The following is a 288,358-nucleotide window of genomic DNA, read 5'->3' on the forward strand; positions in this document are numbered from 1 at the left end:
CTTGTTGCCTCTCATATATGCTCCAACCAGGGAACCTAACCCTCAACCCAGGTATATGCCCTGACAGGAATAAAATCTGTGACCTTTCAGTGTGGGGGTGATGCTCCAACCAACTGAGCCACACCAGCCAGGGCTCCCTTCTTCTTAAATACTAATATGGAAGCTGATTCCTTAGCCACTTTTCATTTAGTACCTTGGATTCCTCACAATAAATCAAGAAAGCATTTAAAACCATATATCTCCTGCTGCAATGTTGATCGAGCAAAAAGTGTTTATTGAATGCTTGTGTTAATCAATAAATGTATATCAAGTACCTATCACATGTGAGGAATTGTGTTAGACTTTGGTGAGAATAAGAATTAGTATCAGCTATAGTTCGCTTTAAGTTTTTTGTGGACAATAGCCAGCTTAGAATGTATTTGAAGTCAGGGGTAAGGACAGGAATTTTCATGTTCTGTTCACATATAATGTACCAGACATCATGGTAGGCAATTAAAATGTGTTATTTCATTTAATCCTCACAGTAACTTTCCTTTTGAGATAGAAGTCTTTAAAACCTTCATTTCTCATATGTAAACACAGAGGCATAGAGAAGTCAGATAACGTGTTCAAGAATTCACCAGCAATCAGTCAGAAAGTTGGAAATCCAACCCAAGCTGGGTCTTGAACAAATAATAGGAAAGGCTGGACAAGTAGGGTGGGGCATGATGGGAGTGAAATTTCTTCCCTTTTCTGTGGTTCCACTTTCATGTGTTCAAAGAACAACATTTTTTAGAAATGTTAACGAAAAAACCATTGAAACCTGTAAAGAATTTTAGTGAGTTTATTTGAGCCAAAATGTCGACATATGCCGGGAAGCAGAACCTCAATGAATTGAGATAATGCTCCGGAGAATGCAGGGTTACATCTATATTTATACCTTGAAATCAAAGAAAAGGGACGTAGGTGAGTTACATGAAATCCATTGGTGACAGATTAGGGAGGTGGGACAAAGCAAAGCGGGGAAACCTCTGGGATTGGGTGAAAAGTGAAATGATGGACATGTGCTTCTCTTACAGAGATAGATACAGGATACTTTAACGTAATTAACAGTTGACAATTAACTTGATAACAATAACAATGAAGGAATGTCCCGGTGCCATTTGTTGTGCCCTGAGGGGTCCGGGGTAAAAAGGAAGTTACAAGTTACCCAGACATCTCACAGACATCTCACAGATATGTTATCTTAGAGGCAAAAAGGCAAATGGGCTCAGTAAAGATCTAAGTTGACCTTTGTCAGGGAAGATATCGGCCTAGGACATGACTGCCCACTATAACCTGTTTGTAGTTAAATATTTAATTTTCAAACCATCCTTTGTGGTTATTTCAGGTCTCTGAGTTTGCAAGACTGCCACATAGGCCTCCCCTGAGCTTGTCAGGTTAGCATGTGGCTCCTTCCGTTCACAGAAACTTACATTAGGCACTCTCTTTCTACTTATTTCTGTTCCTCTCTTCTATCCCTCGCTATCTCTTTGTCTCTCTTTCTTCATTAGCCTACTTCATAATGAACTCTTCACTTAAATCTTAATAGTTTCATATATGGTGGTTTTACATAATTTCACTTATCCTCACAGAATATTTGATTATCACAAAAGAGATGAGTTCTCTTACTTTATTTACACAATTAGAAAAATTGTTATTTTTGTTGTAGTTGAGTAGGAGTTCTTTATGTATTCTGGATATATATGAATGCAGTTTCCTCTTTGAATTGTTTCTTTTTTATAAATATATTGGGGTGACATTGGTTAATAAAATCATATAGGTTTAAGGTGTACAATTTATAATACATCATCTGTATATTGTATTATGTGTTCTTTCTTTAGATAAGTTTCCAGTATTAAAATCTTTGGCTTGATGAATATAACATTTTTAAGATCTTGACTTTAATTTCCAAATTGCTTCTTTGAAGAGTTGTGTCTATGAACTTTAGCCACATGGAAATGTAGCAGTGTACTAGTAATCTCAAAATTTCATTAGCAAATTAGTTTTAAGTTTTTTAAAAATAATAAATATACAAATGTTCCTTATTGTTTACCCTACATTTCTTTGATTACTAATGAAGTTGAATGCTGTGCCATATGTTTTTGGTATAACTACATTCCCTCATTTATTAATAGTCTGATCATATATTTTCCTATTTAACTATTAGAATTTGAATATTTCTCTTATGACTTTTCAAATATTCTGCATTATTGTCTCTATACATATTTTAGTTATGCTTTAATTTTTAGTATATGAAAGTTATATCTGTATGCATAATAGTTCATTAAATCATTCTCTGACTTTTGAAATGTGATACTAGAGTCTACTTTCTACTATATTTCCTGTGATTATATATTTTCTGTTATTTTTTAAAAGCAAGGTGAACCTGTACACATTTTTTCAAGATACCTCACAATTGACATGCAGAGCTGTAGAATTTACACAATTTACTGTTCTCCTGAGTGGTGACCAAAATGTCAGTCTGTGCTATTATGTGGCCAGCTGAACATATTGGTGAAAGAAAACGCATCTTTTGGAAACATAACACCAATAAATCAAATGGCCTTCAGGGGCAATGAAAGTGTCTTGGTGTCAGCAGCAACAATCAAAGTCATATTGGAAGCACCATGGCCAAGAAAATAAAGAATTCTGGTTGGGGAGGGGGGAAAGGTTGAGAAATGCTGTCCCATGAGTTTTATGGGAACAATAAAATTAAGGTCTCTGACCACAAGGGGTCTTTACAAGGACCCAGGATAAATGGTGATATTAAATCTTGACACCTTGGCCAAATTCCAAGTTGGGTAATTGCATTCAGTCAATTTTAAATTCCCTCTGCAGTTTCTAATGCAATGCCCTTCTGTGATTCCTAACGCCTACCAGCCGCATGCTGCTGCTCTGCATTGATAACTAACTGGTGCCCTCTACCCTGGAGAAGGCCTTGTAGCCCCCAGGTTGAAAGTCATTATGAATGTCATTCCTATCTTCCACATCTAAAGAATTCTACTTCTCAACACTTAGGCTGTTATAGAAAAGTCTGCAGGTCTTTAAGAATGGTGTATTTGGTATGGGTATTCTCCAACAACCCTACCGATCAATTTCAGTAGTTGGAGACAGTAGAAAACAATTTTTAGACTTCAAATCAGACTATCTGAAATCCAGTCCGTCTCCTCTAACTCTTATTGCCTGTGTGATCTTAAGCAGCTCACTCCCTTACTCATCAACTTTCAAGGACTTCCCAGTGTTTCAGGAAATTATGCCTTAACAGAGCTAGGTCTATCAAGACTAGTCTCTAGCTAGCCTTCCCCACTTTATCTCTACCTACTTCCAGCAATAGATATTATAGTCTATTTCTAGTGTTCTTGCTATGCAAGTTCATGCTGCTATGCCTCTCTCCCTGCTGTTTCTAATGCCTAAGTGCCTCCTACTGCCCTCTCTTGACAAATCTTATCCATCTTTCAAGCCTGATCTGGAAAACCATTTCCATAAAACCTCCCTTAATGTCCCAGCTGGAAGTCATTTTGTATTCCATAGCATGACTGTGAGTGTATATGGCTGTCATAGCTTTCATACTAGAAATTAATTCTTTTAAGGTTACTGTGCATTTTCTATGGAACACAATATCAGATTTTACATTTACTAATTGTTTAAATATTTGAATTGTTTTAGTCTTTATTTTCATAACAAAGCAGATCTTAAACAAGCATATGCTACTTATAGTTCATTTGAGTTAATTAGCATATACAAACACAGTCACATAGTCTCTTAATTGTTCTTCCTTCCTGTGGACTTTATGTGATATTCAACCTCTAAAAATATGCAAATTTTACCAAATGTATTTTAAATTTAATTATCTCTTGTGATAGAAATTGTGGAGTCATTCTCTCAGATAAATACACTTTAAATAGACAGTTTTTTTTGTAGTCAGGTTAAGTGACCATTTGTGAACTTTTACAAATATATGTTTAAACCAATACATGATCTTAGAAATGTAGCCCTGGAAAATAACTGAAGAATTAGCAAGTCTAGTTGTTCTCTATGTCAAATTTCAATTTTTAGAATCACTTCTGCAGTGAGGTGATTAATTTCACATAAATCCCACAACCCACAGGTTAGTATTAGGACTGGGCATCTCTAACTATTAAATACAAAATAAGCCATACAAGAAACAATAAAACAAAATAAAAAGCTATATGTGATTTAGATGCCTAGTGAGGGCTATGGCCACTGTTCATTACTGCAAGTTGATGACCATTTTAAAAGTAAGAATCAGAAAATGTAACTGTGCAGAAACTTAATTTCTTTAATATGCCCCTGTCTCCTTTCTTTCCTTTTGATTCAAATTGGCCTCATATAGCACTCTCACTCACCTGCCTGCTTTTTTCCTTGCAGATTTACTCCCTTAGTCAGTAAGCCCTCAGGACAATGAGGTTTTGACTGGTACCAAGTAATCACAGAGACAATAGGTCTATTGATCACAGAGACAGAATTTCAATCAAACTAAACATAACATCTAAGCCTCAGTTGTGTTTCAGGTTCAGACCCAGAAAAGTGGCCAAACCAGATGAAGTGATGCCATGGCTGACTTTAGTACCAGATGCAGTGATCAGCTATCCCCTACCCTAGTGCTGGGCCTATCAGTAGAGACCATGCCCCTAACCATGACCCTAACTCCCTTAGTCCCCTATATAACCCATCCCCAGAAAGCCATCAGGAAGACATTAGTCTTTGAGCATTAGTTCACCCGTAACTCTGAGTATGAGCCACTTCCTCAACTAATATACCCTTAACTTTGCTGCAAGCTCCTGTGAGTGTCTTATTGGGTTTTGATGTGTGCAAGCAAATGGACCCCTTCAGTCCGGTAACAAACACAGAGGTGACTGTGTCCAGATCACACAGTGAATGAGCAGCCAAATCCAGAGTGGACCCCAGGCCACCTCTGACATTTCCACTCTTCCGTATCTTTTTCAAGATTTTTCTATATCCAGGCTTACTCTCAGACTATTTAACTTTTACAGGTTACAGTTGTAGAAATACAATAAACCAGAATGATAATGATAGATCATTTTCTAACTGAGATGCAGAAGTCTCATGGCTGCTTTGCTTTTTGCTGCTTGGAATTCAGAGGCAGCCAGATTTGCTCTAGTCCAATAATCCTAAGGCATGCTTAATAGAAGTAAACTCTGACTTGAGGGGATGCACATGCTCCCCAAAGAGAAGCTGTCATTTACTGATTAACTTACTTTCCAGGCAGGAAATAGCTCATGAATTCCCATGAATAGTGCATGTGCGAGTATTTTGCCCTGACAGAAGTGAAGGTATGTACTACCATGTTAAGTCAAACTCGTGCCTGTAGCAACGTGATTTTCTGGATGCCAGTTATGTGGTTGTGTTTACCTTGTTAAAATTCACCATGCTGTATATGAATGATAGTATAATTTTATGTATTCATATTATGCTTCCCTAAAAATGTTTATATTTGAAATAATAAAAAAATATTAACAAAACATCACTGCCCTCATCTGACATTTAGAGCAGGGCATAGAGTGGGGGAAAAAGTTCTAGAGTCAAACTTTGTAACCTGACTCTTTATCTTCTGAGCTCTGTGATGTTAGGTAAGTCAAATTACCTCCCTGCCCTTAGAATTTTTCATACCTCTTCTATAGGGAAAATAAATACCTACCTTATGGAAAGACTGTGATGATAGTAGAAGTAATATTTGTAAAATCATCAGGCGTAGAGAGCACCTGGCCCTCAGCAGGTGTCAGTACCTCATTCATTTGTTCAAACATTTGTTATCTCAAGCACCATTCTGGGATATAAAAGCTGATAAGTTATAGCTCTTGCTCTCTAGTGTGTAATTTCAATAATGTTTCCCCCTCTTTTCTTCCAATATCTGATTAGAGTTTTTAGTCTTTTCTCCCACTACCTCCTGCAAGCTCTCCTCTTGAGTCAGATAATTCCCCTGCCTCCCCTTCCCCACCTCTCAGTTCAAATACCTCCTTCTTGGCTTACATGGACTACCAAGTTCTCTTTCCAAACTTATCACATCAGGTTGCAGTTCTTTTACTTATATATTGAATAACTCTTGGAAGGATGAATGAATGAATGCTCTTTCCTTGTCCTGTATTGTCTCATTCCTTCCATCTGTCACTATCAATCTTAATTCCACTTCTCCTTCCTGTCCCTGTTAGTGACACCCTGGCTGTCTCTTTCCTTGATCCCCTCCAAAGAGAAGCATTTTTTCTTCCTCAATACTCTGAGAGTGTTTTATTTTAACTTTTTTTTATGGACCCTAGTGTAGCATGAGAAAGTATGACCTTTCCAATCTATTAAATTTGGGGTTTGCCTTTGGGTTCAACATTAACTATCTTTGTGACCTTAGCCAAGTAAGCCTCTTGGATTCTGTTTTTATTTTAAGTAGGGAAAACTATGTCTATCTTTTAAGACTATTGTAAGGTTTAGAAATAATGTATGTTTGAAGGGCATGACACATAATAGTTGTTCATTGAAGAGGAGTTACTTCAACTTTGTATTTTCTAATCTATGTAGACATTTTGTCATCTTCAATAATGAAAAAGCCATGTCTACCCTATCTTGGCATATCTCAGAGTGCCCATGTAGAGGAAATGTTCAACACTTGTCTAAATAAATGAATGAATAAAAGATAAAACAAAATTTTAAATGCTGGTGGCAGAGAAAGAATCTTACACAAAGTCTCTGAATCCCAGAAGACAATTTGAAAATCCTTCCCTGGAGAAGAATAATATAACAAATGCCTGCCTGCTAGGGGATCCTTTGACCTTCCTGTTGCCTCATAGAAACAGAAGCTGAATAGCACAGCCCCCTCATAAAGATGTATGAACAAGCAAATATTAGCACGATTTTAACTGACACTGACTTGTTGTTATTCACCAGATGGTGAGCAATTTAGACTGAGTCTGCACTGATTTATTTCAGTGGTTTGGCTTATGGGATAACACAGGTGATGGTATCAATATGAAGGGCATGCCTTCAACTTAGATTAGATTTGGAGGCTGGAAGCTGGTAAATGTGTTGTTCACTATTTGCCAGGCCATGTTAGAACCATAAAGGTAAGTTGCTTCTTTCTGCATGCCAAGTTCTTGTCTCTAAATTTCCTGCTGTAGTGAAGTGTCAACATTGCATAATAACCATCCTCCAAGACTTTATTAAAATCCTGACCTTTGCTTCAAAGCTTCTGTTTGGAAGGAGGAAGGCTAGGAAAGAAAATTAGGTGTTTTCTAATAGTCTTCAGAAGCTTGAAGCCATAGGCCAAGAAACCCCAGCTGTCTTAGGGAAAACGTGTCTTTGCCTGCCACCCTATCACTCATCTAGCTATGCTCCTGCGGTGATGCTAGAGGAGCATCACCTGAAAGACCAGCATTCCAAGGGAAGAGAAGCCAATTTTAAAGGAGAAACAACTGGGAGGATGGGGTGCTGATTCTCTCACGACAGGTGACCTCTGAGAACTGCAGATCTCTCAGCACAGAACCACTCCATCCAGAGCCTTTCTCTAAGAGACTTGACTGAACTTTAACTTGGCTTCTAGTAGCATGAGGCTGCCTATGATGACTCCTCTTCCTCTCCCCCAATCAAATGCTTGCCTCATGAAGCTCAAGGCTGCCAGGAAAATTTGCTATTTGTCAAGGTCTACCATTAGCCAAGGTTTCATGGTAGGTCTCTGACCTCCCCTTTCTTAGAACATTTACTAAAAAGTGTTTACAATTGTGAATATGCATATCTTACAACACAGAAGTGTTTTTCTCAAGGACCCAATAGCCATCCTTGTGAGATACAATTGTCAGGAAGGAATGGGCCTCTGTCTCCCAGTCTCTGTGGAAGGATAGACTCCTAACTTCAATAACAGCCAACCAGCAGACACAACTGACCTAACTATATTTACATTGACCAGCCCTTTGCAAGTTTTCATTTCATGACTCTATAGAATCCCTACCATTCCCCATTCCTCATTCTTCTTTTATTTTATTTTTCTACACTCTACTTTTAAAATGCCCAAATTTCTTCTGCACAAATTGAAATGGAGCTCAGCTCTTTCACTTACTGTCAGTAGTTACTGAATAAAATCTGTTTCCACAGCCTTAACTAATGTCCAGCTGTGTTTATCTTTGACACCTCTATGTGGAAGAAACGCTCATTCATGGGCTCACCTCTACCCCCATGCACACAGAGTTCTGGATGGGATCCAGGAGTTCCCCTTTGTCTCTCTTCTTCCAAGGCTGCTTGTAGCACAGCCTGCTAGGGAGATGAATGAAGAAAACCTCCCACTGCATAGCTAAATTTTCAAGCTATTTACATTTATTTTTAAAAATATATATATTTTATTGATTTTTTACAGAGAGGAAGGGAGAGAGATAGAGAGTTAGAAACATCAATGAGAGAGAAACACCAATCAACTGCCTCCTGCACACTTCCTACTGGGGATGTGCCCCCAACCAAGGTACATGCCCTTGACTGGAATCGAACCTGGGACCTTTCAGTTCACAGGCCGATGCTCTATCCACTGAGCAAAACGGGTTAGGGATTACATTTCAATAGTTAGATCTATGTTTGGGCACATGAGCAAGTACCTGTGACAAGACAGGTGGATTTCCACTTTAACATGACTTTGTTTGATCTGTTTGTTGTCCCAAACCTAGCCAGACAAACTGAGGGGAGAGGGAGAGGTGAGTTGGAAACATGGGGCAAGCCCGGGGGAGATGCCCATAGTCCTCTAGAGAGACTCTATAGCACTTGAGGAGGATAGAAAAATTTGGCTAAGAAGTGTAAAAGGTGGAAATGTAAAAGGATATAGAAGGTGGCTTAATTGCTTTTTCCCTTTTTCACATTTTTGCTTTTGGCTCAGTCCTGCTCTTCACCTTCCTTCCAAAAACTTAAAGTAAAATGTCTCTGTACTGTACTTTTTTTACCCTGCTCGCAGCCAAATTAAAAAAAAAAAAAAGCTATTTATTGTTTTACTTCTCTTCCAATTATTCTGGCCTTGCAAAAATGTAAATCAAAGGATGAGAGCAAGAAATTAGTCACTTGGTATCTTTGGGTCTCAGTTTAACCATGAGAGTTTTGAATTGAATTCATAATTCAACAAATACTATCTATTTGATATGGAATCATTATATTACCCTTATGGAGCTTACATTCTAGGAAAGAGATATTCAATGAACAAATAAATTAAAGAATAACATAATTAAGGTAGGACAATATAAAGAGCAGTATTTGATATGGTTATCAGGTAAGGCTTCAATATCAGGTAAGGCGTCAATGGGAAGGTGACAGTCTCTGTTCCAAGTGTTTTACTTACATTTACTCATTTAATTTTATCTATTATTATTATTATTTTACAGAAGCACAACATAGTTAAGTAATTTAAGCATATCATATTACTATGCTATAGAATTTGAACTTGAACCTGGCAGTCTTGTTCCAAGTTCTTTACCTTTTACCACTAGTCTGTATTTATTATTATTTCTATTTATAAGGATTACTCTGAAGTGTGAGGAAAGACTTAAACTCTGGAGGAAAGAATTTAAGCAGGGATACCAGGGAGGGTAGAGAGGACAGTGACTGGACTATGGGGGATATGGTGGAGGAGAGAAATAGTGGTCAGATTTGAGATGCATTTTGAATGTAGAGGAAACAGAAGACTTGCTGATGGATTGTATATGAGCAAGAGAGGACTTGATGATGAATTCAACTTTTAGGCTTGAGGAACTGGAAAAAAGATGGTGTTTGTTAAAAAGTTGGGAAAACTGGGGGAGGAGGTGGTTGGTGAGGGGTAGAAATAAAGATTTCGTTTTGAAAATGTAAACTTTGAAATACATATGAAACATCTAAGAAGAGATATAAAGGAGGCAATAGTCTGGAGTTTGGAGTGGAGCTTTAAATTTGTAGGTCGTTATCATGTGGATATTTATGAAAGCTATGTGTCTGGATGAGATTCCCGAGGAAGGGAATCTGAACATGACAAGGAATGAGCGATGGAACATCGTAACCCTCAGAGATTATGAAGAGGGAAAGGATTCAACAAAACCGGAGCTGAAGATTAAATGGATGACAAACAAGGAGTCAAAGAAGGAAGTTTGAAGGGGAAATTCATCAACTTTGTCTTATGCTGCTGATAAGTCAAGATAGTGACCAAGAATTGATAATTAAATTTGGCAAAGTAGAAGAAATTCGATGCCTTGACTATGGAGTGTTAGGGACAAAGGCCTGACTGGACTGGTTCAAGAGACTAGCAAAATTCTGAAGCCCTCTTTATAGCTATGGCAAAATGATGAAAAATAACCTGAAAAATGATGTGGAGGATAGTAACAGAGGGTAAAGGAGAATAATAATGCTTTTCCAAATACTTCAAACAACTTCAAAATACTTTATTGGACATCTTCTACATATCCAACACTGTTAGGTGAGTTTTAAAATATTTTTTCTTATTTGTTACTTTAACATTTTGACATTAAGCAAATTTTAAAAAGAAAAAAAGTATGTCTATATTCCCATAATTCTAATACATTAAGTTCAATTACTGTCCATATGTTTCCATAATTTTATATAGTCTTATTAATTATATTATAAGCATTTTCCTTTGTAGATATGCTTTTATAATGTGTTGATTATGACAGCAAATACTTTATTGTGTGAGTACACAGCATTGGTTATTTAATTATTTTTATTCCCAAATGTTTATGTTGTCTCCAAATTATAATTTATAATACTATGATTATTTGTCTCTATGCTTTTCATCCTTATTAAGCTATGAGTAGCCCTTGGGAGTCCAGGACCACACCTATTTCAGTTCTGAATCACCAGCATGTACCTGGGACAGAGTGCCTTTTTAAAAAAAAATTATTATTATTATTATTATTTTAAATATGTTTTATTGATTTTTTACAGAGAGAGGAAGAGAGAGGGATAGAGAGTTAGAAACACTGATGAGAGAGGAACATCAATCAGCTGCCTCCTGCACACCCCCTACAGGGGATGTGCCCGCAACCAACGTACATGCCCTTGACCGGAATCGAACCTGGGACCCTTCAGTCCGCAGGCTGGTGCTCTATCCACTGAGCCAAACCAGTCAGGGCTAAAAAAAAAAAAAAAAAAAATTATTAATTAAATTGATTGGGGTGACATTGGTCAACATGAAAATATAGGTTTCTGGTGTAGGTTCCTATGTTACAAGATCTGTATATTGCACTGTGTGCCCACCACCCAAAGTCAAATATTCTCCTATCACCATATATTAAGACCCCCTTTCCTTCCCACCCCCTTCCCTCTCAGAATGAAGCACATGACACTATATAGTGAAGTGGTGAAAAATAAAAGGACCTATAGCCTCAGTTCTCATTTTGCATTTTCCACTTGTAGACTTGTGGCCTTGGGCAAAATACAAGAAAAAAAATCAATGCCATGAATACATTTAATGAATGAATACTAAATCAAAGAACGGTTTTATTTTTGCTTTACAAAGGTAATTTTTAAAATTCTTTTGGATATTTTGTTTTGGGTTCAGTAACAATGTTGTGACAAGTATTATGTACAGGTATCCAGAGACAAATAATTTATTGGGATTGATTTTCATAAGTGATATAAATAAATGAAATAACACACATATTTCCACAGCTTTGATTATACTGATATTTGCCCTGGGTAGTTAAGCTCCTTGATGCCAGGGTCAGTGCCTGACTTTTGCATTGCTATCCATTATCAGCAGGTACATAGAGACTGCCACCTGCTAGTTCCCAGATGCTTCTTTTTCCCCCTTTCATGTTTTTTTTTTTTCTCTCCTTTTCCGTAATTACTTTCTCTGGATCTATTTTTTGATGCATAAATTAATAAGGTTCAATTAGGTAACTCTAAGAGCAAAAGAAAAATCGAGGAGGTGGTGGTGGGCAAGGCATGTGTGAAGAGACATCTTGGTAGATTGCCTGTGTTAGGGATTTCAGAAATGAGGACATGTGGGCCTTGCCAGTCAGGACTACTATCAGGAAACAACTACACGTTCTTGAATAAAGGAGTTGACTTAATGAAAGCCATTATAAAGCTTCTCAGGATGATCATACAGACTACTATCTAGAGTGGGAGAGGGCACCTGAGGGATCTTGTAGAAACCTGGACAAATGAGAATGAATAAAAGAGAAATAATTCTTTTGAGATTAATTCCTTCCACAATTATTTTGTTCATTCATTCATTCATTCATTCAGTATATGAACAAAATAATTGTTGTGGAAGGAATTTATATATATATATACCGAGTGCCCTCTTTGCGCCAGGCATTGGGTAAAAAATCAGTGGAAAATACAGATTCAGTCCTGATGTCCTGACCAGTTGTTTGTTCCCACGACTGTCACTTGTAGCAGAGTAAGTGCTCAGGACCACCGAGGTTGACTCTGTTACTTCCCATGGAGCTCTGTGCTTGCCCCATGGTAGGCGCTCAAATTCTGTTGCCTATATTGATCCACAGCCTTGGTGCAGCATAACTAAATGCACAGAGCCGGGAAGAAAAGGCCAGGTGGCATCTATCTTACCTGTGAGACCACAATCTCGCAGTGAGCGCGTGTGTGCATCTAAGTGCAGAGTGGGGGGCATATCTTCCCAGAGCGCCTGGCACAGTACCAAGCTGCAGGACCAACCTTCTCCTTTCCTTGCACGCTCAAGCCAGCCCAGGCGGTGGCAGGGCGCCAGAGGGAACGAGGCCGAGCTCAGCCTCGCTTCCGCCCGCAGACCCGCCCCGCGCGGCTCCTCCTCGCCGCCGGCGGGGCCGCCCTCGCTGACGCCCCGCGGCCGCAGCAGCTCCGGGAAGCCCAGAGCGCGGGTGGCTGGCGAACGCAGGCGGCGGGTGGAGCCAGAGCCACTGGCAGCGGCCAATCGTGCCGCGGCGAGGGAGGAGCCCCAAAGGGGGAAAAAAGAAAGTGCGGCGGAAAGTAAGAGGCTCCTTGGGGGACGACTGTCCGGATCAGGGTCCCTAGGGCTTTGGCCAGACGCACGGAAAGAAGCGGCGCTGGGCGACTCTGCATCCATCCTCGGGGCTTTCGCTGCGCCCACTGTGTCTGCCGAGAAAGGTGAGTGTCGCGCTGTCAATGAGGGCTCGCAAGAATCACCGAGCCACATCATCTCCGGGTAGAAGGATTCTTAGAAACCGTCTCGTTCAACCCTCTTTTTTTTTTTCCCCCCAGAGGGCAAACTGAGGCACAGAGCAAGGCAGCAGCTGGGATAGATCTTACAGCTAGTTAGTGCTGTGGTCAGGACTCCAACCCAACTGTCCAGAGCCCCATCTGTGCTTTGTAGGGATTTAAGTCACGCAGTTGTGGGGTTCCGCACCCCACTTCCAGCCCTTTAAGGCATCTTCCCCGGTACACCCCGCCTCGGTTTGTCCTGTTTCTCCGGAGCGCTGCTGCTGTGAGCGGGTAGGATAGAAGACAGCTGTGCGTCCTAGCCTCTCGAACGTCGCTCCCAGCCTGGAGCTGTGACAGCCAGTTTAAAGGCTCCTTGCAGCTTCTCTCCCTCCTCCCCTGACCTGCTTTCTCACAAAGATGCCCCTTCCGAGGGTGTCTGTCAGGCTCCTGGCGGAGTCGGTGAGGAGGTGAGGACGCCTGGGCGCCGGTAACTTCCTATGGTCCTCATTTTTTCTTTCCAGCCCTGGGAGGAAGCTGAGCTTGGGGTCCTGTGGGGGATCGGATGCCCCTCGCTGAAGAACATCATCCTATCCCCCTGGCTTTATGGAGCCATAGCCCCTCTCACTTCTGAGTACTGGGAGGGAGCCAGGAAGCTGAGCTCAAGAGAAACATCGCAAACATAAAAGCAAACTTCTGCCGTGTAAGAGCCAGTCCCCAACCTTGGTTGTGAAATTGTGAACCACAGCGTCACAGCGCCTCTCAAAGCATTTGCCGCTGTGCTCCGCAGATCCTCGGGGTAGTCGCCCTGGAGGAGGACGGTTGCCTCGTTTTGATTCCAGCTCTGCCTCGCATTAGCTGTGTGAACTTGGGCAAGTTATCCAATCTTTCAGATACTGAAGTTTTGTTTGTTTGTTTTTTTTGTTGTCGTTGTTGTTGTTTTCCCCCCAGCCGCAAGAAGGAGATTATAATTGTCACGATGAGCCCTTAGGGTAGTTAGGAGGATGGCATGGGATCATTCAAATAACATGTTTAGCTCAGTGCCTGGCCGGGGCACCTGGTCAGGTTGAGATTGATGGCAGCTGTTGTAAATATTGTTCTATAGTAACACTGGAGACAGTGGGTTTTCAGAAAGGTGATTTCATACTACCTTAGAGTGACTTTTTAAAAAAACCTGGAATGTTGTGTTTTTTTTTTTTTTTTTTCTTCTTTGGAGTTTGAACAGTGAGTGCTCTCCGAATGCTCTCTGCATGTTACTTTGATCATGAATGCTTGACTTGGAATATAAATGTTTTCAGTGATGCCAGTCTCTACTAGTTTTGAGGCCGACCCTCGGGTTGGTGAAGCTCTGATCTGGGGGATTCTTTATTGGCAAAAAGAGTCTTGAATTTGGTGAGAGGTAGAAAGACAAGAGAAGTTGAAAGTTCCATTCATGCGACAGACTCATGTAAGCCTTTTATTCCTGTTAAGTCAAACAAGCAACTTTATATTTTTTGTATAGGAAAACAACAAAATTATCATGTATGTCTTTTGGATTATTTAGTGATGCTGCTAAATTCAGTCCCTTCTGGACACAAACTCACCTTATTTAAATACACCTAAACATGCCTTCACTAGTCTTCTTTTTTAAATTTACTTTTATTATTATATTTTAAAATGAAACAGTGTTCCACCTATATCCTTACCTGCTGGTGACAATTGCTTTTATACTGACTGACTTCATACAGTGATTGACTTCTCTCTCAGCTATGCCATAAGTGCCTGAATTGAGCATCCAGCTTTTATAGTTGGCTGCTTCACAGTCCCTTGCATTTGCATGTGGCATTGATGAGTGCATGGGAGGGGGTGCGATCCATACAGAGGGAAGGCAAGAGCTTGGCAGTGCCCCTTTATAGGTACCTCCTGCACCAAGCATTGGCAGAGGTGGGATCGCTTGCTTCCGGCAGCCTGTTCCGTGTGCACGCATTGTGATGAGCTGGCCAGGATACATCTGAACGCGTGCCTGCGAGACCAGGGACTTGTGGGGGGAAGGAAAATATTCAAAGTAAGGTCAGAACAAGGGGATGGGAAGCAGACTGAAAGCTAATTCCTTTTGGTTCCGGTTCTTTAAAAAGAAAGATACCCAGTTATACCTTTCTTTCTTATCCATATTATTTGTTACCTAAATCATACATATATCTAACATTTTCACAGTGTGCTCCCTATATATTATCTTCCTTGTTACTTGCAATGGCCCTGAGAGAAGGAAGGACATGGCAGGAATATTAATAGTGGAAGGAGCTTAGGTTTTGTGGTCATATCAAACTTCAGTTCTAATTTCTATGCAGGTAGGTAATACTGAGCAATTTATTCCACCATTTAGAGTGTCTGCTTTATCCAGTCCCAAAATGGCAGGAGGAAATAAGCTGACCCCCAAAAGGATTTGTGTAAGGATTAAATTAAGTGGAATGATGTAAAGTACATGTGATGAGTAGGTGCTCATTAAATGATGTCCCTTCTTTGCTGGTCTCAATTTGTTGAGAAGGAAACTGAAATGAGATTCAGAGAAATGAGAGGTTGCCAAGGGTCACATGGTTATTAAGCTTTAGCTCGGAGAATATGGTTTACACATTTTGATTTCTAGTTAAGGGCTTTTCTTGTCACACCCTGTCGCCTCTTCAGTGAGATATTTAGCAATTTACTTCAGTTGTTAGGTGGACCTCATTTGGCTGGAGATTGCATGGTATCCTTTCTGTCTCAAAGAGGATATTTCCTTGCTAAGGGAACAATCCTTAAACATGCTCTGTTGAGTTTAGCAGGGCCAGCTCTCAAGAGAGGAAGTTTCAAAGCCATGATCCCTAAGGCAGCTTCCTACTCTCCTGTGTTTGATGTAATGCACCTTCAATTCCTAGGAGGTACGGTACTATGAAGACATAAAGTTCAGAATTATGTCACGCTTTTCTTCCTGTTTTGAGTTGTTTCACCCCTATGTCTTCATTGTGCGAATTCGAAGGGTGGTAAGAGGATTGAGGAACAGATGTCACGAGTGACGGTAGCACTCTTAGCTTTTTTCACTCCTTTCTCCAATTCTGTGGGTAAAGTTAGAATATAGAGAGCAGCAAGTAGAGGCAGCTTTTGCAGAAAACACCACTGCTTGCTGGTGGCGCTGATCACTGGTCTGGAGTTTCAGTCCTCTCCGTGGAAACGGATGGCTGCAGGCTTATGTAGGAAAATGAACAGATCTGTTTCCCGTCCAGGCAATGGGGCCATTTATCCATTGAGACTCCCTACAGGCCATCGGGTTTCTCTGCTTTGCAGCAAGCAGACAAGCTTGCAAATGCATTTCTGTGAGAAATGCTTTGCTCCTCGTTTTCGGCATTTGGGAGCATGTTTGCTTTTGCTTAAAGGTAGGCAGTTAGCATCATCTTACCTGGCACAGTTAGAAAAGCAGAATGTGGCTGAAGGAAGCCAGCCGAGGACGCAGAAATAAAACAAACAAAAAAAAAACAAAAACAAAAACAAAAAAACAACACAGTTTGTCTTCAACATAACACACAGTTTCATTTGTTGCTCAACTTTCTGAGGCTTTTGCTGGTGACACAGATGTAGGATCTGGTGAGTCACTGTCGCCTTGTCCGTGAAATATTAAAGAGAGCCACCTACTGTGCTCTTTGCCCATTTTGGAAGTTGTTCTGTGGGAGAAATAAAAACCCCAAAGAACAGGAAGGCTACAGAACATTTGGTATCTGATATTTTGGGGGATTAATTCAGGTTAGCTACTGTTGCTAAGTTCTTTTTTTTTTTTCCCTTTCTTCTCTTTTGAAAATGCAAATGCATGGTTTACACTGATGGGGTTGTTAGGAGACCATCTTCTGGCCTGGCTATTCTGACCAGCTCGAGCAGCTATAGCAGGGTGGAGTCCTGGAGTCTGGCAGGTACCCGAGGCAAGTTATTGTATTGAGAGGAACCTCAGCTTCCTAGCTAGGAAACAGGAACACGGATGCCTACTTAGAAGCTTCAGTTCCCATGTCAGCACCTTATTCAAAGGAACCATTTAGTAAACACAACTTCTTTCTTCTGCCACTAACTCCTTTAATGTATTAGTCTGTTAAATTGTGTCAATCAATGTTTAATAGCTACCCTTTACTGAACTCCAGCATGGTTTGTACCAAGTGTTGTATGTATATCATCTCATTCATTCTTTGCAATAATCCTATGTGTTTTCCAAGACAGCTGAGGGCCAGTACCAATGCTGACACTCATCCATGCATTTCAGTTTAGAGCTGGGAAAGACCTAAAATTGTATTTTATAGCCTTTGACCTAGAATTGAGGACTTGGATGAGGACCGACTACCACCTACCACCCCCTCTACTCCCCGCCCCATCCCCACATCCCCATCCTGACATTCTGATCCTCCTATTGCCTTATCTGAGACTGAGAAGTAAGTCTCTTTACCTTTGGGCCTAAAATGTGAGGGAGCTGGGTTAGATGATCTCTAGGGGTCTTCTGGTCCGATAAGCTATTTTTCTTTAAGATTCCTTCCAATTCAAATTCTATCACTGTTTCTCTTTGTAAAAGTCAAGGCTAAAAGGGGAAAGAAGAATAAAAGGAGAATGTCCTTATTGTTTTACCTCAAGAGATCTATTTTCCAGTAAAAAAGAGGAGGGCAAGGCAAATAACATTCACTGGTGCATGCACTTCTGTCATTTCATTTAAACATAAAAATGACTCTCACACAGGTATGTGGCTTGCTTTTTACAGATGAAAGAACTGAAGCTCAGACAGGTTTGCAGATCTCCCCAACGTTATCCAATTAGTAAGAATTAGGACCAGTGTCTGCCTGAGCACAAAGCCTTTTGGTCTACTAGACCAGTGGTCGGCAAACTCATTAGTCAACAGAGCCAAATATCAACAGTACAACGATTGAAATTTCTTTTGAGAGCCAAATTTTTTAAACTTAATCTTCTTCTAGTGCCACTTCTTCAAAATAGACTCGCCCAGGCCGTGGTATTTTGTGGAAGAGCCACACTCAAGGGGCCAAAGAGCCACATGTGGCTTGTGAGCCGCAGTTTGCCGACCATGGTACTAGACGACATTGCTAGACATTTACACCATTCAATCTGAGGACTTCTCCAGCTAGATTCATAAATGTCTCCCCCTGGATCCTCATATCACATCTTTCAGCTGCTCTTCTCCTCTGCTCCTGTTTCATTCCCAAACATGCTGCCCAAATTCTTTCTTGGTTCTTTCCAGTCCATGGGACCTAATAACATCTTCTATCTCTATTATGATTTTATGTGGGCCAGTCATATGTCCCTTTGTGTTCTCCAAGTCCCTGATTATCACCTAAACTGCTGAGGGCACAAGGTATCCTGCCCCATGTCTAGGACAGTGCCTATACAGAACAGGTGCCAGCTGAAATGGGTGATGGATTCCTACTATGCCAGGTTGGCCCAGCCTTGATTTCAAGTTTTCTCATATCATTATCTCAAAGGCTGTCTCTACAGACTAATAATGTAACTTCAACTTCCTTTAATTTTGTGGTCACAAAATCATAAAAATGCTAAGGAGTCACAGACTCTAACAAGGTTGGACTTCGCTGGCTTAGTGATGAAAAAAGACATTTCTATCCTAATTATAAAGGGAGTTTTGCAGCAAACTCGGTGAAGGATGACACTGAAGTGCATGCTTGCAGGTATTGACAGCAAGGCCAGTATCAAATGTCATAAATAAATTACCTGAGAGAAAGTAGGAAGTTTTCAGGGAAGTAGGAAGCTGCAATGAGCTTCGATCTCAAAAGCAGTGGATAATTCACACCAGTCCAGCTATTATTGGATATAACTGGACATAAGGACAATGACCTTTTATGTCTAGTTTATATCCAGGAGATGCCTGTGGTTTCTACCTGTCTGGCAGATAAGTCCTTACGATTACACTGGCTTCCTTCTTTCTCAATCAATGCTAAAGGCAACAGACAAGAAGGTCAGTTATTTCATAAATTTCAATACCTGAACATGTTCTTTTCCTAGATAACCCAGTTTCATAAGCCACTTATGGTTACATGCCTAGGTAACTTAAAATTATGGCTGTGTAACATCCTGAGCTTTGGTATCAGACCACACCTCCCTGATTTGATTTTGGACAAATTACTTGGTCTAGCTCTGCTTTATTTTCACTATCTGTGAAAAGGGGATAATGAAACCATTTTATCATGCTTTTGGTAGGTGTCGATCATATGCCACAACCTTGTTAAGAGCCTGGTGCAGGGGATTTTAACCTTCATTATGATCAACAGCTGCAGTGATATTCAGCTACATGCCCAAATCGATACTGGATTGGAAAGTGGAAGACCTAGATTCAAATAATAACTTTTTAATTTTTATTCATATAAAAGTGTAGGCCCTCAAAATTCTTTTTATTATACACACACACACACATTTGCAATGACTCTGAGGTAATCAAGGCAAATGTTGCCAACAGCATTTTACATCCTGAGTCTGAGAGGTAAATATTTTCTGTGGCCATGCAGCCAGTAAATGTGGAGCTGGGACTTGGACCCTAGCTTTCTAACTTCAAGGTTATGTTTTTTGTTTTTTTTTTTTTTTTAAATATATTTTATTGCTTTTTTACAGAGAGGAAGGGAGAGGGATAGAGAGTTAGAAACATCGATGGGAGAGAAACATCGATCAACTGCCTCCTGCACATCTCCTACTGGGGATGTACCTGCAACCAAGGTACATGCCCTTGACCGGAATCGAACCTGGGACCTTTCAGTCCACAGGCCAACACTCTATCCACTGAGCCAAACTGGCCAGGGCAACGTTATGTTTTCTTGTCCCCTTTAAACCATTCAGTCCATCTGCCCTGGTACTGGCCTGGTTAGTTCCTTTCATTCTCTGAGTCCTTTTTCTTAACTCTAAAATGAGGAATTCGGACAAGGTGCTCTCTAAGGTACAGTGTTCTAGGGATCTGTGCCTGCAGAGTAATGATTTAGGAGATGCCACGAAGAGCTAAGAGGAGAGCTATACTCTTCCGTAGCGGCATCTGCATGGTATGGCATGGGGACGTGAGTCCCAGATAGCCGGCAACCTCCTTGGCCTCAGGGAGAATCACAACTGAGCACTGCACTAGGAGTCAGGTCCACAGACACCTTTTATGTCCTTGAGGATGTGATTCGGCCACATTCCCATGACCTGCCAACTGTGTGCCCCTTAGGCTCCAAGTCTGGGGGTGTGGAAAGAAAATAGATGGCCGGATGAGGCACACTGACATTTACTGTTTGGGAAGTAAAAAGAGAGCCTTTTATATAAAGCAAGCTCTGTATCACCATAATCTTCTACAAAGAAATAAAGGGATAGAATATTTGGCTTTCATTTCGATTTTAGCATTATGAGTGCGTCTTTTCTGTTTTGTTTTGTTTTTGAGCTAATTTAGTGCCCATGGAAGAAGCTTAGCTCTTGTTGAAATAAATATAGGAGTCCTTTTAACTTACAGAAATGATGGATATTTGAGAGTGGTAATACACACTAAATAGCACTTTTCTGGAAAATTAGACTCCAGCTTTTCAGTTTCAGAGAGAGATAATGATGAGGGTTAGGGACTGAATGGATAGAGTGGGTAGCGAAAAGGTGGCTGGCTTTGAAGTCAGAGTTAGGTTTGAATCCTAGATACAGCTTGCTTAGCTGGTCCAGACTTAGTTTCCTCATCTGTGAAATGGTAATAAGCATGCACTCGCTATGTCCTAGATAGATAGACATAGTATATCTATATCTGTCTATATCTATTGATTATCCATCTATCCATTTGAAAGGTTAAAGTAAGATAAAATGTATTAAGTCTGTAGCACTTAATACCTGCTACCTAAAAGGCACACACTTCTTCATTCAGCACTTCTTTTTACCCCAAAGACACCCATTTGATGCAAATCAGATGGAGAGGGGGAATATATCAAGTAGATGCCTTAGCTGGTCTAAATAAATCTGACCCAGTTTGGCAAACACTGTGGGTGGTTAGGGATAGGGAGTCAATGTGATATTAATATTAAAACATCAGGAAAGCTTTACAGAGGGGGAGGAATTAGACCAATGATAACATTCTGGTGCATGGACCAACTGCATCCGAATCATCTGGAGAGTTAGTTAATGAAGCAGGTATCTGGGATCTCTGCACTGAAGTATAGAATCTCCGGATTAGAATTTTCTAAACTGAGAGGTAGTATATATTGTAAGGGTCTAGAGTGTTTTTACATAGGTTCAAATGCTGGCTCTATCTGTGTAATCCTGGGGCAGTTATTTAACTTCTCTGTATAAAATGAGATGACTTACTGGGTTGTTGTGAGAACTAAGTTAGTTAATACATATGAAATGCCCAGGCAGCGATTGACATAAGTAGCCACATGTTATTCCACTCCATGCACAAACCAGTCATTAAAATGCCTGTCAAGGCCTCCTCTGGTACATTGTTTCCTCTCTGTCTCAATCAGCCTGGTAAGGGCCTGGCTAACTCCTACATCTCCTGGAAGCCTTCGCTCAGTGTGTTCAGTGCAGGCTGCTTTGATTGCTTTGTACAAAATGGTCCCGCATCCTGCTTCCCATCTCCACCCCTGCCATTCCTGACCTCCTTCCCCTGCTCTACTTTTTCTTTTGCCATAGCAGTTGCCACCTTATTAGCTTCCACATACTAATTAATCAATTTGTTCAGCCTGTCAATTGTTTATTGCTGACTCCATCCTGCTAGAATGTAAAACCCACTTGGGCAGGGACCTTTGTTTTGCTCACTACTGTATCCCAAGTGCCTAGAATAGAGCCTAATGAATAGCAGTTGCCTAAAATCATGAGTAAATGATGAATAAATAAATTTATAGATGTTAGTATTATATGTTCACAAGGAGTAGAATGAAGTAGATAGAACTGGACAAGAAAACAAATTATATATATATATGAAATAAAAATATGTTTTGTACACACATATACTTATACACATACATATATGTGCATTTGTATTTATAATTTTGAATATATATTTAGAATATTGAACTAAAAATGTGTGTGTGTGTGTTGAAGTGATCCCTTGCTATTAGCATTGCTGTAAGGATAGTTTGGGAGAGAGAACACAAGAAAAATATGAGTAACAGACAACAAGTAAGTAAACAAAAGGATTACAAGTGATTTCAGGATAAGAAATAAGGCACTGAGACTAAAACAGTAATGAGAACAACAGCATTGGAGGGAGGAAGCACATTTTTAAATAGGGGAGTCAGGGGTGGCACCTCTGGGTAGGTGACATTTGAACTAAGGAAAAAGCCTGAGAAGGAACCAGAATAGGTCTGGAGTCAGGGCTGAGGTGGCTGGAGCCAGGTGAGAGGGAGAGAAGGGCTGGAAATAAGGTCCTGAGGTAAGCAGGGGCTAGAGCAGACTGGCCTTGCAGGCCAGGGTAAGGAGTTGGGATTTTATGCAAAAAGCAGCAGGAAGTCTCTGAAAGGACTAAAGCAGGATGGTGAGTAGGTTTGACATATTTGGAGCCTTAAACAGAGAGTGAAGAAAAATAGAAGAATTTATTTATAAGATGAGGTGATAAACTACTCTGATCTCATATGGGCTCCTAAGAATAGTCACGAAGACAATTTGGTTTCATTGATGTGTCATTCATAGTCTTTCTTTCCAAGTAGACTGTCTTGAAAAATACTAAAATAGGTAAAAACAGATTATTTTGCCTTTTAAAAAATGATATCATTCTTATTTCCAAATGTACTAAGTAATGGATAGAAATGTATACACTCACTGTTGCTCATTTCAGTTCAGCTAGAAATTCTACAGTTCTTGTGTAGGAGTTTTATATAATCAGTGCCCCAAAATATTGGACCTAGAGCTATTTCCTTGTAAGATTTGCAGGTACCAGTTTTTGAAATCTGCTGTACTAAAGAGTGAGCATGTAAAATGCAAATGTAATTTTACAGAAGATCAATTTCTCCTTTCTGGCTTTACCAGTCTAATTGGCTCCTAACTCTTCAAGAAGTAGAACTCCTTGCCCAGCCAGTGTTGCTCAGTGGTTGAGCATCCACCCAAACACCAAGAGGTCATAGGTTTGATTGCCCATCAGGGCACATTCCCAGGTTGTGGACTTCATCCCAAGTAGGGGCGTGCAGGAGGTTACTGATCGATGTTCCTCTCTCATCAATGTTTCAATCTCTCCCTTCCTCTCTTTCTCAAATCAATAAAAACATATTTTTTAAAAAGTAGAACTCCTCCATGAAGTCTTTACTGACATTAGCATATAATAGTAGTCTCATATATACCTCTTAATATGAGCTAAAAGTAGCTTGATAATGTTGGCCAGGCAACCTTCAAGTGCTTTACAAATATTAGCATATTGAAACCTCGGAATAACTTTATTAGGCAGAGGGGCTCAACATTTATAATCAACATTTTTCTAAAGAGAAAACTGAGGTCCAAGGTCATAGAGTTAGTTAGTCATTGGTAGAGTCAGTATTTGAACTTTGGCAATTTAAATGAATATTTTATTCATGTCTATTTATCTCATTTTATGATGCCTCATATAGAAGAATAGTTTAATAAATGCATTGAATCAGTGAATGAATGTATGACCTATTTCAAATTATATAATTTCATGAGCATATAGTGATAAAAATGTGGGTTTTAAATTGAGGCAACCTGGGCAGGGTAATGCTATTACTACTATTACCTCTGTGATATGGTAAAATTACTCAACATCTCTAAACCTGTTTCCTTATCTGTATTCTTGGCACAAGGCTAAAACTGATGTTAGGATTAAATATATATATATACCTATAGTGCTTAACACAGTGCCTGCAACGTAATTAGTGTGCAGTCCATTGAGTTGTTTTTTAAAATTATTTTTTGAAATAGAATAACTTCCCCAAATATGCTTACACTTACATACTCAGGCAGTTTTTCAGTTGTGATGTTAATATTGTTCCAGGATCCATTTTGGCACCTTGCCTTCAGCAGGGCACTCCTGTAGGTTGAAGGGCCGGTCCTGTGGAACCCACCTGGGAGCAAAGGTGCTGGAGGACAGCCCCGACTCTCCTCAGACATTCCTGCAGGCAGACTGCCAACGCTGCCCTTCCTTCTTCCAGTCTTTCTCCCAGTCTGCCTGGCTTGCTGGAAAGTCATTTTGCAGTCCAGCGACGGCCAGAGAACATTCTGAGTGACAAGGGAAAATCTCAGCAGACTCACATTTCCCCTGGATAATACTTAATACGGCTAATTTACAGAGCTTGCCGGACGTTTAGGACCGCTTGCTAATCATAATCACTAATAATGATCCAGTCTTCATGTGTGCCAGGGCCTGTGTCGAGTGCTTTATGTTCATGATCTCATTCAATCCTTATTGCAACCTTATGTGAATTTTAAATTTTAGTTGTAAACTAAAAATTGAAGAGTTCCATAGTTGCCTATAAGTGTGTATTGGGGGACTCTGATGAGAAAAATCAACTATTTCTTAGCAGTGTTTTGCCGCATTTTTCTTCCAAAGCAAGTGGTGCGGGGTTGCGACACCTTTGGAGGCTCCAGGGAACTTCCCTGCAGTGATGGGATGTTAGGCAGAGAAATAAGATAGAGGTTGTGTGGAGCAGGCAAGAAGCGTCATTCTAGTGTTTATTTTACCCTAGAAGCTAGTAACAATGAACTGAGTCCAATTTGTTGACTGCATGTGTTTGCTTCTTCATAAGAAACTAATATTGTGTCGATTTGCAATGCCCTTCTTTTATTTATTTATTTTTCCTTTATGGGATATTTAAAAGGTTTAACTTTGATCCTCCCACATCTCCCAAATTTGATGATTTATTTCCTTTGAAGAAAGATGTATGCAGTGCACACACACACACACACACACACACACATTTGTTGAATACATGCATGACAAATATTTTTAAAATCTCTTTTTTTCTGAGAATTGGAGCTGCTGTGAGATTTTTTTAAATGGTAAAATTTCAATATGTAACTTTCTTTTAAAATTTTTGTTTTAAAAATAATTTAAGAAGGAAGTTATTCTAAAATATGTGGTATTAATCTTGGTGATTCAGGACAGCTTATTGGAATAAATTGTAATTCTTTTAGAATTTACTGAGATGAGATCCTTTACACATACAGGGTGTCCCTCAAAAATGAAAACATACTTTAATAACTGGTAGCTCAATTCTGAAAATGAAATGTATTTTAATAATTATTCAAAGTATGGGTATACATATTTTGGGGCACCCTATACTAAATGGTCCCTGACTGGTATACTTTTAAGTTTGTGTAATCTGATTTTCATAAATTTCCTGTCGTTTCTTTCTTTCATTGTCTACTATTTCTTCTTGCTTTCAGCATGTCTTGCTCTAGCAATTTTCTCTCCATTCCCTATTCAATTAGCTGTTTCTGCTTTACTATTGACTAGGGAGCCGGCTAACAAGTTTGGTTAGAACTATCTGTATGACAAGAATAAACAGTGTTGAATTTGGACTAGATTGGCTCTTTTCTAAGCGAAGGGATTGGAAAGGTAAAGTGACTATAGAAATAGTCTGCTATAAGTGAGGCTATACCACACGTACGTATACAGTGGCACTGGGTTTCAGTTATCCATGTTATTCAAAAGGGAGTAGTGGCATGGACAATTCACTTACTCTTTTGGACAATAAGCATTTTCTGAAAACCTTCTGTAGGCAAGAGCTGGCAAGTTTTGGAGATTAACATACAGCCACATAAACACAGCCCCTGCAGAATCAGAATTTATAAATCCTTATGAAAATAAGATATGCACAGGAGTTTATAGTACAACTTGTGTCACATTTGGAAGAGGGTGAGAGTATATGGCCAGTAAAAGATATATGGTAAGCCAAAACCGGTTTGGCTCAGTGGCTAGAGCGTCGGCCTGCGGACTGAAGGGTCCCAGGTTCGATTCCGGTCAAGGGCATGTACCTTGGTTGCGGGCACATCCCCAGTAGGGGGTGTGCAGGAGGCAGCTGATCGATGTTTCTCTCTCATCGATGTTTCTAACTCTCTATCCCTCTCTCTTCCTCTCTGTAAAAAATCAATAAAATATATATTTTTTAAAAAAAGATATATGGTAAAACATTCTGATGTTTCAGAGGAAAGCATACTGTATCACTCAGGAAGGGGCTCATAAGGAAGAGGTATTTGAAATGAGTCTTGAAGTGATGACAGGTTTTAGACATCAATTAGTGGGGAGGAGTGGAGTATGAGTTAGGGTCAGACCAGGGGAGCAAAAATAATATGGATTAATGTTATGGAATATGGAATTTATCATAGGAATTAGATCTTTAAATGTGGGAGAAGCTTTGGGGCAATTAAAGGCCCCAAAAGGGACAGTTGGGAAATCAGATAAAAGTTACTAACCAAGGACCATGAGAGGGAGCTGGTAAAGAAGTCTGCGGGAGACTGTTGCTCGGTCTGTGGTAGGCAGACAGTAAGCAAGAAAAGCTGGGTGTGAAGTAGAAGAGAGTAATCTGGAACCCAAGAGGACAGACCGAAACCCTGAACTGTCTCTCACTGTAGCTAACCCCTGATTTGTGGTACCTGGCCGAAAGCTGGTGCATGTAGCCATGGAGCTTCACACCTGCCTGGCCTTGGACTTGGGGAAGTTGAAGGGAGCTGAAGGACTGCTGCCCCCATCTAGGAGGTGAGCCTCCGGGTCAGCAATAATGTGTGTGAGCAACTAGAAGGACCTTCCTAAAGCATTGGTTACCGCTTCTCTTATCTCATCTATCTCTCATGCAGATTTCCCTGTGGGCAGTCCTAACTAGGAACTGTACCAGAAAGGGAATTCTGGAAAACATAATTCCAGTTTAAGTGGACACAATTAAAAAACACACATGATACTCCAACTATAGGGAACAGGGTGAAAACATAAATTGAAGGAGGGAAGCCTGGGCCTTGCTTGGGTAAAGCCAGTTGAATTGTGAGATGGTATATGGTCATTGGGGTCACTGAAGGTCAGACTTTCAAAAAGTGAGCTGAAGTTGTATTGTTGAGGATCTCAAATGCCCTGTTGAGGAATCCGCACTTAATCCTGTAAGGCAAGAAGAAGCACAGAATATTTTGAAGCAAGAGAGGCATTATCAGATCCATGTTTTAGACAGCTCTGGCATTGGAAGTCACAGCATTGGAACTCAGAAAGGGGATAGGTGGGGCAATTAATGATGATTCTGTTATAATAATACAGGTAATAAAATTTGTATCCCAGAGCTCTCTTCTGCTCCCACCAAAGGAAGTGGCTCAGAGTCATCATAAGAGGTAGAGTCTTTGGTGTGCATTGCAAGCCAAGGTAATTTGATCTATGGCTAATATTTTCAACTATAGTGTCACTAGAGGCCTGGTGCATGAAATTCATGCATGGGTAGGGTCCCTAGGCCTGGAGGGCGATCAGGGTCTACCTGTTGGGTGACCAGCGGGTGATCAGGAGCCCCTGCTGGCACCTGCCTTGGAGGCAACCTGCGGGGCAATCAGGGGGTGGCCACATCCTCCAATTGCCTCGCCACCACTGCTGGTCACTTCCCTCTGTGGGTGACCTGCCATGGAGGTGACCAGCGGGGCAATTGGGTGGCAGCACTGGCCCAATTGCTGGCCAGACCCGCCCCCCACTGCTGCCCACTCGCCGGCTGACCAAGCCCCCCCACTGCCTCCACCAGTTGCCTCCTTCTGTGGAGCGACTGGCAGGACAATCGGGGGACCCCCACTGTCATCCACTTTGGCTGGCCTGGGGCCTGAAGGCTGGGGGCAGCTCCTGTGTTGAGCATATGCCCCTGGTGGTCAGTGCTGGTCATAGCGACCAGTCATTCCACCAGTCATTCTGCCCTTCGGTCTATTTGCATATTAGGCTTTTATTATATACTAGAGGCCCGGTGCACAAAATTCATGCACTGGGGTGTGTGTCCCTCAGCCCACCTACACCCTCTCCAATCTGGGACACCTCGGGGGATGTCTGACTGCCTGTTTAGGCCCGATCCCAAATCAGGCAGTCAGACATCTCTTTCACAATCCAGGACTGCTGGCTCCCAACTGCTCACATGCCTGCCTAATTGCCCCTAACCGCTTCTGACTGCCAGCCTGATCACCCCCTAACCACTCCCCTGCCAGCCTGATTGATGCCTAACTGTTCCCCTACCGGCCTGATTGTCCCCAGCTGCCCTCCCCTGACAGCCCGGTCATGCCCAAATGCCCTCCCCTGCATAGTCCCTCTTTATTAGATAGGGTTTTTTCTTTAACATGTTGGACAGTGTACCTGCCGTGGTCTTGACAAACCAGTAAAAATGTAAACCCAAACTAAAAGTGTCATAAAATAAACTCCTTAAACAGGAATTTCATGAGACCTTGGAACGGTGATATCATGTGGTTGTTTCTTCCTTTTTTCCTTCTCTTTCTTTTTCTTGATGTTTCATCTTTTGTCCTTTCTTTCTTTTCTCCTTTTATTCCTTTTCTGTTCTCTCTTTCTCTTAACTTTAACGTTGGTAGAATCATCAGTACTTGAATCTTTCTTGCTTCTAGAAGACGAAGAAGAGGGAAACACACCGTCATCTGAAGAAAAAGATGATCTATGTTGGGATCGGTGGTGTTTCTGGTTTTGTTCTTTTCCCGGTTTGTTTGTCATTTCTGCTGCCCCAGCATCTTCAGGACTTGTGCGTGGGCACTTCTTATTCATGTCTACAAATCCTCCCTGCCTTGGTGAAAACTGTAGCGGAAAAGACCTTCCTGGATGGGCTCAAGACCTGCCCAAGGTGCTGAGGAACCAGGGTGGGGAGCACCCACCACCACCCTTGCAGAGCCAACCTCCGGACCTTGGGGTACTCTCCAGTAATGTAACTGCAATGTCCCCGTTTGCCTTCAGAAATTAGTTGTAAGTTACTTCCGATGTGAAACTCTACCTCAGACATTTCCTTTGCAGTTTCTAAATATTTTAAACAAAACCCATTTACCTCCCTAACCTTGTCAGAAGTTTCTACCCAATGGGAGAGGTTTGCTGGGCAGCATCACCCAGATATCACCCCTCATCTCCAATCATTCGGCTGGGGGCAAGGGAAGTTCTGAGGCTATAGGTGTGTGTGTGGGGGGATCACTCCATGGGGGTGCAGGTCCTTTGGAGGCTGACACCCCAGGCTGCTGCTGGGATGGGATAGCTCTGGGGGACATGGCTGCCTCCAAGGCCTACACGCCCCGGCTGTGGATGGGAGCTGATTGCTGGGGGGAGCGGGAGGGATAGGCAGTGTGGGCGCCTCCCAGACCCACAGCCCAGGCAGCGACTGGGAGCAGATCGCACTGGGGGTGCGTGCCGCCTCCCAGGCCAATAGCCCGGGCCAGGGCTGGGAGCGGATTGTGCTGGGGAGCACGGCCACCTCTCAGGCCAACAGCCCAGGCCAGGGCTGGGAGCGGATTGTGCTGGGGAGCACGGCCACCTCTCAGGCCAACAGCCCGGGCCATACGCTGCCTGCTCTCAGCAGCAGCCCTCCCTGGGACTGGGGGACTCCGGCAGGCCTGAGAGGACTGGGTGCTGCCATCTTGTGTCTATGGGCGCCACCATTTTTGTTGTGGAGTGATGGTTAATTTGCATATTACTCTTTTATTAGATAGGACTAGAAGCCCAGTGCACGAATGTGTGCACGGGTGGGGTCCCTCTGGATGACTTGCAGGGATCGGGCTGAAACCTACAGTCCAACGCTGCCTGCAGCTCCTGCCTGCTACTCCCAATCATCCTGGCCCTACAGTGCCTGCTGCGGGCTCATGCCCAATCAGTTCCAATTGATTGGGAGAGGCTCACACTGCTGCAGCAGCACTCACCAGCCATGAGCCCTGCATCTGGCACCCTCCCGAGGGGAGTGGCCTGTGGGATCAGGCTGAAACCAGCTTTCTAACATCTGCCGAGGGGTCTCAGATTGTGAGAGGGCCCAGGCCAGGCTGAGAGACCCCTCCGGTACATGATTGGGCAGGGGAGAGACTGCGGAAGGGCTCCAGGGCATGTCCAATGCATCTCGCTCAGTCCCGATTGGCCAGACCCCAGCAGCAAGCTAACCTACCAGTTGGAGCATCTGCCCACTGGTTGTCAGTGCACGTCATAGTGAGCAGTTGAGCAGCTTTAGCATATCATTAGCATATTATGCTTTGATTGGTTGTTCTGCTGTTCGGTCTATTTGAATATTACCCTTTTATTATATAGGACTAGAGGCCCAATGCATGAAAATTCATGCAAGAGTAGGCCTTCCTTCCCCTGGCTGCCAGCACTGGCTTTCCTCTGGCACTTGAGACCCAGGCTTCACTCCTCTGGCCACCAGCAGGCACCCAGGACCCAGGCTGCTTTCCTCTTCTGGATGCCGGCAGGCACCCTGGACCTGGACTGACTTCCCTTCAGCCACCCACAGGCACCCAGATCTTGGCTGGCTTCCCTCGGGCCTCCTACAGGCACCTGGTACCCAGGCTGGCTTCCCTCTGGCCCCAGCTTCATCAGGACGCCTGGAATGACATCTGGAAGACTTTTGGTATAATTAACATATTACCCTTTTATTACTATAGACTAGAGGCCCAGTACATGAAATTCGTGCACGGGGCAGGGGGGTCCCTCAGCCCGGCCTGCAACCTCTCGCAATCTGGGACCCCTTGGGGGATGTTGACTGCCGGGTTAGTCCTGATCCCAGGATTGGGCCTAAACTGGCAGTTGGACATCCCTCTCACAATCTGGGACCACTGGCTCCTAACCGCTCACCTGCCTGCCTGCCTGCCTGATCACCTCTAACCACTCTGCATGCCTGCCTGATCACCCCTAACCACTCTGTATGCCTGCCTGATCACCCCTAACTGCCTCTGCCTGCCTGCCTGATTGCCCCTAACCACTCTGCCTGCCTGCCTGATCAGCCCTAACTGCTCACCTGCCTGCCTGATTGCCCCTAACCAGTCTGCCTGCCTGCCTGATCATCCCTAACCACTCTGCCTGCCTGCCTGATCGTCCCTAACTGCTCACCTGCCTGCCTGCCTGATTGCCCCTAACCACCTCTGCCTCAGCCCCCACTGCCATGGCTTCATTCGGAATGACGTCTGGAAGGTCGTTTAGATGTTCAGTCTAATTAGCAGATTATGCTTTTATTATTATAGAGGATTATGGGACATCTAGATAACTATTCTTTAAAATTCCCTAATGATTCTGCCTTCACATAGGAAGAGCAAGAGAAGGTATATATGTAATTGGAACATCAACTGTAATGAAATTGGCTTATGCAACCATGTCAGTATCATTTTGAGAGGAAGATGTTTTACAAATAAATATGACTTATTTCACTTAGTAAAATAATGGCTTTTGGCATTACTGAATGGTAATAGTAGTCCCTTATGTCTGTCCAATTTGCATACTACTTACATGTCCATTATCTCATTTGATTTGAGAATGACTCTGCAAAGGTGAGTTTGGTTTGAATTTGTGTAAGTGAGAAAACTGAAGCACTTGGCCCTTGATGATTCCAGAGAACTCTCTGCAGTTCCATAGATTCAATGGACACCTTCCTATTGTTTATCCCTCCATTTCACTCTATGCTTCATTGACTGATAATATTCTTGGGACACATAACTGGTTATGTTGTGTCCTATTCTCAGTCTGAGCATAGATTTTTGGGCTTCATTACCTTTAAGATCTCTTTCCACCCAGAAAACAGACTCCTCATAACCCAGGTGTTATATAGTTATCTGATTTCTCACCTCCTTGCAGGATTTTTTACTGCCTTTCATTAAAAGACAGAACACCAAAGACAGGGTAAAGAGGAAAGCCTTCACAATAGCATACCTGAGCAGGTATCTTAACATCCCCAGGAGAGCCACACATCTTTGAACTCGGTCATTCCATAAGTCTTCTCTGTCAGCACTTTCAAGCAAATACTCCTAGATGTTTAAAAAACACATCTCTGGCTCTTCACCTGTCAAAACACAGCAGAACTCATTCACTGGTCTTGACTTATTTAAAACACACACTTACACTAGGTGCTATATCATCTCTGAGTTCAGCAGCCAACAAGTGAATTCAAATACCTTATCCTCCATTCAGAGCACCCCTGCAGTGCTCTATCCCCCGAGAGCAGTGGTTCCCAATGTGGGGCACATGCCCCACAGGAGGGCAATTTGATTTTTAAGGGGGGCAATTTGAGAGTGAGTTATTGACAGTGAATTTTTTTGCATTTCTTATGGTTCTAGGGGCCTCATATACAATATATAAATATATATATTGTGACATATTTATGCATTTCAGTTCTTTATTATATGTTTTGAAACTTTATTTGCTATTTTTTTCATATTACTTCATATTATTATTATGACACATACATGGGCATCTTGTAACAGATGTTTAGTTACTACACTGATCTGTCTGATAGTTCCCAGAAACCAGCTTAGGTGAGCTTGCACACTAATCATTGGAGTTTCTGGTCTCTTATTACTTATTTTTCTCCCTTTTCAGCTACTTTCTCCTGTTTTAAAGGCATTTTTATTTCAATTATTAACAATTTCTTAGTGATTTCTTCACCAGTACTTCAACTGTCCTTTCGTTCTTTTATTTTTCTCTTTCATGGATGCTATGTTCTTTGGAAGTTTGTTTAGACCAAGTTAATGGCCTTCTTCCACATGAATAGGAGTTCACTTTTTAAATAATAGGAATTGTATGTCACAGCGCCGGGGAGTGGGTGAGTATCAGTATTTTAGAGATACTTAGGTGGCGCATGGCAAAAAAAGGTTGAGAACCACTGCCCTAGAGGGATCCTTATGACCTGTCAGACTGGGGTGACAACTTGAGGGGCTGTGTGTTGGGACATCTGGGATGGTTGCAGTTATTGATGTAGAGACATGGCTCAGGAGGAGCAAGAGAACTCAAGCTTTTCCAGCTGCCATTGAGCGGAGTCTCCAGTTCTCTGGGACTGGTAGATTGTTAGGGTTAAAAGGCTAAAGCCGACTTGGCAAAGAAGCCAGAGAGGAGGGATGTTCCTAGGTTAGAGCCAGCCCAACCTGTCTGCCACTGGCCTTACGAGTACAAGTGCAAGCACAGTTTACTGTAGTATGTTGCCTCTCCTGCTGGTTCTCTCACGTGAGAACTAGGCTTGTTTCTCCCTGTCAGACTTACGCGTTTCCTGCTTCCTTGAATTTGTATACAGGGAAAAGCTTGGGAGAATCGAAGGCTAGACTTCTAGTAATAAAACAATAACAAATTTGAGTGCTAACTATATGTCAGAGCCTTTATAAAATTATTTCCTGTAGTCCTCATACCTAATTCCAGGAGGTGCTTGATGGACCCGTCCACCAATAAGGACACCGAGTCTCAGCTTGGTTAAGACGCTTGCACAGCTAAGGAGGATTTAAGCCCTGGCCTGAGTGATTCAAAGGCCAAGCGGAAACCTGGTGGTTTGCTTCTTTCCAATCTGCTAACATGTACATGGGCATCTTGTAACAGATGTTTAGTTACTACACTGATCTGTCTGACAGTTCCCAGAAACCAGCGTGGGTGAGCCAGCGCACCAGTCATTGGAGTTTCTGGTTTCTTATTACTTCCTTTTCTCCTTTTTCAGCTACTTCCTTCTGTTTTAAAGGCATTTTATATTCCCTCAGTATGCTTTTCTGCCTTTAAGGTTTGGATAGGTGAGTAGGGGAAAAAGTGCTTTTCAAAATTTCTAATCTCCCATTTTCAAAACTGAGATCTGTGGAGCCATGGAAATGCCTCCAGATTCCCAAAAGTTTCCTTAGAAGAGAGAGGCACTTTCCTGACCTGGCACCAGAGACCTCAACCAGGACAAATAGGTAGAGATTCCAGGGGATCAGAGTCCAGCTCAACATAACGAGATACTCATTACAGTTCGGGTCATATGAAAACTAAGTTGGTAATTGGTTCAACATCACTAGAGACATTTAAAGAGGGCATAGATATATACTTGGCAAAGATGTTACAGGCAGATTTGAACACTGGAAAAAGAAGTTTGAATCTAAATGACATTTGAGGGTCTTTCCGGTCTTGGGATTCTGTCATGAATTCACTTAGAAAGTTCATATTGGGAATAAAGGTTTCTCCTTGTTATAATTAACACCAATGAGTGATGTCGCCTCCTCCCTCCCCCTGTGCTTCCCCTGTCTGAACAACTACTCGATTTAATAAGGGACTTTAGGACAAGGAAGGATGTGGTTCCTTCCCTCTTGGCAGTGCTCTCTGTCAGAATGGGAGACTTGTGCTGGGCCTGGCACGGATCCGTTGGGCTGTCTTACCAGAGCACGTGGGAGGTACACATCCATGGAGAAAAACCTCCCACTGGCTGCCAGCTCTGAATTTTGTTTTTCTCAATCTTGCCCTGGGCAGACCTCTTGGAGGAATGAAGACACACCTTAGGACAAGTTCAAGTTGGACCAGACAAGCATCACCTGAAAAATGTTCCCTCTGCAGTTGGCAGCATGTGAGAATAGGTCTTTGAGAGCAGTTTCTTCTTGCCATTTCCAAGGAGAGCTGCTTGCAAGCCAGGACATCAGGAATGCAAAGCTCCTTTTTTTTCCCCCTCCCTATTTTCTTTTTCTATCTTAAATTGACTTACTACTAATCTGAAAGCTGTGCTGTTCAAAAATGATAATCCTTTGATTTAATGTCAGAGTTGAGACAATTCCTCAGTTCTTCAAGGAGCCAGTATTACAATGACAGAAAGTGTTCAACAGTTGATTAGAAGCTTTGATTTGAAAGAATAAAAAGAGAGATACCCCAACTGGCAGCCGGGCATGCTGGCCCATGCTGCAACTAAAAATGGACAACTCTTTTCAATTAAATACAGTGATTTTTTCCCCATTTAGGACTTACAAAGACTTTACCAATCTCCAACCTGATTAAATATATATGTGTTTCAATAGAATGTGGTAGCTAAGTATGTTTTGCTGAAATCTACCATGTTTGGATATGTTAAACTGTGAAGTCTTCTCTTTTACAAGGAAGCTTGGGGAACTCACAACCATCTGAGGTCAGATCAACCCACTCTCTCCAGCAAATAAACATGATAAAAACTTCATACCCACAAGAACTCCTTAGGGATCTGGTTTCACACTGCCTGGAGGTAGTTTGGCCAAGATTTCCCATGTACACCATACATCTTCACAAAGCAATGGGAAAAGAACAGCAGCTGCCCCCTGAGCAGCCTGCTCATTGCTCCTGGGCCCAAGTAGCTGTCTGTTGTTGACACAGGGCCATTGCCTGTTTAAACACGACTCTTTCCTGGGATATAAATGCTGTGTTACTTTAAGGGTACAGTTATATTTTCTAGTAGTTTTTCAGAGATGGGAGGTAGCATAGCTCCCTTAGAGAAAGGCTTGAACTGGGAATCAATCAAGTCTCATGTTTTCACAAATGAGCTATTAACCCCATGAAAGTACCCTCTCCTTACTGGGCTCCTATTTCCCAAGTAACATTATTTGACTTCCAAGGCCCTTTCTGATTTTCTAGAGGTCGTCTTGATAAGAAGATAGATAAAGGGGGAGAGAATTGAAAACCAGCCAAGTGGAAGATAGAGTTTGGGAAAATAAGTTTTCTATTTTTTTTTTAATTTATTGTTGAGAGTATTACAGATGCTCCCCATTTCCCCCCCCCCCCACCCACCCATTGCCTCTCCACCAGGTTCCCTCCTCACACCAAGCCTTCACCACTCTATTGTCTCTGTCCCATAGGTAATACATATATGCATATAAGTTCTTTGGTTAATCTCTCCCCATCCCTTCACCCCTTCCCTCTGAGATAGAACTCAGAAATGCCTTGTTACAATAAGCCTTGTGGCAAATATATGAAACTTTGTCTGTGTTGCATACTATAGGATAGTATTTGGATTTCTCTTATATGCTTCATTTCTATTTGCTAAGATCTGACTAGAACCATGAATCATGGCCAGGAGGAAGCATAGAGATCATCAGTTTCAATTCACTCATTTTCTCCATAATGTCCCAAAGGCACTTGTTCAGAGTCCCACATACACTTGAATTCAAATCTCCTGACTCCTTATGCAATTCACTTTGGTATATATAGCCTGTTCAATTTACTTAGCAATGATGAGTCTTTAGCAAAAGAATCAGGCTAGATTCTCAAAGTTGATTGATTCAAGAGATTTGGGTAACCAGTAAAACATGCCTGCATGGAGATTTTACATATATATATATATAAAATAAAAGAGTAACATGCTAATTGACTGCACCTTCATGATGCCTACCAGCCAATCAGGAGTGAGTATGCAAATTAACCCAAGCAGCTGGGGGCGGGGTGGGACGCTTGTGTCGTTCCGCACCACCCCAGCTGCTCTGGGCCTCTGGGCAGCATGGGAAGGTGGAAAGGAGGCTCCGGTCAGAGCGAAGGCACTGCTGGCAGCCAGGGGAAGGAAGGCCCATCCATTCTTGCATGAATCTTCATGCATTGGGCCTCTAGTATACATACACACACACACACACACACACACACACACACACACACACACACACTGTATATATATATATTATATTAGTGGCCTGGTGCATGAAATTCGTTCACTGGGGGACGGTCCCTCAGCCCAGCCTGCACCCTCTCCAATCTGGGACCCCTCAGGGGATGTCCAACTGCCCATTTAGGCCTGATCCTGCAGGATTGGAATCCCTCTCCAATCTAGGACCACTGGCTCCTAACCACTCACTTGCCTGCCTGTCTAATGCCCCAACTTCCCTTCCCTGCTGGCCTGCTTGCCACCTACTGCCCCCACTGCTGGCCTTCTCACCCCCAACTATCCCCCCTTGCTCACCTGATTGCCCCCAACTGTTCCCCCACTGGCCTGCTCACCCCCAACTGTCCCCCCCACTGACCTGATCACCCCCAACTGCCCCTCTGCTGGCCTACTCACCCCCAATTGCCCCCCTGCTGGCCTGATCGCCCTAACTGCCTCTGCCTTGGCCCTGCCGCCATGGCTTTGTCTGGAAGGACGTCCAGAAGGTCTCCCGGTCTAATTAGCATATTACCCTTTCATTAGTATACATTAGAAGCCCAATGCACAAAATTCTGCAAGGGTAGGTGCCCCAGTGGCCCCAGCTGCCTCTCGGCCCGCAGCTCCGCCCCCCCACTCGTCTTTCTGGAAGGTCGTTCTGCTATCCAGTCTAATTAGCATGTTAGCTCTTTATTATATAGGATATCTTACCTAATAATAGAGAAACATGTAAATTGACCATACCTCCACTATGCCCACAGCCAATCGGAGTATGCAAATTAACCCAACAAAGATGGTGGTTAATTTGTATACATACCTGGGTCCCAGGAACCTCATCGGCACCCAGGTCACTCCCAGCTGGCCATCAGAGGGGTGGGGGGGGGCCCTTCACTAGCCTAAAGACAGGGCGGAGGCTTTAGGCTTGGGAAGGGGCCAAGCCTGCAATGGGAGGGGTGGGGGGAAGGGGCCGAGCTGGCGATGGGAGGGGTGGGTGGGGGGGCCTGCCCAAGCCTAAAGCCTCTACCTGAGGCTTTAGGCTTGGGCAGGGGCTGAGCCTGGGATCGGAGGGAAGGGGAAAAAATAAATGGAAACATATCCTCAGGTGTGGATAAAAAGAAAAATAAAGAAAGAAATGTCATATCCTATGAAAGACACATCTTAAAAATGCCTAAAGAAAGTTGTAATTTTTTCATGGTGAAGGGACTGGAGTCCATGTTGATGAAAATATCTTGGCAGCTGCGGTGACTGGCAGTGGCTGCAGCAGTAGGGTGATAGGGCTGGCACCTTCCCCTGATCAGCCTGGTCACCTCCCACAAAGGGAGGCCAGACTGCGGCTTAGGTCCGCTCCCAATGGGGAGCAGGCCGAAGCCATCAGTAGGACATCCCCTGAGGGCTCCCAGTATGTGAGAGGGGGCAGGCTGGGCTGAGGGACCCCCTCCCCAGTGCACCGGGTCCCATATATATATGGTTTAATTTCCCCAGATAAATGTATTGGGCATGAGTTCCCTTTTGAGCACCTCTCTTCCTGGCCAACAATGCCTTTCTTTCTTGTAGGTTTTAGAGGTCTACCTTCTCCAAGTGAAACTGTTCCTTAAAACTCATTCTTGGGTCCCCACCAGAGCCACTCACCTTCACATTTCTCATCACAGTCTTTCCTAAGGTAAAAACCTTAGCTCTCTGAAAATACTCAGTGATAGGTGCATTTTAGGTCATAGAGTATTATGAAAAGTTAAGATTTCATAATCATGGGGTAGCCACCAACACAATAGTTTAAGGTTTACTTACTCTGGTTATAGATATGATTATGTCCAACAACCAACTGACCTTGTATCAATCATGTTATCTTTGTGTTTTTGTTTTGTTAAGAAAGATGGTTGGCCCAAGGCCTTCCTGAGATCTTCGATGATCAAGGATTTTGTGACTGCTTTAATAGCATGTGTTTCTGAAGTGGATTCCATAGCACACAGCTGTTTTATAATGTGTATCCTGAGAAATTATAGTTTTAATTAGTAATTCATGGCAATAATTTTGAACATGAATCATTTTTTACTGTGCATAATGATGTCCCTAGGAGCTATGTAAGTCTCTAACACTAAATGGCCTTAGACCCTGAGATTACTAGGGTTTATTTCTTTGTGTGTTTCTAATAGCTCAACTTTTTCCCTGACATCAACATACATACTTACTTATAAAAGTATTTTTCCTCCCATCCAAATCACGTACTCTTTTCTGCTTTGGCATGAGGGCTTGGATGAGGATCTGAGGCTTTGTCCTATAAGTAGCATTGATTCATTATTTTATTTTATTTTTTTAGTTTGAGGGAGAATTCATTCTGGTTGTATTTAGAGCACTGGTTTGCATAGTTGGCTTCTGGGTATTTGTTTGATAATTGACACTGGTTAGTAATTGAGTTACCAGTTGCTGAGGTATAACTACATGCACTTTATTCTGTTTTGCAACTCCCACCTTTATTAGCCATTAAGCTTCCTAGACATTGGAATCATATTAGGTTATTACTGTGGTTTTCTGAGTAGATGCTAGGAAGTCAATGGCTTTTTTTAATTAATGCTAAAGGAAAATCAGCATAAATCATAAGTATGAAAGGAATAAATTTTAAAAAATGTTTTATTGATTTTAGAGATAGAGGAAGGAAGATGGAGAGAAACATTAATGAGAGAGTGAAACATCGATTGGCTGCCTCCTGCTCACCCCCTCCTCACCCCCTCCCCAGGATCAAGCCTACAACATGTGCATGTGCCCTGACTTGGAATCCAACCAGTGACAATGCTCAACCAACTGAGCCACACTGGCCAGGGCAAAAAAGAGAAAATTAAAAAAAAAAATCAAAATGTCATCAATAGGAAAATGGTTGAATACACTATGATATAACTGGACAATGGAATTGTATTTAGCCATTCAAAGGAATGAAGTCTATTATATGAACTGATCTGGAAAAATGTGAATTATATATCCTATATAATAAAAGCCTAGGTGGCGTCACACCCTTGCACAATGCCCTATCACGACGTCGTCACAAGATGGCTGCCACAAGACGGCCATGCACACAATGGAGGTGGGGCCCAGCAGCCGCTCTGTGCAGTGAGGCCTGGGGGTCCCACAGCTCTGTGCGGCACGGAGGAGGCTGGTCCCGGCATCTCTGCTACCTCGTGCGGAGGAGGCAGGTCCTGGTGGAGGAGGCGGGTTGTGGCAGGGGAGGGCAATTGTGGGCAATCAGGCCAGCAGGGGAGCAGTTAGGCATCAATCAGGCCAGCAGGTGAGTGGTTAGGGGGCAATCAGGCAGGCAGGCAGGCAAGCAGTTAGGAGCCCGCAGTCCCGGATTGTGAGAGGGATGTCTGACTGCCGATTTAGGCCTAAACAAGCAGTCAGACATCCCATGAGGGGTCCCATATTGGAGAGGGTGCAGGCCAGGTTGAGGGACACCCCTCTCCCATGCACAAATTTTGTGCACCGGGCCTCTAGTTGTTATATAAAAGAAGCCACTTGAAAACTCACATATGTTTCAATTTTTGTAAAACATGATAAAAAAAGGTTATATGAAAAGATGGAAAAATCCGAATCCTAGGAGTTATATGTAATTATGTTAGGAGTTGGATTTATGAATACTGAAAAGAGAGAAGGGGACGTAATGTTTTCCTCTCCTATCTAATATAAAAATTTTTAAAGGGGATAATAAGATTCTAGATACTTTCTCCCAATATTTTACTGTGAAAATTTTAAAGCATACAGAAAAGTTGAAAATATGTTATAGTAAGTGCCCTTATAACCACTGCCTAGTTTCTACTACTAGCTTTATATAATACTTGCTCTATTACATATCTGTTCATTTTTGAATCTATGGGTGATATTTACATTTTTATGTTTCTTAGTATTTTCAGACTTATTTAAGGAAAGAACCTGGAGTCTCTTGTAAATGAGACACATAGCCTGTAGCAAAGAGCCATAACACCATACATACAGATTTTACTGATATTGATAGACATATTGATTGAGAATTTATTAGATGTATTTACCTTAGATATCATAGATATTATAGATATCATATTCTCTCTCTCTCTCTCTCTCTCTCTCTCTCTCTCTCTCTCTCTCTCTCTCTCTCTCTGTCTCTCTCTCTCTTAATAACGTTGGTAAAGGCAGCAATGAACTTGTCTATTAGAGTTTGGCAACTATTTGAATTTCCTAAGCATTATGTGAGTCTCCATCCCCTACTACCTTGCACTGACTCTGTACTCTGCTTTTCTAGGTCCCCATAGTGAGCTTTGCAAACCCTATACACTCGTATAGCCTCATTTAGCTTCCTTTCTCAGGATATTACATTATGACTTGTTTCTAGAAATTATCGAGTGTTGAGAATAAATATAAATGATTTGTGATTTCTCTGAGCCACTGCTTGATTTTAGGGTTCTGATTATCAGACACTTTAAGGAAGTTGGGACAGTCCATAATTTGTTTTGGTCCTACATAATCTCATTTGGAGAAAGGGTATTCAGTTGAAGATGCACTGTGATTTGCAGAGAGGCAATTGTATTGAAGAGAAATAATGATTTGGTACTTAGTTATAAATATAAAAATGTGGAATATGAGTAATTTTAGGCCTAACCTAAATTCTAGGATGTTTTATCCTGCATAATTTATTTTACAGCTGGACCTTGCCTTCCATTTTGGTGATTAGATGTCCTTTTCTCCCTCCCCACAAAGGATCAAATACATAAAAGATGCCCATCATTTCTCCGCTGGCTTATCATTCTAGGCCTACTTCCCATAATTCCTTGTCTGCTTCCCTGCACATCACATTCTAGTTTTACCAGATATCTTGGTTTCTGATAAATACCTGCTTTTAGAACATTGTTCAACTTGTTTTATCTGTTTATAATTTCTTCTCTTCTTCTTTCTTCTTTATCCCTCCACTTTCTTCTGTCTGTCTGGTACCCACCCACCTACACACACACACTTCTCTACCTGTTTAACTTGTTTAAAGGCAGGGTCTTCATCTCTAGACCTATCCACTAGAAGCAATCATTCCTTTATTAGCATTTCTATAACACATTATTTACACTTTATCACTTAAAAGGTTGCTCGTCAATCTATGGTATGTGATGCAATAGCACATCAGCCTCTGGGAGTTGACTAAAAATGTAGACTCTTGAGTCCTGACCTAGACCTACTGAATCAGACCCTTCATTTCTCCAAGATCTCAAGATCAACCTTGTTTACATTACTATTTGAGAAGCACTGTCTTAGAACAGATACTCAACTTTGCCTCTCACTTGATTGCTTTTGTGGCAGTGGATTCTGATAGACTGTGCCTTGTGATGGGGGCTGTCTTTATCTTTCATCTGCAGGGCACAGTGGATGGCTCTGCACACAGCTGAGACCCTTCTGTGTGTGTTTTTGAATGAAAGCCTGAGTTTTCAATGAGGAGGGGAACGTGAGGGAAATATAGGAATGCAGGATATGTTCCTGATTCTTGTCAGCAAGAAAGCTTTCAAATTGTCTCACTTCTGTCATTGCTGTGGTTACATTTTATAGACCCTGGTATAAAAGGGCTCACCCTATTATCAAACCTGTTTTCTCCTCTCATTTCTTTGACAAGTGCCACAGTGATATGGGGTGTTTGAGCTTTTTGAGGCTTATGTGAATTTACTGTCCAAGGACATATATTTAAGGCACAGGGAAACATTGTATTGATATTTTATGAATACGGTTATAGTTGTACAACTGGCATTATTGTTTGTTTCCAGAATTGGAAGCCTAATCACAAGGTCAGAGTAAGGTCCAGAATCCGATTTTGATACATCTAATCTCAGGAAAATAATATTGTTTAGTTGATTATATTTGCTTTTAGAAAACTTGGAAAGGGAGAAGGTCCATAATTTCAAAAGGGCTTTTTTGATCTCCCCTTATAGATTCTCTCCCTCATCCTCATCTTTTCTACTTTCCTTGGCATTATGGCTTTTCTTGTCTGTCACTTCTGTCTTCTCTTCTAGTTTCTACATCTTTGTTTTATAGTTTCCTTATTTATTCCACTCCTTATTCCTATTATCAACACTGTATTACAAAATGTGATTTTTGTGATCCTTCACAAACATGCTGAGTGTAATTAATTAGTAAAATTATAATAAATATAATATGAATATAGAAAATAAATTAAAGAATTAAATGAAATAAATATAATAAACATAATAATAAAATAAGTAAGATAAATATAAGTATAAATAATATTATCATAAATAAAATAAAATAAGTAACCAGATGATAATTTAACCTGCATAACAACAAGCCCAGGGGTCTTGTGATTTTCTTCCTATTAGTAAAAATAAACTTGAATATGTAATTCTATTTTCATCCATTTTGCTAAAATTGTGAAATTGGCCCAGCTGGTGTGGCTCAATGGTTGAGCATCAACCCATGACCCAGTTTGATTCCCTGTCTGGGTATATGCCCAGTTTGCAAGCTAGATCCCCAGTAGGGGGCAAGAAGGAGGCAGCCGATCGATATTTCTCTTTCACTGATGTTTCTATCTCTCTGTACCTCTCCCTTCCTCTCTCTCTAAAATCAATAAAAACATATATATTTAAAAAAATTATAAAATTGTTTGAATACTTCTATTTCTATTATTTATTTAGAAGATATTTCCTAGATCTGTGTTCTCAATGTGGCATTTCAGTGGATGCAAAAATCTACACTAATAAAAGAGAAACATGCAAATTGACCATACCTCCACTATGCCCACAAGCCACGTCCACCAGCCAATCAGGAGTGAGTATGCAAATTAATCCAACCAAGATGGCTGCAGCCACGGAGCAAGCAGGAGGCTTGGGTTTCCCCAGCAATGGAGGAAGCCAAGCTTCCTGCCTGCTCTGGCAGGCCCTGGCCTCCACTCAAGGCTACAAAGTTTCAATTATAGAAGATAAATAAATCCCAGATACCAGGGCCTCCACTTGGGTCACCCGGAGGCGTGGCCAGCCTGCAAACCACCGCAGGCCCCTCACACAGGCCACACCACACCCCAAGGGAACCCCACCCTGATCCAGAACACCCTTCAAGGCAAACCAGTTGGCCCCCACCCATGCACCAGACCTCTATCCTATCTAATAAAAGAGTAATATGCAAATTGACTATCACTCAACACACAAGATGGCTGCCCCCATGTGGACACAAGATGGCCAGCAGGGGAGGGCAGTTGGGAGAGACCAGGCCTGCAAGGGAGGGCAGTTGTGGGTGATCAGGCCAGCAGAGGAGGGCAGTTGGGAGGGACCAGGCCTGTAGGGAAGGGCAGTTGGGGGGGACCCAGGCCTGCAGGGGAGAGCAGTTGGGGGGGACCAGTCCTGCAGGGGAGAGCAGTTGGGGGGGGGGCCAGGCCTCCAGGGCAGGGTAGTTAGGGGTGACCAGGCCTGTGGGGGAGAGCAGTTAGGGGCAATCAGGCTGTCAGGGGAGCACTTAGGCATCAATCAGGCTGGTAGGGGAATAGTTAGGGGGTAATCAGGCTGGCAGGCAGAAGCGGTTAGGGGTAATCAGGAAGGCAGGCAGGTGAGCAGTTGGGAGCCAGCAGTCCTGGATTGTGAGAGGGATATCCGACTGCCTGTTTAGGCCCGATCCCTAAACGGGCACTCAGACATCCCTCAAGGGGTCCCAGATTGGAGAGGGTGCAGGCTGTGCTGAGGGACACACACCCCAGTGCACGAATTTCATGCACTGGGCCTCTAGTGAATTATAAAAGTAAAACACAACTAGTTTGGCCTTCAAGACTAAGGTGCTCACATAAAATAGAAGAGAGAAGACAGTAGCTGCAATACAAGGTAAAAGGGGATACATACTAATACACATGCAACACAGTTGTCATAGAGTTTTTGTTCAGAGGAATCCAGGAGGTTCTGCATGTGCAGAAATGGCAGGAAGTTTACTAGAGCATTGAAGGACTAGTTTCTATGAATTCTGGTTGCTGTTGTTCACAGTCATATTCTCATCCTCTCTTTTTGTCTCCATCTCATTCGCTTCCTTCCTCCATCCCAAGGCTTCTTTTTCCCTTTTGTCCTTCCATTGTTGTGGGGTTTTTTTTTGTTTTGTTTTTTTTTTGTCTTTGGTGGACTAATGTTTGTATGATTTTGATTCTGAAACCAAAAGCCTCAAAAAGCACTGAATTCTGTTTGGAAGTCATTTTACAAACCTCTCCTATGAGCTTGTCTGTAAGGAAATTACTTCCTGTCCTGGATATACAATGAACCATTTATTGGTCCTCAAGATCTCAATACTAACTCATTATTTAAAATTTGTTATTATTTTTCTTCCAGAAATTTATTTGACAATTTCTTCTTGTTTTCCTGCTAGTTTGCAATAATAAGAATTAGTCTTCATTCTTGTGTGTGTCTTTGTTTAAGTTATCCCCCCCCCCCTAAAATTTATTATACTAAATGTTATACTTGTTTTAGGGTTAGGAGGTATTGGGAAAATATAATTAAAAACAAAACTTCTCAACCCAAAAATTCTCTCCACAATGATATGAGTGAAAGAAAACAGCTTTATTTTTGAATAAGCATTAAACCAGATGTGATGCAGACAATCCACTGCAACGACAGAAAGAAATGTCACCCTTTTAGAATGCCATGCAGGCTATTGCACATGAGTTTTCAAGATGAACAACAACTTGTCTTCAAGTTAGAGGACTTGGTAGAATCATTTGTAGCACATAGCCCATCCTGACTTTACTTGGTAATAGGGATGACTACCTATGTTATTTAACTGGGTTTATTCAAAGGAAAAAAAAAACTTCTCATAGCTATATTTTTAACTGTATTTTATTGTGATAAGAATCCTATATAATAAAGAGGTAATATGCAAATTGACCATCACTCCAACACATAAGATGGCCACCCCCAAGTGGACACAAGATGGCCACCACAAGATGGCTAGCAGGGGAAGGCAGTTGTGAGCGATCAGGCCAGCAGGGGAGGGCATTTGGGGGGGGGGACCAGACCGGCAGGGGAAGGCAGTTGGAGGGGATCAGGCCTACAGGGAAGGGCAGTTGGGAGGGACCAGGCCAGCAGGGGAGGGCAGTTGGGGGTGACCAGGCTTGTAGGGAAGGGCAGTTAGGGGCAATCGAACCAGCAGGGGAGCAGTTAGGCATTGAGCAGACTTGCAGGGAAGTGGTTAGGGGGTGATCAGGCTGGCAGGCAGGCGAGCGGTTGGGAGCCAGCAGTCCTGGATTGTGAGAGGGATGTCCAACTGAACGGGCAGTCGGACATCCCTCAAGGGGTCCCAGATTAGAGAGGGTACAGGCTGGGCTGAGGGACACACACCCCCGTGCATGAATTTCATGCACTGGGCCTCTAGTACTTAATATAAGATCTACACTCTTAACAAATTTTTAAGTCTACAATGCATTATTTTTGACTGTAGGTATAATGTTGTATGAGCTCATTTAGCTTCCATTGATTCTTAACTTCCATCTCCCCCCTCCCCCAGTCCTAGGGAACCACTATTCTACTCTTTGATTCTATGAATTTAACTATTTTATATTACTCATATAAGTGGAATCATGCAGCATTTCTAATTCTGTTACTGGATTATTCTACTTAGTATAATATCCTCAAAGTTTATGCCTGTTGTTGCATATTGATGAATTTCTTTCATTTCTAAGGCTGTGTAGTATTACAACATTTTCTTTGTCCATTCATTTGTGGATGGGCACTTAGGTTTTTTCCACATCTTGGCTTTGTTAATAGTGCTGCAAAGAATATGGAGTCAAGATATGACTTCAAGATCCTGATTTTAATGTTTTTTGGATAAACACTCAGAAATGGGGTTGCTGGGTCTGACAGGAAGTAATTTTGCAACTTGGAGAAAGATGTACCACTGAATTTAGGTTCTTGCCTTCCCATAGAGACTGGGAGATATCACCCCTAGCTTACATTTCAAAAAGATGATCCCCAGGTCTCTGAGAAAGACTTTTCTGTGGCACAAAGCTGACAAGAGACTTATCTAGTCTTCAAAAGGATTTATCAAAAGAGATGAGAAAGTACCCAATAATTAGTATTTTTCTAAAATAAATGCTCTGACAAAAAGGAGCAGCGGGAAATCATTTCCCTTATTTTCAACAAGAAGAATGAAGCTTCGTATTTTTAATTTGTATTCGTTCTTACAGAGCCTTGAACTTATTTTCATGTTTTTAACTAATGCAGTTCAGAATTTAAGTCTTAGTTTTTTTCTGAGTTTATGACCAACCAGAGACTCAGCCGAGGTTTGTCTTTGGCCTTGTGTAACAAATTACATACCTTCCTGTTGGAATCTGATTTGAAAATTCGTTCACATTTCTAAATTTTTAATTTTTTTTACTGTGGCAAAATATACATAAAACTTACCATTTTAACCATTTAAAATTAAGTGCATTCACATTGCTGTTCAACTGTCAAGGCCATCCATTTCCAAAACTTTTACATCTTCCCAAATTTCAACAGAAACTGTACCCTTTTTTAGACACTAACTCCCTGTTCCCTCAGCCCCTGGCAAAGGCCACCATTAGCATTTTAATCTACCTGTTAAAAACTGCCTGGGTGAGATCAGGGGCTACCATGGTGATTTGCAACAATATGGATGGACCTTGAGAATATCATGCTAAGTGAAATAAGTCAGGTAGAAAAAGTCGAGAACCATATGACTTCATTCATATGTGGGATTTAAAACTGAAAGCAGCAAATGAACAAATAAGAAAACAAACAAACAAACAAAAATCCTCACAGACACAGACAGCAGTATGTGGTTTTCAGAGGCAATCAGGGAGGGGGGATAATAAGGGGTAAAAGGGACCAATATATGGTGATGGAAGATGATTTGACTTTGGGTGGTGGGCACACAATGCAATATACAGATCATGTATCTTAGGATTATACACTTGAAACCTATATAACCTTATTAACCAATGTCACTCCAATAAATTTAATAAAAAGAAAACTGTATAGAGAGGTAAGAAGAGTTCTGTTTGCCCAGGATTCAAAATACAAAGGTGTTTTATTGGGAAACTGACAGGGAAAAACCACATTAAAACTGTTGAATGTGGGAGGGAGTCAAGTGGGGGAAAAGGAGACATATGTAAAACGTTTTAGACAATATAAAAACAAAACAAAACATTGAATGTAGTGCCCCCCTTTATGCACGTGATGGTACACTAATTATAAATAATCTAAGTCTGTGCAGTTCCCAGAAATGTCTAATTTGTGTGACTTCATTTTTTTCCAAAGTAATAAAAACTGCTTTGTTAGGAAAATATTATTGCTTATAATTCTGGGATTTTACTTATGTAGATTGACATTTTCTACTACCATTGCTTTAGTGAATCTTTTATCTTTCTTAATTGATCTTTTGTTGTATTTTGTGATACACAGCAAACTAAATAAGGAGCAGCTCCTTCCCCTGTTTTGCTTCTAGCCAACCAGGGACACTGGGGAGAAAGATGTAAAAGCATCGGGCCTGACGATCTGCTGCAATCAGAGAACCTTATTTAAAACCCAGCTTTGCTATTTGATTGCTATGATAGCTTGAGTAAGATACTTCACCTTTTTGCACCTAATTTCTTCATCTTGTGAAACAGGAAAATCATATTCCTTTCTGAATAAGTGTTGTGAATATCAAATAACATAAGACCTGAAAAGAAGCACTGGGTATACTGTCAAAGTGTGGATTATTTCTGCTGAATAAGGTACCTAGCAGGGAATTGGAAAATATGTGTTGAATGAACATATATTGTTCTCAAAGTTAAATTTCTGAGGGTTCTCTCCTCCCCACACAAAATCCTGGCCTGCCTGATAACCTCCACTGTCTGTTTTCCTCTGGTTCCTGATCGCATCTTGCTCCAGGTTTAAAATAACGAGAGTTGTTCAACTGGTGTTGCTCAGTGGTTCATGAGCATCTACCCATAAACCAGGAGGTCATGATTCAATTTCTGTTCAGGGCACATGCCCGGGTTTCTAGCTTGATCCCCAGTAGGGGGCATGCGGGAGGCAGCTGATTGACGATTCTCTCTCATCATGGATGTTTCTATTTCTCTCTCCCTCTTGCTTTCTATCTGAAATCTATAAAAATATATATTAAAAAAATCTCTAGAGTTCACATTTTGGGGAGAGATAGATAGGGACCAAAGGCATGTTTGTTATGTTCTCTCACTGGCTTTTTCTTTCTAAGTCTAGATGCTTCCTCAGAGCTTCGGAGGGGTTCCTTAGAAATACAGTCGTCTCCTGGAAAATATCCAGTAGGAAGAAGGGACTTTCCTTTTTCCCCAGCAGCAGCATGCACAGGAAATTTTATGCTGGCCAAAAAACAATGAGCAGCAGTAATGTTGAATCAGACACTGTGAATCCAATATTCCAGGGCTAGTCCCAGGAGTCCCCTATGTGGACACTGGGGCAAGAGTCACTGGGGGTCTTCTCTCATTCAGTGTCATCATCAAGCACAGGATAAGTGCAAATGTGTGTATTATAAGGCATAGCCAAGTCTTACACTGACAAAGTAGAAGGCAGGGTATTCTTGTAAACTGACAGATTTCAGTGAGAACACACCTCCCTGAAGATGATCTGGAGAAGAAGATGAGTGTTGAGAGACCGGAGGTGTGGAAAACAATGGAAAGAGTGATGGTATTTTCCTAGACTGGGGAGCAGCCTGTGGGGACATCCTGCCGTGGGAAAATGATCTGCTACTCCATACAGAAGCTGGCAATCATTCAGTGCACAGCGCTGAGCACTCTCTGTGTGCCCAGCTTCAGGCTTAGCCCCTGAGACAAGCATCCATCAGAGGTAGACCCTGTTCTCAAGGGTCTCAAGAAAGAAGACATACATACTTAATTGTAATACAGAGTAAAAAAATGACATTAATGAGACCAAAGGGAAAGTTGTAGAGTGAAGGGATACATTACATCTGGCCAAGAGAAGAAGGGAGGTACCATGAAGGAAATGGCTTTGGAAATAGATCTTGAAGGATGGGCAGTGTTTGTATATGTGAAGAGGAGCATACAGGACATTCCAGGCAGAGGGATGATTAAGAGGGAAGGGAGGCAGGGGGTGATTTATAGCAGCATCTCTATGTGCACCTGTGGCCGGAGTCCAGGTTATAATGAGGAGTGGAGCAGAAAGGGTTGGATAGGGGAGATTTGCCACCAAATCCAGAATGGCGAACGAAGGATATCAGGAGAAAATAATTAAGATGAGCTGTGTGGGAAAATCAATTTGGTCCTTGTCATCAGCCTTTGCAAGTGTCCTCACAGCCCTGAAAACTTTCCTAAGGCTTTTACCACCTTCTTGTTTGTGATGTGGTAAACTTTTTTGGGGAGTGACTGGAGAATAATATTTTCGTCTGTTTTCAAGCATCAGTGGATAGAAAGGGTATATATGTGCAAAAAAACTACTACTGGTTTTTAGGTAAGCCTAATGAACCCATGCATTTCCTCATCTTTTTCTCTTTTCAGAGAAGGGCAGACAATTAAAAATAATAGCACTTCTCATTTTTTTAGCATATATTAAGGTCACAGAGGGAAAGGGGTGATTTAATGGGTCTCGTCATCTGTACTGTTTCCTTCTATAATTGGAGAAGTAATAGCTCCCCTCTGTTTTCCTTTTCGTTCTCCATGGCATCTAATGTTCTGACTTTGCAACAGGCTTCATGCATCGAAAATGCTAGAAGTGAAATCATAAGCAACTCCAATTAGCTATACTGACCGAGCATAACATCACTATTCTTAAATTCAGCAGCATGTCTTATGTCTCATTTTAGGTAACCATTATGATAATTTTCTACATCAGCTTGCCATAGGTATAGCTCAGCAAATTAGAAAATTGATTCAAATTTCCCACTTTTCCCCCCAATTAAGAACTCATGACCCTTAACTCACTAGGAGTTTTTTCTAATATGCCCCATGAGAGAATTTATAGGAGTTTCTCCAGCTTGGTCTGTTGCCTTATACAGATGAAACCCCTTATTTTTCTGAAAGAACTTCAGTCAGCATTTCCAAAGTCTGCCAAGAATTCTAGTGCTTAGGGATATTCTAAACAGAGATTCATAAAGTCAATTAAGTTTGAGAGCACTGTAAATGATTCCTAAGTAATTTAGTTTCACAGTGTACATGAGCATTCTAAAGACCCCCAGAAATCCTGTAGAAAAAGATAACTTTTAACCTCATTTTTACCTAATATTAATCACCCAATGTTTCTCTAAAATGAAGGCACAATACCAAAACATGTATAGACAGTCCTCGGGTTATGTCAGACTCAACATATGTCATTTCATGGTTACGTCGCCATCTCCCATTTACTTATAAAAAAAAAGTTCCGTCATTTTGGTGTATGTACATATGTGCTTTATGTTTTTTATTATTTACTAGAGGTCCAGTGCATGAAATTTGTGCACGGTGTGTGTGTGTGTGTGTGTGTGTGTGTGTGTGTGTGTGTGTGTGTCCATCCCTCAGCCCAGCCTGCACCCTCTCCAATCTGGGACCCCTCGAGGGATGTCCCTCTCACAATCCAGGACTGTTGGCTCCCAACTGCTCTCCTGGCTGCCTGCCTGATTACCCCTAACTGCTTCTGCCTGCCAGCATGATCACCCCTAACCACTCCCCTGCCAGCCTGATCAACGCCTAACTACTCCCCTGCTGGCCTGGTCACCCCCAACTGTCCTCCCTTGCCAGATTGGTCGCCCCTAACTGCCCTCCCCTGCTGGCCTGGTCCCCCCAACTTCCCTCCCCTGCAGGCCTGGTCCCCACAACTTCCCTCCCCTGCAGGCCTGGTCCCCCGCAACTGCCCTCCCCTGCAGGCCTGGTCACCCCCAACTGTCCTCCCTTGCCAGCTTGGTCACCCCTAACTGCCCTCCCCTGCTGGCCATCTTGTGGTGGCCATCTTGTGTGTTGGAGTGATGGTCAATTTGCATATTACCTCTTTATTATATAGGATTTGCCACAAGTAAAGGTCAGGAATTGTTATCTTTCTTTTAAATTACTTTTACTGTTTCACTTCATTACTGCTGTGTATGTGCTCCATGTGAGTCACGTAGGTGCTTATGTAGGTGGGTTCCTACTTACAGTGAAAATTGCTTATGTTGCACCATAGGGATGGGTGTCCGACGTAACCCAAGGTCCTACTGTATATTTTTAAAAGCATTCTATAGACGCCCAAGCTGGACAATATGGATCAATATATGGCCTTCAGAGGGTCTACCTTAATCCAAGAATACAATTCAAAAAATATATCAATAGCCTTTAGACAGATGTATTGAATTCATCATTTGTCTACCAAACAAGATTAATGTGAGGATTTTTTTGTAACATGGTGATCCTTTAAACCCTGTCTGTATCAACAGAGCTGCTACATCTTATATTATTTTCCTAAATCCAAAGAAACACCAGAGGGGACTGAAATAATAAGACAGTAATTTTGACTGCAGAATGCAGATCTCGCTGACCCTGTGGGCTTATTGCAGAGTAAGATTAATTATGCAGATGTGACACCCGAGGCTTTGGAGTTGAAGTCCCCTGTTGTAATTCACTGCAGGATCATTCATGTAGCCAGCATTTTGATATGATTATTATTCCACCACGGTTTTATCCTCCTCTAGACAATTACAGAACCACTTACCAGCATCTCTCATTGATTTCTTATTTAAAATTCCCAGGGCCATGGCAGGCATTCAGGTCCTGTTGTTGGCGACAGCTACAGATCAATGGCATGGAGCAACAGGGGGTTTTCTTTAGGACATGACAGATGCTGAGATTGTTTGCTAAGCAGAAGACAGACATCGGGACTCTAGTAGGAAGCAGTGTTTCTGCGGCCCGATGTCTCTAACACAAACGTTTAAAGTAATGACAGCAAGAGCAGAGAGGATGCATATAGCAGGAAGATCATGAGATTTGGTGTCAGGATGTCTGAGTTTGAACACTGGTTTCACAATTTATTATCTGGGCCACTTCGGGGAAATCACTACTTTTTCTGTAAATAGTGTTTTCTGAAAATAGTGTTTCTGGGCCCCCATATCTCTAACACAAATGTTTAAAGTAATGACAGCAAGAGTAGAGAGGGAGCACAGAGCAGAAAGATCATGAGATTTGGTGTCAAGAAATCTGAGTTTGAACACCGGTTTCACCATTTATTATCTGTGCCACTTTGGGGAAATCAGTCCTCTTTCTTGTAAAATGAGATTGCTATTAAATACCAAACTGCTGGCAGTCTTCTGAGGTTTAATGAATATGTGTGTGTGTGTGTGTGTGTGTGTGTGTGTGTGTGTGTGTGTAGGGGGGTGGGGAACAACAACTTTGTGAATGGCAAAGTGTTTTAAATGTAGTTTTTGTGCTAATGAGAAAGCCTTCTATTCTTCATCTAGCAGAGTCAGCATAATCAAACATGCCTGTTATGGCCCAGTTGCTTGGGTAATGTCCTGTTGACTCCTCTAATGGCTGGTGCTGCTACCTAGGGCAGAATGTGGTCACCATGCGTTGATATGATTAGCAGCTTCAAGGAGTGTATGCCCTTGAAATGATGTGCAGAATAAAATTCCCATTTCTAATTGCTGTTCTTGGTCCATGGTGTTAGGAACTTCATAACTGCAAGATAATACTCATCTAATTGGAATTTTTCAACAAGTTTTTCTTCCTGTTCTATGCTCAGTGGAAACAGTAAGGCTTGCTTTATTTTAATTTTGCCCAAAATGCATTTCTTACTGCATGGATACATTTTGGAGTGTTACCCATCTTCGGAGTGCAGCAGTAAAGCCCATCTTGTTCAAAGAGGTCCCCTCCCCTCCATACTTTCCTAATTCTGTTCTCCATATTAAAATGCTAGTGATTCCTTCCTTAAAGCATGATGCTTGGACTCATTTGTATCCTATATCCTATATAATAAAAGCCTAATATGCTAAGTGCCCATTCGTTCAGTTAGCCATTCAACCAATTAAAGCATAATATGCTAATGATATGCTAAGACTGCTCAACCTCTTGCTATGACGTGCACTGACTACCAGGGGGCAGATGCTCTGACCAGTAGGTTAGCTTGCTGCTGGGGTCAGCTGATCAGGACTGAGCGAGACATGCTGGACACGCCCTAGAGCCCTCCTGCAGTCCCTCCCCGGCCCTGATCATGCACTGTTGGGGTGTCTCGGCCTGGCCTGCACCCTCTTGCAATCCGGGACCCCTTGGGGGATGTCAGAGAGCCGGTTTTAGCCTGATCCCATAGGCCAGGCCGAGGGACCCCACTTGTGCACAAATTCGTGCACTGGGGCCTCTAGTACTTAATAATAGCAAATACAGCTAAACTGCTTTGTACAGTTAAAGAAATAATAGCAAATATTTTTTAAGGCATTTTACATAACGTTAACTCATATAATTCTGTCAACAAACAGATAAGTAGGCACTGTTATTCTCTCTATTTTACAGTTGAGGAAATTAAGGCACAGACAGAATAAGTAACTTGCTAAATATTCCACAGATACTAAGTTGCAGAGGTGGGGATTGCAGCATTGAACTCAAAGAATTCAGCTTTTAACTACACTGTTATAATTAGCAACATGGATGCTGGATATCTCTACTAGGTTGTGAGTTCCTGGATGCCTGGGGCATGTTAAAATCTGTTTCATCCTTTAGCATTTAGCACAGAGGGTCCACATAGTAGGTATTCAGTGACTGTTCATTAGCTTTGCATTGAGGGGAAAAAAAGCTCCTGAAAAGTTTATGGTGCATCCACAAAATGCCTCACTTGTACTGTCAGTATACATATATTTTTAGTATATGTTTCGCCTTCTTGCTTAATTTTCTTGTCAAAGCATTTTCAAAGCTCCCACTGCACACTGCTTGAGCACTTCTCTGGGAGGGTGCTGTTTTTTTTTTTTTTTTCCAAGTGGCTGTATGATAAAGATAAGGCATACTTGTTGAAATTAGGGTCACTTGAGTCTTTAGTACTTTATGGATCAATACATAATAGTCCTATAAAATCCCAGCTTATTCTCATTCTGCTGAAAGGGCGATTGCATGCTTTTGCTTTATTTGCAATAAAGTCACCAAATGTCAAATGCATATGTAAAGATCTGTGACCAGAGCCCCCACCCTGTCCCTCCATCCTGAGTGATTTGGTGGACTGAGGTCACATCCCAGACTACAGGACTAGTGAGTGGGTGCCCATTGCCATCTGTCAGGATGATCCTGGTGTCCAAAAATCAGTGAAAGAAGCCATAGAATTTTCTCAACAGGGACACAGACTCACACAGAACTCCTCAGTGTTAGTTCAGAAGGGGATTTTCTTTAACACTTTAGATGCAGAGAGATGGTATTTTCCTTAAAGATCTCTAGTTTGGGCTTATGTGTTCCCAGGAAGACTTGGAGTATTGTCTTTGCATTTCAGGGACGATTGGGGCTGGGGATGGGAAGATACCTGGTGGGCCTTGCTCTCCGGCAGACCAAAAGCCTGAAGGCAGAGGCTGTCTGAGATCCCAGTGCTTTCCCACAGTTGGCACAGTGTCGGTCTGGTATGTTGTGAGACTTCTGTGAAAGTTCCAATTTAACATTTGCCTTTAACTCTTTTTTAAAAAAATTTGTTGATTTCAGAGACAAAGGGAAAGAGAGAAACATCAATGATGAAAGAATCATTGATTGGCTGCCTCCTGCACAACCCCTACTGATGATTGAGTCTGTAACCCAGGCATGTGCCCTTGACTGGAATTGAACCTGGGACCCTTCAGTCCCCAGGTGACACTCTATCCACTGAGCCAAACAAGCTGGGGCTGACTTTAACTCTTCTTAATCAAACTAGTTGTGGAAACAGAGGCACTGGGATAATTAAGTGCAGAGGCAAAGTCACACAGCCAGTTAGTACAAAAGTCAGTCCTGGGACCCAGACACCACCCCCTCCCAGCCCTGTTTGTGTGTGTAATTGATAAGGAGGAGCCCTTGGGGCTGTTTGAGTAGCTGAAGCTGCTGATGCTTCCAGGTCTCTGAGCAGGCAGGCATGCGATGTGTGATGCTCTGGTCTGATGGATGATCCCTGGCAAGCCAATCTTTTTTTCTTCTGACAGAAGCAGGAAGATGACATGGGGATATGCTCTTGTAAAAGGACAACCAGACAACCAACTATGTTGTGGGACCAAGAATGGCTTAGATTCAGTCCAGTCCAATGTCTAAGGCAGGCTCACTTTTTAGGCAGTGCATCTCAATGAGAAGTCACATCTGTTTACAGCCATCCCTGGAGAAGACTGTATCCTGTGGATGACCATTAGCTTTGCTCAGGAATCTCATGTGCATGTGATTACCTGTATAAAATAAAGCACCTCATATCTGCATCATTCTTCACTGTTTATGAAGCTTTTCCATCAAATCTAATTTTATCTTTAAAGCAGTGCATGAAGTAAACATTTGTTATTCTTTTTCACTGATAAGGATGCCAGGATCCACCGGGGTTAAGTAAATTATTCAAGGGCACACAGTTCAAGAGTGACCAACAGCAAACTAAACAGAGGTGGACTGTGTCCTATGAAGTTGTTGTTTTCTGTTTTTCTTTTTTTTTTCTATTACCCCGCAGTTATGTGTTTATTGTACAAAAGCATTGGGCTGTGTATTGTAGACACAAACTTGGAGTCGGATGGGAAAAGAGAAAAACCTAAATAAAACAGAAATTTCTCAGGGCTCTAAGGGAAAAGCAGATACCTGCCCAGTTTTTAGGAAAGGCATGTTGTACTTCAGCCAGTGGCAAGATAAAGATAACTGGGAAAGGATGCAGAGGGGAAGGGCATCTGTGGGAAGGTTAGCATTTATTTCCTTTCTCTGGTTGCCAGTTTTGTCTCAAGTAGAGTTGAATGATTTTGAAAAGCATCTGCATCTTATAGATTGAGAATTGATCTAAGAATTAGAGCCTGGATTCTCCCTTCTCTCGTTAGATCTTTCACTCTATCAGTATTCCCAATGAAACCTTGAGAGGTTTAATGCATGAAAAAGGGGCTCATGGTCAAATAACATGGTTAATGCAGTGTTAAAACAAGTCAACCACAATATTTACTTGGTAGATTATCAGAGCTTTTAAAAGGCTAATGTGTACTGTGAGCATCCAAGACAGAGATACGTGACATGTTACTTTTCAAATTCAACTTGGCCGCTTGGTCCTTTGGCAGAGTGCACACTATGGGATATGACCATTTCCATCAAACACTTCAGTGTGATTATAGTGTACTTGATCATCGATTTGTTCTTTTCTCTATTTTTTTCTTTTGTATTTATAAGTCCGATTTTGCTCCCAAACTGTGTGATCCAGGATTATAAGAACTGTTGTGATCATTTCTTTAAACTGCAGTTTCTATTAAAGTGTATGAAAGAAAGACTCAATAAATACTTCTTGATTTGAACAAAATTTGATTCTGTATGCAGAAGCTGGAGTGCAGTTTTTATGGAGAAATCTATGAAAGCTCGACCACAGTTTTGTTGCCTGTGGCCTCTCTAACAGTCTGCAGATGGTGTCTTTCTCTGGAGAGCCTCACAGACAGGATCATGATCTTCAGACTATTCCTCTGAATCAGAGAGGTTATTAGTGTCGATGTTGTTATATGAAATTTAAAGGAAGAAAACCTCAGGCTAAGAAGCTACTATGTGCTGGGAAATGTGATGACTTTCCTAACCTGGAGGTGACTAGATCTTGGTTGAGAAGGTGATGTAACTGGTTTGTGTCAGTGGTGGGTTATAATATCACCCAGCTCTCTACTTGAACTTCCCGAGACATTGAAGTTCCCCAGCGAGCAGAGAGGTCTGCTGCGTTGCTGCTTCCTTGCCCTGGGACTAACAGTTCCAGGAGGACAGGGACATTTTTCTTCCCTCCTTTTTCCATAGGCTTCTCAGAGCTTGATAAATATATGTTGTGTGAATTAGAAGAAATGTTACATATATTCATCATAAATATGTAGCCCTCCCCCAGCCTTGAAGTTCCTTGAGATGACTCCCTACCACATTCTGTGTTGGATTTTAAGCTGCTTTCTTTATTTAAAAGGTTGTACATAATGTTGTCCAGTGCCTTTTACTAACCTTTCCCTGTTGCTTTAAACTATCCTTTAACTTCAATCGAGCAAAAGTTTTTCCATACTTTTTATGCAAGCATAACATTTTAACGGTAAGGTATATAAATACTAAGCATACAGATTGATGAACTTTTACAAATGCATCATCATGCAACCATCATCAGACTAAGAAATAGAACATGACCAGACCTTAGAAGCTTCACTCTTATGACTGCCTGCCAATATCGCCAAAAGCAATCCAGCAATTAAATTAAGTTATAAAGTAAGCACTTTATAGCATATTTACCTTTTGATTTTAAAGTCTCCACCACTTTGGATTCTTTCAAATTTAAACAAAACAAAACAAAACAAAATCCCAGGACATTTTATAATGTCATAACACCTTATATTATTGTGTAATTATAGCCCTTTATAATTACAAAGTCTCCTTCCACATGTCACATCATTTGGTCCTTGACAACAGCCCTAGGAGATAGCCAGGGCAGAAGTTTTTACTTCCATTAAAAAAAAAAAAAAAGGAAGTATTTGAGAATAGAGAAGAGAAACCTTCTTGGCCACAATTTCTCCATGTTCAAGTTTTATTATGTGATATAGGTACTAGACTTATCGGGGTGAGCACTTCATAAAGGTATATGAATGTCTAATCACAAGGTTGTACATACTTAACTGATATAATATTGTATATCAACTATAACTGAAAAATAAAAAAGATTTCATTGTAGAGCATATTATAGCAATTGTGGCTTTTCTGTAAGTTAGAGGGGCCTGACTTATACCTGTCTTCTCTGAAATATTTGGGAAACAGAACATTAAATTTGGACCTAGGATACTAAACAAAGTGTAGGACATGGCAAGTTTTTCCCAATGGTCAATAGTCAACTCAAAAAAATTAACTTGTGCTCTTTGTAAATAATATTAATGGTAGCTCACATTTGTCTGCTGCTTCACAGTTTCTCAAGTGTTTCACATGTACTATCTCATTTAATAAGAGTTAATGATACCCAGTCTTTACTGAGAGATACTATGTTCATGGACAGTGCTAATCACTCCACGGGGATTATCAAGTACACTCCTCCCAAAACAACTGATGAGGCAATTATTAGTCTCTATCGCCCCCATGCAAAACTCCTGCCTCAGTATCTCCAAGTACAGAATACTTAATCATCAAATTTTCCACCCACTAGGAAAAGGGTACACTGAAATACTCTTCTTGTCCTCATTGAAAAGGGTACATGAATGCCTCGCTTGTCTATCTTAAATTAGTCATCAATGCAGTGACCAGGAAATACACGTTATCTAAGTGGTTGCTGTGAATATTCTTTTCTCCTTCTCTGAGGCTGTCCAAGATCAAACAGTTAAACTTAGAACTTCAAGTTTAGTTCTCTTTCACTTTCATCTCACTGAAAACCTAGTTCTATTTCTCTTTGTGATATTTCTTCCCTCACTCCACAGGGCATGGTGCTATTCAGAATATTAAAGAACAAAAGGGAATCAATCTGCTCATATCCTATTCCAAACTTTGAAAGACTGCAGGTGGTATGTTATTTTATCTATGTCTTCTCAGAATTTCAAAGACTTTGAAGGTATTTAGAAAGAAAGGGAGAGGCAATAGCTAATGTTTTCTGGTGTGAACTTGGACTCTGCTGGTTGTATCAAGGTTAACAACTTTGGCTTGATATGCTGAAAGTTGGGACAATTCATTGATCTCTCTATGTTCCTGGACTGCTAGACTTTTCTGGAACATTCAGTACTTAATGACAGGACTGTTTTTATTTTTAAAGTAAATGTTGAAAGTAGAAACCATATTTAGGTTAAAACAGATTCATTTAAACTATCTAGAAGGGTTCACAAATCATTTGTGGATATTTTTTTAAAGAAAAATCATGTCACTTAAAAATATATTTTAATCATCATACAATAAAATAGACTTTTTTGAATTACAGCTCTATGAATAATAACTCATGTATCAATTCATTTAAGCACTGCCCCAATCAGGATATGGAACTGGTCTAACCCCCAAATAACTCTTTTGTGCTATCTATCTTTGTACAGTCATACCCTCATATTACCTCAAGTCCCTGATCTGTTCTCTATCACTCTAGTTTTGTCTTTTGGGGAATGTGATTTAAATGGAATTAGACAGACAGTAACCTATCTACAACAGACAGGCTTTTTTCAGGTAGCATCATGCTTTTGTGACTCATCCAAGTTGTGGTTATCAACAGCTCATCACTTTGTATTGCTGAAGAGTAGTCTATTTTTTTTGGATGCACCAGAGTTTGTTTATCCATTTGCCTGTTGAAGGATGTTTGAATTGTTTCCAGGTTTGGTAAATTAGTAATAGAACTGCTGTGAACATTTGTGTATAGGTTTTTGTGTGAACACAAGTTTCCATTTCTCTTGGATAAATCCCGAGGAGTGGGATTGCTAGACCCTGTAAGAAGAATATGTTTAACTTTGTAAGAAACTGCCAAATTGTTTTCCAGAGGGGCTGTACCATTTGGTAGTTCCAGCAGTAGGGAGTTTCAGTTGTTCTGCATTCTCTTTAGCACTGGTATTTTGTATAGTGGTATCTAATTTTGAGGGTTTAATTTGCATTTTCCTTATGGCTAATGACTTGAACATCTTTTCATGTGTCAATTTTCCTTCTGAATAGAGTAAGTCTCCCTGTACCCAAGGGGGATATATTTCAAGAAGCCCAGTGCATGCCTGAAATCATGGATAGTACCAAAACCTAAATATAATTTTTTTTTTCTCTGTAGGATACATACATTTTCACTTAAAGGAAGCAATTTACGGCTTCTTTACTTTATAGCATCACTACTTCTGTGCTTGGGCCTATTACTAAGTAAAATATGGGTTACTTGAAAACAAGCACTGTGATACCATGACAATGTATCTGATCACCAAGATGGGGCTACTAAGTGACCAATAGTCAGGATACACTGGGCAAAGGGAAGATTCACATCACGGGCAGGATAGAGTGGGATAGTGAGAGATTTCCTTAAGTTACTCGGAATGGTGTACTATTTGAAATTATGAATTGTTTATTTCTGGAATTTTTCATTGAATATTTTTGGACTGCAGTTGAGTGTCAGTAACTGAAACCATGGAATGTGAAATCACAGATAAGGGGGATCAGCGGTATCCTATTAGGTAAAGTATCTCTTTAAGTTTTTTTTTTTTATTGATTAAGGTATTACATATGTGTCCTTATCTCCCTCCATTGCCCCCCCCCCCCACTCCCTCATAGCTAAGATTTTTGACATTTTAAAATTGGGTTGTGTTTAGTGTGATTCCTACAATTTCATTCTTCTTTTTCAAAATGGTTTTTAATATTTAAGGTATTTCTCTTTCCATATAAATTTCATAATCGGCTTGACTTTATCTGTAAGCAAAATCTTGTTAGGATATTTTGTTGGAATTCATTAAATCTGTCAATTAATTTTTGGGGGAAATTGACATATTTTCTATGTGGAGACTTTCAGTTCATGAATATTCTATGTCTATTGTATTATTGTTTGTTACTACTGTAACAAATTCACAGAACTTAGTGTCTTAAAACAACTCTTTTTATATTATAATTTCTGTTGGTCAGAAATCAGGTACAGTGTGGCTTATCTGGTCTTTGTTTAGGGTTTTACAAGGCTAAAGTCAAAGTGTCAACAAGTCCCGGCTCCTTTCTGGACTCTCTGGGGAAGAATGCACTTCCAGAGTTGTTGGCAGAATTCTATTTTCTATGGTTGTGGGACTGAAGTTTCCTACTGACTGTCAGCTCTGTAAGGCCACCTGCATACCTTGACATGTTGCTACATCTGTCTTTAAATCTCAAAGGCCTTTTTGAGTTCTTTTCTTGATTTGCTTTTCTCTGCTTTGTCCTTCTGCTGCATCTCTCTGACTTTAACCAGAGAAAGTTATTTACATTTAAGGGCTCATGTGATAGATTGGGCTCACTTGAATAATCCAGTATAACCTTCCTACATTAAGATTCATAATTTTAATTATATTTATAACATCCCTTTGGCTAAGTAAGATAGCGTAATAGATTCCAGGGATCTAAGGCATGGGGCCATTCTGCCAACCACATAATTCCATTTAGTTAGGTCTTCTTTGATTTCTTTTATCAATGTTTTATAAATATCAGCATACAGATCAGGTACAGGTTTGGTTAGATTTTAAGCTAAATATTTCATTTTTGTTTTACTTATTATAACCATCTTTATTAAAAATGGTTTCTGTTTTTCATTGCCAGTATATACTAATATGTTTAACTTTTGTGTGTTGACTACATATTCTGTGACTTTACTTATTCATTTCTATTTTTAATAGGTTCATTAAGATTTTTTATGTTGAAAATTATGTCATCTGTGAATAGTCTTATTGCACTGATTAAGACTTTGGGAATGAAGTACAAAGAATGAACATCTTTGCCTTGCTCCTGATCTTAGTGGAAAAGCATTCAGTCTTTCAACATATGATGCAATGTTAGCTGTAGGTTTTTTGCAGATGCCCTTTATTAGTTTCAGGAAGTTCCCTTCTATTTTTAATTTACTGAGAGGTTTTCTTTCTATTATGAATGATGTGGAATTTTGTCAAATGCTCTTCCTGCCTCAATTGATATGATCATGAAGTTTTTCTTTCTTAGATTTTTCAAATACTGAAACTAGCCTCACATTCTGGAATACACTCTATGTGGTTATGGGATATCTATAGATTTCTTTTCTGTGTGCTGTCTGTGGAAGGTTTTAGAATCAGAGTAATATCTCATAAAGTGAATTGGTTACTGTCTTGTCATCTATTTTCTGGGAGAGATTATGTATAATTGATGTTATTTATATTTTAAGTGTTTGAATGTTTCAGTGAAATCATCTGAAGCTTGGGAATTTATTTATTTTTCTCTCTGTAGGATACATACATTTTCACTTAAAGGAAGCACTTTATGGCTTCTTTACTTTATAGCATCACTACTCCTGTGCTTGGGCCTATTACTAAGTAAAATATGGGTTACTTGAAAACAAGCACTGCCATTCCATGACAGTGTATCTGATCACCAAGATGGGGCTACTAAGTGACCAACAGGCAGTATACGCAGGGCAAAGGGAAGATTCACATCACGGGCAGGATGGAGTGGGACAGAAACATTTTCACAGAAGTTTTGGTTTTTAAGATGTTTGTCCATTTTATCTAAGTTGTGGAATTTATGTTCCTAAGGATTTGAACACTGGCTTATTACCATTTTAGTGCCTATGTAACCAGTAGTGATGGTGATGTATCTTCTTTCATTCTTGATATTAGGGATATGTGCTTTATTTTTGTTCTTGGTTCACCTAGCTAGAAGTTTAGCAATTGTATTGGTTGTTTTTTTCAAAGTACCAACTTCTGGTTTTATTATTTTTTTTCCGTCTTAAAATTTTGGGTCTCTACTCTTTATTATTTTCTTCATTTTGATTGGTTGGTTTATTTTTTTCTTCTCTTTCCAAGTTCTTAAGATGGGAGATTAAATTATAGGCTTGAATTCTTTCTTCTTTTTTAATGGGTCCTGTAGTGCTATGGATTATTCTAAACACACTTTTTCAACTGCATCCTACTTATTTTGATATGCTGTTTCTTTCGCTTTTGTTCAGTTAAAAATATTTTCTAATTTCCCTGTTTTATCCATGGATTATTTAAAGTCATATTTCTTAATTTCAAAGTGTTTGGAGATTACCCTGTTATTTTTCTTTTACTGATTTCTTGTTTAATTATGTAGAGAGAAGGTTGACTTTAATTCTTTTAAATGTGTTAAGGTATGCTTTCTGGTGCATGGTGAGGCTCATATGTATTTGAAAATAATGTGCCATTCCTTAATTTTTAGAGTCCTCAAATAGTTGCTCCACGTATTCTTCCTAAGTTTACAGCTGCAATTCATTGAGAATGACAGGGTGGAGTTTGCTTGCTTCGTTTGACCCAGTATGAGAGCCTTTCATGTCACCTTGCTGAAACTTTTTCATTGATAAATACTAGATTCTGAAATATTCTGCATAAGGATCCTTCTATGGGTAAAAAAACACACAACTAGAAACCAGATAAAAGATTGATGATGAAAATAACTGATTTTTAAGTAAATGCTATCTCCTTTTCTATAAAATGGGATAATTAATAATCTGTCCTATGTCCTTCAAAGACTTACTTGTCATAGCTGTGCAAGACCTGCTCATACTTTATCAGTAAGTTAGAGAAGGGTAAAAGAAGGATCTGGGTGGAATCAGGACTCGAGCAAGCGATATGGCTGCAGGGCTGACCTCACACAGGGATGACCTTCAGGTTTGTGCCTTGGTGCTAGTGGCCACATTTTCAGTAGGCAGGTCATAGCAAAGGGCATCTGTTGATCAGGAATGAAGCACATGATAGCAGCTTCATGGTTACAAGAGGCTTATCCAAGTGCAGGCTCCTGGAAAAGTCCTGAAAAATACCAGGTTGAAGGTTCAAGCCCCAACCAGGTTCATGGGCTTCAAAGAGTAGCCATGATCTGAATATGGAGCTATATGTTGAATCAGGAAACTGAGGGAGAAATCAGTCCTGTGGACTATTGAAATGCTGGTGTGTAGAACTAAGGCTGAGCAAATGGTCAGTTAGAAAAATTACCATCCTTGGGGAAACAAAACTAGTTTTAGTCTGTTACCCACTGTTCAGTGAGAGAATCCAGGGCTAACTCAGAGATGAGAGCCTGGTGCTTACTGAGCCTAGAGAATGCAGAAAATAGAAAGCTTCATATGCAGGAGTTGATGTTAAAGTTGTGAGCGCATGTTAGTGATCATTATTAACATTGTTGTTGATAACATAGATCTAAGTACATATTTGAAACTTCTCATTAGGTGATATAGGCATCCAAGTTGATATACCAGGAAACAATGGCATTGACTATAACAGAAGTACCAATACCTCAGAGAGGAAGTATAAAAATGATCATATAGTAAATAATATGGATAATGCAAGAGAGGCTGAGTGTAATTTTATTATATAAAAGTTTCCAGCCCTAGCCGGTTTGGCTCAGTGGATAGAGCGTCGGCCTGCGGACTGAAGGGTCCCAGGTTTGATTCCGGCCAAGGGCACATGCCTGGGTTGTGGGCTCGACCCTCAATAGGGGGCGTGCAGAGGGCAGCCGATCAATGATTCTCTCTCATCATTGATGTTTCTATCTCTCTCTCCTCTCCCTTCCTCTCTGAAATCAATAAAGAAATATATTTAAAAAAGAAAAAAAAGAAAAAAAAGAAATTCTTTCTTGAAAAAAAAAAAAAGTTTCCATCATCTGAAGCAAGGGTAGAGTCTGTTAAACTCTATCACAGTAATCTAAAGCTAGACTCTAATTCAGACCATGAGAAACTATGTGTCCTTAGGCAGGTTTCTTTTCTTTCTGACAGTTTCTCCATCTCTGCAAATACCCAGTACCTCCTCCCGCCAAGAAACAAGAACCAAAGTATATTTACTCAGTGGGTCAAGGCTGCAGGTTTGATCTCTGATCAGGGCATATATAAGAAGCAACCAATGAATGCATAAATAAGTGAAAGAACAAATCTCTTTCTCTCTCCCTCCCTCAAAATCAATAAGTACTCCCTATGTGTGCTTTTTTTTTTTTTTAAGAAAAGTGTATTACTAGTCACAATAATAAAATCCTGAGGCAGAATGCAAGATAATGTTAAATGAACCTGCCTTCTTAGAGAGGTCGCAGACCAGCCAACCTCCTGTACCTTTAGTCTGTCAAAAACAGCCGACACAGTCACATTTTCTTTTCAGTCTGCTTTATTCTAATTCATCACAGGGCTGGACTGACCCTGGACTTGTCTTTGCACACAAGTTATCTTTTGATTAGCTTTACCTTGGTGACCTGACTCCTTGCTGCCTCTGGCATAATCCAGTTACTCATGAGAATATCAATTAAGGTCCTCAATCACCCTAATTAGAATGTCTTCTAAGTGTTGCTTTAGGAATAGTATTAGGGCTGAAAGTACTGTGCCCTGAATCTGAAATGAAATATCTAGTTGCTCTCCACTGACAAGGATTAATGCAGAATTATTAATTAATTTAATTAATGACTTGGATGAGGACCTAGGTGGCATGCTGATCAAGTTTATAGATGACACAAAGCTAGGAGGATAACAATTACTGGGATGACAGACTAGGGAGCCAAAATGATTTCAAGACAGAATTTAGTGGCAATCCATCTAATACGTGCCTGGAAGAATGGTCTCCATTAGGCAGAACTGGATGTTAATATCACTCCTCTAATCAGAATCCTTCAATGATTCCCCTATTTGCTGTTAAAATTAAATCCCAAGTTCTTAACCTGATACACAAGTCCTTGTTATATTGTAATCCTAACTCTTCCTGCTTTCCAACAAAATCTTCTATATAGTACTTTCCCTAATATCCTGTGCTTGAGCCAAACTGAATTATTTATAGACTATTTTCTATTTATGATCCATTTTCCCCTATCTTTGAGCATTATTCTTTATTGAGCTTCCTTTCCACAGACTTTCATTCTGAGTCTTTTAAATTTCCAAACCAGTTCTTGCTAGTTCAAAAGCTACCTCTTACATTTAGTCTTCTTTGATTGCCTTAGCTAGAGTCATCTCTGTCTTTTGCTAATCTTCAATTATACTTATCTGTTCCTCTCTGACTATTTTATCACTGTTTGCTCTGTACCACAGTTATTTTGTATACACATTTTAAGGCTTGCTAAACTCTGCCTGGTGCTAGAATGTCTGCCTGATAAATCTTTATATATCCTATGGAGCCTCTGCATGTGTGTTGCTCATAGCTGATGACATTGAAGTGGTTTGCATGTGGTTTATTCCTTCTAATGGGAAGAAGTGTCCTTAGAGGCCCCTACAGTTATATCAAAGGGACCTATAAGCAGAAAGTCTTCAGTATATGTTTTATTGAACACATGAATGATGGAGAGAAGCGTTCCCTAAGGTAACAGTATATGAATAGGAAAGAAATGGTGGTGATAAGGAAGAGACATTTAATCTTTGAAATAAAACAGTTATTTAAGATATAATCAACTCACTTGATTTGTGTATGGCCATGCTAAAGGAGGAAGCACAGTATGAACCAGAGTTTTCTGATGATGTGTGGTTAAGAGAGGTGATAGGAGTTAGAAACTGGCATTGTCTTTTAAAGTGACTACACACTGTGTGGATTGCTTGGACAGTATCAATTTACACCTATTGTTTTAGTATAATACTCTTAAAATTGTCCTATTTAAATGCTGTTATATGGTCACCCTATTAATCAACTAACTCTTTGACCTTTTAAGACTGGTGGGTCCCTGTGGTTGTAAAGCTTATGGCATAGGACATAATATTTGAGATAATAATAGTCTTATAGTTAGCCAGATATGGGTATAAAACTCATCTCTTTCACTTATTAGAAATATGATCTGGACACATATTCAAGACCTCTGGTAAGCACCCTTACATATGACTATTGTGTTCAAAAGTGAAAAGGGTGGGAAATTTTTCAGTAATGTAAATATTTCAGTATTTATAATCCTAGAAAGGCTTTACCAGGGGCAAATATGTCTAGGGTATTAGGGAAAGAAATACTTCACAGAGTTGTTAAATCTCTAGGCCTCTGATTAAAGATCACACAACCAAAAGTAAGGACATGGTTCTTGCTGGTTGACTATTTCAGCTGGTTATCAATAGAGAGGCTCAAGACCATAGAAATTGAATTCTAGACTCATCATTTGTTTTTTCCAGTGAGAAGAGGAAAGCAGCCACAACAGGGAATGTGGTTTATATATTTCCTTTTACTATAAATTCATAGTGTGGTGGACTGCTGACCAAGGCAGATTTCAGGATTTCTAGATTTCCTATTCATCACAAAGAAGGAAAATTGCCTGGATTATAAAATACCTCCAGTTGGAAATAGACCAAAAGAATGTGAAGAAGGGAAGAAGATCAGAAATATGCTGGAATGTGACTCCAATGAAAAAAATCCAGTGTTTTTTTTTTTTAAATAGGTATTTATAGTTCAGTTTATATATCAGATTAATAAATGGATCTACCTCATCCACTGCTGGTGGTACAAATGCTATGGAAAGCAGTCTTCCTCAAAAAATTAAGAATAGAGGTACCTTATGACTCAGCAATCCCACTCCTGGATATATATCTGAAAAACTTGAAATTATGTATTTGCAAAGATATATGCACCCAACGTTCATTGCAGCATTATTCACCATGGCCAAGACATAGAAACAACCCAAGTGTCCTGAGATAGGGAACTGATAAAGAAGATGTGGTACATATACACAATGGAATGCTACTCAGCCATGTAGTACAGCATGGATAGACCTTAAGAACATTATGCTAAGTGAAATAAGTCATTCAGAAAAAGCTAATAACCATTTGATTTCACTCATATGTGGGATATAAAAATGAAACTTATGAACACAAACAGCAATGTAGTGGTTGCCAGAGGGAAGGAGGTAATGGGAGAACGGGGTCCTAATATAAGGTAACAGGAGAAAATTTGACTTTGGGTGGTGGGCACACAGTACAATATACAGAAATCTACGTGTTCATGTTGACCAATGTCACCCCAACCAATTTAATTAATAAATTAATTTAAAAGAAGGAAGGGTTCTAGAGCCAGGCTGCTGGAGTTTGATCATTAGTCTATCACTTTCTATCCAAAAGATGTTCGTTATAAGATTTAAACTTGTCCCAGTTTGTTTATCTATAACAGAGATTTTAAAAAACCTATCTTATTGGTTGGTTCTGACAATTACATTTGTTAATATTGTAAAATTCTCAGAATAGTTCCTGATCATTAGTCAGTATGCATATGCACTAAATATTATTTAAGCACTGAGAGTAATGAGTCCTCTCCCTCACCTTTGTATTTAGATGGACAAGATGGGACTTCTGTGGTGTGTCATGAGCCTCTACTTCTATGGGATCTTGCAAAGTGATGCCTCTGGTAAGTGAATGGCTTTGACAATCAATTAAAATACAAGTCACGCATAGTGTATTGTCTCAAGTCTTTATGAAAATGAACTAAGAGAAGATAATATTGTTTATTTCCATTGTCTTCTGTGGTAACACAGCATCATAAATTTGACAGAATCAGAGAATTTTGATGGTAGGAGGAACCATTGACATCTCTAGTCTTCACAGTACACAGTGCAATTAGGTTAGTGATCTGGTGTATAAAAATGTAGGACTTTTTCCATCACCTCCAGATCCAAACCAACTAGAACCCTGCTTCTTTTCCTTACATTAGGTCCTATGGGAAAAGAAATGACAGTGATAGTAGCACTGTTTTCCAAACTTGAGCCAGTGGTGGAGAAGGCCTTCGTGGTGACAGTCAACTGAGACGTTATAAAAACAAATAAATAATGACAGCTTTCTGTCATGCTGCTTCTGTATAGGAAAGAAAAACCGGTCAGGCTCAATCTTTCTTTGGGTGTTGCTTCATAAGAAGAGTCAGCCAAAGCCTTTATTGAGTTTGAATTACCAAACTCAACCATCATGGACCTGAATTATATGAAATCAGACTTACAAGGGACTTGAAAGTTTATCTTTTCAGGTCTCCTCTCTTCTCTAGAATTACTATTCAGAACTATTTTCTGGTATCTCTAACTAGTGGTTATCTAATTATAACTGGTTATATCTTTGGACTGATAAAATTTTAGATGTTAGTACATATAACTGAAATTTGTCTCTATGTCATTTCCATACATTTCTTGGTTCAACTTCTTGATTTAATTAGAACATACATAATCCAATGGTTTTCTAATTTTAATGCAAGGAACCTAGATATCTTAATTTTAAAAAGCTTTTAATGTATAATTCCCCTAAAAATCTTGGCCATACCTTGAATGCCATTGCTTTACTTCCTCTTTTATGTGAGAGGCCTCCACAAATGTTACAACAGTGATCATATAATCATGACCATGCTCTTTAATATATGCATTCAACTGTTCTTCACATGACATGGATTTGAGTCCTCCTACCATCCTGATGATGTTTTCTGGGTGTTTTTTAGTTTTGCTATGACACTTAAAGCATTTTATTAGAAACCAAAAACAACACTAAAGGAGAGGTATAACTAGGACAGAGTATGGCTCAAAGCTGAGAGAAGGAGAGAGAACTTCCAATCTCCTTGGCCTCTGGGGTCTTCACAGATGAAAGTGTATATTATTCAGGGCTGATATTCAGGTGGGATACATGACTATATAGCTCTACTGGCTTTTTAGACTGACATATGTCCTGCTTTAGTGAGTGCTCCAGTTGATGGTCAGTGCCATGATATCCTGATTTTTAAATATGCTGAATATAACCCCTGATCATAGTTTGTTCTTATTTGATTTAATCTATGCTTACAGAGGTCTTCCTTAACCATCTTCACTAAAATAGCCCTGCCAATCACTGTCTATCCTATCCTGCTTTAGTTTTCTCATAACTCACTAATGTATTAACTCATTCTGTTCTCTCCTCCTCCCTCTATTTTTTCTTCCCCCAATCTCCATCCTAATTTCCTCTTCCCTCCCTTCCTCCCTCCCTCCCTTCCTCCCTCCCTCCCTCCCTCCCTCCCTCCCTCCCTCCCTCCCTTCCTTCCTTTCTTCCTTCCTTCCTCTTCCCCTTCTCCTTTTTTCTCCTCCTCCTCCTCCTCCTCCTCCTCCTCATTCTTATTCTTATTCTTATTCTTATTCTTATTCTTATTCTTATTCTTATTCTTATTCTTATTCTTATTCTTATTCTTATTCTTATTCTTATTCTTCCTTCTTCCTCTCTCCCTCTCTCTCTCTAATATATATTCCTTTCACATCTATTTTTAGGCAAATTGGCCAATTTTATAATGGAACTTCTTGTTTGGATTCATACCAGCAATTCATCAATATGGTTTGATATGCTGCCTCACCTTGAAGGAAAAGAGAGAGGTGACTGTATTATTTCTACTGGGAGAACAGTGAAGTCCCAGAAGTTGGTGGGTGCTTATGCTTCCCTAGTCGTCTTGGCAGTGTTGCTTATCTGAATGACCTTTACTATAATTCTTCCAAAGAGCTCCCCCACCCCAAATTCCTTTGGAAAGTGAGCTTTCTACCCAGAAAATGTGACTCATAATTCTGCCAGGGAAGCTGACTTCTCAAATAAGATAAGTTCTCATACCAGATCCATTGGGTCACCCTGGGAGCAGGAAACATGTTGTAATCCCCTCAGCCCATCTGGCACATATTCATTTGCTTCCTTATGAAAAGGTATATTGTGTCTGTGTCAGTAATGTACTTCCTAGTTGGAGGAGAGGAACAAAAAGAAAGTGTTGTTGACAAAAATAAAAGAGGAAACTGGCTCTGGACTAAGGGGGTGGGGGGATTACCTCACAGGATGGGGGATCAACCAACCTCTTGTGCATCAAGGTGCCACCTCTTATGATGACATATATGTCAGCAGACTTGTTGGTCTTTCATGCAGCTCTTTCTGTGCCAGGTACCCCTCTGAATGGAGCAACAAGATATGTGTGTAACAGAGGAGAGATAGTCTGAAAACCCTAGAGTACTGTAAATGTATATGATATTAGTAAGAGTTTTATCTTGTTGTTCTGGACCCTTCCATGTAGCTCCTTCTCTTTAGGGAAGCCTCAAATTTATAAAAATGAATTATAACAACATCAAAACTTGAGTTCCATGCAATGTGTTTCAAGTGCAGTGAGTTGGACTTCAAGTCACATGATTCTGCCTTTAGAACATGGTCTTTCTGTGAGCAGTACTGTGTGGGATTTCCTTGTTTGCTCAGGAACGTGGGAAGAGCATCATTTTCATCTCAGGTGGTGATAAAAGCCAATAATCAAAAGTAAGCATTTACTTTCTTTTAAGGAACTAAAGTGTGGATAATTATAATAGTGATAATGTAATTATGATGTGGTAGTTACAGTGATAATAAACTCCCTTTGCTAAAAAAAAAGCACTTTGTGCTTTACATATTCTGTCATTTGACTCTCACACCCAGACCATGGAATAGTCAGGCAATGTTAAAAAATAATGAGTGTAATGAGAAAACTAAAGCAGGATAGGATAGTCAAACTCCATTTTTTATTAAGAAAAAAAAAAAAAAAGGATCACAGTGGTTAAGTGAATTACCTAAAATCCCACAGCTAATCTTTAGCATAACTGTGACTTTAATGAGTTCCTCAGTTCCCAAGATGCATGCTATTCTTACTAAATATATACTCCCCTTGGACTCCACTAGCATATAAACAGTTTAGGAAGAAGATTAAGATCTGAGGGGTCACAGGTTTTGTTCACTGTTAAAGAATCACTCAGTCATAGGTTTTGGTGCTTTTTAGATAAGGAGTATCTCACCCCAGACCTCCTTAGTATATTATCATTTTTTAACATATTATTTTTAAGGATGAAAATCACTGTAATGCATGATCAAAACTCAATTATTCCCATTTTTGCTTATTACCATATTAAGCATTTTCAATATTAAACTCTAAGTAAAGTTCTCCTTTGCAAGAATTCCAAAAGCAAACTTTGACTTGTCACACATTTCTCTTTTGGTGTTTCATTGGCAGCATGTTAAAAAGTCAAACTGTAAAAGCTGTCTTCAGAGTAGAAATAAATATTTGGAACTTGTGATTTCAAGTTGGAAAGATAGTGAAAACGGCACCCCAGATAGTATGGCGAATTTAAAAAATATTGCCATATCAAAATTATTTGCTGCACAGACCACCTAAAAATGATAGCAATGCACTTTCTTCTCCAAAAATGATAGCAATGCATTTTCTTTACACACACATACACACACCCACACACACACACACACACACACCCACACACACACCCCCACATTTGAACATTAGCTTTTTATTTAAAAGTGAGCAAACAGTTGACTGTGTGCCAGGTGCAGGGCTAGATTTCACACACATTATCACTAACGTCGCAGAAAACACTGCGGAGGTGTGGAGTTGGAAAATCCCACGCCCATTTTATAGTTTAGGAAATGAAGAACCAGGGAGGTGGCCTAAGGTAACAGTGCTCATGGGGCAACTGCTAGAGCCCATCTTGAAGGCTGCTGCTACTCAAAGGCAGAGCTCTTCCTTTATACCATATTCCCTTCCTTCAGGACATTGCTCTGCTAATGCAGGTAAAATCCCCGGGTTTCTTTTCTGTTGGGTGTAAGAAATTTGCAGAGGGTGGAAATAATCTTTTGGCTTGAGAGTGAATTACACAATGCAAAATAAACAAATACCTAAAGACACTGTTTCACCAGGAGTCAAGAGACATTGGTTTACATTCTGACTGTTTCACTTTGTGAGTTTTTAAAGACAGAAAGACGTCTTTTAATCACTCTGTGTCACGGCATCCTTATCTATCAACCAAACCAACCAACCAACCAACAGCAGCAAATGCTGCCTTCCTGCTTTTGAATTAAAGAGGATAAGGGATGTTATTATACAACATGCACACACAGAATGTATGCTCTTCCCATTTAAGTGGTTTCTAATGACAAGAGTTTATCTTACAGATTTCACCTTATTCTAAAGATCACGTGTTTGATCATTTTATATTAAGGAGTCTAGGGCACATACTGGAAGGTTCTTACTGTAAGCATCTTACAGTAAAGTCTGAAAGAAAGAAGCAAAAATAAACACCCAACAGAATACCCTGAGAGAGCAGAGAAAGTTACTAGTTCTGTAGGAACCTATCGGGGAAGACTTCTCAATCAAAGACCAATTGTTCTTGTCAAGAAAAAAATACATCTGTTATTTGGGAACAGAACAGTACAGTGCAATGAAGGGATGATGTGAAGGCAATTTAGAGGCTGGAAAGGTAGGTTGGGAACAGATTGTGGATGACAGGAATCCCTTCAGGGAAAGATAATATTTGTGTTGAATGTATTCTAGGTAGAGTTGGTTAGTTCTTTTTTATTTTTAATTGTGTCTTACTTTTGTGAGGACATGTAATATCTTCAATGCTATGTAATGGTTCTTTCAGCTTTGAATAGGATTCCATTTATTGCCAGGCCCAGCGGCCTCATATTACTTGAATGTGTTTTTTTAAAAACTCCAAACTTGGATGTACCTGTGACATTCAGTCTGTCTGGTGCTCATGGCTAGTCATCCTGAACACCCTTTCTATGCAAGTTAGTCCAAACATTTGAGGAATGTTTGAAGAATACAGTTTCATTTTTTTTCTTAGACATAAAGGTCATCAGAAATATAACATACCCTGTAGTATTTTAAATGCTGTGTCTTGGGAGCAGATATCTTCCCTCTTTTTTCTTTTTTGAGCTGCATTTGTATTTTGAAACTTACTGATGTTTATTTTTAAGTTACTTATACTTCCTGAGAGTCAGTATTCTGGAGCCTGATAGAAAAGAGATCTGTGCACCACAGTTTATTGGCTTATGCTGACTTTGCAACCATAAATGCTTCAGAACAGCTTTTTGCTTCCACAGTGATAGTTCTTTGTTTAGAAAAATGTCCCATCCCTTACATGGCTGTTAAGAGAAACCAGTATTTTTATAGGTAATAAATGGTTGTATATGATTATAGGTGGCAATGTCTGATTTATTAGAATTTATTCTGCCCTTTAAATCACCTTTGTCTCTGCATCCCCACCCCTACCCCCCACGGAACATTTGTCTCTGCCATCTTGAGATCAGATCACCATCTTGATTATCAGTGAATCACACCAAGCCAGTTATCACCCATTTTCATTTCACTGGTTTTAATTTTTTTCTTGTTTAGCTGATAATGTGTTTAGAAAATAAAATATGTATTCACCCTAACATAACAATGCAATGATTCTTTTATTTTAAAATCTGCTTGGTGCTGCTATTCATTTATTTTTGAGGGACAGAGAAAAAATGGATACATTTTACAAATAATCTGGGAACCTCAATCAACAACTTCAAGGATTGGCCATCCAAACACATAAAAGCTAATACACAGAATGCCTTCTTTTGCCCTGTCCTATTTTAGAGTCAAGTAGAAACAATGAAAATACAAGATGCTGAGAAGTGAGAGAAAAGAGATAAAATAATCCCACCCTCAATAACCTAGACTTGGCTGAGTTCTGTTGTTTTCATGAATTTCATTTCTCCTTCCGCCATCTGAATCAAAACTCTTGTTATGGCTGTACATTATTGGGAAATAAATATCACTTTCCTACAGTGTTTATAGGTTCTGAAATAATAGTTTAAAGCTCTTTGCTAGTCAGTCAGTCCACTTTACAAAATAATTTTATTGATTTTTAGTGAGAAAGGAAGGGAGAGGGAGAGAGAGAGAGACAAATATCAATGAGAGTGAATCATTAGTGGGCTGCCTCCTGCAACCCCCATCCTGGGGATCGAGTCTGCAACCTGGGCATGTTCCCTGACTGGGAATCAAAGCAGCAACCTTCTTGTGCATGAGGCTACACCCAAGCAACTGAGCTACACCAGCCAGGCAGCCCATTGATTTTTTTTCCTTCTGAGGTACTTTCATATTTTTTGAAGTGTTTCTTGAGATAGGCAGGAGTGTGCATTTTTATATGTATACTGAAGTACTGATGTTTGCACTTTTTGTTAACTTATATAAAAGACCATTGTGTTCCTTTTAAATTTTGGGCTTGCCATACCAATGAGAAGGACCAAGTGAAGAGTATTTGCCAACTATTGTTTCCTCATTGCAATCAGTGTGATCTACATCATAAGTGTAGACACTCAAAAGAAGAAAAAAAAGCACAGAAAGAGAGCACATCCATCAATCACTAGTGGTCTCTCTACATAAATACAGCTCTTAATTAATAAATGTCATGGGTTTTATTTGTTTCCTAATTATTTAAATTTTCAGTAGAACTATAGTTGAAATATAAGACTCTATTACTGTTTTCACAGAGGGACTTGTTGAATTTGATGTAAACCCAGTTATATACTGTTTCAGATCACAAAATAACTTTTTTTAAAGTACTAAACTTAAGTAGCTCCCCATTTTTCTGAGCTTTGCAGTGGATGGCATCTTTATTGAACAGTTCATTTTTCTAGTATTTTTGATATTCTGATTCTTTACCTTCTTCCTGGTATATTAAAATGATAAAAGCAAATAGAATCCTTAAATATTATAGAGGTTTTCTTAAGTCTAATGCACCTCCAGCCATGAGAGCCATCAGCATCTCCAAGGATATGGCTTTGTCAACCTGAATACTTATATTCTGAAGGAAGTGTAAGACAGAGGTGGTGGAGGCATAGAGCTGTGCATGGCCTTCATGATAAGGAAGAGGAGATAGCAAGCAAGAAGGTAGGACTCTGAATCTCCTTTAGCACTTTGCATTCATAAAGTCTAAGGCAGAAACAATCTGCTATTGTTTGTAATTAACACTGAGTTATAAATGTTTTTTTTTTCAAATAGCAAAGTAGTGCTTGAGGCTCAGTAGAAACCTAGCTTGTATTCAGATCTAGAAAGAGGGTGTATATTTGGAGAAAAAAAATGAAATCATGGGAATGTGAATACAGCCATTAGCAAATGAAAGTGTTGAAAGAGTCCCTCCTACTACATGCAATGTTCTTAGTGAGGTGCTAAGGAAGAAAGTGAGATAAGGTGTTTGTTCCTGGTTTCTTCTTCTTCTTTTTTTGTTAATCTTCACCTGAGGATATTTTTTTTCCATTGATTTTTAGAGAGAGAGGAAGAGAGGGAGAAGGGGGAGAAATAGATAGATAGAGAGACCCATTGATTGCCTCCTACACGGGCCCCAACTATGCCTGGACTGGGCCTGGGGATCAAACCCAAAACCCAGGTATATGCCTTTGACTGGAAATTGAACCCATGACCCTTTGATCCTTGGGCTGGTGCTCTAACCATTGTGGACAACACTGTCCAGGACTATTCCTGCTTTCTTTTGTTAAAATATATTTTTATTGATTTCAGAGAGGAAAGGATAGGGAAAGAGAGATAGAAATATCAATGATGAGAGAGAATCATTGATCAGCTGCCTCCTGCACACCCTACACTGGGGATGGAGCCTGCAACCCTAGCATGTGCCCTGACCAGAATTGAACCGTGACCTGGTTCATAGGTTGATGCTCAACCACTAAACCATGCTGGCAGAGCTGTTCCTGCTTTCTTTGTTAGAGAGAAACTCTATAGTAATCGCACCTTTATTGCTATAAATATTCTGTTACTAAAAAGGTCCTTCCTCTCATCTACAATGCAGAGATAATTGATGACTGTAATAATAGCCATGAAGCATTATGCAGTATTGACTTTTTTTTAATTACTAAAGGAAGATCATGCTAAGCTAAGCATAGCTTTAAATCTCTTTTACTCTAATTCTCTGTAAATTGGTAATAATTGTTTAGTAGAGTGTGTAATAGAAGAGAAGGAATGTGAGGAAAATAACATTAATTGAACTATTATATATGTGTGTGTATTATATATATACATATATGTAATACACCTGTGTACATATATACACTTTGTCTATATGTATACAGGTGTGTACCCAGAAAAATGTATACATATTTTGAATAATTATTCCAATGGGTTAAATATGAACAGAGAGAAATATCAATTGAGCAATCAGCTGTTAAAGTGTGTATATATTTTGGGGGGACATTTCTGAACAGCCCTATAAGATAGAAATAGATGTTAGTCTGTCTTTACCAGCAAGAAACTCAAGATTCAGAAAACTGAATTAAAAACTTAAATTAACTTAATAGTTTACTATAACTATGAAGTGGTAAAACTTGTATACCTGTTTGACTATAAAATGCATGCTACTGGCACTATATCATGTTGCCAGTGAATTCTTTATAATTAAAACATTTCACTTTCTAAACATGTCAGACCAAGCTGTCTGTCAATTATTGATGATATGAACACATACATTTGAAAGAAAACATTCAACCAATTTAGAAAAATACAAACAGAACATATGATGTGATTTTTTCATGTTGCAAATACTACTTCTAGTTGATTTACTCCAAGCTTCCTGAAACATATACAGTGCACTTCACTTGTATCTATTCAGGTGTATATATTTTTCTAAGGTCATACAAAATTTCCTAAAGGAAAACAGTTCTATATAAGATGACAGATGTATAAAGCAAAGATGGTTCAGTACAGAAACAGTGTGTTTGAGTGGAGTGAGAAGCTGTTAACTTCAGTATGCTGCAAGGTTTTTTTTGGCATTCATCATTTGACTTCCCCTGTGGCTTACTCAGAGATACTAACTGTAACTTCATGTCTTTCATTCTTACCCAGGTAAAGCAGGCTCAGTCCCTCCTCCTAGTCCTCCTCCTAAGTGTTAAAGAACTTTCTTAGTAAATGATGCTTACATGTGGCTCAGGTTTTTTTTTTTTTTTTAATCCAAAAGTGTATAGCTCTAAAAAATTATATTCAGTCTAAAAATACCAGTTTTTTCTCTGCTAGACTTTGGCAGTGATTGGGTGTGTATTTTGAAATTTGATGGTGGTTTCACTCCAAGTTCCATTTTATTCTGGATGGAGCTGGAATGTCTTCTCTTTCTCAGAAGCTGTCACGTTTGTGTATGTGTGTGGCAACAGAACAGCTAGAAAAACTGTCACCTACATTCAGCAACTGCACATAGGATAGAGCTGGGGCATTAACACCACTCCGTACTTAGGTAGATATGTTACTTCAATCACTGTAGACTCTCCAGAATTGAAAACTTGAAAATTGGTTCAGGATTAATGTATAAGTCCCTTTCAGTCCTAGGTAAATCAGTGTTTTCATAGATTATTATCAATTTTAAAGCATGAATCACTTTTATCACAGAAGGATATCTAATCTAATAATAGACAAATATGCAAATTGACCATACCTCCGACACACCCACAAGCCACGCCCACAAGCCACACCCACCATCCAATCAGAGCGAGTATGCAAATTAACCCAAACCAAGATGGCTACGGCCACACAGAGCAAGGTTTCCTAATTAACAGAGGAGGCCAAGCTTTCCGCCTGCCATTTCCAGGCCTAAGCCTCCACTCAAGCTACAAAGTTTCAATTATAGAAGGTAAACAAATTCAAACAAATGGCGGCAGAATGGAGCTTGAGAGAGCAGGCCAGGGTTGCCACCAGCAACAGGGGAAGCAAAGCTTTCCACACACCCTGACCGGGCCCACCTGCTTAAGGCAACAAAGTTTCAATTATAACCCCAACACAATGGCTGCGGCCTCGGAGGGAGCCCCAGGCTTGGCTTGGCTCCGCTCCAGGCTACAAAGTTTCAATTGTAGAAGGAAAATAAATTCCAGATACCAGGGCCTCCGCTTGGGTTACCAGGGGGCGTGGCCGGCCTGCAAACCACCACAGGCCCCTCGCTCAGGTCACCCCATGCCCCAAGGGAACCCCACCCTGATCAGGGACACCCTTCAGGGCAAACCAGCTGGCCCCCACCCCTGTACCAGGCCTCTATCCTATCTAATAAAAGAATAATATGCAGAATGATCATCACTGCAACACACAATATAGCTGCCCCCATGTGGTCAAAGATCCTGCCCCCATGTGGACACAAGATGGCCACCACAAGATGGCCATCAGGAGAGGGCAGTTGGGAGGCACCCGGCCTGCAAGGGAGGGCAGTTGTGAGGGATCAGTCCTGCAAGGGAGGGCAGTTGAGAGGGACCAGGCCTGCAAGAAAGGGCAGTTGGAGGTGATCAACCCTCCAGGAGAGGGCAGTTAGGAGTGACCAGGCCGGCAGAGGAGGGAAGTTGGGGGCAAACAGGCTGGCAGGGGAGCTGTTAGGCATTAATCAGGCTGGCAGCGGAGTGGTTAGGGGGTGATCAGGCTGGCAGGCAGAAGCGGTTAGGGGCAATCAGGAAGACAGGCAAGCAGTTGGGAGCCAGCAGTCCTGGATTGTGAGAGGGATGTCCGACTGCCCGTTTAGGCCCGATCCCTGGGATCGGGCCTAAACAGGCAGTCGGACATCCCTCAAGGGGTCTCATATTGGAGAGGGTACAGGCTGGGCTGAGGGAGAACCCCCCTCCATGCACGAATTTCATGCACCGGGCCTCTAGTTTTCCTATAATTGAGGATGCACTTTTATGATTGAGAAGAAACAGGTCAAAGTTCTATAAAACTTTCACATGTATGGAATCTGGTTCTTTATGATGAGATCTGAAATCGAGCTCAGTAGATGTTTTCTGGGCACCTGTTATGTACAAAGCTTTGTACTACACAGATGTAAAAAGGAGTAAGCTACTTTGCCTTCATTCATTCTTTCATAGGATATATGCTAGACACTGTGCTTGTCTGTACTTATTGGTAAATAAGACAGAAATGATCTCTCCCCTATGGAAATTGTAATATTATGGAAGCTTCAGGATAGAATAAAAGAAGTACATAAGCAGATACTTAAAAGTTTTAAAAAATGAAGGTAATGGGACATTATTTTGATGGAAAGCAATTGGACAATATATCCCATTGAAGTATGAAAAAGAGCCACCTATATTCAGAGTAGACAGAAGGCAATAGGATGATATGTGTGAGGTATAATGACCACGCTGCCAATGTTGTTGGACCTGCAAGAAATAGGGGAAGGGGAGTGAAGAGGAAGAGGTAGGCAGGGTCCAGTGCCTATTAAGGGTGTTACATTGATCTTCACTGCGACAAAAAGTCATTGAAAGGATTGAGCCAGGACCCTGACATTATCTCTTTATTAAATGTTCCTACTAGTTCCCATGTGGGAAATAGATTGGAGAAGATTTCAGCTTCTCTCAGTATGGTGGACAAGGTCTCTTAAATGACCCTTTTGCTGTAAAGCAGCTAGAAATGATGAATTTAAAAATAAATGTCATTTAAAATGAATTGCTGTGTTGGTAAGAAATCCTTAGAGAATCAAATTGAAGTAAAACTAGAATTCAAAAAAGAAAATAAGCCAGCTCTGTAGTTGGCAGCTGCCCAAGGTAGCATCCAGAGTTAGTGGAAAAAGATGTTTTTAAATGCTAGGACATTTGGATAATTTCTTTTTTTACTTTATCTTTATTGTTGAAATATTACAGATGTCCCATTTTTTCCCTCTTGACTCTTTCTAGTCCACACTCACTCCCTGCCCCAGGCCTTTACCATACTATTGTCTGTGTCCATAGGTTATGCATATATCCGTATATATTTTTTGGTTAATCCCTTCCTTCCCATCCACCCCCACCTTCCCTCTATGATTCATCAGACTGTTCCATGTTTCTATGTCTCTGGATCTATTCTGTTCTTTAGAATCCACATATGAGTGCAATCATATGATACTTGTCTTTCTCTGAGTGGCTTATTTCACTTAGCATAAGGTTCCTCCATGCTGTCTCAAAGGGTAAGAGATCCTTCTTTTTTATAGCTGCATAGTATTCCACAGCTTTTTTGTTCACTTTCCCACTTAGGCTATTTCCAGATTTTAGCTATTGTAAATTGAGCTGCTATGAAAATAGGAATGCATATATTCTTTCTGATTGGTGTTTCAGGTTTCTTAGGATATATTTCTAGAAGTGGGATTACTGGGTCAAATGGCAGTTCCATATTTAATTTTTTGAGGAAACTCCATACTGTTTTCCACAGTGGCTACACCAGTCTACATTTCCACCAGAAGTGTACCAGGGTTCTCTTTTCTCCACATCCTTGCCAGCACTTGTCATTTGTTGATTTGTTGATGGTATCCATTCTCACAGGTGTAAGGTGATACTTCAATGTCATTTTAATTTGCTTCTCTCTGATGATTAGTGACTTTGAGTATTTTTCCATATGTCTCTTGGCCATCTGTATGTGCACTTTGGAGAAGTGTCTATTTAGGTCCTTTTTCCATTTTTAATTGGATTTTTATCTTCCTTTTGTTAGGTTGTATGATTTCCTTATATATTTTGGATATTAACCCTTTATCGTATGTATCATTGGCAAATATATTCTCCCATAAAGTGGGCTTCCTTTTGTTGATGGTTTCTTTTGCTATGCAGAAGCTTTTTATTTTGATATAGTCCCATTTGTTTATTTTCTCCTTTGTCTCCTTTGCCCTAGGAGATGTATAGGCAAACATATTGCTATGAGAGATGTCTGAGATTTTGCTGCCTATGTTTTTTTCTAGGATTTTTATGGTTTCAGGACTTACATTTAAGTATTTTATTCATTTGAGTTTATTCTTGTGTATTGTGTAAGTTGTTAATCTAGTTTCATTTTTTTGCATTTACCTATCCAATTATCCCAAAACCATTTATTTTTTTCATATATATTTTTATTGATTTCAGAGTGGAAGGGAGAGGGAGAGAGAGATAGAAACATCAATGATGAGAGAGAATCATTGATCAGCTGCCTCCTGCAAGCCTCACACTGGGGATTGAGCCCACAACCAAGACATGTGCCTTGACCATAGGTCCAAGCTCAACCACTGAGACACACCAACTATGCCCAATACCATTTATTGAAGAGACTACCTTTACTCCATTGTATGTTCTTGCCTCCTTATTCAAATATAAATTGAGCACAATGGCTTGGGTCTATTTCTTTAGTCTCTCTTTTGTTCCACCTGTTCTTGTGTCATTACCAGGCTGTTTTGAGTACAGTGGCTTTGTAGCATAACTTGATATCTGGTATTGTCATCCCTCCAATTTTGTTCTTCTTTCTCAAGATTACTGTGGCTATTTAGGGTCCTTTTTGGTTCCATATAAATTCTTGGAGCATTTGTTATAGATCTGTGAAATATGCTCTTGCTATTTTAAATAGGATTGCATCATATCTATAGATTGCTTTGGGTAGTATGGATATTTTAATGATGCTACTTCTACCAATCTATAAATATGGTATATTCTTCCACTTATTTATATCTTCCTCTATTTCTTTTGTCAATGTCCTGTAGTTTTCTGAGTACAGGTATTTTACCTCCTTGGTTAAATTTATGCCCAAGTATCTTAATTTTTTGTTGCATGGTAAATAGGATTGCTTCTTAAATTTTCTGAGAATTCATTATTGGTGTATAATAATGCCATCAATTTCTGGGTGTTAATTTTGTATTCTGCTACATTGCTGAAATCATTTTTTAAATCTATTAGTTTTTTGGTGGATTTTTTAGGGTTTTCTATGTACAATATCATGTCATCCGTGAATAATGACAGTTTTAATTTCTCCTTTCCAATTTAGATGCCTTATATGTTTTCTTCTTGTCTGATCACTGTGGCTAAGACTTACAGTACTATGTTGAATAAGAGTTGTGAAAGCAGACATCACTGCCTTGTTCCTATTCTTAGGCAAAAGCCCCAGTCAGGATGGCTTCTCATTCAAAGAACTAACAGCTATCCTCCTCAAACTATTCCAAAATATCCAAAAGGAAACAATACTTCGAAGCTTTTTCTTGTCTGTGAAGCTCTTCATCTGACCTTCAATTCTGAATGATAGCTTTGCTGGGTAGAGTAATCTTGGTTGTAGGTTCTTGCTGTTCATTACTTTGAATATTTCTTGCAACTCCCGTCTGGCCTGCATAGTTTCTGTTGAGAAATCAGCTGACAGTCATATGGGTACTCCCTTGTAGGTAACTAACTGTTTTTCTCTTGCTGCTTTCAAGATTCTCTCTTTGTCTTTTGCCCTTGGCATTTTAATTATGATGTGTCTTGGTGTGGTCCTCTTTGGATTCCTCTTGTTTGGGGTTCTGTGCACTTCCTGAACTTGTAAGTCTATTTCTTTCACCAGGTGGGGGAAGTTTTCTGTCATTATTTCTTCAAATAGGTTTTCAGTATCTTGCTCTCTCTCTTCTTCTGGCACCCCAAAAATTCGGATGTTGGTACACTTAAAGCCATCCCAGAGGCTCCTTACACTATCCTCACACTTTTGGATTCTTCTTTCTTTCCGCCTTAAATCTAGTAGTTTTTGGTGGACTCTTCAGTGTTTCCTATGTATAATATCGTGTCATTGTGAATAATGACAGTTTTACTGTCTCCTTTCCAATTTGGATGTCTTATTTATTTTTCTTGTCTCACTGCTGTGACTAGGACTTCTAGTATATTGTTGAATAAGAGTGGTAAAAGTGGATATCCCTGTCTTGTTTCTTATCTTAAGGGAAATGTTTTTTGGTTTTGTCCATTGAGTATGATGTTAGTTGTGGGTTTGTCATATGGGGTCTTTATCATGTTGTGGTATATTCTCTCTATTCCCACTTTGCTGAGAGTTTTTATCATAAACTAGAGGCCCAATGCACGAAGATTCATGCAAGAATAGGCCTTCCTTCCTCTGACTGCCTGCACTGCCTTCGCTCTGGCCAGAGCCACCTTTCCGCCTTCGCTCCGGCCCGGAGCCACCTTCCACCTCTCGCCTTGTTGCATCAATTTGTGTATTCCCTCCTTATTGGCTGTGGGCACCACCATCTTTGTCATGGAGTTATGGTCAATTTGAATATTCCGTTTTTATTAGATAGGATGACTGCTGAATTTTATGAAATGCTTTTTCTGCATCTATTGATAAATAATGTGATTTGTATCCTTCATTTTGTTTATGTGATGTATCATCTTTATTGATTAACAAATATTGTAACAACCTTGCATCTCCGGAATAAATCCCACTTGCACATGTAGTATGATCTTTTTAATGTATTGCTGGATCTGGCTTGCTAATATTTTCTTGAGGTTTTTAGTATCTATGTTTATCAGGGCTATTGGCTTACAATTTTCTTTTCTTATAGGGTCTTTATCTGGTTTTGGAATTAGGATAATTCTGACCTCATAAAATGAGCTTGGGAGTCTTCCATTTTTTTAAATTTTTTGGGATAGTTTGATGAGGATGGGTATTACTTTTTCTTTGAATATTTAGTAATATCCACCTATGAAGGCATCTAGTCTAGGACTTTTGTTTATTTGGAGTTTTTTTTTAATTATTGCTTAATTTTCATTAGTTGTAATTTGTCTAGTCAGGTTTTATGATTCTTATTCAGTTTTGGGAAATTGTATAGTTTTAGAAATGCATCAAATTTGTTAAAGTTGTCCAATTTGTTGGCATATAGTTGTTTGCAATATATATAGTCAGTTGTTACTTCTCTTTCATTTCTGATTTTATTTATTTAGGTCCTCTGCCTTTTTTTTTTTTTAATGAGTCTGTTTAAAGATTAGTCAATCATGTTTATCTTTAAAAAAAAAAAACAGCTCTTGTTTTCATTGATCTATTTTATTGTTGCTTTTATACTCTATTTAATTTACTTATGCTTATGTCTTTATTATTTGTTTGCTTCTACTTATTTTGAGCTTTGCTTGTTGTTCTCTAATTCCTTAAGAGTAAAATTAGATTGTTTATTTGAGATTTTCTTATTTCTTGAGATAGGCCTGTAATGCTATATGACTTTTCCTCTTAGGATTGCTTTTGTTGTGTCCTATAGGTTTCGGGTTGTTGTGCTTTTATTTATATTCGTTTCAAAGTATCTTTTGATTTCTTCCTTGATCTTGTTAACCCATTCATTGTTTAGTAACATGTTATTTAGCCTCCATGTCTGTGTGTGTTTTTCAGTTATTTTTCTTATAATTGAATTCTAGTTTCATACTATTATGGTACAGAGAAGAAGCTTGATATGATTTAAATCTTCTTAAATTTATTGAGACTTATTTTGTGTCCTAACATGGGTTCTACCCTAGAAAATGTTCCAGGTACACTTGAAGAGAGTGTATATTCTGCTGTTTTGGAGTGAAATGCTCTGAAGATATTAATTAAATCCATTTGATCTAGTGTGCCATTTAAGGCTCCTGTTTAATTATTAATTTTTTGTCTAGAAGATCTAGCCATTGATGTCAATGGGGTGCTAAAATCCCCTACTATGGCTGTTTTACTATCAGTGTCTCCCTTTATGTCCATCAAGATTTGTTTTATATATTTAGGTGCATCCTATTTGGGTGCATAAATGTTTACAAGGGTTATATCCTCTTATTGGATTTTCCCCTTTGTCATTATGTAGTGTCCTTCTTTGTCTTTTATTACAGACTTTGTTTTAAAGTCTATTTTATCAGATATGAGTATTGCTACCCCGAGTTTTTTTTTTAATTTTAATTTCCATTTGTATGAAGTATATTTTTCTATCTCTTTACATTTAGTCTGTTGTTTATCTTTTGTTCTGATAGGAGGTTCACTTGTTTTCTTGTCCATTTAGCTATTTTATGTCTTTTATTGGAGCAATTAAGCCATTTGCATTTAAAGTGATTAGTAATTAGAAAGTATTTATTGCCATTTTAATCTTTATAACTATGTTTCTGAAGCTCTTTATTTATTTTTTCTATTTTAAATGATAGCCTTGCAGTATGAAGTTATCTTGGTTGTAGATTCTTGCTTTTCATGATTTTGAATATTTCATTCCAATCTTTAGCATGAAATGCTTCTTTTTTTAAAATCTTATGTATTGATTTTAGAGAGAGGAAAGAACAGAGAGATATCAGTTCAAAAATGTTAAAAATAAATCGATCATTAAAACAAATTCAAGTTCATGGATAAGAAGATACATGCAAATTTAAACCAACAGTGAGATGTCATTCTTACCCATTGGATTAGCAATGATTAAAGAGAACAATCCCACATTGGTCAGGACTCAGTGATTTAATGTCCACATCTGGTATTCTCATACCCTGTGGGAAAGAGTGTACCTGGAATAGACTTTGTGGAAAACACCTTGGCTATTTCTTATAAAGACACCAAAATACCTCCCTTTGACCTCATAATGAACCTTCCACACATATATCCTAAGGAAATAATCATTCAGTTGCATCAAGATGTATTAACAACTATATTTTTCTTACAACTTCTAACATACGTAACATTGAAATCAATGTAAATATGCTTAAATAAAGTATTATATCAATAAAACTAATACTGAGCCATCAAAAGTATAATATAAATTTCTATTTGTTGACATGAAAGTGAGTTTAAACATAGGTAGCATATAGCAGGATTACCCTAAAATCTTTATCAGTTATTTGGTGAAGTGGCAGTTATTTGGTGAAGCTGGGTATTCTGGCTTATGAGAGCCAGTTGTTCAATTGACAGGAATTTTGTGAGGCAGTTATTAAATCATTGGTAGTTGAAACTGGCCATGTTGAGAGTATTTATCCAATGGAAATTGATAAGCAGATGCTACAAATCAGTCCCCAACACCCAGCCCCCGGCTGGTTTACCACACAGAACTTGTGCATATATGTAGAAAACCTTTGGTAAAATATGCCCAAATTTTAACTGATTATCTTTAGAAAGTTCAATTATGTTTAAGTTTATTTCCCTCCTTTTAAAATAATTTTATGTATCACTTGAATATATTACAATCTGATTATGTTTATAATAAGAAATGAAGATTACTTTAATTATTGGAAGTAAGAATGGATGAGGTCCTGAACTGTTAGAGTTCTTGGGAGGGTAAGGGGCATTTGTGAGATTCACTGTTCTTTAAGCATTGGCTCCTTGTTTCTATCTATAAATTGAGATGTTAATAATTTCCACAGTGAACTAATTTAAATTTTATGCATGACCTTGATAGACTACTAAATTTGGAGATTTGTCGGGGAAAAAGAGATATAACTGTTGAATTTCATACTCTGTAACTGTGGCTGATATTTGCATATTTGTTAGGAATGCAATATTAAGGAAATAAACGTAAATTTTATTCCACATTTTTGGAAGTTGATATCAGTGAGTCTCTATTTCTCTGCTTCACAGTTTGCCAACACTCAATACCCAGTCCAAAAGTACCTATGTCCCTTATTCTTACCTAGTCTATTAATTCAATTAAACTTGTCTGTTGATTATAGTTTTCTAGTTAATTTAATTTAATTTATTTTTTAAAATATATTTTTATTGATTTCAGGGAGGAAGGGAGAGGAGGAGAGAGATAGAAACATCAATGATGAGAGAGAAATATCCATTGGCTGCCCTCTTGTATGTTCCCCACTGGGAATCAAGCCTGCAACCCGGGCATGTGCCTGACAAGGAATCAAACCATGATCTCCTGGTTCATAAATTGATGCTCAACCACTGAGCCACACCAGCTGGGCTAGTTTATTTTATTTTTAAAGAAATAAGTACTACTTCATCTGTCAGTATTCCTTCCTTTCTTTATGCAATATGCATATGTAATAGAGTATGCACCAGATATAGTTCACATTATCATTGTGTCACCTGATCCTTACAGCAGTGAATGACATCATTTAGTGTTTTATAGTTTAAAAATATTTGCATTATTTGATCATCAGAAAAACCATAAATTATATTATTATTCCCATTCACAGATCAGGAAGCAGAAACTTGGAAAGGATGGGTGACTTAGCCATAATCATGGAGATAATAAAGGGAAGAACCATGACTAAAGCATTTGTCTTCTAGTCCCAAACCCATTGTTCTTTTTCTTGGTAGACCTACGGATCCCAACCCTTTTACTACTAAAGACATCATTTATTTTATATTTTTTCTAAAGAGTCCATGTGATGAAAGCAATAGAAACCAGTCATGTCATAAACTAAGTTAAGAACATATTCATCACTGTAAAAAGAAACTCTGTATTCATTAGCTGCCAATACAGATTCCCTCTCCCCTGTTCCCTTAGCACTAGGAAACCAGGAACCTACCCTCTGTTTCTATAGATTTGGCTATTCTGGACGTTGTTCATAGAAATGGAATCATATTATAGGTGGCTTTTTGCAACTGGCTCACCATAATGTTTTCATTTATCACTTTTAAGGTGCATTCATGTTGTAGCATGTACAATATCTGTACTTCATTGCATTTTATTAATCAGTAATATTCCATTGTTTATCCATTCATCATTGATGGACATTTAGATTGTTTTCACTTTTTGTCTATCATGAATAATGATGCTGTAAACATTTGTGTACAAGTTTCTGTGTGAACATGTTTTTATTTACCTTGGGTATAGACCTATAAGTGGAATTTCTGGGTCATATGGTAACTGTTTAGCATTGTAAAAAACTGCCAAATTGTCTTGCAAAGTGACTGCACCACTTTAAAAGTAGTTTTGAAGTATTGTTTAGCAGATGAGTCAATGGTTAGGTACAATACCACAGCCACTTTCCAGAATGATTTTTAAAGCAAAACATACTGCATCAAAAAAAGAAGTGATCATGGTGAATTCAAAGGTCTTACCAGGACTCAGACCCTTAATCTCTGATTCAGGAGAGGAACATTTGAGCATTTTCTTTTTGTTAGTGTAACAAATTTAAATCTCAGTGACATGGGAGCTCAGAAAAGGTCCTGGGTCAGAAAATGTCCCCAAATAATGAACAATACACGTATAACGTAGCGACAAAAACAAAACAAAACCCTGGACTCAAGTCAAATCTTGGTTCCATGTGATTCACTGTCCTTATCTATAAAATGAAGATGATAATAGTGGCCCTACATACCTCACAGAGTTGTTATGGAAACCAAATGAGATAATAAATTTTGAAGTTTATCTGTAACCAGCAAAACAAGTCAGGAAGCAGATGCTGTGGAATGAGCCTGAAAACTGACACCTCATACTTGGCATGTGGACCAACTGGTTCTCTGTGAGATTAGGATTGAGATTTTTTTTCTTCCAAAGGTGGATGTAAACGCACAAGAATCCACATTTCCAAATGCAATCAAGCCCTTGCCCAGAAGGGTTTTTATTTACTGCAGATGTTTATTTACTTCTCGACTTTCTAAGAATTCAAAGGCAGATTTCATATATTCTTCAAAACCAGTTGCTTGGTAACCCGTCTGTGGTCTCATGATTCTCTGCCACTTACTTTGGCTTTGATTCTCTATATTAATTGAGGTTTGTATTATATTTCAATATAATTGCAAAAGAAAATAGATTCCTTCATTGAGCAGTGATTTATTGAGATATTTTAATGAGCTGGGCTTTGGAATACAATGATGAACAAAAGAGGTCCTGTTTCTATCTTTATGCTACTTACAACTTCTTGTGCTTTTTATGTAAATGTTTTGAGGCCCCAGTGATTCATCATCACCAGTGGATGGAACCATTACTTTATTTCTTTTAAATATGAAGAATAGAGTTTGAATTTAGGCTCTAAAAAGTATAAATGAGAAATAATACAAGGAACATAAAAGATCTTGATACAGTAGGTTCAGCTCTGTTGCTAATATGCTGGGTGACGGTGAGCAAGCTACTTAACCTTTCCAAATCTGTGTTTTCTCATCTTTAAAACTGTTTACTTCTCTCTGATACTAGCCCTGGAAGATTCCTTAATCACAGTTGCAAGTCTGAGGTTCAAGAGCCTCTGAACCAAGTTGCCTTTCTTTTCCTTTGCACTTTATATCAGTTTTGCATGTGGCACTGTCCCCTTCTCTCCATGTTAACTACCACCTTTCCAAGACACATCATCTCACTCTTGGGCTTTTCTGTAATACCTTCATAACTGGCTGTTCCTATTCCACTCTTCTTCCCTCCAATCCATTCTTCACATGGCAACCAGCATTATCTACTTAAAATGGTAAATTAAATTTTGTATCTCCTTTGATAAAAATTCTGGAAGTATTTCCCATTATTCTTAGAATAAAATTTCAATTTCTTGTCATGGCCTATATTGCCCTATGTTCGGGTTTCTACCTATTGCTTTAACCTCTTTGTATTCCTCTTTCTTGATTCTGTCAATTAAGCTCCTTGAGATCCTTTCAGACATTCACATATAGTGTTTTTTGTTTGTTTGTTTGTTTGTTTTATTTTCTAATCTAAGGCCTTCACACATTCTCCTCTCACCTTTGCCCCTCACACCTTTATTCTACAGAACTGGGCTTGAAAACCAGTTCTTCAGGGAATATCGCCCCCATACCTCCAAGCACTCAGGCTCAATATGATCCCTGTTATATGCACTTTTATGTTACCTTGTACTTTTTTTTCATGGTACTATTCCAATAGCAATTTAGTTATTAATTATGTAATTACTTATTTAATTACCTAGTTAACTAGTTGTATAATATGTGCCACCTTCTCTGGAATGAAAACTCCATGGGAATAGACACACCTCTGTATCTTCAGTGCCTAGCAGGAGGCTTTGAATTTATGAATAAATAGAAACAAGAAATGTCTAAAATTTCATTCTTTGCACAAGCTATGAGATTATTTTGCATGGAGAGTTTAGGGAGTTCTGAAGCAAAGACTTTTTATGTCTATGCAGTTATTGATCTGTTTTTTTCAGTAAGCTACCTCATTCCACCCCATAGGAACAAATATCCACCAACCTGTATTTTCTAGGCACTGTGCTGGGAGACCAGGACCCAACCCCTCTCTTTGAGCTCAGAATCTGGCAGGGGATCAAGTAATTATGCAAGGAAAGTGGTTAGTGTCACAGGGAGGTCCAGAGAAACTGCTGTCATAGTTTAGAAGTGAGGGAAATTGTTTTAAACTGAGAGCAGCCTGCTATATCTGGAAGACTAATATCCAAGGTATGTCTTGGAGGATTTGTGCAACTTGACCATGTGGAAATGGGTGGAAAAAGGCATTGCAGAGTGGGTCCAGAAATGAAAGCTTGCTCCCTGCCAGGGGCTACAACTAGACACAAAACCCTATATAAGAGGTTGGAATTATTTGTCTTGATTTTTAATTTGTGCAACCTTTGACCTTTTAAAATTTATTTTTATTAACTCTTATTTGCATGTAGTAAAATTCAGTTTTTGGCAGCTGCAAGCCATGTAGCAACCACTATAGGATGATGAGAAATTACATTAACACCGCCCCCCCTCACCACTCAGATGTCATTCATGCTGCAGCTGTTCAGTCAACCTTTTTTCACCCCAAATCCCTAGCAATTACTAATCTCTTTTCTGTTCCTATAATGCTATCTTTTCCAGAATGTCACACAGATGGAATCATATGGAACTAAGTGCTTCTTTCATTTAGCATAATGCATTTGAGATACAACCATATTGTCAAGTGTATTAAAAGTTTATTCCTAATGCCAAGAAGTTTCCACTATACAGATAAAGCACAGTGTGTTTATTCATTCACCAGTTGAAGTTCATTTTGGTTGCTTCAAGGTTCTGGCATTTATAATTAAGCCTGTACTAAACATCTGTGTATAGGCATTTGTCTGAACATGAATTCTCATTTCTCTTGGGTAAGTACCTAGAACTAAGATGGCTAAGGAATACTGTACTAGGTGTACTGGTTAATAATGCAGATTTTATAATCAAAGAAAACATGTTAATTTCAAGAGAAACATCAGAAGTGCTTTATTCAACGTAATGTCCATCACTAGCTACACATTTCACCCATCTTTAGGTAATTTGTGGATACCGTCCCAATAGAACTTTTCTTGTTTTGAGGCAAACCATTCAGAGACCCAATTTTCCACTTCTTGGTACGGTGTGAAGTGCTGCTCAGAAAGTGTGTGTGCCATCGATCGGAACAAGTGGTAACCTGAAGGAGCAAGGTCTGGTGAATACAGCGGGTGGGTTAATACTTCCCAGGGAAGATCTTTTAATGTGTCTTTAACTGGTTTTGAAGTGATGGTGCATTATCATGAAGCAAAATTACTTTGCCGTGTCTTCTGGAACATTCTGGTCATTTAACGATCAAAGTGTGGTTCAAATTGATTATTTGTTGTCAGTAGCAATCAGTATCAATGGTTTCACCTGTTTTTAGAAGCTCATAATACGCCACACTTTCCTGATCCCACCAAACGCAGAGCATTGTCTTCTTTCTGAAGCGATTTGGCTTTGCAGTTGATTTGGTGGGTGACCTGGATCAACCCATGATTTTGTGCATTTGGGATTCTCAAAATAAATCCACTTTTCATCGCCAGTCACAATTCAATGCCCAAAAGGTTTTCTTTTGTGCTGTTGAAGCAACATTTTACTGATGACTTTTTGGTTTTCCATTTGTCTTTCATTCAGTTGATGTGGCACCCATTTTCCTTCCTTTAAAATCTTTCCCATTGCTTGCAAACAATTGGAAATTGTTTGCTGAGCAATGTCTAATCTTTCTGCAAGTTGTTTTTGAGTTTGACTGCATCTTCATCCAATAATGGTTGTAATTGTTGGCCTTCAAACTTTTTCGGTTGACCTGGACATTCTTTGTCTTTCACATCGAAATCATCACTTTTAAAGCGTTTAAACCAGTGTTCACAAGTATCTTGAGTTGGAGCATGTTCACCATAAGCTTCCCGAAGTATATGATAACTTTTTCTTCAAAATAAAGAAATGAATTAAAACTTCCCACAAATGCTCTTTTTTTGGCATGAAATTCGACATTTTTAAGCATAAAAATATCTATGATGTTAACACCTTCAGCAAATTTGACATATGAAGTTTTGAAGCTTGCTGTCAATACAACAAAATAACATACATATCAAATTGCATACATATCAACATATGTGTAACTCCATCTATTGAAAAAAAGTCACATTATTATCTGGTACAGTTAGTATGTAAGTAAAAGCAGACATGACAAATGGATAAAATATGCCATTCTTAACAGTGTGGAGTTGCAGGTATGTGTGATCCATCAGACATCCTCAGGGCCCAATCACATTTCCCAATCCAGTCTTTACTTCTGCCATAGTTATCATTGCCATGCATCATTTCATTCTTCAAGTACCATCAGTGACTCTCGGTTTCTACCAAGATAAAATATGAATTTCTTACCCTGTAGAACCTTATTCTCCCATTCTCATGCTGTAATAAATCACAACACACCCTGTAAGCCAGCCCCAGCTGATTGATGGACTGAGCACGACTCCCTCAACCTTTCTGCCTTTACTTACAATGTTCCATCGGCCTGGACTCCTTCCCTTGTATCTGTCAGTTCATACTCTATTCATTTTTCAGGCTTAAAATCATATGCCATCTCTTTTGTGAAGGCTTCATTGAAACCCCTCTCCCCCAATATATATATATATATATATATATATATATATATATATATACACATATATATATATATATATACATATATATGTATATATATTGTGTATATACATATATATGTGTATATATATATATATATATATATGTGTATATATATATATATATATATATGTATATATATATATATATATACACACACACACACTTCCCTCACAGAATCGAGTTCCTTTTGCCTCTTATGACATGCTTCTTCTTCTTCTTAGCATTTACTTTATTTTGCTTTGCATTGTGGTTAATTGTTTACCTGTCTGTCCATGCTTTCTAGATAGTGAGATCTTTGAAAGCAGAGTCCATGCCTTCCTTGTATCTTTATTCTTCTGCAATGGAGCCTGTTATAAACAGTTGCATGTAGTAGTTCACACTGAAGGTTTATTGATTGAAGGTCATGACATAACCCACAGTTCACCTTGCTTTGTGACCCAGACAGAAGAGGTGTCTGAGAAGTTGATAGTTGTAACTGGAGGTGACAAGGTGATCTGATGTGTTCTAAACATATGCAGCCTTGTCTCCCTATTGGCTGTGATTATACTCTTCTGTCTAGGATAGGCAAAGGGTGATTTGATTTGGAGTAAGCAACCCAACTCTAATTGTCTACCTTAAATGCCTTCCATTGTTCTGCTTAAGGTGATTTTCTACCAGCATGAAATGTTCTCCTTCCTAGACAGTTGATGGAGGAGCTGAGTCATGCCTGACTATACTTAATAAGACAGAGGCAGCTAATACCCGGGGGGAGCTGCCTTTGAGGACAAGCTGACGTTTCTGACTCCTCTGCTTTTTAAAAGTGGGTATTGTTAGGGAAAGTTGAGCATGAAGAAAGCTTCAGAGTCTCCATTGGAAACAAACTAGATAATGACACTCTCTAATTTAGACAGATGTGATCTGCCCCACTGCCTCTTGGCTGTGACATGTGCCTTCTAATGCTTGGAACTGCTAATCAGGGGTGTTATGCTCCTCATTAAAGAGACTCACTCAGTTTTCTTCCAGTTTCTATTATCTAGTCCCCACCCAAACCACCCACACTCTTTGTCCTGTAGAACTGGCTTGATTTTACAGTTTGACGATTCAGACTAGAAAAATGCTTGTGAAATCAGCATTGGTTATAAACCCATCATAGTATGGGGATGGAAGGGATTAGAGATCATCTGGTTTTATTGTCTTATATTATATATCAAAAAAAATGAATCTAAAAAAAAGGAAGTTACTTAGCCACAGTCAGTTTTAAATGTCAGACTTTGAAATGAGGCAAGTCTGCCTTAGAATCCTTCCCTCCCACTTACTTGCTGTTGTTAAAAGAGAAATTGAGGTGTCTTACAAATTTAAGAGTGTATTTGAGCACAAATTGATTTGAATTGGGAAGCACTAAACTGGAAGTGGTGTGGAGTGCTCCACTGACAGTAATTCAGGGCAACACTTTTATAAACAAGGGGAGCAAAGCAAGGAAATTACTTGATTGGCTATAGCTTAAGTGGTTGCCTAGTTGGCTGTTTGTGATTGGTTTCCTTGGGTTTCCATTTCTTGACCTTGAGGCATTACATACAGGCTTAGGTTTTGGTATGTTTAGGTAGGCTGCTTACTTGTTAGACCTACCTCAGTCTAATGGGCTCCTTGTTCAGTTAGTTTAGCATTGTGTAATCGTGTGGATATTCTTTAACTTATCAATGGCTCCTGCTCCTCATTTCTTAAATGGGAACAATTATAAAACCATATGAAAAAGTTGTTCTGAGAGTTAAAAGAGATAATAAATGTAAAACACTTAATATCTGGCATATGTAAAGAATGCAATAGTGGTGGTGGTAGTATAATAATAATAATGGTGGTTCATATGTGTAAAGTTCCTCCTCCTGTTTTGCTTCCTATATTTTAGAGCTCTGGAGTTCAGAAAAGTGGGCTCCCAGCTTCTGATTTCTCTTCAGCAATCTATATATATAAAATAGAGAAATATGCAAATTAGGCCAGGATGCCTGTAATGGATTACTTCCTGACAGGAGGAGGTTGCGCATGTGCAGGTGAGGCCCTTAGCGGACACAGACAGGGAGAGGGGGGCCAGCCCGCAGCCTCTGTGGCCGATTGCCAGCTCTGAGAGGCAAGGGTGGTCCCACCTGCAGCCTCCTGGGCCCATTGCTAGCCCTGAGAGGCAAGGTACGGCCCACCCACAGCCTCCCTGGTGGATTGCAGGCCCTGAGACACAAGGCTAGCCGCCCACAGACTCTGGGCGGATCTCGGGCCCTGAGAGGCAAGGGCTGGCCAGGGGCCAATTGCAGGCCTGAGTAAAATGTTGAAAGCAAGTCCTTTCAGTATAATTGGGACATTAGAGGCCCATATAATGATCATTTCCTTTTCATTGAAACACATAACTCTGACACACTATTTACAATTAAATAAGTTCCATATATTTTGACATTTTACAACCCTGGAAAGTTACATATAATGATCAGCAAAGTGATAAGATGGAAAGATTTTTTAGGCTTTTAAAGATGTAACTAATTTCTGTCTAGAATACACACCAATTCAAAAAGTGATGGTTTTATTGTACTATAGGACATTAGCCAGATTGTATCTAATTTAGCAGTTTTACTTCAGGCTTTCATCTTTGGCAATCTCCTTTGAACAGCATTATCATCCTGCCAGTCCCTTCACTGAGTTAAACAGAACTTTTGCATCTGCTATTATGTATTTGAATAAGAATTATGTATTTAACACATGCAAAATTTTGTTTTGACACAATAAAACAAAAGATCATCTGATTCTTCCCTGGAACACAGAAAAGCACAAACTTGAATCACTGGTGTGGCTTAGGCTAATTTTCCAAATATTGTTAATAAAATTCATGTAGGGATTTTCACAGAGCCAAGAATTCTCTCTTTCAGGCCTTCATATTCAGCATCTCCAAGGAGGAGGCCTGTTATTCTGTGTTTTGTTTTTTAATACTCACCAGAGGATATTTTTTCACTGCTTTTTAGAGAGAGTGGACCGGAGGGAGAGGGAGAGGGAGAGGGAGAGGGAGAGGGAGAGGGCCCACTCACGGACGAGGGCAGGCCCTCACCAGTAGTCCTGCATCTGCATGAGCTGCAGAGGAAACACCTTTTCTGATCGCTCATTGGCTAAGCTCCCTGTATGCCACTTGCAGTGTTCTTGGTAACTTGCCTAATAAGAATCCAAGCAGGTGATCTAGGGTTTTTCCACCTCACTCCTGGAGGAAAAAATGAAGGTCTGCTGCTGGAGGGGCTAAGAAATGTCATATCCTGCCCTAGCCAGTTTGGCTCAGTGGATAGAGCCTCGGCCTGCTGACTGCAGGGTCCGTGTTCGATTCTGGTCAAGAGCATGAACCTAGGTTGCAGGCTCCTCCCTGGCGGGGCCCAGGTCAGGGCTCATGCAGGAGGCAACCAATTGCAGTGTCCCTCTCACATTGATGTTTCTCTCTGTCTTTCCCTCTCTCTCCCTTGCTCTCTGAATATCAATGGAAAAAATATCCTCAGGTGAGGAAAGAAAGAAAGAAAGAAAGAAAGAAAGAAAGAAAGAAAGAAAGAAAGAAAGAAAGAAAGAAAGAAAGGTCATATCCTATGAAAGAGACATCTTGAAAATGCCTAAAGAAAATTGTCATTTTTTCATGGTGAAGGGACTGGAGTCCGTGTTGATGAAAACACCTTGGCAGCTATGGCGGCCAGCAGTGGCAGCAACAGTGGGGTAATGGGGGTGGCACCTTCCCCTGATCAACTAGATTGCCTCCTGCAGAGGGAGGCCTACTGATGGCTTAGGCCTAAGCTGTCAGTAGGACATCCCCTGAGGGCTCCTGGACTGTAAAAGGGAACAGGGTGGGCTGAGGGACCCTACCCCAGTGCACAAATTTCATGCACCAGGCCTCTAGTAGATATATAAGAGGCAGATGTTCTCAACCTCAAGACTATAGGGAGTCAAGATGATGAATATAAATATAGGTCTAAAAGTCCAACCTCTGATGAACCAGGAGGAAAGAAAACCAAAGCCTGATGTAAGTGTAGTGCAAACTCTCTTTTGTAGTTGGCTTCATAGGCAGAAGTTATATGTTTTATGGAACAAATGATCAAGAATCTGGAAGGTTTCATTCTGCTTCTGCTACTAACCCAGTCTTTCACTCAAGCATTCCTTCAACCTCCTGGTCTCAGAGCCTTATCTGTATAAAGTTTCATGGAACTGGGTGATTTGTTGTAAGGCTCCTTTCTGCATTCACTGCCAGACATTCCCCCAAAGCCCATTTTTCATGCTTTCAGCTTTTGATGCTTGCTTCACCCAATTTTCTCTCAGAATCTTTTGTTTCCTGCTTGTCATTACTAGCCTTCAAGAAAAATATACATGCTTGACACATTATTAAAATTGAATGAGACTGTGCTGGCATATCACAGGCGATGCCTCTCTTAAATGCAGTGGCAGGAGTGTAGCCTGCATCTCTTCCTCTGGCAGGTGATGAAGATCTCAGACACCCTTTCACTCTAGGCAATTTCCTGAGAATTGCTGGGGAGGTTGCTGGCAGGGCTCACAAGACGCTCTTTTGACTCTGTAGTTGTGCATAGAAGATGGCTAAAATTCTGATTTGGGGCAATCACAGAACTCCTAACTGAAAGTTGAAAGCCTCTGATGTACTGTCACTGAACTAGCCTCCATGACCCTCCAATTGGGAAGTGAGATGTGGGAATGCAGGGTATAGAGAACCACTGAGTACCTGGAGGCCATTAAATTCCCTTCATGCTGTTGAAAGGAAAGCAATTTGCTGATAGAGTCAGTTCACGCTTAGCCTGCTTTCTACATTTTAGGACTCAAATCTTAATTTTGGATTTTCTGCCCATGGCTCTGGTAAAATGCAAAAAAACCCCCACCAAAAACCAAACCAAAACAAAAATCCCACACCTCAAAAACAAATTTACACAATAATTCACCTTCCCTGCTATCTTTCTATGTCTTAATTTCCTCAGCTGTAAAAATCAACATAATTGTAGCTAAAATTTATTAAGTTCTTACTATGGTACTGAGCATGTGGTATTTTTTTAAAATATATTTTTATTGATTTTAGAGAGGAAGGGAGGAGAGGAAGATAGAAACATCAGTGATGAGAGAGAATCATTGATCGGCTGTCTCCTGCATGCCCCAACACTGGGGATTGAGCCCACAACCTGGACACATGCCCTTGACCGGACTCGAACCCGGGATCCTTCAGTCCACAGGCTGATGCTCTATCCACTGAGCCAAACCAGCTAGGGCGAGCATGTGGTATTTTTGTGTATGATTTTTTTTTTTTACCACTTTCTACACTTCTATGGGATAGGTACTTTTATTAGCTTCGTATTTGGCTTTATGTACTGTTACAAATGAGAACACTGAAGTCTAAGATCCTTCTTCCCAGGTGCCACACTATGGACAGCATCACCACCTACTTTACTTTCAGTCTCAAGGAAAAGACCCATATCAAATTCTTGGCCTGTAAAATCAGAGGGAGGAAAGAGTAATTGCATGGCTTATTCACATTGAATGCATGCAAAGTTATCTTCTATGTCCCATTATTAATGTTATTCCAATCTTCCTGAATTTGTTTGTTTTTTGCCTATTTCAGCCTCTGCTTTGAAAAGCAATATATATACTATTGCACTATTTCCATTTCCAATATCAACAGGGAATGTTTGTGCAGATATGTATTTAGAACATATATATTTTACTGGGATGGTGTAGTAGACATTTGGATTGAAAAGAAATGATTCTACGCTTGCCACTTATGAGCTCTGAGTCATCCATCATGTTAGCTCTATGGACTTAGTTACCTCCTGTGTAAAATGAGATGGTTGCTCTAAATGTTTTCAAAACTTGCTTGTAGCCTAACACTCTAAAACACTTTGTTTGAGGTGAGTCCCCATGAGTTAAATGTTGTCAACATGTGTTGGGTCATATTCAGTTTTGAAATTGGCCATAACTAGTTTGGAATTAAGAAAGAGATCAATCTATAATAATAAAAGCATAATATGCTAATTAGACTGGACGTCCTTCCAGATGAAGCTGCAGTGGGTGGGGACCGAGGCAGAGGAGGCAGAGGCGGCAGAGGCCAAGCGCCTTGCATGAATCTCGTGCATTGGGCCTCTAGTGTAATAATAATACTGAAAACTACTGAACAGCTTTCTTCTAAACACTTTTAAAGTGTCCTCTTCTTTAATTTTCAAACCAGCCTTCTCTGAGATACAGGAGTATTTAATTCACTTGCACATACTTACATGGTTAAAAAGTGTCAGAATGAAGACTTGAACTTGGATTGTCAGACTCCAGACACTAGCTACTGTGTACTCCTTAGGGAAAGGGATTTTGGGATATAAGGCTTGGTTTGGTCCCTCCCATCTCAATCATATACAGGAGTGAGGCAAAAGTAGGTTTTATACTACATGAAACACAGAGCTTATTCTTGTATTATTATTAATTAATTATTGTATTATTTTATTTGTATTGTATTTTTCTTATTGCCAGTTATTATTTCATATCCTTACCTATGATTTATCTTTTAGGGTATGATGGCTGATAATTTAACCTACTTTTGTCCAATCCTATATTGTTGGCCCATCTCTCAGACCGCCCTTTTATCCTTTCTTAGCTTCATTCCCCTCATCTGTGGAATGGAGCTGTCATACTGGAACCAGAGATTACAACCAGATCTACCCATATCTATGCCAATGTGGGAAATACCTTTATCTTCAACACTGAAAAATCTGTCTCTTGAGTGGAAATTCAAAATGGAGACCAGGTTTTTGTCTACGTGTTTTGTATAGCTCCTAATACTCATAGGATCCTGAATAAATATTATGCATTTATTAATACAGAGAGCAAAGGCTGCTTGACTATTATATGAGAATAGTATGGATCTTTATATATTAACCATGTATTAGAAAAGATTGGTTGGGGAAAAGAAAAAATCCCATAAAAAGCAACTAATAGCTGCGTAGAGTTTCTCCAATGTACTGTGCCCCACTGGACACAAGCCCATTTATTTATTGTCACAACAGTCCTGCAAAGAAAATCACTCCCTTCAGCTGTGCCAGGAAGTTCATTATAGTGATTTTTTAAAAATAAAATAATGAAACCCTGGTACAGAGGCAGCACACCCAGCATCCATTCTGTAGCCTGCTAACCCCCACTGCCACTATGATGAGAGACACAGAGTTTGTTCTGGGCGGCTACTAGATGATGTTATTCCATGTTCTTTCGTATTAGGCACAGCAGTGGGAAGGTGACTGTTGGACCCTTCTTGGACATTAATGCATGATGATTATAGGTCTTTTTGTTGGATATCCAGTAACCCTTTGTGAAATGATTTGATGGGGACCAAGAAAGAGCCTGCAGACCCTCAGAAGCCCATCTCAACCTGGGAACTGTAAAATTCTCTAGAGAACTCATTGTTTTTCTCAACTCCTCTTCCACAAGGGAAGCTTTATAGAAAGTGACACTCATGCCCAATGTGGCTCAGTGGTTGAGTTTCGACCTATGAACCAAGGAGGTCACAGTTCCATTCCCGGTCAGGGCACATGCCCAGGTTGTGGGCTTGATCCTCAGTGTGGGGCATGAAGAAGGCAGCCGATCAATGATTCTCTCTCATTATTGATGTTTCTATCTCTCTCTCCCTCTCCCTTCCTCTCCAAAATCAATATATATATATATATATATATATATATATATATATATATATATATGAAAGTGACATTCATGTTCACAAAGTAAGAGAGGTACTCCACATGGCAGGTATTGAATGAAAACAAAATTGTTCCGAAATCCTAGAATCCTGGTCCTGTAATAATAATTAGACTCTGAAAGACCCCAATTCTAAGTCAGTCTCTGGATAATTTGATTTTATAACTTTATGTATCACTCACTATGATATATGTTCTGAATTCAAACTTCATAGGTATGGTTGTTTTCATATTAGGATTCATTTTTGTTTTTCACCTCTTTCTTTTTATTTTCTTTGTTTTCACATTTGCCTGGTAAAGACTTCCTCTACATTATTTTTATTTATTTTTTAACTAGCCAGGCATATAATTTATAATTTATATAAAATAGCAGTCTTTAGGATGATGTAAAGATACATGCTCTGACGTAAGATGGGAAACTATAAAAATCTTAGAAGAAGCCATAGGCAGCAAAATAGCAGACATTTGTCGTAGCAATATCTTCACCGATACAACTCCTAGGGCAATGGAAACTAAGGAGAAAATAAACAAATGGGACTATATCAAAATAAAAAGCTTCTGCACAGTAAAAGAAACCATCAACAAAACAACAAGAAAGCCCACTGCATGGGAGAACATATTTGCCAATGTTATCTCTGATAAGGGTTTAATCTCCAAAATTTACAGGGAACTCATACTACTTAACAAAAGGAAGATAAACAAACCAATCAAAAAATGGGCAAAGGACCTAAATAGACACTTTTCAAAAGAGGACATTCAGAAAGCCAAGAGACATATGAAAACATGCTCAAAGTCACTAATCATCTGAGAGATGCAAATCAAAACAACAATGAGGTACCATCTCACACCTGTCAGAATGTCTATCATCAACAAATCAACAAATCACAAGTGCTGGAGAGGATGCAGAGAAAAGGGAACCCTCCTTCACTGCTGGTGGGAATGCAGACTGGTGCAGCCACTGTGGAAAACAGTTATGGTGTTTCCTTAAAAAATTAAAAATGGAACTGCCATTTGACCCAGTAATCCCACTTCTAGGATTATATCCCAAGAAAACAGAAACACCAATCAGAAAGGATATATGTACCCCCTATGTTCATAGCAGCAATAATTTACAATAGCTAAGATTTGGAAACAGCCTAAATGCCCATCAGCAGATGAATAGATTAGAAAACTGTGGTATAGGCAATCCTCAGGTTACGTCAGACTTGACATACATCGTTTTGTGATTACATCTCCATCTCCCATTTATTTATAAAAAAAAAAATAGTTCCATCATTTTGACATACGTACATATATGCTTTAGGTTTTTTATTGTTTATTTACCACTAGGGGCCTGGTGCACGAAATTCGTGCACTGGGGAGGGGTCTCTCAGCTCAGCCTGCCAACTCTCACGTACTGGGAGCCCTCAGGGGATGTTCTACTGATGGCTTAGGCCCGCTCCCCATGGGGAGCGGACCTAAGCCGAAGTCTGGCCTCCCTTTGCTGGAGGCAACTGGGCTGATCAGGGGAAGGCGCCAGCCCCATCACCCTGCTGCTGCAGCCACTGCCAGTCACCGCAGCCACCAAGGTATTTTCATCAACACAGACTCCAGTCCCTTCACCATGAAAAAATGACAACTTTCTTTAAGCATTTTCAATATGTGTCTTTCATAGGATATGACATTTCTTTCTTTCTTTTTCTTTTTATCCTCACCTAAGGATATGTTTCCATTGATTTTTCCCCCTTCCCTCTGATCCCAGGATCGGCCCCTGCCCAAGCCTAGAGCCTCTGCCCCAGGCTTTAGGCTTTGGAAGGGGTCCACCCCCCCCCCCCGGCACCTCTGATCACAGGCTCAGCCCCTTCCCAAGCCTAAAGCCTCTGCCCTAGGCTTTAAGCTTGGGAAGGGGGACCCCCGGCACCTCTGATTGCAGGCTCGGCCCCTTCTCAAGCCTAAAGCCTCTGCCCCAGGATTTAGGCTTGGGAAGGGGTTCTCCCTGCCTCCAGCACCTCCAATCACAGGCTCAAACCCTTCCCAAGCCTAAAGCCTCTGCCCCAGGCTTTAGGCTTGGGAAGGGGACTCCCTGCCCCTCTGATCTCAGGCTCGGCCCCTTCCAAAACCTAAAGCCTCCACCCCAGGCTTTAGGCTTGGGAAGGGGGACCACCCTGCCCCTCCAATCGCAGGCTCTTCCCCTTCCCAATCCTAAAGCCTCCACCTGATGGCCAGCTGGGAGTGACTTGGGTGCCGAGGAGGTTCCCAGGACCCAGTTATGTGTGCAAATTAACCACTATCTTTGTTGGGTTAATTTGCATACTCACTCTGATTGGCTGTGGGTGTAGTGGAGGTACGTCAATTTACATGTTTCTCTATTATTAGGTAAGACGAGTAAAGGTCAGGAATTGTTATCTTTCTTTTATTTTTTTTACTCTTTCACTTCATTACTGCTGTGTATGTGCTCCATGTGAGTGACATAGGTGCTTATGTAGGTGGGTTCTGACTTCTGGTGAAAATTGCGTTACCTTGCACCATAGGAACAGATCTCTGATGTAAACTGAAGATCAACTGTACATCTACACAATGGAATACTACACTGCTGTAAAAAAGAAGGAATTCTTACCATTTGCAACAGCATGGATGGAACTGGAGAGCATTATGCTAAGTGAAATAAGCCAGTCAGTGAAAGATAAATACCACATGATCTTATTTATGGAATATAATGAACAACATAAACTGTTGAACAAAAATAGATAGAGGCAAAGAAGCATCAAACAGACTGTCAAACTACAGGGGGAAGACAGGGGAGGGTTGGGGGGGATAAGAGATCAACTGAAGGACTTGTATGCAGGCATATAAGCACAGCCAGTAGACGGAAGACACTGAGGGCGGGGAGGGCAAGTACTAGGGGCTAGGGGAGGCCGAGGAGGAAGTCAATGGGAAAAAAAAGGAGACATATGTACTACTATTTGTAATACCTTAAACAATAAAAAAAAAAATACATGCTCTGAATTGAAGGAGGGAGGAGAACATTATTGGGAATAAAAATTGTTTTAGGAACAAACACTGACAACCCCTGCAGGACTAAAGCAGTAGCTCTGGATTCCCCCTTTCCCAGCCTGTTTTCTGAATTGGATATTTTTTCCATATCTGGCAAATCCTATCAACCACTCAGGGTTGTTTCTTATTTTCTTCAAATTACTCAATCAAGAAAACTCCCTTTTTTGGTGGGAGTAAGGTATGTCTAATGATCTGGTCCATCTGTTGAGTTATTAACTCAGTGTTGTTGAACAGTACAAGCAACATGAGAATGTCTAATTCAGCTTCCTTCACTCACCCCTAACTTCTCTCATTTTGATGGCTTAGTTGGTAACTATCAAATTTCAGCAACATATTCTAAAACTTTGTTTGAGTATCTCTCCTCTGACTATTATTTCCACTTAAATCATACTCTAGGAGATGTAGTTTGTAGATGTTTTTGAAAATTGGAGATTTATTAATAAGACACTGCCAGAAAAATATTAAGATGTTTTAAATACCTTTTCCTACTGAGGAACAAAAAGGAATATATTTTAAAATGTAAATATTAACCAAAAGGACATAGACTCATGGGATGGATAAAATGTCAGAAATAATTCAACAACTCACTTTAACAGATGAAATAGGATATTGTTATCAGTAAGGATGATGATCAGCTTTGGATAAGAAGACTCAAAATCATGGTTTTAAACTAATATTTATCCAATAGGACTATGCATAGAAATCACCTGTGGATTTTGTTAAACTGTAGATTCTGATTCAGAAGGTTTGGGTGGGGCCTAAAAGTCTATAATTCTGACAAGCTCCCAGGGGATGATGATGATGATAATGGTTCTGGGCTACACTTTGAGTAGTAAGGAGATAAAAAAAGGTTTTTCTCATGTAAATCCTAGAGGCAGAAAGTTCAGGGCTGGTAAGGCAGCTCCATTCTTTATTCACTTTCATATTCCACAATCTTTAGGATGTATCCCTCATTCTTATGATCTACAATGCAACTCCCACTGTCATATTCATGTGTGCAGTAGCAAGATGGAAGAAATGAGATGGAGCAGGAGCCTAGAAAACACAGGAACATGCCAGTGTCTCTCAGGGAAGGTTTCTGGAATTGACCACATTATTATTTCAAACAGAGTGGATTGGCTAGAACTTAGCTGACCACCTACAAGTGAGAGGAAAGCTGGGAAAGGTGGCCTTTATTCTGAATGGCCATGTGCCCAACTGCAAATTCCCATAGTCTAGAAAAAGGGGAGTATAGGGACATCGTAAATGGGCTATGTCTAGAAATCTCTACTGTAGACCTGGGGAGAGGAAATAATTTTCCCATAGAAATGGCTATTCACAATTTACTTGTTACTAATATGTGCATAGAACTTTAGTTTCAATGGTACTTTATATCCTAGGCTCATTCTGTTTACACTACTGCTCTGTATTAGTACAAGCTTCACTTTTTGAATGTGGTAATGGAGGTTTATAATAGTTGAGTGAAGTACCCTATCTTTATTAAAACTGCATACTCCAGACTCTCTCCTCTCCCCCAATCTCTCTTTCCCGAACCCTGTTAACAGGTTCTATGTTTTGCTTTGTGCCATTGATTTATCACATTCCAATATGCTCTATACTTTCCTTATTTGGCATTTTGACTATTTATTGTCAGTCTCCCTGTGTTAGAAGGTGAGCTCCATGAGACTTGTGTTTTGCTCACAAATGTGTCCTGAGCACCTACTTTAGTAGTTGACACATAATAGGTCATTCAGTACATACTTTTTAAATGAATTAAGAAAGCCAGGGCATGTCAAAGCCTCTTTGAATTATGTCTGTGATCCCCATCCCTAATGCTTAGTGTCTGGCACTCCAAAATTTTTCCTCAGAAACTTGCCTACACTTAATGTGTTGATTTATTCTTTGTCTTCATGCCACTCATTCAAAATTGCCAACCTAACCAGTTTGCTCACATCTTGGATTCTCTCTGAAGCACAGTGCCAGGCTAACATTTTCTGAGGAGCCCTGTGTACCACAAGAAAAACAAAATTAATCAAAACTACCAGAATGGATATAAAACCTGTGCTTCTATTAGACTTAGTCTTTGCCTTCAGGCTTAGATAGGGCAACTAGAATGAAAGGACAGTTTTTAAAGTGGCATCATTCACATGGGGTTCCAGTGTGGAACACTAAAAGGAACTGGTTCTATTCTCAAACCAATCTAAGGACCACTATCTCCACCCTGAAATAATATAATATAATTAACATAATTAACATAATATAATATAATATAATATAATATAATATAATATAATATAATATAATCCTATATAATAAAAACTAATATGCAAATTGTCCCCACAGGCGGGAGTTCGACCAACTGGGAGTTAGATGTGCGCTGACCATCAGGGGGTGGTATTGGCAGCTGGGGGGAAGGGAGGATCCAGCTGGCAGCCAGCAGCCACTAGGGACCCTACCTGTGCACGAATTTCGTGCACTGGGCCTCTAGTATAATATAATAGTACTAGAGGCCCGGTGAATGAAATTCATGCATGGGGGGGTGTCCCTCAGCCTGACCTGCACCCTCTCCAATCCGGGATCCCTCAGGGGATGTCCTACTGATGGCTTAGGCCTGCTCTCCATGGTTCTCGCTGTCTGAGGGGGTCTGCCTGCTCGACGCTGCAGCGACGGGGAAGCAGGCCCTGCTGTCTGCTTTCTGCGGGGCCCGCTTGCCTGCTTACCGCCAGCGGGACTGAAAGGACTGGGGGACTCCAGCAGCAGGCAAGTGGCGCAGCCTGCCTGCTGCCCCCCAGGACTGGGGACACCAGCAGGGCTGAGGGGACTGGACACTGCCATCTATTGGCTATGGGCACCACCATATTTGTGATGGAGTGATGGTCAATTTGCATATTCCCTCTTTATTAGACAGGATAGTAACTATGCTCCTTACTAAAATCCCATTCTAACCATTGGATCATTCCACCAGATATTTCCATTTACTTAACGTAGGGTCTATCTCTTTCTTTTTTTATAAGATTATTAACTTCTTGGTGGTCAAGGACCCATTCAGATTTATCAGGTAGATACAGCTAATATGTACTGAGCTTCTTTCAAAGGCCAGGTCCTTGAATTCTTACACAACACTATAAAATAGGCATGTTATACATGCAGAACCTGAGTCTGAGAGAGGAAGTATTTTGCCCAGGATGACATGGCAAGTATAGAGCACAGGGCAAATAATTACATATAGAAATTAATTCCACATGAGGTCTTCCAATATTTAAACCTTTTTCTTTTTTCTATATCTGAGCTTCCTGATTTCTTATATCTGCCTCAGCACCCAACACAATGCCTTGCTCACAGCAGGTTCTCAGTAAATATTTAATAAATACAAATATATGAATGGCTTTTCTGTGGGAAACATCTTGATTGGAATGTGTGAACATGGATGTAGGAAAAGCATCCTAGATCTATATTCAGGCAGCTTTTATTTGTGCCACCACTCAGGCAAAAGTAAGTCAATTAATCTCTCTGTCTCTGTTTCCTGGCATGTAATGTGGGAATGGGCATGAAAGCTCAAGAGGGTGTTGTGAGATTAATTAGTTAAAATGTATACCCTGTTATATAAATGCTAATTGCTGTCAGGAGCGTGGGCTGGATTTTCCAGTGACTTGGCTTTGCAAGGCTTTGCACATTTCCATTAGTCCTCTGTGCTATCAAGCCTCCGCCTTAAGAAATCCTTTGGCTAAGGGAAACGATGACGCTGTGGTTCCCCATGTTCAGGGGCCAATTCAGAGAGGACTTCCACTGGGGAGTAGACTGGATAAGAAGGGACATTCTAAACCAAAAAGTAATTCACTGTGCCAATAATTCATTACCCCTTTGCTGTTATTAGAGACAAATGTGTTTGCATAACAGCCTTTCTATAGTCTTTGTTTCTGCTGGTGCCTGCAGAGAATCATATAATTAATTTGGAATTATATGACATTCTAACTTGATGCCATTAATTTTGTATTTATTTGTTTATTGAATAATTTAAAAAGCTCTGACAAAATGCCCTCAGGTGGCTGGCTAGAGAAACTTAAAAACCCACAGAACTAATTTCAAATGGGCAAATACCCTGAAGATGAAGCTCAATAATAATATCATTTTTGCTAACATTTATGAATACTAATACATGTGTTTTTAGTCCCTATAATAAAAGTGTCTGGCTCACTTTATAGATGTATTCATTTGGTCCATGAAACATTCCAAAAAAGGAGATACCTAGAAGGTAATTTCTTTTCTCCTTAAACCATATTACATTTATTTTGGTTGAAAAGATATTAAGCCTATGGCATTGGCTAAAAACCTTGGTTATTGATCAGTATTTAAATTTAAGTTTGCAGTGGCCTTTAACAAATGGCATTTGAAAAAGTGTCTGCTTTTGATGTATGAAATTATGTTATTGAAAGAAAAATTTTGCATTTCTTTATTAGTCAAGATATAGACACTACTACTAGCTGCTATAACAAATATCCCCCAATTCACAGTGGCTTAACACTATAGAGGTTTATTTTTGACTCAATTGCAACCCTTTGAAAGTGAGATGGCATTCCTGGTATCTCTGGTCTGAGAAATGGCAGGGATCCAGGCTCCTTCCATCTTTTGATGCTATCCTTTTCAGAAATTTCTGTCCTTTAAGGTCTCATGTAAAGGAAAGAGAAAGCACCAAAGATTATGCTTGGAGTTAGAGGTGGTATAGCATTTCTTGCCACAATCATTGGCTAGAACTAAATCACATCGCCCCAACCCAATTGCTAAGGATATGTAGTTTTCATATGGGCCAAGAAGGAGAAAACAGGATTAATGAACATTTAGCCAGTCTCTGACACAGTCTGCCCTAGTGATCACCAAAATCCCATTTCATACTTCTTCCCAAATTAATCTGAGTATATAATTGTTGTTGAGATATTGTACTAGCTCTCTCAATTTCCATCTTTAGTTTTACAATCAGCATTCTCCTACTTTACAAAAAAAACACACACAGAATTCATTTATCACTTATCATCTATCTTACCCTTAATTATTGCCCAATGCTATAAAGACCTCTAAGACCAAACAAAGTAACAGTTTGTAATATTAGTGCCAGAAAGTTTCCTTTAATTAAGATGCCATTAACCTCCAGAAAGGCTTCCTCTTCCTAATTTACCAGTGTTCCCTTTAAGAATGAGTCATGTGCACTATTGGACTACGGACTGAAGGGTCCTGGGTTCGATTCCAGTCAAGGGCATATACCTTGGATGCAGGCTCAATTCCAGGCCTTGGTTGGGGCCTTTGTGGGAGGCAACCAATGTATGTGTCTCTCTCACATCGATCTTTCTCTCTCTGTCTCTCCCTCACCCTCTATCTCTTAAAAAAAAAAAAAATGGAAAAATATCCTCAGGTGAGGATTAACAAAAAAAGAAGAGAAAGAATAAGTCATTAAATCAGAACTGTCATCTGAAGGCCCAGTTGGGGTGATCTGAATTGAGAGATATTGTAGAGTGGGGTTGCTTCTATCATTATCCAAGTTTGAACAAATACTTTAGAGCTCTTCAGAGAGATGCCTTTAGGAACTACATAAAGAATATATTTTATGAAATATAGAAGGCAGTAGTATCTTATTACACTCAGAAAACAAACTTAGTATGGTGAAGTTCCAAATCCATCAGCTGTCCAATTGTGTATCTCTCTCTCTCTTTTAAATTATCTATATATATAAAAGTGTAAATATGCAAATCAACTGGATGGCTAAACGACCTGTTGCTATGATGCACACTGACCACCAGGGGGCAGATGCTCAATGCAGGAGCTGCCCCCAGTCTGCAGGCCTAGATCACCTGATCAGGGCCTGCTGGCCAACCTCTCGGTCTCTCCCCCTGGCTGGCAGGCTATGATTGCCTGATGGGGAATAGGGAACTGGGGGTGGGTGGCGGTGAACACAGGTGGCACAGGCCAAGGTGAGTGTGAGCAAGCGGGGCCCTGATCGCCCCGATGGTCGCCCCACACATAGAGGATGACCAGTGATGGGGGGCAGGACTGGCGAGCAGGCAAGAACATCCAACCTCTAGGTTCCTCCCCCTGGCTGGTAGGCTCTGATTGCCCAATGGGGAATGGGGAACTGGGGGCGGGGCCAGCTGCTGGCAGCTAAGGAAGATCAGCCCTGATCACAGGCCAGGCCTAGGCACCCTACCACTGCACAAATTTTGTGTGCTGGTCCTCCAGTACACAATAATTCAAAAGTAAATGACTGTCATGCCAACATGTATTAATACAATTTTGAAATTAAAAATGAAATTGATTTTTTTTTCTAAGTAGGTATACTTAGGGTGGTTTTGCCAATTGTATGACATACAGAATATATGACACTGAGAATGGCTTTGCCAATTGTATGACATACTGGATATTTCCTCCCTTCCTTTCTTCCTTCTTCCATCCTTTCTTTCTTTATTAACATTTTATTTATTTTTAAAACAGATCATACACAGAGGTATGCTTTTTAAAGCTAAGATATTAAAAAAGCAATATAATTGTATTCTTCATGCTTTAACATTTTCTCCCATTAGTTGTCTTCCTCAGAGGCAACCACTTTTTTATTATTTTATATATTTCTTCTAATCATTCTGATCTATATTTTACTAACCAATTTGTGTAATTTTTTAAAAAATATATATTTTATTGATTTTTTTTACAGAGAGGAAGGGAGAGGGATAGAGAGCTAGAAACATCAATGAGAGAGAAACATTGACCAGCTGCCTCCTGCACACCTCCTACTGGGGATGTGCCCGCAACCAATGTACATGCCCTTGACCGGAATCGAACCTGGGACCCTTCAGTCCGCAGGCCGACGCTCTATCCACTGAGCCAAACCGGTTTCGGCATAAATTTTTTATTTTTAATTTCAGCATTATTTCTTCACTTTTTAAATTATACAAAATGTATAAATCTCTCTCTTAAACTGCCATTCCTTCTATTTTCTCTCCCCATCTCTTTCTCTATAATAGCATAACAATATTTGGTTGAATTAATAATTATTTAATTAATGTTTTCACATATTAATGAACTGTGATTATGTTAACTTTGTTTTTGAAGTTATTAATGGCCTTGCTTTCATATGCTTATTTTAATTAGTTTCTTTTAGTAACAGTTTTCATAATTTTCAATTGTCTTTCAGCATAATTTTCCATATTGCTAATCTAACTAGGCAATCTATCATTTACAAATTATTATTTTCTGGACCTTTCCATTTCTTTCTACTTAAGCCAATCCATTACCAAGCTCTGTTGCATAGCTGTTATCCTGGGATCTCCTTCACTATTCTTTAGGGGTCCTTCTTCTATCTCTTGAATTTATCCCTATTCCATGATCATATTGTTTCCTCTTTCTTGATTTTTTATCTGGTTTTGGTGGTATGCATCTCCCAGAAGCTTTCTGATAAAGAGCACATGGAATATCAAATCACTTGGTCTTTATGTGTCTGAAAATGTTACCTTCACACTTGATGGCTTCATTGGATTTAGATAGAGATCAGAAATAATTTTCTTTTAGATGAATTGCTTCATTTCCATCCAGTCTAGTTTTTGAATGTTCCAAAGTCGTTATGATATGTGGTCTTTTGTGTATAACCATTTTCCACCTCTTTCTTACTATCTGGTGGATTATATAATTTTTGTCTTGTTTAAAAAATATTTTTGTGGTGTAAGTCTGTTTTTATCTACTGTGCAATGGGAATGACAGGTCCTCTTAACTTGGAAGGTTATATATTTTAGTTCTGCAATTAATTTGAATTAGTTAATTGAGAGTTTTCTTTTTTTTTTTTTAATTTCTTTTCCTTTGGGTTTCCTATCATTGAGATGATGGGACTCATGGACTGGTTTCTTATTTTCTTGTCTTTTTTATTTTTGCTCTCCTTTTAAAGAAATTCTCAACTTTAACTTTCAAACAACCCACTTATTACTTTTTAACAGTCTGCAATCATAATTTTAATTTTAATGAGCTTTGCTTTTCTCTGAATATGCCTTTGTTATATCATTCTGTTCTTGCTTCATGAATGTAGCAGTGCCCTTGTTTTCCAGAGGATGTTAATGATCGTTGCTTTTTAAAGATTTTTTTCTTTGAATAATTTTGGCTTTCTCAAAGTTTCTTTTACATTGTTTATTTGGATGTTACCTTTTATGGTCAAGATTTGTCTGGGATGTGTTCTGGGGCTATCTGTTCATTTATAAGAAGTGGTTAAAAAGCTGACTAAAAATTCTAAATATGATCTTCCAAGAATGAATCAAGAAGAAATAGAAAATCTGGACAGACAAGTTACAACCAATGAAATCAAACCAATAATAATAATAAAAAATTCCACTTAAAAAATCCACAAGTGAATTTTACCAAACATTCAAAAAAGAACTAACACCTATCCTTCTCAAGCTATTCCAAAAATGTCAAGAGAAGGGAAAACTCCCAAGTAGTTTACAAGGTCAGCATTATCTTGATTTCAAAACCAGATAAAGACACTACAAAGAAAGAACATTATAGGCTAATATTCTTATTGAACATAGATGTAAAAATTCTTAACAAAAATATTAGCAAACCAAATGTAACAATACATTAAAATGATTATACAATTCCTTCTATCCACACTTTGCTGTAAGTTTTTATCATAAATAAGTGCTGGATTTTATCAAATGCTTTTTCTGCATTTATTGACATGATCATATGGTTTATATCCTTCATTTTGTATATGTGGAGTATTATGTTAATTTATGATTATTGAACCAAACTTGCATCCAAAGAATAAATCCCATTTGAAAGTGCTATATGATCATTTTATATCCCATCTCAATTAAAAAGGCAGAAGTAAAACTGTCATTATTTGCAGATGACATGATACTAAATATAGAGAACCTAAAAATTCTAGAGAACTCTAAAGATTATAGAGAACGCTAAAGATATATAGAACCACCAGAAATTGCTAGAAATGATAAATGAATTAATCAATTTAGCAGGATGCCAAATAAATATTCAGAAATTGGTTACATTTTTATATACCAATAATATATTATCAGAAAAAGAAATTAAGAAAACACTTCTATTTACAATTGCATCAAAAAATACCTAGGAATAAATTTAGTGAAGGAGGTAAAAATTTAGTCAAGGAAGCAAGGAGGTAAAAAAAACAACTTTATTTAGAAAATTACAAGACAATGAATAAGAGTTTGAAGAAGATACAAATAACTGGAAACATTATTGTGCTCATAGATAGAAAGAATTAACATAATTAAAATGTCCATCTACCCAAAGCAAACTACAGATTCAATACAATTCCTATTAAAATACCAATGACATTTTTCATAGAATTAGAACTAATAATCCAAAAAATTTATATGGAATCACAAAAGACTGAGATAGCAACAGCCATATTGAGAAAGAAAAACAAAGTTGGTGGTATAAGGCCACTTGATATCAAACTATACTACAAGGCTATAGTACTCAAAACAGCATGGTACTGGCATGAAAACAGATACATAGATCAATGGAATAGAATTAAGTCCCCAAACCTACCCCTATATGGTCAATTAATAGATGACAAAGAAGACAACCACATACAATGGGGTAAAGACAGTCTATTCACCTTGGCTGGTGTGGCTCAATTGGTTGGCATTGCCCTGTGCACTGTAAGGTTGCCAGTTCAATTCCCAGTCAGGGCACGTGCCAAGATTGCAGGCTGGATCCCTGGTGGGAGGGGTGTGCAGGAGGCAGCCTACCAATGTTTCACTCTCGCATCCATGTTTCTCTCTCCCTTTCCCTCTCTCTTTCTCTTAAAAATTCAATTTTTAAATATTTTTTAAAAATAGCCCTAGCCAGTTTGGCTCAGTGGGTAGAGTGTTGGCCTGGGGTCTGAAGGGTCAAGGGTTCCATTCTGGTCAAGGGCACATATCTTGGTTGCAGGCTCAATCCCCACCAGGTTGGGGTCTGCATGAGAGGCAACCAATCATTGTGTCTCTCTCACATCAATGTTTCTCTCTCTCTTTCTTCAATTCTTTCTTCAGCTCTCCCCCTCCCTTCAATTCTCTCTAAAAATCAAAGGAAAAATATCCTCGGGCCAAGCTGGTGTGGCTCAATGATTATCAATCTATGAACCAGGAGATCATGGTTTGATTCCTGATTAGGGCACATGCCCAGGTTGTGGGCTTAATCCCCAGTAGGGGGCATATATGAGGGAGATTATCAATGATTCTCTCTCATCATTAATGTCTCTCTCTCTCTCTCTCTCTCTCTCTCTCTCTCTCTCTCTCTCTCTCCTTCTCTCCCTTTATATCTGAAAACAATAAAAGTATGTTTAAAAAAATCCTCAGGTGAGTATTAACCAAAAAATAAAAATAGAGACAGACTCATAGATAGAGAGCAAGCTGACAGTTCAGCTCTGGTTGTGGGGAGGGTGGGATTGACCAAAAAGGGAGTGGGAACAGAAAGAACTCATGGACATGGACAACAGTATGGTGATTGCTGAGAGAAAAGTGATGGGTGGAGGTGGAAAAGGGCATAAGGGGGATAAATGGTGATGAGACAAAAAAGAAAAAATTAAAGATGACAAATTTAAAACTGGCCATATCAATAATCCCTTTGAATGTAAGTGTATTAAGCATCCCAATTAAAAGGTAGAAATTTTCAAATTGATTAAAAAAGCAAGACCCAACCAAATGAAGCCTATAAGAAACACACTTAAAAATATTTAAACATACATACATACATACATACATACATAATAAATAAATAAATAAATAAATAAATGGAAGAACTTTTTTAAATGATGGGAAAAAAATGGACAGATACATGCAAAAATTTAAACTAGGCCACCTTCTTACACCATATACAAGAATAAACTCAAAATGAATTAAATACTAAATGTAAGACTTAAAACTATGAAACTCCTATAAGCAAACATAAGCAATATACTCTAACATTTCTCTTAGCAAGAATTTTTTTTCTGATATATCGTCTTGGACAAGGGAAAAAGAAAAATAAACAAATGGAGCTACATTTAACTAAAAACTGTTTGCCCAGCAAAGAAAACCATCAACAAAACAAAAAGACATCCTACTGAATGGGGAAAGTGATTCACCAATGATAAATCTGATAAGGGGTTAATATCCAAAATTTATAAATAACTTATACAATGTAATGCCAAACAAACAAACAAACAAACAAACAATCCAATTAAAAAGTGGCTGGAAGACCTGAAGAGACACTTCTCCAAATAAGACATGCAGATGGCCAGTCGACATATGAAAGGATGCTCAAAGTCACTAACCATCAGAGATATGCAAATTAAAACCACAAGCTATCACCTCATACCTGTCAGAATGGCTGTCATAATAAATCAAACAACAAGTGTTGGTGAGGATATGGAGAAAAGGGAACCCTCATGTAGTGTTTGTGGGATTATAAATTATTACAGCCACTACGAAAAATAGCATGGAGTTTCCTAAAAAAATTAATAATGGAACTGCCTTATAGCCTAGCAATTGCACCATGTTCCCTTTCCTTCTGCATTGGCAAATATGAAAGTACATAGAATGAGATTCCCTTAGCTTAGATCCTTTGATATGCATGATATATAGCAGAGCTTTGTTATACTAAGTCACAGAAAATAGGGATTTGCTTTTGGGAATATATCTGAAGAAACCCAAAACACCAATTCAAAAGAATATATGCATCCCTTGTTCACTGAAACTTTATTTACAATATCCAAGATATGGAAGCAACTCAAGAGCCCATCAATAGACAAATGGATAAAAATAAGTAGGGATTTATACAATGGAATATTACTAGACTGTAGTAAAGTATAAAGTCTTACCATTTGTAACAGCATGGAGAACCTAGAGAGTATTAAGCTAAGTGAAATAAGTCAGAATAAAAAAAAAGACAAATGCCATATAATTTCACTTATATATGGAATCTAAAGAACAAAATAAATGAACAGTAAAATAGAAACAGACTCATAGATAAAGAGAACAAAATGATGGTTGCCAGATATGAAGGGGTTGGAGAGCTGGCTGAAAAAGGCTAAGGAATTAAAAACTACACATTGATAGTTACAAAATAGTCATGGGGATATAAAGTACAGCCTAGGGAATATAGTCATTAATATTGTCATAGCTATGTATTGTGTCAGGTGGGTACTTGAAATAGCTAGGGGAACATTCTGTAAATTACACAGTCATCTATGTGCTATACACCTGAAACTAATAAAAAATAATATTGAATATAAATGTACTTGAAAAATAAAATTTAAATATGAGTGTGAGGCTTGTTAACCTTGAGCTTTTCTGTTGGATGGTGTGGAGGTGCAATTTGTTAACGAACCACTGATATTAAGAGTGCTACATCTTTTTCTGAAGCTAGCCACATTTTCCTTAGAAGATTCATTCATTTTTTTGCCTGGTGGGTAAAGGTCTCACCACTTCATCCTTGGAGCTGATTGGGAAAGGTTACTGAGTGCTAGGAGAGTGGAGTTACCACAAAGGCTGTCACATATGACATAGCTTTTATCTGATTGTCCTTATTTCACCACCCTCTGCTGTGTCCTCAGTTTTGAGGTAAATGATTGCATTTGCCAGGATAGAATAGATTATTCATATTGGTAAAAAGCAAATCTCTATTTTCTATGTCTTAGTAAAACAAAGTTCTGGTATATATATATAATCCATATCGAGGGATCTAAGCTAAGAGAGTTTCATTCTTCGTACTTTCATATTTGCCAACCCAGAAGGAAAGGGATCATGGCCCTTCAAATGGCTGATCCTTACTTTAGAGGGAATGTGAGTATAATCTTACAATATGTCTAGAAGCGAACCCAAGGGATACTGGTGAGCAGCACTATTGTGGTTTTTTTTATGTTGCTACTGATAGCTCCTCCTGGGTCTTTTCTGTATTCTGCATTGCTGATTGGTTTGTTCTCCAGTTTTCCCCTGCTGGCAGGATTTTTCATTCTAAACAGGCTAAGCTTGATACCACTTGTTCATTTTGGTGTTGCTGTTACCTTTTCTCCCATCCTTGCTGCTACTTGGGGTTATGTCTTGAAAAGTAATTTTAGTTTTTGTGGAGTTTCAGAAAGGAATGAAATTGAATGCATGTATATAGTCTGACATAGTTATCTAAAAAAACTATGGTTATATGTTTCTATAAATTGAATGAGCTAATTCTGCAATTTTGCAGTTTTACTGAAAATAGTTTAAAGAATGCGCTAAGGTAGATGTTTTATAAAGTATTTTAGTATCAAGTTTGTATTGATGTGAACAACATTTTGGTATCACAATTCTTTCTCTGTATATTGGCTTTCAAAAGGTGTTTCTAAATGAAAGCAATTATAAGTAGAAGCAATTTGTTGCGTCTTAGAAAAGTCAGTTTGTTAAATTTTCCAGATATAATATTTACTTAGAGATTTATTACTTACTCACAAATCCCTTTGCAAGTCATAAAGCTTCAAATCCTTTGCTTTTATCAAACTTAAAGTAGCCACTAATTTAGTTGTTCTATCCATTATCTGCCCTCCCCAAAATGTTGCCTAACAACCATAAACTTTAGTGACAAACTTCATTTTGTTTGTTACACATGTATTTTTCTCCGGATCTGTAGGCTGCCTGGGCAGTTCTGCTAACAGAAGCGTGGCTTGCTTTCGCATCACTGGTCAGCTGTGACAGGCCAGACAGTGTGCTGGTGAAGGTGCTGGTGGTCTCTTTTTGCTGGTCGTCTCTTATTTAGGTTTTCCTGGGTGTCTTAGTCAGTTCTGGCTGCTGTATACGAATACCACAGATTGATGGTTTAAACAACACACATGTAATTACAGTTCAGGAGGCTGAGAATTCCAAGATCAAGGCACTGACAGATTAGGTGTCTGGTGAGAACTTTTCCCCCAGTTTGCAAAGGGCTTCCTTCTCACTTTGTCCTCACATGAAAGAGAGAGGGGGAGAGGGAGAGGGTGAGGGAGAGGGAGAGGGAGAGGGAGAGAGAGAGAAGAGAGAGAAGAGAGAAGAGAGAGAGAGAAGAGAGAAGAGAGGATGTGGATATAGGAAGGAATGTGAATTAGGTCTATTTATTCAAACTTTGTCTTCCAGAGATGTCAAGTGATAGGTCATTAAAATAATTTATTATGATAAAAGTACAAATGGGGCATAAAACTCCAAAGGAGTTTAAATATTGAGTAACCTTGCTAGAAGTAAACTCCTTTTTGCTCTTGGCTATGGACAGATTTTCTCAATGCTTACGTATACATAAAACATTTTCAAGTAATGCCTAAACCCTCTCATTCAAAAGTAGCCCACCCTGATTATTATCAAGAGATGATTTCCAATATAATTTTATATTTATTAATTACTTATTAAGTTGAAAATATATATCATTTAAGTTGTATATATTATAATCACAATAACATTCAACTTTTCAACAAAGAGCATTATATATTACACAGAAAAGTAAAGTATCAAAAAGTTACAAAATTCAAAAAGAAATCTATTTTATTAAAATAAAATTATGTGTGAAGATAGTGGAATTAATACAAGGTCAAGGAGAAAAAGGAACAGTGTAGGAAGCGGTTATAGGGTTAAGCCTCGGACTGACCTGCTGGCAAAGTCGCAAACAAGTCCCAGCTTGGAGGGCTCAGTCCTCTAAGCATAATTAGGCTTGATCTTGTGACTGCTCCCTAGATCTTTCCTGGGTAGCTAGTGGGCTGTGGGAGGGGCAGCAAGTGCTGCCAAAACAAGTAAAACTTACAACAACATTGCAGATTACCTTGTTTGTCCCTGATTATAAATAAAGCACCAGCTTTGCAGTCTGGATCTGTTCTGTGGCCTCAGCAAGGCACAGAAAGATCCACCCAGCTCCCAGCTTTATGAATCTATTTCTGCGTCTTCTTTTCTTTATTTCTAATATTTCTCAATCCCTGGCCGCCTCCATTTAGAACCAGTTCATTCATCTCTCTTGCCACTCAGGAGGCGGAAAAGGGAGATCCCCGCCATGTTTGGCCCCCGCCTCATCAGGCCCCCGCAGAACAGAATAGAATTACCAAAGGTTAAAAGAAAACTTGTTTACATATTTCTAAGTGGATATTGGTGTGTGACAAATCACTATGTGATTGACTGTAATTTAAAAAGTGGTAAAACTATTTTAAAAGATCATTAATTAAAATATAACATTAGGGTATATTCTTTTTAATTTTTATACTTAGGATGAAAAACTTTAATGTCAGCTGAAAAGTCGGGAATATTACATAGTTAAAAATGCATACACATTTACATATGCATGTGTATGTATGAATGTATGTATGTCAGGGTTATGAGGAAAAAAAACTGTTTTAAAGTGGTCGCTTTGGGCCCTTTAATACTCTATCACTCCTAGTTTCTCTGTTCTTGTCTCCATATGATGAGATCTAGAACTCTGCATCCATATTTCATAAAAAAGGTCATTTATTATCATTTTCCTGTATATACAAGTGATTACTTTTCATTATAAAATAAATTATAAAAGTCATTATGGATTTATTTGACTCTGAGTCATTGAAATTATAGCACCTTTGTTCCCTGATGAGTGTCACTGAAACCTCTTGACTTCTTAAAGTCTGCTCTCTAACATGGTGTCCAGTAGACACACATGGCTAGCTAAAAATGAGATGTGCTGCAGGTGTTAAACACATCGGATTCTGAAGACTTAGTACCAAATAAAGAATGCAAATATAAAACCACTCGTTAGTGTATTAAGAGTGTTTTGGATATATTGAGTTTAACAAAATATGCAAAAATAATTTTGCCTGTTTTTTAAAACGTTTTAATGTGGTAACTAGGATATCTAAAATTACAAATGTGGCTCAGATTATATTGCCAATGGAGAGCTCAGACCTAGTCCTAAAGTCAGGATCCCTGAGGAGAGCTTCCTCTGTCTCCACAGGAGTCAAAGAGCACATGACTTTTGCTTTTCCCTTTTTACCATTTGTGTAACATTTTATTTATTTCATGGCTGAGCAACACTAGCACACATTTCCAATTATTACAAATATATATGCTCTCATTACACCATGCACTTCTTAGCACTTATCATAGTTGTAAAGTAGTACTTATTTAAGTAATTAAGTAGTACTTACTCACTAGACTGTAAGTTCAATAATGTCAGGAACCATGTCTGCTCTTGCTCACTATTGTACTTGCAGGGCTTAACTAAGTTAAGGGGCACATGGTAGACATTTATTAAACCCTCAATTAAAGAATAAATGATCCTTCTTGAACACAATGGTGTGTCTCAATTTCCAAAAGAGAAATGAATGTGATGTAACAGTTGAGATCCCTGCCCTATGGGATCCCTACATGACTTATTTTTCAGGTGAGATTCTCCCCCATATCTTTCAGAGTTCAGTGGGATCAAGCTATTAAATCCAATTATTATCCAAGAGATAGTCATAAAATGGTAAAGAAATAAGGGGGAAGTCATTTCTTCACTTCACAGGTGCCTGTTATATGTAGTTATTAAAGAGAGATGATTGAAGGTGATTAGAGAAGGAAGTTCCTGGGTAAGGTTGGGTATCTGGAAAGAAAGTGTGAGGTGACTCATCTGCCTTTTCTTTTTGATTGTTCCAGAACGCTGCGATGACTGGGGACTAGATACCATGAGGCACATCCAAGTGTTTGAAGATGAGCCAGCTCGCATCAAGTGCCCACTCTTTGACCACTTCTTGAAAAATAACTACAGCACAGTCCATTCAGCGGGCCTTACTCTGATCTGGTATTGGACTAGGCAGGACCGGGACCTTGAGGAACCAATTAACTTCCGCCTCCCGGAGAACCGCATAAGTAAGGAGAAAGATGTGCTCTGGTTCCGGCCCACCCTCCTCAATGACACGGGCAACTATACCTGCATGTTAAGGTAGTCTGACTTTTGGTGGTGACATTCTCTTTTGCATTTAGTCCCCAGGGCTTTATCCAGATGATGCATGTGCCATGAATCTGGAGAGGGGAAGGAAGCATCTAATACTTCACCTCAGTGGCTCAGCTAAGTTTGGCTAAAAGACGTGTGAGGAGAAAATGGTTGTGCTCCTGAGAACTTTCTTCATAGGTGGTTCCTTTTCAAACCCTGACACATATCAAGGCTGTCTAAAGGGAGAGCCTTGTTTATTTGCCCCCTTTCCCTGACACTGGAAGCTGTCTACACTTCTGTCCCACCTGGAAGCATCAATCCCTCTAGACAATAAGCAGGGCAGGGAGTAGAACCCATTTGTATCTGCTATTGTCATCTTTCAAAGCACTTGGCACAGAATAAAACACCGAGATGCCTTTTATAGAAGGAAGACTATCTGGGAGGCATCAGATATATTTAGAACAGTGCTTTTCAAAAATTTTTACCAAAATTCCCCTAAGAAGCAAATGAGCACCTTATCCCTGGGAATCTAAGAATATAATGCAAAGCACTCTACCAGTATGCAATATTTCTTTCAAATTCACTTTTTTCTTGGAAGTTCATGTAAATTTTGCATTTTACTCCACAATATACCTATATTTCTTTTACTACCAATTAATGTTTTTTCTCTGAGGAAAAAAAAAATTAAACCAAGGCTTCTCTAAATAATCATCATTTTAGAGCTTAGTTCTTTGGCTACTTTTCCCCCCAAGGTTCCTTTTGGCTTCCAGGCATTACTTTGTCTTTAAAACTCCCATCTGTGTTATGGAATTACTTTTTTACATTGTTTCCTACTGTTTAATGAGTACATTGGTTTTCTAGGGCTGCCATAACAAAATACCATACTGAGTGGTTTAAACACCAAAAATGTTGTTTTCTCACAATTCTGGAGACTAGAATTCCAAGATCGAGGTGTTGACAGGGTTGGTTTCATTCATCTCTTCTTGATTTGTAGATGACTATATTCTCTCCCTGTCTTCACAACCCCCCTCCCCCCAGCCCTTGTCTTCTGTGTCTTAATCTCTTCTAAAAATATCAGTCATATTGGATTAGGGTCTATCTATATGACCCCATTTGACCTTAATTATCCTTTTCAAGAGTTATCTCCAAATACAGTCATATTATGAGGTACTGGGAGTTAGGTCTTCCTCATATGAATTTTGGGAGGACACTATAACAATGCAACAATTTTGGGAGGGCCTATAACAATGCAACAATTTAGAATAACATAGCAATAGGTAATCCCAGACCTTCTTCTGGATGCCCCCTGTCACTCATAGGTGTTAACTGTTTTCTGATAGAGAATTAGGACTGTGTTTGATAAATTTAAACTGTGTAATGATTAAGTGAAGAAGGACCTCATTTCTATCACAGAAACACATTTTGACCACTAGGCCTTGGGAGTCCCTAGAAACCTTTGAAGGCCTTTCTGAGGCTTTTACATGACTGTTCAATTTTATTGGAGTGGACTCTAAACTGGTGCATGGGCTTCAAAGAGCCACAAATAGTCAAGTGTACATTATATCCTAGTACTTTGTAGGAAAGGTTAGAAAAGATATTAGTGGAAAGAGTACTGAATGAGAAGACAGAAACCTAGATTACCATCCCAGCTCTGCCACTACTTAGCTGGTGACCATAACCAAGTCAATACATGTCTGATATTTGCACAAGAAAGTCAGCCTAAATGCTCTTTGAGCTCCTTTCCAGTTTGGACAATTGTTAATTTGTTAATATTCCCACATGGACATTAGCAATTCCATGGGAAGGGGTCCTCAATGGCTTTCTGGGTGACCTTGATTTCTGCTACACAATACATTCTAATGCTTCAGTTATCTATTTCCTTTTCCTAAGTAACCTTCTAATGGTCTAGACCTCTTCCCCAAACTTTTCTAACCTTCTCTGACATTATAGGAGCAGAGCTGCATGGCTGTTAAGGCCTACGTATACCTTTAATGTTATGTATTCATTTTCAGATTGTCTCTTCAGTTTACCTGTCTATTTTCTATGTCTCAAAAGAAAAAATCTAAAATCAAACTTGTCTGGTGGGAGCACCAGAAGCTTCTCATTGTCGTAAGGTGATTCTTAAACTGAGAATGACAAACTGAACCACTGAAATCATAGCCTGATGTCTTTAGGCCTGATCATATACTTTAGGCCTGCTTATATACTTTCTTTTAAAAAATATTTTTATTGTTTTCAGACAGGAAGGGAGAGGGAGAGATAGAAGCATCAATGATGAGAGAGAATCATTGATCAACCACCTCTTGCATGTCCTATCTAGGCATGTGGGAATTGAACTCTGACCTCCTGATTCATAGGTTGATGCTCAACCAATGAGCCACACCAGCCAGGTTGTATTCTTTTTTATTTTTATTTTATTTTTTATTTATTGTCTAAAGTTTTACACATGTCTCCTTTTTTCTCACTTGACCAACCTCATGCCCCAGCCATTCCCACTCCAGGCAAGCCCCCACTGCCCAAATGTCTGTGTCCATTGGTTATGCTAATATGCATGTATACATGTTCTTGGTTGCTCTCTAACACCCCCTCCCCTACCATTTGTCTCTGGTTCTATTGTTGTTCATCAAATTATGTTGATATTATATCCCACATATGAGTGAGATCATGTGATATTTATCTTTCTCCTACTGGCTTATTTCACTTAGCTTAATGCTCTCCAGTTCCATCCTTGCTGTTGCAAATGGTAAAAGTTCCTTCTTTTTTATAGCAGCATAGTATTCCATTGTGTAGATGTACCATAGTTTTTTAATCCATTCATCTGCTGATGGGCACTTAGGCTGTTTCCAAATCTTAGCTATTGTAAATTGTGCTGCCATGAACATAAGGGTGTGTTTATCCTTTCTGATTGGTGTTTCTGGTTTCTTGGGATATGGTCCTAGAAGTGACAATACTAGGTCAAATGGGAGTTCCATTTTTAGTTTTTTGAAGAAACTCCATATTGTTCTCCACAGTGGCTGCACCAGTCTTTATTCCCACCAGCAGGGCATGAGGGTTCCTTTTTCTCCACATCCTTGCCAGCACTTGTCATTTATTGATTTGTTGATGATAGCCATTCTGACAGGTGTGAGATGGTACTGCATTGTCATTTTGATTTGCATCTCTCAGATGATTAGTGACTTTGAGCATGTTTTCATATGTCTCTTGGCCTTCTGTATGTCCTCTTTCTAAAGTGTCTATTTGGGTCTGTTGCCCATTTTTTTATTGGATTGTTTATCTTCCTTTTGTTAAGTTGTATGAGTTTCCTATAAATTTTGGAGTTTAAACCCTTATCTGAAATATCATTGGCAAATATGTTCTCCCATGCATTGGGCTTCTTGTTTTGTTGATGGTTTCTTTTGCTGTGCAAAAGCTTTTTATTTTGATGTAGTCCCAATTTTGTTTATTTTCTCCTTAGTTGTGTTGATAAAGTTATTGCTATGACATATGTCTGCTATTTTGCTGCCTATGGAGTCTTGTGGGATTTTTATGGTTTCCCATCTTACATTTAAGTCCTTTAATCATTTTGAGTATGTTTTTGTGTATGGCGTAAGTTGGTGATGTAGTTTCATTTTTTTTTGGATGTATCTAACCAAATTTCCCAGCACCATTTATTGAAGAGACTATCTTGACTCCATTGTATGCTCTTGCCTCCTTTGTCAAATATTAATTGAGCAGAATGGCGTGGGTCAATTTCTGGGTTCTCTGTTCTCTTCCATTGTCTATATGTCTGTTCTTGTGCCAGTACCAGGCAGGTTTGAGAACAGTGGCTTGGTAATATAGCTTGATATCTGGTATTGTGATCCCTCTGATTTTGTTCTGCTTTTTCAGGATTGCTGTGGCTATTTGGGATCTTTTTTTATTCCAGATAAATTTTTGGACAATTTGTTCTACATCTTTGAAATATGCCTTTGGTATTTTAATGGGAAGTGCATTAAATCTGTAGATTGCTTGGGTAGTATGGATATTTTAATGATGTTGATTCTATTAACCCATGAACATGTATGTTCTTCCATTTGTTTATTCTTCCTCTATCTCTTTTTTCAATGTCCTGTAGTTTTCCAAATATAGGTTGTTTACCTCCTTAGTTAAGTTTATTCTAGGTATTTTAATTTTTTTTGATGCAATTGTAAATGAGATTGTTTTTTTGTTTCTATTTCTGTGAGTTTGTTATTGGTGTATAAAAAGGCCATAGATTTCTGGGTGTTAATTTTGTATCCTGCTACATTGCCAAATTCATTTATTAGGTCTAGTAGTTTTTTGATGGAGTCTTTGGGATTTTCTAAGTATAGTATCATGTCATCTTCAAATAAGGACAGTTTTACTTCTTTTTTTCCAATTTAAATACCTTTTATTTCTTCTTCTTGTCTGATCACTATGGTTAGCACTTCTAGTACTATATCGAACAGGAGTGGTGAAAGTGGGCATCCCTGTCTTGTTCCAGTTCTCAGGTGAAATGAGTTTAGTTTTTGCCAATTGAGTATGATGTTGGCTGTAGGTTTATCAAATAAGGCTTTTATTATGTTGAGGTATGATCCCTGTATTCCCACTATGCTGAGAGTTTTTATCAAGAAAGGTTGTTGGATTTTGTCAAATGCTTTTTCTGTATTGATTGATATGATTATGTGATTTTTGCCTTTTAATTTGTTTATGTGATGTATCACATTTATTGATTTGCAGATATTGTATCATCCTTGCATCCCCGGAATAGATCCAACTTGATCATAATGTATGATTTTTCTAATTTAGTGCTGGATCTGATTTCCTAGAATTTTGTTGAGGAATTTAGAATCTATGTTCATCAAGGATATTGGCCTTTAGTTCTCTTTTTTGTGGTGTCTTTATCTGGTTTTGGGATTAGGGTAATGCTGGCTTCATAGAAAGAGCTTGAAAGTGTGCCTTCCTCTTGAATTTTTTGGAATACTCTGAGGAGGATAGGTTTTAGTTTTTCTTTGAATGCTTGTTAGAAGTCCCCTGTAAAGCTGCCCAGACCAGGGTTTTTGTTTGCTGGAAGATTTCTTTTATCCCTGCTTCAATTTCTTCAGTAGTTATCAGCCTACTCTGGTTTTTCTTTTATTCTTTCTGATAGAGTTTTCGGAGTTTGTATTTTTCTAAGAATATGTCCATTTCATCTAGATTGTCTGTTTTGTTGAATAGAGTTGTTCATAGTCTTTTTTCATAATCCTTTGTATTTCTGTTGGATCAGTTGTTACTTCACCTCTTTAATTTCTGATTTTGTTTATTTATGTCCTCTCTCTTTGCTTCTTGGTGAACCTGGCTAGAGGTTCATCAATCTTTTTTTTTTTTTAATATATTTTATTGATTTTTTACAGAGAGGAAGGGAGAGGAATAGAAAGCTAGAAACATCGATGAGAGAGAAACATCGACCAGCTGCCTCCTGCACACCCCCTACCGGGGATGTGCCCGCAACCAAGGTACGTGCCCTTGACCGGAATCGAACCTGGGACCCTTCAGTCCGCAGGCCGACGCTCTATCCACTGAGCCAAACCGGTTTGGGTGGTTCATCAGTCTTGTTTATCCTTTCAAAGAACCAGCTCTTGGTTTTCTTGATTTTTTTTTTTTTTTGTCTCTATGTCATTTATTTCCACTCTGATCTTTATTATTTCCTTCTTTCTGCTTACAATGGGCTTTTCTTGTTGCTCTCTTTCTAACTCTTTGAGCTGTAGGATTAGATAATTTATTACAACTTTTTCTTGTTTTTAGAGGTAGGCCTGTAGAGCTATGCACTTCCCTCCCAAGATTGCTTTCACAGTGTCCCATAGATTTTGGATTGTTTTGTTTTCATTGTCATTTGTTGCCATGATGCTTTTTATTTCTTCTTTGATCTCTTTGATAATCCAATCATTGTTTAATAGCATGCTATTTAGCCTCCAGGTGTTTAATGTTTTTCATTGTAATTGACTTCTAATTTTAAGCCATTGTGATCTGAGAAGATGCTTGATATAATTTCTATCTTCTTGAATTTGAAGAGACTTTGCCTGTGTCCCTATTTGTGGTCTATCTTTGAAAATGACCCATGTGCACTTGAGAAGAATGTATATTCTGTGGCTTTGGGTTGAAAGTTCTGAAGATGTCAATTAATTCCATCTAATCTAGTGAGTCATTTAGGATTGATGTTTCTTTGCTGATTTTTTTGTTTAGGTGATTTATCCAGTGGTATTAGAGGGGCATTAAAGTCCCCTACTATGACTATATTGCTGTCACTCTCTCTCTCTTGATATCCTTCAGAATTTTTTTTATGTATTTTCAGTGCTCCTATATTGGGTGCATATATGTTTACTAGAATTATATCTTCTTGTTGAATTGTTCCTTTTAGTATTATGAGGTGGCCTTCCTTATCTTTGGTTATGGCCTTCACTTTGAGGTCGAATATGTCAGATATAAGTATTGCTACCCCAGCTTTTTTTTTTTTTTTTTTTTTTTTCATTTCCATTCTCCTGAAAAACCTTTTTCTATCCCTTCACCATCAGTCTGTGTGAGTCCTTTGTTCTGAGGTTGGACTCCTGTAGTCAGCAGATACTAGAGTATGGTCATGTTTTCTTATCCACTCAGCTATCCTATGTCTTTTGATTGAGGCATTTAATCCATTTACATTTAAGGTTGTTATTGGTAGGTAATTGTTTGTCGCCATTTTTATTCTTTATGTCTGTGTTCCTTCTTCCATTTCTATTTCTTCTTTTTAATGAAGTCCCTTTAGCATTCCTTGCATTGCTGGTTTGGTGCTAATAAACTCCCTTAGTCCTTTTTTGTCTGTGAAGCTCTTAATTTCACCTTCCACTTTGATTGATAGCCTTTCTGGGTACAGTATTCTTGGATTCAGACCTTTGCTTTACATAACTTTGTATATTTCATTCCATTCCCTTCTTGCCTGATGTATTTCTGTGAGAAATCAGTTGATAGTCTAATGGGAGATCCCTTGTAGGTAACTTTCTGTCTCTCTCTGGAAGCCTTTGAGATTCTTACTTTGTTGCTGGTGTTTGTCCGTTTAATTATAATGTGTCTTGTTGATGTTTTTGGATTCATCTTGTTTAGGTCTCCATGAGCTTCTTGGACTTGTGTGCTTTTTTTTCTTCCCAATATCAAGGAAGTTTTCTGTCATTATTACTTCAAACAGGTTTTCTATTTCTTGCCCAGATTCCTCTCCTTCTGGGACACCTATTATGTGGATGTTGTTTCATTTTGTTTTGTCCCAAAGTTCCCTTAGGCTCTCCTCCTGTTTTTAATTGTTTCTTTTTCCAATTGCTGTTGTGCTTGGGTATTTTTTCCTACCTTGTCTTCTAGCTCACTGATGCAGTTCTCCACTTAATCTAGTCTACACTTGATGCTTTCTATTGTGTTCTTTATTGCAGTGATGTCATTTTTCATTTCTTCTTGGTTCTCCTTCATTTCCTCTTGGTTCTTACACATATTGTTGAATTTGTCTTCCAACCTTTCTGATGTCTTCTGACTATTGCTCTGAATTCTTTCTCTGACATATTGCTTGCCTCCATTTCATTTACTTCCTTTTCTGGTGATTCCTGCTTTTACTTCCTATGGGGGCTGTTTCTTTGTCTCCCCATGTTCGCTCCTCTCAGGGTGTCTGGTTATTTAGCTCTCTCTCTCCTGTGTTGACTCTCTCTTGGTTATCTCTGACCTTTCCATCCATGGATTTCCTCACCAGCTGTGTTTAATTTGCCAATTCCAGGTGGATGTTATTCTATTCAGCTGTTCCTTCTATCTGCTCTGTGAGAAGGTGCAGGGCCTGTCTGTATTCAGCACCGCTTTATCTTCCCCTAGAAAAACATTTTAGGCACCATGGCTGGGGAGGCTGGAGTCTCAGTTTTTGTGGGTTCGCAGCTAAGGTAGCTGGTCCCTTTGCATTGTGGTTGTAGGGTCCTGGGAGGTATCCGAAGTCTCCCCAGTTGAAGGTAAGGCTGGACTTCCAATCACAGCTGCTTTCCCCTTCATGATGTCACAGTCTCTGTGGCAGAGTTGGCCATTCCCAGAGAGATTTCAGCAGTAGTAGAGGCTGCCCATCCAGGGGAGCTTGGTCTGTCAGTTCCCAATAGTCCTGTGGAATATAGTTATCCCTCACTCACAAATAGAGACACTCCCTGCACATCCACACACTCTCCTTTCGCTCTCTCACTCACACAGTATCTTGCAGCCTGCCATCCCATTGGCCACCATCTTCCATCTTTTATTCTTTCTTTAATACCTTATTAAGATGACATCCAGATCTGACTTTTGGAGCTAGAAAAGTCAGCCCAATCACTGTTCATCACCTTTTAAAAAAAAATCAGAAAATGTATCTAATTAATCTGAACTTTATCTTTTATAACTTCCACCCATAGAATACTTTTATCTGGTAGACATTTTATTTGTTGATAGAGATCATGCCTGCCACTCTCCCTTTCCACCTTATTACCTATGTTACAAGTTATCTTTAAACAATATCTCCTTCCATCTTGGTGAGGGGAATGAATACCCCCACACCTTCCATTGTATTTAGACTTAATTCATGAGTCATTGAGGATATGATATGTGTTTGAAACCTTATATAGAAATTATTAAAAGTGTGGGCCTATTTAGATATAACCTTAAAAAAAACAGTTATTTTTATTATTAATGCTTCATTATTGCTTTCCTGTATATACACACAAGTTTTATATCTAACTCATTCACTTTTTAAAACATATTTTTGTTGATTTCAGAGAGGAAGACAGAGAGAGAGAGAGAGAGAGAGAGAGAGAGAGAGAGAGAGAGAGAGAGAGAGAAACATCACTGATGAGAGAGAATCATTGATCAGCTGTCTCCTGCACTCCCCGTACTGGGGATAGAGCTTACAACCTGGGCTCTTGACCTGAATGGAATCTGGGACCCTTCAGTCCACAGGCTGATGCTCTATCCACTGAGCCAAAATGGCTAGGGCTCTATCTCATTCATTTTAACAAGTATTTATTCAGCATCTATTGAAAGTTTAGAAACTGTACTAGAGACTATAAGAAAATATTCATGCCGAAACCGGTTTGGCTCAGTGGATAGAGCGTCAGCCTGCGGACTGAAAGGTCCCAGGTTCGATTCCGGTTAAGGGCATGTACCTTGGTTGCAGGCACATCCCCAGTAGGGGGTGTGCAGGAGGCAGCTGATCGATGTTTCTCTCTCATCTCTCTCTCATCAATGTTTCTAACTCTCTATCCCTCTCCCTTCCTCCCTGAAAGAAAAATCAATTAAAAAAAATAAAATATTCATGGTCATACCCCTGTTTGAACTATGATAAACTAAGAGGAACTTAACAGCAAATGAAGACAAGGAAATGTCTGACATGCACAGAGAATTAGAGACCTAATTTGGGGTGCATAGAGGGTCACATATAAGACCTATTTGTGAAATATGAGGTGATGGGACAAGAAGATTCCTAAGCTTTGTGTGTTTGTTACTTTTTTTCTTCATGCTTGATTTTTTTATAGATATGTAAAAGAGCTTTGAATAGTCTACCATAATTTCATTGCGCTTTTCAAAAAAGAAGATTTTTCTATTTATACCAATGTTTTATTTGCTGATATAGCACTGGATGGACATTTTTGATCATGTGCTCTCTCTATAACCATTTTCCATAATTCTACCATGTGAAAAATTTTTCAGAAATAACATTGCTAGGGCAAAAAATAAGGCTATTTTAAGAATAGATTTAGAAACATATTTATTTTCTAAAGGTTGTTTATTTGATTATTAGCCATGAGTTAATATGGTATACTCACCTTTGCCTTACCAGTGCAGAATATTATTAATAATGTTTTAAGGGTAAAATTAAATATACATATACATACATACATACATATATGTACATAAAAATACATATACCATGTTTAGGAACATATCTAAAAGTATAACTATTTTAATATATCAGTAGTAATTAACTGTGTCTGTTTTTATTCTGTGATGTCAATTTATATAGGAAATACCTCCACACATTTTTAATTCTTACATTAACTTGCTCATATAGTCTCAATACATTGCATTATTTCACTTAGCTTACTTTAATGTATTTACTGCATTAGAACAAATGCAAATGAGTCTGCCTATTCATTGCATATTTTTCTTTTCAGGAATACCACATATTGCAGCAAAGTTGCATTTCCTCTGGAAGTTGTCCAAAAAGATAGCTGCTTCAATTCTCCCATGAAAGTTCCAGTGCATAAACTGTATATAGAATATGGTATTCAAAAGATCACTTGTCCAAATATAGATGGATATTTTCCTTCCAGTGTTAAACCAACCATCACTTGGTATATGGTAAGCAAACTGCCATCGAGGGCACTTTACTCTCTCTAAATGGCAACAATTATTTGTTGAGTTAATATAGAAACTGAAAAAAATTTAATCAGATTTTTTATATATTCTTTAGTGACTTTATACAATGTTTACTGCTTCCTCACCTTATAACATTTTAAAGGATGTGCTGGAGGACACGTTGTCTCAACCCAGAATTCCTTAAATTATGTTCACTGGACTACTCTAACTTCCTTGGTCCTATTAACTTCCTCTGAAATACAATTTGAGAAATGTTGCCTACTTCCACTCTGCTCAGTGAATTCGGGAGCCGCTAATTCATCTGGTGAATTTCAACTCCTTAACTAGTCAGTATTTTGTTAGGTGTATGTATTTCATGTTTGCCCTATTTATAGACACAATCCACCTGTGGTCTCTTCTACATCTCAGGGATTTGGGAAGTGGTTAATAAAAAATGACAGTGTTAGAAGGTGGCATGTGTGACAACAGCTACATTGTTGTTGTTTTTAAAATACATTTTTATTGATTTCATAGAAGAAGGGGGAGGGAGAGAGAGATAGAAACATCAATGATGAAAGAAAATCATTGATCTGCTGCCTCCTGCACACCCCTACTAGGGGTCGAGCCTGCAACATGGGCATGTGCCCTGACTGGGAATTGAACCGTGAACTCCTGGTTCATAGGTCAATGCTCAATCACTGAGCCATGCATCTGGGCTATCTGCCTAGATTTTTAACCTCTTCAAATATCCACATAAGCCAAAGCTAAACTCCTGAATAACATTTAAAACAAAACTCAATATTAAGTTATCCATAAGAATCACTTTCAATAAAACAAGTGAGTCAAGCCACAAACACGACCTATGTAAAATCAGTGTCTATAGGGAAAAGGAGTAGGTGGAAGTAGTGTGGTATGAGGCAGACTTGAGGGGTCAAAAACCAATGGATACTCACTGGAAAGCATGGTGAGCCAACATAAGAACAGCAGCTGAAATTGAGAAGGGTGGGTCCAAGGTGTCTATAGTAGGAATTTCTGAAGGGTTTGGAATTGTTTTCATGCCTTGGAACTCTGCCAAACAACTACCACAGTGAGGAGAAATGGCTGGAAGTGGAAACATAAGTAGACAACATCAGGATAACGCAGGGGCAAAAGTAAGTTTACAGTTGTGAGTATGGAAAACACAGTTTATTCTTGTATTCTTAAGAATTATTGTGTTATTTTTCATATAAACAACTGTACACTTACTTTTGCCCACCCTGTAGAGAGGAAGGGAAGAGAAGAATGGGAGCAGCAGAACAGTCAGGAAATCTCAAGACCATACTTTTGAAGAGGAATCTCTCTGAAGTTAGAAAATCCTGCCAGATTGTAAAACAAACAAACTAGTTTCCCATGAAAATGAGCAGCAAGGTAAAGCTCCAATTCAAAATTATAAGAAAAAGGAGAATAAGAAGCAGAATAATATTCTGCAGGAAAGAAAAAAGCATGCCAGAAGGACATATTGTAATCCACTATTTAAAAAATGAGCCAAAAATTAAGAAATGGTACAAGATGAGAAGAATAGCAAATACTTTTGAATTATAAATGTCCAGAAATTATAAAACTTAGTAACAACTTAGAAGAAAGTCATTTTAGAAATGAAGCTACACTAAGAGGAACATAACAGCAAATGAATACACTAGATAATGCCTTAAGATTAACAGAAAGTGGAAGGGAGAAAAAAAATTAAACCAAAGTTAAATGATGAATAAAAATAAGAAGGGTAAAATGTATATACCAAAATCATATAAAGTAGACTTTAAAACAATGAGTACTATTGAAGATAAAGGGGAATTTTCAGAATAATAAAAGGGACAATTCATCAAGAAAGCATAAAAATAATACAAGTATGTATGCCTAGTAACAGTGTTTCAAAATGTATGAAGCAAAAGTTGATAGAAGTAAAAGACTAAATAGACAAATCCATAATCATAGTTGAAAAATTTAACATCTGTCTGTAAATGTTTAAGTCATTAATAATGAAATTACTTAGGAGCCAACTATAAAAGTTTTCCATTGGCCAAAATGCAACAATTTTAATTTTAGCAAGAATATTAATTACAATGTGTGAAATACCATGAATTAAGTTTAAATCCATAAGTTCTTAGCGCTATTCCAAAATGTTTAGTTGATTACATTTGGATGATGATAGGATGTCAATTTGTTATCTTGAAAACTAATAAATAAGGGAGAAAAGTCAAGTATTTATTCTGCCTTTCCTGTGAGAAATGTACATTTAGTTATGAAATGGTGCAGAGAAGTATGTTTTTATAAAGTTATATCATCAGTTTGAAACCACAATGACAATAAATCTTAGCATTAAGCATCAGTGACAGCTACCATCACAAGAAGGGTAGCAGCCCGGCATATTCCTTCTGATGAAAGAACAGTATCAATTATAATTCTGCCAAGTAGATTTTGGATACTGCTGCCATTTTGCTGGAAATATAGAGAACAGAAGAATATATTGATCTGTACCACGAGTTTGTAGTCAGCAAAGTCTGGACTGTGGAAAACTATATGCCAAATGCCTTGGGTTATTCAACAGAAATTCTGCGAGAAAAAACAAAACCATGTTGTGGGAACATATTGATTAAAAGAAACGTATAAGACAAATTTAAAAATGGATGTGACTACCATGTCTAAGGATGTACTATAGAAGATACAATTATAAAAGAAAACAAGGAAGTGATTTTATTATAAAAATATATAGGTAGTGACTACTTCAGCAGGTTGCAGAAGAGCTGGGATTGACATAGGACATTTGGAAAGTAACTGGCAACATTCTACTCTTGAACCTAAGTGGTGTTTGCTTTATAATAATTCATTAATGCATGTTTCAAGTTTTTGTGTATTGTATTTTATAATAAAACAGCTAAGAAAAAGAGAGGGAGAGAAAGAAGGAAACAAAGAAAATGAGCAAGAGAGATTTAAGACCAATTGCAGTGTAAGAATCTTAGATCATGCTTTGTTCAAATAAACTATAAAATAAGTTATGAGAAAATGAGGGCAATCTGAACAGAATATTAATGATATCAATGAATTATTATTACTGTTTTAAACTGTGATAACAGCACTATAGTTATGCTTGCAAAAGGAGTCTTGTCATTTAGAGATACGTAGAAATATTTACAAATGAAATTGTGCAATATCTGTGATTTGCTTTAAAATATCTTGGGCTGCAGTGAGTGGGTATAGATGAAATAAGACATAGTCTAAATTGATACTTTTGAGACTAGGTTTGGGTACAGGGGATCATTGTATATTTTCTCCATGATTGTCATTTTTTCATTGTAAAAAGCATAATAAATGATTTAAAGGGTAATATTAACAACTAGAGTCCCAGTGCATGAATTCGTGCATGGGTGGGGTCTCTCTGCCTGGCCGGTGATCAGGGCCGATGGGAAGGGGCCAGCCAGTGGGGGGAGGGGCCGCGGGAGGTTGGCCGGCAAGTCCCCCCCCCATTGGGGCCAATGGGGGAGGCCAGCCAGCTGGGGGGAGGGACCTCGGGAGGTTGGCTGGTTGGCTGGGGGGAGGGACAATAGGAGGTTGGCCAGCGGCCATGGGAGGTTGGCCAGCTGCAGGAGGTTGGCTGTGGGAGTGCAATGACCACCAGGGGGTAGCACCTGCATTGAGCGTCTGCCCCCTGGTGGTCAGTGCACATCATAGCAACTGGTCAACTGGTCGTTTGGTTGTTTAGTCATTCGCTCACTTAGGCTTTTATATATAAAGACTTTACGTCAATAAGTATATCTTCAAGTTTTTTTAAAAATGTGTTCATCTAGTTATCAAGGTCTCTTATCTCTAATTTTATTCACTTTTTTATATTTTGAATACTCAATAGTCTGAAAAAAATAATTTTATTTTCTTACCAAAGGATCTCACAATTTAATTGACAAGTTTATAAATAAGAAGAATTTACATTCTTATTGAAAAGCAGAATTCTAAGTTCCAAAGAGAATTTGTTTGTTTTAAAGACAGGGAGAAATTTACATGCATCAACTTTATCAAATTAACTATTTCTTGAGGGCAAAGTTATGCCATACTTATCTCTGTATTTTCAATGATTCCCAGATTTCTTTTTCCTGGTTGGAAGGATGTCAGTGATATTAACCAAGGTATGAAATAGCAGAGGAGGAGCAGGGTTGGGGAGCAAGTGAAAGATTTAGACAATGTCATATTGAGTTAGAGATGTACTATAGATGTACTATAGAGATGTACATCTCTGAGACACCTAGGTGGCAGTGGCCAGTAGGTAGTGGTACATGTGTGTGAATCTGGAGCTTATAAGATAAGTCAAAGTTGGAGTCAGAGAACTGGATGAATCTATATGATAGTTGGAGCCCTTAAAGACTAAGATCAAAATCTAGAGAGAATGTTCATGGGGTGAATGAAAACAGAAAGCCTGGAAAGAAGACTGAGAAAAAAAAAGTCATAGTGGCCAAACCATCTCCATGGCAGATAACCAATAATGTTCAGGTGGCTAAGAAGAAACAGGTGATCAGCCATCATTTCTTTTCCATAAAAAATCGCACTTATCTGTGGCATACCTCTTTTATTTCTCTATACTTGGGTAATTGACTGAAACCATTAATCCTAAGAGTTCTGCCATACTGGGTACAAAATCAGAGTTCTTGGTAGTTGGATTCTCCTATCACTGAATAGCAATGATGACGTTGCTTTCTATTTTCTACCTTCTACAGAAACTCCCTGCATCCAGTAGGTATCTTGGTCCTCATAGGGTAGTCTCTTTAAATTGTTATAAACTGAATTCCCTGCCCCAACATTGTAAATACAGCCTCCTTTTCTAATACACATAACTGTGTGAGAATTAAAAGACACATTAATTTGTTTCAGCGATTTTCTTCCTCTTAGTCAAATGGTTAAAAATGATAAATTGAAAGACAGAAAAGGAAACTAACAGTTCTTGCATTTTGCTTGTAAAATATGTTATGTGTAATACTCATCACCATCTTTCAAGGTATATGTCATCCTTTCACATATTATGAAGCCCAGTCTCAGAGAGGCAAACAATAGAGCTAACATGTATTGAGCACAGGATTCTTAACTTAATTTTCTTAACATGAGGTAAGTTATCTTGTGTTCTCCATTTTGTAGTTAAGATAGAGCAACTGAGAGATTTGCCCAAGGTCACAGAGCTAGGAGCCAAGATTCAACCTTGTATGAGTCCATACTTTACACTGTGGTATATCACTTACTCAAAAGAAATCTAGCTGATAGTGGAGAATCTGGGATTTTAGGCTATTTCTGTTTGGTTTCAAGGTTATACTCTTCAGAAATGACACTGAGAGGGTGGTCTAGTCTTTACTTCTGAAGCTTAGGACACTTGGAAGGGTGGGTAGTCTTTGAACACAGGTTGGGTTGTAGGCTGAACTGTGGAACACAAGGAAACCCATGGACAGAGGGCCCTGGGAAATCAGAGGGGGGTTAGACAAACAGATTAGAAGGAATAGAAATTAAAAAAAAATTGTTCCAGAACTGCAAGGGAAATGGGGCAGGATTGCATTTTACTCCTTGGCATGTCTTCTGTCTTTCCTCCTCTCATTTGCATGGCAGGCTCTTCCTCATTCAGGGCCCAGAATTCATAGCGTTCTAATTCAACAATCATGTGAGTTAAATTGATGTTCGGTAAATGTTTGTTGAATGAGCCAGGTTTTGTAACAAGCCTGGAGAGCACACCATGGTTTGTCATTTACTAAATTTCAAATAGCCACATGTATAAATTGGAAACGACATGTGTATAAATTGGAGGTTGCCTGTTTATTCACATAGGAATATGGGAATAAATAGCAGTAAAGACACAGGTGTAATTTTGTTATTTTTTACTACTACTACTACTATTATTATTATTACATTTACTCAGAGACCTGGACTTTAAATTATAGCAAGCCATCCCAACTTTCATATTACTGGATTATTTATCTTCCTCTTTGTTGCAATTGAGTATTTGATTTTTCCATACCGAGATACTTATAAAAACAAAGGAAATTATCCCCTCCCCTTTTTCTTTTTTACTGAGGATCAGAGGAACCATTTTATTAGGTGTTTTGAATATTACATTTATACCACCTGCTGAAAGCCCTAACTGATATTTAGGAGAATGGATATCATTCTGGAGACCAGTCTGTGAAAAGCTGGTTGTTCTTATACTTAGTATAATCATTAAAATTGGTATATTACCTTCACCTCTAAATTTCAGTATAAAGTTAATCAGAGTTGGTCAGATACTGTTCATAAATCTCTCTCAGAAAATGGGAAACTGCTTTTTCTGACAAAGTGCCACCAGGAAAGCACATTTCTGACTGAGTGCCAGGCTTGGCCTTTTACTGGCATAGCACATATTGTAGACAAGTTAGTCCAAGGTCTGCATAATAGACTTTATTTTCAAAGTGCTCCTTGCAGTTTGATCTCAGCTGTTTGGTTGCTCCTTTACTTCTTTCCTTTCCCTACAGTTTCCCTATCAAGATTTTTCATCTTTGGTAGGAAAGAAATATGTACCATATATTCTTTCAAACTATATACATTTAATTCCATATATCCTAATATATAAAAACCCTGGATCTGCAACAACTGGTAGGCTCGACCAACCAGAAGTCAGTCCTGCAGTCAGTGCTGGGTTGCCATGGTGACCCAGCACTGACTGCTGAGGAGGCTGCAAATCAGGCCCAGAGAGAGGCCTGAAGAGAGAAGCAGGGTCTGATCTGTTGATTAGCACTTGCCTCTCTCTTTAGCTCCAGGCCTGGTCAGCAGCTGTGCCTCCATTTCTCTCCAGGCCTCCACCAGGGCTGCTAATCAGCCCTGCCTTTCTGATCAGGCTCCATTGATAGGCCCAGAGAGGCTGACTGGCATAGAAACCAACCAATCAGAACCAAATCTGGGTCAACTGTGAGGAGCCAATGGCTGCCTAGGAGGCAGAACTTTTGATGCTGACTGGCATAGAAACTGACCCATCAGAACCAAATCTGGATCAACTGTGAGGAGCCAATAGCTGCCTAGGAGGCAAAGCTTTTGATGCTGAATGGCATAGAAACTGACCAATCAGAACTAAATTGGCCAGCAGAGAAGGGAAGTTGGGGGAGAGATCAGGCCGGCAGGGGAGGGCAGTTAGGGGTGATCAGGCAGACAGAGGCAGTTAGGGGCGATCAGGCCGGCAACATCAATTTCAATTGAGGCTAAATTAGGCTGAATGAGTCATCCACTTTCTATTTTGATAGCATGTAACTTAACTCTCATTTTTGTTACTATAATGATTGCACTTCTCTCTTCTGTACTAATGACCTCTCCTTTTCTTTCCCTTGAATACCAAGCCCACAGCACAAAGCTCAGCCAATAAACTTTGTATGTAGGAATTGATTAAATAATTGAATGAATTGGACTAGACTGGAAAATTTCATGGGAATAAGGCCATTTCTCTATTTAATGCCTGCTTTATGCCCAGTGACTAACACAGTGCCTGCCATGTAGAAGGGATTTTGTAAATATTAGTTGCTTAAACATTGAAATATCTTTAGTTTTGTTCATTAAAAGTGACTGGTAAGAGCTCTTATGAGGCTTTGTAAATAAGTATGATGTGTTTTATGCTAACTTAATCTTTGGTACAAAGCTTCAATAGATATTCCTAACTTTTCTTTTTTTAAAAAAAAATATATATATTTTATTGATTTTTTACAGAGAGGACGGGAGAGGGATAGAGAGCTAGAAACATCGATGAGAGAGAAACATCGACCAGCTGCCTCCTGCACACCCCCTACTGGGGATGTGCCCGCAACCAATGTACATGCCCTTGACCGGAATCAAACCTGGGACCTTTTAGTCTGCAGACCGACGCTCTATCCACTGAGCCAAACCAGTTTCAGCAATATTCCTAACTTTTCTAACCTTATATCTCCATTAAACTTTTTATATCCTTACTCTCACTCCTTCCTCCATCCTACAACTCACTCATATTTCACTTCTTATATTTTGAATAGTCATCTTCTTATCATACTACATGAGCTTTCAACACCATGTCTTCTGTCTTTGCTTCTCTCATTCATATTTTTGATCATGAAGCACAAATGCACTGAGCATTTACCATGTGCCAAGTATTTTGCCAGCTGCTGGCCATGATGTACAGTACTCATTCACCCTCACGTCTCGCCCCCACAGGCGTAAATTTTCTAGAGGAAGAGACAAACATGAAAAGTTTATTGTAATAAAGTTAGATAAGTATAAAGTACAGCATAGGAAATATAGTTAATAATATTGTAATAACTATGTATGGTGCCAGGTGGGTGCTGAAAATATTGGGGGGAGCACTTTGTATTTGATTGTCTTACCACTAAGTTGTGCACCTGAAACTAATACAAATAATATTGAATGTAAACTGCAATTGAAAAATATCTACAACATAAAAAATAGTATAAAGTTAGTTAAGGTCTGACACAGAAAGAAAAATGCTATTAGATTTCAGGGAAGTTACAGCTTTTTCCTGTGCCTCAAGTGCTGCTCCCCCACGTTTCCCCTCCTAGCTAATAGATGCTAATATTCTACTTATTCTTTAAGATAGAGCTCAAATCTTTCTTCTCAGTCAAGTTTTTATGAATGTTTTCTGTTTGATCTTTCCCTACTCTCTGACCCTGATATGCCTTTCAGAGTACTTGTTGCAATTCACCATGAGACTGTACATACCTATAGATTAGGAGTTGTGTCCTTTCCATTTTCCATGCCCTCACACATTTCTTGAATGGTGTATGGTATGGACATACTCGTCCTTGGTTAGTCAAGACATCCCCCCAATCACACCCCACATCTCACCACATGATGTATTTCCTCTCGCTCTTTACCTATATGTCATGATAGGTTGCCATGGCTACCATTATGCCATTGAAACATTGCTCTCCTGCTTAACTTCTCTCTTTTGAATTCAGAATGAGGAACTGATGGATCAGCTAAATGGATAATTTGTCTTCTAGTCAGACAAGTGTTTGCTTCATAGTGGAAATCCACTTACTGTTAACTGATTTCTTGCATTTGAAAATACTGTGTGTGTATTCTTTTTGTTTGTTTGTTTGTTTTTTATTCTTTGGATATCCAGATCTTTGTTCCACTTTTTTTTATGGATTCCAAGTAAATTATTTTGAAATTATAAGAAAATGTCCAGGCTTCGTTTTCAGGAGTAGTTTAAAATATTCCATGTGTCTCAGGTCTATGTGCTGAAGGGTCCTGAGCTGTATCTGCTTATAAGAAACAGATAGAGCTCATCACACACTACAGGCCAAAGTTAGTGGTTCAGCAATGCCCTGAAGCCACCCCCAACACACAGCTCAGAATGAAAAATATTTTCTGCATTTCCTTTTCTTGCATGCTATATAGGTCTGATAGCTTTGAAATATACTTTTTAATTTCTTTTGGTTAAAACTAGTTATGGGGGCCAAATATTTGGTGATGAAAGATGACTTGACTATGGGTGATGGACATACAATACAATATACAGATCATGTGTCATGGAAATGTACACTTGAAAGCTATATGACCCTATTAACAAAAGGCACCCCAGATGAGATGATGTGGTATATGTAAGTGTATGTCTCAGTATAATTTTTCCAGCCTCGACTAAGTGCTGAGCAGAGGTGTTTATTCTTAGTTAAGAAACTAGTTAAAGTTTGCTTCTTAACTAAGAAGCTAGGTTTGGCTCAATGGACAGAGTGTTGGCCTGCAGACTGAAGGGTCCCAGGTTCTATTCTGGCCAAGGGCACATGCCTGGGTTGCAGGCTTGATCCCCAGTAGGGGTTGGGCAGGAGGCAGCTGATCAATGATTTTCTCATTGATGTTTCTATCTGTCTATCCCTCTCCCTTCCTCTCTGAAATCAATAAAAATATATTTAAAATAAACAATAATATCCTATATAATAAAAGGATAATATGCAAATTGACCCTAAAGGCCAAAGGACCAGGAACGACTGGTTGCTATTATGTGCACTGACCACCAGAGGGCAGACTCTCAACTCAGGAGCTGCCCCCTGGTGGTCAGTGTGCTTCCACAGGGGGCGTGCCGCTCAGCCAGAAGCTGGCTCATGGCTGGCCAGTGTACCAGCGGTGGCGGAGTCTCTCCCCCCTGCTCAGCAGCACTAAGGATGTCTGACTAACAGCTTAAGCCCGCTCCTGCCTTTAGTTGGACATCCCCTGAGGGCTTCCAGGCTGCCAGAGGGATGTCTGACTGCCACCTTAAGCCCATTCCCCCAGGGAGGGGGACTAAGCTGGCAGGTGGACATCCCCCAAGGGCTCCGGGCTGCAAGAGGGCGCAGGCAGGGCTGAGGGACCCCTCTACCCCCCAAGTGCAGAATTTTTGTGCACCAGTCCTCTAGTAATAATAATTGAAAAATAAGAAGCTAGTTAAAGACCTTTACTGAGCTATCTAGACAACTGAGTTTTAGCTCTGCACTGTGTTATCTGGAATATCTCTTCATTTTTCTATCTCATTTTTTTCCACTTGTAAAACTATAACATACTTAAGTCTGATTTGTCTACTTAGCAAGGATTTAAGAAAAGCTAACAAATTAGAGAAAATAGCTTTGAACTGTTTAAATAGAAGGTATCACAAAACTCAAATAGAATTCTTTAGATAGTATAAACTTGATTTAAACCAAATCTGACATAAATTCATTATGAATACAGGACTTTGTGGCCTTACACTTTGTGATAACCTAAGAGTATTGAAACCTTTGGCTGATGTGACAAGTGTCTAGAAGCACTTTTATCAAAACAGGATAAATTGTATTTAGAAAATTACTTAACTGAGCATATATCAGCTTCCTTGTGATGAAAATCCACATGAATCATCTTTTTAGTGCTATTTAAAAGACATATTCCTGTTACAAAGAATTACAAAATGTACCACTTTGTGTAACTGTCATATTTCAAAACACATGCTCCAGGAATTGAAGCAAGAAAACCTTAAGTATATGAGAACTAAAGTTAAGTATGTGAATTTAGGAAGTTAAGAGTACAAGCCAGTAACAGACTCACATAATTTTAAAGATCTACGGGAACTTAGAGATATTTAATTCTTTTTGTCATAGATGAATTATTTTTTAATATATGTTTTTATTGATTTCAGAGAGGAAGAGAGAGGGAGAGAGAGATAGAAACAATCAATAATGAGAGAGAATTATTGATCGGCTGCATGTCCCACACTGGGGATGGAGCCAGCAATCCCGGCATGTACCTTGATCAGGAGTCGAAACATGACCTCCCGGTTCATAGGTCAATGCTCAACCACTGGGCCATGCCAGTTGGGCTTAATTATTGGTAAGACTCATAAAAATACATTTTGTTTTTAGATTCTGGAGTCTGTGACATCCAATTTCAGCACATAGGAAAAATAGAAGAAAAATACCAAAAATTTTGTACATAACCAATATAGTGTTACAACAGAGTGATCAAGAGTGCCAAAATCAGACATCTAAATTAAGCCTAGTTTTCAAGCAGAGTGACTGGATTCCTGAATTAATATAAACAGTGAAGAAATGTAGAAAAAAGTGAAAAAATAATTGTGTGTTTTTTAAAATAGTAAAGCAAGCAGTTAAGTTACCTTAGTTGTTTTTCAATACTTTAACCTTGCTTCACTGTTAACATGAGACTCCCAGAATCCAAATACTGGATGCTCAGACAGGAAGCTGGTGCTCTTGAATTTATATCTCAGTTCAAAACTTTAATTTTCTTTTGCAGAACTTAATGCATTTAATCTTTGCAGAAACATTGTCAAATAGTTGAGCAGAATAGCTTAGTAAAAGGTACAGCCAGCAAAGATATTTGTATATTTTGTGCAAAATTACCTATGTGCATGTGCTTGTCTATTTTCTATGCATGTATCTAAATAGAAAACATTATTTCTTTTACTTCTTATAGGGCTGTCACAAAGTACAGGACTTTCATAATGTGATACCTGAAGGCAAGAACTTGAGTTTCCTCTTAGCCTTGTTTTCAAATAATGGAAATTACACATGCGTTGTTACATATCCAGAAAATGGGCGTGCATTCCATCTCACCAGGACTCTGGCTGTAAAGATTGTAGGTAAGCATGATTTGTATCAAGTGTGAAGGATAGGAATAATCTTGTGTGTTTTGTTTTTTTTTTTTTCTGTTAATAGTTTATTACAAACAAGTGTGTAAAATCTGTGAGAGGAAAAAAAAAAAAGCTTTTTTGTTTGTTTGTTTGTTTATTGCACTCTCCCCAGAGCCTCTAGCATTTCTACATACATAGTGGGCATTTGGTAACTATTGGTCTATTGAGTGAATATGTGAATAAGTGAAGTAAAGGCAGCTTGAGCAGTGAAAGAAATAACAGACAGATCTGCGTCCAAACTATGCTACTGCCATTTAAGAGCAATATGATTTTGGTCAAAGTCTTAGTCTCCTCATCTGTACTCTGGGACTTAGATTACCTAACGTTCAGGATAGCTGAGAATATTAGACATAATATACAGGCAAACAGTGGAGACTCTGAATAGTAATGAATAGTAATTAATATTATTGTCCAAAATCTGTTTTAATAGAATTAAATAAACTATAAGTTTCTATGCACTGCTGTTGTAGTTAATGCTCAAGGTATTTGCATGCAGTGTCCAACCCCTGGTTTGAACTGAAAGAAGAGGAGATGAGAAACTGGGGAAGTGAAAAGGACAATGTCTAGGCAGAGTCTACAGACTTCTATGAAACCCACAACCAAGAGAACCAGTGTCAGAATATATGGTATTTAGAGCAGAACCCTAAATACCACTGTGCCCACTGTATTAAAATTAGAGAATATCAGAGTGAGATTTTGTCAAATCCCATTATTTTTTTTATAGAAAAAGGCAATTTACTATCTTTTTTAAATTTCTGTAAATCATTGGTGCAAGGTATTTGCACATTTTTTGGGGGGGAGGGATGAAAATCCTATCTTTTAATAGATGGAAACATTGAGGCTCAACAACAGAAAGCAACCTGCTTAGTTAGAGACATTCAATGCATTGGTAGAAGAAGTGATTCTCAACCCCAGGTTTTTGACTTTTTGTTTAAGGCTTTTTCTACCAGTCTGACACCAGATTCAGCTTATGTATTTCTTTAAAACAGATTTAACATAGTACAAATAAAATTCAAATAAAACACTTTTGTAACCACTTTCTCTGCTTACTTTCTGAATAGTGCTGAAGTGGGGACTAATTCAAAAGAAAAATCAGACTAAATTACTAAATTTAGAGCCTAACATGAATGGACTTTAAAAGTCAAATGAATATTCTAACCTTATATTCATGTTGGCAGTTGGTCCTAACTGCCAACATGAATATATATATGTGTGTGTATATATAAGTGGATGCTTTAATATGCATCACTTAATTAATATGCATCACAAAAATACCCCCAAATTAAGATAATTTAACTTAATTTAATTCTTATAATGAACCTGTAAAATGAGTTTAATTACTCTCATTTTAGAGATGAGGAAAATTAGCTTTTCATAGATTTATTAAAAAACAGTCATGTGGTTAGTAAATGACCAAGTTGGGATTAGAACACCTATTGGTCATTAAAACTTTGAAGCCTCTACTCTTTTTAAAATATATATATATATATTTTATTGTTGTTTTTTTTTTACAGGGAGAAAGGGAGAGGTATAGAGAGTTAGAAACATCAATGAGAGAGAAACACTCCTGCTCACCCTCTACTGAGGATGTGCCCATAACCAAGGTACATGCCCTTGACCAGAATCGAACCTGGAACCCTTCAGTCCACAGGCCAATTCTCTATCCACTGAGCCAAACTGGTTAGGGCTGAAGCTTAAATAATACAATACAAATCTCCTTCAGGATATTTTTCATTCAATTTAGGAATTCTGAATGTTATAAAGAGCATTGATCCTATGAATGAACCTTTAACTGATAACTGGACATCAGGTACCCTTAGGTGCTGGACTCAATTTGATTTTGGATTTTTCATTTATTAATTCATTTAATACTTATTTAATTAGGTCTTACACTAGACACTCTGGGAATTTTGAAGAGAAATATGTAGAAAAGAAACAATTGAGCAAAACAGGAGAGCAATTAATTATGCTGTAGTCTGACAAGACTATCTCGTGTAAGCTTTGGAAAGTGAAAACAGTGGTTAAGCATTCTATTCTGAAATATGGAGGATAATCAACATATTTTGTTTGTTTCTTTGCTTGTTTTATATGGTTAAAATGTTATAATGCACTCTATAGTGAATATATTCCATCTCAGAAGGATAATGTAGAATTTCTATGTGTAACTTGTCTTCAGACTTATTGACTGCAATTCTTCTCAAGAAGAATTGACAGACCATGCCAGAAGGTTGGGCAAGGCTTCACAGAAGAGGATATTTTTGAAATGGGTTAACAGGGATAAAGACTTCATGACTTAACATCATCTCCCATTGTTCTTTGCTGTCTTACAGGCTCTCCAAACTCTGCATTGCCCCCCCAGATCCACTTACCCAATGATCTTGTGGTCTACGAGAAAGAACCAGGTAATTACAGCTGTGGACTCTGAATTTCAGTTAGATTATCTTAATTATCTACATATATAAAAGCCTAAGCGACCGAATGACTGAACAACCGAACAACTGGTTGCTATGATGGGCAGATGCTCAACACAGGGGGCGGATGCTTAACATAGGAGCTGCCCCTTGGTGGTCAGTGCACTCCTGAGGCTAGCCAATCTCCCGCGGTCCTTCCCCCCTGGCTGGCCGGCCCCGATCGGCCCCGATAGGGTCGGCTGGCCAATCTCCCGTGGTCACTCCCCCAGGCCGGCCAACCCCCCATCGCCCCTCCCTCCCCACAGCTGGCTGGCCCCAATGGCCCTGATCAGAACCTCCTGTGGCCCCTCCTCCCACCGGCCAACCTCCTGTAGCCTCTCCCCCTGGCCAACCTCCCATAGCCTGGATCGGCCCTGATTGCTGGCCAGGCCAAGGGACTCTACCCGTGCACGAATTTGTGCACCAGGCCTCTAATAAGGAATAAAATGCCACAGAAATTAACACAAGAGAATAGAGGGCTATTGTAAAAACAAAACAAAACAAAACAAAACCCCACAGGAATTGAAATTGATGTTGTCAGAAACCAGGGTAGCTCTGGGCATTAGCTACCTCCTGGATCTCATGGGGAGCTCAGGTATTCACTGCTTCTCTCTAAGCAGATGCTGCTGTCTTCTTCCTCTGCGGGCAGGTTTCCTCCCCTGATGAGGGATTTCTCTTTGATGCAAACTGTAGCTTACACAGGGTTTTGGTTTGCCAAGCCTGTAGCATGAGCACAAGGCATCCATCAAGCTTCTGTTCCACTACAAAGTGGCAGGGTTAAAGCTTGGAGTCAGCACTGTGAATATAATAGGTAACAACTGATACAACCAATACACCCTGATTCAGAACACTATGAAATATTTGCTATGGTCATCTGGGTCTCTTTTTAGTTTTCAGATTTTTTCATTCCAGGGAAAAATCACTTGTAACTGATTAAATAATAATAATGATTTATTTATTATTATTCTGACTCAGACTCTCCCACAGGTTAGCTGGAAACTGCAGAAAATTTTTAACATTTTCTGAATTGTATGTTTTACAAAAATTCAAAACAAACCCAGTGAGAGCTATAAAAGAACATTTGTTTAAAATGTACTAAAGTTAATAGAGGCAGTGACCAACATAGGTAGAGAACAACAGTACTCCCCATATTAAGATAAGGTTTCAAACAGTGGTATGCCTTGTAAAAAACACAAAGAACACAACCCCAAATGGACCAAATTTTCTTGATTTACTACTGGCTTTATGTATTAATATAAACATTCTTCCTGCAATCAGGGTAAACACTTATTAATCATCTAGATACATTCCATATACTTATCACATTATGGTTGCAAAAGCATGCCTGAATCCAATGTCACTTTATCTTCTATATTATATTGATATTAGAGGCCCGGTGCACAAAATTCATGCGGGGGTTGGGGGAGGTCCCTCATCCTGGCCTGTGCCCTCTCACAATCCGGGATGCCTCATGCACCAGTAACCATATTTTTCATACAGATGAAAGGTATCTTGCTGTTGTACGGGCAGCTACATTTTTTTGCCCTGATTATAAAAAAGTAGTATATAACATGATCCTTCTGAGGCAGTAGTGCCATTTTCCCCATCTTATGGGTGGAAAAACTGAAGCAGAGAGAAGTTAAATAATTGGCTTTGTCACACAGTTATAAGTGTCAGAATCAGGGCTGACCACAAAATGTGCAAGCCAGAGTCCACGCATGTCATCGCTGCATCATCCTATTTTTTCAGTGTTAGAGTAGCCTTGCCAGGTTTTAATTTTTAAATCTAAGAGACTGTTCCCAATATACAGAAATGTATGTTTATCCCCATGTAGAATAAACAGGATGTAGACAGTTTGGAGGTTCTTCTGATGAATTAGGACTAAACAGCCACAGATCTCTTTTTCAAATACTGCAGAAGCCACCTTCCTTGTTTAACTGTGTGTGGGATGTAGCAGTTTATAAGCTATGACATAGTCACTCGCCATCCGGGACCCCTCGGGGAATGTCCAACTGTCAGTTTAGAGGTTAGAAAAAAACCTTGTGAGAGAAAAAAACAAAACAAAACAGAGGCCACTCCAGTGAGGGTGGGTTCTGAGGAGCTAGGGTTAACTTTCTGCTTGAAGATGCACCAAGCCAGGGAAGAGGGGAGGAAGGAGTGTGTGTGTGTGTGTGTGTGTGTGTGTGTGTGTGTGTGTGTGTGTGAGAGAGAGAGAGAGAGAGAGAGAGAGAGAGAGAGAGAGAGAGAGAGAGAGGGAGAGTGGGGGAGGGGGGTCTGGGAGGGCCCCTGGACTGCCCGCTGAGGCACAGACCTGCAGGTGCAAGTGGGAAGACAGTTTGGCTCTCACTGAGCCCAGTTGCAGCTGTTTAACCTAGGTGGCTTACTGAAGACCACCCCCTAAAACTCCAGAGAGAGAGAGAGAGAGAGAGAGAGAGAGAGAAACCCCCCAAGACTCCAGACTCTTTTATTCTAAAGCACAAAACTTTGCTTTCCCCACGTTTATGCATGTCTAAACACAAACCAACGTGTACTTCAAGCAACTTGTATTAGGGAAGGAGAACTCAGCCTTAAAGCAAAGGGTGGAGGTTTAAACACTCCTCTAGTCCCCCAGCTGAAGCTCCTTGGGGGGCCTGCCTCTTTGCGAATCCACATTTATCTCTTGGCACGTGGGAGGTTAGGGAGCGCAGCATTATCCTGGGAGGGGAAGGTCACGGGACTGCACCCGTGGTACTCGCCCCAAGTTTCATTTCCTCACCCACCCGTGTCGCTTTCCACCCCGCCACTGATCCAGTTAAAGGAGTGGGGGGTCTGCAGCTGGACGCCTCCAGGCAGAGAGCACGCTGGGGGCCGGGTTGTCCAGCACCCCCACCAGCAAGCAGCGGCTCTCCGTGTCCCGCCCTGCTGCACGCCAGACTCAATCCGACTGGGTGCGGGGAGAGATTGGGTGGCTCCCTGGTGGGGACTCTGCGGCTGCTGGGGGGAAAAGAAAAGCCTCCCCAGAAAACGGTTTTTCAAAAGCCTTCAGGAAGCCACCTAGGTTAAACAGCCAACTGGGCTCAGTGAGAGCCAGACTGTCTTCCCACTTGCACCTGCCGGTCGGTCTGTGCCTCGGCAGGCAGTCCAGGGGCCCTCCCAGACCCTCGCTCCACCCTCCCACCTCCATCACGCACACCTTGGGAGAGGGTGCTGCTGCGCGCGGGGGGACGGGGCGGGGGGGGGGAGAGGGGTGTGCTTATATGAACTCCTTCGACCTCTGCACTATTCCAAACTCCCAAGCCTCAGGGCTCACTTGTGGGCTTCGGAAGCCCTCGAAGTCTCCCCCCCCCCCCAGTCCCAAGGCACTGCTCCAGGTCACCTCCCAGCTGCGGCCAACACTCAGACCCCGAGGTGAGTTGCCCTGCGGGTCCACCCTCCTTTCCCTCCTCTGCTCACTATGCCCGGGTACCCCCACAGCTCCGTGGGCCACGCAGGTTAGCGAGCACTTGCCCAAAGTTAAGAATGGTTCCTAGTGCCTTTGCCCAAAGGTAACCGGGGCACAGTCTCCCTCTGGGAACTCAGTCCTGAGGTGCTGCCTTCCACCTCTAAATTCAGTTCTCATGTAATTCGCACCAAAGAAACTCTGCTCCCCCGAGGAAGAGACCCACTGAAGAGACTCCTGAGGCAGTGCGGGCACGCCTTCTCTGCACTTGGGCACAGAATGTCATGTTTGCAAACAGGGTGCAAGCCTGCTGCGCTGCAGGGCTCAAGGGGGAGACATGTGCAGCCACCAAAACACTGGTTGCTATCTTTTCTCCTTTGCTTACAGAGAAAGAGATTCCAATCCTATCCCTAACCCCCATGTAGCCATGCACCCAAAACTCCTCCCCATGCCCCTTCTCCCAGACACGGGCCCTCCAATGTCCTGGCTGCTTCTGTCCTCTCTAAGGGGCTGCACTCTAAGTTCATATGTTTGAACAGTTAAGAAAAAAACAGGCTGAAATTGGACTTACATGGAACCTGTCCATGGTAACCACTTGCTCTACAGGAGTGCCCACAGCACCCAAGTTCTTGACACCCTTGCAATCTGGGACTCCTCGGGGGATGTCTAACTGCAGGTTTAGGCCCAATCAGAGGGGGGATCGGGAGCAAACTGGCAGCTGGACATCCCGGAGGGACATAGCAGTGCGCCAAATGGCAGATGGCCAGGGAGGAGCCCGAACCAGGCCGGGTGCTGTGCAGCTCACGCTGTGCCTGCTGCTTCCACTTGGTAGTGCTGCCCCAGAGTCAAGAGAGGCTCCCGCCCCCCCCCCCCCTCACTGCAGCTGTGCTCACCAGCCATGAGCCCAGCTTCTGCATTAAGCGTCTGCCCCCTGGTGGTCAGTGTGCATCATAGTGACTGGTCGACCAGTCATTCTGGTCATTCTGGTGGTTCCCCTGTAACAGTCACTGGGCTATTATATATATACTAGAGGCCCGGTGCACGAAATTCGTGCATGGAGGGGGGTTGTCCCTCAGCCCAGCCTGTACCCTCTCCAATCTGGGATCCCAGGGATCAGGCCTAAACGGGCAGTCGGATATCCCTCTCACAGTCCAGGACTGCTGGCTCCCAACTGCTTGCCTGCCTGCCTTCCTGATTGCCCTAACCGCTTCTGCTTGCCGGCCTGATCACCCCCTAACCGCTCTGCTTCCAGCCTGTTTGCCCCCAACTTCCCTCCTCTGCCGGCCTGGTTACCCCTAACTGCCCTCTCCTGCAGGGTTGATCACCTCCAACTGCCCTCCCTTGCAGGCTTGGTCACTCTCAACTGCCCTCCCTTGCAGGCCGGGTGCCTCCCAACTGCCCTCTCCTGCTGGCCATCTTGTGGTGGCCATCTGTGTCCACATGGGGGCAGGATCTTTGACCACATGGGGACAGCTATATTGTGTGTTGCAGTGATGATCAATCTGCATAGTACTCTTTTATTAGATAGGATAGAGGCCTGGTACAGGGGTGGGGGCCAGCTGGTTTGCCCTGAAGGGTGTCCCTGATCAGGGTGGGGTTCCCTTGGGGCCTGGGGCTGCCTGAGTGAGAGGCCTGTGGTGGTTTGCAGGTGGGCCACACCCCCTGGCAACACAAGCGGAGGCCCTGGTATCTGGAATTTATTTTCCTTCTACAATTGAAACTTTGTAGCCTGGAGCAGAGCCAAGCCTGGGGCTCCCTCCGAGACCCGCAGCCATTTGTGTTGGGGTTATAATTGAAACTTTGTTGCCTTAAGCGGGTGGGCCCGGCCAGGGTGTGTGGAAAGCTTTGCTTCCCCTGTTGCCGGCGGCAACCCTGGCCTGTTCTCTCAAGCTCCATTCTGCCGCCATTTGTTTACCTTCTATAATTGAAACTTTGTAGCTTGAGTGGAGGCTTAGGCCTGCAACGGCTGGCAGAAAGCTTGGCTTCCTCTGTTACCTAGGAAACCTTGCTCTCTGTGGCTGTAGCCATCTTGGTTTGGGTTAATTTGCATACTCACTCTGATTGGATGGTGGGCGTGGCTTTGTGGGCGTGGCTTGTGGGTGTGTCAGAGGCATGGTCAATTTGCATATTTGTCTATTATTAGATAGGATAGATAGAAAACTGGGGAGGAAAGCATAAGAACCACACATTGGAAGAGAGGACAGAGTATGAGCACAAAGGGAGACAAACCTGGGTTCAAATCAGGATGATAATATAATTTATCATTTCAACCTGGACACCTTTTGATAGTGAAAGCAGTTGATATTAATAACTAGGAAAGCAAACATACAACAGAACTGTCCTGGCCATCTAGAAATAGAAGGTCATTCTAGGTCAAACTCCGGTCTACTACTTATTAACAATTTGATGGAAGCATGGCATTTCGTATGTTTAAGCTTCAGTTTTCACATCTATAAAACATGAATTTAAAAAATGCCTTCTAAAGGGCTGGGGCCCAGGAGCTCAGCACTGCTGCTCACCATGGAGGACCTGCTGCAGGCTGCTGCCTGCCTGGAGCCCTCTGTCAGTGAGCAGGAGCTGCTCCAGTACAAGTTCATCCAGCGCAAGTTTGCCACCTGCTAGGGGCCCCCTGCAGTCTGGGACCCAACCCCACCCACAGCAGCTAAAGCTACCTGGGTATCCCCACAGACCTGAGAGAGCAAAGGGCTCTGTCTCAGGCTGTCATCGACTCACCTGAAGGCTGCCTACCTCCAGGAGATCCCCTGGGTGCCAAGTTGGGGAGGCCTGAGAGAATTCAAGAGGCTTCCTCTGACCATTTTTCCAGGCTAACTCCAAGACTAAGGCCCACCTGCTCAGGAAGTGGGGTGGGGGCCTGGAGTTCTGGGAATTGGGCCCTGAGGGGGCCTGATTGGTAGCTGAAAATAAAGTGTATGCTGCCCTCTGGAATATTAATTAATTAATTAATTAAGTAATTAAATAAGTAATGTCTCCTAGTATTTTGTTAAAAGTAAATGATAACATTAATAAGCAAAACTATTTAGCATAGTAAATTATAACAAGTTCTCAGTGAGTGTGCTGCTTATTATTATTATTGTTATTACTTCTATTATCATTTCTGCCTAGAAACCCCCCAACCTCATATTCCATCTCAGAAGGATAATGTAGAATTTCTACATTTAATTGTCTTCAAACTTATTGACTGCACCATGATAACTGAAGCATGTCCCGGTGGGGCCTGTCCAGACAGTCCTCTCAGCCTTGGCACCGTCCCATTGCCTCTGGGCCACGGACCAAAGATCTGGAGAACCTTTTCTTAGTCATCCTTTGCTTCTGAGTGATTTAACAAAGGAGAGTAGTCCATAGAGGGTTAGGGCTAAAAAAGATGTTGTCAGAGCCTTTTTGAACAAATACATTTTATAACATGTGTAGATTGTATTAAAAGATGGCCATTCTCATAATTTTATATAAAGCGGCCTTGCTTCTTTTCTTGGTTTATTTGTTTTGCAGTGAAGTATGAAACATCACCTTATGGTAGCCCACTAGAGAATTAGAAGTAGGGTTATAGATACATGTAACATTTTTAGCTTCTGATTAGTCACAGAGTAGAACCAATATAGCCATATGAAGGTTACAAACTAAAGGGTTAATGTGTTTGTTTATTTGTTTGTTTGTTTGTTTGTTTTAGGAGAGGAGCTGCTCATTCCCTGTAAAGTCTTTTTTACTTACCTGAAGGACTCTCACAATGAGGTTTGGTGGACCATTGATGGCAAAAAGACAGATGACACCACTATTGATGTAACTGTTGATGAAAGGTATCATTGGTGCAGGCAAGAGGGTAACTAATGCTGTCCCTCAATCTAATGCACTCTGCTGTGTACTGATCAATGAAAATAAAAATTCTAATTTCTGCCTCTCACTAACAAAAATCAGCAAGATTTTGGCTGCATCCCAAGGTAGGATTCCTGGACTTGTAATTGGAGGCCCAGGTGCCATCTGATGATCACACATTTGTGATACCTACTTGAAAGTAGATGGAATGCATATCCTATATGAGTGAAAAGGTCACAATATAAGATTATAGAGAGATAGAATCCTGTCATTGAGGCCCTGTTCTCTTTCTCAAGTCTGGAGTTTGGGCCTATAAGCATTTGTGTCTGAGAGCATTGTGTTCCTTTCTAGTCTTGCAGTAAGCATGTATTTCTCTCTTTTTTGTTCTTTCTTAATTTACATAACACATATGTCACATTTATCATTGATGGTGATTTTTGACTCAATACATTCATGATCTCTAGATTTTATTTTTAAAGTAGACGGGGTGGCAATATATACTTCACTCTTAAAATAACATGTTGGGTCACTTTGTTTCCAAATAAAATGATTTTTTTTTAAAAGGGGGTTGGGTTGGCAAGGAGGAAAATATGGGTCTTTGGAGACAAAGGATCCCCCATAATGAAGCATACAAGTACAAGAGAGCAATCGGTTCAGTGCAACAATGCATAAAAATTAGTAGCAGACCAACTACAGACAAAATAGTTCTAAGGCCATAAGCCTTATCACCAATTTGTAACTAGATCTTAGGCTACTAAAACTTCTAGAATTCAAAAGATTTTTTTTTCCTAGTAGTAAACTTAGACTTTGTGCAGATATCATAAAATGCTTTCTTTGCATCAGGTACCTGAGTAGATTCTACTAGTATAGGAGTAACAATGGTAGAGCAGAAAGTTCAATACTCTAATCTGATACATGCAGCGGCTGGGAGTTATTACATGGTATGGGAAGATTGAGTTGGGGAATCCAGTCCATTTTGGGGAATTAGGTAATGCTTCTCAGATCTCACAGTACCTAAATAAATATTTGAAAAAAATGAGTAGAAATAAACTAGATAAAGGCATCCAAAGAATGTTCCTGGTAAAAGGAACATCATGTGCAAAGGCCTGGTGGTGAGAGAAGCAAAACACATTTAAAGGTACTGAAGGAGCTTGCTGAGACTGGAGCAGTGTTTGCAGAAGGAATTGATGAAAGACGTGGCTAGAAGTATAGAGGGAGAATTATTGATCACTGGAGGAATTCCGAGAATTGTGCTTTTGTCCTAATGATTGAATAATAATGAAAGTCATGGCATTCCTCCTTGCTGCTATTAAAACACAGCTCACTGTTTACAGTTGAGCAATGCCATTAAACTTGAGATAAACCCATTACAGTTTTTAACAAAGTTCCCATGACTGACAGTAAATGTTATCAGAAGGAGAACCTGGCCATCAGTCAGCTGTAACAGCTTTTTTTTTTTTTTTTTTTGAAAAAGTAGTTCAAAGGGATTTTAAATCTTGGTCTTGGACCCAAAGTACTTGATCTCTGACTTGCTTAGATTTAAATATATTTATGCTCACAAGATTTATTTACTCAGAAATTTCTTCTTTTTATATATATGATTTAACCATGATATTTTCTGTTTGGATTAAAAATCAAAGCTTTGGGGATCCCTGAAATGCATAAATTATTACTGAGGGATCATAATATATGAATAATATGAGTATTTAATTAAGTATTGTTCTAATACTTTCACATTAATATACTCAACCCTCAGAATTCTTAACTTCATGTATCTAATGCACTATGTAAGCATTGCCACTTTCCTCTTTTACAAATGACCCTCTCAAAACATGGAAAAATTAGTTACTCTGCCAAAAGAATTCAGCCAGTAAGTGGAAAAGCCTGGATCAAAACCCAAATGGGTCTAGCATCAGAAGCTTTTCTCTAAACCAGCATCCTGCCTCAGAAGTTTGAGGGGAGACATTTTGCTTTGAAGAGAGTTAGAGAGATCTATATCTATAGTGTGACACCAACACTGGGATTTGATCCAGGTAGCGGGATTGTGTCTAGTATCGATGGTAAGGAATAGCACTTGAATCCAGAAGCTTTTGTAACCATTGGATTCCAAGGCAATGCAGTTTATGGCCATTCTATCTGCCCTCACCTAGTGGTTCTCTGGTTGTCTGCTTGACTGATTCACATACAGCACATGGACCTTGAGTCTCACTAATGCTCTAATTTTCTTTCCTCTCTTTCCAGAGTGATACCCAGTGAACTGGATGATGAAACAAAAATTGTGACTCTGAGCATCAAGAAAGTTAGGGCTGAAGATCTCAAACGCAACTATGTGTGTCACGCTAGAAATGGCAAAGGGGAGGCTGAGCAGCCAGCCAAAGTTAAACAGAAAGGTAATGGATGCATGCCCTCAGCAGAGGAATCTGGGAATCCCGACGTAACGTTTTGGTGACTAAGGAAAAGAGGAGAAATTGAGAACGTGGGCTCCAGCACTTACCACAACATCTACCACATAGTCATGAATCAAAGTTGAATGAAAAATCTTGAGGGAAATTTCCATCTATGCAAATATATTCAAAATAAGTTTAGTAATTAATGCCTGAATGTGGTTAAAAAAAAATCCATGCTTATGATAATGAGGCATAATTTCCTACCTATATTGTCATGAAAATGAAAAATAAAGAAAATATTCAAAATTACCAAAGATATAATAAAAGAGTCACATGTTGTTAGTGAATTGTAAAAACCCTTTCAGAAATCATTGCTGGCAGAGTTCAAGAGTCATAAAAATGATCACATTCTATGAATTAGTATTTTTGGAATTTTTCATGAATAAATAACACAAAGAATTATGGCCCCAATCAATATTCTTATCATTAGCTATAATAATGAAACATAAGTAGCAACGATCTAATTGTATCCAAGTAAAGTGAAATGTAAAATATTTATTATTGAAAATATAATTTTAAAATGATCACTTTAAACACTATGTGTCAGTACTCAAGTGAGTTTATACTATACCATTAGCCACAATTGCTAACACAAAAATTAAACTATGACTTAAAATGATGTAAAATGATTTCTATGTTGAATTACTATATTTTTCTACAATAAACTAAAATTATGAGGCTTTCTTGTGTGAGCTGTTGCTCCTGAAACAGAACATGTCTGACATATTTTTGGTTATCTCAGAATAGCAGACAAGTAATACCTTCAAGAATGCTTTCCAATAATCTGGAGGCATATAATGATTTATCACACCTGTAGCCAAGTCATTCAGAATTATTTTGGATCCCCTTGTTAGTGCCCATAATATTTATATCAAAAGTTTAAAAAAAGTTAATTCAAAATGGCTAGATTTCAAAACTTTTTTAAAGCTGGTGGGGAAAAAAAAAGGCTTCACTGTAACATTTTTATTACAATTTTGAAATTAAAGAGCAAAGGTTGAAAAATCTCTTAAGGAGTTTTAGTAGATCGGTTCTGTGTAATTAATTGCCTCTCTTCCTCAGAAGTCAATGTAAAGAGAAAATAACCACATGTTCAAGACAGTGTTTCCCAAAGTTTCTTCCTAAGAACATTCCCAAGACTCCTGACTCAGATGGCCTATGTTCAGAAAGGGGTTTTTATGCCTCCCAACTCTATGACTTTGGAAGAGACACTTCACCTCTCTGAGCTTTAATTTATTTATATTTAGAGTAGGCAAAATAATACCACTACCTCTTAAGGTTGCTTTTAAGTACTGAGCACATTTACTGGCATCTATACATATATATTAAATTCATAATAAATGTTAGTTCTTATTATTTCCACAGATTTTCATAGGTGTTATTTGACAAAGGCTTGTAGTCAAGTCAGTATCATTAAAGTCTAGGTTAACAAAATGATCAAATTACTTTAGTTCAGGGCCCCTTAGCATACTACCATTTGGTAGAATATCTGCAGGGGGTTGGATAGTAGGAAGGATTTATTTTCAAATATATTTGACTCCAGATTCCCTAACCACGAAACATTTTGTGGGGCTTGTCTTCAGAGGCATGTGTTTTGAGAAACAATTATGGAGGTTGACATAAATTAATAATGTATTGTCAGGTGGATAAGATCAATGCAATCAATTAAAATAATATTGAATCTAGGAGTTATGCAGAAGTCTATCCACCAGAGCTAGTGGTGCAGCTCCCCTTTCACAGAAGGGTGTGCTAGATTGTTTAGTATGAATGGCCTCAGGAATGTGAAGTGATAACTGCATCCAATAGAGCAGATTTTATATTCTTCATTGATTTTCAAAATTACATTATTATATCCTCTAAGGTACTTTTATTTGTATGTATATCTTATTTTGGGTTCTTTAAACTTCTTGGTTTGGTGAGTACATTTTTTAAATTTAATTCGAAAAAAAAGTTAGTTGTTATTTCTTTTTTTCCCTTTATTTTAATTTATTTATTTCCCATCCCATCACCACTTATCCCCCAATACCCTTTTCCACCTCCACCCACCTTCCTCCCCACAAGCACCATGTTCATGAGTTCTTTCTCTCCTTTCCCCCCCCTTTTTGCTCAATCCCTCCACCTCCTGAATACCTCCCAACACACACACACACACACACACACACACACACACACACCAAAGATGTTAGCCTACTTGTTTAGTTTGTTCATTAAATTCCACATATTAAATGAAATCATATGTTACTTGTCTTTCTCTGACTGGCTTATTTCACTTAGCATAATATCATTTTTTAGTTATTGAATTTTTATTTATTTATCAAAACATCTATTTTGATATTTCCTAATGGCTCTTACAATGTTGATGGTCTTTTGAAAAAAATAGCAACCTGTCCCAGTGGCTCAGTTTGTTGGAGTGTCGTCCAGTACACCAAAATGTTGTGGGTTGGATTCCTAGTCAGGGCACATACCTAGGTTGTGGATTTGATCCCTGGTCAGGGTGCATACAGGAGGCCACTGATCAATGTTTCTCTCTCACATTGATGTTTCCTATCTATCTATCTTCCTCCTTTCTTCTCTCTCTAAAATTAATAAACATATTCTTGGGTAAGGATTAAAAAATCAGCAAGAATATTTATAATACTCATTTTGTATTTATTTTTTTATGTAGAAAACTGATTTATTCCATTATAATTATACAATTAGTCATAGAGAATTAGTCATAGGCCTGCTGGTGAAACAGGTCAGCCAAAACAGATATGGTATCAAACTAGTGGTCAAGGACTAACTGCTGGGGGGAAGAAACAAAACAAAACATTGGACAGTGTACCTGTCAAGTGAAAACATACATCTTTACATCTTGGTTATCCCAAGTTTTGTGGGTTTTTTTTTTAATTTTATATAAAGGAAACAACATTAAAGTAGCTCTCAAGAAGTACACTAATAGTCAAAATGTGTGGGGAAAAGAAACAGGTAGTTTTGATTAAACTCACAAAACTGAAAGGAGACTGGTCTACACAAAAACATGTGCATCCTGGAAATACAGGCGTGAAGATTTCAGAGTCCGAATTTATATGACTTCAATCTCCCCTAATTTCTGAATAAAACCAACATCTTGCAGTACTTATACTTCATGCCCCAGGCACCTACCTCACTTCTCTTTATTCCTTACTCACTTCTAGGCTTTACTTAAATAAGTCTGAAAAACTTTGGGTTATAGGATAAGAAAAAAAGTAAAATAACCACACACAACATTCCCTTTTTGGTGGCTACTTTAGATCTTTGTTACTAGAAAATTCCTCAAGAAAATTTAAATGTAAGTCTGTGGCTTTGCTGAATCAAGTCCCCCAAGTTAATATTTAGAAAACACCCTCTGTTTGGGATAATAGCATTGTTGATGGTACCTATTATAGAAGGATAGCTGACCAAAGTCTGTGTCTCAAAACCAACATTAAATCAATCTCAGGATTGAGCAATAAAAAGGAGAGTCTAAAATCACATGAACGGCAGACGTATCTAAGACTCCTGTCCTAGATCCACGCGTCCTTGAGGGTCTTTGTCATTATAAGTGTCCTCTGCTATTTGCTGCACTTGCATGATAGTGGCTTCCAACACACAACAATCACCCAAAGTTCATTGGCATTTCAGGAGAAATCAGATATCTCAGCAGTGTGACTACCATGTAAACAACAACTCCAGTGGCCCATCTTCTACATCTTCTGGGGATTGTTCCTCTCCAGTTTTATTTAAATCCCAGACATTCAGTCTGCTATCAGTACCTCTGGAAGCCAAAATAGTCTCCTTGTGAGGTGACCACTGAACCTGGAATATTTCATCCTTATATGGTTCAAAAAAAAAAATACAACTTAAGTTTCAGATTTATCAAATCCCACAAAGCAACAGTCTTATCAGCTGATCCTGGTGGAAAGAATGAATTCACTACAAGGATTGAAAGAAAGGCAGTTCACTTCAGCAGTGTGAGCATCAACTGAGCGGCTTGATTTGGAAGAATTATTTGGACGAATTTCCCAGATTATAAGTTTCTGATCATCAGCAACTGACCCAAACAGAGACTCATGGAGCAGATGCCAGGAAACATCTACTGCTGCATACCCTGTAAAGGCGGTCTTCACATCCATGACTTTTCCTTCCTTTGGTACAGCACTGATGTCCCACAGGCAGGGGCTGTGGTCATCTGAAGTACTAAGTAAGTGCCCACTGAAATTTGCACTTCAAGAAAGCCGTAGCCTTCCTTCTGATGTCCACGGAGACACACGTCTGGGTTGTACTCTCCAGAAGGAACTGGTTTAAAGGCTATTTTGTATAGTTGAAAACAAGAACATCATTGGATGGAGTCTTTGTTGCAATGAAGCAAGATTTCTGGGGCATATAACATTTTCTTTTATTTCTCCTTCATGGTTGATCTTGATTTCTATTTCCATTTTTCCACTTATAGAGCCAAAACCTCCAAGTTCTCCTTCCTCGCTGTTATAGGTTGAAGCATCAAACTAAGCATCGTCATTAGGGAGCTGCACACGGGCTGTCACAAGGTGGTTTTGTTTATCCACCTTGTGTGTCCCTAGACAAGTTGATGAGTGCTGAAATCTTTCCCTTCTGGTCTGGTTACATCTGGAAGCCACCATGCAGTTAGGATGGGCCACTCCAAGCATGGGTCTTCACCAAATAGTAAAAAAAGGAGTGTTCTTTTTCCATATCTTAATCATGTGTTCTTCTGCTGTGTCATCAAAGGTTGCTTCCTTGTTGGCCACGGCGGGCAGGCAAGCCAGGGGGACCCAGGGGTCTAGCCTTTCAGGAGGATTGGGGAGGCTGCAGTCACTCCCTCTGTGTCCATCACCTCTATTGTTACAATACTAATCTTGAAGCATTTATCTGCTAATTCCATCAGCTTTGTCAATTCTGGATCTGTTTATATTGGCTATTTTTTTTTTCTAATTATGGGTCTTTTTTTTTACTTTTTATTCTGCCTAGATTATTTTTTAAATGTATGTGGGACATTATACATATTACATTATTGAGTGTCTGAATTTTGTGTTTTGTTCTAGTAGTTGGTTAATTTACTTATATAACAGCTTGCTTGTTTTCTGAAGCGTCTTGCTTGTCATTGCTAGAGTAAGTCTAAAATAGCCTTTTCTCTGAGGCAGGATCGGACCTATTAACCTAACTGAGATTTCTACTTAATAATTGAGTGGTCTTAACTCAAATGTGTCCCACCCCTGCATGTGCTCCTAGAATTGTTCAGTTCCCAGCTCTCTAGTAGCTGTATCTTCCCTGATCATTTTCCCTTCACTGGTAGCTATTCTTTGTCTGACCTTGATGAGGCTGTCACCCTTAATATGCAAAACTTTGTATTTTTCCAAATGCTTGTGGATTTCTAAAGCTCCGTTTCTACACAGTTTTCTTTCCATCAGGATCCAGGCCTGAATGTTCTACAGTCCTGAACTCTACTTTCTGTCACCTCTGCTCAGCAAGACTCATTAGTCATGAGGGGTTCCCCCTTCTGTGCTGCAGTCCAAAAAGTGCCTTGAGGCTATTAGCCAGGGTGATTGTCAGGCTCACCTTTTGTGTGCCCTTTCTCTCGCAGATCACACTCCTGCACTACCCGTTATTTTGGATTTGATGAAGAGAAGGCTACTCTAGTACCAATTACTCCTCTAAGATAAGAAGAGGTCCAGAATGTGCAAGTTTTAATGCACTATGGTAGTGAACAAATCAGGTCTGCAGGTCAATTCAGTCATAGGTTTCTGCGTTACTATAATTTAAATAAAGCATTTTCTTTGTAATTCAGGAAAATTATCATCACTGCAGCTCCAAAAGTATTGAGAAGTCCAAGCAATTTAGTAAAGAATAGGGAGGGAATACTTGGAAGTCCAAGCAGCTGGCATTTTGGTTGGTAGACTCAAGGGACAGCAAGGTCCCAACTATGATAATGAAGAGAGTAGCTTAGGTTTCCAAGGAGAAACAAGCATGTAGACCCATAACCTGGAACAGGAAAAAAATACTAGAGTTATGATGTTTGACTGGTTTCACCAAGGGTAGTTAGCTAAAAATTTAGGCTTTGAAGCTAGTTTTTACTGCAGAAATGCAAAAGGGATGGAGGGAATTCTGATCCAGGGAGTAACAGCAGAGCAAGTGGCTAAATTTGGCGACATCTTGAAACGGATTATGAGTGAGACCAAAGAGAGAAGCAGTTTCAGAGCCCAATCTGATCAAAATGCATCATCTCTTCCTAATTGGAAACCCTTTAATCTGGGATTGCATCAGAGTAAAGTCTTCATGCCAAAGCATCAAACAGTACATCTGGGGCAGACAGGAAATGTGGGCGGAGGGTCACACATCCCTGCAAGCCAGCAAAGCATTATGGGAAAGCTTTTTTAGAACACTTTCTGCATGTGATTTAATCCACTTAGTAATTTAGGCTGTGGATTATTTATTTTAAGAATTCAGCTAGTTAAATAGCATTAAGAACTTCCTAATATCATCAAATGGCCCTACAGAATGCAATCTGTAAATACAGCACATGTAATTGTATGATACAAAGTAAAATTTAAAATTCCTTAGAAATAGGCAGTAACAAAGGGAAGATGTCAGAGGAAAAATTATGAGGGTAATTGAACTCTTGATCATTAAGCAAGGTATTTATTGATATTTAATTTTTAAATTATTGATTGATTTGAGAAAGAGAGAGAGAAACATGGATTTGTTTTCCCACTTGTTTGTGCATTGATTGGTTGATTCTTGTATGTGCCCTGACCTGGAATGAACCCACAACCTTGGCATATCCGGACAACACTCTAACCAACTGAGCTACCCAGCCAGGGCCAATATTTATTAATGTTTGAAAAATCCCGTTTCAGGTAACTGCATCCACTGACCTCTTTTTTTTTCTTCCTATTATAAAATGTCGATCCAGAGGCAGCCAAAATAACTGAGCAAGTAATGAAGATGACAGTGGGAATTACCCCGGTGTGCTGTTAACATAACATGTACTGAGAAATACCAAGGACACAGCAATTTTCATGCCAGCTATCCAAATTGAACTTAGTAAATTCTCAACAACTGCACTGACATAGCGTCTGGCATTTATAATGGAGTTTTCTTATTTTAAAGCACCATTATTTATGGAACACATACAAACGTCCTCCATAATAATTCTGCGCTGCTGAGTTCCAGGCTATACCTGCCACAAGATTAGTATGCTGAGTTTAGGATAATGAACTTAAAACTATGATTTGCCCTTTAATTAGAGAACTTAAGGCTGAGCTACAGGCTGCTTTCCATTTCCCCTTAAGATAAGATACCTATTTTAAAAGAGACCTTTCCACTAGTATATGACCACTAATTGAACTTGCAGTAGTGTTGTGCAAAGATCTCTGGAATTTAGAGTCAGGGAGCCTCAATAATTCCAGCTGTGAAGGAGAGGTTTATTAGCAGGATGGTGAGATCAGTCATCTTTGAGCAATTAAACATTGTAAGTGGTGTTTGCTGAGACGAGATATAATAGAATTTTGTTCACAGCTGGCATTATTGAGGCTCCTTGACTCCAAATTCCAGAGATCTTTGTACAACACTATTGTGAAGTTGTACCTAGATGACTAAATATATAGTTTAGTGGGAACTGGGAGAGAGTGCAAAAGCAAGCTGTACACAATCTAGCTGGCTTGGTTCAGTGGATAGAGCATTAGTCTGTGTACTGAAGGGTCCCAGGTTCGATTCCAGTCAAGGGCACATGCCCGGGTTGCAGGCTTGATCCCCAGTAGGGGGCGTGCAAGAGGCAGCCAATCAATGATTTTCTCTCATCATTGATGTTTCTATCTCTCTCTTCCTCTTCCTTCCTCTCTGAAATCAATAAAAAATATTTTAAAAATATGTCCATACCTTGATATTGCAAATCAGACTTTGGACTGTGTATCCTAGAACTGTAGACCTAAGAGTTACTTTCAGAGCCACACACACTGAGCATTTGGTGCATACCCTCTGTTTCTGCTCAATGAAAAAAAAATTTTTTGAGGCCTATTTCCAAATATAAAGGAGAGGGAATTAAATTTCTTCCATATGGCATTGGACAAGAGGATAAAATTAAGACAAATGGAAGGAAACACATGAAGATTTTGTTCCATTTAACTGATCCAACAATTAAAACTCTACCAGTATCATGGGATGAATCAGGTAGTAATAAGGATTTTTATCCCAAGAGAAGGAAAAAGTAGAGGATGGAATTACACTTTTCGAAAATATTTTTGAGCCTGGCTGTTGTGGCTCAATGGTTGAGCATCTACTCATGAATTAAGAGATCAATAGTTCAAATTCCTTGTTGTGGGCTCAATCTCCAATAGGGGCATGTAGGAGGCAGCCTATTGATGTTTCTCTCTCATAGATGTTGCTATCTCTCTGCCCCTCTCCCTTCTTCTCTCTCTCTAAAAATCAACAAAAACACATTTTCAAAAACATTTTTGAGGAGAGTCTGGCATCCAATTGTAAATTGAATTAGATACCTTCTAGATCCTTCCCAATGCAAAGATTCTGTTTTAATTTGTATATCATCAGTCTATTGAAATCATCTGATGGTTAAAAATGCCTTCTATGCCAATAACTGGAAACAAAAAGATAAATATTACACATCTAGTATTAAAACATAGTGGCTGACCCCTACCATATTATCTCTGCTTGTTCACACACACACAAATCAAGTGCCTATCTCAGCTGCTTGGCTTATCCAACTATTTGCAGGATAATGGATCACTCTGATCACCATGTAGACATCAATTGTTTCTTTGTTGTTTACTCCAGTGATCGCTCCAAGATACACCGTGGAACTGGCCTGTGGGTTTGGAGTCACAGTCCTGCTCGTGGTGATTCTCATTGTTGTTTACCATGTTTACTGGCTGGAGATGGTCCTATTTTACCGAGCTCATTTTGGAACAGATGAAACCATTTTAGGTGAGTAATGGGAGTTTGATGTAAATCTCTTCTAGTGTCATCTTTGTTGGCTCGATAAAATCTAGATTTTCCTGGAACATTTAATCAGACTACCTTTTGTTTCAGCCCTTACTACTGAAAATCTTTCTAGTACATATTATTATTTTTTCAATATGGAACATAGTCTACATTGGCACTGTCCACATAGAACTATAATTCTAGTCACAAATGTCATTGACATTTTTTAGTTGTCATATTAGGAAAGGGAAAGTGATTTTAATAATGTATCTTTTTAACTTAAGGTGTTCAAAATATTAACATTTTAGCTGGTAATTAATATTAAGTTAATAGAGATATTTTAGGTACTAAAAAATCTTCAAACTTCAGTATGTAGTGACTCTTGCACTTACAGTGTATCTCAGTTCAGATCAGCTGCATTTCAAGTGCTCAGTATCTGCTTTGGTTGTGGCTATTGTCTTGGACAGTGCAGGTCCACACTCTGTACTCAGGGCTGATTCATGCACCAGAAGCATCAGAGTCACATGGGAACTTATTGAAAGCGGTATCTTTATAAGCGGAACTTATTGAAAGCGGTATCAAGTAAACCAAACCCTTACTCTGAATTAGAATCTATATTTTAACACTATTCCTAAGTTGTTCATGCACTCATTGAAGTTTAAGCAGTACTGTTGTAGTGTGTAATTTCCTGGTGACAGTATGTTTGTGGCAGGGTCACAGAACCTATGTTTTTAATGAGAGATGATTTTTATAATTAGGCAACATTGGGAAAGATTGGTTTATTGAATCTACATATATTTTTAATTATAGTTATTTTCAGGTATAATTGACCATTTCTAAAAGGTTTGCTCAGCCGAAACCAGTTTGGCTCAGTGGATAGAGCGTTGGCCTGCAGACTGAAAGGTCCCAGGTTCGATTCCAGTCAAGGGCATGTACCTTGGTTGCGGGCACATCCCCAGTAGGGGGTGTGCAAGAGGCAGCTGATGGTTGTTTCTCTCTCATCGATATTTCTAACTCTATCCCTCTCTCTTCCTCTCTGTAAAAAATCAATAAAATATATTTTTATATAAAAGGTTTGCTCAGTTTATAATTCTAGCATATTAGTGAGTGACATACTAAGACAGTAGACATCTTCTGCATGGTATTAATTGCCAGCACCTATGATTGACTGTTTACTTCCTGGTTCTGTTAATTAATAGTTGAATGAGCCAAGCCTCACTCATTGTCCACCATAGAAAGTGAACTCAGTAAGAGGAGAGTAGAAGACACATCAGATAAAACTTGTAATTACACTTTAAAATAGCCATTTTACCTGGAAAAAATCACACTGAAATTTGTCAGATAATTTGTACATGTAAAAAAAATGAGAATGTCTAATTTGCAAAAGTTTGATTTAAGAAAACTTTCCTAATTTTTATTGTATCTGTGCTCTTTTTTCTAGATGGGAAGGAATATGATATTTATGTATCCTATGCAAGGAATGCTGAAGAAGAAGAATTTGTATTGCTGACCCTCCGTGGAGTTTTGGAGAATGAATTTGGATATAAGCTGTGCATCTTTGACAGAGACAGTCTGCCTGGGGGAAGTAGGTATTCAGATGAGTACAAGTGATGTTACCCTGCAAGGCAAAGGGGATCATTAGCTATGGATCATGGATGAGAATTTTGGTGCTATGAGCTTTATGTTGGCATTTTGGACTTTCAATGTCCAAATTGTGCCATGTAATAGACAGAGAATCTCTAGGAATAAACTTCATCACAAGGTGTAGACTATTCAAATGCAGTTTATGGTATAAAATATTCCCCCTTCTAAGCTTTAAACACTTGAATTCAGAAAAGTTTGGATGCACAGTGGATTAGAGCTCTATAAAATGTCATAGGTTTAAACATCCTTTTTACTCACATTTAGATTTTTAGCTAGTCTGCATTAATTTTCCCAGAATTTTTCTACAAATATGGACTTTAAACAGTTGTACAAAGACTAAGGTTTACCCAATTTAACAAAAAATTAGTTGTAGAATAGAGTGCATGGAGTTTTTTTTTTATATTCCTCACTGATAATAATTAGAATATTTCCCTTTGGCATTTGCTAATTTCCTTTTCCTCACTTTTGTTTTCCAGCAAATCATCTCCACTCAAATTCTCCTTTCCCTTGGGTCAGTTTCTTCCTTTCCATCAGCTTACATGTTTCAGATATAGTTTAAAATTTTACAAAAGTCTGATGTATTCTAGTAGGTTAAAAAGAAAGAAACTTCAATTGCTGAATGTTTTAACATAAAAGTACATCTCTAATTTTCAGGTCCACCCAGTAACATACAAGGTGATGGTTCATTTGAGTCTGTTTTATAAATACAAAATAGCATCCATAAACCCACTATTAATCTTTGTACTGTTAAAATGTATGCGATGTCTCTAACATTCAGCACAACAAACTAATTTTCTGTTTAAATACTGTTTACATTAATCACTAATCACTTCACATTTTTTTAAATGTCATATGGATAATTGTGAATAGCCTCAATTTAAGTCTCATACAGAACAGACTGGTTTATTCTCATGCTGAAATAGCTGGATCACTTATCTCCCAATCATCACCCAAAAGTCCATCTTCCTTGTGTTCCGCAGTGGACATCTCTTTTAGTATAATTTTGCCAGGAAATGAGGGCTTGATTATATAGTTACAGGATAAATTCCACTCATTTTAAGACTTAAAATTCTAAATCATTTACTCACCCATTTGTTCATTTATGCAGCTGTTCAACAAATATTTATCTATTGTGTAAAACATTATATAAAGATTCAAAGTATAATAACAATGTAAGACCCTCCAATAGGGGTTGATAGTTCTTTGAAGAATTCAAGTTCTACATAATTACTTTTGCATCCTGCTTTGATGGTTGATCCTTGTGATCGTTCATGTTTTCCCTGCTCTTCTTATTGAGACCTCTTTGCCTGTGGGTCTCTTACCATGCCTACTACACATGATCCGCCTCCAGCAACACTACTTGGAGTAGACAATTGCTTATTCCTGGATTCTCCTCCCAGGCTGCTCATGCTATTTTAATAGAAAGTTTCCCTCCACTGCCTCTTTTTCTATGAAGATTAAGGAATAAAATGATGGCTTAGGAAAGTATGGTAAGTCATGAAATAGTTTTCCACAACACTAGTGCCTTCCCTGGAGTTGACTCCTATCTAAACCCCAGGTAAAGAGTTATACCGTCCTTGGTAAGCCAGCTCAAGATGGATTATTCCCAAGAATTTAGCGACAGGAGCTACTCAAAGCCCCTGACAGAAAAATAAAATTAAAGGTACATTTCCATGTTCTTGCTCTCCCTTCTTTTCTGACCTGAAGAAAGCATTTGCCTGGTGTGAAGGCAGACAGATCAGCCAGCAGCTGCTGAAACACATGGCTTCCTCGTAATGATAGGAGTTGAAGCAGAAAGATCCAGGGATTAATTTAGCCCCTGAGCAGAGAGTAGAATAGAAAGCTGAGCTGGGGATGTGATGCCAGCCAAAATGCCATTACATTGGCTAGATGTTTTTTAAAGTTCTTATTGGAATGACATTCTAGTTGGGGCGTGTTTGGTAATAGAGTGGGACCTTTTTTTAAAAAAAAAAAAGAAGATTCTTGCTCTTGCTGTTCTGTGTCTGTGAAAATGAATTTCTATGATTTTTTACTCTCTAGTGTATATATTACTGAATGCTCATGGGCCCTGGGGAGTTGATGCATGGGTATCTGTGGGGAGAAGGCTCAGGAGCTGCTTTGGATAGGACACAACATGCCACATGGTTTGAAAAAAATATTTCAGTACCACCATTATATTCCTTGATGTCCCAACTAATGCTTTTAAAAACCAATGCATGGAAGCACATTTGGCTTCAGTTCTGTGTGGAATTCTTTTTGGGTTGGAATGTGTGCATATAGTTTCTATTCTTCCTGAGGAGAGTGGCATTTAGTGAGCAGTGTAAAAGGATCTAAGAATGTGGTTGTTCAAAGTGTTCTTGGTCAGAAGTTTCACCTCAACTCTCAGGCTGATGCCCTAAGTTTCCTACATTTGCTCCTCAATCCCCATGCTTTTTGGGGAGTTCTTGGCCAACACTAATCCCCATGGTGTTTTCTTTCCCAGTTGTCACAGATGAGACCTTGAGCTTCATTCAGAAAAGCAGACGCCTCCTGGTTGTCCTAAGCCCCAACTACGTGCTCCAGGGAACCCAAGCCCTCCTGGAGCTCAAGGCTGGCCTAGAAAACATGGCCTCTCGGGGAAACATCAACGTCATTTTAGTACAGTACAAAGCTGTAAAGGAGACGAAGGTGAAAGAGCTGAAGAGGGCTAAGACGGTGCTCACGGTCATTAAATGGAAAGGGGAGAAATCCAAGTATCCTCAGGGCAGGTTCTGGAAGCAGCTGCAGGTGGCCATGCCAGTGAAGAAAAGTTCCAGGTGGTCTAGAAGTGGAGAGCAGGGTCTCTCCTACTCATCTTTGAAAAATGTATGAAAGGGACAATGAAAGCGGTAAACAGAGCCCAGGGTACCCCAGGAAGGAAGAAACCTTCTTGATACCCAATGTGTTGTTTCATGGACAGAAAACAATTCTATGGAAGCCTCCCCATAGGGATAAATTCAGGGTGACTGGTTGTGTTTCCTCAGGCAATGCTAAGATTTAGAATGATCATGCCACCAGTCTGTTACCAGTGTCCAATGACACTATGTTCTTTGCAGGTAAAGACTTGGCTGATGTGAATTTTTTATTCTGCATTTTCTATCCCTGTTCTTACATGTCTCTCTCTCTCTCTCTCTCTCTCTCTCTCTCTCTCTCTCTCTCTCTCTCTCTCTCTCTCACTTTAACATTATAGGGCTGCCTTTGCCTATAGTTTGAAAGACCCCTTAAAGATAAGTCATCTGTTAATAGGGTCATTATGAGTTTCCAAGTATAGTTTTCTTCTTCTTTTATTATTTCTCATCTATTAAAAAGATAATCAGGGTCTAAATATACTTTAGCTGGATAAGGATCTCTTTTGCTCATTCTGCTGTACCACAAACCATCACAGTAAGACTAACACCCACTTGGATGATACAAAGCAGTATCACTGAAAATTATTCTTATAATTGATTTAAAGATTCTTATAATTGATTTATAATTGCCTGCATTTTCTCCTATTATATCCCCATGTGTCCTCTATCTCAGGTAATTGATGGCATGTTTATCAACTTGAAAAATATAATTTTTTATTATAGTAAACTTCTGAGTATCTGTAGGTCAACCCATGTTTATCATTCCATCTTCCCTCTCTACTGTAACTTGCTTATATTGGACACCCAGAGTTTACAGGTGGCTCCACACTTGGTTCAGTCTGATAGGAAGCTTCTCATAATGGTGCTAATAGAGTGAGATAATGGCAAATTTCTTTGAGGGCATTTTCTGGCTTGTGAGAAAAGAGCAGAGCAGGGTGTTTGGCCATTTGTCTTTTAATCTCAGCCTTATTAATGTGAATATTAGGAAAGTGATTTCTCATCACTTGTTTCTGTCTTCTCATTTTAAAGTGTGGAAGTTAAATTCAGTGACCTTGAGAGCTGCTTTTAGCATTAATACTCTAAAAGGATTAACTGAACCCCTGGTATTGTCCCTATTTTATTCACTCACTCCAAACAAGTCAGCTGAAAGATCTCTGTCAATGTAACTTGTTTTAGTTTGTTTTTTTAGTAAAGTTTCACTGTTTTAAGACTTGGAAAAGTGAAAACTTAGTCTAGAGTTTACAAGTGAAATATTAATACATATATATGTGCATATATTTATATATACACACAAAATTATATACATATGTGTATCTAAGTTGCATATAGATACACATTAATTATATATGTATATATACACATATGTACATACATGAATTATATTTGCATGTGTATATATATATATATGTATATACATATATATGCATATTACTTTAGTCATTAGCACAGTACTACAAGCCACTAGAATTCTTGCCAGTCTTTAAATTGTTTTTACTGTAATGCTTTTGTGTTAGTGTTTTCTACACATTAACATTATTTGTGATTTCACATATCATAGTGGTAGCTGTTGTTAGTTCTTGCCTTTCCTAAATTAGCATGCATAATTTATTCCTGCTAGAGCTGATCTGGGTTCAGTGGAATGTGTTGTGCACAGATCTTCCACGGTCACTGCTAAGCAATAGCCAGTCCTCTGGCATTATTTGATCATCTACTATGTTTGAGGCACATATACTTAACAACTAAGCTATGTGAATCTTAGTGCTCAACTACTAGAGAAATAAATCGCTATTTGGACTATTGAGTAATAAAAAAAAGAAAAGAGAAAAAGCCTATAAATGAGCCTGAGTATCCTATGAAACACCATTATTCATAACTTAAGGAAATCCTTATTCAGTAGTAGGAATGTTATTAAGCAATTCTAAAACTATCTCTTACATTTAAAAGTCCTTCAGCAGATTTCTTTATAGAGGAGTTATTGATTATTTTAGTAATAAAAGCATGGATTCTTGACTATAAAACTGTTCTAGAAGTCATTCTGGAATCTAACATTTTTAGCCTTATTAATGCTTTTCCTTGCTACAAACCACAATTACTCCTCCTATTAATCCTTCATTCACAAGACCAGGGCAGACTTGAATCCAGATAAGCTTTGTATTTCATATTCTTGCATTAGCTTTAGGTAAATGGGGAGGGGGGGACAATCCCATCACCAAGGGTCCATTCTCTTGCCAATACTGCATTCTTTTTGCACTTTTGAATTTAATATTTATCCCAACTGCTCTTCTGTGCCCCTAGAAACATCTTGACATTTCCCCCCTATTTATATTCTTGTCTTTGGTACTGAGCTTTTCTAAATGCTAAAATCAAAAGCATCTCAAATTTCCATGATGTGTCTCATTCTAAGGTAATTTTTCAAGATTTTTTGTTTGTTTTTTTATGTCCCAGAAGATGCCTAATACAGAATATTTGAAGGAGAAGGGGAATCATAATTTAGAGAGCAGGAAGAATTTTCTTTCTCATGTTAAACCAAAACAAAACATGTCTCTAAGGTTATAAAAAACCTTAATGGTTTCACATATGGGATGTAAAGGCCTTCTGCACCCAAGTTAACAAAGGACCATGATGTAGAATGTCTAATTACACAATAATATAAAATTTATTTAATTCTCTTCTGTATTATAACTTAGATGTTTCTCAGGATTCTAATAAATAAGCATTCCATTGTGTTGGGGAGAAAAGCATCACTCCACTGTTAATTATGCATTTTCTTTCCATAGGTTTTAATATTTTAAGATTATCTTTTTATTTTATTCATAAACTTTTGTATTTTCCATTTTTTATTTGATTTGTAAATTTGTTTATTTTAAAAATAAACCATTTATTTTCAGCTTTGAATTTTATTTTGTGCATGTGTTTTATGTCTTTATTTTCATGTTTGGGCATAAGAAATGAGAATAAAAATAATGATACATGTAAAAAAATTATAAATTACACTAATTAGGTTTTTCTTTTGAGAGAAATCTGAAAAAATGGGAATTTCATCTCAAGAATTTTTTTTTACATTTGAGTAAAAGAGTTACTTAAGTAAAATGCATGACACTAATATACTAGGGGTGTGTGTGTGCATTTGTGTGTGTGTGTGTGTGTGTGTGTGTGTGTATGTGTTTAGATAGCCATAGAGACAGGGAAAAAGAGGCAAGAGAGGAACAGGGAGGAGAGAAAGAGAAGTTCTTTCAAAACAAAAACACAGTCTGTTATTTTTTGTTCAACTTGGAACTTGGGTAATTTATAGAAATATCTTACCTTTTATAGGCTTTAATGCAACCCCAGCACAGTTGTTTTGGAATGAAATAAGTTAATTAATACTATGAACTTAGTTAATAGAAGATAATTTGCATGAATGGGTAAAAAATTCATTTATATCACATTTCAAATAAATCAGATAAATATTTGGAAATGTATTTTCTTTTGAGTTAATAATATTAAATTCATAAAGACAAGGAAGCCTTCTTTAAATTGTTTTCCTGTTCACTTATTCTAAGGATATTTATTGAGTTCTTATAACTAAACTGGTTAGATGAGTAAACATTTTTCTACTGAAAATTTTTTCACTTTCAAGGCTATCTCCAAAGACTTAGAATCAGTGGATGGGGATTATATGGAAACAGACTTCTACTCAATTGGGAAATGACTTAACAGCAGAATTGAACAATAATGTATTTCACTATCTTTGGAGAGGCTGGGCCCCCATTATTAGAGGTGTACAAGCAGAGACTTAATGAATCATATTAAGATTTTGTATATGGGCTTTCCTCATTAGATAAGTGATGATGAGTCTGAAGTTTCTTCCAACCCTGGACATATTAAATGACCTCCTCGGACATAGTGGTGACTAGTTTCAATAACAACAGTGTCCATATCGGTAGTTGGGTTATTGCGGTTACCTGGCTATTCCTGACCTTGTTAAAAACACTCAAGTACTTTATTCAGTTATTCACTGATGTCACTAAGTCTTTGACACAAGTAAAGTCACAATATGATACTATTCAAAAATTAGCCTGTCTTATTTCTCTGTTTCTACCCAAGAGATAGAAAGTATTTTTAACAATGCGCTATGACAGTGGTTGGCAAACCACGGCTCGCGAGCCACATGCAACTCTTTGGCCCCTTCAGTGTTCTAATGCCACTTCTTCAAAATAGACTCGCCCAGGCTGAAAACCGACTTCTGTGCATGGACCACGAAGTTTCAATTGCACTGTACGAGCGCGCCCGCACGTGGTATTTTGTGGAAGAGCCACACTCAAGGGGCCAAAGAGCCACATGTGGCTCGCGAGCCGCGGTTTGCCCACCACTGGGCTAGGAGATTAAGTGTTTCAATAACATTCTTTATCCACCTGTATTTAAAACTAAATAGAAAGAATTTTTAAAACTTATGATTCATAAATTTATATACTAAGATGATTCTATAAAGTTACCATCAAAAATTGATTCAGATTCAATTAACATCAGTCCATACCTCATTTTAATATTGTTTTTGCTAGACATTTACATTTTGGTATCTCTAATTTGTTTAACAATCTTCCAAATTTGGTCTCACTTTATGTATTTTATAGATGGATAAATTCATAATTAAAGATATTTAGATAAAAACATAATTGGAGAGATCAATATTTAAATTCAGTTCTGTCTTCCAAATTAGGTGCCCCTCCCCCCATATTTCATTATACTTCAAGTTTTAAGAAAGCGAGAGAGAGAGAGAGAGAGAGAGAGAGAGAGAGAGAGAGAGAGAGAGAGGCTTGTTACTGTTTCATACACCTATAACTTAGCCAAAGAACAAAATTGCAGCCCTAGTTTAATAGTAGGGGAATTTCAGAGAGGCTATGAATTTTAACAGCAGGGATCTTCTTCTTTGAAGAATTCTAGTCCAGAAAATTATTTGAAAACCAGTCTACTATCACACAAAAAGCCAATCTCATCATCCTACAGCAACACGACATTTTTTTTTTTGAGCCAAACAGAATAAAGACCTAATTTACAACTTCCTCTCCAATAATCTTTAGCATTAAAATAAAAATAATTTGCATACTCATATAGGAAGTATTGACAATCTGCAAGACATTAAAATATGCCATAAAGGATATAGCTTCTTTTAAAATACCTTGTGAAGACCCCTAGGTACAGATAGCCCAACCCCCATCTAAGAAGCATCTCCTACATCCATTCCTCAAAGTCTGGAATTTAACCATACATATCTATTTATTTAGCATTTCCCTCTTTCAAATGGAAACCCCACACTTTTCAGGTAATAATTTTTTTTAAAAGCCACACACTCTCTCTTTTAGAGGATCTATGATACTGTTTTGTTTTCAACAGTTGGATTCCCAGGGGCTACTTTGAAGTGTAACACACACACAGAAACACACGCACACACACGCGCGCGCGCGCGCACACACACACACACACACACACACATATACACACATGATTTGAGTTCACAAGTTTTTTGTGATGAAAAACTATCCATGTGGTTTTAAGGGTATATTGTATTTATCAAGAGACAGAAGAAGCAGTAGACATCCTATTCTCATAGTGTCAAGTTTATGAAAGGTGGGCTACATAAGATTCTGAGCAGAACTAGACAGAACAAAGGTGTTTACAAAACATGCCTGCACGTGCACATGGCCTTTGAAGATAAGTGATAGATTTTTCTTACAAGATTGAAACAAGAATTCTCAAAACACTCTGCTCTCTTGATAAATCCAGCTCAAAGGTCTTAAAAATTGCTCTTCCAATTTCCCTTCAAAATCATGTTAAATTCACTAATTGAAAATAAATAATCTGGTAAAAAAAACATAGCTCCTTCATTCCTGTCAAATTCACGATGATCAATTTCACTGCAAACTTTCAGCTTGTCTTCACAAACTAAAATGTCTCTCCTTGACTATTTCACCCCTGGCCCCTAACACATAGGTACTCAACCTCATAGTATGTCTATAGCACCTGTTTTCAGAGTTGTCAATGGCTGTGATTTATACATTTGGAATTATTTTCCTTCAGAAAATAACATTGTTTAAACTCTTAAATCTAACAGTGAGTTAAACACTGCATTTATCTCAAGAACTTTCCTACTGGGATCTGTTCAAATCCACCTCAGCAACTATTAGAATTGAATGCTTTGCCAGAAAACTTAATTAATAGACTGGTTCTTACCTATTGTCAATGCTCTTGCCCCTTTAATTTATTGTTAAACCACACACACACACACACACACACACACACACACACACACACATAAATTTTAAAAAAGGAATTTGGGTTGACAACAAGGTCAGTACTATAAACTGTCTGATGTTGTATCAAAAATATTAAGTATCAAGATATATAACTGTGTGGATCTTAGAAGATGGTAATTCCCTTTGCTCTTTGGGGATCAAACTATGTCTGGATCACTGTGTGCAGTACTGTTCAAGATACTATTCTTAAGAAACACATACATAAACTGAATATTATAAACAGGCAAATGCTAAAAGTAGGGAACAGACTTGATACCATGTCAAATGAGTAATAAGGTAAAAATCCTGAAGTTATTGAACCTAGATATGAGAATAAAATACAGTGAGATCACAATAGTTGCAATATTTCAAATATTTAAGGATGCTGATCTAGTACCACCAGATAAAAGTGATAGAGAAGAATATTTCAAACCAAGAAATATTTTACAAACAGAGCAGAAATGAGTTTCTAGTTTCAGAAATGGTTAACTTCTCATTTTTGAAGATTTATTCATTGCTTGTCCTTTGTAGGAGAGACCAACAATGAGCTGAAACTTGTGTATGTTTTCACTAGGCGTTATGCTATCCTTCCATTTTCCTGTAGATACGGTGGAAGCAGTTTTTGACTTCATTCAGAGGAGCCGAAGGATGATTGTTGTCCTGAGCCCAGACTATGTGACAGAAAAGAGCATCAGCATGCTGGAATTTAAACTGGGTGTCATGTGCCAGAACTCCATTGCCACCAAGCTCATTGTGGTTGAGTATCGTCCCCTTGAGCATCCACACCCAGGCATCCTGCAGCTGAAGGAGTCTGTGTCTTTTGTGAGCTGGAAAGGAGAAAAATCCAAACACTCTGGCTCTAAATTCTGGAAGGCATTGCGGTTAGCTCTTCCCCTGAGAAGTCTGAGTGCCAGCTCTGGCTGGAATGAGAGCTGTTCTTCTCAGTCTGACATCAGTCTGGACCATGTTCAAAGGCGGAGAAGTCGTTTGAAAGAGCCCCCAGAACTCCAGAGCTCAGGGAGGGCTGCGGGTGCCTCTCCTGCCTCAGGCACAATGTCTAAACACAGAGGAAAACCTTCTGCAGCATGTCGCTGCTGTGTCACCTACTGTGAAGGAGAGAGTCACCTTAGGAGCAAGAGCCGGGCAGAGATCCACACGCAGCCGCAATGGGAGACACACCTCTGTAAGCCTGCTCCCCAAGAGTCAGAAACTCAATGGATACAAAATGGTACCAGATTGGAAAGCCCTGTTCCCCAGATCTCAGCCCTTGCTCTTCACCATTTCACGGATTTATCTAATAACAATGACTTTTATATCTTATAATTACTATGTGGTGGGTGGTGGCTGCTGCCTCTACCAGCTCTCTTTGTATCATGAAACCATGGGAATAATTGACATTTTTATCAACTAATGGACTAGCAGATTGTGTTCCCCCTTTATTGATTTTATAAACTATTTATTTCTAGGAGACAAAAGACCTGAAGAACCTGCATCCAGAATTATTGCCTCTAATGGCCTCAGAAGAGCACACTCTTCTTGGCCCCTAGAAGGTCAGTATGTGCAAGCCACCTAAAGTCACCCCTGTCTTCCCCAATGGTTTAAAACTGAGCAAAGAATTTAAATGTTTTCTTTGAGCTTGTTGATCAACCTCTCATGTTATGAGTCAGTCAGGTGTACTTGGACCATGACACTTACAAGGTACATATATCCAAAGGAGCGTTATGGAAAGGGGTTTATTCTAGTGGAAGCTGTAGGACTAAGGGCAACAGAAAACCTATAACACATTTTCCCCGGGAGAACCAAACATACCCACACAGGGATGCATGGTGTTCTCTGTCTCACTGTAAACTAGTGTTCTCTAAACTGCCTCAAGTTGTTAGCATCAATAAACTTATATTTTTATGTGATTTCATTTGTACTAAGAAATTTTTACCCTTTTCTCTCTCTTCTCTACTTTTTATGGCTTTCAAATTCATATGTGAAGAGTCTTTATTCCATTTCAGGAAATCAAGATTTGGTTTAGATGTTAGGAAAGCTGAGATATCTCTTCAGTTTCTTTCTAATATATATTAGGAGATATCTGAGAAAGGACCAAAAGAAAGTGAGAAAATGTTTCAAATGAAACAGAAGTTTACACAAAAATCTCATTATATTTTTTTAGAACTGATAGCAGAAAAATTATTCAGTATTGTTAGGGGTTTAGCGTAGAGTTTTGTGCATGAATCCCTTCTTCCCATTCAGGATTCTGAGAAGGGGTCATCAGCTTAAGTGCCTACAAGAATCAGAAGGTAAGAAAAAAGGGGGCCATATATAAGCATGATATACATACTCCCCACGAAGGCCTCATATATAGAGAGACATAGGTACAGCTACGTGGTTCTTCACTCTAAACACTTTAAAACAATGGTAGGAGGTATATAGTAGTTGACCCGCCAGTCAGGGAGGTAATATAGATTATTGGGTATGTAGATAATTGGAGTATTTGTTTGTTTGTTTTTTAAGGGAGTGGCCTCTACTAAGCTCCATCTTCATTTTGTCATTGATTTAGCCACATTGTTGGCAAATAGTTGTTTTTAAGAAAAATCTAAAAGTTCAGATTTTTATGTAATTTCTTATTTATGAGATGGCTTAAACTTAAAAAAGAAAAGAAAAAGAAAGAAAGCACCAACCAAAATACATGATCACATATTCAGCCTGAGGTCCACTAGTTTGTAATTTAAGAACTACAATATTCACCCCAAAAAATGTTAAGTCCAAATGCCCTGGCAATCCTAGATAAGAGAAAAGAGAAGCAAATAATAAGAGATGTTTATTTTCTTTCTAAATTGAAATTATCTGAACCCTCAGAATAGGACTGATCTAACCTACCCATCCTCTGAAAATAGTGTGCCTTCCATTTACTCTGTAGAGGTTTCCTGTCTGGTGAGTCTACTGTAAGAAAATTCAAAGCACAATCTACTCCTCCTGAACAGAAACAGAATAGAAAGAGCTAAAACTATACCACACATGAGCCATCAATATATTAGTCTAAGCTACTAGTGAGCTATGGCCCAATAAGAGTCAGGCTTTCCCATCCTCCTATTCTGAATGAAGGGTAGAGAAAAAAACTGCAAGTTTTATCTCTATACTTCTCTTAGACTTAGAGAAAAAAGCAGATCTCTTCTCTGATGAAACAAAAAAACTGTTAGGTCCTTTTCCTGTTCAAACAAAAAAAAGATGAAATAATAAGGACCCTCCAGAGTAAATGTTACTAATCATGGAACTTCTAATGAAAAATGACAGGTCACTCTACCTAAATACCCAGCAGGAAATGATTGAAGCACAACCCTTGTTATATTCTGTATTCCTTCTTGAAGAGATTAATCCATCTTTGATGTGTGTTCAAGGATCTTCACTTGGAAGGCAGCAGTTTCTCCCCAAATCTGTTAATAGTGGGTAATGAAAGTCACTCCATATCCTAAGAAGGAAGAGAATGTTTTTATCCATAATCAGTCATATTCCTGAACTAGAGACCCAGTACACGAAATTCGTGCACTGGTAGGATCCTTAGTGGCTGCTGGCTGCAGGCTGCCAGGTGCAGGCTGCTGACCATGGCCTCCCTTCTTTTCCCCCGCTGGCCCCATCCCCTGGTCAAACTCCCAGATGAACTCCTGGTTCAGGGAACAATTTGCATACTACACTTTTATTATATAGGATTGTTTTTCAGTGAAGAAAAATAAATGAAAGGACTCTTGGCAGAGGTATGAAAATGAAACATGAGCTCTTATGAACAAGTAGTGATATAATTGTGGTGTTCTCAGTATAAGTATAGTATAAGCAGTATAAAGTAATGCTTTTTGGCATTAACTATACAGGGATCAAAAAGATAATAGACCATACTTTTATTGCATAAACAAAGGCCAGAAAGTTATGTTATTAGTACCTGACCCAATATTCTACAATTGAATGGAATATTCAGTGCCATATATTTCAGTGAGGCAAATGGTAATAAAATAAAATTTCCTCATTATATTCATAATTGAAATAGGATTGTAAGTTAAATGGGTATTATTTACATAGAAATATTACCTATTTAGCGGCACAAGTTTTCAGTCAAGTAGAGATGAATGTGAGTTACGCTTCTTTCCTAACAGTTTGACTATGGGCTATCTGGACCTTAATCTCCTGCTAGCTAAAATGAAGATAATATTGTTAACCTTACTGAGATTTGTGGGCATTAAAAATATAATGCATGTGAGTGCTTAGCACATTGTAATTGCTCAGTAAGTGTTGGCCAATACTATACCACTTTCATGGCTGCATAAATTTACCTTTGCATGATAATTTATGGCTTAGAAATTGATTTTACATACATCACTATTTTTTTACTCTAACAAAATGCACAAAAGCAGTACAGAACAGGAACTTATTTTCCAAGGTAAGTGATTTTTCTAATGACAGCCAATTAGTGACAGGGTTGGGCTTCTAATCTAAGCATATTACACCTCATCTGGTGCCAATTCTAGAATTATTCCTTTAAGATTCAAATGGAAGTATTTTTATTACTAAGTCACCCAATTAGAACTAGTTAATCTGAACTATTATGCATTCAGATAAAAATGGCAGTTAATGTAAACCCACACACAAAATGCCATATTAATTTTCTGATGTGTTATCTGGCCCTGTCATATTAGGATTTTATATAATTCAATTTTTAAAGATTGTAACATTTGTTTAAGCAATTTAAAAGTAGAGTCATTTTGTGTGTGTGTGTGTGTGTGTGTGTGTGTGTGTGTGTGTGTGTGTTCTGGGCTCTATGATCATGCTACATAACTTTATCTCAAAATAAATAATTTGTATTTCTCTGAAGGGAAAATAAAAATATGTTCACCATTTTCCTTGAAAAGCAAATTTAATATTTTAGCAGCTGTGATTTACCCTTTGAGTTTCAGTTATCTCCTCTTACAACTAGTAAAAACTATAGTAATAATATATCCTTTTCTAGTGTGAAGAGTTGAAGAAGTTTATAAAACTAATGTTCCTGAACTAATGTTCATGCCAAAGTCAGGAATAATAAATTGGACTAATCATAAAAATATGCACAGAAGGACAAATAATCCCTTTGGCAATGGTTTCAAACTTTCGTGTGTCTAAGATTCATTTGGGGGTATCTTACAATGAAGACCCCAGGGCAAGCCCCTCCCTCAAAAGTGCTGATTTATTAGTTACTGGAGATTGTCTAGAAGTCTGCATTTTAATATTATGTCCTTGAAAATTTAGATAAGGTATTCCATGGGTCAAACTTCTACTTCTGAAAAGTCTTTCAAACTTTTTCCCATTTTTAAATATTATTATTCACATTATAAGAGAATAAAGGCTTTAAGAAGCCTGGTCCAAGGCTTCTTAAAGTGTATTCCATTATGCATTCATATCAGATCCATTTTGGGTTTACAATGAAATGCATATTTATTGACCCCATGAAAGATTAACTAAATGATAATCTCTAGAGTGGGGCAGATTTGCACTAGAAATAAACTTCCCAGGTGCTTCTAATGCATAAAAGGTTTAAGAACCATTAATTTTTATTTCTCTTTAACTCCTCTTTTACCCTTGTAGGCTCTGATTTTCTCCAGCCAAGGAGGACTACGAATCATCCCTTTAACAAGGTTTTTACAGGCAATAGATGAAAATATAGGGCATGTTTAGCCCTTGGAATTGCTTCACCACAAGGAGACAGTTGAATAAAGAGTGCTTAGTAGAGTATATTTTTAATATATGAAACATCAAACACTGAATTCTGGAACCTGGTAGAATTATAATCATCATATGCATTACTCAGAATCAGATAAGCTATCTTATACTAACAAAGAACCCCAATATTTCAGTAGCTACATATAATAAGACTTTTTTTTTTTTAATGCTACATGTCCAGCATATGGAGGTTACATTTCTGTATCTTTGCGGTCTGAAATATGTGGCTTCCTGCTATTCTATGCTTCAGCCTAAATATTACTCTTATTAGTCTCACTTGCAATTAATTCATTGTCCAAAACCATCTATGAGTACTAATCTAGTCATAGAGAAAGCTGGAAAATGCAGCAAGAAAAAAATTGAACTAGAACATAGAATACACAGTATTGTCTTTTTCTAAGAATGAGATGTTAAGATTGCCTAAGTGGCAAGAGACATTCAAACAGAGATATGTCACATTTTGATAATAAAGGAATAGAAGAACTTTGCTGCTAACAACCCATTTCAGTTTGCCAAAGTATCAAATTACATAGTTGAGGAAGAAAAAAAATGTGTACAGAAGAGTAGACCTTGTATATAAATATTCCCTTAAGAAAAGTTGTTGAAAAAATGCATACTAATAATAACAGTTTCTGCGTAAGAGGAAGCATTTTTTAAAATTAGAAAGTTTCTGTATTCAGTTCATTTCCAATCAGTTACTGTAGTTAGTTCTCTAAGAAAGTGATGCTCAAACTGTCTCCCAATGAGCCATTTTACTTTTGAATATCCAGGGAGCCTCAGAAGAATTACAGATATTTAGAACACAGCAGAGCATGTAACATGCTCATTAGAAAGTATCACTTGATCCATTTATCACTTAATCCATTTATCTGATATCCACATATCTCTAAATAGGAAACTCAAACTGAACATGCTAAAACTCAGATGAAGAACGAGACCAGTGCTGGTGTGGGTATTATGAAGTCTGCTTGCTATCTATGCATCTGCTCTCTTTATTATTTGAATCCTATGTTTATATTAAAGATTTGAGTTTTTGTATGACTTCTTTAATGTTGTGCAGTATCATTTGATCATGAGGAAAAACTCTCTTTGGGTTGGTGAAGATCGGTGGTTAAGGAACCATGATCTATGTTAATAAGTTTAAATGCTGAACAAAGAAAAAATGTTATTTCCTAAGGTAGAGATGAGATAATTAACACACTCAAAATTCTTTAGAGAATAATTTATAAACTTTTTCCCTTGGGCCACTCAAAACATTTAAAAATATTTAAATGAGAAGACTAGCTCTTTGAAATGGGCTACTGGTAAAAAATCAGAAAGATTACAAATAAACTGAACTCAGATAGTGAGCTATTTTTATTCTGCTCTAGGTGATAGGAATTCCAATACTCCATTGCTTTATTGGAAGAAAAAACAACAAAACACAATCAAATATGATATGTATTTATTTTTCATTTAAGACACAAAGTTATTCATAACGACTTACTGATTTTCTATTGCCAAAAACTATGCCACATACTTGCAATTAATTTATAATTTAGTACCATGTTTTGAAACATCTTTCACAAGCTGTTCTTAACCAGAATTGGACATCATCTTTTAAAATATTGCACATATTTGGGGCACACTCCAGATTATTAAATGGTTCAGATGTGTAATCTTTGTAAAGGATAACTGCCTTAAGTGCCCTTTTAATATTTGCAAATGCTTCAATGAAAAATCAAAGACGACATTGTAAGTTTGGAGGGAAAAGGTAAAAACAAATTCTAGTCTTTTTTTTAATAAAGTGAAAAACTTAAAACTCATTGTCAAATACTGGGATTTGAGTCCTTTATTTTTACATCTTATTATAAAATTACTTAATATATGATAAAAACAATATACAGATAATAAAATTATAAAAATAATGTAGTTACTCAATTGGCTAGCCAAAAGAGACTAGAACCATAATATTTATTACATCCATGTTATCAGTCATTTAAAATAGGATAAAGTGTTAAAGGTATAACAATTCGTCTGTACGCAGACAATTAGATGATTTTTTAGAAGAACCAAAAGAAAAAAAGAGAGAATAAACAAGCCCATTTATTAATTTACAAAACTCAGTAATATAAAAGAGAAAGAAGGCATGTAAAAATTCTCAAATATTAGACTGTACAGGTAAAATGTGGGTGAGTGCCAGAGTTTGGGAATAAAATAGTATGATCCTTTCTATTATAAAAACTCTTAATATAGTGAGAAAATATTATATTAGAGTCAGAAGACCTGAATTGGAGTATCAGTTCTTTTATTTACTGTGTAACTTTCAATCAGACATTTTTTCTCTCAAGTTCTCAATTTCTTCATCTATAAAATGGGAATAATATAATATCTACCTCATTGGATTTTTATAAGGGTAAAATGATATAATAAATGTGAAACTCTAAAATCTGTAAATTAAATGCTTGGTAGTGGTATCATTAATATTATGTTTATGTTATTAAAGAAAGCTGGCAGGCGGGTAGAGATGAGGGCCAAGAGAAATTCCTTAGCTTACTGATTACTGGGGTAATAATTTCTAGATCATCTGGTCTAACTGCAATTTTTTATAACCTAACCTTTAAGAAATAGACAATACAATTTCATATGACTCCAAAGGCTAAAGATTTTTTAAAAATCATATACTCTGAAAGAGTAAAAAATAGAAAAATAACTGTTTTTGTTTTATATTGCCATATTACAAATTACCCCATAGCAACTTACATAAGCACTGAATACTTCACATTTTCTGTGGGTCAGAAATTCGGAAGAGACTCAGTTGGGTAGTTCTGGCTTAGAGTGACTCTTGGGGTTGCTATCAAACTGTTGGCCAGGGCTGCAGTCGCCTGAAGGCTTGACTGGGCCTATAGGATCCATTCAATGTGCAGGCACCTGGAGGTTGGTAGGAACTCTCAATCCCTTGTCATATAGACCTACCAATAGGGCTACTTGAGTATCTCATAATATATTAGTTGTCTCTTCCCAGAGCAGGAGATGGAAGAGAGATAGAGAGAGAGAGAGAGAGAGAGAGAGAGAGAGCAAAATGGAAGCCTCCATGCCCTCTATAGCCTAGTCTCCAAAGTGGCATATCATTACTTGTGCAATATTCTATTGGGGGTTCGGCTCTATCTCTTGAATGGAGAAGTAGCAAATGATTTGTGGACATCTTTTAAAGCCAGCACTGTAACATAGACAGCCATTTACCGTAGGCCCTCCATATCTGCAGGTTCTTCATCCACAGATTCAATCAACTGTCACAGAAAATATTCAGAGGAAAGTAAGCTGTATTGATGATGTGTTCTATGTAGTTAGGCCTATGATGATTATGTCTGTATTGAGCATGTACAGACTTATTTTCTTGTCGTGATTCCATAAACAATACAGTATAACAACTATTTATATAGCATTTACATTGTATTAGATAATATAAGAAATCCAGAAATAATTTAAAGTATACAGGAAGATGTGCATAGTTTATGTGCAGATACTACACTATCCTACCTAATAATAGACAAATATGCAAATTGACCGTACCTTCGCTATGCCCGCGATTGGCCAGGAGGCACAGGGGGGTGGGACTCGGGGTGGCCGGGGTGGCTGAATGGGCCGGTGGGACGCTGAGCTCACATCGCCAGTGGCAGCTCGAGCTCAGCGTCTGCGCCATGGCTGTGCTGCAGCACAGAAGGGGCCTCTGGGGCAGCGAGTTCACGTCCCACCACGGACCATCAAAAGCGGAGGAGCTGGGTGCCTGTCCGCTCAGGCACCAGGCCTTTCAGAAGCCTCCACGGCGCTGGAGGCTTCTGAAAGGCCTGGTGCACCAGTGATCAAAAGCAAAAGCATGGGAGCTGGGTGCCTGTCCACTCAGGCACCAGGCCTTTCAGAAGCCTCCGGCGGGGTGGAGGCTTCTGAAAGGCCTCGTGCATCAGCGGACAGGCACCCAGCTCCCCTGCTAAACGTGCATGATTCAATCATGCACTGGGCCTCTAGTTTTATATAAGGGACTTGAGCATCTGTGGATTTCATTATCTACAGGGGTTCTGGAACCAGTCTCCCTCGGATATAGAGGGACAACTGTATTTTTCAGTTGAATAAACTGAGGTCCAGAAAGGAAAGTGAGTGATACTTAACCTTCCTAACTTCATCTCTAACCTGGTAAGCTAACTTGCTACAGTGGTACCAAAACTCAAAGGAGAGCTAAATGTCTTATTTTGGCTAGAAATGTCTTCTTCCTGGTGAAAGATTATAGAATTATGAAGTATTACATCATCCACAGTCCTATTATCTCTATGTCTATGTCTGTTTCTCTTTTAATTCCCCTCCTACTCCCTGCTCCCCTCAATCTGTTATACTAGGAAACGGGGCAAACACTCTGAAAACTGCAAATGGATGGGATAAATGGAGTTGGACAGCCACATTTCTGGTCTGGGGGTTGAGTATTGAAATAGAACTTTTATTCTGGGCTCACCTCTAAAGAGATTGGAAGTGTTTGTTTCATTTCAAAAGGTAGCCACTGTGAGAGAAAGGATGAACAGGTAACTGCTTTCTCTGGAGTCACAAATTTTGAGCATCAGGCCTCTAGTGGTTATAATTTAATCATCAAGTCATTTCTCCTTGACATCTCAGACTTCTGAGTCCTCAAAATGGGTGGAGTTGAACTAGAAATTCTGTAAGATGTTATAATTCTATTCATTATAATTCCATTCCTCTTTGGTTCATATTTTCCCTTCCTCTCAGATACACACCAACATCCAGATTCTAGGAACATAGGAAGAACATTTAAAAGGTGCAATACTTCTACTCAGTACTCATAAACAATGCTTTTGTCTGTTTAGACCTAGTTCTTGTAACATGCATTTCTCACTTCTAGAGCTAACAGCTAACTTCTGTTCTCCCGTATCTGTTTTCTGTCACTGTCAGGGGCCAGTAGCTGTGAGAAGATGCATTAAGCTTATACAAAGCTTGTTCATAGTTAAACTCTGGTGCTTTTATTTTCTCTAAACCAATTTGAGTCTCAATTTCCAAGCTCACTATTTTATACATTATATTTATCTTCTTAGGTTTTATGCCCTTATATTTTATCCATACAAACCCCAACAACCTTCCTATTGTGATATATACCCATATATTTCATCATGCCAAATAAATAAACAAGTAATGGAGCTTGGTTTTGGAATTACATGCAAAATCTCTGGAGTTAAGATATCTGAGTTCTAATCCAAACTCTAATTCTTTTGTTATGAGACTTTGAGTAAAGCACTAATTGTACCATAGTTTCCCCAACAATACAATTTAAGAATCACTATGTGTCTTCCTTACATTCTTGGAGTTGGTATAATAATAATAAAGCAAGATTTTCCTGTATTTTTCAAGGTACTACTCAGGATTCCTTAGAAGTAATCCAAAGTCAGATGTCTAGGGAATTTGATCCTTCATATCTGTATAAGATGCTGGTGGAATTGCACAAAATTTAAAAAAATCTAAGATCTCTCCTCCCACTCATTCTAATTCAATTACTTGCCAAATGTTATGGATCTTACTTCCAAAATGTCTTTCAAAATCTATAAGAATTCTAAGAATTCAACCTACATAAACAATAAGCACTCTATTTTCTGAGCATGCCATATACTTTTATGCCCTATATGCCTTTGCTAATGTTACTTATGCTTAGAATGCCTGCTTTTCTCCCCCTCCACCTAAGAACTCTTTCAATGCTTCACATTCAGCTCAAATGTTTTCAAGCTCTGGAGCTTTCCCAGGCAGAATTGGATACTCCTTCCTATGTACTTGCATTTGTCACTATACTTCTGGTTGTTGTTTTTTAATTATAAATTTCTATAGATCTCTTATACCTGATAATCTGTAAGCTTCCATGGACAGATAACTATATATTGAATCTCTAATTTGAGCATTTGGACTATGGCCAGCACACAACTGTTTTTTTATTAATGTTCCCTTAAATAAATTATCATGGCCTGTGAACAAAATAATAGAGCCTTGGTTCTTTCTTCTATCTCCCCTTCATTATAGATACAATAATTTTTAAAGCATCATTTTAAACTTGCTCAACACTGCATAAAATGAATTCCAATATTGAATCCTGGGGCTCCCAATACCACATCCGGCACCACTAAATTTAGCCTTTGGCATTGCTTGAGGACAGATGATCCATGACTAAGTAGGGGTGGAAAGAGCCCCAGCTGTGCCATGCCTGGCCTAGTTGCCACCCTCACACTAAGCACTCCCATTTCTGCTCCACTCAATTTGCAATAACAGCTGATGCTGGAATCAGCATCATGCTCATGGGCAGATGTTCTGTTTGCGAGCTTGCTATTAAATAGACATAAAATAACAGTGATAAACATTCTCTACCTATAGTGTACCACAGAGTATTTTGGGCTAAGGCAGTGGTCGGCAAACTCATTAGTCAACAGAGCCAAATATCAACAGTACAATGATTGAAATTTCTTTTGAGAGCCAAATTTTTTAAACTTAAACTTCTTCTAACGCCACTTCTTCAAAATAGACTCGCCCAGGCCATGGTATTTTGTGGAAGAGCCACATTCAAGGGACCAAAGAGCCGCATGTGGCTCGCGAGCCGCAGTTTGCCGACCACGGGGCTAAGGGATTTAGAAAAAAAGAAAACTTGTTTATTGTTTCAAAATCTGAAAGATATTGGAAAAATAAAATAAAGTACTGTACTGATTCAGGGTCAGTTGGTAATTAAAAGATCAGTTCTTCCATTGCAGTGTTATTTACAATAGCCAAGATTTGGAAGCAGCTCAAGTGTCCATCAGTAGATGAGAGGATAAAACATCTATGGTATATTTGTACAATGGAATACTACTCTGGTGTGAAAAAAACAAACAAAACAAACAAACAAAAAAAGAATACAACTTTACCCTTTGTGACAGCATGGATGGACCTGGAGTGCATTATGTTAAGTGAAATAAGCCAGTCAGACAAAGACAAGTACCATATGATTTCTTTTTTTTTTTTTTTTTTAAGTACCATATGATTTCATTCATATGTGGAATTCAATGAACAAACTGAACTAACAAGCCAAACAGAGACAGATTCACAGAGAGCAGGCTGGCAGTTCTGGGTTTGTGGGGTTGATCAGGGAGGTGGAAGGATTGAGCAAAAAAGAAAACAAAGAGAGAGAAAACTCATGGACACCAATAGCAGTGTAGTGATTGGGAGGGGAATTGGGGTAGTGGTGGAGAGGGAGGGTATGGATGTAGAAGAGTATATAGGGGGATAAATGGTGATTTTAAAAAATAAAATAAAGAAAAAAAAGGACATTGAAAAAAATAGAGAGAGGGAGAGAGAGGAGAGAGAGATATCAGTTCTTGTAAGTTGCCGGAGCTTGGTGCAGGCCCTTCTTCCACCCCCGGCACACACACACACACACACACACACACACACACACACACACACACCACTCTGCCTGCCTTCCCTCCAGGCCTCATTCAGCCCTCTCCTTTTTCTCTCTCAGAACCTTCTTGCCCTGCATTCAGACCTCACTGCTCTAGCTTTGGGGGCATGTCTCACTCTATCAGCCTGTGATCAGCAGCAGAGAAAAAAAATTACCTATTTTCTTGCCTATACACACTTTTAGGTGAGCAAAAAGTTTTAATTTGAACCATGAGGAAAATGGTGCAGGTCCAGGACAATGAGTGGCAACCAAGTTCTGGGAGGTGATCAGTATGAACATTGCATGGACCCCACCAGCATCTACCATGGGGAGAGCAAACTGCAGCTGGATTGCATCTCTATATATTACAATGAAGCCCAGGTGGGAACTATGCTCCTCCTGTCATCTTGGTGGATCTAGAACCCAGGACCATGGACTCTATTTGCTCAGGTCCTTTTGGCCAGATCTTCAGACCAGAAAAATTTGTTTTTGGTCAGACTGGGGCAGGGAACAACTGGGCCAAGGGCTGCTATTCAGAGAGGGCTGAGCTGTTTGACTCAGTCCTGGATGTGGTGCAGAAGGAGGCTGACAGCTGTGACTGCCTGCAGGGCTTCCAGCTGACCCACTGGCTAGGTGGGGGCACAGGCTCTGGAATGGGCACCTTGCTCATCCGTAAGATTTGTGAAGAATATCCTGACTTCATCATCAACACCTTCAGTGTGATACCTTCACCCAAAGTGTCTGACACTGTGATTGAGCTCTACACAACCACCCAATCTGTCCATCAATTGGTAGAGAATACTGATGATACCTACTGCATTGATAATGAAGCCCTTTACGACACCTGCTTCCGCACCCTCAAGATGACCATGCCAATCTATGGGGACCTGAACCACCTTCTCTAAGCCACCATGAGCGGTGTCACCACCTGCCTTAGCTTCCCTGCCCAGCTCAATGCTGACCTCTACAAGTTGCAAGTCAACATGGTGCCCTTCCCATTCCTCCACTTCTTCATGCCTTGCTTTTCCCGTCTAACTAGCCATGGAAGCCAGCAGTACCTGGCCTTCATTGTACCCAAACTCACCCAGCAGGTATTTGATGCCGATAACATTATGGCTGCCTGTGACCCCACCAAGGCCCATACCTCACCATGGCTGCTGTATTCCATGGGCAGATGTTCGTGAAGGAGGTGGAAGAGCAGATGCTCAGTGTGCCAAACAAGGATGGCAGCTATTTGGTGGGATGGATCCTCAACAATGTCTGTGACATCCCGCCTTATTGCTGAAGATGGCAGTCACCTTCACCAGCAACAGTACAGCTATCCAGGAGCTGTTCAAGCACGTCTCAGAAGAGCTGGCTGCTGAGTTCCATCAGAAGGACTTCCTCCACTGGTACACCGACGGAGATGGAGTTCACAGAGTCTGAGAGCAACATGAACAGCCTCGTCTCTGAGTACCAGAATTACCAGGATGCCACCCCAGTGAAGGAGGAGGATTTCAGTGAGAAGTCTGAAGAGGAGGCCTAAGGCCACACCCTGTCACCCAGTTTCTCAGTTCCTTCAGCCTTCTTCCTCCACTGCCATTTTCCTCTCCCCCTCAGAATTTTCATCTCTGCCTCTCTTTTTTTCTCTTTTAAGGGTGTTCTATAACTGTGCCTGGCACAAAATAGGCACTCAAGAAATATTCATTGTTTGTTGAATGTCATCTCTCTCTTTCCATTCTGGGAAATCTTATTTCTGCCATTTTGGATAAACTTGTATTTCCTTCTGGTGCCCATTCCTCTCATCTGTCCAGTTAATATTTCCCTCTCTGTTTACAAGATAATTCTCCAAGAAGATGAATCTCATCCAGATCCCATTTAGGACTATGTGCTAAAAACACCATCCTAAGCCCCCAAAAAAGAAAGAAACCAGGGGTATCTGTATGGATTGTGACTGAAAGCAGCTGTGACTTTCAGTAGAGAAACACCCAACGCTTGTTTACCATACAGGAGCAGAAGAAAGACCTAGACCTCATTCTCTTTATGCCCACCAATCTCTAACTAATGTAAGAAAATGTACTGTCACCTAAATATTGGAGTCATTCCCCGTAGGAGAGAGGTCAGGACACCCTCTGTCTTTTGACTACATCTCATCTCCTGTTTTGCTATTGCCTTTCCCCCTACCATTGGTTTTGTTCTAGCCTACACTTCCAATTTCTGTTTGGTATTGAACTTGCTGGTTTGTGTTTTTTTCATATTGAAAAAATGACATTGACCTTAGCCAAAAATAAATGGAAATTTAAAAAAAGAGAGGAAAAGAGAAAAGTTCTTTCAAATGCCCTGCTTAATATATTTTTTCTCTCTGGGTCAATAAAACTCTTACAAGACAATACATCTTACAGCCTTTCTCTCCATGCTTTCTCCACTACTGTGGTTCAGGACTCATTACCTCTCATAACAGCTTTTGAGTTGTCCTCAATGACTCCATTCTCCCCTCTCCAAACTCTTGTGTACACCATCACCAAAACGATCTTTCTCAGAGACTCTGTGGCATCTCAATTCCTACAAGATAAAATTTGTTTTGGTTTGTTTTACCCTGAATTTGAGGCACTCTATTTTCTGTACTGACCCGAGTTTCAGCAACTTAATATTTTCTGCTCCCAATGTTGTATGCACTCAACATTCCAATTCAACTAAAAGACTTACAGTTTCTTAAATACTCTTTTATTGATATGACCTTATTCAAGATATTACTGCCTGGGACATCCCTTCTATTTATCTCACATGTCCACTCTCAAGATTTAGTTAAAATACCATTTTCCTGATAATACCAGCAGAAAATATTTTCTTTCCTATTAAATCTCTCATAAAATTTCTCCTGTTCTTTTATTAATTCACTCATTCAATAATATTAATTGATAATCTACTCTGTGGCCAACACTATTATAAAAACTAAAAACACATCTCTATGCAAGACAGACAAAATTTCTTTATTTCCTCAAGCTTACATTCTCTTGGCAGGAGATGGAAAATAAATTAAATAAGTAAGTAAAATACAGAGTGTGTTATTAATATAAGTTGTACATATTTAGCTAAAGCAGAGAAATGGGATAAGGAGGGTTGGAAGGGGATTTTTAATTTTAAATAGTGTTCAGAAAGCCCCAAGAAGAAAATGGCTTCTGAGAAAAGATCAAAGCAAGAGGCAGAGAAGTGAACAGATTTAATAGCAAAGTGTAAAGGCCCTAAGGTGTAAAATATTTTTTTTAAAAAAGGAAGGGTTTTTGTGGTTAGAGTTCAAGGAGCATGTGGTTGAACAAGAAACAGAATCAGAGGCACCAAAGTGAGGAGATAATTATGTGTGTCCTTGTAGACCAAGTATGCAAACTCAAAGGCTAACATGGGCCAAATAAACGAGGCATGTGTCCAACGGGCTGTGAGTTTGATATGCTTGTCATTGTGAGGAACTTTCTGCTTATTTAAGTGACATGGGAAATGTGTCACCCATGGTCCCAGCAGGAAATAGGTAGTATGTATGTATATATATATGTATACACACATACATACATACTACCTATATATATATGGGAAATTTAAGTATATTTTAATAAATTTTCTATTTCCAAATGTGTACACAAGTTTCAAGAAACCTAAAATGAAATAGTATAGAACTCAGTGTGATAACAACAGCATTACTACCCTAGACCTGAAGTGGCAATGGGAAAGAGTGGCTATAAGAAACCAGGGGTTCATCCAGCCAGTGTGGCTCAGTGGTTGAAAGTTGACCTATGAACCAGGAGGTCATGGTTCAGTTCCCAGTCAAGGCACATGCCCAGGCTGTGGGCTAGATCCCCAGTGTCAGGCATGCAGGAGGCAGCTGATCAATGATTCTCTCTCATCATTGATGTTTCTATCTCTCTCTCTCTTTCTCCCTTTCTCTCTGAAGCCAATAAAAATATATTAACAAAAATAAAAAGAAAGAAACTATGGGTATCTGTATGGAGTGGGCTGCTGACAGCAGCTGTGACTTTCAGCAGAGAAACACCCAACACTTATTGACCATATAGAAGCAGGAAGAAGACCTAAACTTCATTTTCTTTCTGCCCACCAATCTCTAACTAATACACTCATTGCTAAATCCAATCAGAATTCAGAGGTCAAGGAATCTTATAGATGTAATCCAGAAAGTTCAGCACTTAGGGCATAAAACATGGTGGGTAATGTCAGAGAGGATCTAGGGAGCACACAGAAGATATCCAGATCTGAGATCTATCAGAGGATTCTGAGCAGAGGAGTGATATAATATTTCTTACATTTTTTTAGGACACTTTGACTGTTTGTGAAGAATCTGTATATATAAAAGCCTAAGCGACCAAAGGACCAAATGACCGAATGACCAGAATGACTGGTTGCTATGACACGCATTGACCACCAGGGGGCATACGCTCAATGCAGGAGCTGCCCACTGGTGGTCAGTGCACTCTCACAGTGGGAGCGCTGCTCAGCTGACCAACCCATCCCTGCGGCCCACCAGCCCAGCAGCATCCACTCACTCCCTCAGTAGTCCTGAAGGTCCAATCTCCGAGAACAGGCCAGGCACCAATGGACCAGCGCCACCAGCACAATCCCGACAGCTCCTCCGGCTTCCTAGAAGTTGGCCTCAGGCACCGTGGCCACTTCTCCTACCTAGGAGATGGTTTCCACTCTGCAAGGAGGAAACAATATAAAAGCAGCCACCAGGTGGCTCCTGACAACCAGCACAAATGTCAGCAGGACAGATCCAGATCCCAGGCGGGCAAGGGCATCCCACCGCCCATCTGGAGGGCTGATCACATCTCTGCCCCCTCTACCCCTTCGGGACACCACCTGTGCACAAATTCATACACCAGGCCTCTAGTAAAATATAAGGGAACAAAATGCAGTGAGAGGCTACTGCAGTAAACTAAATGAGAGGTGATGGAGTTGTGAATCAACACATTAGCAAAATAGTGGTAAGAAGGGGTTGCACACCACACATTTTAAAAAGTTGAGCTGGCAGGATTTTCTGACATATTAGATAAGAATATAACAGTATGGGAAGAGTTAAAGATAAATTCATAGTTTTGGCCCAAACAAGTGGAAAAATGGAGTAGTAGCAGTTTTAATGAAGGGGAAGGAATAAAGATTCAGGGTTTTTTTAATGTTAGCATACATGTATGTTTTTCATCACCCATATTTGGATGTATATGGACAGATAGACAGAGCGGAAGAAATTAAAGCTGCAGGACAGAAGAAGAAAATCGCTGGAAGAATGTCTTTGTGTGACTTGAATAAAGTGCATAGGTGGAAGGATTTCCTTAAATAGCACAGACTCCAGAGCAAAAAGAGTGAAGCTGGTAGGTGAGTAGACATAGTGCTGGGAATTTGAGGACTATCTTTCTGGTTTTCTTCTATTGCTTTCTAAATGAAAAAATAATTTAGCTAGTCAATCTAGAATGAGAATGGGAAGAGGGATTGGGTGTTAGATATTTGAAACGAAAGGGCCAGATATGAAATAATCACATAGGAAGAAAGTAAATGGTCCTGGGCAAAGTAAAATTATTTCTGGGGAGCAATAAGAGTCTATTTAAGGACAGTGGTCATCAAATTGCTATGAGATCATTCAGCATGCGTGTGTATGTGTGTGTTTACCACATTTGGCTGCATGTATGCAGGTGGTAAATAGGTGGAGAGATGGGTTTAACTAGGATGGGAATTAAGAATGCCTAGTACTGGCACAAGAACAGGTATATAGATCAATGGAACAGAACAGAGACCCCAGAAATCAACCCAACCCATTACGCTCAATTAATATTTGACAAAGGAGGCGAAGGCATACAATGGAGTCAAGATAGTCTCTTTAATAAATGGTGTTAGGAAAATTGAACAGATACATGAAAAAAAAAAAAAAAAAGGAAACTAGACCACTAACTTACACCATACACAAGCTCAAAATGTATAAAATACTTAAATGTAAGTTGTGAAACCATAAAAATCCTAGAAGAAAATAGAGGCAGCAAAATCTCAGACATATATTGTAGCAATATGTTTGCTCATACATATCCTAGGGCAGGAGTGGGGAATATCTGGCCAGTGGACCATGAAATCATTTGGTCTGGCCCTGACAAGGCATTAGGGGTGAGTTAATTAAACATTTGACCAAATATAGTAGGCTAATTTTTAAGTTAATAATTTTGTATGACCCGAGAATGATGTAATACATATTCAAATGGCCTTTGGTAGAAAAAAAAGTTCCCCCCACCTGTCCTAGGGCAAGGGAAACAAAGGAGAAAATAAACAAATAGGACCACATCAAAATAAAAAGCTTCTGTACAGCAAAAGAAACCATCAACAAAATGAAAAGAAACCCTACTGTATGGTAGAATATATTTGCCAATGATACATCTGATAAAGGGTTAATATCTAAAATATATAAGGAACTCATACAACTTAACAAAAAGAAAATGAACAGTCCAATTAAAAAATGGGCAAAGGACCTAAATAGACACTTCTCCAATGGACATATAGATAGCTACTGTTAAGAGGCATGAAAAACGTTCACTCACTAATCATCAGAGAAATGAAAATTAAAATGAAAATCACCTCACACCTGTCAGAATGGCTACCATAAACAAATCAACAAATGATAAGTGCTGGTGAGGATGTAGAGAAAAGGGAATCTTGGTACCCTGCTGGTGGGAATACAGACTGGTGCAGCCATGGTGGAAAACAGTATGGATTTTCCTCAAAAAATAAAATATGGAACTGCCTATATCCTAAGAAACCTGAAACACCAATCAGAAAAAAAAGATATGCACCTCTATGTTCACAGCAGCACAATTTACAATAGCTAAAATCTGGAAACAGCGCAAGTGCCCATAAGTAGATGAGTGGATAAATAAACTGTGGTACATTTACACAACAAAATACTATGCATCAACAAAAAAGAAGGATCTCTTATCTTTTGAGACAGGCTGGAGGGCCTGGAGAGTATTGTTGTAAGTGAAATAAACCAGTCAGAGAAAGACAAGTATCACATGATCTCACTCATATGTGGAAGTTAAAGAAAAAAAATAAACTGATGAACAAAATAAATTCAGAAGCATAGAAACATGGGACAGACTGATGAATCTCAGAGGGAAGGTGGGGGTGGGGGGCTTGGAATAGATTAACCAAATAATTTATATACATACTAGAGGCCCAATGCACAAAATTTGTGAACGGGTAGGGTCCTTAGGCCTGGCTAGTGATCAGAGCCAACCTGCAGGGTGACCAGTGGGGCTATGAGGGGGGTGTGGGCTGCTGTCACCTGCCTTGGCTGGCCTGGGGCCTGTGGTCTGGAGGCAGCTTCTGCGTTGAGCATCTGCCCCCTGGTGGTCAGTGCGCATCATAGTGACCGGTCATTCTGCCATTCGGTAAATTTGCATATTAGGCTGTTATTATATAGAATATGCATAACCCATGGACACAGACAATAGTCTGGTGAAGGCCCAGGCAAGGATGGGGGTGGGAGGCATGAGTGGGCTAGAAGGGGTCAATGGGAAAAAAGGGGACATCTGTAATACTTTCAACAATAAAGATAAATAAAAATGAATGCCTGTAAAGATATGATCATGTTGATTGACTGTAAAATATAAACAACGTAAGGAGTGAAGTGATGACATTAGGAAGATTATGAATAATGTAAAGTTGTAGGAGCAAAAGATTGGACATCTTGGGAAGGTCAAAATATTGTTAAAATAAGGATAGTAGGTCAAGTGGGCTAGATAGGTAGGAGATAACAGACAGAGTAAGTGCTTGAAATTGAGATTATGAAGAAATTGAAATTATTCAGTCTCATAACATTAAAGGTAAAATAATGGAGGAGGTGGATAGATTAAAGATAGGACACCTAGAGAGGACAACATCAAGAAATTGAGTGTTTAGCTGAGACCGGTTTGGCTCAGTGGATAGAGCGTCGGTCTGGGGACTGAAAGGTCCCAGGTTCGATTCTGGTCAAGGGCATGTACCTTGGTTGCGGGCACATCCCCGGTAGTGGGTTTGCAGGAGGCAGCTGGTCGATGTTTCTTTCTCATGATGTTTCTAACTCTCTATCCCTCTCCCTTCCTTTCTGTAAAAAATCAATAAAATATACTTTAAAAAAAAAAGAAATTGAGTGTTTAAAGTATTGGAAATATACCTCATGTGATTTTTTTTTTTATTTGAGTCAACACGAAGTAAGGCAATACTCTTGAAGGAGTGACGGTGAGCCAGGTGTCAAAATCACAAAATGAGGGGGAGAGATCAGGAATAGGTGTATGGTTGCATTCAGGGTAGTATACATGAAATTTAAAGCTGGAAGAATTTATAAAGGAGGGAAGGATAATGGTCCAGAAGTAGCAACAAAGAGGAAGGAGGACATGTATATAACTTCCAGGTGGGTTTTATAAGGGGAATGGGTATAAAACAGTGACTATGTGAGAAGGATAGAGAAGAAAAAGTATCTTCAGGAGCAAACCGGATTTCATCAGAGTAAGAAGAGAAGTGATAGAGAATATCAGAAATTCTGCTGAGAACTGACTGTGAGTTCCAGAGGGCTTGGTGAAAGCAGTGTACTGGTTGGAGAGGGGGAGGGAATGAAATAAGCAATAAGCAAGAACCATGTTTGGATTTTAATGCAGGAGATGGAAGTGTTCTGGGATCCTTGGGTTCAGGTGTCACCTACATGGAAATTTTTCTGATTGACCCCAGAGGAAAAATGAATGGAAGATTGGATCCAATCAAAGAGGGGATATAAAGATACCCATGAGGAGGAAAGCTTAATTCTGTTGGGATGACCAGAGAGTCGTAGGTGTTTTGTGGTTATAACTAATGCAAACAGGGACAGAGCATAATGAGATTTGAGCCAATATTATGTAGGAAGAAAAAGGTGGTGAGGCTGAGTGCTGGGTTTAGAGAGATTCGGAGGTCTTGCCAGGAGCACAAACAATTCTGGGGCTCTCTTGAACCATATAGATGGGAGTGTGAGGGATAAGAATAAAGCTCTGTATTTCCTTCCCTGTATGTAATAATTAGTTTACATGTTTTTTAGTGCCCTGCTAATAGGTATTTGACAGCCTAAATTTATTGTTGCTTAGTTTTTCTATACTCTCCAAGGTCTCACACTTGATAGGCACCTTATAAGCCATTTTGAAGTAATGATCAAGCCATCCTCAGTTACTATTGGACATTTACTATTCTATTCCACAGTGTAATTATTAAATGTGTTATACTTGGAATGCCCAGTGTCTCTAGTGCCCTGCCCCTGCCAGAAGTGATGTTGTATGGAGGTGGTTGCTATGAATTTAGCCACAACAATCTATACCCATTTCTCTGAACTTTTATGCTCTTTTATATTCCCCATGTCTGTCTGCACTTTTTCCTCCAGTGCCCACTCCTCCACCTCCTACAACTATTTGTTCACCTTAGAGACATTTGTTCTTTAATTGAGGCTTTATACACATATCACATGTTTGGCAATTGTATGACTAAAGCACCTTCTTATTTTTTTTTTCAACCACAAAGCCATTCCTTCTTTTCACAGGAGTAACATTCTGATTTTTCAGAGCATTCAGCTCTTTTCTTCTCTCAATCCTTGTTTGATATGGGATGAGATCTAGAAGAGGGAATCTGATGTAATCCCATGCAATCAATACGTTTTTGTTCTGGCCTCGTTAATTAGTTTATAAAAGGCATATGGTCCAAATCAGTCTGAAGAAATTAAACTGGGATTACTATTGGGATTTTCAGAAAGGAAAATGATCTTTTGATGGGGTAACAGAGAATAGGAGTTGCTAAGACCCTTTTTTTCTTTGTGGGAAGAGATCACCTGAGTGAAGCCAACAGAGAGAAAAAAAGAGGAGCCAAGAGATAAAGAGAGAATGACTCCTGAAGACTTATTTTGAGTTCCTGTATTGAGCAATATCTAAAGCATTTTCTATCACTGGACTTTTCCATCATGTGAACCAATAAATTTCTCCCCGCCCCCCACCCCTTAAGACAATTGGAGTGGGTATTTTCCATTTATAAATAAAATAACCATAACTAAAACAATCACTATATATAATGGAGAGTCAAAAGTCCTGTCCAAGCTCCTAAGAATTATTGGGCCTTCTAGGACCCATAACAGGAACAATGAATCTCTTAGACAGTGGTGAGAAAAGACCTTGTCTAGGACCATTCTCAGCTGTTACCCTCTATTTATGCTGCCCATATGATGAATAGAAGCAGTCAGGCCATCAATGCAGTGATAATTAGCCAAAGATAATTAAGGGGACATTTTTCTTCCTTGTGAGAGCTATCCAAAGTCTACAATTAAAGGTTCATTCAATTATGACAGTTCCCATATTCAATACAAGTCACATAGTCTGAAGACAAAACCTGCCCTTGAGAGAAACAAGAAAAGTTTTAGATCAAAATATTACAAAGGAAGTCAGCTATTTTATTACATTTTATCAAACTGCTTACCCTCAGGAAGAGATTTCAACATATTTTATTCAGGAACTTCACATTTTAATTCAGAATTATAAATCAATTAATTAATACGTTATTGTTACCTCAGCAACAACCCAGAGCAAAACAGAGAAAGATTACATAGAAAAGGCAAAGAGAAAAGGTCTTCAATTTTGAAATTATTAATTACTTTTCAAGGTTGAAAAGTAGATTAAAGGCATATCATGTTAGTTATTTTTGTGTAACATTAATTTTTTTAAAAAATTGTTGAATTCATTGGGGTAACATTGGAATAAGCCAGTCAATGAAAGAAAAATACCACATGATCTCACTCATTTAGGGATAGTAAAGAACATTATAAAGTGGTGAACAAAAAGATAGATACAGAGACAGTAAAGCATCAAACAGACTTTCAAAGTACAGGGGGAAAGTTTGGGAAAGGTGGGGGAGTTATGAAATCAAACGAAGGACTTGTATGCATGCATATAAGCATAAACAATGGACGCAAAACTCTGGGGGGGGAGGGCATGTGTGGGTGTGGGGTGGGGGGGGTAATAGTAAGATATGTACACATATAATACCTCAATAAAAATATTTAAAAAAAAATAAAATAAAAAATAAAATAAAAAATAAAAAATTGTTGAATTTATTGGGGTAACATTGGTTTATAAGAGTATATAGGTTTCAAGTGTGCAATTCTATAAAAGATCATCTGTATATTCTATTGTGTATTCACCATTCAAAGTCAAGTCTCCTTTCATCACCATTTACTCCCCCTTTACCCTCTTCTACCTCCTCCTACCTCTTTTTCCCTCTTATAATCACCATACTTTTGTTTGATTAATCCCTTCACTTTTTCACCCAACCCCAATTTTCCTCTCCTGTGACAGTTGTCAATTTGTTCCCTGTATTCTTAAGTCTGATTCTATTTTGTTTGTTAGTTTATTTTGATCATTAGATTCCACATATAAGTGAACTCATATGGTCTTGTCTTTCTCTGACTGGCTTATTTCACTTAGCATAATACTCTCCAGGCCTATCCATGCTGTCACAAAAGGTAAGCTTTCCTTCTATTTTATTGAGTAAATGTGCCACAGCTTTTTTATCCACTCACCTACTGATGGGCATTTGGGCCACTTCCAACACATTATCTTTTAGAGTTAAAAGACTGAAAATAAAAGTAGAACAAATTTTTCCTCTGGAGTATAGTATGATCATAAATAACACTGTGTCCATAACTGTTTTGCCACACACACCTTTTCTTGGAACATCCTCAGCTAGATATCTGCATTCAAAATCGTTGAGGGAATTACGTTAATTGCATGAAACAGGCCATAGTGATCAGCCATCAAGCTCAATTAAACACAGACAGCAACCATCACTCCACACACACTTCTGATGGCTTACAATGATTAAACTATATGAAAAAAACACACATAGCTGTATACTTTATAAATAGTTGTATTTATGGAGTGTTTTTCTTTTAAAGAATAAAACAAGAAAATATTTTATTTACATAGTTCTTTTCAATTTCTCTGACCTTGGAATTTGCTGTAAAGTTCTGTGTTGGGAAGCAGCAGAGGCCTGGATAGGGAGAGAGGGAAATGAGGATAGTAAGGTTTAACTTTTCTCACTCACATACATGATGCCATTCAGTCACCCTCAAGACAATAAGAAGCTAGTATAATTACTCCCATTTCAAAAATAGATAACTAAGATTCAGGAAAAAAATGTACTTGCTCAAGATTAAACAGCTCTGAAGTGGCAGAACTAGTATTCTGAAACCAGAGAAACCTGGCTCCAAAGAGTAAGTTTTCTTCACAAATCAGGCTGCCTCCTAACATTTCAAATCAACACAACTCAAATGACTGATGATATTTTTGGCACCATTGATATAGTATAATAATAAAGTACAATCAAGAGTGGCTTGATGATTAATAAGCTTTATTATTTTGCCATTACAAATCACAGATTATAATAACAATACATAAATGGTTCTTATGAATCAAAATATGACTATCTGTTATGCTATGACAATAACAACAGCAGTAACTCACATTTATATAATATTTTAGCGTTTCAAAATATTTCACTATCTCCTTGTGATTCTGTTCTTATAACAACCTGTGAAGTAAGCTGAGCCAATTTTATTCTCATTACTTGAAAGTTGAGGAAATTGAGGAACAGAGAAACATTTGCACAAACCAAATGAACAAAGCCATTTAAATGAACATAGGCTGTTCATTCATTGATGCAGTCATTCTTTGAAAAAATAATTTGCATATCTATTATGTGCAGCTAACTTTTATTTCTTAAGTGACATACAATCTACTTTTCATTTCATCACTTTGACACTTATATTACAGAGTATATTACATATGTTAATAACAGTGGTGACCAGGCCTAACATCTTTTCAAGTCCCAGCCAACTGCCTTTTCTAGCAGAAGCTGACTTAGGTTGTTCTTTGAGTGAGCTCACTAATTTAGACTGGCCCAAGAGCAGAAAATTCATAAACTGGCTGCTAAGATATGATGTGGTTTAGCATGAAATATCTGCTCACAGGTTATGGCTATTGAAAAGGCATGCAATCCAAAAATGTCAGAGACTGAGGGAATAAAAGAGCCAGACTTCTAGGCTAAAGAATAGACTTAATAGAGCACAAGCTCGTGATCTTATTCCGAATACAAGGTAATACTAGCTAATATATTTTAAATAAATTTAAAACAGTCAAATAGGCTATAAAGCAAGAAAGGGAAATATCCAGATGCCAGAAGTGAAAAATACTCACAGATCCATAGCAATGAGTAAGAGTTGAAGCATGTGGCTCTGGGAGAGTAAGGATATATGCATTAGTGGCTACATACAAAAATTGGTCAAGACTTCATTCCCCAAATATAGTGAGGACTGTAGCTGGACTCAGTATAAATCAGAAGTTAAATAAGTGCTGTTCCGTGTATATGTAACATCATAAAATCTCTGTCCATTGAGTAATGGCTCCTGAGGCAATAGGTAAGAACCAAGTCACCAATAAAAGAGTAAGCTCTTAATCCTATTTTGTGTGCAGCCCAAATTTATACCAGCTGATACCTATTTGGAAGACCCCCAAGTAGAAAAACTGATGTCAAAATTGAAACCAAAGGGGACATCTGTAATACTTTCAACCATAAAGATTTTTTAAGGAATGTAACTATGCTGATATAGGAACCTCTAGTACAGAGAATGTGCACAAGACTCCCTAGGAAGTTGGCCACTGAAGATGTTTATCATGAAAAGTACTGGTCAGACAACATCCTTACAGACAACATCCTTACAGATGGGAGGTATGCCTGTATGGGATCATAGGAAAGAAAGAAAGAAACTTTATTTTTTAAAATTAAGGCAGACAACATCCTTACAGATGGGAGGTATGACAACATCCTTACAGATGGGAGGTATGCCTGTATGGGATCACAGGAAAGAAAGAAAGAAACTTTATTTTTTAAAATTTCTTTATTGATTAAGGTGTTACATATGTGTCCTTATTCCCCCACTTCTCACCCATCCCTCCCACTCATGCCCTCACCCCCCTGTTGTCTGTGTCCATTGGTTAAGCTTATATGCGTGCATACAAGTCCTTTGGTTGATCTCTTCCCCTTACCCCCACCCTCCCCTACCTTCCCTCTGAGGTTTGATGGTCTGATCGATGTTTCTTTGTCTCTGGATCTGTTTTCATTTAAAAGTAGTGTGTTTATGTGTATAAAGTGCTCAAAGTGATCCAAAGAAAAAAATCAAAGCTATAAAAAGGAAAAAGAACAGAAGTTTATAATACAAAAATAAGTAGTTTTGACCGTCAGTGAACTTATATTGTCAGAAAAAAAAAATGAGGCTAGCTGACTTTGGGAATACTGTTATTAAAGTGCTGAGGGGGAAAATAAAATTGCCATCCTAATATTATATACTCAGGTAAACCATAATTCAAATATGTGGAAGAAATAAAAACATTTAAAGAAGAGGAAAACCCAATGCTAAGTGAAATGGAATTTATAAATAGAAAATTATTTCAGCAGGGAAAAATGTAAACCTGGAAGGAGTAGTATGCAAGAAACAAATATGTGCAAATAATTAAATAACTATATTAATAAATAAACATAAGCATTTAATGTGAATTTTAAAATAACAATTATTTTGTGTATGTATGTAGAAATATGAGGTGGAATTAAAATAGTAAATAATCAGATGGAAGATTGGAGAGGAGGGTTAAAATGGTTGTTAAAGTAGACATATCTTGTTTAGGAGAAAGATAGAAATATTAAGTTTTATGTTTTAGAAAAATTAACCTTAATATTTTAGGTATGTTAAAATTTAATAAGCCACTAAAAGAATTTAAGTATATAACCTTTAAAGTAGTAGATTGTTACTGATGGAAATATCAATAGTACAGATAAAAAGACAATTTTATCAGTCCAATAGAAAGCAGCAAAGGGACAGGGCAAAAAAGTATGATTAAGCGATCACAAAAATTAAGATGATAAAAATAATGTATGCATTATAGAGAGGCACATATACGTGCAGTATTTCCCCCTTGTCTGCCAAAAATTTTTAAATGGAAACAAACAATTCTTAAGTTTTAAATTGCATGCCCTGCTGCGTAGCAGCGTGATGAAATCTCGCGTGGTGGCCCTTGCGATGTGAATCATTCCTTTTCCAGCGCCTCCGCGCTGCATCCACTTCCCGTCTGTTAAGTCACTTAGCAGCCCACTCCCTTACCGATTGGACTGCCACAGTATTTCAGTGCTTGTGTTCAGGTAGCCCAATTTTACTTAATAGTGGTCCAAAAACGCAGGAGTAGTGTGCTGGCAATTCAGATGTGCCGGAGAGAAGACGTAAAGTGCTCCCTTTAAGTGAAAAAGTGAACGTTCTCTACTTAAGACAAAAAGCACGTTGAGGTTTCTAAGATCTAAGGTAAGAATGAAACGTCTATGTGAAATTGTGAAAAAAAAATTGTGAACAAGGGTGAGGGCAGCACAATAAGATCTTTTTAGAGAGGAAGACTACTATGTTTCCATAACTTGACAGTCCGGTGTATTGTTACATTTTATTATTAGTTTTTGTTATTAATCTCTTACTGTGCCTAATTTGTAGATTAAATTTTATCTTAGTTATCTATATATCAGAAAAAATATATGGTTAGGTACTCTCTATGGTTTCAGGTATCCACTGGGGGATCTTGGAATGTATTTCTGTCAGAGAAGGGGGAACTACTGTACATACTTAAGTAAAAACTTAGGAAAGGATACACTCTAAATTCTTACTAGTGGCTCCTCTAAAAAGGATAAAGAGAAATGGGACCCAAAATGAGTAAAAAGAGAGTTCAACTCTATCTGGAAAGAAGAAGAGATTTAAAACAAATATAACAATGTTTTCAGTTGTCAAGTGTGAGTGCTGAGTACGTGGGTATTTTAAATATCATGTTAGTACTTTTAATTTTTTTAATGTCTCCTTTTTTCTGAGAAGCAGTAAATGCATAATAATAGCAGACTACTGAGGTGAAGGGCAATAACTCCTGCTCCTTCTAAGGTTTCCAATAAATATTGGAAACAAATATTCCAGGTTCCTTTGCACACTTTCAGCATTTACTGACACATTAAAATAAACTCGCTTTGCTTAAAAGATCTTTATTGCATTTCATTTAAAAAACTTAACTGCACATATACACATTCAGGTCCAAGAAACCTCAATGGTGGGTTAGAAAAAAAATCAATATTGGCACAAATATATAAATTTGGTTTTATTTGATTTCATCTAATTTGATTCAATTCAATTTATTTCACATACATTCACTTAAGCAGGCACTAAACTAGATATGGTGAATATAAAGCTGTGTAAAGCATGAACCTGATCTTCAAGGTCCTTCTATTGGTTGAGTTGATAAATAAGGGAAAAATAATTACAATAAAAATAATAACAGATACAAGAATAGAAGAAGAAAAGCAGGTGTATAGGAAAGAGAATTAATTCCACCTGGCCATGGTAAAAGAGGTTTACTCAGAGAGACCAGAATATCAGAGTGGTGATTTGAAGATTAATAGAGGTTTAGTGAAGAATATCTGTTTCACTCAAAATGCTGATTTAGTTATAATTAAAATATTCAAAAGGAAGAATCCATATGATCATAAAATCCACATTTTTCCCAGTGGGCCTATATGACGCTGAGGATCTTAGAAAAACACAGTCCTCCCCCAGTATTGGCTTTGTGCAGTAGTGCCTCAGAGACTCTCAGATTCCTCAGATCTGCTGATGAGAACTGATTTTCTAATTCATTCACAGGATTATGTTTATTTTATTTATTTAACTTAGCAATACTAGCTCTAGACAGTTTGGCTCAGTGGATAGAGCATTGGCCTGCAAACTGAAGGGTGTCGAGGTTTGATTCTGGTCAACATCACATGCCTCCTTTGCAGGCTCCTCCCTGGCCCAGACCCTGGTCGGGCTCCTGCAGGAGGCAACCAATGGATATGTTTCTCTCACAAAGATATTTCTCTCTGCTTTTCCCTCTTTATTCCACTCTCTCTAAAAATCAATGGAAAAATATCCTCGGGTGAGGGTTAAAAGAAAATTACTAGCAATTCTATGTTTAATTTTTACTGTTTTGAATATAATGCCTTTGATTATAAATACTATTTTTTTTCCAAAATTGGCTTAACCAATAAAGAAATGCATTGATTCACTTAAAATTGGACATCTATCCTATCTAATAATAGACAAATATGCAAATTGACCATACCTCCAACACACCCACAAGCCACGCCCATCATCCAATCAGAGTGAGTATGCAAATTAACCGAAACCAAGATGGCTACAGCCACAGAGAGCAAGGTTTCCTAGGTAAGCCAGAGGAAGCCATGCTTTCTGCCAGCCTTTGCAGGCCTAAGCCTCCACTCAAGCTACAAAGTTTCAATTATAGAAGGTAAACAAATTCAAACAAATGGCAGCAGAATGGAGCTTGAGAGAGCAGGCCAGGGTTGCCGCCAGCAACAGGGGAAGCAAAGCTTTCCACACACCCTGGCCGGGCCCACCTGCTTAAGGCAACAGAGTTTCAATTATAACCCCAACACAAATGGCTGCAGGCCTCGGAGGAAGCCCGAGGCTTGGCTCCACTCCAGGCTACAAAGTTTCAATTGTAGAAGGAAAATAAATTCCAGATACCAGGGCCTCCACTTGGGTTGCCAGGGGGCATGGCCAGCCTGAAAACCACCACAGGCCCCTCGCTCAGGCTGCCCCATGCCCCAAGGGAACCCCCACCCTGATCCGGGACGCCCTTCAAGGCAAACCACCTGGCCCCCACCCCTGTACCAGGCCTCTATCCTATCTAATAAAAGAGTAATATGCAGATTGACCATCACTGCAACACACAATATAGCTGACCCCATATGGTCAAAGATCCTGCCCCCATGTGGACACAAGATGGCCACCACAAGATGGCCAGCAGGAGAGTGCAGTTGGGAGGCACCCAGCCTGCAAGGGAGGGCAGTTGGAGGTGATCAACCCTGCAAGAGAGGGAAGTTAGGGGTAACCAAGCCGGCAGAGGAGGGAAGTTGGGGGAAAATAGGCTGGCAGCAGAGTGGTTAGGGGGTGATCAGGCTGGCAGGCAGAAGCAGTTAGGGGCAATCAGGAAGGCAGGCAGGCAAGCAGTTGGGAGCCAGCAGTCCTGGATTGTGAGAGGGATGTCCGACTGCCCGTTTAGGCCCGATCCCTGGCAGTCGGACATCCCTTGAGGGGTCCCAGATTAGAGAGGGTACAGGCTGGGCTGAGGGACAACCCCCCTCCGTGCACGAATTTCGTGCACCGGGCCTCTAGTTATTTTATAATACTAGTGGCCCGGTGCATGAAATTCGTGCATGGGGGGTGTCCCTCAGCCCAGCCTGCACTCTCTTCAATCTGGGACCCCTCGGGGATGTCCGACTGCTGGTTTAGGCCCGATCCCTGGGATCTGGCCTAAACCAGCTGTCGGACATCCCTCTCGCACTCCTGGACTACTGGCTCCTAACCGCTCACCAGCCTGCCTGCCTGATTGCCCCTAACAACTCTGCCTGCCAGCCTGCTCGCCCCCAACTGCCCCCCACTACTGGCCTGCATGCCCCCAACTGCCCCCCTTGCCAGCCTGCTCGCCCCCAACTGCCCCCCTGCCAGTCTGCTCAACCCCAGCTGCCCCGCCGCTGGCCAGATCACCCCCAACTGACCTCCACTGATGGCCTGCTTACCCGCAATTGGCCCCCCTGCCAGCCTGCTCACACCCAACTGCCACCTCACTAGCTTGATTACCCACAATTGCCATCCCATCTTGGCCTAATCACCCACAACTGCCCTTTCCTCTTAGCCCCTAACCACCTCTACCTCAGCCCCACCACCTTGGCTTTGTCCAGAAGAACATCTGGAAGGTCTCCTGGAAGGTCTCCCAGTCTAATTAGCATATTACCCTTTTAGTAGTATAGATAGAGGCCTTGTGCATGGGTGGGGTCTGTCTGGTTTGCCCTAAAGAGTGTCCCCGATCAGGATGGGGGTTCCCTTAGGGGGTGGGGTGGGCTGGGTGAGGGGCCTGTGGTGGTTTGCAGGCTGGCCACGCCCCCATTGGGGTGGGGGTCCCCACTGGGGATGGTGCTGGCCTGGGCAAGGGGCTGGGGCAGTTTGTAGGCCAGCCACGCCCCCATGGGGTGAGGGTCCCTGCTGAGGGGCATCGCCAGCCTGGGTTAGGGGCTGATGGCTGTTTGCAGGCTGGCCATGCCCCACAGCAGGGACCCTCACCCTGTGGGGACATGGCCAGCCTGGGTAAGGGACTGAGGGCCATTTTCAGGCTGGCCACACCGCCTTCAGGGTAGGGGTCCCCGCTGGGGTGCTGGGCCAGCCTGGATAATGGGCTAAGGGCCGTTTGCAGGCCCCTCCCTCGGTGGCCTGCCCGGGCAACCCAAGCCTTCCACAGGCTTAGGCCAGCTCTGTGGCCACAGTCATCTTTGTCCTGCTAATTTGCATATTCCCTCCTGATTGTCTGTGGGCATTGCAGAGTGACAGTCAATTACAATATTTCTCTCTTATTAGTATAGATAATCATTTAAAGTTAAAAATGGCTCTCTAGACACTGTTTTAGTATGTGTCACAAGTTATAACATGCTATATTTTCATTATAATTCAATTTGAAATGTTTTCTAACTTTCCACATGATTTACTGTTTAATATATGAGTTATTTAGAATTGAGTTTTCAAATTTTCCAATATTTAAAGATTTTATAGATAACTTGTTTCTGCTTTCTAATATTTGTAGTCAAAGAATATACTCTAAAGTATTTGTTTTTAATTATATTGAGTGTTGCTTTATGATCAAGCATATGGACTGTCTTTTGGTGAAAATTTTATGTGCACTTGAAAATAATGTTTATTCTGCAATTATAATGTGAATTGTTTCATAAACGTCAATTGAGTCAATATATTTTATGATAATGTTTAGGACTTGTATGAATTTATTGATTTTTTTGTCTAGGTTGACCATCGGTTGCTCAGAGTATTTTTATTTTTTTAATATATTTTTTTATTGATTTCAGAGAGAGGAAGGGAGAGAAAAAAAGAGATGGAAACATCAAAGATGAGAGAGAAACATCAATCAGTTGCCTCCTGCATGTACCCTTCTGAGGATCAAGCCTTACAACCCAGGTGTGTGCCCTGATGGAGAATCGAACCATGACCTCCTGGTTCATAGGTCAATGCTCAACCCCTGAGCAACACCAGCCAGGTCTCAGAGTATTTTTTAAATCTTCAGCAATGACTATGGATTTGTCAATATTTCCTTTGTTCTATCAGTTTTTTCTTCATGTATTTTGAAACACTATTATTAGATGCTTAGTCATTCAGGATTATTATGTCTTCTTGATAAACTGACCTTTTTATAATGATTAAATATCTGTCTCTGTGAAAATACTTTTTTCCTTAAAGTCAGTTTTGTCTGATATTGGAGTAGTCATTCTAGAGTTTTAATGTTTATCATTTTCTATAGATAGACAGATAGATCTTTGTTATCCTTTAACTTTTAACCTAAATGTATCTTTACATTTAAATATATCTCATAGATAATGTATAGCTGTCTTGCATTTATATTCAGTCTGAATTTTAAATGGAGTGTCCTTTTGTTTTAACTTATTTATTAATGTTGTTTGATTTAGATTGACCAATTTTCTATTCCTGCCATATTTTATATTTTATTTCTTTTGAGCTAATCAGATAAATTTTAGCATTCCATTTTAATCATCCTTTTGCTTTTTTGTATTATATTTTAGTGGTTTCTCTGAGACATGAATATATATTTCTTACTTATCACCATATACTTAGAGGTAATGTTTCATACTTTAAATGTGTTAAAGAACTTTGAAATAGTATATCTCTACTATTATTTCTTACACTTTGTGCTATTTATCTTACCTATTATACATAAATACTGCATAAAACCCAGGATAGTGTTATGATATTTTCTTAAACAGTCATGTATTTTAAAGACATTATATAGGAAAACGTAGTCTTTTATGTTTACTCACATATTTATCATCTATGTGCTCTTCATTCTTTTTTTTTTAGAGCCACATTTCAATTTGATGTCTATTATAGTCAGCCTAAAAAATGTCCCTCTATATTTACTGTTGTGTATGTATACTGGAAGAATATTCTCTCATTCTTGTTTATCTAATTTTCTTTATTTTACTTCATTTTTGAAGGATATTTTATACATAGACATTTTTATATAAAATTTTGTTACCAGATATTTTAGAGATGTTATTTCATCTTCCAAATCCTCATGTTTGTGAACCAGCAGTCGGACATTCCCCAAGGGGTCCCGGATTAGAGAGGGTGTAGGCCAGGCTGAGGGACCCCCGCATGCACAAATTTCATGTACTGGGCCTCTAGTCTATAATAATAAAAGTGTTATATGCTAATTAAACTGGACAGGCGAACAACCTTCTGGACGTCATTCCAGATGTCCTTCCGGACAAAACCGTAGTGGTGGGGACCAAGGCTGAGGTGGTCAGGCAGGCAGGTGAGCAGTTAGGGATGATCAGGCAGGCAGGCAAGCAATTAGCGGTGATCAGGCAGGCATGCAGAGTGGTTAGGGGTGATCAGGCAGGCATGCAGAGTGATTAGGGGTGATCAGGCAGGTAAGTGAGCAGTTAGGGGCATCATGAAGGCAGGCAGAGTGGTTAGGGGTGATCAGGCAGGCAGGCAGGTGAATGTTTAGGAGCTACAGGTCTCGGATTTGAGGAGGGATGTCAGACTGCCAGTTTAGGCCCGATCCCGCTGCAGGATCAGGCCTAAACTGGCACTTAGACATCCCCTGAGGGTTCCAAAATTGCGAGAGGGTGCAGGCCAGGCTGAGGAAACCCCCTTACCTGTGCACGAATTTCATGCACTGGGCTTCTAGTACATTATAATTACTAGGTGTACCAGTTAATCAGATTTTTTTTCAATAGATGGAGTTACACATATGTTGATATATATGCAATTTGATATGTATGCTATTTTGTTGTATTGGCAACAAGCTTCAAAACTTCATATGTCAAATTTGTGGAAGGTGTTAATATCATAGATATTTTTACACTTGATTCATTACTTTATTTTGAAGAAAAAGTTATCGTATACTTTGGGAAGCTTATGGTGAACATGCTCCATCTCAAGATACTTGTGAATGCTGGTTTAAACACTTTAAAAGTGATGATTTCGATGTGAAAGACAAAGAACGTCCAGGTCAACCAAAAAAGTTTGCAGACCAACAATTACAAGCATTATTGGATGAAGATGCATGTCAAACTCAAAAACAACTTGCAGAAAGATTAAACGTTGCTCAGCAAACAACTTCTGATTGTTTACAAGCAATGGGAAAGATTTTAAAGGAAGGAAAATGGGTACCACATCAACTGAACGAAAGACAAATGGAAAACCAAAAAGTCATCAGTAAAATGTTGCTTCAACGGCATGAAAGAATGTCTTTTTTTGCATCAAATTGTGACTGGCAATGAAAAGTGGATTTATTTTGAGAATCCCGAATGCACAAATCATGCGTTGATCCAGGCCAACCATCAACATCGATTGCAAGGCCAAATCACTTTGGAAAGAAGACAATGCTCTGCGTTTGGTGGGATCAGGAAGGTGTGGTGTATTATGAGCTTCTAAAAACAGGTGAAACCGTTAATACTGATTGCTACTGACAACAAATAATCAATTTGAACCACGCTTTGATCATGAAACGACCAGAATGTTGCAGAAGACATAGCAAAGTAATTTTGCTTCATGATGACACACCATCACACACTTCAAAACCAGTTAAAGATACGTTAAAATATCTTGCCTGGGATGTATTAACCCACCTGACATATTCACCAGACCTTGCTCCTTCAGATTACCACTTGTTCTGATTGATGGCACATGCACTTTCTGAGCAGCACTTCAAAACATATGAAGAAGTGGAAAATTGGGTCACTGAATGGTTTGCCTCAAAACAAGAAAAGTTCTATTGCAGGGATCCTCAAACTTTTTTTTTTAAATATATTTTATTGATTTTTTCACAGAGAGGAAGAGAGAGGGATAGAGAGTTAGAAACATCGATGATAGAGAAACATCGATCAGCTGCCTCCTGCACAACCCCTACTGGGGATGTGCCCGCAACCAAGGTACATGCCCTTGACCGGAATCGAACCTGGGACCTTTGAGTCCGCAGGCCGACGCTCTATCCACTGAGCCAAACCGGTTTCGGCGTCCTCAAACTTTTTAAACAGGGGCCAGTTCACTGTCCCTCAGACCGTTGGAGGGCCGGACTATAGTTTAAAAAAAACTATGAACAAATTCCTATGCACACTGCACATATCTTACTTTGAAGTAAAAAAACAAAATGGCAAAAACACCCACATGTGGCCCGCGGGCCGTAGTTTGAGGACGCCTGTTCTATTGGGACGGTATCCACAAATTACCTGAAAGATGGGGAAATGTGTAGCTAGTGATGGACATTACTTTGAATAAAGCACTTTTGATGTTTCTCTTGACATTATCATGTTTTCTTTGATTACAAAATCTGCATTATTAACCAGTACACCTAATAAAACACTTTTTTCTTTGCACAGTATCATACCATAATTATAAAACTACTAGAGGCGCGGTGCATGAAATTTGTGCAAGGGTAGGGTCCCTCAGCCTAGTTGGCAATCAGGGCCCATTGGGGCATTCCAGCTGCCAGCCAGGGCCTTCCTTCATTCCACGCCACCCCCTGGTGGACAGCGCATGTCATAGTGAGCGATCAAACTCTGAGTCTCCCGGTTGAACTCCCAAAGGGACACTTTGCATATTAGCCTTTAATATATATAGACTAGAGGCCCCAACTGCCTCCCATGCCCTCCTGATCGCCTCCAACTGCCCTCCCCTTACCACCCTGATCGCCCCCAACTGCTCTCCCCTGCCAGCCTGATTGCCCCTAACCGCCTCTGCCTCAGCCCCTGCCACCGTGGCTTTGTCCGGAAGGAAGTTGGACATCCAGAAGATGTCTGGTTGACCTGGTCTAATTAGCATGTTACTCTTTTATTAGTACAGATAGTTATTTTAGTGGTATTAGCCAAAGTGAGGCAATATTCATATTGTTCTGAAATATGTAATGGGTTGTTTTTCTCTGTCTACATTTAAAGTAGTCTATCTTTGGTTTACTATATTTTGATTATGACATATCTATGTATGTTTTCCTTGTATCTGTCATCCTTAGCTTTGCTGACTTTTTTTAAATTTTTAAATTTTTTTATCTTGGACTTACAGCCATCATTATTTTAAAATATTTTCTATCTAATTTGCCTTTACTTTTTTGTGTATTTTTATAACATATATGTTGGTCTATTTGATATTGTCTTATAGATAACTGAGATCCTGTTCCTTTTTTCTATCATTTTTTCTCTTTGTTTTTCAGACTTGGAATTTCTTATTGATCAATCTCAAAGTTCACTTACACACTATTCTGCTACCTCCAAACTGCTAAGTTTATACTGTGAATATTTTATTTCAAATATTGTAATGCTAGGTCTAGAATTTCCACTCAGTTTATTAAGTCATTATTTCTCTGCCAATATTTGCCATCTGTTCATTAATTATAACTGTATTTTTAAGTGGTTGAACATATTTATAATATAATATCTGCTTTAAAGTTTCTGTCCACTAATTCCAAAATTTAGATCATCTTTGAGTCTGTATGTACTGATTTTTAAATCTATTTACCATATTTTCTTCTTTTTTTATATGTCTGATAAATTTTATATCATACCGGATATTTTTCTAATACATGCAGAAACACTAAATGTTCATATCTTCCAAGAAAACATGATTATTTTTATTGTAGCAGTCAGTTAACTTAGCTTGAGTCAAAGTTCAAACTCTTTTCCCCCATCTCTGGCATCACGTGAAATCTATGCTTAGTACTTTCATCCTTCCAGATATTCCTCTCCTGGGAGCACTCTGGATTCTGTCCTGATATATGTGGTATAGAGGTCAGTGAAGGACTTGGGTGGAATAATAAGCAGATTTTTGTAGTTCTCCCTCTGTAGAACTTTCTTTTCAAAAATGCCCTTCTTCATTTTCCAGCCACTCCAGTAACCTAACACAGTGTCCTTTGCTCTTCAAATATTGGCTCTGTGCCTTGACTCTGATTGTGTGCAAACTGGAGCATTCGCTTAGGCAGAAAGTGGCTTAATACAAAGTTCACCTGGCATATTTCCCTTCTTTCAGGGATAGACTCACCTCTAGGGTTGTCTACTTTTTGTCACTCCTCCGCGTCTCTATTGTTTTTTTCTTAGTTGTGTCCAATGTTTATCATTGTTATCTTCAAGATAGTTGGAATGATACAATCTACTCTATCATTACTGAGAGCAGACTTCCCTTCATCCTTATTTTTATTAATTATGATATGATTGCAATTGTTTCAAGTGCTTTAAAAGAGGATGTGCATAGTCTCATTAAATTAAATCTCACTAATGTAGGAACTCAGAGACAACTTCCCTAACTGTGCTACAATTAACTTCAATTATGAATTACCATATGAGTTAACTTGTACAAGAGGGGTGGAAATAAAGTTGACCTGCATTCTCAACAGGAGAAATAGCATGTGAAAAAGCTTTAGTGAGAGGGTTATTTTGTTCTCAAGGACACATAAGAAATTGTCAGTGTGGCAAGAGAGAATGAGTGAAGGAAAGCAAATTAAAACTTAGGCTGAATATATTATCAGTGGCCAGATCATGCAGAATTATACATACTGCCGTAAGTATTTTGGTCTTTAACTTAAGAGTGGAAAACCATGAAGATTCTTAAAAAAGAAAAGGACATGATGAAATGACTATTGTGTAAAGATTTTTGGGCTACAGGAAGAAGAGTATTTATGGAAAGGACAAGAGTAGAGAAACAGATCAGTCATGGGGCTATCTTGGTAATGATTCAAATGAGAATTGATGGTAATTTAGACTAGCTGTTACTTACATTGAAACAAAGTGCACAGATTTAAGGGACCATTAGGTCTTAAAATGGTTAGAACTTAATAGATATGGATATGGAAAGGAAAAAATATTTCCCCTTATATGAGCAGGAATCAGTGTCTTTTATTTAATCACTAGAGGCCCAGTGCACAAAATTCGTGCATGGGGGGTGTCCCTCAGCCTGGCCTGCACCCTCTCCAATCTGGGACCCCTCAAGGGATGTCTGACTGTCTGGCATTTGAACATCCCTCTCACAACCTGGAACTGCTGGCTCCTAACTGCTCACCTGCCTGCCTGCCTGATTGCCCCTAACCACTTCTGCCTGCCAGCCTGATCACTCCCTAACTGCTCCCCTGCCAGCCTGATTGACACCTAACTGCTTCCCTGCTGGCCTGATCACCCCCAACTGCCCTCCCTGCTGGCCCGATCACCCCCAACTTCCCTCCCCTGCTGGCCTGATCTCGCCTTCAACTGCTCTCCCCTGCCAGCCTGGTTGCCCCTAACTGCCCTCCCCTACCAGCCTGGTCGACCCCAACTGCCCTCCCCTGCCAGCCCGGTCACCCCCAACTGCACTTCCCTGCTGGCCTGTTCTCCCACAACTGCCCTCCCCTGCCAGCCATCTTGTGATGACATCACATGAGGGCATGATGCCATCTAGGCTTTTATTATATAGGATGTTATTTTAAACATACAAAGTTTCTGACACAAATAGGTTAAATTACTAAATAAAAGAATAAATTCTATTTATTTTGCACAACTGACTGAGTGATGTTACCTTTTATCAAAGTAAGGAGCACTGTTAAACTGATAAAATCAACTTAAGGGTGGTTTTTTTTTTTCTTTTGAGTCATTGTAGTTTTGTTATGATTTGGTTGGAAGAATCATTATGTCAATGTTAGGTATGTTGAACTGGGGTAGCCTAGACATATCCAGTACAAACATTAAGTTAGCTGCTTCTTTTAAGATTTGAGGATACAGAGTATGCAGACAAAAGCTCTGGATTAATTTAATATGAATCATCTTATTAGGTGTTAACTGAATTTATGGGTAAAAATGAGATCACTTAAAAAGTTTGGAGTTGGAGGAATTGAAAGAATACTTCAAACTAAGTCGTAATTTAATCCACCATTTATAGTATGTTGAGTAAAGAAAAAATCAGGAAGATTGAAAAGAAAGCATCATAGAGGTAGGAAAGACAAAACAGAACAAAAGAATGTGGTATTCCAAAGGCCAAAGAAAGATGTTTCCTCAGAAAGATGTTTACTTGCTACTTAAAACACAAGTAAATTAGGCTGTAAAATATCTATGAGGTTTAGTTATATGGAAGTTATTGTCAGTAAAAGTGAAAACTGTGTGCACCTCTTTTTCCAATTTGAGGCTGCTTTCCAAAAGGAAACATGGTTAAATATAAAATAAACACATATGATAATTTTTAGGACTTTATTTTTCTAGGTTTACAATAATATTGAGAGGAAGGTCCAGAGATTTCACATAAAACCCCTCCCTCGACAAATGCAGAGCCTCCCCCCATTATCAACATCAGTCAACAGATTGAGACATTTTTTTTTTTTTACTAAGAACAAATCTACATTGACATATCCTAATCAGCCAAAAGTCCTAGTTTACCTTAGGGTTCACTCTTAGTGTGGTATTTTCTATGGCTTTGAACAAAATGAACAACAACATGTAGCTATCATTGTAATATCACAAAATATTCACACTGCCCTAAAAACCTTTGTGTTCTGCCTACTCATCTCTCAATTCCCATGACCCTGGTAACCACTGATCTTTTTATTTTTCTACAGTTTTGCCTTTTCCAGAATGTCATATAGTTGTATTCATACAGTATATATTCTTTACAGATTGGTTCATTTTACTTATTAATATGCATTTAAAGTTCCTGTATGTTTTTTTCATGCCTTAGTAGCTCATTTCTTTTTAGCACTGTTGTCTGGATGTACCACAGTTTATTTATCCTTTTGCCCACTGAAGGACATATCGGTTATGCACAAGTTTTGGCAATTATGAATAAAGTTGCTGTGAACATTCACATTCAGGTTTTGTGTAGAAATAAGTTTTCTACATAGATACCAGGAACACAATTGCTGGATCATATGGTATGAATATGTTTAATTTTGTAAGAAACTGCCAAATTGCCATTCAGAGTGACATTTCACCAACAATAAATGCAAGTTTCTGTTGCTCCATATTCTTGCCAACATTTGGTTGGCAGTATTCTAGACTTTTGTCATTTATCAAGTGTGTAGTTTCATCTCATGTTGTTTTATTTGCATTTCTCTGCTGACATAATATGAATATTTTTTAGGAAATATTTTTTAATGATTTCAGAGAGGAAAGGAGAGGGAGAGATAGAAACATCAATGATGAGAGAATTGCTGATCAGTTGCCTCCTGCACAACCCCACTGGGAAAAGAGCCTGTAATCCGGGCATTTGCCCTGACTGGGAATTGAACCATGACCTCCTGGTTCATAGGTTGATGCTCAACTACTGAGGCATGCCAGCCGGGTTATATGAACACTTTTTAATACTTATTTGCCAACTATGTATTTTCTTTGGTGAGGTATCTCTTAAGGTCTTTGGCCCACTTTTTAATCAGGTTGTTTGTTGAATTGTAAGAGTCCCTTGTATATTTTAGATAACATTCCTTTATTAGACATGTATTCTGCAAATATTTTTTAGTCTGTGGCTTGTCTTCTCATTTCCTTGATATTGTCTTTCACAGAGCAGAAATTTTAATTTATTCAAAGTCCAGTTTATTTATTACTTCTTTCATATTTTTGGTGTTGTATCTAAAATAGTTATCATTATCCCCAAGGTTATTTAGGTTTTCTCATATGTTATATTCTAAGAGTTTTATAGTTTTGCTTTTTACAGTTAGGTCTGTGATTCATTTTTAGTTAATATTTTGTGAAGGGTATAAACCCTGTGTCTAGTTTTATTTTTAACATGTAGATGTCCAGTGATTCTAGCACCATTTGTTGAAAAGACTTTGCTCTATTTTATTGCCTTTCTCTTTTATCAAAGATCTATTGACTATATTTGTGTGGATTTCTTTATTGTCTCTTGATTCTGTGCCACTGATTTATTTGTTTATTCTTTCACCAACACCATATTGTTTTGATTATTGTTCCTCTATAGTAAGTCTTATAGTTGGGTCATGTCAGTTATCCAACTGTGTCCTTCTTCAATGCTGCGTCTTTTGCTCTCCATGTAAACGTTAAAATTGGTTCATTAAAATCCATACAATTATTTTCCTGGGCTTTTATTGGGATTACATTGAATCAATAGATCACATTCAGAAGAACTGGCATCTTAATAATATAAAGTCATCCTGTCTCTGAACTTGGAATACCTCTTCATTTATGTAGATTTTTTTATTTCATTTGTCAGTTTTGCAGTTTTCTCCCATAGATCTTACAGATATTTTATTAAATTTATACTTAAGTATTTCATTTTTTAATGAAATGGTATTGTGTTTTAAATTTTAAATTCTGTCTCTTCATTGATGGCATATGGGAAAGCAATTGACTTTCATGTATTGATTGTTTATTAGTTCCAGGAGGGTTTTTTTGTATGTCAGTTCTTTTATATTTTCTACATAGATGATGATGTCACCTGCCAACATTTTATATCTTCCTTCTTAATCTGTAAACCCTTTGTTTCCTATCCTTGCTTTATTACTAGACTAATTCTAGGCTGCTGTTTTTGTCCTCTTGGTATTTTAAATATTTTACTCTCTCCTTGCTTATACGTTTTCAGAGAAAAAGTCAAGTATATTTCTGATCTTTTTTTTTTTCTTCTGTAAGTAAAGTGCCCCCCACTCCATTTTGGGCTTATTTTAGGATTTTTTTTCTTTATTTTTGATTTTCTTTAGTTTAAAAATTATATGCTAAACTACAGATTTTTTGGCTAAGTATTCTTGGAGCTTCTTGGATCTGTGGTTTGTTCTTTACATAGATACCAGGGATAAGTTTTCTATTGACTTATTTGGGGAAGAAGACTCGATCTTTATTATTTCAAATATTTCTTCCATCCCTTTCTCTCTTCTTTCTTGTTATTTCTATTTATGCATATGCTGCAATTTGTAGGTGTCCCATAGTCCTTATATATCTGTTCTGTATTTTTTTCTTTTTCAGTTTTTTTTCTCTTTGCTTTTGCATTTTTGAGGATTTTATTGGTATATCCCCTAAATAAAACTCTTTCCTCAGCCATGTCTGATCTATTAATAAGCCTATAAAATGGATTCATTTTTTTAAATTTAATTTTGAAATTTATTTAAATTTGAATTGAATGTTTTACAGATGTCCCCCTTTCCTCCCCCATTGGCCTCTTAAAATGGATAATTTATTTCTGTTACAGTTTTTTTTTTCTTTATTCTAGTGTTTCTGACTGGTTATTTCTTTGGATTTCCATCTCTCAGTTTACATTTTAGACTGTTTTTGCATGTTCTCCATCTTGGCTGTTCAAGTTCTTAGCTAAATGTTTCAGATTCCCAATCTGAAGATTCCATCATCCCTGCCATGCATGTTTCTGATGCTTATTTCGTCTTTTTGCATTGTGCTGTTTGGAATGCCTTGTAATTTTTTCTACATAGCTTTACATTAGGTACCAAGTAAAAGGGACTGCTATAAATGGGCCTTTAGTAACGTGGTGGTAAGGAGTGGGGGGAGAGGAAGTGTTTTCTCTCTTATAATTAGGCCACACTCTTTTGGTGAGCCGATGCCTCTACACTGTGAACTTTACATGTGTCTCTCACTTTATTCCTCTCCCTTAGATGGGAAACAATGGCTTGAGTGGGCTTGAGTAGAGGTATTTGTTTCCTCAGGTTAATTAGATTCTGATAATATCCCAGAAGGTTAAGTTCTGGTTACTAATTCCTTCTCAGAGTCTGTTAAGAAGAACAGAGTTTTATGAGATATTTCAAAATATTTTTTTTTCCTCCTCCCCCTGCCAGAAATCCTAAAAGATTTTTCTGCTATATTTACTATGATGAACCTGGTTGAACTTCTAGACGTAAGTTTGATAACGCTGTAATGGCTTCCTAAGACTGTACCCTGAAACTTTTAATTCTCAGAGTTGTTGGTACTGAAACAGTTCAGAGTTGTCATAGCCTCTAGCAATTCATTAACTACAGTTCAGGTTTTCCCACCTGGCATTGGTTCTCAGGGCAGTGTCCATTCAGGAGTCTCTGCTCTGATAAGTTATAGCTCCCTGTACACATCAGTTGACCCCTCAACTTAGGGGAAGAAGTAGTTTGTCCTGTGTCCTCTCTTTTCTTATGGGTCTAAGAAGAGTTGTTAATCTTCCAATCTGTTCAACTTTTTACTTGTTGTTAGCATAGAGTGGTGACTTCTAAGCTCCTTACACTTGTAACTGGAAACTGGAAGTCATAAGCTAAGTTTTTGAAAAGTTATTTAAGTATATATTTTAGATCAAATTAAATTTTGTTTTAAATTCCTGTGAGAAAGAAGGTACTTTGGCATTATTAAAAGTTACTTTCTGATGTTATTGGAGAGAATAGCATGGTGGGGGGGAGATGCGCTGTTTCTACTCAATTACTTTCAGTAAATCCCCCCTCTATCTTCACTCATGTCTTCAAGCTAATAAAGACTGAAATATACAGAGACTAAAATTATTTTGTCAAAAGCTATTTTTATAGTTTTCTCAGCTCAAAATCAGTTGTACTTCATCTCTGGGCAAGAGTTTTTATTATTATTAAAGAATTTGGTATTTGAAGAAGTAGCCCATAAGTAACTACATCTGTCTGTTCTTAGTGGGCTAGAGATGTCTTATAAGGCTTTGTGATCTTAAAGTCCATGGTGGTAATGTAGAAAGATTTTTCAGTTGACAACTTTCAGATGATAAAGTTTTTACTTCAACCTAATTATTAATAGCTCAAGGAGGCAATTATATATTTGTAATTAGCTTGGCTAAGTATAATATAGAATTATCGCCTCTTCAACCAGGAAAATGACCTAATAGGATAATTGGAGAAATATTAACACAATCTAATATTTATCATGCTCTTTATAGTTAACTAGAGGCCTGGTGCACGAAATTCATGCACGGGGGTCCCTTAGCCCAACCTGCACCCTCTACAATCCAGGAGCTCTCAGGGGATGTCCTACTGATGGCTTAGGCCCACTCCCATGGTTCTCTGCTCTCTGCAGGGCCTGGAGGTTTCCCTGCAGCCATGGAGATGAAGCCCCCATTCCGTGCTGTCCGCTCTCTGCCTGCTGCAGCCATGTACCATGCAAAGGAAGCCCCAATGCCCTGCAGTGTACTCTATCTGCCCGGCCTGGGGGCTTCGCCGACAGGGACACACTAAGGAAGCCCCTATGCCCTGATGTCCGGACTCTGTCAGCGGGGTCTGGGGGTGTTTCCACCGCCACCTTGCTAAGTAAGCCCCCAAGCCCTGCTGTCTTGGCTCTGTCTGCTGGGCCTGGGGGTGTTCCCGCTGCCTCTGCTCTAAGGAAGCCGCCATGCCCTGCTCTCCAGGCTCTGTCTGCAGGTCCTGGGGCTTCCCTGCTGCCGCGCTTAGGAAGCCGACATGCCCTGCTCTCTGGGCTCTGTTTGCAGGGCCTGGTGCTTTACCCCTGCCATGCTTAGGAAACCAACATGCCCTGCTGTCCCGGCTCTGTTTGCAAGGCCTGGGGCTTCCCCGCTGCTGCGCTGAGGAAGCCTCCATGCCCTGCTCTCCAGGCTGTGTCTGCAGGGCCTGGGGCTTCCCCACTTCTGCAGAAGCCTCCAAGCCCTGCTCTCCGGGCTGTGTCTGCCGGGTCTGGGGCTTCCCCGCTGCTGGGCTGAGGAAGCTGCCATGCCCTGCTCTCCGGCCTCTGTCAGCAGGCCTGGGGCTTCCCCGCTGCCGCGCTGAGGAAGCCTCCAAGCCCTGCTCTCCAGCCTCTGTCTGCAGGGCCTGGGGATTCCCTACTGCCTCGCTGAGGAAGCCACCATGCCCTGCTCTCCAGGCTGTGTCAGCAGGGCCTGGGGCTTCCCTGCTGCTGCAGTGCTAAGGAAGCCGCCATGCCCTGCTCTCCGGGCTCGGTCTGCAGGGCCTGGGGCTTCCCCGCTGCCGCGCTGAGAAAGCTGCCATGCCCTGCTCTCCGGCCTCTGTTTGTTGGTTGGACAGGCCAGACACTCCAACAGCGGGGCTGAGGTGACTGGGTGCCGCCATCTTGTGGCTATGGGGGCTGCCATTTTTGTCGTGGAGGTACGGTTAGTTTGCATATTACTCTATTATTAGATAAGATAAAGTGCTTTCACCAACATGATCTTACTGATCTTCACAGCACCTCTGTAGGGAATTTGTATGGGAATTATTATTTTACTCATGAAGAATTTGAGGCTCTGAGGAATAAAGGGACATGCATATAGATCAAGCGGGAAGTAGAGATACAAGTCTTCTCAAAATCCATGCCTCTTCCTAATCTCATATTGCCTCACTCAAAAGCCCACAGAAACAAAGTAAGAATCTGTCAGCTGAGAATAGTCATAATAGCAGTAACTTTATCTACAGATACATTTATATTTTATAAAACTCTTCTCATAGAATATCTTTTGTTTCTACATTAACTAAATAGGGTTTCATTGTTGTGTTGATGACGAGGATGATGATGATGATGATGATGGTGGTGGTATAGTCTGAGAACTCTCTGAATTAGTTCAAGTACTCACCTTACCAGATAGATGTCTCAGGCCGAAAGGGATAACCCTGATGACACACCATCAACCCCTGCAGAGGTACTTTGTACTATTCATAAAAAATGGCCCTCTTCTCACCTTTTTCCATCTTCTGAATCTGTCTCTGCTCCTTTGTCTTATTTTCCTTTTAATATGGGGAAAGGAAAGCAGCCTTAAAACTAGGACAGCTGTTAGAGGCAGGTTAGGAACTTCCTTTTGGTACTGTATCAGATGTAACTCCAGTGTACATTTTTCTGAAATTTTTGAAGGATAAACTTTTCATTTCCTAGCCCTTTTGAAGTGCTTCAAAACTCTCTGTCTTCAGACAAGATGGGAACATCTTTCAATTACCGTCTGTGGAAATTGACTAAAAGCACTGTCCATGTGTCCTAGCCTGGATTCCTTAGGAAACTGAGACAAATATAAAGGCTTATATCCTATTTCCTATCAGGGATAGGGGATTCAATGACATAGGAATAAATGACAAGGGGAGAGTAGAAAGGAAAGAGGGAGATATAATACAAGGATGTGTTACTGAGTAGTTCACTGCTAAGTGTGACTGATTGGTTAATCCCAAGAGACTATCCCCCTAGAAGCTAAATAAGCTGCATATCAGGACAGCCTCATCATGGCTAAGAAAAATTGAATCATTTATATCCAACTCTTTACTCCTATTAGGCATTTTACCCATAAATTGTTAAATTCCCTACACCTCTGGGTCCCACAGCTTCCCATTTACAACATGATAGGGAAGCCTCAAGGTAAGGCATAAAAAGTGCATAGTACTGTCAAAATGTTATATGTGTGACATTGTGGAGCCACTCAGCTGTAACTATAACAATAGAAGAGGTGAGATCAAATTCTGAAATGAACCATAAATGAGATGCGATGGACTTGCATACCTCAATATGGCGTCTCCACTTTGGTGGGAATAGAATGCATTTATGTTTCTCCAATCTGTCACCAAGCTTTTTTTAGATGTTGGCTTCTTACTGCCACTTAAATATTAATATTTAAGGTAAGATAGGTACTTAAATATACTCCAGACCCTGATACAGTAGTGAGGTTATAATTCATGTTTGCCATAATTTCCTCTTCTCCATGTATTAATTCTAGAGTTTCTTCATCTGCAGCCAGTATGTTGTCTAGTCTGAGTTGCTTGCCTCATGAGGTTGAAGCCCTTAGTTGCTTTCCTGGACTGTGGTAGCTGCTATTGTCCCAATAACTATTATTACCGAGTATATACGCAACATGACAGTTCCAATCATACTCCTTCCTGCCTACATTACACAGCAGAAAATATAACTTCTGATAATCTGGGCAAATCACACCTTTATTACATCAATTTCTTACTTTGCCTATTGATCCACTGGCATGAGGAGCCAGAGAAAGCAGGTGATAGGTACAGTTTCAAGTTCATGAGAAACATTATTGTAGCCCTTGGTAAAGTGTTTACCTCTCGGGGAACTAGAAAGTCTAATTTGGTAATCCCTAAGAGTGTAGTGACAGGAAGGACCAATTATGCAATTGGGGCACAGGGAGAAATGCTGAGATGGATCATATTTCCTCCCCTTGGTTCCCAAAACTATATAGAGCTTGCAAAAATAGGTTTAAAGGTGTAATACAAATAATACTATATATATATATATATATATATATATATATATATATATATATATATATATAAACACACAGACACACACACACATATATATCTAATATGCAAAGTGTCCCCTCGGGAGTTCGATCGACCAGGAGTTCCATTGCTCATTATGACATGCGCTGACCACCAGGGGGCAGCACGGAACAACAGAAGGCCCCAGCTGGCAGCCGGCAGCTGCTAGGGACCCTACCCATGCACGAATTTCATGCTCTGGACCTCTAGTAATAAATAAATAACAATACAAGTATAATCTCTGTTTCGTGCACTCACAACTGTAAGCCTACTTTTGGCAATCCATATATATATATTTTTTTAAGACCAGATAGAGCACTATATATATATGTCAAGTTTTCCTCTTTTTTAAGGCCACTGGCTTTATTGATGTAAAGAACTTTATATGGAAAGTGACTGTTCTGCCAAAAGAGAAGCTGGATGGCATAAAACAGGCAGAGGTGAGGGGGCTGGAGGGGAGGCGGCGTGGGAAGGGGCCAGGAATCCACTCAGAAAAGCTGGTAATTACTGACCTGAAACTGGCAGGGGAAAGAGAAGGGAGATGCATACAAGAGTAAGAATTCAAAAAAAGTTGAAATGGTAAGGAAAGAGAACTCTTCCAAAGAATCTAGAGGATGTCGGAGGTGAGTTGACAGCAATAATTTTCTTTGTAGAGGACCAAGGAGGAGCCACCACTCAGCTGCAAACTCTGGAAATTCAAGGCTGGAATTAGAGATTGGGGGCACCCCAGAGAGCATCACAAGAAGTTGTTGCACTACTCTCAGAGGCACCTGAAGCAGTCTTAAGGACTGCTTGGCATTAGTGACACATGTATCCTTTAGCCATTCCTGGACAAGGTCTGGCCGAGGACTATGTAGGCCTAGTCAAAGCTCTTTCTTCCAGCTTCTTGCCCAGGACTTCACCAATTTTGGCCAGGCTCCACACTGGCTATCCCCCTGTGGGCTGTGCCATTGGAGTGATTGTCATGTTGATCAGGCACCTCCAGCTCCCATAACACTATTTTCCTTAAGTTTTCCTCTTAAAGAAAAAAAATAAAGGTAAAAAATTTGAAGTTCTAATTGTGAGTACTTTTGTGATTTCTTTCCTTTTTTTATTGGAAATCCAAATAAATTCAACTTTCTTTTTCTACCCAGAACAGGGGGAGGAACATAATGTAATATATAGATAGTGTGTGTGTGTGTGTGTGTGTGTGTGTGTGTGTGTGTGTGTGTGTGGTGTACATACAAATTTATCTATATTTCTGTTTATCTAAATGTTATGGCAAGGGAAGTACGATATTCTCTAACTGTTGTATATTCAGTTCCTCCTACTCTCATATTTCAACTTAAAATGTCTTTCACTTCTGCTTTAGTTTTCTTTCCCTATCCACTCCCCCAAAGCATACAGTCAAGATATCACAGTCTAAACTTGCAACCCACCCCTGCTATTTAAGGAATACCCACACACATCTGTGCATTTAACTTAAGACTAGCTGTGAGGTTATTTGTTGGGGTGTGCCATGTGGGTTTCCCAACTGGAGTCCTAATTTGCAACACCTACACCTTGCTTAGCTCATTCTGATGCTAGGGTGGTTTCCTTCTGTGAATACATGTCAGTGAGGTGCTCTAGGCAAAGCAATGGCCTTCACAGAGCCTATGAATTTAGTTTGTTCCATGAATAGACTCCCTATTCCTATATGCAAGTGAATATTTGGGTCAGATATGTTCACCTAAACCAGCTTTAGGAGATTTAAAAAAATAACTCTTGCCACTGAAGGCTAAATGACAAGCTTTGCTGTAGATTATAATGTTTTATCCAAACCAGTTATATACAAAAAGTTTTTGAGGGCCTACTATATGCCAGGCATTGGATATTTTATATTCGACAAATGTTCATGGAGTCTCCTGTGAATCAATAACTGCAAAAAATAAACAAGTAAAAAAGCATAAACTAATAAGGGCACTAGAACAAAACCAATAACAATAACTAGAGTGAGTGGTGATGATGTCAGCAAGATAGTTGAGCAGGTGATGTGAGCTTTTGCCCCCCCCCACCCCCGCCCAATTCACAAATTAAAATAGCCTTGGGAGGGTTCACAAGTCCAATTAAGAACCTGCAGGTACATAATTGAACACAAAACAGAGTAACCACTCTGAAAGAATTGCTTGGGAGATCTGCATAACTAAGACATATGGAATGTCTAAGAAAAAAGGACAGAAGTGTATTTAGTAGTGTTTGTCAGCACATACCCCAATGACCTGCTCCATAGAGGAAACCTGCAGGTTTATGCTTTTGAAGTAATGAACAACCACCACTGCCTCAGAACCCCCTGAAAATGGGACAATGCTGCATCCCACAAGAAGAAATCACTATTGTCCACCATAGGACTGGACTGCCCCTAACTCCAACCCATCCAGGAATCCATAGCCATGGCCACCGCATGCACACCTGTAATCCAGATCCTGGTCACATTGACTGCACTCACCAGTGTTCCAGACTCTGATTTTACAGTCGTTCTATGAGTGCCCATACCTAGGACACTGGAGCAATCACCAGAGCAATAGTGCCCGTGCCCCAGCCCTCAGAGCTATGGCAGCTCCATATAGACTTGCTCTCCTGGACCTTGTTCCATAAGCAGTGGCACCAAGGGCACTGGAGCCACTGGAGTGGGAGTGCCTATATCTCAGACCCTGGAGTGACTGGATCTTTGCCCATACCCACATTTCAGCCCCAGGTTCATGTGGCCACTCCTTAAGTGTCTGTGTCTCTCACACTATTACCAATGTTGTGACAGAGACACTTTATTCTGGGCACAGAAGCTACCACAGCACCAATCCCCAGAGCCATAGTTCCTACAAGCATGCCCATACTTCAGATACCAGCTCTCTGACCACTTTCTGGGAACCTATGCTGCAGATACTGGTGCCACTGCAAATGTGAGTGTACCCTTAAACTGACCAAGTTCCAAGGGAAATCCTCTTCACCATCATTTCCCCTATGAGTAAAAAAAAAAAAAAAAAAAAGATGTCAGGAGGACCCCAGCATTCTTCATTACCAAAACCTCAACGGAAGCCCTCAACTATAGCCTAGGCTACTGATGACTCTTGCAATCTCTGTGATGCTAAACTCTGCAGATGGAGCTACATGGAGACTGTACAATTGCATCATCCTTGAGCTGAAATCCTACCCAACCAGCACTCTCACACTGATCCACAGTGGAGATATAGTCTTTCTCATTCAAACCAGTTCTTAAAGTCTGGAAGAGATGACTATTCAATTAAATGTACAGACATCAATATAAGGCTATAAAAAAAATCTACAAACTGCTGGACAAAGATGTCAAAATAATTACTTTAAGGAAACTTAGTGAGCTACAACAGAACACTGATAAGCAATTCAATTAAATCAATAAAATAACATATTAACAAAATGGGATGTTCTATGAAAAGATAGAAAGCATTAAAAACACACACAAATAGAAACACTAGAGCTGAAGACTACACTGAATAAATTAAAAAGTGCAGTAAAAATGTCAATGTCAAACTCAATCAAGTAGAAGAAACTTGAATATAGGTCATTTGATGTTACCTAGTTGGAGAAATGAAAAGAAAAAAAATATATAAAACAGAATGAAGAAAGCCTATGGAATTTATGGGACAACATCAAGTAGAAGAATATACATACACATTGTGAGACTACCAGAAAAAGAAGAGAGAAGAAATTGGAGCAGAAAACGTATTTATTTAAAAATGGTTCAAAATTTCTCATATATGAGGAGAAATATAGATATCCAGGTATAAGAAGTTTAAGTGTCCCTAATCAAGTTCAACCAAAGAAAATTTCACCAAATCACATTATAGCCAAGCTGTCAAAAATCCAAGTCAAAGAATTGTTAAAGAATCAAAAGACAAGAGAATCATCACATATAAGGAAACCTTCATAAGGCTATCAGCAAATTTATCAACAGAAACTATTCACTCCAAGAGAAAGTGGGTTGTATACTCAAAGTGCTAAAAACAAAACAAAAAAAAAAAAACTGCCACCCAAGAATACCATACCCAGCAAATAAGGGAGAGATGAAAAACATACCCAGACAAACACAAACCAAAGGAATTCAATACCACTAGGTTTACCTTATAAAAAAGCTAAATTTCTTCAAGCTGAAATGAAAGTACACTAATAATATAAAACCATTATGAAATAAAATAACACTGATAAAGGTTCACATATATTACATTCAAAAGACTCTAATATTATAATGTTGATGTGTAAATCTCATTTTGTTCTGGTATAAAGAATATAAGACAAAGTATTATAAGTAACTATAACTATAATAATTTGTTAATGGATGCATAATATAAAAAGATAAATAGTGAAATAAAAAACAGAGTTGAAGGTTTAAATTTTATATGCAATCAAAGTTAAGTTGTTATCAGCTTCAAATAAACAGCCTAACTTTACAACCTCATTGAACTAGAAAAAGAGGACTAATTCTAAAGTTATAAGAAGGCAAAGATCAAATCCAAAATAAAAGAAACAGGTTAGAATACCAACCTACCAAGACTGAATCATGAACAAAATAGAAAATCTAAACAGAACATAAGTAAAGAGACTAAATCAAATGTGAAACATGTTAAAAGTAAAAGATAAAATAATAACATTATTGCAATACAGACAGTAAAAGCATTTGACAAAATTCAATATCCTTTTATGGTGAAACCTCTTAACAAATTAGGTATAAAAGTAATGTACTTACCATAATAAAGACTATATATAATGAGCCACAGCTAACATTGTACTCAATGGTGAAAAACTAAAAGTTTTTCCACCAAAGTCAAGAATAAGGCAAAGGGTTCCCACTTTCACTACTTTTATTCAGCATAGTACTGGAAGTCCTAACCAGAACAATGATGCAAGAGAAGAAAAAGCAAGGATTCTAAATCAGAAAAGAAGACATAAAATCATCTGTGTTTTCAGAGGATATGATCTTATATAGAGAGAAGCCTAAAGATTCCTTTAATAAACTTTTGAAGTTAGTAAACAAATTCAGTAAAATTGCAGAATATAAAATCAACGTATAAAAATCAGTTGCATTTCTATACACTAACAAAAACTATTTTCAAAAAAAAGGAAATTTAAACATCATCCTATCTAATAAAAGAGTAATATGCAAATTGACTGTCACTCCAACACACAATATGGCCGCCCCCATGTGATCAAAGATGGCCACCATAAGATGGCTGGCAGGGGAGGGCAGTTGTGGGCAATCAGGCCAGCAGGGGAGAGTAGTTGGGAGGGACCAAGCCTGCAAGGGAGGACAGTGGGGGGAACAGGCCTGCAGGGAGGGCATTTGGGGGGAAACAGGCCAGCAGGGGAGAGCAGTTAGGGGCAACCGGGCCAGCAGGGGAGGGCAGTTGGGGGGGAACAGGCCTGCAGGGGAAGGTAGTTGGGGGCAACAAGGCCTGCAGGGGAGGGCAGTTGGGGGCAACCAGGCCTGTAGGGGAGGGCAGTTAGGGGTGACCAGGCTGGCAGGGGATGGCAGGGGCAATCGGGCCAGCAGGGGAGCAGTTAGGCATTGATCAGGCTGGCAGGGGATTAGTTAGGGGGTGATCAGGCTGGTAGGCAGAAGCAGTTAGGGGCAATCAGGCAAGCAGGCAGGTGAGTGGTTGGGAGCCAGTAGTCCTGGATTGTGAGAGGGATGTCCAACTGCCCGTTTAGGCCCAATCCCACTGGATCCCAGATTGGAGAGGATGCAGGCTGGGCTGAGAGACACACCCACACACATCCTCCCCCATGCACTAATTTCGTGCACTGGGCCTCTAGTTTCATTTATAATAGATTCAAAAAGAAAATATTTAGGAATAAATTTAACCAAGGAGGTAAAAGATATGTACTCAAAACTATAACACAGTGATGAAAGAAATGAAAGATGACACAAATAAATGGATAGATATTCCATGAGTATGGATTAGATGAATTAATATTGTTAAAATGTCCATATTATCCAAAGTGATTTATAGATTAAATGCAAAGCCTATCAAATTTCCAATGCCATTTTTCACAGAAACAAATTAGAAAGTATAGAAATCCTATGGAAACACAAAAGAGTCCTAATAGAAAAAGCAATATTGAACAAGCAAAATAAAACTGAAGATATCATACTTTCTGATTTAAAATTGTATACAAAGCTATAGTAATTAAACAAGTAATTGTATTGGCATGAAAAACAACAGACATATAAACAGATGGAAAAGAATAGAGAGCCTAGAAGTAATAAATCCACCTACACACAATCAACTAATATTTGGCAAGTGAGCCAAGAATTCATACAGGGAAGGGATAGTCTTTTCATGAAATGGTTTTGTGAAAACTGGACATACAAATGCAAAAGAATGAAATTGGACCTTTATCTTACACAGACACAAAAATAATGCAAAATAGATCAAAGACAAACAAGACCTGAAACTACAAAACCCCCAGTAGAAAACAGAAGGGACTAGTTTTTCAATATTGGTCTAGACCAGTGGTTCTCAACCTTTCTAATGCCGCGACCCTTTAATACAGTTCCTCATGTTGTGGTAACCCCCAACCATAAAATTATTTTCGTTGTTACTTCATAACTGTAATTTTGCTACTGTTATGAATCGTAATGTAAATATCTGTGTTTTCCAATGGTCTTAGGTGACCCTGCTAGCAGTTCTCAACCTGTGGGTCGTCATGTAGCAAAATTACAGTTTTGAAGTAGCAATGAAAATAATTTTATGGTTGGGGGTCACCACAACATGAGGAACTGTTTTAAAGGGTCACAGCATTAAAAAGGTTGAGAACCACTGGTCTAGACCATGATTTTTGGGATTTGACAAGAAAAGCACAGGCAACAAAAGACAAATAAATAATTGAGACTATGTCAAACTACGAAGTTTCTACACAGGAAAAAAAAATCAACAAAATAAGAAGGTAATCTATGAATTGTTAGAAAAATTTTGCAAGCCATATATATGAGAAAGGAGTAAATATCCAAAATATATAAGAAACTCAGACAAGTCAATAATAAAGACAAAACACTTTTTTTTTACAAGGAAAAGGACCCGATAGATATTTGTCCAATGAAGACATATAGATAGCCAACAGATACATGACAAGATGATCAACATCACTAATCATCAGGGCAATGCTTATCAGAACCACAGGGAGGTATCAACTCACACCTATTAGACAAAGGACTGACTGTTTCAAAAAGTCAAGAGATAACAAATCTCCATGATGTGAAGAAATGGGAACCCTTGTTCATTTTTGGTAGGAAAGTAAATTTGTACAGCCATTGCAGAATACAGTAAGGAGGGCCCTCAAAAAATTAAACATAGAACTTAATATAACCCAGCAATCTCACTTCTGGGTATATGTCCATAGGAAATAAAATAACTACCTTGAAGAAGTACTGCACTCCTATGTTCATTGCACCATTGTTCATAGTAACCAAGATATGGAAACAGACTATTAAATGATATGTGACTGAAAAAGAAAATGGGTATATATACATCTATGTATAATATGTGTATTATATGTATATATTATATGTGTAACATATATATGTATACTAGAGGCCCGGTGCATGGGATTCATGCACTGGTGGGGGGGCGTGGCCTGTGGGGATCAGCCCACAGCAGGAGCAGCTGCTCATCCTGGTCAGCCGAGCAGAGCTCCCACTGTGGGAGCACACTGACCACCAGAGGGCAGCTCCTGCATTGAGCATCTGCCCCCTAGTGGTCAGTGCATGTCATAGTGACTGGTTGACCAGTCACTCTGGTCATTCCACTGTTCAGTTGCTAGGCTTTTATTATATAGGATAATATGTAGTGTGTGTGTGTGTGTGTGTGTGTGTGTGTGTGTGTGTGTGTGTATATATATGTATATATATATTTGCAAACATGAATGAACCATGAGGGTGTTATGCTAAATGAAATAAGCCAGATATCTAAAGACAAATACTGCATAATCTCATTTATATGTAAAATCTAAAAAAACAACAACAGTCTAACTGATACTTATAGAGAGTAGAATGATTAGGGGTGAGGAGTGGGGAAAAGGAGAAATGTTGGTCAAAGGGTAAAACTTTTAGTTACAAGATGAATTAAATTCTGGAGATCTAATGTACAGCTTGGTGACTATCTCTATATATAAAAAGCCAAGTGACTGGAATGCCGGACAACCAGTTGCTATGACATGCACTGTGGCAGCCAACCGGCCCAATCGGGGCCCCGATCACTCCCCCCACCCAACCACCCATGGCCCCTACCCCCGGCGGGCCCCACACCAGATTGGCCACCATCGGGGCGGGCCGGCCAGACCCCACCCATGCACAAATTTGTGCACCGGGCCTCTAGTAGTTAATAACAATGTATTGTGTACTTGAAATTTGCTAAGGAAGTAAACCTCAAGTGTTCTCACTGCACACACAGGCACAAAAGACTAACACTGTGAGGTAAAATCTATGTTAATAAGTTGATTGTTGGAATCACTTCACAATATATACATAAATCAAAACATACTGTTGCATACCTTTAATATGTACAGATTTTATTTGTCAAACATACTTCAATAAAGCTTGGGGGAGGGGGAAGATAGTGTAAGTAAGTGGGATAAGTACCAGCAAAGAATTATTGGTCTTAAATAAGATAGTGGGTGTGAGATGTTTTCGAACTCTAAAATATTCTAAAAACACCTGGCCGGTGTTGCTCAGTGGTTGAGTGTTGACCTATGAACCAGAAGGTCATAGTTTGATTCCATGTCAGGGCACATGCCCAGGTTGCAGGCTCTATTCCTAGTGTGAGGCGTGCAGGAGGCAGCTAATCAATTCTCTCTCATCTCTCTCTCTCCCTCCCTCCCCCTTCCTCTCTAAAATAAATAAAAATATTAAAAAAAATACTCAAAAAACACAAGTTGGACATAAGCAAGCTCACCTTGGATAGGAAGTGGGTCAACATTTAGATTTGGGACCAATATCTCTTTCTTTCTCCTGTCTGTTATTCTCAGTAAACTCTTCTTTCAAGAATCATCAAAGTTCACTTCACTTCTTTGTCTAATTATATACTTTGGGAAAAGTCAATCTTTTTCTGAGAGGAGGAGTTTGACCAACTAGCAAAACAAACTTCAAAATATTCCACTACCCTGTAATTGTATATCCTAGTATCTGCCTTTCTCTCTTGAAATTATATAAAATACTAGGGGCCCGGTGCACGAAATTCGCGCACTGGGGGTCGGGGGTCCCTCAGCCCAACCTGCCCCCTCTCACATACTGGGAGCCCTCAGGGGATGTCCTACTGACGGCTTAGGCCCGCACCCCACAGGGAGCGTACCTAAGCCGCGGTCTGGCCTCCCTTTGTGGGAGGCAACCGGGCTGGTCAGGGGAAGGCACCAGCCCCATCACCCCACTGCTGCAGCCACTGTCAGTCACCGCAGCCACCACGGTGTTTTCATCAACACGGACTCCAGTCCCTTCAACAAGAAAAAATGACAACTTTCTTTAGGCATTTTCAAGATGTGTCTCTCATAGGATATGGATTTCTTTATTTATTTTTTATTCTCACCTGAGGGTATGTTTCCATTGACTTTTAGAGAATGTGGAAGAGAAAGGGAAAGACAGAGAGAAACACTTTGATTGGTTGCCTCCTGCATGAGCCCTGATCTGGGCCCCGGCCAGGGAGGAGCCTGCAACCTAGGTACATGACTTTGATCAGAATCAAACCCAGACCCTGCTGTCTACAGGCTGAGGCATTATCCACTGAGTCAAACCGCCTAGGGCAGGATATGACATTTCTTAGCCTTCCAGCAGCGGACTTTCATTTTTTTCTCCAGAAGTGTGGTGGAAAAACCCTAGATCACCTTTTTGGATTCTCATTACCCAAGTTACTAAGAATATTACCAGTGGCATACAGGAAGCTTAGCCAATGTGCAGTCAGAAAAGGTGTTTCCTCTATAGTTCACACCAATGGAGGGCTGGGCCCTGCCCAGGCCTAAAGCCTCTGGCCAAAGCTTTAGGCCTGGGAAGGCCCCTCCAGCTCCCTCTGATCACTGGCTCAGCCCCTGCCCAGGCCTGCCGAGACCGAAAGCCTCTTGGGCAGGAGCGGACACCCAGCTCCCGGCTTTTGATGGCCAAAAGCCTCCGGCGCCTCTCAATGGCTGGATAGGCCACCCCGAGTCCCGCCTCCCAGCCTCCCTCCAGCCCAATCGTGGGTGTAGTGGAGTGATGGTTATTTGCATATTACCCTTTTATTAGGTAGAATGTTAAAATCATTATTTATATAGTATATGTATGTAATATGTAACATTATGTAAAATAATTACAAATATATACATGCTCATAAAATATATAATGCTTTCATAATTTATACATACATATAAATAATACTCCCCCCCCTCCCCCAAATGGACAATCTTTCATGGAAACAGAATTAATTAAATAAATAAAAGAAAACCCATCTTAGTTGAATTGGGGAAAGGACCAGAGACCCAGTCACTCAAACCTCTTTTCACTACCCTCACCTCTTTGAATAAACTCTGCGAACTTACAATCTCATAGCCTATTTTAAATCACTGCATTATATGCTTTCTAAGATCACTTCAATTTTTGGTATTCATGAGTCAATCTGACCCTATATCTTTTGGCTGCTCAGGCTTATAATCTGTGACAATTTTTTCTGTTTCCCAGGATTCTCGTTATCTAATACCCTGCCTATTCTACTTATTCTCCAGTTTTTCCTACTGAAACACTGCATATCTCCTACCTCAGAATTCTTACATGGAAATCATACAAGGCATCAGGAACTTTGAGCCCCAGAATTCTCCCAAAACTTGAACTTACACTTTCCGTTTGGCTCTCTTGGTCCTGGATACCAGGCTGGGCTAGGAAACCATCCTGGCCTTCCCCATAGGGACCTAATCTCAACTACTAACCTGCGTGGCCAATTAATGGGATGGACTGGCCCTAGCTCCCTGGCAGAGAAAATTTAGATTAAATCTTTGACAAATTAACTACCTCTTCTAGGAGTGTTTTTTGTTCATTTGTTTATTTATTATTTGTTTTATTACAACAGGGAACAAAGACTTAGCTTAATTTCTGACATACACAGTCTCAAATTGAGGCATTCCAGAGTTGTAGGAAGTTTTGCAGGAAACTGAAAAAATTGAAGGAATTCCACAGCTATGTTAGGCTGCCACCTTTACTGAGATGAATCTACTGGAATTACTAAGAAACAGCTAAAATGAAGGATTCAGAACAGAAAAATAACATCGTGTTACTCTCTGATAAGAGGTTGCAAGGGGAAAATAGCTTTAAAAAAAATAGTTTTATCTAGCTCCACCTGGTGGTAGATGCTTGAAACACAAGTTTCAGAACACAGTTCTTTTTATTTTTTAACAGAATTTTCATAATTTATTTTATTTTTCCACCACCATTTATCCCCGCTCTGCCCTCTTCCACCTCCACCATTCCCAACTTCTTAAAAAGAATATCATCTTGACAGTAATTCTAGTTGTGAATACACATGTACAGTGAACAGACACCATAGAGGGCCCACATTGCTGAGGACCTCATTGCATGTTCAAAATAAAAATTAACTCTGAATTGAATTGCAACTGGACACTCATAGGCAAAGATCAGCTATCACAGGTGCTCAGTGTAACAGCAAAATATATTAGAGCCAAAGTAGTTTTTAAAATAATTTTCAAATCATTGCTGACATGTACACATAAGGAACTGTTTGACATTGAAATTGGGACTCAAAAGAACTGTTGGCCCAGAAAGAAACTCACTACAGACTGAAAAAAAATGAAATAATTTTCAGGACACTTACTATGAATTCCACCAATTTTTGGTGCATGAGGAGCATTAGCCACTACAAAACTCATTTAAAACCACCGATTATTTATTAATTAATATTATTTTATAATAAAGCAAATTGTTAAATGTTATATAAATTATTGTTCTATAAAAAGAAGCAAAAATGATCCATACACATTTTAAAAAGAAAATGATGATAATATTTGGTTTATCATTGATAAATCTAGTTATAGTATGGAATTTTAGGTAGAGTGTGGAGGAGGGGGTTGATGACTAAAGAAATTTGTGACCAAAGGCTTATAGGTAAAAGATTGTGAGAAAATAACTTGAGCTAAGGCAGTAGCAGTATAGGTAGAAGAGAACACAGATTCTAGGGACACATGAAATGGAATTGACATAGTTTGGTCATCGAGTCAATGTAACTGGCAAAGGGTGGGGTAGTATAAGATGTACACTTCAGGTCCTTGGCCCATGGAATTTTCAAGTGAACTTCAAACCATGCTACTATATTCTTGCAGTTGTATATCCAGACAGTTCTAAGACAGTGTGATTAATATACCTTTTATAAAAGTAAAGGTTATTCCAAGTATCATGAGGGGGCAAAAAAGGAAGCAAAGCCTCCTTAGACAATTCCAAAAACCTCTCTACAAAAGTAAAACTTATCGAATAAGTAATCGCAATGAAAGCAGAAAATGACAATCTTTCTAGGAAGCATAGGTAAGAGCCAATGATAACATCTAGAGTATTATGAGCCGCTCAGTATGCCTGAAATATTAATAAAAGATAAAAAAGGCCCTAGCTGGTTTGGCTCAGTGGTTGGGTGTTGGCGTGCAGACTGAAGGGTCCCAGGTTCAATTCCGGTCAAGGACACATACCTCGGATGCAAGTCAGAGTGGGTGCAGGAGGCAACCAATTGATGTGTCTTTCTACATCGATGTTTCTCTTTCTTTTTCTCTCCCACTCCTTTCCACTCTCTCTAAAAATCAATGGAAAAATATCCTCCGATTAGGATGAGCAACAACAACAAAAAAGACAAAAAAATTATATTGACAGAGAGGTGCATTGTAAGAGATGAATTTTCAAAAATAAGTAGGGGCAATATACATTTATTCAGAGTTTATTAAAGGGGAAAGGCTATTCCTTCACTTTTAATTCCTATTTTATTGTTAAGGGGTTAGGCATGGATATTAGCATTTACATGATGCCCCCCACTTTTTTTTGGATGACATATATGGGTAATTTCCACCTTTTGGGTCTTCCTCAAACCAAAGCCTCAATCTCAGCAATTTGTCACTTATAGAGGAGGATCTTTTTGTTACAACAGGACTATGCTATGTTTCAGCCACATATGGCCCTCCCTCAAAGCATGTAGTCTTATAGGAGGCATTGTAGTTCTAGCATTCAGCCAAAAGAGAGAATCAGAAACTAGTTTTTTTTTTTTTTTTCTTTTCTTCTCTCTTTTTTTTTCTTTCCTTTTCTACAAACAACCTTTACAAAGCCTGGCAAATATGCATATATATGGATTACTGTTATAATTTTTTATCTTGTTCCTTCCTATCTTGTAAATAAAAATAATCATTTTGTCAACAAATTAAAGTGAACCTTTCTATTGCTCTCTTCATTTTTCTAATGTAGCTCCTTCCCGTCTTTGGCTCCACTCCCCCTCTCTGATTTCTCCTTGCCACAGCCTCCATTCCCCTGGGTAGACAGAGCTTCACAAGCCCATCGTTATTCTTCCTCCTAAAGGGTAGTCAAACAGACCGTCTATTGAGATGCCTACCAGATCAATCGTCAATTGATTCAACGTGGTCACTAGGCAACATATTTTAGGAAAAGAATGTTGTGAATACGGTTTTGGCATTTATACATCAAGAATAAAAATTTCTTCAGATAATCTTCTGCTTTGTTCTAGGATCTATACAAGCTTAAAATAGCATTCATACTGTCTGACTTTGCTTGCCTAATATGTCATAAATTATTTCTAGGCATGTAAGTAATTTTTAAGATTGTGTTGATAGGAGATACAGATTTATATGTTTAGAAATAAAGTCAAGAAAGAAAGAATGTTTGGAAAGAATACCAGGAAAGATAGATTGCCAGAAGAAACATAAAACAAGAAAGGAAGTAAAGAAAAGTGGTTCCAGCTGAAACATCTTGGCAACAGTTTTTCAGTACAGTTATCTCTTCATAGTCTTCATAGTCCATTGGAGAATTGGGACATTTTCCATAATGGCCACTGGAGGGCATTGCCAGCCAGTAATGAGGGAGGTAAATAGCAAATCCATAACTTGGGGAATGGTTAGCTATGTCAGTAGGATCAGCACCAGGGCAAACTAAGATAGTTAACCCAGTGTTGCAAGGCAAGATTTTGCTGGAATTGAGACTTTTTTTTTTTAAGAGTTGTTGAAATGTGGTGGGTGTTGGCCTTAAATTTAATTTTTTCTCCTCTCACTCTTAACATAGATGGTGTAATTGACTTAGAGCTTTATGGTCCTATCTGTATTATATCATGTCATTGGTATATTACCTAACAGTTTGTTGCCAATTCAGTTTCTGAAATTCACAACCTATTTTAATGGTGATGGGTGATTTCACTATTAAAATATGGCATAAGCAGGTCTTTTCAAACTGGGAAAGATTCCTTTAGGAAAGCAAAATATTACTTGAACATTTGAACACACATGTAAATTCTTCATTAAGTTGATTTAAAGTGTGACACATTGCTAAGCTACTAGACTGACACACTATCCAATTAGATCTTTGTCAAAGTATGAATTAGATTTCCAAATCTCTTAAGTAGTGACTTAGCCTATCCACTGATTCTACTCATTGGCCACTATGATGCTTCCTCAAGTTCCTTAAATCTGTGTCTCTGTCAAAGCCTGCACCTTGTTACATTTCAATTCTACGGTCCTATGACATGTGTTGGAATACTCAGACTTAAAATCTGCAGGGAGCCGAAACCGGTTTGGCTCAGTGGATAGAGCATCGGTCTGCGGACTGAGGGGTCCCGGGTTCGATTCCAGTCATGGGCATGTACATTGGTTGCGGGCACATCCCCAGTGTGGGGTGTGCAGGAGGCAGCTGGTCGATGTTTCTCTCTCATCGATGTTTCTGGCTCTCTGTCCCTCTCCCTTCCTCTCTGTAAAAAATCAATAAAATATATTTTAAAAAAAATCTGCAATGAGCTGTTTTGAATTTATGTTAATGTGCCTATGTATGGATTATCTATGTAAGCAGCTTAACATTTAAACTTTTATTCCTGGCAACTCAGTGGCAAGTATTGGTTTTATATGTGATGTGGCTGAATGGGTACTGAGTTAGTTCACTTGCTTGAATTACAAAGGGCATCAAGAAGAAGTTCTAACCTCATGTTTCTGGAGAACTTTTTACTTGGATTTCAGCATACTGCTGTCCTGGATTGTCTGTCATCAGACTGTTCCTCCTCCGCATCCTTCACTGTCCCCTTTCCCCTGATGTCAGAACAATAACAGCATGCCCAGGGGACATACATTGAACCTATTAACTTCTGTGTCTGCCTCATTTCCTTGGGATTTCCTCCAGCTTCATGACCTTTAAAACCACCTACAGACTAGCAATTGTCAATTTTATATCCCCAGGCTAAATCTCTCTCATAACCTCCAAATTCTTATATCCAAATGTCCCTTGACATGTCCATTTGAGTATCTAATGGATTCCTGAAACTTACATCCAAAATTAAACTGCTGGTCTTTCTTCCTAAACTTAGTTTTCCTATCTCAGTTTGAAGCAACTTTCAGTTTCTCAGTTGACAAAGACTAGAGTCCACATGCCTCTTTCTCTCAGACCTTACATCAAATCCATAATTTATATAAAAATACTTATAGCTTATAAAATATTTTAAGGATGGTTATTTTATTTGGTCCTCAACTTTCTCTACCTAGATAGGTAGAAATAGACAAAGAAATTGAGTCTCTAGAAAGTTAAGAGATTTATTCATGGTCACACCATGTGGAGTTGAACCTTAAATTCATATTTTCAGAATTTAATTCTCAAGAATTTTTATTAATCTTAGAACCAGTGCTGAACACTGATAAATTTTCCTTTGGTCCATTGAAAAATAGGAAAACTAAGTATAATGAAGTAAATTTTCCACAAAGTTAAAACTATTTAATTTAAAAGAGTATATTTTATTCTTAGATATATCTTTTATAATATTTGATGTCAGAATATCCTTTATTTTATAAAAATAGTGATAGTATTCATAAATGTTAATTGGTCAAAATAAAAAGTTAATTCCTATTTGAAATATATTATAATCTATAATATGTAAAATCTCAAAATGACTGAAATATACTCTTAATGTGTCAAATAACAAAACTTGAGGGTCAGTGTGCATTCTCACTGACATATTTTTCTTGTAGTCTATACTTGGGCTTTACAGTCAGCTTATTTTTATATTTATTCAAAGCAAATTAACAATTATAATGTTAGAAAGGACACCTTTCTGTATTTGTGCCTCATCCATCCTGCTCCTTTAGGACTTTCTGTTTCTATCCAGCAGTTGAAATTATAATAATTTAGGAAGTGTAAAAAATTCAAATTACTTTAAGGTGAACAGCGGTTTGTACATCATTAAAACATTTAAAGATAATGATGATTACATTTAGTAAAATTGTCTCTGATTCCTATAAAAATGCTGGTGAATATGTGCATTTATATATATCTCCCTCCCAAATCCTCATGAAATGATATAACAGATTAAAAATACACATCTAGCAGTGGGACTAATTAGAGAAATGTACCACCATTGATTAGGGCAGTGAAGGATTTCTAGGAGATAAGAATAGATTGATTCACTTATTCCACAACTATTTACTGAGGACTTATTAAATGCCAGGCACTCTCCTAGGTGAAATGAATACTGTTTGTAGTGAACAAGATGTTAAATGTCTTTGTTCTTATGGAACCCACAGTATTAAAAGGAAAATCAGGCAATTAAAAGAAGGAAGAAATATATCAAATTGAGATATATGCAATGCAAATAATTAATGTAAGATACTATGGTAGAAAAATCGCTGGGTGGTTGCTCTAATTTGGATAGTTATGGAAGAGCTTTTCAAAAAGCTGATATTTTAATTGAGAGATAAACAAAAAGAAACCAGTTATTTAAAGATCTGGAGAAAAGACATTCCTAGGAGAGACAAGAGCTAGTGTGATGGCGCTAAGACATGAATGACCTTACACTATTTGAAGATACAAATAAAAGGAAGTAGGGTGATGGTAAAGGAGTAAGCCATAGCCCTGGCCAGTTTGGCTCAGTGGATAGAGCGTTGGCCTGCAGACTGAAGGGTCCCAGGTTCGATTCTGGTCAAGGACATGTACCTTGGTTGCGGGCACATCCCCAGTAGCGGGTGTGCAGGAGGCAGCTGCTCTCATCGATGTTTCTATCTCTCTCTCTCTCTCTCCCTTCCTCTCTGTAAAAAATCAATTAAAAAAAAAAAAAAAAGAGTAAGTCATAGAGGGAAGCCAAGGCCAGATCAGGAAGGTTTTATAAATCAAGGAAGAGTTTAGATTTTATTCTAAATAGGATGAGAACCCTTGGAGCAGTATAGGCAGAAGAGTAGCATGATGTAATTTATGATTTTTGGAAACTGTGGTTCATTTTTAGAAAATGGGTTGTAGGAGGTAGCATATTGATTTGGATGATGTTGGCTCTAGTTACAGAAAACCTAAGTCATAGTGGATACAAAAGTGAAAAAAATCAATTCATAAAATGACAAGTCCATAGATAGAACATCTCCAGGGTTTTTTATTCAGTTACTGAGCAATAACATCAAGGACTAGAGCCTTTTTAAATTTATTTTTATTTTTTATTGTCTAAAGTTTTACATATGTCTCCTTTTTCCCCCAATTAACCCCTGCCCCCCAGCCATTCCCACCCCGGGCAAGCACCCACCGCCCCAGTGTCTGTGTCCATTGGTTATGCTAATATGCATGCATACAAGTCCTTTGGTTGCTCACTAACCACCCCTCCCCTTCCATTTGTCTCTGGATATATTCTTGTTCATCAAATTATGTTGATCATTATATCCCCCACTAGAGGTCTGGTGCACAAAATTTATGCACTGGGGGGAGGGGTCCCTCAGCCCAGCCTGCACCCACTCCATTTCAAGGCTCCTCGGGGGATGTCCAATGGCCGGTTTAGGCCCAAACCAGCCATCGGACATCCCTCTTGCAATCCAGGACTGCTGACTCCTAACCACTCACCTACCTGCCTGCCTGATCACACCTAACCACTCTGCCTGTCTGCCTGATCGCCCCTAACTGCCCTCTCCTGCAGGCCTTGTTGCCCCTAACTGCCCTCCCCTACTGGCCTGGTCACCCCTAACTGCCCCTGCCTCAGCCCCCCACCACCGTGGCTTTGTCCAGAGGGCAAAGGATGTCCAGAAGATGTCCAGTCTAATTAGCATATTACCCTTTTATTAGTAGAGATATGAGTGAGATAATGTAATAGTTATCTTTCTCTGACTGGCTTATTTTGCTTAGCATAATGCTCTCTGGTTCCATCCATTCTGTTGCAAATGGTAAAAATTCCTTCTTTTTCATAATGGCATAATATTCCATTGTGTAGATGTACCACAGTTTTTTAATCCACTTGTCTGCTGATGGACACTTAGGCTGTTTACAAATCTTAGCTATTGTAAATGGTGCTGCTATGAACATAGGGGTGCATGTATCCTTTCTGATTAGTGTTTCTGGTTTCTTGGGATATAGTCCTAGAAGTGGGATTACTGGGTCAATTGGGAATTCCATTTTTTACATTTGTATATATATATTATTGATTTTTTACAGAGAGGAAGGGAGAAGGATAGAGCGTTAGAAACATCGATGAGAGAGAAACATCGATCAGCTTCCTCCTGCACACCCCCTACTAGGGAAATGCCTGCAACCAAGGTACATGCCCTTGACCAGAATCGAACCTGAGACCCTTCAGTCCGCAGGCTGATGCTCTATCCACTGAGCCAACCCGGTTAGGGCCATTTTTTACTTTTTTGAGGAAACTCCATACTGTCTTCCACAGTGGCTGCACTAGTCTGCATTCCCACCAGCAGTGCACAAGGGTTCCTTTTTCTTCACATCCTTGCCAGCACATCTCATTTGTTGATTTGTTGGTGATAGCCATTCTCACAGGTGTGAGATGTTATCTCATTGTTGTTTTGATTTGCATCTCTTGGATAATTAGTGACATTGAGCATGTTTTCATATGTCTCTGGGCCTTCTGTATGTCCTCTTTTGAAAAGTGTCCATTTAGATCTTTTGCCCATTTTTGGATTGGATCATTTATCTTCTTTTTGTTAAGTTGTATGAGTTCTCTGTAAATTTTAGAGATTAAACCCTTATCTGAAATATCATTGTCAAATATGTTCTCCCATGCAGTGGGCTTTCTTGTTGTTTTGTTGATGGTTTCTTTTACTGTGCAGAAGCTTTTTATTTTGATGTAGCCACATTTGTTTGTTTGTTTGTTTATTTGTTTATTTATTTATTTATTTATTTATTTATTTTAGTCTCCATTGCCCTAGGAGCTGTGTTGGTAAAGATATTCCAATGACATATGTCTGCTATTTTGCTGACTATGGAGTCTTGTAGGATTTTTATGGTTTCCTGTCTTACATTTAATTCCTTTAGCCATTTTGAGTTTGTTTTTGTGTATGGTGTAAGTTGGTGATCTAGTTTCATTTTTTTGCATGTATCGGACCAAATTTCCCAGCGCCATTTATTGAAGAGACTGTCTTGATTCCATTGTATGCTCTTGCCTCTTTTATCAAATATTAATTGAACATAATGGCTTGGGTCGATTTCTGGGTTCTCTGTTCTGTTCCATTGATCTATATGTCTGTTCTTATGCCAGTACCAGGCAGTTTTGAGAACGGTGGCTTGGTAATATAGTTTGATATCTGGTTTTGTGATCCCTCCAACTTTGTTCTTCTTTCTCAGGATTGCTGTGGCTATTCAGGGTCTTTTTTATTCCAGATGTGCGGGGGCCTGATGCGGCGGGGGCCAGACATGGCGGGGATCTCCCTTTTCTGTGTCCCTTGCGGAAAAAGAGAGATGAATGAACCGGTTCTAAATGGAGGCGGCCAGGGATGGAGAAATAATAGAAATAAAGAAAACAAGACACAGAAATAGATTCATGAAGCTGGGACTGGGTGGGACGCCATCTTTCCTCTCTCAAGGAGAGGCAGCATAACAATGACCCTAAGCCACCCAGCAGGTTTATCTTATATCCCAAAATCTAGGAAGTAACACCAAAACTTAGGATCAAAGGAGCTTATTTGCATTCTTAACTAGGCCCTAGCATTACTGGATTTACATATCTAGACCCGCCCCTGCTGACACCTGGGGCTGCTATGAAGTCAGAACTGATTAACATGTCCAGCCTTATTGGGGAAGCATGTTCCCAGGGCGTGGCTCTGCCTACACCCTGAGTTCAGCTGACGATAATTAAAAGAAATGCCCCCCTCCCCAAAAAAAAAGAAATGCCCAGGTGCCTCCCAGGCGGCCCTCTACACAGATGATTTTTTTAAGAGTTTGTTCTAGATCTTTGAAGTATGCCATTGGGTGAAAGTGGGCATCCCTGTCTTATTCCTGTTCTCAGGGGAAATGAGTTTAGTTTTTGCCCATTGAGTATGATGTTGGCTGTAGATTTGTCATATAAGGCTTTTATTATGTTGAGGTATGCTCTCTCTATTCCCACTTTGCTGAGAGTTTTTATCAAGAAAGGGTGTTGGATTTTGTCAAATGCTTTTCTGCATCAATTGATATGATTATGTGATTTTTTTTCTCTCAATTTGTTTATGTGATATGTCACATTTGTTGATTTGTGGATATTGCACCATCCTTGCATCCCCAGAATAAATCCATCTTGGTCATGGTGTATAATCTTTCTTAAATAATGCTGGATGCGATTTGCTAGAATGTTGTTGAGGATTTAACATCTATGTTCATCAAGGATATTGGCCTGTATTTCTCTTTTTTTATGGTGTCTTTATCTGGTTTTGGAATTAGGGTAATGCTGGCTTCATAGAAAGAGCTGGAATTTTTTCTTCCTCTTGAATTTTTTTGGAATAGTCTGAGGAGGATAGGTTTTAGTTCCTTTTTGAATGCTTGGTAGAACTCCCCTGTAAAGCCATCTGGACCAGGGCTTTTGTTTGCTGGAAGATTTTTAATTACCGCTTCAATTTCTTCAGTAGTTATCAGCCTATTCAGGTTTTTTTATTCTTCTTGGTTGAGTTTTGGGAGCTTGTGTTTTTCTAAGAATATGTCCATTTCGTCTAGGTCAGTGGTCGGCAAACTCATTAGTCAACAGAGCCAAATATCAACAGTACAATGATTGAAATTTATTTTGAGAGCCAAATTTTTAAAACTTAAACTTCTTCTAACACCACTTCTTCAAAATAGACTCGCCCACGCCGTGGTATTTTGTGGAAGAGCCACACTCAAGGGGCCAAAGAGCCGCATGTGGCTCACAAGCTGCAGTTTGCTGACCACGGGTCTAGGTTGTCCATTTTGTTGGAATAGAGTTGTTCATAGTATTCTTTCAGAATCCTTTATAGTTCTATGGGATCGGTTGTTACTTCACCTCTTTTATTTCTGATTTTGCTTATTTGGATCCTCTCTCTTTGCTTCTTGGTGAGCAAGGCTAGAAGTTCATCAATTTTGTTTATCCTTTCAAAGAACTAGATCTTGTGGTTTTTTTTTATATTTTGTACTGTCTTTGGGTCTCTGTGTGATTTATTTCTGCTCTGATCTTTATTATTTCCTTCTTTCTGCTTCTGCTGGGCTTTTCTTGTTACTCTCTTTCTAACTCTTTGAGTTGTAGGATTAGATAATTTATTATCATTCTTTTTTGTTTTTTGAGGTAGGTCTGTAGAGCTATGAACATCCCTCTCAGGACTGCTTTCACTGTATTCCATAGATTTTGGATTGTTGTGTTTTCATTGTTTGTTGCCATTATGCTTTTTATTTCTTCTTTGATCTCTTTGATAACCCAATCATTATTTAATAGCATGCTATTTAGTCTCCAGGTGTTTGATTTTTTTCATTGTTTTTATTGTAGTCGATTTCTAATTTTATGGCATTCTGATCTGAGAAGATGCTTGAATTTGAAGAGACTTTGTCTGTGTCCCAATATGTAGTCTATCTTTGAAAATGACCCATGTGCACTCAAGAAGAATGTATATTCTGTGGCTTTGGGTTGAAATGTTCTGAAGATGCCAATTAATTCCATCTGATCTAGTGAGATATTTAGGATTGATGTTTCTTTGCTGATTTTTTGTTTAGAGGATTTATCCAGTGGTGTTAGTGGGGTATTAAAGTCCCCTACTATGATTGTATTGCTGTCAATCTCTCCCTTGATATCCTCCAGAAGTTTTTTTAAATATATTTTGAGTGTTCCTGTAGTGGGTGCATATATGTTTAGCAGAGTTATATCTTCTTATTGAATTGTTCCCTTTAGTATTATGAAGTGGCCTTCCTTATCTCTTGTTATGGCCTTCACTTTGAGGTCGAATTTGTCAGATATAAGTATTGCAACCACAGCTTTTTTTTTTTTTTTTTCATTGTTATTTGCCTGAAAAACCTTTTTCCATCCCTTTACCATCAGTTTCTGTGTGTCCTCTGTTCTGAGGTGGGTCTCCTGTAGACAGAAGATACTAGTATATGGGTCATGTTTTCTTATCCACTCAGCTACCCTATGTCTTTTGTTTGGGGCATTTAATCCATTTACATTTAAAGTTGTTCTTGATAGATAATTGTTCGTCTCCATTTTTATTCTTTATGCCTTTTCCTTCTTCCCTTTCTATTTCTTCTTTTTATAGAAGTCACTTTAACATTTCTTGCATTGCTGGTTTTGTGGTAATAAACTCAGTTAGTACTTTTTATCTGTGAAGATCCTGATTTCACCCTCCACTTTGATTGATAGCCTTGCTGGGTACAGTATTCTTGGATTCAGACCCTTGCTTTGCATCACTTTGTATATTTCATTCCATTCTCTTCTGGCCTGATGTGTTTCTTTTCAGAAATCAGTTGATAGTCTAATGGGAGATCCCTTGTAGGTAACGTTCTGTCTCTCTCTGGCAGTCTTTAAGATTCTTACTTTGACATTGGTATTTGCCAATTTAATTATGATGTGTCTTGGTGTTGATCTTTTTGGATTCATCTTGTTTGGGACTCCATGAGCTTCTTGGACTTGTGTGCATTTTTTCTTCTTCCCAATATCAGGAAATTTTTCTGTCATTATTTCTTCAAACAGGTTTTTTATTCCTTGCTCAGTTTCCTCTCCTTCTGGGACCCCTATTATGTGGATGTTGTTTCGTTTTGCATTGTCCCAAAGTTTCCTTAGGCTCTCCTCCTGTTTTTTAAGGTTTTTTTTTTTTTTTTCCAGTTGCTGTTGTGCTTGGCTATTTTTTTCTACCTTGTCTTCTAGCTCACTGATGCAGTTCTCCGCTTCTTCTAATCTACTGTTGATGCTTTCTATTGTGTTCTTTATTGCAGTGATGTCATTTTTTGTTTCTTCTTGGTTCTTCTTCATTTCCTCTTGGTTCTTACACATATTGTTGAATTTGTCTTCCAACCTCTTCAGCATCCTTATGACAATTTCTCTGAATTCTTTCTCTGACATATTGCTTGCCTCCATTTTGTTTACTTCCTTTACTGGTGATTCCTCCTTTTCTTTGTATGGGGGCTGTTTCTTTGTCTCCCCATGTTCACTCCTCTCAGGGTGTCTGGTTATGTATCTCTCTCTCTGTCTCTCCTGCATTGACTTAAAGGCACAAAATACAACATGACAAGACGCAACGCACAGGGCACCAAACACAAATGTATTCATGATACCAATAACCCCCAACAAAGGTAAGCACCAGAGAAAAGAGAATTGGGGGAGCGAAAAGAGTGCAAAAAATGATATTAAGAAAAGGAAAAAATGTAAAAGAGAAAAGAAAGAGAAGAAAAAAGTAGGAAAAAATATATGTATATGGGGAGAAAACTCAAAAAAACCAACAATAAATCCAAAATAAGCAAACAACAAACACCCAAAGATGAATGCAAACAACAACTAATCCACAAAATGTAAACAACAAATACCCAAACAAGAAACACTCGGCTGAATCTGAGGAGGCAGAGCTCTCTCTAGGCAATCTTTGACCTTTTCATCCATGGATTGCCTCACCAGTTGTGTTTAATTTGCCAATTCCATGTGGATGTTATTTGATTCAGCTGTTCCTTCTATCTGCTATGTGAGAAGGCACAGGTCCCATTTGCATATTTGGCACCATTTTGTCTCCTGCTGGACAAACTTTTTAGGCACCCGCAGCCATGGAGGCTGGAGTCTCGGTGTTTGTGGGTTCACAGTTGAGGCAGCTGATCCCTGGTCTTTGTGGTTGTAGGGTCCCGGAAGGTATCTGAGGTCTCTCTGGTTTAACCCTTTGCACTCGCTTGCTTTTTTCTCGATTTCTTTATTCTAATGCTAACCGTGTCGAGTCACACTCGACATCCAAGTGCAAAAGGTTAAGGTAAGGCTGGGCTTCTGATCACAGCCACTCTCCCCTTTGAGATGGCATGGTTTCTGTGGCAGAGCCGGCTGCCCCAGGAGAGATTTCAGCAGTAGTAGAGGCTGCTTGGCCAGGGGAGCTTGGTCCGCCAGTCCCCAAAAGTCCTGTGGAATATAACTGCCCCTCACTCACAAATACAGACACTCCCCACACATCCACGCACTCTTCTTTTGCTTTTCTCACTCACACACTGTCTTGCAGCCTGCCATCCCATCGGCTGCCATCTTTGATCCCCGCCTTTTTTTCTCTTTATTCTGACATCATTGGTATGTTATCATGGCTCCTTCCCACACAGTTACAAGATATCTGCAGTTATTCCAGATTTTAATTGCAGACTTGGCAATGTCTGGGGAAATACACCTTCCTATATACATTTTCTCAGATATGTCTTTCCATTCATGTCAATAAAGATTTTTGGTGGAGTGAAAAATTCTTCATCTACTATCAATATTTGTCAATCAGAATTTCAAATATGTACATCAAAAAATCAAATAACTGAACTTTAGGTCTTAATTGAGGAACCAGAAGAAGGCTAGGTATAATTAATGACCTTAATTTTTTGAGGATACTGCATTTATAAAAATGAACATGCTGGCCTGGCTGGTATGGCTCAGTGGTTGAGCATTGACCTATGAACCAGGAGGTCATGATTCAATGCCCAGTCAGTGTCAGGGCACATGCCAGGGTTGTGGGCTTGGTCCCCAGGAGGTGGCATGCAGGAGGCAGCCAATTGATGATTTTTTCTCATCATTGATGTTTCTCTCTCTCTCCCTTAACCTTCCTCTCTGAAATCAATAAAAATATATATTTTTTAAAAGTGAACAGGTTATTTGAAACAAAAAATCAAATTTTAAAAATAAAATACATGATTGCTAAAATAAAAAAGATAGTTAAAATAGCAGAATGAATACAGCTAAAGACTGACTGTCTAAGCTAATAGGATCAACAAAAAGAGTGCAACCACCTGAAGTATTTATAAAATTTGAATAAATTAAAAAAATTTAAAAATACTATCGATCAGATTTGTTGACCATAATATAATAATTAAAGGTAAAAGGGTAACCAAATACATATAAAGTATTAAAAAAGACAAATAAAATAAAAGTTTGATTAAAGAATTGAAAACTAAAGTTAAGGTAATTACATTGCATAACAGCTCTGCTGGTCATCTCCCTGAGATCTGTTGACTATTATCTAAACATATGATATCATCATTTAGGAAAATATGTAGGATGCAGGTAAAAAATCTTTATTTTATGTTTTTAATTGATTAAGGTATTACATATGTGTCCTTATCCCCACCTTGCCAAAAATTCATTAATTTGGAAAAAAGAATGATTAAAAATAAATCAACTATGCTTTCAACTTGAGAAGAGGAACAAGTCACATTTACAGACAGTAAAACATTCAATGTAGAATTTGATTTTGGGAGAGTTCATAAAAATATCAAACTAATTAGGATCACAGATCTTCATGAAACAGTATTTAATTATGTTTTTAATTAAAGTGGCAATAAATATTTTAAGGCCAATACTTAAAAAGAAGGCTATCCTAATATATAAAAACCCTGGGTCCATCACATCCACAACAACTGGGAGACTCGACCAACCAGAAGTCAGTTCTGCAGTCAGCGCTGGGTTGCCGTGGCGACCCAGCACTAACTTCTATGGCTGCAGGCACAGTGACCCAGCACTGACTGCCAAGGAGGTTGTAAATCAGGCCCAGAGAGAGGCCTGAAGAGAGAAGCAGGGTCTGATCCATAGCCTCTATGGCAGCTGTTGATCAGCACTTGCCTCTCTCTTTCGCTCTGGGCCTGGTCAGCAGCCGTGCCTCCATTTCTCTCCAGGCCTCTACCAGGGCTGCTGATCAGCCCTGCCTTTCTGATCAGGTCCCGTTGATAGGCCAGAGACACTGACTGGCATAGAAACCAACCAATCAGAACCAAATCTGGGTCAGCTGTGAGGAGCCAATGGCTGCCTAGGAGGCTGAGCTTTTGACGCTGACTGGCATAGAAACTGACCAATCAGAACCAAATTGGCCAGCAGAGGAGGGAAGTTGGGGGGCGAGATCAGGCCGGCAGAAGAGGGCAGTTGGGGGTGATCAGGCTGGCAGGGGAGAGCAGTTGGGGGTGAGATCAGGCTGGCAGGGGAGGGCCATTGGGGGTGAGATCAAGCCAGCAGGGGAGGGCAGTTGGGGGCAACCAGGCCAGCAGGGGAGGGCAATTAGGGGGGACCAACCTGCAGGGAGGGCAGTTGGGGGCCATCGGGCCAGCAGGGGATCAGTTAGGTGTTAATCAGGCCAGCAGGGAAGCAGTTAGGGGGTGATCAGGCTTACAGGCAGAAGCAGTTGGGGGCAATCAGGTAGGGAGGCAGGTGAGCGGTTAGGAGCCAGCAGTCCCAGATTGTGAGAGGCATGTTTAGACCTGGGGATCAGGTCTAAACTGGCAGTCGGACATCCCCTAAGGGATCCCAGATTGGAGAGGGTACAGGCTGGGCTGAAGGACACCCCCACCCCCATGCACTGGGCCTCTAAGATAGTTATAAATAAAACTTCACTATTTTAATATTGAGAAGATTCAGTTTTCTAAAGTATTCAAAGATCTGTTAAAACACAAAATCTTTGATTTCTAGGCAGATTACTTAAAAGGCAAAGCAAACCCTTTCATGATCTCTTATCAGAAGTTGACTAATAGTCCAAGAAAACCTGCTCTTCTGGGACAGTGATTTTCAATTAGTCTGCCATAGCAGGAACTAATGTGCCACAAGAATTTTTAAAACATGCAATACCTGACTATTTGGTCAGGGGACTGACTGCTTTTCCCTTAGATTGTTAAATAAAAACATAACAACAGCCAACACAACAATAGCCATCCAGTGTGAATGAATCAAAATTATACCTATTTTTGTTTTGTCAAATCGGCCAAAATTATATTTTTGGTGTGCCACAGAATTTTAGTAATTAGTGTGATTACTAATGATCTGTATATTTCATTGTGAGCCCTCCATAAAATTAAAAAGGTTGAAAATTGCTGTTCTAGGAGATAAAGCAAAATGGAATTTTAGTTTTATATAAGTACACAATTGATATTAAAGCTTATTTTAAAAAAAAACTTCTATAACAAATTCATCCCATTTTAGCCAGCTTAGTTATACAAGGTAAGTATCTCTCTCTTCTCACCTTTCTATATCCATTTACATCTATTTAATTCACTTGTTCTTAACAATTAAGTTTAGATTACTCATGAAAATTTCATGAGGCTTTAAATACCTAGCCATCATCTTAAATTATTTTTTTCTGACACATTTTATAACAGAGATAATATGAATTTATATGACTAGACAACCCAGGTAGAAATAATAGTTTTATGCCTACATTAAATTTAATGATAACTCAGAAGACATATCTAATTTAATCAAGCTAACAAGCTAAAACTCGCTGTTATTTACTGAAGATTATTCTAGTTCTTATGAACTTCAAAAGCATTAGGGTTAGTTTCTCTATTTCTGAGAGTTTTTGGAGAACTTAATTTATGTAAGCACTTATTTTACGCCAATTAATTAGAGCTCCTTTACACATCAATTTGGCAATACTGTCTTGAAGTAGAAAAATGTCACATATACATAACATACATCCATAGACATATAGACAGACAGACACAGAGATCTAATAGCTTCAATTCCAAAATTTTAGCTGTGAATCAGGTTCAACAATACAAAACTGACTAGTTTATCAGTAACTACTGAATCCAAATTGTGTCAAGTTAAGGTCACCAACTCACATGGCTAAAGCTTTTCACTGCTTTTTGTGGAGAAGACTTTTAAGATTTGTATTTGCCTTTGACAAGTAATCTTATGGAGGCTGTGACTAGATTTGGGGCAAGCAGTCTGTATTTTATTTTAATTATTTTTGAAATTAAATTTATTGGAATGACATTGGTTAATAGGATCATATAGGTTTCAAGTGTACATTACTATGATACATGATCTTTATATCTCATTGTGAGCTCTCCACCCAAAGTCAGTCTATATATTAAAAAGCCTCTTTTCACCACATTTTTTTTCTTCAGTCTCTGTGGGTAGTGTATTAGTTATCTCCTGGGGCAGTGGTCGGCAAATTCATTGGTCAACAGAGCCAAATATTAACAGTACAATGGAGAACCAAGATGGCGGCATAGTTAAACAACTAATCTGCTGCCTCACACAACAATTTCAAAAACACAACTAAAAGACAAAAACGTCTACCACCCAGAACCACGGGAAAGCTGGCTGAGTGGAAGATTTACAGCTGAGAAGAGAAAGGAGCACAATCGCTGAAAAGCTGAGGTACGGAGGCGCACGAATCGGGCCGGCAGCGGCGGGCGGCTGGGTGCGCGGCTTTTCTTCAACCCGCAGGGAGACAAGCTCCCAATCACTCTGAAATCCAGTTTCTGGGGACACTCGGGGACCCAGACGCCTACGGGGAGAAGCTGGACTCTCGGCCATCGGGTCGGAAAGTGAGAGTGACTTTTTTGCAGAGGTGCGCCCAGCAATCATTGTTTGCTGCGCTGGAGTGCGGGGCGCAGGGACTTGGAAACGTGGAAAGGCAGAGACTGACGGCAGCCATTGCCATTGGCCACGCCCCAGCCTAGTGACGCCCTGAGACCCCGCCCAGCCCTGAGACCCCGCCCCGCACATTCTACAAACCCGCCCAGGCTCTACACAGCGGCTTTTGAATATAAATGGCCTGTTCTGTGGCAGCTTAACCAACTACAGCTCCAGACTGCTCCAAAACCGCCCAAGCAAAGGAGGAGAAAACTAGCCCTTGCTGTAGCTCCTGCTGGGGAACACACAGTACACAAGGGTACACCAAGAGTGTCCACCTCAAGTAACTGGGAGGCTGACCCGTTGAACCAATAGGACACCTAGTACACAAAACTACCCTACCAACCCAGGGAAGCAGAGAATATGAGAAGGCAAGGAAACAGATCACAAACCAAAGAAATGGAGGAGAATAAGCGACTGGACATAGAGTTCAAAACCACGGTTATAAGGTTTTTCAAGAATTTCATGGAAAAGGCCGATAAATTCAATGAGACCCTTGAGGATATGAAAAAGGACCAACTAGAAATTAAACATACACTGACTGAGATAAAAAATATTATACAGAGACCCAAAAGCAGACTAGAGGATTGCAAGAATCAACTCAAAGATTTGGAATACAAAGAGGCCAAGGACACTCCTCCAGAGAAGCATGAAGTGAAGAGAATTCAGAAAGTTGAAGATAGTGTAAGAAGTCTCTGGGACAACTTCAAGCGAACCAACATCAGAATTATGGGGGTACCAGAAGAAGAGAGAGAGCAAGATGCTGAAAACCTATTTGAAGAAATAATGAACGAAAACTTTCCCCACCTGATGAAAGAAATAGACTTACGAGTCCAGGAAGCGCACAGAACCCCAAACAAAAGGGATCCAAAGAGGACCACACCAAGACACATCATAATTAAAATGCCAAGAGCAAAAGACAAAGAGAGAATCTTACGAGCAGCAAGAGAAAAACAGTTAGTTACCTACAAGGGAGCTCCCATACGATTATCAGCTAATTTCTCAACAGAAACCATGCAGGCCAGACGGGAGTGGCAAGAAATATTCAAAGTGATGAATAGCAGGAACCTACAACCAAGACTACTCTACCCAGCAAAGTTATCATTCAGAATTGAAGGGCAGATAAAGAGCTTCACAGATAAGAAAAAGCTAAAGGAGTTCATCACCACCAAACCAGCATTATATGAAATGCTGAAAGGTATTCTTTAAAAAGAGGAAAAAGAAGAAGAAAGATAAAAATTATGAACAACAAATACATATATATCAACAAGTGAATCTAAAAGTCAAGTGAATTAAAAATCTGAGGAACAGAATAAACTGGTGAACTTAATAGAATCAGAGGCATAGAATGGGAGTGGATTGATAATTCTCAGGGGGAAAGGGGTGTCTGTGTGGGGAGTATGGGAAGAGACTGGACAAAAATCATACACCTACGGATAAGGACAGCGGGGGGGGGGAGGTAAGGGAAGAGGTGGGTAGGAACTGGGTGGTGGGGAGATATGTGGGGAAAAAGGAGAAACAATTGTAATCTGAACAATAAAGATTCATTAAATTAAAAAAAAAAAAAAAAAAACAGTACAATGATTGAAATTTCTTTTGAGAGCCAAATTTTTTAAACTTAAACTTCTAACGCCAATTCTTCAAAATAGACTTGCCCAGGCTGTGGTATTTTGTGGAAGAGCCACACTTAAGGGGCCAAAGAGCTGCATGTGGCTCGCGAGCTGCAGTTTGCTGACCACAGTCCTGGGGTATTTACATTTTAAAGATGTAATAAGGTTTACATCTTCAAGGGACAGAGAAAGATTAAATGTTTTTCTATTAGGGAGTTTTAGGGTATAGTTCTCTATTATCAGAGGTCTGAGTTAATTACTATTTAATGTTTCCTTTGCCTTAATGGTCAGATAGCATGTGGTAATTTGTCCATTTCACTGTCAATCCCCACAACATCCTCCCTTTTGCTCTCCTAATTTTCCCAGGAATTCCACCTCTGAGCATCAAAATCAGGCTTTGTTACAAGTGGTCCAAGCTTAACCTATAGCAGTTTGTGCCCTCCTAGCTTTGTAAAATGGCATGCTAAGGTCTTCAATTTAGTATCCTGCTCTCCCACCTTGTTTGCTAGCTCCAAAGCCAGCAGTCATGGACAACCGCAGGTCCTTCACTAATCTCAGCTCTTCTTCCAACTTTCTCACTGGATCTTCAGCCTTTAGTTGGGCATTGGGGGCCAGCTGAACTGCCCACAATAGAGGCCAGTCTATTGCAGCGGCCCATCCTTTCCCTTTGCTACAGTGCACTATATAAAGTTCCTCAAACAAACAGTTACACCAGTGGCATTTTGGAGGCAACCCTGTACTCACACAGAAGTCCACAGATGTCTAACATATGGGCCACCTGGCCCCATAGAAGTTGATGGCCAAATGAAATATTTTCCCAAGACCTCTTTTATGATTCCCTGGCTAGCTCACCAATTGTTGGTTCACAATCTCGTAATTTCCCTGGGTGACATCAGTAACTTGTCCTCGCACATGGAGGCAAGGAGAGACCAAAGAATGAGGTAGGCCACTCCAGATTGGTAGGTGGAAGTTTTGATAAGTAGGCAATTTATATATGAGGCATGTCTCAGGCAGCTGCAAGATGAATACATCTTCACACCCATTCACCAGAATCTTATGTTTGTACAGAGTCCTGAGTGGGGTTCAGTCACATATTACAGTCCAGATTGTCTCAGAAACACATTACACTCAAGGCTTTGTCCTTAAAACAGCTCTGGCTATGGAAACGGTGAGAAGCACATGCACCCCAAGGTTGGGGATGGGGTGAGGAGCTTTCCATCGCCTGGGTCCAGTCCACAGATCAAAAGGCGGTCATGTCTATTCGATGACTGCTTTCAATAGTAACAAAAACATAGGTCAGAGTGAGGTTGAAGCAGAAACAGATTTGTCATCAACAAATGAATTTGAGCTGGAGAAAATAAATGTCCACTCAAACCCTGGGCTCATTTATGAAAGGTATAAATTGGACTCGTGGCATTTGGTAAAAAATGAGAACAAATATGAGTCATATCTAGTGTGAAAAGTAAAAGATGACAAGAAAGTTTAGATGTCCATTTTCAGGACCATCCCACAATACCCAAATGTAGCTTATTTTATAATGCTTAAAAAGAGAGACAGGTTTTATAGTATTTTTTCACAGTCCTATTATTTACAAATATTATTCTATTTGCATTATAAATTAATTCCCATTGATAGAAGTTACCATGAAACAAAATTGTGTTCAAAGTAAAACAACAACAACAACAAAAAAAAACACCTTTCTAAAAATCTATTGTTATCAGATAGCAAGATAATTTCTTGGGGAGGTGAGAATTTTCCTATCTTTCAAATCATTAAGTAGGGGCTAGAAGATTGCTTATAGGCGATGCTGGGGAAGAAGTTATTTATTGAATGGGGTGGGGATTAGTGTGCCTATATGGACACTAAATTCTCTTCCCACCATCACATTCTAGGATTTGTGTTTCTGGTACACAGCATTTACTATTAGATACATTGTATCAAAGGACTCTTTTATTAAGTTTCTAGAGAGCTCTGAGTATAGAAAAGCGTTCATCTTGTATATTTTCCAGTCATTGCTAGCCCTTTTAAGGACCTTCCAGTTTTACTGAAAAGGGAATGCATAAGTAATGCATGCCTTTATTCAAACATAATCCTGGACTTTCTAGCAATGGGTGGTATTGTTCATTCTGAAGCTGGAGCTTCTCCCTAGAGGTCCTGCTCAGGCTTTGGTGATAAGGTCAGCATTATTCCACACATGCCCTCCTCACCTCATACCCAATGCTCTTCGGGATGCTAGGATACCAGTCACGTTGCTATAGTCACAGCAACTATAAATGGCAAGTCTGGTAATTGATCACATTAACATAGTCACCCTATAGGACTGTTTACATAAAAATTGCTAACATTATTGACTGCTTCTTAAAGCACTATTTTCAGTGCCTTACATGGGGTGACTCTTCAAAACAGTCCTATTATGTTGATGCTAATTGTATCCTAATTTTTAGGGTGAGAAGTTTTGTAATGCTCAGATAAGTTAAAAGAGCTCCATCACAAAGCTAGTGAGAGAGAGAAATCTCAGATTTAAACTCAGAAAATTTTGGTTTCAATCCCCTGTTTTTATTTTTAACATATTTTTATTGATTTTTTTTTTTTTGAAAGAGAGAGGAAAGGAAAGGGAGAGAGCTAGAAACAATGAGAGGGAACATCATTTGGCTGCCTCCTGCATGCCCTCACTGGGAGTGAAGCCCACAACCCAGGCATGTGCCCTGACCAGGAATCCAACCAGCAACCTTTTGCTGCATGGGACCTTGCTCATCAACTGAACCACACCTGCTGGGCATCAATCCCCTGCTTTTAACCTCTTAATCCTTTAAATATGTTATTTAAAAAAAGTTTGCTCATGAAACAATGCAGTCCATATTAAAATGTAAACAAAAAAGGGTTTGTTTTTAAACAATTCTAACAAATAAGTGGCAGTGAAAAGGAGTAAAAAGAATATTATACTCAGAGTCAAGACTTTGGATTGATGGCCCTGATAAACCTCTATTTAATTTGGGGTGAATTTTTTTAATGGCTGTTACTCATTTGTAAAATGCAAATTGATTTAATGCCCTGTTTTTGTCTCATTCCAGGACTTTCACAAATCACTTTCACATGTATGATCTCATTTAAGATTTACAGAAGTTTTGTAAGAAACTGAGAGAGGCTCAGAATAGCTGCAATGCTACCCCTCCACCAAACCCATTCTGTTGTACAGATGATAAGGATGTTTGGATGTCAAAGCTAGTGTCTTTTGTTACTATACCTTGCCGATCTATTTTGTCCATAAAAGCATTTTCTAAACTGTAAAATAATGCCAAAATTAACTTTTATTATTAATGTGGCATGCACGATTAATCGGAATGCTTTTAGCAGAGGAAGGCAGCAAAGAAAGGATTAATTTTGGAATTGATTTCAAGAAGCCAAACTAGTTTATGTGAAAACCATATGCATTCTTAATTTATGTTGTTTAAATCCCAGAACAAATGCTAAACTGATGGAAGAATATGCTACTTCTCTGTGCTTCAGTGAATTCCTTATTTGTAACATGAATTGACAAATGTTTGAACAGCTGCAATTACAAAGTTAAGGAACCATACCACACAACACACACACACACACACACACACACACACACACACACACACACACACACACACACTTTTACCCCATCAGGGCTGTTGACTGGAACTGAGCCACAGAAAAGAAATCCATGAGTGAAATAAATATATTTTCATTCATTTGGCCGAACCCCTCACATGGCATAACTTTCTCTGTGGGAGGTTTACTTTAGAATGGAAAGAAAAGAAAAAAATGTGAACAAACCAGCTTTCTTGATTTATTGTCTTGGAATAGTTTCTGAGGTATTGTTCTCTTTTAGGTACAAGTGAAATACTTTTGCAACAGTTGAGGACTAATGGGAAGGAGCTGGGGGTGGGGACAGAGCTGTGGCCTTGGACACTGAACAAATCTTTAGTCTCCATTTTATCTTTGTAACTTAAGAAACATGAATAGGAGTGTTTGTTATTTCTTGTTTAATTTCTTTTTTTAGCACCTGTGCTCTAAGTATATGATATTATGCAGGTGAGCCTGTATGTCTGCTTAATCCACAGGCAGTCATTGTAAGTCCTTTCATTGGTTATATATTTGAAATCCGAGCACTCAGTACTCTGTTGGTGTCTGGGAAGTCACATGAAAACTCACAACACATCTCAACTTCCCTGCTTTCTGCTGGAAATAGGTGAATGGGCTTGCATTTGTTTCTGCTCTTTACTGAGATATACACGCATCGCATAATATCATCTGAAGTGGATTCCAAGAACTCTAGAATATCCGATTCGGAAGGGGCCTTAGAGCTCATCATCACTTATTATGTGAATAGGGGATTTATTAAAGAAATTAGACTTTACCCAAATGTGAGCGGAACTAAAGAAGTTACAGTCTAGAGGAGAGTTGAACAATCCGAGTAAAGGTCCCTGACCAGTTCACATTAAGCACTGATGCAAGTGGACACACAGAAATGTTCACGTTAATCCAGGATAGCAAACACTTTCAGTCTGTGAATTGGGACCACACAAGGGGAAGCTGGGTCGGGGAGGTGGCAAAGGGGGAGCTGAATGGAAATCTGCCTGTCTCTGGAAATCTAGGCCTCAGTGTAGCTGCCATCTCTGTGAATCTGCAGCCAAGTCCCTGCTGGTGGGCCTGGGCAGTAGGGCTGGCAGAAGGGAAGGTGAGATACAAGCAGAACAGAAGGAAATATATACACTGAGGTCTACTGGGTACCTTTGCATCTCCTTAACACCATGCCAGACTGAGGCAGCCTTCCAAAAGTAATGGCACCTGCTTCACTCTGACCTTCCAAATCTCAGACAAGTTCCTCTTTGGGGAACTCTAGCCTAAGACCATACACAGAAAGGGAGGCTGCGAAATTTAGTTCCCAGCCTTAGTAAAGTTAACAATGCACAATATAGCACAATGTCCAAAATTCTAATTTTGCAGACAAGAAATCTGCTGCTCTGAGAAAAGTGACCCCGCCAAGCGTGATACATTAGGTAATGACAGATTCAGATCTAGGTTCAAGGTCTCTTGGTTGCTGGAGGACATTTTTTCTGCTGCATCTTTTGTCTAGCTTATATCTCTGTATGTGTGGAACATGAACACAATTATTTGAATGTGAACTAAAATCTTTATAAAGATCACTCCTCAAATATTTTTATTGAAATTAACATATAACTTATGTATGGACATTAATATAATTGAGTGGGTTTTTTGTTGTCTTAATACTTCAAAGATGTTTGAATTTGCTATGTTCCTCAGAGGTAGGAAAAGGGCATTTTGTGCACATGTGCTACATAATATGACTATTTGACATATTTTTCACCAAAACTATGTATCAGAAAAAGTTTGATATCAGGGAAGGGAAGGACTACAAAAAATTATAACAATTTTACTTGTGATTTATTGATAGCTTACAATATATCCACTCTGCTAAGCATTTTATATCTCACACCTTTTTTTCTCTATGATACTGTATTTATTTTTTAAATTATTTTCATATACATATGAAATCTTATACACACAGAAAATTAGGAAGCACAAGCAACTCTGTAAGAAGAGCCATGTTGCCATAGATTAAGAAGCCTAGCAGAAGATAACTCAGGTGGAGTCTAAATAATAATTTGGTTTTTAGCTTCTCTTTGAGGTTATATGTGTTTCTTTGGGGGAATTCAGTAGAAAAGACAATCAATGAGCTTTGGTAAATATAGCAAGTCCCACAGTCTGGCATTAGGCAGATCTACAAAATGAGGTATATATGAGATATAGTCAGGGGAGTGGACTATTGTTGTTTTTTTTCTTCTAAGCTCACCATGGCCAACTACTAGCTGTCAGGAATGTTCATGTTAATCCAGGATAGCAAACACTTTCAGTCTGTGAATTGGGACCACACAGGGGGAACTATTGTCAACTAAAGACATGAGGTATATGTCTTTAGTTAACAATAGTGACTAGAAGTAAAAGCAGGGACATCAGCACATGGTCTATGCTCATAAGAATCTGAATCTGGCCCACGAGAACAGAAAGTATGTTGGTGGTAACAGCCATTATTGTGTCCATTTCTTGGGTCTCATTGTTAAATATGGGCTGATTGCTCCTTTTGTCTCTTGTACAGTTGTCATCCTGGAATTGCCCTTCATGGTAATCCTGGTATTTCCCTTACCTGTCTCCTGTGTTGGATCACCTAAATCTGTACTAAAATGGAAGACAAAATGAAAAGCTTTCTGAGAATGGTTCATGAAAAGTTTCTGTGAACTAAAATATGGTTATCTTCTCTTTAGTTTTAATTTTCAATTAGGCTGGAAAAAAATTGTAGATTTTTCATTACTTAACTAAGACTTTTGAAGGCATTGTTCAATTTTCTTCTTCCTGTCAGTGTTGTTTGTTAAGTCCCAAGCTGTTATCAATCCAAATATTGTGAATAATATCTAGTATAATTTTTCTTCTCTCTGGAAGCTTATAGGATTTTTCTTTTTGTGTCATGAGTTCTTATGTTTATTTAATTTATATTTTTTCCCATTTTATGTCAATTTATATTCTTTATTTCCAGATAATTTTCCTTTGTTGTCTCCTTTTAGAATTCCTCTCACTTGTATATTGGACCTCCTGAACTCATTCTCTATTTTTAAAAATTCTTTCCCATTTTCCATTTCCTCTTCAAGCTGTTCTCTCTCTTTTTTTATGGCCATTTCCTGAACATGTTTTTTCAACTTTTTTTAAAAGTATATTTTTATTGATTTCAGAGAGGAAAGGAGAGAGAGAGAGAGATAGAAACATCAATGATGAGAGAGAATCATTGATCGGCTGCCTCCTGCATGCCCCCTACTGGGGATCAAGACAGCAACCCGGGTATGTGCCCTTGACTGGAATTGATCCTGGGATATTTCAATCCATGGGCCAACGTTCTACCCACTGAGCAAAACTGGCTAGGTCTGTTTTTTCAACTTTTATGTTGAGATCCTCACGTCTATTATTTCATATTTTTAATTTCTAAAAAATCTTTTTCTTATTGCTCTAAAGGCGAAAATTATATTTTTCCCCAAAGTCACTTCTCTTCACTGTATTTCTTTCAAATTGCTTTTTATTTTATTTTCTATTTTATGGTAGAGGTTTCCCTCAGCTATATGCCTACCATTGGCAGTTGTCTGTTACTGTTTAGCAGTGGAGACCCCAAAGCAGACTGAATTCTCTGTGTACTTGGTTGGGGCTTGTTACCTACAAGGTGACTTGCTTAGATACTTGGCATGATGTTAGTTTTTCTCTTTAGTTTGGTCAAATTGGAAGAAAACTGTCTTCCAATATTGTCAATGTGTGTGTGATACCTTTAAACATCTTTTTGCTGTATTTTAAGTGGGTTTTATTGGAGGGCGTGTATAATCACTTTTTTAAAAAAAAACTGGAATGTCTGTGTTACCTTATTAAGCCTGAGAGCAAACTAAAATGGAGGTAGGTGAGTGGAAAGTTTTAATCTTATCCTTGTGGGAATGAGGCTTCAGGGGTTTTTTAAGTGGCCCATGTTTTCATAAGTGTTGAGTGGATAAGTCAGGATATGAACACAGGGGAGGTTGATTCCATTGTCACTGTACTAAAGACCTGTGGCCCAGAAAGCAAATAAAAGGCTAGAAAACAACTTCTCTGATAGTTTGTGAGATTATGACACCTTCCAATATATTAGCAAAAAGTTGGTTTACAGCTGTGAGTACATGAACCATACTTTATTCTTGTATTACTATTTAGTAATTATTGTATTATTTATTTGTATTACAACTGTAAACCAACTTTTGCCCACCCCTGTATATAGGATAAAGAAGGAAACGATTAAAAAACAAAACAAAACACTTCAAAGTTAAGAAACAATATTATTTGAGTACATTACTTTAACTGAACATTTCCAATCCTTTAAGCCAGAGAAACACATTCTAAATATGTTAGTTCTATATCAAAACTAAACTACAAGGTTGTGCATTTCTCTTCCACCCATTGCCACCTTTCTGGTCTTCACATACTCATGCTCTCCTAGGTTATCACAGTAACTTCCTACATGACGACCTCACATTCATTCTCATCCACACTTTACACTTAATGCACATGGGGAACCTATACATTTTCTAAAAAGTGTACTATGTCATTTTCTGCTTAAAGTTTTTTTCTAAATATAACAACAAAAACGTAGACTATAAACCTGTAACATGGTCCATAGAGCTGCATCGGCAAATTTCTAGCTGTTTATCCAACTGTTGCTTTCATTTCTCCCATCATAATGACTTTATTTCAGATCCTTGAAAGTGCCAGGAGTTCCCTGCATTAGGGATTTTGCTTATACTCTTCCCTCTTCTCGCATGACCATCTACTTGTGACTACCTCATAGTCATCATTCAGAACTCATCTTAAATCACTACCCCAAGAGTTCTGGTATACCGTGTAATCCCCACGCCAATTGGATCCTTTTTGCTCCTTGTAATGTTTCAGATTTTCTACATATGATATCTAGGTGGTCAGAAAAGAATCTAGAGAATCTGAAATGTCATACCTTTTATTGTGTGTATTTGCATCTTACTTTAACCACAAATATCAAAAGCAAATTATCAGGTGAGAATATGCTCTTATGAATTCACAAAGTGAGGTTTTAAGAACCCAGTTGATGTGAGACAGTGAAGTGAATTAGAATTAATACAGCATCAGGGGTCTTGGGCTTTGGCACTAAGTGGATGAGTCATCTTAGTCGAGTCAATTGCTTGTTTCCATGGACTTCCTCTATCTCTGAGGTGCAGAGATTGGTCTAAAACAATTTCTCTAGATATTTCTGGCTTAATATTCTATGGCCCTCTGTTCTAAAACTTGGGTTTTAAATGATTTTTAAACACTTCCAAAAGCCCTGATAGATTTTTCAAAAATGTAAAGTAAACCTTAAAACATGTCACTTAAATTTTGTTATTTTTTATATAATTAACTTCCTTGAGGAGGCTGATTTGCTTTCATAAGAGTTTTTCTTTTGATTTTAATTCAACTTTAAAGTTAAACTCTGTTTCCAGAGTGCACACCAATTGCTGTGAGAGAAGTGTAGTTTAAATGTACCACAGGAAGCAAAGAACGGAAAATGAAAACGTCATAATTAAATGTCCATTGTAAGAACTATAATAGGTTCGGTGAAAGGACTTGGAAATGAAACATCCCAAAAGTATAAGAAGATATGCTTTCTAAATATGCAATTCTAATAAATGTGTGTAGGGGTAGATTCCAGTATTGCCACAGGCTAATATTAAATTAATTATTGAAAAGAAACAGTATTGATTAGCCTATTGCCTCACCTGTGATGCTAACACTTAAGTCTGAATGAATACACTAGTGAAGAAAGTCTAAGTTTTAATTTACAGTGATTGACAGCTTTATGGGCAGTCAGATGGCACTGTTTACTCATTCTAATCTGTTAAGGACTTATTTCTTCTCTGAATAACACCATGGGAAGCTATCCTCAAGGATATCATGAGTGGATCAGATATATCACATTTTAACTATGAATCTAAAGAGCTCTTTGGCAAACTATAAAAAGCAATCATACTTATTTTAAAATTTTACAAAACATAAAAGGGCTAGACCTTGAGTACTAAGTGATATTTTACTAATCATATATTTTGGAAAAAAATATCACTACTGAAACTAAGACAAAGCAGACATAAAAATTTAAGAAAGTCATTGTAAATGAGACTAATAATCAATGGGTCTTATTGTATAGACTCATGTACAGAAGCCTCTCTAAAGGACAAATTGTTGGAAAGAATATGGAGGTGCTGAGGCAGTAACCTCAAAGGTTAATGTGTATTGTAAGTATTCCTTATACATCCATAATGATAATAATTCCCTAAACAAACTGATGAACAAAAACAGATCCAGAGTCAGAGAAACATTGATCAGACCATCAAACCTCAGAGGGAAGGTAGGGGAGGGTGGGGGTCAGGGGGAGAGATCAACCAAAGGACTTGTATGCATGTATGTAACCCTAACCAATGGACATGGACAACAGGAGGGTGAGGGCATGAGTGGGAGGGATGGGGGTAATGGGGGAATAAGGAAACATATGTAACACCTTAATCAATAAAGAAATTTAAAAAAAGCATCTATAAAAAAATAATTCCCTAAACATGTGGAGCATTTTAGAGTTTTCAAAAGGCTTTTGCACCCACAGTTAATATTATGAAAGCTAAAATAAAGTAAAAAAAAAAAATTCTCAATTATATATGTACTAGAGGCCCGGTGCACAAAATTCATGCACTGGGGGGGGGGGTTTCCCTCAGCCCAACCTGCACCCTCTCCAATCTGGGACCCCTTGGGCCTAAACAGGCAGTTGGACATCCCTTTCACAATCCAGGACTGCTGGCTCCCAACTGCTCGCCTGCCTGCCTGATTGCCCCTAACTACTCCCCTGCCAGCCTGATCGACACCTAACTGCTCCCCTGCCAGCCCGATCGTCCCCAACTGCCCTCCCCTGACAGCCCGGTCACCCCCCAAGTGCCCTCCCCTGCATATTCGCTCTTTATTAGATAGGGTTTTTTCTTTAACATATTGGACAGCCCTAACTGGTTTGGCTCAGTGGATGGAGCAATGGCCTGCAGACTCAAGGGTCCCAGGTTTGATTCCAGTCAAAGGCATGTACCTTGGTTGGGGGCACATACCCAATGGGGAGTGTGCAGGAGGCAGCTGATCGATGTTTCTCTCTCATAGATGTTTCTAGCTCTCTATCCCTTTCCCTTCCTCTCTGTAAAAAATCAATAAAATATATTTTTAAAATAACATATTGGACAGTGTACCTGCCGTGGTCTTGACAAACCAGTAAAAATGTAAACCCAAACTAAAAGTGTCATAAATTCCTTAAACAGGAATTTCATGAGACCTTGGAAAGGTGATATCATGTGGTTGTTTCTTCCTTTTTTCCTTCTCTTTCTTTTTCTTGATGTTTCATCTTTTGTCCTTTCTTTTCTCCTTTTATTCCTTTTCTGTCCTCCCTTTCTCTTAACTTTTCCATTGGTAGAATCGTCAGTACTTGAATCTGTCTTGCTTCCAGAAGACAAAGAAGAGGGAAACACACCATCATCTGAAGAAAAAGATGATCTATGTTGGGATCGGTGGTGTTTCTGGTTTTGCTCTTTTCCCGGTTTGTTTGTCATTTCTGCCGGCCCCGGCATCTTCAGGACTTGTGTGTGGGCACTTCTTATTCATGTCTACAAAACCTCCCTGCCTTGGTGAAAACTGTAGGGGAAAAGGCCTTCCTGGGTGGGCTCAAGCCCTGCCCAAAGTGCTGAGGAACCAGGTCGGGGAGCACCCGCCACCGCTGTTGCAGAGCCAACCTCCGGACCACAGGGTACTCTCCAGTAATGTAACTGCAATGTCGCTTTTTGCCTTCAGAAATTAGTTGTTAGTTACTTCCGATGTGAAACCCTACCTCAGACATTTCCTTTGTGGTTTGTAAAGATTTTAAAGAAAACCCATTTACCTCCCTAACCTGGTCAGAAGTTTCTACCCAATGGGAGAGGTTTGCTGGGCAGCGTCGCCCAGATAGCCCTTCACCCCGCCCCCCGCCCCCCCCCCCCCCCATCTCCAATCACTTGGCTTGGGGAAAGGGAAGTTCCAAGGTGGATTCCCCCAGGCTGCCAGTGGGGCAGGATAACTCTCCCGGTCTCAAGCACTTCTGATACTGAGAACCTGAGGCTATAGGTGTGTGTGTGGGGGATCACTCCATGGGGTCATAGGCGCTTTTGAGGCTGACACCCCAGGCTGCTGCTGGGAGGGGATCCCTGCGTGAGGGCATGGGCATCTCCCAGCCAGACACCCTGGGCTGCCGCTGGGAGGGGATTGCTCTGTGGGGGCGCGGGCGCTTCCCAGGCTGAGAACTGAGGCTGCAGGTGTGTGAGTATGGGATCACTCCATGGGGAGTGAATTTGTTTTTCTTTTTTATAAAGGGTCAGGAGGGCCTCTCGGCAGGATTCTGCCAGGCCACTTACGCTGCTGGCTCTCAGCAGCAGCCCTCCCTGGGACTAGGGGACTCTGGCGGGGCTGAGAGGACTGGGCACTGCCATCTTGTGGCTATGGGTGCCACCATTTTGTCACAGAGTGATGGTTAATTTGCATATTACTCTTTCATTAGATAGGATATTTTCTTCTTAGCATAATGCTTGATATATATAAATAAAAGCATGTTGAATAAATTAATTGGATTCACACAAAATTTAGGTGAGGCGTATATGCAAATATTATTTTACAATCCGACATATCTAGAAACAGTTTCAGTGAGTAGCTGAAGTGCCTTAATTAATTGATACTAGAAAAATGATAAGATCTATATTCTTTGATATTTTAGCCTTTAAGGATCTATAGATAAAATCCTGAGGAGGGAAAAGGAAGAGAAATTGTCAATAAAAATTTACAAAGATGAAACTTCAAAGGATACATACCTTTCTTTGAACACTATTGTGATACTTCTAATAATTGATCCACAACATACATTTCTTACATGGAGAGATAGAGAACAGTCACAAATCAGAATTCAGTTGTTTATTAGCTTTTACTATCAATACACTATGGTATAACCCAGTTTTTGTTGTTGTTGTTGTTGTTGCGCGCGTGTGTGTGTGTGTCTGTGTTTAATCTACAGAGACCACCCCTCTAACTTTTTACAGTGTTCACCTCAAGGTTTTATCTTTTAAGGCTTAAGGAAGGTATTTGAATCTTTCCTCAGCTCTTTGATGTCTTAAATGAGGTAAAATTTGAACTGTGTCTTAAAAGATAAATGGGTTTGTATTCCAGTTGTAGAATTGGGTGAGGATTGCTTCAAATGAAGGAAATTGTGTGAACAAAATCCTAAGATGATAAACTACTGAAAATATACTGGGGGACATGTGAAATCTTTGAAAAGGAAACATTTCAGGATGGGGCCAGATTATGAAGCACTTTGAATTCAAACAGAGCACTTTCTCTCATGATGGAAAAGCCCGTGATGGTTATTCAGCAGGTAGGGGCATGGCAGCATGTGTAACTAAACTTTTTTAAAAAATAATAATGAGGGCATAGCCAGATCTATGCTTTACTGAGATCATTCTGGCAGTAGTAAGAGTGATTGTGTGTGTGTGTGTGTGTGTGTGTGTGTGTGTGTATGTGTGTGTGTTAGAAGGGAGAACTACAATAAAAAACAGCAGAATCATCATCTGAAAGAGACTATTTCAAAGGTCCAATTAAAATGGAAAACATATCTGCCACTTACTGGGTATATAGCATAGGACAAGTTACTTCTCTCTAAGCTTCATTTTCTTCACCTGTTTCTATGTGGTTGTTGCTAGGATTATGAGAGAAATTATACATACAATTATAAGCATCATGCCAAGTACAAAATAAGTGCTCAATAAGTGTCTATTATTTAGTAGGCCAATTAAGACATATAATTTTCATGAATATGTTTCATTAAAATATTTTGTTCTTTTCTCAATGAAATGTTTTCATAGCTGAGACACAGTGTTGGACAAAGGTAAACATGCACACCAACAATATATTTTCCAAGACCTCCCTCAGTGAAGGGGGCTTTGCTAAAGGGGCCTGTACCAAGTAGGTCATGCTGTCACCTGGAGCTTCTGTTCTTTTGCACTATACAACCAGAAGGGCAACACACCCAGGAAAGAACACTCTGTCATGCTTGAGAAGCCAAGCATGAGCTCTGATGTTTGCTCTCCTCCCAGAGGGAGTCAAGCGTAATGTTTCCCTTATCCTACAGTGTTTGCTGACACTGCGTCCTCTTTTATCATCTTGCATTTCTTTGACCCAACCTGTATGTAGGATGGAATGGTAGAAATACTTTCCATTATTTACTGCCTTTTTTCCCATCCCCTTAAATGGCTGAGACTGTCTTCTGAGGAAGCCAAGTAGTCGTTCTGTCATATTTCAGTGATGGGAGAGGGCAAGACTGGAACAGCTATGTATCATGAACAAGGCATATAGCAGGCTTTGACAACCAAGGAGATTCTATTCTGTCATTGGGATTGGTTTCATCTTTTTAATACCCAAGGATTATCATAAAACTGGGCCCACAATGTTTAATAGTGCATATGGAATTGAAAAGCAGTGGTTATTTATGTAGTCATCATTCGTTCACTAAAATAAACCTAAGCACTTAAACATCTATTATAGTCAGATGCTATATTAAAGGATAAGACATCAAGATAAATAATATTATTTAATCCAAATATTTACTGAATACTAACCATGTACTTGGTTCCCTACAATCCATGTGGGAATCCAAAAGTGGCTATGCATAGTTTCTCCTCTCAAAATGTTCCTTATCAAGAGATCCATAAGCAAAAAATAAATAATTCTTGTGGTCTTTAATTTATATTTTATAGTTAAAATAGGCTTCATGTCTACTTCCTGCCATTTTATCTAAAAAGAATCAGTCATCTGAAATATGCTTTTTCACATTTCTCTTTTAGAACACTTATCTCTTATACTGCTGGAAAGATAGAACATATATGTTTTCCTCTCTAAAGGAATTCCATATGGTGGCTTCGCCTCACCCCTACACTGTTGAATACTATTTGACATTCAGTTGGGTGGTCTTCATTAGTCTGGCATTGTTGATTTTTGAGATTTCCTAAGAAGGCAAGTGAGCATTCATACTAAAGAATCTCAGCATTTATGACCCTTTGACTCTTAAAGAATTACAAAAATAATTTTTTTGATCTCAAGTTTATTTATCTCCCTGTCATGAGATACAACTCTGACTATATTTGCTTGCATCTTTATAGTTTGAAGAATGTTGTTTGAAAGAGCGAATGCATTCTTTTTAATAATATTTACTCATTTAAGTTTCTTTAATATGAAATATGGTAAATATTCCTGTGTTATGTTAAATTTTCATCAGAGACATGAAAAGTTATAGGTTAGGACGAAGGAAAAAAATGGACTGATATCTCTACAGTTAATGTGCAACATTATCTACACTAATAAAAGAGAAAAATTCTAATTGACTGTACCTTTGCTACACCCACAGCCAATCAGGAGTGATATGCAAATTAAGCCAACAAAGATGGAGGGTAACTCTGCATATGCAGGAGGGGCAGGCTGTGTCTGACTCTGCTGCAGGGTTCAGTCCACCATCGGGGACCCCGCAGGCCTGGCGGGCAGCGCCTGTCGCCACCTGCGAGGCCCAGGCCGCCATCGGAGTGCAGGCAGGCCAGGAAGACAGTGCCTGATGCTGCCCCGGGGGTCTAGGTCGCCATCGGGGTGCGGGCAGGCCAGGCAGACAGTGCCTTATGCCACCCGCAAGGTCCAGGCAGCCATTGGTAACTGGGCAGGCCTGGGAGGCAGCGCCTGACCCTGCCTGCGGTGTCCAGGCCACCATCGGGTGTGGGCAGGCCAGGCAGACATTGCCTAATGCCACTCACCCTCGGGTTCCAGGCCGCCATCAAGGACAAGGCAGGCATGGCGGGCAGCACCTGTCGCCACCTGTGGGGTTCAGGTCGCCATTGGGACAGGACAGGCATGGCAGACAGTGCCTGATGCCGCCCGCCGGGTCCAGGCCGCCATGTGGGACAAGGCAGGCATGGCAGGCAGGACCTGTCGCCACCTGCGGGGTCCAGGCCACCATCGGGGACCAGGCAGGCCATGTGGGAAGCGCCTGATGCTGCCCGCTGGGTCCAGGCAGCCATCTGGGTCTGGGCAGGCCAGGTGGGCTGAGCCTGACTCTTCCCGCTGGATTGAGCCTGCCATCAGGGACCCAGGTAGGCGGGGGTGGCCAGGGTCTCTCGGATCATTGTCTGCCCCGGGCCTCCTGTGGACACAGTTGGAGCAGGCCAGGGTTGAACATTTTAATGAAAATGGGATGCCTGTGCACCAGCCCACTGCACCCAGTCCCTGGCGAGGAGAGGGAAGTGGGCAGTTAGCAGGCACCAGGGCTTGGAATGGACTGGGAGCAACCTGCAGGCATGCTACCAGGAAGAGGTGCTGAACCATGATGATGCAGAGGGCTGGCTGATAGAGGTGGGAGAAGGTGCAAACGAGGCAGCTCTTGCTGGCGCTGAGCTTGAAAAGCGCATCAACAGCCTGATGGACTAAATCGCCTTTCTGAAGAAGGTACATGAAGAGGAGATCACTGAGCTGCAGGTGCAGATCCAGTACGCTCAGATCTCCGTGGAGATGGACATTTTCTCCACGTCCAACCTCTCTTCAGCGCTCAAAGACATCGGTGTCCAGTAGGAGAAGCTGTATTCCGAGGACATGCAGAATGCAGAAGAATGCTGACCAAGAGCACTCCCAAGAACACCTATGTGGTGTGCGCCGCTAAGGACGAGGTGTCTGAAAGCTGCCACCTGCTCAAGGCCAAGACCCTGGAGATCAAAGCATGCCGGGACATAAACAAAGCTCTGGGAAAGCAGTTGCAAGAGCTGGAGGATAAGCAGAACTCTGATGTTAATGCTATGCAGGACACAATCAACAAATTAGAAAATGAGTTGAGAATTACAGAGAGTGAAATGGCATGATATTTAAAAGAATACCAGGACCTCCTCAATGTGGCTTTGGACATTGACATTGCAGCTTACAGGAAACTCTTGAAAGGTGAGGAGACCCGGCTCAGTTTCACCGGCATGGGAAGCATAGCCAGTGGCTACACCCAGAGTTCCCAGATCTTTGGTCGATCTGCCTAAGGTGGTTTACAGACTAACTTCTACTTGATGTCCGCTTGCTCCTTCCCTTCTTAATAGACAAGCAACGTCCAGGAGGAGCAGATCAAGGTGGAGGAGACCATTAGGAAGCTAAGGATGAACCCCCTTCTGAAGAAGCTGAAGAGGAGGAGTAGGAGAAGGAAGTGGCTGAGGAAGAGGAAGGAGAGGAAGAGGAAGAAGGTGCCAAGGAAGAATTTGAGGATGCAAAGGAGGAAGAAAAAGGAGGTGAAGGTGAAAGAGAAGATGCCCAAGAAGCTGAGGATGAGAAGAAAGATGAATGTGCTGGGGAGGAGCAAGCAACCAAGAAAAGATTGAGCCCTCCTTTCCTTAATTATTTCAGGAATAATCCTCCTGAAACCAGGTCAACCCCATCACCAACCAATTGGTTGAGTTCCTGATACTGTATGAATTAAAAAGTCAATATATATAACATTCTGAGGTGACTCAGGTTGGACATTAAATGTTGTGCTATGACTATTCTCCTTATGATGAGTATCTGTTTGCTTGCAGAGTGGCTTCCTGGCTTGCTGCCAGCCTGTGCATGGTACATGCTTATGAGTTCAGGATCTATGACAATGTGAATAATTCAGATGTTTACAATAAAAATACATGAATACATGAATTCACTGATGTTAATGTTAAACTTCATGGAAAAAAATAGTCTTTTGAATCTTTGGTGGTCAGAAATTAAAGACCTCAAATCATATGCAATAAACAGTAAATAAAGTTACACTGAATGACAAAAAGAAATACATTAGGGGCCAGGAAACGTTCAAAGAACTAGGGAACCATTCCCAAATCAGGAAGGGAAGTCACAGGGTGTATATTATTGCTATGAATACAGTATTTTCTACTACTTACAACATATACAATGTAATGTATTAGATGCCTTCCTATCACATGAAGTATGTATTCTCATAGAGTAATACTGGTACATATCTTATAGTTATGGCAGTATGTCATATCCTATCTATATTAATAAAAGAGTAATATGCTAATGAGACCTTCCAGAAGTCTTTCCGGACAAAGCCATGGTGGCAGGGCCGAGGCAGAGGCGGTTAGGGGTGATCAGGCCAGGAGGGGAAGGCAGTTGGGGGTGATCAGGCTGACGGGGGGGGATAGTTGGGGGTGAGCAGACCTGCAGAGGGGACCAGTTGGGGGCAATCAGGCCAGCAGGCAGAGTGGTTAGGGGTGATCAAGCAGGCAGGCAGGTGAGTGGTTAGGAGCCAGCAGTCCCAGATTGCGAGGGGGTTGTCCAACTGTCAGTTTAGGCCCGATCCTACAGGGGTCTCAGATTGGAGAGGATACAGAACAGGCTGAGAGACACACACCCCCATGCACGAATTTCGTGCACTGGGCCACTAGTGTTAAAATAAATATTTGAACTATTAGGTGTTAGCCATATGAAGCAAGAGGGGCAAACAATTCCTCTTTTAAAGTGTCATCTTGGGATACCTGGAGGATCTCTGTGTCTGTGATTAGTAATGACAGTTTGAGATTGGTATTTAGGTGCCTTATTTTCCCAAAATTACCTTAGGGAAAGAAGAAAATAAGTTTGCATTCTGTTGTGATGTGTATTAAAATTATAGGGTTGAATCTACTCAATTCTTCTACCTGTGAGTTTGATGTTAGAATGTGTCCAACTTCCTAAGAAAAGTCCTCCAAAGGTCTCTGGGGGAATATTCCAATTTCATTCCTTCATTTAAGATGCTTATCTTTTGATTTCTACCATAAAGTCAAAGGGAAGTTTCGTCTAAGTATGCTGTTGTAACTAAATTAATAGTCACAGTTAAATTAATCCAAAAGATTAATATTTGTTTTTGTGCAACCCAACACGGTATGTTAAATGAAGCTCAACACTTTTGCCAATTTCAATCTGTTTTAACACTATGTTGATAATTTTTCCATCTATTAAGCTACTACTAATCAATATACCACTACAAATTTATTACCTGGAAATGCCACATTTGATATTTGCATACATATAAGCTTCTAGTTAACCTAGGCTCAGATGGTTCACTGAAAATATCAGCATATTTTTCTTAATTTGGAGAAAATAGGTATTGTCTAGTTCAAGAGTCTATTGATTTAAGTGCTGATGTAATAAACATGAGGTGTTTCCTGAAAAGAGCCAGAGTCAAATCTATATTCCTAATAGAATGTGTTACCAACTTTTTTTGTTAGTAAATCACATTAAAGCATTACACGAACTTAAAAGGCGGTGGATTTCAGCTTATTTATTACTGCTTTAAGAAACTCTGAATGAATTAATACACATTTAACCATTTAAGAAGAAAGAAAATCCATTAGAATATCCTAAACCCACTGTTTATGTTTCTTTGCCTGACCTAAGCTGTCAGAAAGCAATGATGACTATCTGGTTTCAAGTGTATCCACTTCAGTGAAGTGGCAAAATCCTTTCAGAATAAATGTATTGCTTCCTTCTTGTTCTGCTACCTGTTGTACGCAGGAGTCATTTCTTTAGATGTGATAGCTCTTTCTCTTAAGCTGAATTTGAGTATTTACCATCTAAAGCAAGGATATCAACATTTCTAGTGCCAGGGATAGCCTTTGGCCTTCCTAAAATAAAGTACTTTGTTTTGGCCCCCTGTCCCATTTTATTCCTATACAAACAAACTCTACTACTAAAGACTAATGGGGAATAAAAAGCAATCATCAAAAAACTACTCCTAAAACTATATTTTACAAGGGCTAAAAGACCATTTCCCAAAGGGGAAAATGGTGGTTTTCCCTGTAGATTTATCCAACCAACATTTCCTATGAACCAAATTGTTACATTTTTCTTCTTCTTGTATTACTTCCTTACATAGTTCTACTACAAGTAATGTCTTCATTGAATGTTCCTTCGTGAATGTGTCACCCAGGAGAGTCATTCTTTCAAAAACGAGGTGAGATATGTGAGGACAATCTGAGACTAAGGTAAACTGTGTGTGTGTGTGTGTGTGTGTGTGTGTGTGTGTGTGTGTGTGTGTGTCCAGTTGTACAACTAAAGAACATGTAATCTTCTGAATGACACTCCAGGCTCCTTTGCTACTCAGAAAAGAGAATTATCAGAAAGAGCTCTGATGAAAACCCAGATTTAGTTATACAAAGAGGCTTAAGACCTTTAGAGAACTATGAGCTTACTGGCATGAATATTATTTACATCAGGCAGCCAAGTATATTTTAAAATATCATATTTTAATAAAATTAATTCTTTGTATCAAGCATGTCAAACTCGTGGCCAGCGGGCTGCATGCCTCATTTATCATATAAAGTTTATATAGTAAGAACAACAACAATAATGACAGATAAAATGTGGATCCACTGTGTGCTGACACTACATTATTTCCTTTTAATTATATAAATAATATGAGGTAAGTGTATTATCTATTTTTCTATTTTATAGATGATGAAGGTGGGGGTCAAATAATGTAGTAATAATAATAATAAACACTTATCCAATGCTTATTGTTTACCAGGTCCTGGTTTTAAGAGCACAATCATGCTAACTCAATCCATCCAAAAACCACTTAATAGATATTATCACTTGTTCCAATTTTTAAATGAGGTAATGGAGCACAGAGAAGTAAAGTAATTGATCTAAGTCTCAGCTACTAAGAGGTGGAGCTGGGACTGACTGCTGATATTGGGTTCCCAGAGCCATTGTCTTTCCACTGCATTGCACTGCCTCTACCTCTCTACACAATTAATTACTCTGAGATTTATGGCTGGTTAGTGGTAGTGATGGACCTCAATTTCAAAGTCTGTGTTCTTATTCTATATTACTCTATTAAAGGCCTGTGACTTTTGTTGTATATGCAGGTAGGAACAGAGTGAACAGTGATAATCTTTGCCCTTAAAAGTTTTACTTTTTTGGTGGCAAAGCTGCTTGCTGTTTACTTAAGGAACCTACCAGCCCAACTAACACTGAAACTTCTCCAAGGATTATTCTGGAATCATTAGGAATCTTTGCATTATGACTCCTGTAACTTTGACTATTGAATGAGCCAAGGAGGATCTCTTACCCAATATATTTGTTGAGTCTCTTTCCTAAATAAACATTTGTAATTAGTAAGAGTTAAACTATTGCTAAGGCTTTACCCTTCAGTAATGAGAAGCAAATGTTTGAACTGATGTCTGAACTGTGAAGAAAACATACTTCCATTGGGAAGTAATATCAATTTTAAAGTGTTCACCTTTTGCTTTTCTAGGTGAGAAAATGATGGTGTGACAATGACCTAGTGACAGTGAGTCCAATCTTTAATTCAAATATTTTATGGTCCCAATATATTCTCTAAAACAACTGTAGTATACTGAAGGGAATACAATTCCTTTTTGTAGACTCTAAATAACATTGAGAGAGAAGTAAAGAGAAAAAAAGATTTTTGAGAGAATAAGATCCTAAAGGTTTTGCTAAATTTATGACTAATAAGACCTTAAGTGTTATGGGAAATGAAATGAAATTAAGAGTCATATGCCCAAGTTCAAGTCTTCACTTAAATCAGGATACACTCTTACAGATAAAGTTCACTATATGCAGTGAACTTTATTTTTAGTAAAAATAGTGACATGTTCTCTCAGTCTTTCTCTCCTTGGTTAACAGCCACCTCTTCTTTTTCTGAGTTCCTACAGTTTATAACATTTACCTGAACTGTCATATATTGCCATCTATTATCATATATCATTATACATTAGCTGTTTAAGGGCGAAGTCTATGAATTCACAGTCCATGTCACTTGCCAAAAGTGGGGGTTGAATACTTGTTGATGGGTTGATATTAGGGCCCTGTTAGAAAGGTATTCTTTTAAAAGTAATGTTTTATAAATATATTAGTAGAATTCAAGTTTATATTTTACTACTAATAATAACTGCATTAAACTGGAAACCTAACTTCATGTAAGTAGTTTCAACTAATTATAGAAATGTAAATATGATGATGGATATAAGGTCTGAAATGATTATCAGCTGACACAAGCTTATTATTTGTAAAATCACTAATAGACCTTTCTCCTAAAAACCCTATCTTTGCACATTGACCTATCAATAAATGATATATTTATACTATTATTCATATGGTGAAGAGCTGTAAATTTTTAGATGAATTCTCTCATGAAAGTAAAAGGAAGAAACTTGCCCTTCTAGATTCATATGGCTGAAAAAAATCTATTTTCAATACTGTTTATCCTAGGAGGTTTCACTATATGATTTCAGCTCAAAATGAGCAAGGGTATTTTAATCTAACTCTTAGAGTTTAGGTGATCTCAATTATATACTAGGACAGTGGAAAGAGTACTAAATTAAATAGTATGAGAGTAGAAAGAGCACTATACAGAATCTGGAGATCTTTTAAAAGTCCCCACACTGTTGACAGCTTTCTTTGTGACCTTGATTAACAGCAACCTCATATATATACTAGAGGCCCGGTGCATGAAATTCATGCATGGGGTTGTGTGTCCCTCAGCCCAGCCTGCACCCTCTCCAATCTGGGACCCCTCGAGGGATGTCCGACTGCCTGTTTAGGCCCGATCCCACCAGGATGGGGCCCAAATGGGCAGTCGGACATCCCTCTCACAATCCAGGACTGCTGGCTCCCAACTGCTCACCTGCCTGCCTTCCTGATTGCCCCTAACCACTTCTGCCTGCCAGCCTGATCACCACCTAACCACTCCCCTGCCAGCCTGATTGATGTCTAACTGCTCCCCTGCCAGCCTGTTTGCCCCCATCTTCCCTCCTCTGCCAGCCTGGTACCCCTAACTGCCCTCCCCTGCAGGCTTGATCGCCCACCAACTGCCCTCCCTTGCAGGCCTGGTCCCTCTCAACTGCCCTCCCCTCCTGGCCATCTTGTGGTAGCCCTCTTGTGTCCACATGGGGGTAGGATCTTTGACCACATGGGGCAGCCATCTTGTGTGTTGGAGTGATCGTCAATCTGCATATTATTCTTTTATTAGATAGGATAAAGGCCTGCTGCATGGGTGGGGGCCAGCTGGTTTGTCCTGAAGGGTGTCCCGGATCAGGGTGGGGGTTCCCTTGGGGCAGGGGGCGGCCTGGGTGAGGGGCCTGTGGTGGTTTGCAGGCCAGCCACACACCCTGGCAACCCAAGTGGAGGCCCTGGTATCTGGGATATATTTATCTTCTACAATTGAAACTTTGTAGCCTGGAGAGGAGCCAAGCCTTCTGTTCACTCTGTGGTGGCAGCCATTTCTGTTGGGGTTTATTCACCTTCTATAATTGAAACTTTGTAGCCTGGAGTGGTGGCCTAGGCCTGCCAGGGCAGGTGGAAAGCTTGGCTTCCTCCATCGCCAGGGGCAATCCTAGCCTGTTCTCTCCAGCTCCGTGGCTACCGCCATTTTTGTTGGGATTTATCTTGTATAATTGAAACTTTGTAGCCTTAAGCAGAGGCCTGGGCCGGCCAGGGTGTGTGGAAAGCTTGGATTCCTCCATCGCTGGGGAAACCCAAGCCTCCCTCCTGCTCTCTCCATGGCTGCAGCCATCTTGGTTGGGTTCATTTGCATACTCACTCCTGATTGGCTGGTCAGTGTAGTGTAGTGATGGTTAATTTTCATATTAATCTTTTATTAGATAGGATGCTTAAGTGACCATTATGGCTGGTCAACCGAACAACCAGTTGACCAGTCGCAATAACGTGCACTGACCACCAGGAGGCAGATGCTCAATGCAGGAGGTGCCCCCTGGTGGTCAGTGTGCTCCCACAGAGAGAGCATTGCTTAGCTAGAACCTGGGCTCATGCCTGATGAGCACAGCTTCCGTGGCGGGAGCCTCTCCTTTCTCCGCAGCAGCACTACCGAGCCGTAGGCAGGCGCAGCAGGGCTGAGATGAGTGGGAGTGGTGTAGCACGGGCCCCAGCTCAGACTCCTCCCTGGCCGCCTGGTGCTTCTTGCACTGCTACATCCCTCTGGAGATGTCCGACTGCTGGTTTTAGCCAGATCTCTGCAGGCCTGACCTGTTGGAATCGGGCCGAAACATTGGACATCCCCCGAGGGGTCCTGGATTGTGAGAGGGCGCAGGACAGGCTGAGGGATCCCACAGGTGCACTAATCCATGCACCGGGGACCTCTGGTATCTGTATAACAGTCTATTCCAGCAATAGCATACTTCTGATTCCTCAAGATACAAGTTCTGTATTCTTACTTCCACCTTCTGTCCCAAGTCTGCTATTTTCTTTTGTTCTAGTATAGTATTACTTTGATATCCAAGAGTTCCTTACTCTGGAATGAAAATTTCAAGTTCATAAAGAAAACAATCTAAGGTTGAAATAGCCTTTTGTGTTGTAAAGAGCTATAGAGTCTCAAGAGATATGGTGACTGTGCAATAAATGGTCTTGGTAGCTATGGTGTCAGTCAGTTAACAAGGCCAAAGTGGGCAATTTTTCTTGATGCTGTTTACCTATTTTCCCATTGTACAAGTGTATTTGCTTTGGATAAATTCTTCTTAATAAATGCACTAAAGTAAAAAAAAAAAATATATATATATATATATATATATATATATATATATATATTCACCTATTGACATTGATCCTCAGTTCCCCATGTATAAAATAGAAATAATAATATTTGTTTAACAGAATTATTATTATTGTTAAGTAAACATGTATCTGAAGTATTTAAACATCTCTAAATATTTTCAAGTTCAAGAGATATTGATGATAATGACACTTTTCAGAAAATAAATTAAGGATTTGAGGAAGATCCAGAAACTCAGATGTTTATCCTTGAATAGGTTGATTGTGCAGCCTTCTAAGTAAAATGCCAGCAATTTTTGAATTTAAAGTAGTTTCAAAACATTACGAACTTACCCCTAAGCTTGAACCTTAACCAATATTTTCCTTAACAAGAAGAAATAATTCACCTGAATACAGCCTATTTAATTAGATAATAATAGTAATTTTGATAAAGTTGATACCATGATATTTTGGGGATAATCACCCTCCAAACATTTTACATCTTATGAAATCAATTTTTCTAAGAGTGTGGCTTCTTACATAGTGAGAAATATTTTTTTACATATATCTTTTCTTGTGGGTATTGTAAAGAAGGGTGAAACAGTTATTCTGTCATCAAGGACATGAAGAGTGACTCAGAATAAATGCATACCTATTGGGTTGGAAGAAACTAGGTATATGCAGGGAGAGCATTACCTTTCTTTTTTGTACTGAAATTGCTTTAGCTTCAAAAGAAGAACCTAGCCCAGTGAAACATTGCCCCTAATAGTAGTATAGCTCAGAAGTCTAAAGTGTTTTTACAGGATTTTTCAATGCCTGCTGAGAAATCCCATTATTTCAGAAATAGAGTTGAGCCATAGAAATCCAAGACTAGTATTTTCATAGCTCAATTTGTTCAAATCCCAATGCTTCTGAATTATGCACAGCCAAAGAGAGAGTGAGTCTTTTGCTTGCTTGCATGTCCTAGCAATCACATCATCACAATCCAAGGACCTGGCAGCCTGTCTCCAGTGAGTGAACATCACATCTGAAAGGTGTGGCTTCATTTTCAAGACCCTTGAGGAGTAAATCATCCTATCTAATAATAGACAAATATGCAAGTTGAACATACCTCTGACACGCCCACAAGCCACACCCACCATCCAATCAGAGTGAGTATGCAAATTAACCCAAACCAAGATGGCTACAGCCACAGAGAGCAAGGTTTCCTAGGTAACAGAGGAAGCCAAGCTTTCTGCCTGCCCTTGCCAGGCCTAAGTCTCCACTCAAGCTACAAAGTTTCAATTATAGAAGGTAAACAAATTCAAACAAATGGTGGCAGAATGGAGCTTGAGAGAGCAGGCCAGGGTTGCCACCAGAAACAGGGGAAGCAAAGCTTTCCACACACCCTGGCCGGGCCCACCAGCTTAAGGCAACAAAGTTTCAATTATAACCCCAACACAAATGGCTGCAGGCCTCGGAGGGAGCCCCAGGCTTGGCTCCGCTCCAGGCTACAAAGTTTCAATTGTAGAAGGAAAATAAATTCCAGATACAAGGGCCTCTTCTTGGGTTGCCAGGGGGCATGGCCAGCCTGCAAACCACCACAGGCCCCTCGCTCAGGCCGCCCCATGCCCCAAGGGAACCCCCACCTGATCCGGGACGCCCTTCAAGGCAAACCAGCTGGCCCCCATCCCTGTACCAGGCCTCTATCCTATCTAATAAAAGAGTAATATGCAGATTGATCATCACTGCAACACACAATATAGCTGCCCCCATGTGGTCAAAGATCCTGCCCCCATGTGGACACAAAATGGCCACCACAAGATGGCCAGCAGGAGAGGGCAGTTGGGAGGCACCCTGCCTGCAAGAGAGGGCAGTTGAGAGGGACCAAGCCTGCAAGGGAGGGCAGTTGGAGGTGATCAACCCTGCAGGAGAGGGCAGTTAGGGGTGACCAGGCCAGCAGAGGAGGGAAGTTGGGGGCAAACAGGCTGGCAGCAGAGTGGTTAGGGGGTGATCAGGCTGGCAGGCAGAAGTGGTTAGGGGCAATCAGGAAGGCAGGCAGGCAAGCAGTTGGGAGCCAGCAGTCCTGGATTGTGAGAGGGATGTCCGACTGCCCGTTTAGGCCCAATCCCAGTGGGAACGGGCCTAAACGGGCAGTCGGACATCCCTCAAGGGGTCCCATATTGGAGAGGGTACAGGCTGGGCTGAGGGACAACCCCCCTCCATGCACGAATTTCGTGCACCGGGCCTCTAGTCCTATATAATAAAGAGGTAATATGCAAATTGACCCTCATGCCCTTACAAAATGGCTATCTATGACCAGGCCAGCAGGGGTGTTAGTGAGGGATGACCAAATGACTGAACAAGCAGGCTGCGTGGGGAGACCAGACCAGCGGGGGCGAGGACAGTTTGGGGCAAGCAGGCCAGCAGGGGGGGAAGTTGGGGGCAACCAGGCTGGTAGGGGGGCACTTAGGAGCGACCAGGCTGGTGGGGGGGTGTAGTTGGGGGTGACCAGGCCAGCAGGGTGGGCAGTTGGGGGTGATTAGGCTGGTAGGGGGGCAGTGAGGGGCAACTAGGCCAGTGGGGGGGCAGTTAGGGGTTACCAGGCCAGCCGAGGGGGGCAGTTGGGGGCGACCTGGCCAGAAGCAGGGGGCAGTTAGGGGTGACCAGGCCAGCACGCAGAGGCAGTGAGGGGCGATCAGGTCAACAGGGTGGGGAGCAGTTAGGGGCAACAAGGCATGCAGGCAGGTGAGCAATTAGGAGCCAGCGGTCCAGGATTGTGAGAGGAATGTCCGACTGCCAGCAGTCAGACATCCCCCAAGGGGTCCCGGATAGGAACAGTGCAGGCTGGGCTGAGGGGATTCCCCCCATGCACGAATTTTGTGCACTGGGCTTCTAGTGTAAAAATAACCAGGGATATGGAAGATATTAATTAAAAAGCCGATTCTTTCCAACTTTCTTCTGAAGAATAACCTAGGTTGCAGTGGCTGCTTTTTGGCTACTCCAGAGCCAATAGAAGTGCTTTAATAGGATTAAGCAAAGATGACAGGCACACAGACTGGGGTTAGTGGTATATGTTTATGGCGTGATTCAGCTCTTAAAATAGGAGCAGAAAAAAAGGTACAGACATCTCACAGATATAAAAGAAAAAAGTTCATCTAATGACTGGTAAGCAAAAGTGTCTGAGAGTATCTCATTTAAAAAATAAAATGTTCCATTCTCATCAAGTTCTTTAGAGTATTTTTCATGTGAGCTAATTAAATCTTATAAAAATGGCACATGTCATGATAAGGTGGGGAGTTTGCCTTTATATGAAAAACTCTAAGAATGTGATTGCTTTATTAGAGTTAATCAGAGGCGGAATCCTTAGAACTTTGGGAGACATCCTAGATTGTAACTGGCCATGTTGGTCAAGACAGTGAATCTTATATATGTGTGGTTTGTTTCTTTGAATGAGAAAGTGATTATGTCTAACTTAGCTAGTAATTACATTGGACACTGGTTTTCAATTAGATCATTTATATCAGGATCACTGGTGAGAAAATCAAAAGGGGATAAGACCCTGATCCCCAAAACTCCTAGTCAAAATGTTTGAGGGAAGGCCCAAGAGATATACCCGGTTACACCAGCTTTTCATTCACAGATGTACCCATGCACAAATACATTTCTTCTGAATTATTTTGCTCATGCATTAATATTTTATCCATATTCTTTTGACACTGAATTATTTTTCACTCACCTTGTTTCCCTATTAGACTATAAGAAAATTAATTGAGATTAACAGTTACTCTTTACTGAAGTTTTATATAAAGCAAGCTTGTCTATTTAAAATCAATTCCAAATAATGAACATTAGTAACCTGTTTATAACCAAATCTAATTAATAAACATTTTTCTGAATGTCAAGTAGGAGTCAGACACTGTGCTAGGTTCACAATTCGAAGATGAATAACACCCAGCTCCTGACCTCAAGGACCTCACAGTTTAATTGCAGAGACACTGACCTCACTTTAATTACAGAGCAGTCAGAATCAATGCCTTTCTTCTGAACACTACATTTATCTTTATACTGATCTCATAATTGTCTTTGCATGCTTTCTGTGTCACTGTATAAATATCTATCACCCGAAGTAGATTTTAAGTCTCTTAGAGTGGAGAAATACCTGCATTCCTACAAGTCTGTTGGTACCTAGCATATAACAGAGATAAGTAAATTAAATTGATAAAAGAAAACAGGCAATATAGTTGTGTAAATTTGATTGTTGACAATCATCAGTCAGGTTGCCTCAATCTTGACTAAAGGTATAGAATCCACTTGTTTCCCAAACTAGAAAATTCAAGGTCATTTATTTATGATCCAGTCTCTATATCCAAATCCAGAGATTTTTGCCAAAGAGCACAGAATCTGACTGATTATATTTCAGGAATCCTGTTTTTCTATACTCTTATTGACTTACTTAAAAAAGATAATTTTTCACTTGGACTTCTGGAAAAAACAAAAGCACATCATGTTGAATTTCAGATACCTTTATCCTCACTCTGTCTTCTGCTTTTTCTCTAAAACTAGCTTCCTACGGATCAGCGTTGATCTCCCTTTCCCATGCTTAAAATCCCCCTTTACCACTCCAATACTAACAAGGCAATGAAAACACTCATCAAAGGAGCTTTTTATTCTTCTTACAGCAACTTATATCTCCAGGCTCATCTGTAACCTCTCTCCCCACTGTGCTTCAAATAAGTGAGACTCTTAAGCATTCCATGTCTTGCCACATGCTACTGTTTTCTTTCGGAAGGTCCTTCCTCATTTATATGCCTGGTAAAGTCCTAATCAGGTTGCACACCAATCCTCAGTACTACATTTGTGAAGCTTCCTGGAATTATCCCTATAAAATTTGTATTTTTCTGTTCCATATAGTGAAGTTCAATTTTCAGGAGGACGATACAATTCCAATTTAAAAAATGAAGTAAGGTCACTACAACAGCTGAAGCTTCTTTCTAAAATGCAGATAGGTTTAAAAGAGCTCATATACTAAGAACATCCTTGGAATTTACCTACCACTTCACATTGTGTCATAAATTTACATGTATTTAATTTTAAACCAGGAAGACAAATATTTCTACTCAATAATATTCAAATCAAAGAGCTAGACTCTATGCTTTTTTTCTACAGCTAAATGATTTTCTAGACCTTTCAAGTTTGTTATATCTATGTGTCTGTGGACAAGTTTTCTCCTGACATTTCTGCTAGTCTGGCTAGTGAACAAACTAGGAGTCTCCTGAGAGAGGCTGGACTGAGGTACTAGAGGACCATATGAAATTCAAAAGCAAAACCCAAGGGGCACCACTGAAAACAGTAACTCTTCTAAGAAACCAATCTGAGCTCTTTATTTTTTTCAAGATACACACACACACACTATACTTTCAGAGTAAATTTAAAATATGCAGTTTATTTTTGAAGGAAGAAATAATATAGATATGATGTATAATTTTCATTATCTAAGGTTAAACACACATGATTTGGGTCTATTCTTTGCATTATTTTTTGTATTGAATACACATACAGATACATCTGCCATCTTGTTACCTTCATTTGTCACTAAGAGTGTACTTTGAATATTATTATATCTTTGAGACTGAAATTTGATAGAAAATTCAGATAAGGTCCACTACAAATCTACTAGTAAGGCCAATTAAAGTTCAATTTTTTAACCCATTAGAAGGAAAAGTAGATGATGATATTTACCCAAGGAATTTGGGGGGAAGGAAGTATATATCTATACTAATAAAAGGATAATATGCTAATTAGACCTTATAGACCAGACATCTTCCAGATGTCCTCAGTGGCTGCGAGGGCCAGGGCAGGCGGCTGCGGCGGCAGGGTTATGGGGGTGGCACCTTCCCCTGATCAGCCCGGTTGCCTCCCACAGAGAGAGGCCAGACTGTGGGGAGAGGCCTAAGCCATCAGTAGGACATCCCCTGAGGGCTCCCGGACTGTGAGAGGGGGCAGGCTGGGTTGAGGGACCCCTCCCCCCCAGTGCACACATTTTCGTGCACCGGGCCTCTAGTATATTTATACAAACCTCTGTCAGCCCTCAGTGTCTCCATCTATAAAATGAATACGTCAGCCAGATATTTTAGAAAGCTATACCCAACCCTAATATTTTTAGGTGCTGAATCTGTTTTCTGGACTGCCATTTGTTATCAACCTAATTGTTATCATTACAGTAAGAACAATTAGTCACTCCATTGTTTTTTAACTTTATAGTCTTTGTTCAGTTAATTTTCCTAGTAGTCACTGCTAGGCCTATGATTTCATAAACCTCACTACTAGTTCAAGACTTTAAACAGAGCCTCAAATTTAATTCAAAATCAGTATGTTACTCTTTCTTTCAGCTCTAGATTCTTAGACTGGTTTGTGGCCAAATGATTTATTTCTGATATTCTCTTTTTCAGCTTCATTTCTAATGCAATTCTAATTGTCATCTGGATTTGCACAATTCACTACTAGAGTTGCTTCCAAACTTTTCAAGCCCATAAACTCAAATTAGGCCTCAATCTTAAATCTCACTATTAAAATTCTGAAAAGATAAAATGCTTGATAAGGTGAGATAACACTGTTAGAACTGAAGTGACTTTAGTTTATCTTCTCCAACCCTTTCATTTGACAAGTGCAGGAGGAAGTTGGAAGCCCCAGGAGGAATAATATGATTAGTCAGACAGGACATCTGTGTCAAAGCCAAAACTGACTTCCAGATCTCCCAGTTCCAGCCTCAGTCCTCCTTTAACAGTATCATGCTGTCTTTCTGATGTTAGTTTGTAAAAGCATCTCTTCGTTGTACTCAGAAGCTTTCCTTTATTTATTACTAAAGAAAACCATGTTAGGCAATCATGTTACTACTTTCCATCCTCCTGACCTTTAGATTTTATGCTAAGTGATTTCCTGGAAGTGAATCCTACCACATCAAATACATTTTTTTTTTTCCAAAAGTCATTAACTTGTTCTGAATTCATCACGACTCGCAGGTGTAACAGCCCCTTGAGGAATTGATAATGTCTCAGACATTTCAGAGATATTCTGGGTCAAATTACCATTTAGAAAGAGGACACTTAAATTAGAGGTGAATAAAATAGTTGAAAATCAACTGATTTACTCCCTGAAGGAAATGAGAATGTCTCAATTATATGCAGTATCAGGTCAGGCTTCTCTGGAGATTTATGTAGTGATATGTGCTTCCAGTGTCCCGAAATATCAAGCCTTTATAGATGACCTAATTTAGTTATAAAAATAATTGCTGTAAAGGGCAATATTCACCTTACAGTAGACTAAAGCATATGCCTTTTAAAATTAATTAGTGCATTTGACTCACTTAGAAAGCATATTACTTATCTATTATTGGGCCTTGATTCCTCTTCCTCATTCCCCACCCCCGTCTCTGATTCGAACCTTATTGACCTTCTGAACTCACAAGATCTTTCCTAATGAAAGGTGCTAATTCTCAGGAGGGAAACTTGTGGCATTTAATCCCTTTCTTGTGCCTCTTAGGTTTGGTTTTGAATTGATAATGAATTATGCCTCTTTATTTTTACCCCCAATTAATTTGTAAGCAATTTTATGCAAGAAATTAGATTTATTCTCTTTCCCTGGAAGCCAGCATTGGTCCTGGAGTGCAGTGGGAGTTCAACAAATGCTTGCATTTTACTGAACAAAGCTGAAATGTGATTTGTTTTATTCACCGTGCCACCCAGAGAAATGCTTGGAAATGGATAGGTTAATGGTAATTATAAAAATAAATGTTTTCTTAAAATCGGTGCCAAGAGAAAAAAATTGTACTGTGTTCAACAGAAAAGAAGTTAGTTTCGAGTTGGAGGCTAAGAGAATCAGCTGTTTTTGTATGTGAGGAAAACAAAATTCATAAGCCATTTAAACTACCCAACCGAAACACAAACAGGAGTGATCTGTTAAGTATTTACATTGGACTTAACTTTCACTTTTTTTTGAAATGAGGAACTAGTGTTAGCTCAGTTTCCAAAAAGTGATAATTTACCAGCAAACGGTCATGTTTGTCTGCATGGCAACAGTCTTGGCAGTGCTTAGAAGAAGAACCAAACAAAGGAAATGGACAAATTACCCAAAGTGTCAACCCCAACCTATTTATTTGATTTAATCAATCCCCTGGCACTTTCAACTTCCTCAACAAATAAAGACACAAAAGTTGAGTTAGGTCAGTCATCCTTCTTGGTTTTTGTCTTGGGGGATTTATTCTGCTTACAAGCAAAGGAATGTACAGTTGGCTTTTCCAAATTATATCAGAGCATTTAAGAATGTGAATCAAATCCAAAACATCAGCTGAAAGCATTCCCTTTAACATCAACCCTAAAGGAATTTAAATAAGGGTTGTGTCTTCAAAGGATATCATATGTTACAGTTGCAATTTTATATAGGCCAACAAAATGCCTGTTGAATCAGAACTGAAGCAATGCCACCAGGGGAATGATGAATTGCCATATGTTTTTAAGACCATAAATTTTGTGTGTGGAATTAGGAGAACATCAAAGTGAACAATAAATTAACTACATCATAAATTCCACAATATCAATGACTTACAACTGGAAGAGATTAAAACTATCATTAACATCTTTTTCATATACACCCTTCCAAGTAATTTCAGCCTCCTTTTGCACAACTGCCACCAGCAGGGAACTAATTCAGTACCTTCTAGGGCAGCTTGTGCTATCTTTAACTGAATTTACAATAATACTTTTCAACATCTGTTACCTAGAGATGTCTATCTTCAGTGCAATTGTATTTCTCATGACCACAGATATATCTATCTATACTGTTCACATTGAAAAACTTTCCGGTGGAAGGAATTTGCAACTTCTCATCTATCCAGACCAAATAAGCACTATTACTTTTCCATTGATTCTCTAGGTGATATCAAGGACCCTCACTGTTATTGTTTCTTTCCTTTTCCACACACTAAAGTTTATAAAGCTCAGATTTACATACTAAGTTCAATACATGTTTTCCAGGATTTATTTCCTAGTGTGCTTCATTTATTGATATTTTTTTAAGAAAAATATATTATTAATGGTGGTAGATTGTATTTACAAAGGGAAAAATACAAAAGGTTTAATGATTAGCCCAATGAAAAAATATGCATAATTTATGTAAAATAATAATCATTTAAGGAATGTATAAAATTGGTACAGAAAGTTTTATTATAAAGTCTAATTATTATTAACAATAGAGGCCTGGTGCATGAGATTTGTGCACGGGGGGCTGTGTCCCTCAGCCCAGCCTGCACCTCTCCAATCTGGGACCCCTCGAGGGATGTCCGACTGCCTGTTTAGGCCCGATACCAGTAGGATCGGGCCTAAACGGGCAGTCGGACATCCCTCTCACAATCCAGGACTGCTGGCTCCCAACTCTCGCCTGCCTGCCTTCCTGATTGCCCCTAACTGCTTATGCCTGCCAGCCTGATCACCCCCTAACCACTCCCCTGCCAGCCTGATCAATGCCTAACTGCTCCCCTGCCAGCCTCATTGCCCCTAACTGCCCTCCCCTGCAGGCCTGGTCCCCCCCACTGCCCTCCCTTACAGGCCTGGCCCCCCCAACTGCTCTGCCCTTCAGGCCT

At 39.3% G+C, this 288,358-nt stretch overlaps 1 protein-coding gene, 1 long non-coding RNA gene and 2 pseudogenes across 2 annotated transcripts; 2 read left to right on the top strand and 2 right to left on the bottom strand.

Moving 5' to 3' along the window:
• Positions 1-13,049: 13,049 nt before the first annotated feature.
• IL1RAP (interleukin 1 receptor accessory protein) lies at positions 13,050-182,187 on the top strand. Its single transcript, XM_054713830.1, has 15 exons — positions 13,050-13,110; positions 68,522-68,594; positions 70,456-70,557; positions 120,796-121,081; positions 131,218-131,404; positions 143,348-143,513; positions 145,895-145,966; positions 153,118-153,244; positions 155,502-155,650; positions 164,507-164,656; positions 166,095-166,238; positions 176,041-176,664; positions 176,903-176,986; positions 181,032-181,170; positions 182,061-182,187. Exons 2-14 carry the CDS (start codon positions 68,522-68,524, stop codon positions 181,100-181,102), a joined length of 2,235 nt encoding a protein of 744 aa, XP_054569805.1. The 5' UTR covers positions 13,050-13,110; the 3' UTR covers positions 181,103-181,170; positions 182,061-182,187.
• Positions 108,760-140,236, bottom strand: LOC129148569 (uncharacterized). Its single transcript, XR_008555555.1, has 3 exons — positions 140,129-140,236; positions 139,533-139,617; positions 108,760-108,841 (listed from the first exon to the last, which is right to left on the bottom strand). It is a non-coding gene; the product is annotated as an uncharacterized LOC129148569 (long non-coding RNA).
• LOC103295190 (histone-binding protein RBBP4-like) lies at positions 159,215-161,868 on the bottom strand (annotated as a pseudogene).
• Positions 182,188-188,872: 6,685 nt separating the features above from the next.
• LOC103295168 (tubulin beta chain-like) lies at positions 188,873-190,123 on the top strand (annotated as a pseudogene).
• Positions 190,124-288,358: the final 98,235 nt, after the last annotated feature.

The sequence above is a fragment of the Eptesicus fuscus genome, chromosome 3, assembly GCF_027574615.1.
Source record: "Eptesicus fuscus isolate TK198812 chromosome 3, DD_ASM_mEF_20220401, whole genome shotgun sequence".
NCBI classification, from domain to species: domain Eukaryota; kingdom Metazoa; phylum Chordata; class Mammalia; order Chiroptera; family Vespertilionidae; genus Eptesicus; species Eptesicus fuscus.

Coding starts and splice junctions, on each gene's coding strand:
- IL1RAP (XM_054713830.1), top strand. CDS start 68,522: ATGGACAAGATGGGACTTCTGTGGTGTGTCATGAGCCTCTACTTCTAT. Junction 143,514..145,894: donor TCTGGCTGTAAAGATTGTAG/GTAAGCATGATT, acceptor GCTGTCTTACAG/GCTCTCCAAACTCTGCATTG. Junction 155,651..164,506: donor AGCCAAAGTTAAACAGAAAG/GTAATGGATGCA, acceptor TGTTTACTCCAG/TGATCGCTCCAAGATACACC.